This window comes from Ornithorhynchus anatinus, chromosome 3 (genome assembly GCF_004115215.2).
Source record: "Ornithorhynchus anatinus isolate Pmale09 chromosome 3, mOrnAna1.pri.v4, whole genome shotgun sequence".
Classification (NCBI taxonomy): domain Eukaryota; kingdom Metazoa; phylum Chordata; class Mammalia; order Monotremata; family Ornithorhynchidae; genus Ornithorhynchus; species Ornithorhynchus anatinus.
In genome coordinates, this window is record NC_041730.1 from 95,953,747 (window position 1) to 96,242,104 (window position 288,358).

Below are 288,358 nucleotides of genomic sequence, written 5' to 3' on the forward strand. Positions count from 1 at the left end.
TGAGAACAAGAGAGTTAGCCCGGCTTAGTGGAAAGAGCATGGGCTTGGGAGTCAGAGGACGTGGGTTCTAATTCAATCGTATTTATCGAGCGCTTCCTGTGCGCGCAGCACTGTTCTAAGCGCTTGGAAAGCACAATTCAGCAGCAGAGACAATTCATTCATTCAATAGTATTTATTGAGCGCTTACTATGTGCAGAGCACTGTACTAAGCGCTTGGAATGAACAAGTCTGCAACAGATAGAGACAGTCCCTGCCCTTTGACGGGCTTACAGTCTAATCGATCCCTACCCAACGACGGGTCTCACATCCGACTCCGCCACGTGTCTGCGGTGCGACCTTGGGCGGGTCGCTTAACTCCTCAGTGCTTCAGTTCCCTCCTCTGTAAAATGGGGGGGTGAAGACTGTGAGCCCCCCGTGGGACGACCCGACGACCTCGTACCTAGCCCAGCGCTTAGAACGGTGCTCGGCCCCTAGTGAGCCCTTGACAGATGCCATCATCGTTATCATCAGAGTGGCTCAGCGGAAGGAGCCCGGGTTTAGGAGTCAGAGGTCATGGGTTCTAATCCCGGCTCCGCCACCTCTCGGCTGTGTGACTTTGGGCAGGTGACTTGACTTCTCGGGGCCTCAGTGACCTCATCTGGAAAATGGGGATGAAGACTGGGAGCCTCCAGTGGGACAACCCGATTAGCCTGTATCTACCCCAGTAACGGTGCTGGGCGCATAGTAAGCACTTAACGAATACCAACATTATCATTATTATTATTAGCTATAGTTTAGGACGGGGAGGACCCAGAAAGGTAGGCCTCGGCCACTGGCCGGCAATGTGGGAGAGGGGATGGGGCCGCGCAGGGCACGCGGTGGAGGCGCGCTCCCGTCAGCGCCCTGCCTTCGCTCGCCTCGCGCCTCCCTCAATCCCGCCAAATGGGGAGCGCGCCCGCCGCCACCCAGCAACACACCCGTGGGCGAAGACACATTCTCTTTCCACACACACACACACACACACACTCTCTCCGCCCCCCCCTTCGTCTCACACAGTCACACACACAGACACACAGTCACACCCTCGGGCGCAGACTCTCATTCTCTTTCTCTCCACACACACACACACACACACTTCCCCCCACCTTCGTCTCCCACAGTCACACACAGCCACACACAGAGTCACACCCGCGGGCGCGGACACTCCTTCTCTTTCCACACACACACACACTTTCTCTCCCCCCCATCTTTGTCTCACACAGTCACACACACACACACACACAGAGTCACACCCGCGGGTGCGGACACTCATTCTCTTTCTCTACACACACACACACACACACACACACAATCTCCCCCCACCTTCTCCTGACACAGTCTCACCCACACACATTCAGACCCAGAGTCACACACCCGCGCGCAGACACTCACTCTCTTTCTACACACACATCTCCCTCTCCCTTCGTCTCAGTCACACACCCACACACACACCCACACGCACACAAATCATACCCGTGTGCGCAGACATTCATTCTTTCTCCCCCACACCCAAACACCTCCCCCCACCTTCGTCTGATAGTCTCTCTCTCTCTCACTCTCTCTCTCACACACACAGCCATTCATTCTCTTTCAATTTACACACACACACCTCCCCCACCTTCGTCTGTCTCTCTCTCTCACACACACACACACACACACACAAAATCATTCTCTTTCAATCTACACACACCTCCCCACCTTCGTCTCACAATCATACACACAAAGCACACACACTCATTCTCTCTCTTCCTACACACACACCCCCCTCCCCCATCTTCGTCTCACAGTCACAAACACACACACACACGGCCACACGGGCGCACACACACTAATTCTCTCTTTTCCTCCATCCACACACACCTACCACATCTTCGTCTCGCACAGTCACACATACATACACACACACCTCCCCCCATCTTCGTCTCACAGTCTCACACACACACACACATATACAGTCACACAGGTGCACAGGCACTCATTCTCTTCCTACACCCCCCCACCCCATCTTCGTCTCACACAGTCACACATACACACCCCCATCTTTGTCTCACACAGTCACACATGCATACACACAAGCAGCGTGGCTCATTGGAAAGAGCCCGGGCTTGGGAGTCAGAGGTCGTGGGTTCTAATCCCGGATCCGCCGCTTGTCAGCTGTGTGACTGTGGGCGGGTCACTTCACTTCTCTGTGCCTCAGTTGCCTCATCTGGAAAATGGGGATGGAGACTGTGAGCCCCACGTGGGACAACCTGATGACCCTGTATCTCCCCCAGCGCTTAGAACAGTGCTCGGCACATAGTAAGCGCTTAACAAATACCAACATCATTATTACACACACACCTCCCCCATCTTCGTCTCACACACACATACACCCCCCCCCCCCCCATCTTCGTGTCACACAGACGCCCAGACACTCATTCTCTCTCTTCCTCCATACACACACACGCCTCCCCCCATCTTCGTCTCACACAGTCTCTCTCTCACACACACACCCGCTCAGTGGCAAGAGCACGGGCTTTGGAGTCAGAGGTCATGAGTTCGAATCCCAGCTCTGCCACTTGTCAGCTGGGTGACTGTGGGCAAGTCACTTCACTTCTCTGGGCCTCAGTTCCCTCATCTGCAAAATGGGGATGAAGACTGTGAGCCCCACGTGGGACAACCTGACTCCCCTGTGTCTACCGCAGCGCTTAGAACAGTGCTCGGCACATAGTAAGCGCTTAAAAAATACCAACATTATTATTATTATTATCATCTTCGTCTCACACTGTCTCTCTCTCACACCCCCCCACCCCCCCACCCCATCTTCGTCTCACACAGTCACACATACACACACACACACACACACACACACACACACACACCTCCCCCATCTTCGTCTCACACACACATACCCCCCCCCCCCCATCTTCGTGTCACACAGACGCCCAGACACTCATTCTCTCTCTTCCTCCATACACACACGCCTCCCCCCATCTTCGTCTCACACAGTCAGCCACACATACATACACACACACACACACACACACACCTCCCCCATCTTCGTCTCACACACACATACACCCCCCCCCCCCATCTTCGTGTCACACAGACGCCCAGACACTCATTCTCTCTCTTCCTCCATACACACACAAGCCTCCCCCCATCTTCGTCTCACACAGTCAGCCACACATACATACACACACACACACACACACACACACACACACAAGCCTCCCCCCATCTTCGTCTCACACAGTCAGCCACACATACATACACACACACACACACACACAAGCCTCCCCCCATCTTCGTCTCACACAGTCACACATACATACATACACACAGAGTCACACACGGGTGCACAGATAGTCATTCTCTTTCTTCTTACACACATACACACACATACACACACACACACACCCCCACATCTCCTCCCACCTTCGTTTCACACAGTCTCTCTCTCCCACACTCCCACACCCCATCTTCGTCTCCCACAGTCACACACACATACATGCTGCTTCTCAGCGCGGCTCAGTGGAAAGAGCACGGGCTTTGGAGTCAGGGCTCATGAGTTCGAATCCCAGCTCTGCCACTTGTCGGCTGTGTGACTGTGGGCAAGTCACTTCACTTCTCTGTGCCTCAGTTCCCTCATCTGCAAAATGGGGATGAAGACTGTGAGCCCCACGTGGGACAACCTGATTCCCCTGTGTCTACCCCAGCGCTTAGAACAGTGCTCGGCACATAGTAAGCGCTTAACAAATACCAACATTATTATTATTATACACACACATACGCCTCCCCCATCTTCGCCTCACACAGTCACCCATACATACATACGCACACACAGAGTCACACACGGGCGCACAGTCATTCTCTTTATTCCTACCCACACACTCCCCCTACACACTTCCTCCCACCTTCGTCTCACACAGTCTCTCTCTCTCTCACACACACACACACACACACACACACACACACACTGCTTAGAGAAGCAGCGTGGCGCAGTGGAAAGAGCCCGGGCTCTGGAGTCAGGGCTCATGAGTTCGAATCCCAGCTCTGCCACTTGTCGGCTGTGTGACTGTGGGCGAGTCACTTCACTTCTCGGGGCCTCAGTTCCCTCATCTGTCAAATGGGGATGAAGACTGTGAGCCCCACGTGGGACCACCTGATTCCCCTGTGCTTACCCCAGCGCTTAGAACAGTGCTCTGCACATAGTAAGCGCTTAACGAATACCAACATTAATCCCGACTCTGCCGCTTGGCAGCTGTGTGACTGGGGGCAAGTCACTTCACGTCTCTGGGCTTCAGTGACCTCCTCTGTCAAATGGGGATGAAGACTGGGAGCCCCACGTGGGACAACTTGATGACCTTGTCTCCCTCCAGCGCTTAGAACAGTGCTTGGCACATAGTGAGCGCTTAACAAATACCCCCCCCCCCCCGCCCAATACAGACACACAGGAGTCACGCATGCGCGCGCGTGCCCGGGGGCCCTGCTTGTTCTTCGGCGGGTCGCGCCTCGCGCCCCGCCTCGCGCCTCCCGCCTCGCGCCCCGCCTCGCGCCTCCCGCCTCGCGCCCCGCCCCGCGCCCCGCCTCGCGCCTCGCGCCCCGCCCCGCGCCCCGCCCCGGCGGCGGGCTGGGTGAGGCGCCGGCCGCGCGGGCGACAGGCTGAGGCGGGCGAGCGGGTGTTGGGGGACGATGGAGACGCCGCGCCTCGACCGAGCCCTGAGCAGCCCCGCCAGCCCCTGCGAGGATGTCATCAAGAACCTCAGCCTGGAGGCCATTCAGCTCTGCGACCGGGACGGTAAGGGCCGCCGGCGCCCGCCGCCCCCCAGCCCCTCCACGGCCCCTCCACGGCCCCTCCACGGCCCCGGCCGAGGCTGCCCCCACTCCCCCCACAAACCCTGACTACCGGGGGGACGCACCTCCCCTCCTCCCTTCATTCATTCAATCCTATACCCTCATCTCTCCTCCCTTACCTCTCCTCTCCTCCCTTCATTCATTCCCTTTCCCTTATCTCTCCTCCCATACTTACTTCTCCCTTCCCCTCTCCTCTCCTCTCCTCCCTTCATTCATTCAATCCCATACCCTCATCTCTCCTCCCTTCCCCTCTCCTCTCCTCCCTTATCCTTTCCTCTCCTCCCTTCATTCATTCAATCAATCCCATACCCTGTCCTCTCCTCCCTTCCCCTCTCCTCTCCTCCCTTATCCTTTCCTCTTCTCCCTTCATTCATTCAATCCCATTCCCTTATCTCTCCTCCTTTACCCTCATCTCTCCTCCCTTCCCCTCTCCTCTCCTCCCTTCCCCTCTCCTCTCCTCCCTTCCCCTCTCCTCTCCTCCCTTATCCTTTCCTCTCCTCCCTTCATTCATTCAATTCCTTTCCCACATCTCTCCTCCCTTACCCTCATGTCTCCTCCTTTACCCTCTCCTTTCCTCCCTTATCCTCTCCTCTCCTCCTTTACCCTCTCCTTTCCTCCCTTATCCTCTCCTTTGCTCCCTTATCCTCTCCTCTCCTCCTTTACCCTCTCCTCTCCTCCCTTACCCTCATCTCTCCTCCCTTACCCTCTCTTCCCTTCAGTCCTTGTCCTCCCCTCCCTTGTCCTGTTCTCCCCTCTCTAACCCTCCCCTCCCTTCCTCTTCTCTCCCCCCCCTTGCCCTCCCCCTCCCCTCTCTTGTTCTCCCCTACCTTCCTCTCCCTTCTCTTGCCCTCCCCTGTCCTCCCTTACCCTCCCCTTCCCTCCCCTGCCTTCCTCTGCCTAATGCTTCTCCGTCCTTCCCCTGCCCTCCCTCCCCTAACCCTTTACCTCCCCCTCCTTGCGCTGTCTCTCTTTCTTTCCACCATGTAGGCCCCCCACCCCCACCCCCCAACGGATACCTCCAGACCTGCGGTCATTCTTTGTTTCTTCAAGGCTGAAGGGAGGTGGGGGTTACCAAGGCGCTTAGTCCAGTGCTCTGCACATAGTAAGCGCTCAATAAATACTATTGAATGAAGGACAGGTCACCGGCCTCCCCTAAAACGCTGCCTTCTGGCTTCAGGTAGCCCAGAGACCCACCCTCCAGTCTCGATTCGCCAGCCACCCCTGGCAATCCGTTCCTTTAAGTGTTTTTGAAAAATAGTTCCAAAACACCCTGAGGTAAGCATCCTGTAATAACTATGAGCCGTTATTAGTTTTTCCCCCCCCCCAGAATGAGGTGGGGGTGATGCTCGGGGTAGCAAGGAGCCGGAGTCTTTTTCTTCAGAACCATGGACAAAGCAGCAGGTTCGTGCTTCTGGGCGGAAATTCAAAAAGGGTCAGGGCATCCCTGGAACCGGCCTTGAGGGCTTGACTTGAGAAAGCAGCCCCAAGAAGGCGCCTTCCTCCTGCTAATATTCCATCTTTTGTTCCCCGGATAAAGTTGGGAGTTTAGGGACACAAAGTCGGTGGAACTGACCGCCGGACAGAGCCGACGCCGCGGACCCCGTAGGTGGGCCATCTAGGGCTCGGTTACACGGAATCCTTCGCCGGGCAGTGCCTTCCCAGAAATGTCAAACCTCGTTTGCTCGAGGGTCATCTGGTCGGTAATTAGCAAGCCCAAGGACCGTAAAGTTGTCCCGGACGGACAGAGACGAAAGCCGCCTCCGGTCGACGCCGGGCGTCGTGGATGCCGTTGCTGATTGGGCCGCTTCATGTGAACGGGACGGTCGAGTGTGACTTTGAATAACTTCTGATCATAGGTAGATAGAGATTCTCCCAACTTCAGAAGCGAGGCCGATGAGTATTTATTCATTCAATAGTATTTATTGAGCGCTTACTATGTGCAGAGCACCGTACTGAGCGCTTGGAATGGACAAGTCGGCAACAGATAGAGACGGTCCCTGCCCTTTGACGGGCGTATTCACCTGTCACCCAGGTATTAGTCACACTATGGGTGCTAATACCTGGAAATAGTACTAAATGAGTGAGAGAGTACAATACACCCTGAATATTTTGGAACTTGAAAGCCATGTTGTGATATTGTTCTGTTACGCTCAATCGATAATATTTTTGACCCATTAGGCTTGATTGTCTGGATAGTAAGCTTACTATCTGTTGCCGAATTGTCCATTCCAAGCGCTTAGTACAGTACTCTGCACATAGTAAGTGCTCAATAAATACGATTGAATGAATGAGTGAATGGTTGGGCATCTACGATTGATTGGTGGCATAGGGAAATCAGAACCGAATTTTCCTTGGTTTGGTGGATTTAGTAAACCAGCTACGGCAAGCAGAGGATGCATGAATTAATACTATTTTCTTCATTCTCTCGCTTTTTTTTAAAATAGTGAGATAGTACAATGCAACATTAATATTTTGGAACTTCAAAGCCGTGTCGTGATATTGTTCTGTTACGCTCAATCGATACTCTTTTTGACCGATTAGGCTTAATTGTCTGCATAGTAAGCCTCGCTGATTTTGTCTTATCGGTCATTCTTTCACTCTTCACTCCCACTGTAAATCGAATATATGATTCTTTCATATTTTAAGAGGATTGATTTCATTTTTATTTTCTCTGATGGTTTATCAAGTGTTCATTGCCATAGCAACTGAAAGTAGGCAATTCATTATTTCAGTATATTAACCCTCTAATCCCAGCTCCAGAGAAGCTGACTCACTGTACATGTATGAGAGGATAATGAGTAGAATTAAAGCTCTTAATATGTTTGCAAATGAAGTAGCTGTGTTTTCTAAAATCAACACTGAATTTACATTCTTCCCAGCTTCTAAGGCAATAGATATTAGACTCTGAAACACACCCCTTTGTGTGTGATTGGTTGCAGTGCTATTAGAATCCTTTCTAAATGGACAAATTATGTAATGTTTAAATTTGGCTGGCCCTGAGCAATTCCAATGAAGACTCCTTTGTCATTGCAGGGTTCTAATGGATTGAGCACAAAATAATTAAGCAGCGCCTGATTTGCTGAAGTAGGCTTGTCCTAGCAAGCCCGAAGAATCTATTTGAAAATGAATTAGAATCAAAAAATTGCCAATGCGGACTCTTAAAGATAAATAACTTTCTTTTGTGGAGATCAGGCTCCATAGGCAAATGTCATATGCGGTCATTAGGCATATAATAGAGAGGAAGGACTAGGATTAGGATAATAAAAATCAAATGCTTGTTGCATTCATTTCTCGAGAAGCCCAGTCATGCTGGCGCTGACTGGGGCATTTTCAGGCGACAATACTTCTCTCCATTCCAGTTTTTTGCATCTAGATATATATGGCAGTCAAAAAGACATGGCTAAGAGAGAGAGGGTGTGGCCATTTGTAAAACTACCCCAGCTCATAGCACATTTTCATAATTTATATATTCTGGGAAGCCTCTCTACCTTTTTTGCCTTTAGTTTCTCTTTCCCCTTTTGTCTCCGTTGTAAAATGACCAGGGGTGCCAGAATGTCTAGTCTCTCAAAAATGAAAAAGAAAGATTTCTGTTTAGAATTTGCACAAGCAAGTCTGAGAATCTTCCTGTATCCCCCTCAGTTACTGATTTGGATGGACAAGAATGCTCCTAGGCTTGGAAAAAATGGGAAAGGGAAAAATGTTTCTTCTTGGAATCTGCATATATAATCCCAAGGGGGTTGGGGGGCGGGAGGGGGATCTACTGTTACATCATTTTACATCCTTTTCCTGCCACCCTCTTCAATCTTGTCGGGGCTATTTATTGTTCGACCTCTATTTGCATACTACATCAATGGGTCTGTGTTTCTGTCTCTTTTGTGTCTCTCTGGCTTTCCTCTTGCTTTTCCTCACTCTCATTTACATGTGCGTATCATGCTTTTGCATACCATAAAATCCTCTATGACCATTCTTAATTGTGGTTCTTCCCTTCTTTCTCCAATTTTTTTTTTTCCAAAAGCGTGGATTTAGCAGTCTCTGAAAATGTGAAGTAGCCAGGGAGGTCACATAATTGGATTTTTTTTTTTTCGGTAGGGAAGCTATTTTATCTATCACTACCTTGTCACACCCTCTAGATCCAATCCGTTTCAGTTGAAGCGAAATATTTTTCAAGCAGCATGCCCCAGAGTTCCTCATACAAGGCAGTTATTCAATCCCCAGTTTTAGACCATAAAGGGAAAGCCAGGATAGGCTTTGGATAGGAAACCCTCGAGAAAAAGTCCAGTTGTCAGTTTAATAGTATCTGGCACCCTAACAGATGCAGTGAAACATATTTATTCTTCCATCTGCACTGAAGGCAGAGAGATCTGTGGACATACTGTGCCTAAAATATATTATCAGATTATGCACATGGTGTGTTTTATTTGTATTTCTCTTATTGTAGTTCCAGTCATTCCTATCTGGATGTATCGATAACAGGGCAATTCCCATTTAAGTCCCTTCCTCACCTACTCCACCAACATATATTAGCCTGTGGCGAGAGAGAACAAAAAACGTTGAAATTATCTATGCCTGCCTCTGGTAATCCCTCCATTGTGCCTATCACAATCTCCTGGAAAAGGAAAGGCTGCTTTGCCTTGACTGCATCCAAGCCCTTTGTTCTCGTTATATCTTAAGAAGAGAAAGAAAAATGGACTGTTACCTCAGTAATTGGAACTGCTTCCTAGACTTCCTAACTGCAGAAGTGATCATTTTTTGTCTGATGGGGGCATTATAAGTCTGCTCTTACCCCATGGCAAGAACCGCTATGTTCTTTAGCGGGAGAATATGAGTTAAGGGATTAGATGGCATGAGGCTGACATTTCTCCTTATCTTTGTTCCAAAACAGTGGTTTTGTTTTGGAAAAATGGAAAAACAAAAAAGCAGACTTCCTCCAGACCGAGTATCCAAAAGGATGTGGCCCTGTGAATTTTGGGTACTTCCCTATATTTCCCCAGATTGTAAAAGTTTCCAAAGCCCCGGGATGTTATACAGTTTAATGACATCGTGAACAATTTGGATATAGAAAAGACTGAATGATCCTCCACAACAGGAATATAATTTACTCTGCCAATTTCCTCTTAAGAAGAGATAAGGTATAGGAGTTTTTACAAGCTTTGGTTTTATATATTTTATATTAGAAGAAAGAGATGATGAGCCATTAGTAATCCATGGGTTGCTGACCTCTTTGCAAAAACTTATTACAGGGATTTTAGTAACTTCTCTCTATCTGTGTGAGGTTAACCTAGACAAAATCCTGAACTTCATTTCAACTTTCCTTAGCCAAGTGGTGAAAGGAATCGGTACATCTCCTGGACTGGAGAAGAATCCTATCTTCAAGCACAGTTCTGTTTCTCCTATCCCTAGTCTTTATTTTTTTTGGATATCAGTACCGACTTTGTCACACTTGATACTAGACGCTGTTTCCCCTCAGCGATTCTACAATATGTCTTTTGATATGCTCTCTGCTTTATTTTTAGTGGCCTTCTGTCTTGATTCTCACTTACGAAGGAAACGTCATTGTTGGCTTCCCCTGCAGTTGCCTTTTAATTGTCTTCGTTATGCCTTTTAATTGTCACCTCCCAAACTAAGTCTTCCCAAGTCCACTTTTTGGGTTCTGCTGCCTAGATGTAACAAAGGTTTCCATTAATGGGGGTAAAAAAGAGGCTCAAATAAAATTGATTGGGCCAGTTGGGATTCCTAGTTGGGGTACTAATTGACTATACTAACACGGCATTCACTTGCACGCCTGAGGTCCTGTAAAGAGACCCATAAAGAGTTGGGAAAAGAGCTGTCCTGGAGAAGCTGGAGCAGTTTGGTGGCTGGAGAAAGCCCAGCCGAGATGGCTCCCACAGCCACCTCTCTGACTGACCTTACTGGTCCTCCCCAAAGGCTCCTTAAAGCTGACTCTTTTGAGCTGCCCAACCAATGAACGCCACCACAAAGGCTGCCTAAGTCTGCTGCCTACCCAGCCACAACTCCCTCTTCTACCCCCAGTCCTCTCTAGTTGTCCCACCACTCCCAGGAGACTTTCTTCCCTCACTCCTTTATTTGCTAATTTACTTGATACTGAGCTAGGATGAGATGTATTATCTCCTTGATTCAATTTATCTTGATGATGTTGTTTTGTTCTGTTTTGCTTTGCTGTCTTTCTCCCCCATTTAAACCATGAGCCCGTCATTGGGCAGGGATTGTCTCTATCCGTTGCCGAACTGGACATTCCAAGCGCTTACTTAGTACAGTGCTCTGCACATAGTAAGCACTCAATAAATACTATTGAATGAATGAATGAATTCATAGGGTAGGCTCAAGGTTCTCTAATGGAAAACATCACACAAAGGTGGTGATTGACTCCGTTTGGGGCAGCAAGAACAGATGTGTTCTAAGGACAAACCCTGAGGCAGCTCACCTTTCTCAGCAGAATAAAAGGTCAAAACATCACTCCAACCCCATTTCAATAAATGGTGTAGACCTCTCTCATCTATTCTTAGCCCAAGATCTAATTTTAAACCTCTTCCTAAACCTAAGCCTCTCTGTTTTCCAAACTCTAACTCTAGGTTTGCCTTGAGTGCTGGCAGTGCTCCACATTTGATTTATGATCCTGACAGATTTCTATGAGCCGACTCTTGGATGTTCAGCCTTCGGAAGTCTTCTTTTTTGTCTAGTCTTTCTGCACTTCTTGCAGGTCTCGTCTCTCCTTCTGTTTCCCTCTATCTCTGCCCCCAGGAATCTGAGCTCCTCTCCGTTTCATTACAGCAAACGTCTCCGTGTATGTTTCCGCTTGCAAACTCCCTTCCTTACTTATTCTTCTTAATTGCCTTCCTTTTTCCTTTTCCTTTTGTTCTAACATATAAAGATGTCTTTTTGATCTTTGTTGGGGAATTTCTCTTTAATATTGCACATTTTGTGGAAGCGTAACTTTTTATCACAGAAAAACACTATGGGATTGTAACAAAGTTGAAGGATATAAGGCATGTAGAAACACGTAGTTGGCATTAAGCCACAACTCTAAAATTCTAGGTTTGACTGTTCCAAGAATACTTCGTTTCTCCTTACAGTTGGCTTCACAGATGTCCAGTGTCTTTCTCTACTTCACATATCTATCCTTACCTACTACTCCCCGATTTTCCCTCTCACTCCCCCTCCCCAGCTCATTTTCTAACTGTACCCCATTCTTTACTCTCTTACCTCCGACCCCTTGGTCACGCTATTTCCCTGTCTTGAAATCCTTCCCACCACCAAATCTAACAGATTTTCCCATCTTCAAACACTCCTAAAATTCCACCTCTTTCAGAAAGCTTCCCATGATAATTTCCCATCACCCCAAATTGTGTCAACCTTAAGTCACCCCATCCTTATTCATACCTATCCTTAGCTTTTACTGCATGTGTGTCAATATATATGAATATTCATATGTAGAGAGAGACATACCTATATTGTATATTCAAATATTTTGATTTATCCTGATATTTGACCTCGGCACACTAAGTTTCTCTCTTCTGTGGTATTTAAGTGTGTACTATATGCCAGGCTCTATATTAAGCACTGGGGTATTTACAAGCTAATCAATTTGGACGCAGTCCATGTCCCACATGGGGCTCACTGTCTTAATCCTCATTTTACAGATGAGGTAAGTGAGGCACAGAGAAGTCAAGTGATTTGCCCAAGGTCACACAGCAGACAAGTGGCAGAGCTGGAATTAAAACCCAGGTCCTTCTGACTCCCAGGCCCATGCTCCATCCACTGGGCCACACTGGGTCTCTTACCGTTTTAGTCTTTGTCTTACCACTACCATTTATAAATAGTTTTGTGTGTCCGTGTCCCCCATTAGTTGTAAGCTTCCAGTGAGCAGGGAATGCATGTTTTGCTTCCACTGTGCTTTTCCTACCACTGAATACAGCACACTGCACTCAGTTGATACTCAAGTTATACAGTCACTACTAATTGAAAAATCGATTTACACATATACAATACACACCCCCTTCTGTCTCTGATAAATGATTATCTTCACGGCCCATAGAAATTTGAATTTCTACCTCGGCGCTCCCTCTCATAAGCGCTTAGGACAGTGTTTTGTACACAGTGAGAGCTCAGTAAATACGATTGAATGAATGCCTCTCAGCTGATGGTACCAAATGGCTGTGACTGGACTGGGGAAGGTAGGGAAGGGTTGGGAAGGAGAGGTGATGGTGACCGCAGAAGTGTCAGTGGAGGAGAAGGGGTGGGGAGAAGATCCAAGGCACTCTCCCAGTTCATCCTTTACTGATGCTGCTGCCTTCCTTTCCTCCCATCCCATCCTGTTCTGGCCCTGGCCCCTTGACTTCACGGCCTTGGAAGGCTAGGATTAATCAATCATTAATCACTGTACTAAGTGCTTGGGAAAGTTCAATATACCAGGGTTGGTAGACATGTTCCCAGCCCACAGTGAGCTTACAGTCTAGGATCACGTAAAAAAGGGGACTGCGGGGGGGGGGGGGGGAGGGTGCTGTAGTGGGAGAGGAGAGTGGAGGAATAGGAGGCAGAGGGTTGACGGAGTGCCTTAAAGTCAATGATCAAGAGTTTCAATTTGATTAGGAGAGAAATAGATAACTATAGGTGGTTTTTAAGGAGTGGGGGGACTTGTGCAGAATGATGAATCTTCTAATCCATTAATTGCTTTTGAACTACCTACTAGTTGCTGGAATGCAGTTTTCTCATAAGATTGGTTTTGAGAAGCAATGTGCTTTGCTTTGAGAAGCAGTGTGGCTCAGTAGAAAGAGCACGGGCTTGGGAGTCAGAGGTCCTGGGTTCGAATCCCAGATCCGCCGCTTGTCAGCTGTGTGACTGTGGGCAAGTCACTTAACTTCTCTGTGCCTCAGTTACCTCATCTGTAAAATGGGGATTAAGACTGAGCCTCACGAGGGACAAACCTCATTACCTTGTATCTCCCCCAGCGCTTAGAACAGTGCTCGGCACATAGTAAGCGCTTAACAGATACCAACATTATTATTATTATTATTTTGTCAAGAATGCAACTACTGTCATGAAGGGACATGTACTGGAAAAAACCCAAAACCCTTTTTAAAGATTTGCATATGAAAGACTAGTGAAGGGTCCCTGTTCCTAAAGAAAAAGAAAGGCTGGTTATTATGGGCACCGAACGGTTAACTCTCTGCTTTTCATCAGTTAGTACCGTATTTTGATCTTTTGTTGCTTATCTAATAAAAGTGGCTATATTTTTTACATGTAATTACAGCGTTTGTAAAAATGGGTGTAAATAAATCTGTTTTGTGGGGATTATTTTGGTGTGGACTTATTCATTTCCAGTCATTATAAAAAAACTCATCTATTCAGGACCTCTATTTAGACACATTCCGTTAAAGCAGTGGTAATAGTATTTAGTAGTTAAATGCAGAGCACTGTGCTAAGCCCCGGGAAGGAAATAGGTAGATGAGGTAATGACATGATCCATGGCTTCAGAGTTTTCACAATCTCAGAATGAGCAGAGTGGAGCAACTGGTGGACCATGGACCTGGGAGCCAGAAGGACATGGGTTCTAATCCTGATTCCACCACATGTCTGTTGTGTGACCTTGGGTAGGTCACTTAACTTCTCTGTGTTTCAGTTACCTCCTCTGTAAAATGGGATTGAGAGTGTGAGCCCCATATGAGATAGGGACTGTGTCCAACCTGATCAACAGTGCTTGGTACATAGTAAGTGATTAACAGGTACTATAATAATGTTGTTATTTTTTTCATCATTAAAAACCCAAAAGATGCATCAAAGGCAGATACACAAAAAGCATATTCAAGGTCTATTTTTCTCTTTTTGAAAAAGAGGTAAAAACCGGAAGACCGTAGGTAGTGAAGGCAGTTTGCCGAAGGAAAGCCTCTCCTCACACTGTGTCCTTGTACCTTCCCCAGCGCACACATAGTAAGCGTTTAACGGATACCGTAAAGAGCAACAAAAATCTACTCTCGGCTTACCGCTAACCCCTCTGAGTGGAATGACAATCCAGTGGCGCAAAACCCATCATTAGGAAAAATCACATACTAACTCACCTGGTCTGATGCTGGTGCAGGTATTCTAGCCCCTGAACTCCGTGTTCCACTGATTCCAGGCTCTTGTTATCAGATGAATGTTCCCTGATCACATTCTACGGCCTAGTGGCAAGAGCCCGGGCTTGGGAGCCAGAGGTCATGGGTTCTGATCCCAGCTCTGCCCCTTATCAGCTGTGTGACTTTGGGCAAGCCACTTAACTTCTCTGTGCCTCAGTTACCTCATCTGTAAAATGGGGATTAAGTCCTTGAGCCCCACGTGGGACAACCTGATGACCTTATATCTACCCTAGTGCTTAGAAAAGTGCTTGGCACATAGTAAGCGCTTAACAAATGCCCTCTTCATCATTCTAGACAAAATGCAGAATGAAAATAATAATGGTGGTACTTGTTAAGCACTTACTAGTGCGCAAAGCACCGTTCTAAGGGCTGGGGGGATGCAAGGTGATCAGGTTGTCCCACGTGGGGCTCACAGTCTTCATCCCCATTTTACAGATGAGGGAACTGAGGCCCAGAGAAGTGAAGTGACTTGCCCAAAGTCACACAGCTGACAAGCGGCGGAGCTGGGATTAGAACCCATGGCCTCTGACTCCCAAGGCCGGGCTCTTTCCACTGAGCCACACTGCTTCACCCATGGGGTGGCAGGACTGAGTGTTTATAATGGGATTATGCAGTATTTGTCCATCCAGGTAAAGGTATGGCATATTGGACCCCGCCAGGAGCCAACAGATTTGGCTGGGATGGAAAAATCGGAAATTACTAGTTGGGAGATGTTCTTTCTCTTCTTCTTTTGTTCTATCTTTTCTTTCTCACTCTCTCCTTAATGTTTTCCTTTCTCTCTATCCTCTCAGGGCTATTCCCCCCGCCTCCCCCCCCCATTTACTTCTCCTTTTACTGTTTACCTTCTCTTTTTTTCATGCCTTCTCCTCTTTCCCCTTCACGCTGGGGCTCCCAAAGAAATCGCTCAGCTCATCTTTGCAGCCCGGCTGCTGCCCCCTGCTGCGGATGCCCTATGGATGAGTGTTCAGGAGAAGGAAATGAAAGTCCCTGGGAGGTAGGGACCTGGTTCCAGAAAACGTGATCATTTATTCGTACTATCAGAGTTTTACCTTCCTTGGTTTTGGGTTATGTGTTCGAGAGACCTGTGTACATTAGCAAGTTAAGTGTTACGGGCTACGGTTCGGCTTGTATATACAGTTCTTTCTGGGCGTCGTATGTCTCAAAGACTAGGCATACAGCGATATAGACTTTTGTCCTTCGGTGTTGTTTCTGGGTATGACCGGAAAAACCTGGATGTCTTTTGCTCTTTACTGATGGCGTGTTCAGGTCATAAAATAGAGAAACTGCCGGACTTCAAGTAAGGGGACAAATATTGATCCTGGAGCTAAAGAAAACACCAAGCCTTCATCGAAGTTAGTTAGTTTCGAGGTTTCAAGCAGCGTGACGTTACGCCCTGCCGAAGATTTGCTTTAACCTCGAAACTCCATCTTGCAGAAGGTTTGCCAAGGCAAATATTTGCTTAATGTTACTCCAATTAAGAATGATCATTTTCCAATTTGTGGGGGGGGGGTTTGAATAGCATCAGTCTTTTTATGCTTTGACGCTTGCTGTTTGAACGTTTAAAAATTACCTTTTCTGTCGGACTGAGCTTTTGGCAAGCGATACTGAAACACGGTAGTGTGGTCTTGCTATAACCAGTGCTTCAAAGACGTGCTGAGACAGTAATAAGTCCTACTGGTGCAGCAGCATACTGTGCAATAACAATAGACCGGCCTCTCTGACAACAATTAGGAGCCGAGTCGCCCTCTATAAACAAAGTCTTGAGAAAGATAAATGACCAAGAGACAAGTGGAAAACAGAAATAAATACAGCGCATTGTCAACCAGGGCAGGCAGGACAAGTAGAGAAGTTGTACAGACCTGGGAGTCAGAGGAACTGGGTTCGAATTTTGGCTCTGCCACTTGTCTGCTGCGAGACCTTGGGCAAGCTTCTTAATAATAATAATGTTGGTATTTGTTAAGCACTTACTATGTGCCAAGCTCTGTTCGGAGCGCTGCGGTAGATATAAGGTAATCGGGTTGTCCCGCGTAGGGCTCACAGTCTTCATCCCCATTTTACAGACGAGGTAACTGAGGCACCGAGAGGTGAAGTGACTTGCCCAAGGTCAACTTCTCTAGGTGTCAGCTCCCTTATCTGCAGATTGGAAATTCAATAACTGTTCTCCCTCCTACTTAAACTGTGAGTCCCATGTGGGATCTGAATATCTTGCGTCTACCCCAGCGCTTAGTACAATAACAATGTATTTGTTAAGCGCTTACTATGTGCAGAGCACTGTTCTAAGCGCCGGGGTAGATACAGGGTAATCAGGTTGTCCCATGTGGGGCTCACAATCTAATCCCCATTTTACAGATGAGGTAACTGAGGCACAGAGAAGTTAAGTGACTTGCCCACAGTCACACAGCTGACAAGTGGCAGAGGTGGGATTTGAACCCATGACCTCTGACTCCCAAGCCTGTGCTCTTTCCACTGAGCCACGCTGCTTCTCTAATTACTTCTCTACAATGCTTGGCACATAGTAAGTGCTTAACGAATGCAATGATTTGGGGGTTGTTTGTAGAAAATGCACATATATGGGTAGGATCTTTCCTTCAGTAGTATTATTCTCAAATATGAATGGCTGTATATATCTAGCAATATCAGAAGAAAACTGAAATTATATTTCAGCCTATACCAGGAAAACCCAAAATACATTCAAAAGTTTAAAAAAAATTAGTATTTAAAGTAGTCACTAAATCCTATCACCTAGGCAATACAATAATAATAATAATAATAATAGTATTTGTTAAGCGCTTACTATGTGCAAAGCATTGTTCTAAGCACTGGGGGGATACAAGGTGATCAGGTTGTCCCATGTGGGGCGCACACTCTTAATCCCCATTTTAAAGATGAGGTAAATGTTGGCAACAATACTCAAATAGAAAAAGAGATTTAAAAAAAACAAGAAAAAGGGCTAGTTTGGCTTTCAGAAGTCTGCAACACAGAGTGGGGCAACAATTTTGGCCTTCTGGATCACATGCTATTTAAAAAGCAAAACTACAACAGCAAAAAAATTAAAAATTACTTGGCCTCTGCTTTCACACCTACCCATATTTCCATCCTAAAAAATACTTTTTTTGACTCCCACTTCATCAGCTCCCTGCTCCCTTCTTTGATTCCTGTACAAACCTCTCAAATGAGTTATATACACTTGCTGCCTCCAATTCCTCTCCTCCTTTCCCTCCCTGACCTTCTAAAATCCAGTTGCCCCCACCTCCCTTCCACTGAAACTGCTCTCTGCAAGGTCTCCAGTGATTTCCTTCTCACCAAATCTAAGGGACTCTATTTCATTGTGATGGTATTTGTTAAGCACCTACTATGTGCCAGGCACCCTACTAAGCCCTGGGGTAAATACAGGCTAATCAGGTTGGATCCGGTCCAAGCCCACATGGGGCTCACCGTCTAATCCCCACTTTCAGATGAGGTGTCTGATGTACAGAGAAGTGAAATAACTTGCCCAAGTTCACACGGCAGACAAGTGGCGGAGCGAAGATTAGAATCCAGGTCTTCCGACACCCAGGCCGATGCTCTTTCCACTAGGCCACACTGACTCTACTTTATCATAGGTCTTCCTAGACCTGTCAGCTACCTTTGACATTGTGTGGCTCAGTGGAAAGAGCCCGGGCTTTGGAGTCAGAGGTCATGAGTTCAAATCCCAGCTCTGCCTCTTGTCAGCTGTGTGACTGTGGGCAAGTCACTTCACTCCTCTGCGCCTCAGTTACCTCATCTGTAAAATGGGGATGAAGACTGTGAGCCCCACGTGGGACATCCTGATTCCCCTGTGTCTACCCCAGCACTTAGAACAGTGCTCGGCATATAGTAAGCGCTTAACAAATATCAACATTATTATTATTATTGTGGGCCCCTCCTTCTAGAAACACTATCTAACCTTAGTTTTTCTGACTCAGTCCTTTCCTGGCTCTCATACCTCAAGCCTCTCCCTCTTGATCTCTTTTACCAGTTCTTCCTCTGCCTCCCATCCCCTAATTTCCTACCTCACTACCTCTCCTTCTCTGGAATCCCACATTTCTTTCTGTTTACAGGACATCTACCTTAGAGATTTCCTGCTGGTATCACAAGCTTAGCGTTTTTAGTTTTTGACTCGGTTGACATGGAAACATTGCATGGATTCTCCCAAATCAAACTCCTCATGCATTCATTCATTCAATAGTATTTATTGAGCGCTTACTATGTGCAGAGCACTGTACTAAGCGCTTGGAATGGACAAATCGGCAACAGAGACAGTCCCTGCCCTATGACGGGCTTACAGTCTAATCGGGGGATTAGACTCATGTAGTCATCGGTGTCATAGAATTTTAAATTGTGTCTCTACCTAGACTTTTTAAATTGGAAAGGAAATATTTCAATCAACTCATTTTTGTCACATTTTTACATAGGTGTCATTCAGATACCTTTTTTTTCTTAAATTTTCATTTTACTTTTGTCAGTGTAATATTAGTTGATTGCTGTGTTTGGAAACTTTTGGTTGATTACTCTAATCTCCTGAGAGAAATTACTCATGGATGGTGCCAAGATAAAATTTAGAAGATAATGTGAAGATAAATTGCACTTTGATCTTATTTGAAACCAGATAATAAGTAAATTAGTAATCATTAATACCTTCTAAGCATGCTTTACTTCAATAATGTGATGCAAAACTCCCTGAGAATTAATATAGGTTTTCATCGCCTAAAGCTTCTGATAATGATTTTTTTTTTTACAAAACAGTCTGTTGTTTTTGAGAATTGTTTCAAATCAAAATAGATGATTCTAGTTATCTCAAAGAAAAGGTATATCTAGCTATTATTTTTCAATACATCTAGCCATGATTCGTAGAACTAACCCTTTTGGTGAGATTGTTTTTGTCACCTTTAAAATGGAGGAAAATACTTTTTTTTTAAATTTTCTAAATAGCTTATATATTTATTCATGGCAATAGAGTAAATAAGACAGACTGCAAGGTTTCCTGCTGAGTCTGCCATTCAAAATGCCTGTGAACTATTATTGTAAAGAAGATAAGAGGCTGGTTCATAGGTGCCAAAATTCATTACTGCACTCTATTTTCCTTTTCAGTCTTTTATACTAAGGTAGTGAGAAATTCAGTGTGAAAAAGCTATCTAGTGTTTTTTTTAAACTTTCTGATTTAAAACCTGGAAGGTGGTTTTAACTCTGAATTAATAATTTAGTAATAAATGCAGCTAGAGAAATTTGATTTAGTAGAAAACGTACGTATCCTATCTGCGGCAGGTATGCTTACTGATAGCTGGATAGAAACTCCTGGCTCTGCCACTTGTCTGCTCTTTGAGCTTGGGCAAGTCACTTAATTTCTCTGTGCCTCAGTTACCGCATCTGTAAAATAGGGATTAAGAATGTGATGCCCATGTGGGACATGGACTGTATCCTACCCGATTAGCTTGTATCTACCCCAGCACAGGCAGTGCAATGCCTAGCACATAGTAAATGCTGAATACTATTACAATAACCTTAGCAGAATTAATGTATTGCTGCTTAAAACAGTCCCAGCTGCTGGTGTTTTTCAGTCTAAACTGAGCTTGGTGCACCTTGAAACCACCGTTTGCTCGTAGGAACTTACTATAACGTCTTGGTGTGTGCTTCTTGATTGACTTGGATGTGTTGGCAGCTGGGATCAGAAGTCCTAGAGGCTTTTTATCTCTCCCCTCCTCTCCCCTGCAACTCCATCACTAGCCTGCTTGGTCTCTGGGCCTGCCTAAGGGAGATTACTGGATGAGGGACTGGAAAATCCCGAGCTTCTCTTTCAATCAGTCAATCAATCGATTGTATTTATTGAGAGCTTACTGTGTGCGGGGCACTGTACTGAGAGCTTGGGAAAGTACAATACAGCACTAGAGAGTGTTAGTCCCTGCCCACAAAGAGCTCATAGTCTTGGAGGGGGGGAGACAGGCATCAATACAAATAGACATCAATATAAAATTACAGATATATGCAGATATAAGTCCTGTGGGGCGGGGAGAGGGGGGAAGAGCAAAGGAAACGAGTCAGGGCGACACGGCAGGGAGTGAGAGATGAGGAAGAGTGGGGCTCAGTCCGTGAACACCTCTTGGAGGAGATGTAATTGGCGGATTTGAAGAGGAAGGATGTTCCAGGCCAGAGGTAGGTTGTGGGCCAGGGGTAGGTGGCGAAACCGGCAAGATCGAGGCACATTGAGAAGGTTAGCATCAGGGGAGTGAAGTGTGCGGGCTGAGCTGTAGGAGAGAAGGGAGGTGACACAGAAGGGGGCAAGGCGATGAAGTGCTTTAAAGCCTATAGTGAGGAGTTTTCGTTTGATATGGAGATGGATAGGTAACCACTGGAGATTTCTGTAGAAAGATAATCCTTGCAGCACAGTGAAGTACGAACCAGAGTAAGGAGAGACAGGAGGTTGGGAGGTGAGAAAGGAGGCTGATGCAGTCATCTAGGCGGGATAGGATAAGTGATTGTGCTAACACGGTAGCGGTTTTGGATGGAGAGGAAAGGGCAGATTTTAGCAATGTCGTGAAGGTGAGACCGACGGGTTTTAGTGACGGATTGGATATGTGGGTTGAACGAGAGAGCGGAGTCAAAGATGACGCCAAGGTTACAGGCTTGTGAAATGGGAAGGATGGTTGTGTCCTTTACAGTGACGGGAAGGTTCGGGAGAGGACAGGGTGTGGGATGGAAGATAAGGAGCTGTTTTGGACAATGTTAAGTTTGAGGTGATGGGAGGACATCCAAGTAGAGATGTCTTGAAGGCAGGAGGAGATGCAAGTTGGAGAGAGGGTGAGAGATCAGGGAGGAGATGTAGATTTGGATATCGTCCACATAGAGATGGTAGTTGAAGCCGTGGGAACGGATGAGTCTCCGAGGGAATGAGTGTAGATGGAGAATAGAAGGGGATGGAGGACCGAACCTTTTAAGTTGACTTGCTCATTTTGGAGTTAACCGAGGGTATGTGGCTTTGCTAAAGTTTGTTGAACCTCCCATCGTTATTAGTTCAGGCACTAAGCAACGATCTTGCCCATGTAGATTCCTTCCTAAACTGAAACTTTCCACATAAAGATTCCTTTATTCCACTTATTTCCACTATTTTGGAGTGTCAGTGTGAAATGAATTTACAACTGAGTCTTAATATTTGAAAGCAAAGTCAAATCTTACAAGTGATTCCTGCTTAACCCAGCATGAAAAACAAAGTTCCTTAGGCTTGTAAACTGGAAATAATGTTCTCTGGTTTTCTACCTTTCACCCAGGTCTTTAATGTGTTTTGTTATTCAGACTAAGACTGAACTTACTTTTATTGTATATTCTAACCTTAATGTCCTCCCTGTCAGATTTACATTAGCATTTATTTTAAAAAGCGAATCAGCAGATTTGTTTACATGTGGTATGCATATTTAAGCTCTTTCTTTTTGTACGTCGCTAAAATCCGCCCTTTCTTTTCTGTCCATACTGCTAAAATGTTAATGCAATCACTTGTCCTTTCCCTTCTGGATTACTGCATCAGCCTCCTTGCTGACCTCCCTGTCTTTCCCCACTCCAGTCCATTCTTCACTCTGCTGCCCTGATCATTTTTCTACAGAAACCTTCTGGACACATCACCCTGTGCCTCAAAAACCTCCGGTGGTTGCCCGCTCACTTCCTTATCGAACAAAAACTCCTCTTCATCGGCTTTAAAGCAGTCCATCACCTTGCCCCCTCCTACCTCACCTCGCTTCTCTCCTCCAACCCAGCCTGCACACTCCGCTCCTCTGGTGCTAACCTTCTCACTGTGCCTTGATCTTGCCTGTCTCACCTGCGATCCCTTGGCCCATGTTCTGCCTCTGTCCGGGAACACCCTCCCTCCTCTAATCCGACAGACAACCACTTTCCCCGGCTTCAAAGCCTTATTGAAGGCACGTCTCCTCTAACAAGCCTTCCCAGACTAAGCCCCACTTTTCCTCATCTCCTACTCCCTTCTGCCTCACCCTGACTTGCTCCTTTTGCTCCCCACCTCCCCGCCCCCCGCCCCCAAGGCACTTATGTACATATCTTTAGTTTTATTTATCTGTACCGATGTCTGTCTCCCCCCACTGTAGTCTATGGGCTCATTGTGGGCAGGGAATGTCACTGTTTACCGTTGTATTGTACTTTCCCAAGTGCTTATTACAGTGCTCTGTGCCCAGTGAGCACTCAATAAATATGATGGAATGAATGAATATATATTTGGGCAGAGTTTAACAACTAGTAATAAACGGGACACACTTGCTCTTCCCCTCGATTCTATTTATTGCCATTGTTCTTGTCTGTCCGTCTCCCCCCGATTAGACTGTAAGCCCGTCAAAGGGCAGGGACTGTCTCCATCTCTTACCCATTTGTACATTCCAAGCGCTTAGTACAGTGCTCTGCACATATCAATAAATGCTACTGAATGAATGAATGAATGACACACAACTGGACACACGACATGTGTAAACTATTGTCTCTGTCCATATGCAAGTGTTCTTTTTCACACTGGAAAAGACTTCTAGAGGCTCCCCAAACCATAATCCCCTTGCTTTCTTCTGTATGTAGGCCAAGTTCTCTTTGAAAGTCTTTGGGAAAACGTGGTAGACTGAAACTCTAGACTGTAAGCTCGTTGTGGGCAGAGAATGTGTCAGTTTATTGCTATGCTGTACTCTCCCCAGCTCTTAGTACAGTGTTCTGCCCACAGTAAGCACTCAGTAAATACGACTGACTGACTGGAGAATTAGGCTTAATCCACGGAATCAACATTTCTTATCCAAGGTAGGTGTAGAATGTTTTCAGCGAAGTAGATAGGAAAGAGGCTCCCAAGAAACCACCAGAGGTGCAGTGCAGTGAGAATTAGGTGAGAACAAGTTGGGGAAAAGCATCCGGGAAGCAGCGTGACTCAGTGGAAAGAGCACGGGCCTGGGAGTCAGAGGTCATGGGTTCGAATCCCGGCTCTGCCACTTGTCAGCTGTGTGACTGTGGGCAAGCCACTTACCTTCTCTGGGCCTCAGTTACCTCATCTGTAAAATGGGGGTGAAGACTTTGAGCCTCACATGGGACAACCTGATTACCCTGTATCTACCCCAGTGCTTAGAACAGTGCTCCGCACATAGTAAGCGCTTAACAAATACCAACGTTATTATTATTATTTATATAAGGCACATGGGCTGACCTCTGATTTCCTGAATCGATTAGAGATAGATGACTCCACACCCATTTTATCTGTGCAGTTTGTGCTTGATTTTGGCTTTGCCCATGCAGAGTTGGTGAAGAAATTGGTTTCTCTAATGAAAGGAGCTCTTCAAAGAAATATGCTTTGCCCCATCCTGACACGGTCCCTTTAGTAGAGCCAGTCATGTACTTTAATTTTGAGTTTGAGGCTAGTTGACCCTCTGTGGCTTAGGATGGCACTACCATTTCAATAATAATAATAATAATTGTGGTATTTGTCAGCATTTACTAAGTGCCAGGCACTGTACTAAGCACTGGGGTGGATACAAACAAATCATGTTGGACACAGTCCCTGTCCCACATCGGGCTCACAGTCTCAATCCCCATTTTACAATTGAGGTAACTGAGGCCCAGAGAAGTGACGCGACTTGCCCTTGCGAGTCAGCAGACAATTGGCAGAGACAGGATTAGAACCCATGACCTTCTGACTCCCAGGCTCATGCTCTATCCACTATGCCATGCTGCCTCCCCATTCGACTTGGTGCCAGACATAAAGTCTCATCGCGTTCCTATGCTGGAGATGGGGCTCACCCACCTGAAGCTGACCACCAGACTGGAATTCTTGTTTTAGTTCAATTCTAAAGCATTCCTTCGTTCTTCTAAGCAGTGGAGTTAAGTACAAGTTAATTAGGTCTCACACAGTCTCTGTCCCGCTTGGGTATCACAGTCTGAGTAGGAGGGAGAATAGGTATCCCCATTTTATAGTTGAGGAAAATGAGGCACAGAGGAGTTCATTCATTCACTCGTATTTATTGAACACTTACTGTGGGTACAGCACTGTAGTAACTACTTGGAGAGTAATTAACTTGCCCAAAGTCACACAAACAAATGAAGCAGCATGGCTTACTGGAAAGAGCATGGACCTGGGAGTCAGAGGACGTGGGTTCTAATCCTGGCTCCACCTCTTGTCTGGTGTGTGACCTTGGACAAGTCACTTCGCTTCTCTGAGCCACATTTATCTCACCTGGAAAATGCGGATTAAGAATGTGAGTCCCATGTGGGACAGGGACTGTGTGTGACCTGATTAACTTATATCTACCCCAACACTTAGAATAGTGCTTGGCACATAGTAAGTGCTTAAAAAGTACCACCATTATTATTATTAGCCCATTGCTTAGTATAGTCCTTGTCTCATTCATTCATTCAATTGTATTTATTGAGCGCTTACTATGTGCAGAGCACTGTACTAAGCGCTTGGAATGAACAAGTCGGCAACAGATAGAGACGGTCCCTGCCCTTTGACGGGCTTACAGTGTAATCGGGGGAGACGGACAGACAAGAACAATGGCAATAAATAGAGTCAAGGGGAAGAACATCTCGTAAAAACAATGGCAACTAAATAGAATCGAGGCGATGTACATTTCATTAACAAAATGAATAGGGTAATGAAAATATATACAGTTGAGTGGACGAGTACAGTGCTGAGGGGATGGGAAGGGAGAGGGGGAGGAGCAGAGGGAAATGGGGGGAAAAGAGGGTTAAGCTGCAGAGTGGTGAAGGGGGGGCGGTAGAAGGAGTAGAGGGAGAAGGGGAGCTCAGTCTGGGAAGGCCTCTTGGAGGAGGTGAGTTTTAAGTAGGGTTTTGAAGAGGGGAAGAGAATTAGTTTGGCGGCGGTGAGGAGGGAGGGCATTCCAGGACCTTGGGAGGATGTGGCCCAGGGGTCTCATGTAAATGCTTAACAAGGACCATTGTTATTATTATCATTACAAGTTTTTGAAGAGTAGGAAGATGGGTGCTGAACAGCTTTTTAGAAAAATGATTGGGTTAGCATAAAGAAAATTGGACTGGAGCTGAGGGTGTTTGGAGTAGAGATATCAGCAAAGAAACAGGACCGATGCAGCGTTCATTTGAATGGAGAGGAAGGGAGTGATCATGGAAATGTTGGGGAGGATGAACTGACCGGCCTAAAGATGGGTTTGAAAAAGATGGAGGAGACGAGAAAATACCAAGGTTGCAGAATTTAGTAGAGAAAACGGTGGACTTATCAACAGTAGTGGGAAAGTTGGGTGGAAGACAGTATTTTGGAGGGGAGATGAGGAGTTCACTTTTGGGCATGGTGACCTTGAGATAACAGTGGGACACCAGGTAGAGATATCCTGGAGGTAGGAAGAAATGTGAGATTTCAAGAGGAGAGAGGTGAGGGATAGGAAGATAGATTTGGGAGACAATCTAGAAGTACAGTGGTTTGCACACAGTAAGCACTTAATAAATACGATTGATTGAATGAATGAATGAAGAGGAGGTAGTTAAAGGTGTAGGAGTCCATGAGCTCCCCAAGGTAATGAGTTTAAGTAGAGAAGAGTACCCAGGCTAGAACCTTGAGCGACACGCATAGTTGAGTTTGGGAGGCAGAGGAAAACCCAGTGAAACCGGAGAAGGATCAGCCAGAGAGGTAAAAGAGAATCAGCCTAGAACTGTATCACAAAAACCAAAGTTAGATGGTGTTTCCAGGAGAAGAGAATGGCCCAGATTGTTGAAGGCAGCAACCAGGTAGAGGTGGATTAGGACAAAGTAAAAGCCGACTATATTAAAAGAGGAGGTCACTGGTGACCTGGGGGAGAGCAATCTCAGTGGAGTGAAGTTGCGGGGAAATGACTGTCAAAGATCGAGAAGAACGTTGGAGGAAAAAATCAAGGAAGCAATAAGTGGATTCAAACCGTTCGAGGAATTGAGGAAGGAATGGGAGAAGAGAGATGGAACAATTGCTGGATGATTCAGTGTGAAGTCCAGAGAAGGTATTTTTAGGATTGGGGAGATGTTGGTATGCTTGAAGGCAGAGGGGAAGGACCCATCAGATAGCGAGTAGTTGAAGAGAGTGGCAGGGATGAAAGGAGAGTGGGGACAAGTGTTTCGTTTTTAGAAGGTGGGAAGTGATGGAATTCAAGAAACAGATGGAGGGTAGGTTTGAAAAGCAAATGGAACATCTTTCCTTGAGCAGCAGCCAAAGGATGAAAGAGGAGATGTATGGGTGGGAGGTAGTTGGGAAATTGCGGGGAAGATTATTTTACTGCTATTTAACTGCTTACTATGTGCCAAAATTGTACTAACCACTGGAGTAGATAAAAGGTTAACAGGTTGGACACGGTCTGAATCCCACATGGGGCTCTCAATCTTAATCCCCATTTTACAGATGAGGTAACTGAAGCACAAAGAAGTTAAGTGACTTGCTCAAGGTCACACAGCAGACAAGTGGCAGATCAGGGATTAGAATCCAGGGCCTTTGATTACCAGGCCTGTGCTCTTTCCGCCAGTTCACACTGCTTTTCTGCATCTGGGGAATTCACATTTGATGGTTTTGATTTTTTAACCAAGAAGCTGGTAGGATGATTGGAGTGAGAGAAGGGAGAGGTAGGATTCAGGAGGGAGTTTGATCTCTGGAATAGTTTGTGGGAGTGGTGGGCAAGGGAGTTGCTGCTGGAGGGGAAAGTGATGAGCTGAGTGGAAGGAAGAGCAGAGTTATAGCGGGAAAGGACACACTGGTAGTGGCCAAAATCATCCTGGGGCCTGGATTTCCACCAAAAAGACTTTACGGCCTGAACGAAAGAGCTGAAGAAGATTACTATGGAGACTAATTCATTCATTAGTGTGCGGAGCACTGTATTAAGCACTTGGGAGAGTTCGATTTAACAATAAACAGACACACTCCCTGCCCACAGCAAGTTTACAATCTAGAGTAGGGGAGGCAGTAATATAAACAAATTTCAGATATGTATATAAGTGCTGAGGGGCTGGGAGCGAGGAGATGATTGAAGGCTCGGGGTTGGTGATATATGATGGAGGGACAGGGTTGAATGACCCCTTCAAATTTCATATTCAAACATGCAGATAAGGATTTGGCAACAGCATGTCTTCCTTGAAATATTCTTTATGTAAATTATCCTTGCATAATATCCTTGCAAGTGCTGATAAATCATTCAAAGGTTTCTTTTCCCCTTAATACTAAAAATCGAATAGTATTCTGTTTACTCTTAAGGCCCTTTATCGAAGTTTACAAAGAATAGACATGCAATAGGTGTACCGTGCATTCAGGACAGAGATGACGATTAAATGGGTGTTCGTTTTAGAACTTTGAGGAAGAAGAGTAGATTCATGTTAGAAACGAAGCTTTGATGAGCCAGTGCAGAGGTGTAAAGGAGTGTTCCTTGGAGTTTTGAACCAGTATTCCCAGAACTCACAAAGATGGCTCGTTATGTATTCATCAGGATGCTGCCTCCTTAGCCATGTTTTCTAGCACAATCTCCACAGAGGTTGTATACTTAAAACTTAAATGCTAAAAGGATAATATTTCTTCTGGGGCCAACTGTCATGTTCAAACCTAGAATTTGAGCAAGCAACAAGTACCTATTGTGTATACATATATATCAGTCAATCAATGGTATTTATTGGGCGCTTATTTGGGGCAGAGCACTGGACTAGGTGCTTGGAAAAGTGCAATGCAGTAGAGTTGGTAGACACGATCCCTGCCCAAAAGTGTCTTACAGTCTACAATCCTCAGCATTTGACTCCAAGTTTTCAGCTGGGTTACATCGTCTGAGGTTTTGTTTTGCTGTGTCTTTAAAATATTTCTCCTGTGGCCCATTTTCAATTTCCAAATTTCAGATCTTCAGGTACAAAGTTGCTTTGGGTATCCTGCTGCCATTCATTCTCCTCATGTAGCCCACCAAGTTGTAGCTGCCTTGATGAGAACATGAATTCAATGCTAGGAGAACTTTGCTGAGAAGCATAGAGAAGCAGCATGGCCTAGCGGATAGACCATGGGCCTGGAAGTTAGAAGAACCTGGGTTCTAATTCCAGATCTGCCACATGTCTGCTGTGTGACCTTGGGCAAGTCACTTAACTTCTCCATGCCTCTGTTTCCTCATCTGTAAAAAATGGGAATTAGGACTGTGAGCCCAGTGGAGGACAGGGACTGTGTCCACCCCAGGACATAGTACAGTGTTTGGCACATAGTATATGTTTAACAAATGCCATTATTGTTGTTATTGCTATTATTATTAATAATAATAACGATCTTGTCTTGCCATTTGATATCATGTAAGGCCTGTGAAAAATGCTGATGGGACTGCTCAAGGGGCCAGATGTGGCACCCGGGCAGAGTCCAACTGGAATGTAAGCTCATTGTGGGCAGGGAATGTGTCTGTTTATTGTCATTTTGTATCCTGCGAAGCACTTAGTACAGTGCTCTGAACACAGTAAGCGCTCAATAAACATGAGTGACTGAAATACAAGTGACAGACTAACTGTAGAGGAGGTTGGACAGTGTTACAACATGGCGGGATCTGTAGTTTCATCCGGAGCCTGATGCCACGCGGCCGCCAAACTTTGCCTCACAGCCTTCCAGAGGATCGGCCGGCCTTCTTCACTCGGTTTCCTGTCTACGTTTATATCGGGGCATTAGTGGTCGGTATGCTACCTAGGTAAAGGAGTACTGTGGTAAGGCTTAGATCTGAGTTTCCAGTATAGACTTTGGGTTGTGTGTATGGCTGAGACATCGCCAGGGTTTTCTTTAGACTCGTCACCAATCTCTAATGACGACTGGCCGACTTGAAGTGGTTTAAAATCGTTTACGTGTCCTCTAGGATGTGTGCTTCTATGGTACACTCATCTGCCAACTGCAATTGTTGAATGCCTGCCTCTAGGACTGGCATGGTGCCTCAAGTCAGGTAGCATGGAACCCCATTCATTCAGGCAGGAGGAACATTGGAAAGTAGATGTGGTGGTCATTATGATTGCCGTAGGAGATGGAGTTTCAGTTCTTATCCTCTCCCGAGTCCTGACACTGTTGCGCTATTTCTCGTTGGGGTCGCAGGAGAGGTAAGAAATTCAAGAAGAAATGGAGCAGCAGCTACCATAAAATGGGCACAGGAGCCAGAGATGGGGCCTGGACTGCTTTGGAGACCAAAGCCCTGACTGTAAGTTTTGGTGGGGTGACCAAGATGGTGGAAACGGCAACTAGAACTGCTCTGCCCCTGCTCTCTTGCTCCATAATGAGGACATTGGCTCAGACATCTTTGGATTTTGGACTCTGTGACTAAATATGGGTAGGTGGGCATGTGTTTATGTCTTTACCTGCCTTATCTCCCTAACCCTCAGTGAAGCCGGTCTATTCCATTAATGAGCCAATCAATCAGTGGTATTTATTGAGCACTTACTATGTTCAGTGCACTGTGCTAAAACCTTGGGAGAGCACACTAAAGGAAGAAGTAAATCCCTGCCCTCCTGGAGCGTACAATCTAGCAGGGTAGTAAAGTTATTATAATAGTGGTAGGGAAAGAAATCTGAGCGAAGAAGCTTCTCCCACAACTTTCTTCTGCTTAAAGAGTCTTTGTTATTGTAACGGCAGGATGAGATGATTTTAAATGAGTCTGTTTTATATGTAGAGAGGAGCATTTGAGTGGAACATTTTGCCTTCAGTAGCTGCTCCAGCCCTTAACTGCCTCCGATTTCAATGATATTTCTAGAATTTCAGCCAGATCCTTTCTGATTTAAGAAAAGTCCCACCGACGGCCATTGTGCTGGTAGACATCTCGTTGATTGGTGTTTATTATTTTGCTTCATTCAGCACTACGGGATATGGCTTTTAATGAATTTATTTATCGACTACATGATGAATTTCAAGTTTACTCATCAGACTGCACTGATTCTGCTAGGAATTACCTTCTGTTATACAGACAGAGACGAAATTAGAGGAATGAAAGTGTGCTTGGCAAACCAATACAATGTAGTAGTAATTCTTCATACTCAATTGTCCTCAAGCAGTGTGCCTGCCCTGGAACAGAGCCCGATACGATAAGCCTTCAAAAAGAGGTGTTCCTGGGAATTTTTTCCTAAATAGGGGTCAAATAGGTTAGGAGGAGCATGACAAAATTAAAAATGAATGGAAATATGAAAATTTTTATTCTAATTATATTGCACAACCAATTTGTTGTAGTAGAGTGTATCTATGATAACAGGGAAAAGGGAAGCAGAGCCAAACCCCTAGGAAATCCCCAAATTTCCTTTAAATCATTATTTATCCTTCTCCAGAAAACTTCTATTTGACAGTGCTATCAAGAAGCAAAATAAACATAATGGCATTTTACCTCTTCTCCATGGCTTGCCTGCCCTCTGGTAGAGGGGCTGAAAATAATAATATAATAATAATAATGATAATCAGGATGGTATTGGTTAAGCACTTACCATGTGCCAGGCCCCAAACTCACTACTGTGGTGGATAGAAGCAAATCAGGTTAGACACAGTCCCTGTCCCCTGTGGGACTCACAGTCTTAATCCCCATTTTCCAGATGAGGTAACTGAGGTACAGAGAAGGGATGTGACTTGCCCCAAGTTACACAGCAGACGAGTGGTGGAGCCGGGATTAGAACTGTGACCTTCTGACTCCCAGGCCTGTCCTTTACCCACTACACACTGCTGCTTCTCAACTCTGAAATGTCCGAAAGAGTGTCAGCAATAGTGTAGACAATCAGTGGCGGGGATGATAATGAGGGTAGAAAAGGGAGGAATTGGCTGATCCATAAATTAGATGATCTGCCCCGGAGGAATTGGGATTTGGCTCTTTGGGTCAGTTTTCTAAAAAAAAAAATAATTCTGTGCACGTCTCCTCATTCCTCTCCAAATGTAGCCCATCCATCTTTGTATCAGACAGGATTTTCTCATTATTGACTTTAAGGTGTTCAAACAGCTCTCTCTCCACTACCTATCCTCCCTCCTCTCTTATTACAACTCAGCCCGCATACATCACTCCTCTTATGCCCTCCTATTTATTGTGTGTCCATCTTTTCTCTGTCACTGTTCACCCTATACTTTTACCCTCCCTTTTGCCTGGAACTCCTTCCCTACTTCATATCTACATCTTCAAAGCCCTACTAAAATCATATCTGCTCCAGGAAACTTTCCCTGACTACTCTTTCATCTTCCCACCCATTTCTCCCTCCTTTCGGTATCACCCCTGCACCACTTAAGCACTTTGCTTCCCACCCCACCCCCACAGTACTTATGTACATTCCCTTATCATTTTTTACTTCCCCTAACTGTAGTGTCTACCTCCCCACTAAATTGTAAATTCCTTGAGGGCAAGGTTCATGTCTACCAGCTCTTTTGCATTCTCCCAAGTGCTTAGTACAGTGCTTTGCCCGGAGTAAGTGCTCAGTAAAGTACTATCGATTGACTGACTGAGGCATTTACTCACAAAATGATTTTCCACTCTTTCAGAAATACCTCACAGGAGGGAGCATCTTATCAGAACAAGAAAAGTAGTGTCCAGAAAGAATTTTAAGGGACTCCCGAACGTAAAGTCCCAAGGACCTGGATGATAATAAAATCAGGAGAAACGTAAGAAAAGGGTAGATATGGATGTGAAACCTTTGTCCACCTTTCCCTCAGCCCCACAGCTCTTTTAGATATATCTGTAATTGATTAATTTTAATGTCTATATCCCCCTCTAGACTGTAAGCTCACTGTAGGCAGGGAACACATCTACTGAAACTGTTTATATTGTACTCTCCCAGTCGCTTAGTACAGTGCACTGCACACAATAAGCACTCAATAGATACGATCAGTTGATCGGCTGCAAAAGAAACTCTCCCGATTCTTTAGATCAGACAATATTAAAAGGCAGGGGCTGTCAACTGGGAGTCAGAAAAACAGTCAGACAATCAGACTGTCATGATACTTGACTTTCGAGTGTCCATCCTTGACTAGGAACTCTGTATTCAAAATTCGTTTGAGAAGAACTGTATTTTCAAGCTTTTTGGACTTGTTTGGAATTTATAGTCTTAATTCCAAAGGAAGAGAGAGGTGAGAAGTGAATTTGACAGCTTGAAAAATGCTTCAGCTTGCTCTCAAAATGGCTTCGCTGCTCGTGCCAGCTCTATTGTTGATCTCATAGAGGTGACGGAACTTCTTCGTCCTTTTATGCAATTTCTTTTCCACTCTGGTCTACATTCCAGATTCTAACTGCACAGGAGATATGGAGTGAATTCTTCTTTTTCACTTAATCCTGTTTTGATTCAACTTCGAAGGTGACGATCACATCTGTTTGAAAATGGATTAGTTCATTTAACTTGGAATTTAACTCTTGGATATAGCGGAGAAATTAGGTTATAAACAGGAGCATTGAAGCACTACTGCTATGGCACCTCAGCCGATCACAGTAAAACTGGCATTCTGGGTGTATTCTTCAGCTGAGTGTTGTGTGTAAAGGGTGAGTAGAGCAGATAAGCGGTTCAGGAATTTTGATGCTTCAACTATTAAGTAAACTTCGATTAATTTAAAAACTGGTTTATTGGTACTGGTGATATGTGGTACTGAGGTAGTCATATTATATTTCTTTGATGCTAGGACTTGCTCTTCCTGGAATATATGAATTCCTAGCTGTTCTGTATGTGTACTATTTCCCATAATATTATTATGGTTTAATTTCCATTTTTCCCTTTTTTAGCTCAGAAACTGTGGGGTATCAGCAGAATACAAATAGAAAAGAACGGCTTCAGAGGTGATGCTTTCAGAGATATTTCATTTGGAAGCTTTAAAAACACTGCAACTCGTTCAGTCACTGTAGTATGTCTAATAAGTATAGTATTTGATATTAGTCTTCATGAAGATTCCTTGACAAATGAATTATCTATTAAAACATTCTTACATGAACATAAAAACAGAGTCAGCTACGTCATCTCAAATTGAGGAAGAGGAGTGTTTCTGGTTTGTATGGGTAAGATATGGGTTTATTTCGCATCTCTATGACCTAGACAAGATAGTAGACACTACTATAAATGTTCTGAAAATTAGGAGGTGCTGCTACTATGAGGGAGAACCAAAAAATAATTTCAAAGGATACTCTTAAAAGTTAGCTAGAAGGGGAACAAAATTGGGTTTGAAAATGTAAACTAGTTATAAATGAAGAAAATTACTGCTATGAAATAGCTCATAAAACATGCTTTGATGACACAAATGATCTCTCATGTCATCTTTGAATGTGAAAGTCAGCCTTACACAAACGTGTCTACTTTTCATTTTGAGCAGAAATATAAGGAGAATGAGGGCTGGAAGGACCAGACTTCAAAGAACTAATGGGCCAGCAAGTTATCATGTTGGGGCTTTTTAGATCCAATTAGAAACTCTCAGTTCTTTTTAGACATCTGGGAGAGGCATAGCTAGGAGTGTAGTTCAAAAAGCTGTGGGGGTAATCACTTCCATCATTTCAATGAAATTGGCAGTTCTGGACATATATATTTATACCATGTGTGTGTGTATGAAATATGTAATGATTAATTAAGCACTTACTATTTGCCAAACACTGGAATAGGTACAAGATAATCAGATTAAATACAGTCCCAGTCCTTCCCAGGGCTCACAACTTCAGAAAGGAGAATAGCTTTTTGCCCCCATTTTACAGATGAGGAAACTAAAATACTGAGTAGTTAAGTCCTTTGTCCAAGGTCACTCAACTAGCACGTGACACATTTGGAAGTACAACCCAGGTCTCCCGACTTCATCTTGTGCTTTTTCCACTCTGACACTCTGCTGATATATTGTAAGGTCAGAAAGGACTTTAAGGACGCAAATTTAGATAGGCACTCCCCGGAGTCCTAGTAGAGGAGGGAAAAAGAGTTTTGATGTGAGTTTTGAGACTGTTTAGATTGAAATGTCACAGCACATCCCAATAGCTTGTGATCTCTTGCAGAACAAGTGAATTCACCTCTGGAAAATAGTGTTCAGTTTGTAGGCAAGTCAGAACCAGATAAATATCAGAAAATTAGAAGAATTGCTTGGGAAAAGCTCATTACAACTAGTAAGGAGATGGAAGAGACTAACTTTGAGATATTAGCAGAAGCTATTTTTATATATATGTTGCCCTATTGAGAACTCTGTTAACATGATCATCATTGTTCGGGAAAACCTAATGGCCCAATCAAGTAAATCTCAGTGCTCATTTACATTTATAAACATACCATTAATTCCCAAAGGAAAGTGTAATCATTTCCTTTGAGCATTTTGGGGTGTAAATGCCTAACAGGAGAAACGATTATCTTAGCATAATTCAGGCTGAGGGGAAATTGAGCAAAGGTAAAGAAGAGAAAGAAGTCCCGTTCGCCTTGGGATAGTCCAGTCTGAAGATCTTTAGAGGGGTCTAATGCAGGCACCAGCAGTTTTATGTAGATGCCGTGCTCTTGCCCTTGCTAGAAGCAAGCTCTCTGTGGGCAGGGGTTTTGTCTGTTCACTGTTATATTGTCCGCTCCCAAGGGAATAGTACAGTGCTCTGCACACAGTAAGCTCTTAATAAAGATGACTGACAGACTAAGTTCAGAGACTGAAGTGGATAGGGTGAGAACCAGCTGCTGCAGATGCAGCTTGGTTCCCGCCACTTGTTTGGAGCAACAGCTCCCAGATGCTGCACTATTTTTCGAGTCCCAAACCCCAGAAGTGGGGAGAGCGCTACAGAGCAGGCTGGAAGGTTCTAGAAACTCCATCAGAAGCAGCAGCTGAGGCCTCTGGAGAGTTGGGGCGGGACCCAACTCTACTACTTGGGCAAGTTAACCTCTCTGTGCCCCAGTCCCCGTTAGACTGTAAGTTCCCTTTAGGCAGGGAACATGTCTACAACTTTACTGTACACTTTCAGGTGCTCAGTACAATGCTCTGCACACAGTAAGCACTCAATAAATATGATTGATTTATTTTTTGATGGATTTTCTCATCTGTAAAAAGTGGACAACTTCCCTGGTGTCTTTCTTTCTTAGGCTGTGAACTCTGTGTTCAACAGGGATTGTCTTTGATTCTATATACAACCCAATATAGTAAATGCTTAGTAAATGCATCCAATGTTATCATAGTTATTCTGGGGAGGGCCAAGAGACAAAACAACTATTTTTCATCCCAGAGGAGCATCAAGACCTAGTGAAAAGAGCAAGGGCCTGGGAGACAGAGGACTTCGGTTTTAATTCCCACTCTGCCACTTACCTGCTATGTGGGACGAGGACAGTAGCCGATCTGAAGGGTTGTATCTACCCCAGCTCTTAGTACAGTGTGTGGTTCATAGAAGGGACTTAACAAATACCCCAGTTATTATTATTATTATTAGTTTCTACTACTGTAAATGAATCTGAGTTAATGTACAGTGGTTAAGATTCAAGGAATTCAGCTTCAGGACTATGGACTATGGACTATGCAGCAACAATGAAACGAGATTTGAGGAGTGTTGCTAAGAATCATTTCTATCATCATCTCGTTATGATGATTTTGTATAGTAGAGAGTAATAGAATAAAAGGTAAACGGTTAAAAATGAAATGAGAGTCATTCTGGAATGCAATCTGACCACCACGGAAAGGCTATCACGCGGAAACTAAATAAGTGAAAAACATTAATGATCTGAGTTAGAACGACAAGCATATTTTCAGGCTTAAAATGGCTTAAACATAAAGCAGGAACCTCAATATATTATAAGTATTTCAAGTTTTGTTGAAAAAATGATCAACGAATTAGTGAGAAGAGACTAGAAAGTTTTATGATACAATAATGTATTTTCTACTGAAAGGAGATTGGAGGATATAATAATGATTATTAAGAAGATAGGTGAGTTGGAGTTAATTGCCTTTTCTTTACATGTGGGAGCTCTAAAAGACTCAGTGGAGGAAAACATAATGACAGTATCTTGTTTTCAAATTAATTTAGCTCCATGAAAGAAAAGTGCTTAATAAATCCAATAAATAGCCATTTTTCATAGAGGTAATAACATGTGAAACTTGATGACGATGCCGGTAGTGAGATTTTCTCAGTGTGTGTGTGTATGGGAGTGGCTGTGAAAGTGTCTTCGACATCACGACATATTAAAGATTGTCCTTTGTTGCCGAAGGATTCCCTGCCCAGCATTGACCCCCCCCCCCCCCCAGCACTTGGAGTTTGTAGGCAGTTGTCACAGATTGGATCCAATAAAGGCTTATTTGTCCCCAGTTAGGCCTCACTGTTAGGAAGATGCAGACACCAACCCAGTGTTTCCTCCAACAGATGCCTCAGAGCCAAAAGCCCTCCACTCTTGCAGTCTTCTCTCAAAATGGCAGCCAGCCCCCAAACCCCAAAAGATAGTAATTATAATAATTATGGTATTTGTTAAGCTCTTACTATGTGCCAGTCACTGTACTAAGCCCGGGGTGGATACAGGCCAATCATCCTCATTTTCCAGATGAGGTAACTGAGGCACAGAGAAGTGAAATGGCTCGCCCAAGGCCACACAGGAGGTGTGGCAGAGCTGGAATTAGAACCCATAGCCTTCTGACTCCCAGACCTGTACTCTATCCACTATGCCATGCTGCCCACTACTACATGATTTTATCCAGTCTTTGTCACAGACCCCCAGTATTAGCATCCTATATCTTTCTCTGGCCTTTCTCCTGCTGCTCAGTCCTGATGATTCCATGACATTCACATCTTGTTGATTCTTTTAGACTGTAAGCTCCTCGTGGGCAGCCAACACGTGTCTACCAACTCTACTGAACTCTTCTACGCACTTAGTACACTGATCTGCGCACAGTAAATGCTCAAATGCGATTGTTTGATTCCTTGAAGATCACAGATACGCTTCTTTCACATCCTTTATCTTCAGTCTTGGAAATGGATAGTTCTGGACTCTCCTCATGGGTCAGTGTCTTGAGAGGAGGGGCCGTCTGCCTATCTGAAGGTTCAACCAGACGTGAATGATTCATCAGCTCCCTGATGGCTATGAGTGATTCTTTGGTTCTGCTTCTTATTGTTCCCGGGGCCCCTGTCCCTGAGCTGGCCTGGTTTGGGGGCCCAGTTTCAGGATCTTAAATTTCGTGGTTACAATTTATCAAGAATAGCTGGGAATACAGAAGGTGCCCCTCGCTCCCGTGCCAATCAAATTAGGAATGGAGGAGGGGGGAGGGCAGAGATTGGATAAACTGAGGCCAGAAGCCGGAATGGCCTAAGGGCACAGGGGATAAATACCTGCCGACCCTACTTAAAACTCACCTCCTCCAAGAGGCCTTCCCAGACTGAGCTCCCCTTCTCCCTCTACCACCCCCCCTTCACCTCTCCGCAGCTTAACCCTCTTTTCCCCCCATCTCCCTCTGCTCCTCCCCCTCTCCCTTCCCATCCCCTCAGCACTATCCTCGTCCGCTCGACTGTATATATCTTTATCACCCTATTTATTTTGTTTATTTTGTTTAATGAGATGTACATCACCCTGATTCAATTTAGTTGCCATTGTTTTTACGAGATGTTCTTCCCCTTGACTCTATTTATTGCCATTGTTCTTGTCTGCCTGTCTCCCCCATTAGACTGTAAACCCATCAAAGGGCAGGGACTGTCTCTATCTGTTGCCAATTTGTCCATTCCAAGCGCTTAGTACAGTGCTCTGCACATAGTAAGCGCTCAATAAATACTATTGAATGAATGAAGAATCCTTTTCTTCGTAGATAGGGAGCAGACAGTCTTTTATACACACACACACACACACACACACACTCTCTCTCTCTCTCTCTCTCTCTTTCTTTCTCTCTCTCTCTCTCTCGCCCCATCCCTCCCCCTCCCAGGTGACGGGGAGAAGAAATCTTAATAAATTAACTTTTCACCCTCTGATTTGTTGTCATGTTCTCACCCTTTTGCTCTTCCTCCTCCTCATCCCCAGTCGCTATCGCAGCTTACAATTATATGGTTCAAAAAATAATCTTTTACTTTCTCAAAAATCAGAGGGAGATAATTATGCCATGGAAGAAATTAGGCAAATAAATATGTTAAACATAAATATGTGCAAAAAATTAATTCATAAAGACTTGGGATAGTGAAAGGGTTTGTATGACTTAGAGGGTTGGGAATTATTTGGGGAAGGCTGGCTGGAGAAAGTGGGATTTTAGGTGTGCTTTGAATGTGAGCAGAGCTGAGACCTGTTGAATTCAGAGTGCACGGGCGGGAATTCCAAGCGAGGACAATATGTTAGGAGAGTCAAGACCGTTCCTCCCAAACAAGCCTTTTACCTGTGCCCGTAAGAGAGAAAGCTGAGGAATAGTGAGTGAAGGAAGCTCTAGACGGTAAGATCACTGTGGGCAGGGAATGTGTCTGCTTTTTGTTGCATTGTACTCTCCCAAGCGCTTAGTACAGTGCTCTGCACACGGTAAGCACTCGATAAATATGATTGACTGAGAGAAGGTTTGGTGGTGAGCATTAAAGCTGATTGGGAAGCCCTTTTTTGTATGAAGGCATCCAGTGGATGGTTTTAAAGAGAGATATGGAGAAGCAGCGTGGCTCAGTGGAAAGAGCCCCGGCTTGGGAGTCCCAGGGCATGGGTTCGAATGCCGGCTCTGCCACTTGTCAGCTGTGTGACTGTGGGCAAGTCACTTAACTCCTCTGTGCCTGTTACTTCATCTATAAAATGGGGATTGACTGTGAGCCTCACGTGGGACAACCTGATTCCCCTGTATCTACCCCAGCGCTTAGAACGGTGCTCTGCACATAGTAAGCGCTCAACAAGTACCAGCGCTATTATTAAGTGCGCTGAGTGATGCTTACAGAAGAAGAGCCTTACAGCAGCATGTGATATAGATTGTGGGGAGAGGCTGGAGGCAGGGAGATCAACAAGGAGATTGATGCAGTTATCAAAAGCTTGGACTACATTGGTAGCTTTTTGAGGTGGAGAGGAAGTTGTGGATCCAGAAGACAACTAACAAGAACCGGCAGGATTTGGAAGTAAGTTGAATGTGAGAGATGAAAGACAGCGAGGATTAGAGCGTGACATTGAGGTTGTGGGCTTCTGGGATTGGAAGTAAGCTGTTGTTATCAATTGAGATGGAAAAGTTAAGAGAAGTAGGTTTAGGGGGAAACATGAGTAGTTATTATTACTATCATTATTATTACAGCTTGGCGCAGTGGAAAGAGCCTGGGCTTCGGAGTCAGAGGTCATGGGTTCGACTCCCGGCTCTCCCACTTGTCAGCTGTGTGACTGTGGGCGAGTCACTTAACTCAGTTTCCTCGTCTGTAAAATGGGGATTAACTGTGAGCCTCATGTGGGACAACCTGATGACCCTGTATCTACCCCAGCGCTTAGAACAGTGCTCTGCACATAGTAAGCGCTTAACAAATACCAACGTTATTATTATTATTATTAAGCACTTACTATGTGTCAAGCATGGTTCTAAGCCCTGGGTAGATACAAGTTAATCAAGTTGGTCAAATTCCCTGTCCCACATGGGGTTCGACGTCTAAGTAGGAGGAAATAGGATTTAATCCCCATTTTTCAGTTGAGGAAACAGAGGCACAGACAAGTCAAATGACTCACCCGAGGTCACGCAGCACACAGTCGGCAGAGACAAGATTAGAACCCAGGTCCTCCGATTCCCAGGCTCGTGCTCTTTTCACTAGTCCTGCTGACTCTCACTGGGCCGTGCCGTTTTAGTTCCGATTAGATATTTTGAGTTCGAGATCTAGGAGGGACAGCGGAGTGGAAATGTCTTGGAGGCAAGCGGAAAGACGGGACTGTAAGTAGATGAAGGGTCAGGGCTGCCCTCCTTCAGATCTGCCTCCAGTGGCACTGTTATATTTTTGACCAAATAATAATAATAATAATAATAATAATGTTGGTATTTGTTAAGCGCTTACTATGTGCCGAGCACTGTTCTAAGCGCTGGGGTAGACATAGGGGAATCAGGTTGTCCCACGTGGGGCTCACAGTCTTAATCCCCATTTTACAGATGAGGGAACTGAGGCCCAGAGAAGTTAAGTGACTTGCCCACAGTCACACAGCCGACAAGTGGCAGAGCTGGGATTTGAACTCATGAGCCCCGACTCCAAAGCCCATGCTCTTTCCACTGAGCCACGCTGCTTCTCCAAGGAAGCTGCTTGGAGAAGCTGCTGCTTCTCCTGCTATTTCACCAGGAAATAGCACTTCCTGGTGCCATTTCATTATTCCATTTTGGAATAGAAATCTATTTGACATCTCTGCTGCAACTCCCTTCTGCGTCAGCCTGACTTGCTCCCATTATTCATCCCCCTTCCCAGCCCCACAGCACTTACGTACGTTTATGTAATTTTATTTATATTCATGTCTGTCTCCCCCTCTAGACTGTGGGCTTGTTGTGGGCAGGGAATGTGTCTGTTATATTGTATTCTTCCAACCTCCTCCAAGAGGCCTTCCCAGACTGAGCTTCCCCTTTTCCCTCTGCTCCCCCTCCGCCCTCTGCTCCCTCCCCCTTCCCCCCTTCACCTCCCCTCAGCTAAGCCTCCTTTCCCTCTGCTCCTCCCCCGCCTTCCCCTCCCTCAGCACTGTGCTCATTTGTATATATTTTTATTACCCTATTCATTTTGTTAATGATGGTGTTGCTATTTGTTAACTTACTATGCGCCGAGCACGCTTCTGAGCGCTGGGGGAGGTACAGGGTAATCAGTTTGTCCCACGTGAGGCTCACAGTTAACCCCCATTTTACAGACGAGGTCACTGAGGCACAGAGAAGTGAAATGACTTGCCCACAGTCACACAGCTGACAAGCGGCAGAGCCAGGATTTGAACCCGTGACCTCTGACTCCCAAGCCCGGGCTCTTGCCACTGAGCCACGCTGCTTCTCTGATGAGGTGTACATCCCCTTGATTCTATTTACCGTGATTAAGTTGTCTTGTTTTTGTCCGTCTATGTCCCCGGATAAGACTGTGAGCCCGTCAATAGGCAGGGATTGTTTCTATCTGTTGCCGAATTGTACATTCCAAGCGCTTAGTACAGTGCTCTGCACATAGTAAGCGCTCAATAAATACTATTGAATGAAAAGTGCTTAGTACAGTGCTTTGCCCACAGTTTTAGTGGCCAATAAATATGACTAACAATTACTTGATATATTACTATGCCAAGGTGGTATGTCTTCTGCTGCCGTTTCCCAATTGTCCATATCTAGGCCACAAAATTTGAGTTTTTACTTCGTCTTTGAAACATCACTTTTGGCTTCTCGGTGCGGTTACCTTATTTCAGCTCCGAGTGAGAAGCTTTTTGGATATCCCTTTGTCTTTGATTCTTTGTACAGAATGCTCACACATTTAGTGAAGGTGTGATGTGAAATCTGATCACTGTAGTGGCACACAATTGCCCAGCTGCATTGCAAAAGAATTGTACAAATGAGACAAAAACAACACCAGAAGCGGCAAAGAAGAAGAGCAAGTCTTTGTGTGAGTGCCGGCCAGTGAGAACTGGGGAGTCTTTTTGTCCTTTTTGGTCACACGTATACCTCAGGTGAATTTCCTCCCCTTGATAATAGTAATAATAATAATGTTAGTATTTGTGAAGTGCTTACTATGTACAGAGCACTGTTCTAAGCGCTGGGTTAGATACAGGGTAATCAGGTTGTCCCATGTGAGGCTCACAGTTAATCCCCATTTTACAGACGAGGTCACTGAGGCACAGAGAAGTGAAGTGACTTGCCCACGGTCACACAGCTGTCAAGTGGCAGAGCGCCGGGATTCGAACCCATGACCTCTGACTCCCAAGCCCGTGCTCTTTCCACTGAGCCACGCTGCTTCTCTAAGGTGCTTCTCTAAGGACACCCTTAGGTATCTGCAGCGTGGCTCAGTGGAAGGAGCCCGGGCTTGGGAGTCAGAGGTCGTGAGTTCTAATCCCAGTTCCGCCACATGTCAGCTGTGTGACCTTGGGTAAGTGACTTAACTTCCCTGTGCCTCAGTTACCTCAGCTCTAAAATGGGGATGAAGTCTGTAAGCCCCACCTGGGACAACTTAATTCCCTTGTATCCACCTCAGTGCTTAGAACAGTGCTTGGCGCATAGTGCTTAACAAATACCAACATCATCATTATTATTCTTTGAGCACATATGACAACTCAGTCTGTGGATGAGGAAAGTTTAAGCATGAATGACGGTGTGACTAAAAGGACCTTGTTTGACCGATATTCCAACTAAACTGAAAAGTGAGAAATGAAGCCTAAAGAGGCTTTCATGACTGCAGTGTGAATGGTTTTTTTACGCTACTGCTTTACATGGAACAAATTAGTCGATCATATTTATTGAGTGCTTACTGTGAGCAGAGTACTCTACTAAGGAAAACAACGTGGCTCAGTGGAAAGAGCCCGGGCTTGGGAGTCAGAGGTCACGGGTTCGAATCCCGCCTCCGCCCCCTCGTCAGCTGTGTGACTGTGGGCCAATCACTTAACTTCCCTGTGCCTCAGTTACCTCGTCTGTAAAATGGGGATTAACTGTGAGCCTCACGTGGGACAACCTGATTACTCTGTATCTACCCCAGCGCTTAGAACAGTGCTCTGCACATAGTAAGCTCTTAACAAATACCTACATTATTATTATTAAGAGTTGGGGAGAGTACAACAACAGAGTTGAGAGACATGATGATAATGGTAAGGATGGTATTAATTAAGTGCTTACTGTGTGTCAAGCACTGTTCTAAGCACTAGGGTAGATACAAGTTAATCAGGTTGGACACAGTCCCTGTCCCACATGGGCCTGACAGTCTTAATCCCCATTTTACAGAGGAGGTAACTGAGGCACAGAGAAATTAGACTTGCCGAAGGTCGTACAGCAGACCAGCGGTGAAGCCGGGATTAGAACCTTGGTCCTTCTGACTCCCTGGCCCATGCCCTATCCACTAGGCCACGATACTTCCCTGACATGTTTTCTACTCACGAGGAGCTTACGGTCTCGAGGGGGAGACAGACATTGAAATAATGGATATCTACGTAAGTGCTGTGGGGCGGAGAGTGGGATGAGTAAAGGCTACAAATCCAAGTTTGAGAGTGATGTAGATGAAAGAGGGAGTAGGGGACGTGAGTCTTCATTGGGGAAGTTACTTAGTCCAGTTTTTGCCCAAACAGGACCATTCCTGAACCATCCCAGAAAGATAGACACTTCGAAGACATTGAGTAAGGAATATTTTTCCACTTCCTCTGGAAGCTCAGAATTGTTTAAACAGATCTCGCCAATAGAAAGTCCTTAAATTAATTAGTAAATCATTGGTATTTATGCAGCATTTGCTGTGTGCAGAGCACTCTACTAAATGTTTGGGAGATTGATTGGGAGAGTATAATATAGTATCAATCACATATTTATTGGGCGCTTACTTGAGCAGAGAAGTGTACTAAGCACTCGGGGAAGTACGATATAAAAGAGTTGGTAGTGGTCGGCGTTTTCCCTGCCTAACAGGAGCTTATAAACCCTATCTACCCCCCTATAAAACCTGCTGTAGTGGATATTTTTAAAGAATTAAAAGCTAGCTTTTGATGGAAGGTCAAATGATTATAAAGGGTGAAAATTTCTTTCATAATGAAAGAAGGCACAATGGTCTTTTTACTGATAATTGCATCATTTCACTAAAACACCTTAGTTTCTAGGACCATCTAGAATCCAATTATTTTTTAACAAAGTAATTTTGTTTCATGGCAAAGGGTGCCACATAAGCAAATATTATTGGTATAATTTTCTATTATTTTCAGTTTAGTGCTGTTGATAGAAATGTTGCCTTTGAATTGATTGCTTTGGCAAGCCCCTCTTTCCCTCAGGAGCATTTTAAAACACATACAAAGGCATTCATTTGAGCTTTGCCTTTGGTCAAAGCTTCAAAATCACTTCATTCAAAGTCACTTTAACAACGTACTCCCAGACTTTAGAATCTGGTGTTTTAAATGCAACAGGGTAGCTAGAATGACCTTAAAATAAACAAGCACTGCAACAAAGGAAACTGCATTTGTCGGGAAATTTATGCCTAGATTTATTTGCCCATGAGGCACCCATATCCTTTCTTTTATTTTATTGTATTTTGTGGTATTTAGCTGCTTTCCTATGTGCCAGGCACTGTACTAAGCGCTGGGAAAGATACAAGCTAATCAGCTTGGACTTAGTCTATGTCCCATATGGGGTCCCCAGTCTTAATCCACATTTTACAGATGAGGTAACTGAGGCATAGAGAAGTTAAATGAGTTGCCCAAGATCGCAAAGCAGACGAGTGGCAAAGCCGGGATTAGAACTCAGGCTTTTCCTATTCTTAGGCGTATGCTCTCTCCTGTTGCTTCTCATTTATTTACCTTATGATTCAAGGAGACCAGATGATCTTTGAGGGGAAAAATTTAGGAAATTTACCTAATTTTATAACTTATTTTTTCCTTGTTAACATTTTTTACTGCAGGTGGGATCTCTCCCATCCTATCCATCCAAATGACCACCATGCTAATCTTGGCACTTGTTCTACATTGACTTGCTAAATTCCTCCATCAGATTGTAAGTAAATTCCTTGAGGGCAGGGATCTTGTCTTCCAACTCCATTTTATTGCACTCCTCTAAATGCTTACTATAGTGCTCTGCACACAGTAAGCTCCCAGTAAATAGCATTTTTATTGATTGATTGATTTGGCTACCGCATGAGTTGATCTCCCTGACTTCAGTTTCTCCCCTCTCCCGTCCATATGTCACTTTGCCGCCCAGATGGCTTTTCTAAAATCGTATTCTGCACACTTCTTTCTCCTTCTCAAAAACCTCCAGTTGTTACCCATCTTTTCTGCAAAGAGTTTGAACCCCGACCACTGGCTAAACACTTAGTACAGTGCTTAGCACACAGTAAGCACCCAGTCAATGCCAGGGAAGGATTATTGATCGATTTAAGGCACTGCATCGGCTCTCGCTCCGCTCACTTATCCTCTCTCTACATGCTCTTTCTTCCTTTCAAGATAATCTACGAGCTTTCTCTCATTCTCGTTATGCCAACCTCTTGCCCACACCCACTCCACTGACTGAAACTCCATCTCTCTTAAAATCTGCCAGACTGTAGCTCTCCCCATCTTAAAGCCCTGCTGCCGTCACATCGCCAGGAGACCTTCCCCAATTCATTTCTAATATCCTTACCTTATATTTCTGCTTAATGCCACTTTAGATCTCCCATACTACTTAAGCATATCAATCAGAGCACTGTACTAAGCGCTTGGGAGAGTACAATACCACCGAATTGTACACAGATATGTTCCCTGCCCATAATGAGCTTACAGTCTAGAGCTGCGTGTTAAGTATTCACAACCCCACATAGCATTTATGCATGTGTCTTATACCCTCTGTTATTTCTTATCTGTATTCTTACCTGTAATCTATTTTAACTCTCATATCCCCTGCTAGATTGCAAGCTCCTTCAGGACAGGAATCCTGCCTATTAACTCTATTTTACTCTTCCAAGGTGCTCAGTTTGACTGAGTGACATTAGAGGAGAATGAATGATAGTAAAATACTCCATCACTTGATGAATGGGGAAGTGAAAGGGGACCCAGAGACCTGAAAACGTTTTCTTGTAGACACGGTGAAGCAAGTCCTTAAACAGTATGACAGAGTAGATGTCGGGAGACCACAGCAGCAGAGAGAACGGCCCACACACGAGAGGGTCGTTCACCTAGAGCAAAGGTATTGTGAATGTCAAGATGCAGGGAGGCCGAGTTAAAGACAGTGTCGGACCCGACGCAGATAAAACCCACGGGTACGACAAGGATTTTTCCTGCTTTGCAAATGATGTTGTGCTGTTGTTTGTTTTTATGGTATTTAAGTGTTTACTATGAGTCGAGCACGGTTCTAAGGGTAGATGCAGGTCAATTAGGCCAGATACAGTCCCTGTCTCACATGGGGGCGGACAGTCTAAGTAGGAGGGAGAAACTGCCAAATCCCCATTTTGCAGTTGAGGAGATAGGCACAGAGAAGTTAAGTGACTTGCCCAAGTTCATGCAGTAGGCAAGTGGCAGAGCTGGATTAGAACCCAGGTCCTCTGGCCCATGCTTTATACAATAGGCCATGCTGACTTGGGGTTATACCAGTTCTTCAGTAGTTTTTTCAGGCACACTCTCACAAATGGATAGGACTTTTCCATTGGGAGCACCATCTATGAATAGAAAAGACAGCTGTGCACGTATCTTATTGTTGTTCTTTCCCAGGTGCTAGTCCGGTGCCTAGCATTCAGTACGTGCTCAATAAATGACGTTGATTGATACTTTTACAAGGTTTATTCAGTCAGTCAGCTGCAGAGCACTGTGCTAAGGACTTGGGACAGTGCAGTACAATAGAGATGGTAGCCGTGATCCCTACCGTAGCCGTGAGAAGCTGCATGGCTCAGTGGAAAGAGTCCGGGCTTGGGAGTCCGAGGGCATGGGTTCAAATGCCGGCTCTGTCACTTGTCAGCTGTGGGACTGTGGGCGAGTCACTTCACTTCTCTGGGCCTCAATTCCCTCATCTGAAAATGGGGATGAAGACTGTGAGCTTCCTGTGGGACAACCTGATTACCCTGTATCTATCCCTGTGCTTAGAATAGTGCTCTGCACGTAGTAAGCACTGAACAAATACCAACATTAATAGAGAAGCAGCGTGGCTCAGAGGAAAGAGCACGAGCTTGGGAGTCAGAGGTCATGGGTTCGAATCCCAGCTCTGCCACTTGTCAGCTGTGTGACTGTGGGCAAGTCACTTAACTTCTCTGGGCCTCAGTTACCTCATCTGTAAAATGGGGATTAAGACTGTGAGCCTCACGTTGGGACAACCTGATTACCGTGGATCTACCCCAGCGCTTAGAACAGTGCTCCGCACATAGTAAGCGCTTAACAAAGACCAACATTATCGTTATTACCCACAAGGAGGTTGCAGCCTAGAGAGGGAGACAGACATTAAAATAAGCTGCCGAGTACAGGAAAATGCACGTAAGGTCTGTGGGGCTGGGGAGCGTCAAAGTGATTAAGTAGTACAAATTCGAGTGCATAGTCGACGCAGAGGAGAAATGAAGGATTCCTCGTGCCTGTACTCCATAATACAGACATGACTATTTCCTCAAAAATGTGAGTATATTACGAAAGACTGTATCATGGCGTATGTTTTCCCATAGAATCTAGACCGTAAGCTCACTGTGGGCAGGGAAAATGTCAATCAACTCTATTGTCCTCGCCCAAGCATTTAGTACAGTGTGCTCTGCGCACCGTAAGCACTCAATATAGGCAACTGATTGACTCGTATTTTATAAACTGGATCCATTCCAAAATCCCTGGGAAAAAATGTAAAAATCATTTTGTGTCCTGTATATTAAGTTCACTACTCTTGTTCAATATTTGTTAAGATCATTCAAAACCCCAAACTGCCGCATAAACTCATGAGCAGTTGCAGTATGCTTATGAATCTTTGCAGGAGACTGCAAAAACAGAAGCTTGGTCAGCTGACTGAGGTAATGGTTTTTCAATTTTATCAGAAAATTTGTCCATTGTATAACAGCCTTCTTTTTGCCTTCACAGAATATTCTGTAGCAGATAAACTCTTTGCAAGCATTTCCCCATGCAACTAAACTATTTTCTTCATCATGTTCTTTTTAAAAAAAAAAAAAATGGTGTGTGTTAAGGGCTTACTATTTTCCAGAAACTGTTCTTAGCACTGGCGTAGATGTAAGCTAATTAGGTTGGACCCAATCCGTGTCCCACATGGGGCTCACAGTCTTAATCCCCATTTTTACAGATGAGGCACAGAGAAGTGAAGTGACTTGTCCAAGGTCACACATCTTCAAACGTTTTCCTAAATTCTTTAAAATTGATGCAAGACTTCTTAATCTCCAAATGTCAGATGGTGGAGCAGAGACTCTAACCTACTTCACCTGCTGCTCCGGCGTCTCGCGGCGATACACCGAATAGTCGAGGTGTTGAACGGTACGTCGATATCCCCAGGTGGCATGTATCTCAGGGTGGCTGTAACCTAGTAGGGAGACCCGCATGGAGGAAAATGCTTAAAGACTGGAAATTGCGTTTCTGGGGATTGTGGCCGAAAAATGCCAAAATTTGGCAAATAACTGAAGAAGTTAATTCTGCAGTTAAATGCTCTAGGGTGCTGGAGCAGTGACTGACGTTCTTGTTCCTCGTAGGTTGAGTCCCCTTCATACGGAATTGACACTCAAATTTTGTATTTCCTTAAGTTGTTTAAGCAGCATGCCCTAGTGGAGAGAGCACGGACCTGGAAGTCACAGGATGTGGGTTCTAATCCCGGCTCTGCTCCTTGTTTACTGTGGGATCTTGGACAGACATACCTTCTGGGCCTCAGTTTCCTCATCTGTACAATGACTTTTTACAGATGACATAGTGGGCTTTTTACAGACGCAGCATGGCACAGTGGACAGAGCACAGACCTGAGAGTCAGAGGGTCATGGGTTCTAATCCTGACTCTGCCATTTTTCTGCCATGTGCCCTTGGGAAAGTCATTTCTGTGGGCCTCGGTTAGCTCATCTGTAAAATGAGGATGGAGACTGTGAGCCCCATGTGGGAAAGGGACTGTGTCCAACCTGATTTTCTTGTGTTCACCCCAACACTTAATTCAGCACATAGTAAGCACTTAACAAATACCAAAATGATTATTTAAATCCTACTCTATTCCACTTAAACTGTGAACGCCCATGTGGGATAAGGGAATGTGTCCAACCGAGTCATCTTTTATCTACCCCAGCTGTAATACAGTGAGTGCTTGGTAAATAACAAGCTATTAACAAGTACCATGATTATTATTATTATTAGGTAAAAGCAACCCAAGGATGCTTTCACACCAGAAATATGAAATATGCTTGGAAACCGATTGATCTTCCCAACACATCCCCTTATCTGAAGTAAATTATACTTGCACCGCACTGTTTGAATCAAATTATGAGGGTCTGTGGATAATGTTAGGGTTTCAATAAAATATAATCTGAAGAAATCCATCATCTACTACTAATAAGCTAAGTCATTTTGCTTTCCAAGTTCCACTGTGACCTCTGGTGTGCTGTGATTAGGCAACTTAAATTAACCCAACCACTATTGGGCCTTAGCTTTTAGGCTTGATCTGCAATCCAGGCGTAGAAAACATCTGTGGGTTTTTATGTTGTTGTTTCTGATTGGGTTAGTGTAAAGTTGTGTATACTAGTCATAATAACTGCTGCTGTTTGTCAATATAATAATAATAATAATGTTGGTATTTGTTAAGCGCTTACTATGTGCCGAGCACTGTTCTAAGCGCTGGGGTAGACATAGGGGAATCAGGTTGCCCCACATGGGGCTCACAGTCTTAATCCCCATTTTACAGATGAGGTAACTGAGGCCCAGAGAAGTTAAGTGACTTGCCCTATCAATACTGCTTTAGCTTCCAGGCTACCTTAAACTTTGGGAGAAATTCTTTGGGTCAGATTTACACTCCTTTCAGCCCATACGTTGAGAGGTGTAGCATCTTGCCAACTCCATCAATTGGCTGGGTCAGGTCACCCACCTGGATCACTCTTTGAGTGACTGAGAACCAGCTCCAGTAAATGTTGTCCTTCATTTCGTTGGAACATGGGAAGAAGAGGCTTTCTGGAGTTAGCTCTCCCCGAGTGTCCTCAAAATGAAGGAAGATAGGTCCAACACAGGTAGAAAGCTTGCCCTGTGGCTGATTTCCTCTCATCTGCCAGGGAACTGATCCCCTCAAAACAGTTGTGTGCTATTTCAGCAGGTCATCGTGCTCCCACTGAAAGGTGATGGAATTTGCCTGGCCATGTTGGAAGGCTGTTTCTGGCAATCAAATAAAGCTCATTCATTCGTTCATTCATTAGTATTTATTGAGTGCTTACTATTTGCAGAGCACTGTACTAAGCGCTTGGAATGTACAAATCGGTAACGGATAGAGACAGTCCCTGCTCTATGACGGGCTTACATCATCAAAAGCTGTGTCTTGGTCCTTTAAATCAAGAAGTTGCTTGCTGCAGCAGATACTTGTAGTTTTGGTCGGGTGTAAGCCTCCCCGCATAAAACCCAAGGGCTTCATTCATTCATTCAATAGTATTTCTTGAGCGCTTACTATGTGCAGAGCACTGTACTGAGCGCTTGGAATCTAGGTCTTCTTATGAGATTCCAATTTTCTTAGCTGAATGACTTGGATGTTATTTTGAATATAAGACTACTGAATTTGGGCTCATTCGAGACTTTCATTGAACTCTTAGATGAAGAGAAAACTGAGGATTTGGTGCAAAGAAATGACCCTCTTGGTCAAGAAAAAATGACTATGGATACAAGTAATGCCACTGTGTCATCTAGGTCACATTTCTTAAAGATTAGTTTCGTAAGTTCTAACCAGACAGGACCTTCTGACTGTTTTGGTCTGTATTGAGTTTGTTAGTCGAATCAGTCGATGGTATTTTAGTGCTTACTGTTCTGGTAAGCACAACCGTGTGACAAAACCGTGGTCCCTGCTGTGGGCGGAGCGGGGCAGCAGATGTCAATCATGTCGGTATAACAGGATGAAGGACAAATATGTCATGGTTAATAACATCAGTATATTGTGGTGAAGTGACCGAATGAATAATTGAATATGTGTATAGGTTAATGCGGAAGGTGTATGGCAAGAGCACAGATTTGGGAGCCAGAGGATGTGGGTTCTAATCCCACCTCCACCACTTGTCTGCTATATGACCTTGGGCAAGTCACTTAGGTGCCTCAGTTACCTCCTCTGTAAAATGGGAATTAAGACTGTGAGGCCCATGTGAGACAGGGACTGTGTCCAACCTGATTAGCTTATATCTACCCCAGCACTTAGAACAGCGCTTGGTATATAATAATGATAATATTAGTATTTGTTAAGCGTTTACTATGTGCCCAGCACTGTTCCAAACGCTGGGGTAGATACAGCGTAATCAGGTTGTCCCACATGAGGCTCACAGTCTTAATCCCCATTTTACAGATGAGGTAACTTTGGCACCGAGAAGTGAAGTGACTTGCACAAAAATATGGAATTTGTTAATGCTTATTATGGGTCATGCACCCTTCTAAGCGTTGGGGTAGAGAAAAGTTCATCGAGTCAGACCCAGTTCACGTCCCACGTGGGGTACACGGTCTAATTAATCTATCAATCAATCAGTTGCATTTATTGACTGCTTACAGGGTGCAGAGCAGTGTACTAAATGCTTGGGAGAGTTCGGTGCAGTAGAGTTGGTAGAGATGTTCCCTACCCACAGTGAGCTTACAGTCTAGAGGGCTGTAATTATAACTTGCTATAATATTAATATTCATATTTATAGCATTTATATTTATAATTCCAGATTTTCAGGAAATTAACAGGCAAACTTTCGAGATGAATCTAATGGCTTTCTTACTATCTAGCCAATTCTAGTTGGTTGGAAAACATAGTTCCTATGGAAAATAAATCATTACCAACCTTGATCATTACAATCACCAGAGTAGACACACATCAGTTTTTTTTACCTTTATCCTGTAATTAGATTTTTGTTATATAATTTAGAAGAAACATTTTCAAAAGTGAAAAACCAGGTATTCCTTAGTCCCTAAGTCACCTGGGTAATAATCGGGTGCCTATGAAGGTGAATTAATCCTCTGGGTGACAGTTTAGCATTAATATACCACGAATAATAATGCCGTCGTAGAGCCATAAACCTGTCAAGAAACGGTCCCTGGATGACCTGAAGAACTAAGTGCATTTCTCTAGGCATTCGGCTTGTATAAGACATTTGAAATGAAGGGTTTTTTTGCAAGTAATGTGACTATTCTAGGTTCTGGCTAGTCTGAGAAATTCTAGAGTACTTATTTCTGCTTGACACTAAGCTTGGATGAAGCCATGAGGGTAGAAAATTTGGATGACAAAATGCATTATCTCATCCAAAAAGATGTGCGCCGAAGTCATTTTTGCATTCGGAAGAGAGGGTCATAAAAGCTTCTCGTGAATAGATATCATCAGTTTAGTGAAGATAAATTATCTCAGTAAATCCAGCTCGGAAACCTTTCTAACTAAAATTTGAACTAATTCTGTAGTGCCCTTATTAGATTTCCCCTAGACGTTGTCCAGCGTTTTCTATCTTAACCTTTTGATTTACGTTTTCAGGGAATGCAGCCGTTATGAAGAATTTCAAAATCTTAGAAATCCTGGATGTTTGAGTAGTGAGAAGGCAATTTATTATGCTTCATATGGGAATTTGAGACACTCTCTCTGGTGTTTTCTGTTCCTTCTGTCCTCGTCCCCAACATTCATCCTTGAAGACTTCAATATCCTTGTGGTTGTTCACCCTCATTCAGTTGCTTACTTTCATTCTTCAACTCCACAGATCACTTGCTCCACTCCCCCTTACCCACCCACCCACTCGTACACATACTGGATCTCATTATCACTAGCCACTGCAGCATTTCTTATCTACCAACACTGAAATCCCACTCAACAATTGAAACTTCCTAATGTCATGTCATTCACACAACTGCTTCCTGTAAAATTGTTCTCCCCTGTTTCAGAGACCTGGGTTCTCTGGACCCAACCAGTGAATGTTATTTATTGAGTACTTACTAAATGCTTGGGAAAGTGCAATACGGTAGATTAGGTAGATCCAATCCGTGCCTTTCGAGGAGTTTACTATCTGCCATCGTACCCAATTTGGGTTCCCTGCCTAAACTTCTCATTCTTCAGATGGAAAAGCAGACCCAGGACACAACCCTCCCCACTTCAAACTCCCACAGCCCCCTGACTCGTTAAATTCACACCACCACACCACAGCCCTTGATCACCTCCAGAGAATACCTCTTCCACTCCAATTCTCATGCCAAAGAACACTGTTGCCAGAAATCCAGGCACAAGGCTGATTTCAGTCTTTTCACACTCTACTAGTTATAATTCCACTTTTTCTTCCGCTGAGAAACATTACTTCCCTTTCTTTGGCTCCTATGCAGATTGGCCCCATGCTATTCTATTCCAATGCCTTCTTCCTGGAGCCCCCGGTGACCCAAACTCTTCCTCCCAAGCCCCCATCGGCTCACCCCTGATGACCTCGCCAACTACTCTGTTAAAAATCGAAATCATCGAAAACAGAACTCATCTTCCCTCCCAAATGATTTTCTCCCCTGACTTTCCCATCACTGTAGACAGCACCACCATCCTCCCCATTTCACAAACCCACAAGCTTAGCATTCTCCTCAACTCACCTCTCTCATTCAACCCCCATATTCATTATGTCACCAAATCCTGTCAGTTCTACTTTCACAACACTGCTAAAATAATCCTTTTCCTCTCCATCCAAACAGCTACCGTGTCGATCCAAACACTTACCTTCTCTTACCTTTAATACTGCATCAGCCTCCTTGCTGCCCTCCCTGCCTTCTGTCACCCTAGGCCATACTTCACTCTGTTGCTTGGATCGTTTTTCTAAAAAAGATATTCAATCCGTGTTTCCCAATTCCTCAACAACCTCCATCGGTCATCCAGCCGTCTCCGCATCGAAAGAAACTCCTGACCATTGGCTTTAAAGCATTCATTCACCTTGCTCCCTACTATCTTACCTCACTGATCTAACTCCAACCCAGCCCACTCACTTCACTCCTCTGATGTCAATCTACTCATTATATCTCCATCTCATCTATCTTGCCACGGACCCCTTACGGTATATAACATACCACCACTCTCCCTACCTTCAAAACCTTTTAAATATCATATCTCCTCCAAGAGGCCTTCCCCAGCTAAGCCCTCATTTTCCCTATTCCCTCTCCCTTCTGTGTAGCTCTCGAACTTGGCCTTATCCCCTTTAAGCACTTATTCACCCCGCTCTCAGCCCCAAATCACTTACGTACATATCCATGATTTATTTTTATTATAGTCTGTCTCCCCTTCTACATTATAAGCCCCTTGTTATCCGGCAACATGTCTACCAATTCTTTTGTATTATACTGTCCCAAGCATTTAGTACAGTCCTCTACATTGTAAGCATCCCGTAAATACAACTGATTGATCAGCAGTGAGCTCCCCAAAGTCTTTCCCTCACGGCTGTGAACTCGTTGTGGGCAGGGAATGTGTCTGTTGTTACATTGTACTCTCTCAAGTGCTTAGTACAGTGCTTTGCACACAGTAAGTGCTCAATAAATACGATTGATTGAATAAATGAATGAACCTCTCCAGCTTCTCACTGCCACATTCACTCTGTCAGTCTCCTTGCTCATCTTTCAAGAAGAGATCACCCCACCTGCTTTCAAAAACTACCCTCTCCACTTCAGCTTCCAACCCAATCACTTCCACTTGCTTTTCTTCCTTCCCCGATCACCATCTTGAACTGTTCCTTCTCTGATGCATTCTCCTCTACCCTCAAACATGCTCACATCACTCATGTACTAAAAAAAAAAAAAATTCTCTAGATCCCACCGTACTCACCATTTGTTGCCATTCCATTGAGACAGCAGAGTCACCAGGGACCTAGTGTTTGAAAAATCTGAATGGACTCTATCACAATTTTTGTCTGCCTATTGGTTGTCTTTGGTGCTATAGACCACTCCTTTCTCCCAGAAACATCCTAACCTTAGTTTACCGTCTTGGTTATCCTCTTATCTCTGTTGTTGCTCCATCTTAATCGTTTCTTTTGCTGGTTTTTCCTTCGCCTTCCGCCCCCTAACTGTGGTTGCCCCTCAAGTTTCTGTCCTGGATCTCCACTCTTCTCACTTGACATTTCCTCCTACTGGGAGCTTATCCACTCCCATAGCTTTATGTCCTACCTTTGGGAGAATGACTCAAATCTCTGTAGCTAGCCCAGATCTCTCCCCTCCTCTACAATCTCATATTTACTCCTACCTCCGGAACTTCTCTATCTGGATGTCCCACAGTCACCACAAGTTCTATAGCTCTAAAGCCGAATACTCATTTTTTCACCTTAAGCCTATCCTCGACCTAATCGTCATATCAGAGTTGATATTACCAGCATTCTCTCTATTTCGGAAGCCTCCGACCGTAGCAGTAATCTTTGACTCCTCCTTCTCTTTCCACAGTCACGCTCAGTGTATTATTGTTAAATCCTGTTGGGTTTTACCCCATAACGTGCAGATTGTGCTTTCCGCTCCATTCAGATGCCACCATACTGGACCCGATACTTGACATATCCTGTCTGGAAAACTCCACCTGACTTCTTCACGGCTCTCCATCATTCCAATTTCCCTCATCTACTTTCCGTGCTTCACTCTGCTGCCTGGATATTTTTTCTAATATTTCATTCTGTACACTTCTCCCCACTCCTCAAAAAGGTACATTGGTTGCCCATTCCACATGAAGCAGAAATTCCTAACTACTAGCTTGAATTCCCTCCCTCCCTCTTTCCTCTCCATTCTCTTCTCCCGCTACACCTTTGATCCTCTCGAGATAACTCACTGATCTTCGTTCTTGTTTTTCCAGCTTCCTTTTGCTCTTGCGTTACTTTCTGCCCGGAACTTCCTTACCTTAAAAGTCTGCTAGATCACACAGCCCTCCCCATCTTCAAAATGTTCCCAAAATATCCCACTAAACTGTAAATTTGAGGGCCAGGGATCGTGTCTACCAATTCTGTTGTGTTGTACTCTCCCAGGAACTCAGTACAGTAAGTCCTCAGTAACCTCCAGAAGGTTTTCTCCAGATTAATTTCTGATCTCCTCAAAGTAAGTGCTCAATAACCTCCAGAAGGTTTTCTCCAGATTAATTTCTAATCTCCTCAGGGTATATTCTCCAACTACCATTTCAGCAGCTCTACATCACCTTCACACCTTTGCTCTCACAACCTCCACAACCACGAATAACACATATGTTCTTATAATAATTAATAATAATTATGGTATTTTTAAGCGCTTACTTTGTGCAGAGCACTGCTGTAAGCACTGGGGTGGATACAGGGTAATCAGATCGTCCCACCTGGGGCTCACATTTTTTAATCCCCATTTTTACAGGTGAGGTAACTGAGGCACAGAGAAGTTAAGTGACTTGCCCAAGGTCACACAGCAGACAAGCGGAGTCGGGATTAGAACCCACGACCTCTGACTCCCAAGCTTGTGCTCTTTCCACTAAGCCATGCTGCTTCTCTCACATACCCTTATCTCACATTCCCTTACACTTTCATTTAAGCATTAACTCATATACCTGTCTGTTTTTCCTCCTACCTCTGATTTGTAAATTATTTTAATGTTTCCCTCCCCCACTAGATTGTAAACTTCTTGAAGGCAGGTATTACGTTTACTAACTCTATTGTATTCCCCAACTGATTAGTACAGTGGTCTGCACACTGTAGACCCTGTATAAATGCTATTGATTGACCAATAAAGAAGTAGGGAAAGCAAGACCAGAAGTGTTTATTCATTCAATCGTATTTATTGAGCGCTTACTGTGTGCAGAGCACTGTACTAAGCACTTGGAATGTGCTTAGATTAGACTGTAAGCCCATCAAAGGGCAGGAACTGTCTCTATCTGTTGCCTACTTGTCTATTCCAAGCACTTAGTACAGTGCTCTGCACATAGTAAGTGCTCAATAAATACTATTGAATGAATGAATGTATAGTTAGGCAACAGATACCACTAGATCACGTCAAGCTTTATTGAGAAATATTAGGAATAATCATTTTTTCTTCAGCTCTGCGTTCTGTTGTTTTAATTAGCTAAAATGTCATTACTTCCCCTTCATGAGTAGTACTCCAGAAAGAGAAGGAAGGGAGTTGCCTGCCTGGGGGTTTAACAGTATAACCACTAAAGAGTTTCTATATAACCATGTAATGCTTCCAAACGGGAAAAGCCAATTTGAAAAAGTCAAAGATGCTATTCTAGGAGACCAGAGATGAGGGAACTCTGAACGAGATATTTTTATATGAGCGTTTTTTTCCTGATTGACTTCTCTTCAGGCACTTCCGTTAAACTGTTTGGTTTGAAATGCAGAGGATTATTTCAGATTGCCATAAGAGTACGCCGGCAGCTGGCCCAGTGGCAGAGCGGCTCATCTGTTCTGTGAGCTCGTTCCCACGCTTGCTTTTGAAGCCTCCCTCCGTCAGCCTCCCGCCCGCCTCCTCCGTCAGCTCCGATGCCTTCCGCCAGCTTCCCAGACAATCTTGTACATGCTTGGGGGACTCAGTCTGATCCTCTGCCTCCTGGCAAGCTCTCATACCTACTGTTATGGGGGCAGAGGAGGGAGAAGAGGAGATCACAGAAGCAAGTAGAACCACTTCCCGAAGAAACCGTTCCTGAAACAAGCATTTGTCCCCGTATTTTAAAGAGTGGCTCTGGTCACCTCTGAAGGGACCCGCTTGGGAAACATCATTCAATCATTTGATGGTATCTATTGAGTGCTTACTGTGTGCACAGCACTGTACTAAGCACTGAGCACCATATTACCCCAGCAATAAGTCCTCTGCTGCATCAAAAAATGTGATTTTGGTAAGATTTAATTTTTTTGTTTGGTTGTGCGCACCCAAATCCAGGAACATAGCGCCACACATTTTTTATGGTATTTGTTAAAGTTTTAGCTTGTGCCAGGCACCATACAAAGCAATGGGGTAGACGCAAGATAATCACATTGGACGGAAACAATGTCACATATTCATTCATTCATTCAATAGTATTTATTGAGCGCTTACTATGTGCAGAGCACTGTACTAAGCGCTTGGAATGTACAAATCGGCAACAGATATGGAGTTCACGGTCTTAATCCCCATTTTATAGATGAGAGAACTGAGGCACAGAAAGGTTAAATGACTTGCCTAAGGTCGCACAACAGACAGGTGGCAGAGTTGGGATTAGAACCCAGGTCCTTCTGACTTATTGGGCCAACTACAGATGAATGTTTAATGAAAAGAAGGAAAGCATTTCAGCAGATCCCACTACTTTCTGGGCGTAAGAAGATCCCAACTTCACACTTAATCCAGTGAGAAGGCCTGATAAGGAATGTTTACTGGGTGTGATTGACGCTGGGCTTGTGGAGACAAGGCAGCCAGTTTACTGCTCTGCTTCCTTGGGCAGACTTCCAGGTCAATCAGGCTTTCTGATTGACGTGGCATCTCGATTGACCCAATTGCCTGATGCCGCTAAGCGATGTTGCTGGCCCTGCTCTCTCTCCCACACTCTCCTCTCATACTTCTTGTATTTTAGGGGCTGTCCTGAGGCCACCTAAGGCAGCAAAGGGGTAGGGGAGTCAGAGAGAGCTGAATTGCAAATTTTCAGAAGGTTTCTTTCACTTGGATAGATGTAATATTATAAGAATACCTGTTGTGAGCTTGGGAGCAGAGAAAAGAGACCAGAGTGGTGTTCGGACGGCTTAATACATAGAGCACGGGCCTGGGAGTCGGAAGGTTATGGGCTCTAATCCCAGCTCCACGTGTCTGCTCTGTAACCTTGGGCAAGTCACTTCACTTCTCTGGGCCTCCAGTACCTTAACTGTAAAATGGAGATTATGAGTGTGAGCCCTGTGTGGGGCAGGGACTGTGTCCAACCTGACTAACTTGTACCTACCCCAGCGCTTTAGCACAGTGGTTGGCACAGAGCAAGCACTTAACAAGAACCATTATTATTATTATTATTATTATTATTATCTTCTGGAGACTTGGAAGGAAAAGGGTGAGAAACAGAAGGAGTTCAGAAAGTATTCATCCAATTGTATTTATTGAACAGTTGCCGTCTGCAGAGCAGTGTACTAAGCGCTTGGGAGAGTGCAGTCGAACAATAAACAGACACATTCCCTGCCTACAGTGAGCTTTCAGTCTAGAGTCAAGCTAAAGTAAAAGAAGGATAAAGGGGAAAGGGAGATGGAGAGATGAGGGTGATGAAGAGAAGAGGGGAGAAGAGAATGTTTGCTGAGCTATTACTGCAGTTGCTCTCCACTAATAATAATAATAATGTTGGTATTTGTTAAGCGCTTACTATGTGCCGAGCACTGTTCTAAGCGCTGGGGTAGACACAGGGGAATCAGGTTGTCCCACGTGGGGCTCACAGTCTTAATCCCCATTTTACAGATGAGGTGACTGAGGCCCAGAGAAGTTAAGTGACTTGCCCACAGTCACACAGCTGACAAGTGGCAGAGCTGGGATTCGAACTCATGACCTCTGACTCCAAAGCCCGTGCTCTTTCCACTCCACTACTGGGCCACTGGCCACCTTTGTCCACTGGCTGGTCACCATCGAAGCCAGTCTAGTCACTTGTCATGGCCACGGCCACTTCAAGTGATTGGCAGGAGAAAATAGTAGTGGGGGGAAAGGAAAAGAGCACTGGGGATAAAACTGCTTGGCTGTTGCTGCCATCATCAGAGGAAGAGATGGAGGTTAAGCATTCATTCATTCAATAGTATTTATTGAGCGCTTACTATGTGCAGAGCACTGTACTAAGCGCTTGGAATGTACAAATCGGTAACAGATAGAGACAGTTCCTGCCCTTTGACGGGCTTACGGTCTAATACGGGGAGACGGACAGACAAGAACAGTAGCAGTAAGCAGCTTCTCCTCTCCTCCTTTTCCCTGTCACCCTGTTGCTGCCTGCCTTCTCTTAGAACTGTTGGCTCTCTTGCTATCTTGAGTCAAATTAGATCCCCATTGGACCACCTATTACTGCTACTATTTTTTATTATTATTCCTACTACTATTAATAATAATGATTGTGGTATTTTTTTGTTTAATTATTTTGTTAAGATATGATGATGATGGCATTTGGTAAGGGCTTACTATGTGCAAAGCACTGTTCTAAGCTCTGGGGAGATACAAGGTGACCAGGTTGTCCCGTGTGGGGCTCACAGTCTTCATCTCCATTTTACAGATGAGGTAACTGAGGCACAGAGAAGTGAAGTGACTTGCCCAAAGTCACACAGCTGACAAGTAGCGGAGCGGGGATAAGATATGGCAAGCACCGTACTAAGCACTGAGGTAGATACAAGATCATCGGGTCTCATCTGGGGCTCACATAGGAGGAAGAACAGGTACTGAATCCCCATTTTACAGATGAGGGAAAATGAGGCCCAGGGACGTGACTTGCCCAAGGACGCACAGCAGGTAAGGGCTGGAGCCGGGATTAGAACCCGGGTAACTGGGTGGGATCCTGAAAATGGGGACTTCACCCGCCCTAAGCATTAGCAAGACACTGAATGAGAGACTTGTTGCGGGTGACTCTTCTCAAAAAAATATTTGGTCACCAAAAGCATTTTCTCCTGCTGCAGAACTATTATGCGAATATTAATTCCAGCTCTACTTTTATCGTCTGTGTGACCTCGTGTAAGTCCCTTAGCCCCAGTTAGCTTGCAGGTTTCTTCATGCGTAAAATGAATTCGCCGTCGCAAACATTTGGTGGATATTAGAACTCTGCAATGAGCACCTGGCTAATGACCTGGCCAACTTGGATAGATCCACAGTTGGAAAAAAGTTACCAAGGTGTCATTCTGAATACACCGGGTAATTCCAGAAGTGGGCAGAAAAGACCGACGCTGTTGGCCTGACATTCACCGAGGATGAGGACGATGGCAGTGGTTCGGGGTGTTACAGGGGAAAGTTAAGGCTGGAGAAAACTCAAGGAGAGTTCAGATAAATTCGGGGACAATAAGACCAGGATACTTAACTGACCACAGCCCTGGCCGCTAGAAAACAACAGGGGAGAAGTTAGGGATGAGAAGTGCACGCTCAACCACGGAAAGGATGTGAGGAGAGTACGCTTCTCCTCCAAAGTTGCTTTGGTGCTTCGGACATGGACATTAATGATTTCATTTGGAATTTGAGACCGGAAGGATGGAGTATGGCATATTTTTTGTATTCATTTAATAAGGGGAGCTAGTCTCCATTTTATTTTGGGGGATTCTGCCTTCTTCCCTTTGACGCTATAATAATGTTGGTACTTGTTAAGCGCTTACTATGCGCAGAGCACTGTTCTAAGTGCTGGGGTAGATACAGGGTAGTCAGATTGTCCCACGTGAGGCTCACAGTCTTAATCCCCATGTGACAGATGAGGTGACTGAGGCACAGAGAAGTTAAGTGACTTACCCACGGTCACACAGCTGACAAGTGGCAGAGCCGGGATTCGAACCCACGACCTCTGACTCCCAAATCCTGGCTCTTTCCACTGAGCCGCGCTGCTTCCCACTATAACACTGCCTTCTGTCCTTTGACACTATAACACCCTGCTTCAGCCCCCGCTATGGAAACACACCTCGCTGCCTTTGAGGCAAAATGGCGTAGTGGTTAGAGCACGGGCCTGGGAGTCACATGGTCATGGGTTCTCATCCCGGCTCTGCCACCTGTCTGCTGTGTGACCTTGGTCAAGGCGCTTCACTTCTCTGAGCCTCAGTTACCTCATCTGTAAAATGGGGATCAAGACTATGATCCCCAGGTAGGACAGGGACTGAGTCCAACTCGATTTGTGTGTGTCCTATCTCAGCACTTAGTACAACGCCTGGCACAGAGTAAGCGCTCACCAAATGCCATCGTTATTGTTATTATCATTCAAATGGTCTAACCAGGGCTTTCCCACCCTCCCTCTGGCTCACGCTAAGTGTGCCATAATGATTTCCGCGTTGACTCGGTCGACTCCTGGAATTACCGAGAGTCCTCGATGTTTGCATTCGCTCTCCCTAGCAAAATACCCTGGAAAAAGCGAATCAACGCTACTCTTTCAGAGCCTGCCTGTGCGTGACAGCTCACAAATACTTCAGCGGGAAATAAATCAGTGCCCGTGGGAGGGTTCGACTGTGCACGGAAACCGATCCCACCCATTGTTTCAAAATGTTTGTTTCTCCTGCATCGCGGGGCATCTTTCTGAAAACAACCTCCTACCGGACCGTTAATTGTTAGCGTGTATAGCGGGGCATGGGGTGATTGAAAAAGAGTCCGGAGAGATCCCACCTGTGGTGTAATCACCATCCTGATTCCAGTCTCGATTTCCATCTGAGCAAAACACCGGAACTGGAGAAGTCGAGCATGGTTCTTGAGAAGGCGAGGCTAGGTTGGTTGGCTAGCAGTAGACCAGTCAATCAATCGTATTCATTCAATAGCATTTATTGAGCGCTTACTATGTGCAGAGCACTGTACATGTACGAATCGGCAACAGATAGAGACGGTCCCTGCCCGTTGACGGGCTCACAGTCTAATCGGGGGAGACGGGCAGACAGAAACAATAGCAATAAATAGAATCGAGGGGATGTACATCTCATTAACAAAATATGTAGGGTAATAAAAAATATATACAATTGAGCAGAGGAGCACAGTGCTGAGGGGAGGGGAAGGGAGAGGGGCAGGAGCAGAGGGAAATGGGGAGAAAAGGGGGCTTAGCTGAGGGGAGGTGAAGGGGGGTAGAGGGGCAGCAGAGGCAGCAGAGGGAAAAGAGGAAGCTCGGTCCGGGAAGGCCTCTTGGAGGAGGTGAACTCTAATGCGGAACACCATACTGAGTGTTAAGGAGAGTACAGCATAACAGTCGGTACCTGTGTCCCCTGCCCACAACGAGCTTACAGTCTAGACAGACATTAAGCACTTGGAAGAATACAGATTCCAGGTAGCTTTCCTGGGCAGCTGAGAAGGCAAAAATAGAGAGAGTCTTCGTTCAGGTGGACAAGAAACGTGACTTGAGCTTTGAGAAGGGTGAATGGGACCTGGGCATCGTTCCCGTAGAGTCCAACCGCCATGTGCATTTGTTACTTGAACAGGATCACATTCCTCCTCTTTTGAATTGGGCAGAGGAGGCCTCTCCACTGCCAAGTGTCATTACAGAAAGCCGTCGGCCTAGTGAGGGCACAATCGGTAAGTCACACCTTGGATAGTCACTATACTTCTCTGGGCCTCAGCTACCTTCTCTGTAAAATGGGGATTGAGACCGTCAGCCCCACGTGGGACAAGGACTGGGTTCAATCCAATTTGCTTGTATCCACCCCAGTGCTTAGAGCAGTGCCTGGCACATGGTAAGCACTTGAAGATGCCACACTTGTTAGTCTGATTTGGGCTACATGGAAACAAATCAGAGAAATGAGAAAATAAAGTCCATCTGCTCAAGTAGCTGTGACCCCTGCTGCTGACAAGCAAACTCTGGGTTCTACCGACCTCTTGGAAATTGAGCTGGGTGGGTAAAAGATGGCCTCTGATATCGTATCCACACCAGGACCATTTTCCTAGTTTTTGGGTATGATTTTTCTGTTTAATTAATGATTCCATTTGGAGCAAGCTTGGTAAATAGCAAGAAATGAAAATTCAAGGTGTGTGGGCTGGGTAGCTTCCCTTAAGCGTGGCCTACTTTGCTAATCCCCGTGTTTGCCTTTTCTTTCTGCTAGAGAGGGTGTGCTCAGGGGAATTTCCGATGACTAGGTGTGGTGAGATGGGGAGAGGAGGAGAGGCTAGGGGGCAGCGGCCGGGGATCGGGGGGAGATGAGTAGCCGGACCTCACTAGCAACAGCTGTCAAAATTGTGTGGACAGAAAGTACTCTGTCCTCTGTGTGCACAGTAATCTGCACACAGTAAGAGCTCAATAAATGCGATTGAATGAATGAATGTGGCCTCACAGGCCAATGAGGCGGTGTGTGGGAGGAATCTATTTTGCAGATCTACTCCCTCTCCCCCTTTACTAATTCAGTCGAATTTATTAAACACTGTGTGCGGAGCGCTGTGCTAAGCATTTGGATGTTCTTCCCATGTGCTTCTTGGGAAGCAGCGTGGCTCACTGGAAAGAGCCCGGGCTTTGGAGTCACAGGTCATGGGTTCGGACCTCGGCTCTACCACTTGTCAGCTGTGTGACTTTGGGCAAGTCACTTAACTTCTCGGTGCCTCAGTTACCTCATCTGTAAAATGGGGATTAAGACTGTGAGCCCCACGTGGGACAACCTGATTCCCCTGTGTCTACCCCGGTGCTTAGAACAGTGCTCGGCACATAGTAAGCGCTTAACAAATACCAACATTATTATTATTATTCCCCTCGACTCTATTTATCGCCATTGTTCTCGTCTGTCCGCCTCCCCCGATTAGACCGTAAGCCCGTCAAACGGCAGGGACCGTCTCTATCTGTTGCCGACTTGTTCATTCCGAGCGCTTAGTACAGTGCTCTGCACATAGTAAGCGCTCAGTAAATACTATTGAATGAATGAATGAATGAAAGAGTACAATACATCAATAAACCTACCTATTCCCTGCCCACAGCGAGCTCACGGTCTAGAGGGGAACTGCACGGTTGGCTCCCTTATCTCCCCAAACCCAACCCAGCATTCATAAGGGGCACAATGTTGAATTGTGGCAAATTAAAAAAAAATTTTTAAATCTCCCTTTTGTCGTGGTTAAGACCGGGCTTGGACTACAGTTATGATTCAGCATCAGAAAGTGTCTGTTCAGATCGGCTTGTCTTTTCATCCCGCCAAATAGTCTTAGCTTTTTCGGTCTTCGAGATTTGCATCTATAATGAGTCAACAGACTTAAATATGCTAAACAGTCACTCCCAGCGAAGTTCCAGGTTTGCTGCAGTAAGTCAGAAGAGCTGAAGACTGTTTTATGCATTTTCTATTTCCTTTTTGTTTGATTGAAAATTGCTCCCAGAGATATTTTCATCTCAAGAATCAGTCTTGTTCATTAGAGCTATTTCTTTATATTTCCCTTAGTTCCAGTTATAGTCTCTTTCTTTATTTCCCCCACAGCCTTATTTTTTTAATATTCTGTGGTGTTTCTTAAGCGCTTAGTATGTGCCCGGCAGCGCAATAAGCTCTGGGGTAAAGACAAGTTAATCAGATTTAAGCCGGTCCCTGTTCCGCACAGGGCTCACGGTCTTAATCCCATTTTACAGGTGAGATAACTGAGGCACGGAGAAGTGGAGTGACCTGCCCAAGGTCACACAGCAGAAAAAAAAGTGGCAGAGCTAGGATTAAAACTCAGGTCCTTCTGACACCGAGGCCCGTGCTCTATCCATTAGGCCGTGGTGCGTCTTTTCTAAGTTGTCTCTCCACTGTCCTTTTCCTTTCTGCTTTCAGTCGTTCCCATTCCCTGATTCCCATCTGATTCCCTGTCTTCTTGGGGACCATGTCCATTTTGGTGGCCCCCCCTGGATATAACCGACAGTGATGTAACTGCCGTATCGTTGGCCCACAGTCCAGTCAGTATAGCTGCATTAGGAGTGCTGTTGTGGAAACCCTGCTGGGAATTTGCCTGGGAAAAAGGTCTCTGTTAACCACTCTGGGTTATCAATCAATCACTGACATTTATTGAGCACTTACTGTGTACATAGCACTGTGCTAAGCGCTTGCGAAGGTACAACACGGCAATCTGACACATTCCCTGCCCACAACAAGCTTAATGTAAGAGGCAGTTTGGGTCCATTTCCCCAGTTATTATTATTCTTATGGCATTTGTTAAGAGCTTACTGTGTGTGAGACACTGTACTAAGCAGTGGGGCATATGCAAGCAAATCGAGTTGGAAACAGTCCCGATCCCTCATGGGGCTCACAGTCTCAATCCCCACTTTGCAGATGAGGTAACTGAGGCACAGAGAAATGAAACGGCTTGCCCGAGATCACATAGACAAGTGGCAGAGACAGGATTAGAACCCATGACCTTCTGAATCCCGGGCCCGTGCTCAACCCGCTACGCCATGCTGCTTCTCAGTTGTGTAAATGGGGTTGTTGTTAGCTGGGTTAAAATGGATGCGATTCATTCATTCGATAGTATTTATTGAGCGCTTACTATGTGCAGAGCACTGTACTGAGTGCTTGGAATCTGCAGTTATGAGTGATGGCAAATATATAAAGCTGCAGTTTGTCTCAGTAAAATGAATAAGATCTTGCATTTATTTTGTTATTCAAAAAAGTGAAAACCAAAAATGTTGAAAGTACTGTTATACTCTAAAGACTGCAGCCGGAAAGAATACGCGCCTGGGAGTCAGAGGACCTGGATTGTAATCCCGGCTCTGCCACTCGCCCGCTGGGTGACCTTGGAGAAGTCATTTGAATTCTCTGTGCCTCAATTATCTCATCTGTAAACTGGGGATTAAATGCTTCCCCTTCCAAATTAGAATTGCTAATTTGTCTTGTATCTACCCCTGTGTTTAGCACAGTGCCTAGCACGTAGTAAGTGCTTAAAAGTGACCCTAAATTACCTCTAGACTGTAAACCTGTGTGGGCAGGGAACGTGCTACTCACTCTGTTATACTGTACTCTCCCAAGGGCTTAGTACAGTGCTGGCTCGCAGTAAACGCTCACCAGATCCGATTAGGTGATTGATCCTAAAACAGAAAAGACCGACCTTACATTTTGATTCATGCTCTCGGTTTTGCCATTTGGATTGATATCACAAAGCATTATTTTAAATTGCATCTGTCTGTGCCTACAAACAATGGTTTTCTAGGGAAAAGCCATTTTTTTTTTTTATTGGATTCACAAATTTGATTCTGGATCCGTTTACTCTGTGTGAAGTCCGTGCCTGCGTATAGAATGGTACTTTGTTCTAGTCGCTCGTAGGAAGGGGATTATTATTATCTGGACTAATGATGGCTGCTTAATGACTGCCTTCCTTATGTTTTCGGCAGGGAATAAGTCACAAGACAGTGGCATAGCAGAAATGGAGGAGCTTCCCGTCCCTCACAACATCAAAATAAGTAACATCACATGCGATTCTTTCAAGATTTCTTGGGAGATGGATTCAAAATCGAAGGACCGCATTACACATTATTTTATCGACCTGAACAAGAAAGAGAACAAAAATTCCAACAAGTTTAAACACAAGGTAAATATTTCATTGAGAACAGCAGATCCTAGTAAGAGAGTGAGCGACAGCACGGAACAGTTGGGGCCTAAGTAATGTAAATGGATAGAGTTACATAGAGTCCTTAGGTTTTAATCCACGGAAGGGTGCGATTATATTCGCATGTCACATTTGACTTAGGATCAAACCGGAAAAAGCCTTGGAAGGGCATGACGGTTTTAGCATAAAAAAGAAAAAATCGTCCATAGTTAATCCTGATTAAAATGTATCTACCCCAGTGCTTTAGATAGTGCTTTACGTATAGTAAGAGCTTAACAAATATAATAATAATGATAATAAAGGTGACACTTTTTTAAATCTTTAAAACTGAGGAATTCCTATCCCTCTGTTCCCACTAGATCCAGGTCAATCAATAGCGGTTTGCTCTCCTTCTTGGGTTTTTGTTTTTTTCTAAACCTGTTGTCTCAATATTACTTCATAAATTCTTTGAACTTAATCCCCCTAGGTATCTCCTTCTCTGCAACAGAAGCATTATCAAGAAGGAGAATTGAAAACATGTCTTTAAGATTGAATGCGTGCCGTTGTTTCTCTTGTCTAGGGCCTGCGGTGCTATAAGAGTCACTACTGAGGGTGTCCTTTAGGTATTTAATCAGGGGAAAGGTTCCTCCTCTCTCCCTCCGTAAGCTGCCCTGGGTGTTAAACTATAATAATGATCATGATAATTATGGTACTTGTTAAGTGCTTGCTAAGTACCAATCACTATTCTAAGCTCTGGGGTAGATGCAAATTAATCAGGTTGGACAAAGTCCCTGCCCCACATGGGGCTCACACTTTTAATCTCCATTTTATAGATGAGGTAACTGAGGCCCAGAGAAGCGAATTGACTCGCCCAAGGACACACAGCAGACGTGTCGGAGCCGGGATTAGAACCGAGGTCCTTCTGACTCCCGGGCCCAAGCTCTATCCACTAGGCGATGTCTACTCAGTGGGACATTCGGCAGTGTCACCCTCACTGTCCCAAAACCAGGGTGTGCAGCAGCCGGAATATCTCTCGGCTTTTGGAATTTGGGGTACCTCGGATCTCTCACGTTTAAAACTAGCCTCAAGTTACCCGCTTCAGGTTGTAAGTTCCCCTGGGGGAAGTCCTCGCCCCAGCAGACCACTGATCTCCCCATCTCCCAAGCCCTTTGGAAATTGCATCACCTCCAGGAGTCCTTCCCTGATTAATAATCTCCCACCTCTCCGATAACTACTATGAATTGAGTGATTCACCGAACACACTTGCAACCTAGCTTTGAGTTGGCTAGTTCATTAGGGATTCACTCAATCAATCGTGTTTAGTGCTTCCTGCGTGCAAAGCACTGTACTGAGCACATGGGAAAGTACAGTGAGAAGCAGCGTGGCTCAGTGGAAAGAGTCCGGGCTTTGGAGTCAGAGGTCATGAGTTCGAATCCCAGCTCTGCCACTTGTCAGCTGTGTGACTGTGGGCAAGTCACTTCACTTCTCTGGGCCTCAGTTCCCTCATCTGTAAAATGGGGATGAAGACTGTGAGCCCCACGTGGGACAACCTGATTCCCCTGTGTCTACCCTAGCGCTTAGAACAGTGCTCTGCACATAGTAAGTGCTTAACAAATAGCAACATTATTATTATAGTGACAAATAGACACATTCCCTGCCCACAGTGAGCTCACAGTCTGGGGGGAGGGGGGAAGCAGACATTAAGGTCCATAAATAAATTACAGATATATACATATGTGCTGTAGAGATGGGGGGGAGGATGAATGAAGGGAGCAAGTCAGGGCGATGCAGAAGGGAGTGAGAGGAGGACTTAGTCAGGGAAGGCTTCCTGGAGGAGCTATGCCTTCAATAAAGCTTCAATAAAGTGGGCGAGAGCGAGTATCTGTCTGTTATGAGGAGGGAGGGCATTCAGGCCGGAGATAGGATGTGGGCGAGAGATCAGTGGTGAGAGAGACGAGATCGAGGTACGGTGAGGGTTATGCAGGAGTGCCCCTGGCCTGCCAAAGAAACCTGTCTCAATCAGAGAATTTGGTGGGTGTAGGGGGCCTGATGTCCTTTTCCCCCATTAACTGGCTCCTCGGCTCCAGTGGGTTGAATACGGGAAATTATATATAATCTTAGTATGATGGGAGGTGTTGCTGCTGTCCGTGGTTTGAGGGGCAACCCCCTCTTGGTCTGCGTGGTGCCCTTCTTTTGGATTGGCTACTCGAGATTTTTAAGTTAATTTCTACTTCATTTGAGTCTAATTCCCTTACATCCATTTATGCTTTCTTAATGGCGACTTTTAAAACCGTCTTCTTGAACAAGCATCACACGCACCGGCGGTGTGATACTCCTCCAGCCTAGCACCCTACTGAGCTTTGCCTGTCTCTGTTGTTTAGTGTTTTCCTTACATCTCTCCCTGTTTGCCGTCGGTCCCCCCTTCCCCTTCACTGTTATCATTGTTATTATTGTTGTTGCTGTTTTTTATTGTTGTTGTTAGAATGGGAACCCCTCCCACCACAGAGCCAGGGACCATCTCTAATTTTCACCGGTATATTCTTTCTCGGCACTGTTTAGTTACGTCCGCACTGAGCATTCGACCCACGTATTCAATCTGTTATCAAATCCTGTCGGTTAGCCTTCACAACATTGCTAAAATCCCCTCTTTCCTCTCCGTCGAAACTGCTATCGCGTTGATCCAAGCTTCTACCTTATTCTGCCTTGACTACTGCATCAGCCTCCCTGTTAACCTCCCAGCCTTCTGTCCCTGCCCATTCAAGTCCATACTTCACTCTGCTGCCCGGATGATTTTTCTACAAAACCATTCAGTCCATGTTTTCTGCATTTCTCAAGAGCCTCCAGGGGTTGCCCGTCCACCTCTGCGTCCAACAGAAATTCCTTACCATCGACTTTAAAACACTCAATCACCTTGCCCGCCCCTACCTTATCTCTCTAATTTCTTACTACAACCCAGCCTGCACATTTCAGCTCCTCTATTGCCAGCCTACTCACCTCTGTCCCACGTCCTGCCTCTGGCCTGGAACTCCCTCCCTCTTCTTATCCTCCAGACTATCACTCTCTCCACCTTAAAAAGCTCGTCTTCTCCAAGAGGTCTTCCCCGGCTAAGCCCTCATTTCCTCATTTAATAATAATAATAATGTTGTTATTTGTTAAGCGCTTACTATGTGCAGAGCACAGTTCTAAGCGCTGGGGTAGATACAGGGTAATCAGGTTGTCCCACATGAGGCTCAGTCTTCATCCCCATTTTACAGATGAGGGAACTGAGGCACAGAGAAGTGAAGTGACTTGCCTACAGTCAAACAGCTGACAAGCGGCGGAGCAGGGATTCGAACCCATGACCTCTGACTCCCAAGCCCGTGCTCTTTCCACTGAGCCACGCTGCTTCTCATTTGACATATGGAGAAACTGTGGCATAGAAAAGTTAAGTGACTCGTCCAAGGTCAAAAGAAAGTAAGCGGTAGAGTGGGAGTAGAACCTAGGTCCTGTGACTCCCAGCCTGTTGCTCTTTCCTCTAGGCCACGAATTAAAATTGTTAAAGTCCCCAGAGCTTTTTAGGAGAATGTTCAGCCTGAATCTTACTACGACTGTTTACATTTTATTTCCTTGCATTTGTTTCTTTCCTTAGGATGTTCCCACCAAATTAGTGGCCAAAGCTGTCCCCTTACCTATGACAGTTCGTGGACACTGGTTTTTGAGCCCAAGGACAGAATATACAGTAGCAGTGCAAACTGCCTCAAAACAAGTGGATGGAGATTATGTCGTTTCAGAGTGGAGCGAAATCATCGAATTTTGTACAGCAGGTAAGGACACTGAGTAGTGGGTATAGAAAAATAAAAGCATGAATCTCATATTTACTCCCAAGAATTGTGTTCAAGAAATCTTAGCCTTCCCCAAGTACCGTAAATGTTCATAGGCAGTGATCTTTTTTCATTTTCTCAAAGTACTTGCTCAGATGCAATGGCTTAAAGCAACATTCTGTTGATTAAAATGGGCTGAGGTTCCCAGCAGTAGGATATGGGAAATAGCACTATGTTCCTGTTTTACACTATCAGACTCCTGCAGTTCAGCAGAAAATTTCCAGGCCTTTAGCAAACTCCAAGAGGTTCAGCTGGAAACTGAAGATTTGGGGGCTTATTTTTCAGAGCTCTCTGGTTCCACTCTGTTTTCCCATTTCAGCCAGCTGACAGCCACTGGAGGGAAAGGGAGTAGAAAGCAAACAGGGAGGTATTTTTTTTAATGGCATTTGTTAAGTATTTACTTTGTACCGGGCACTATATTAAATGCCGGGGTAGATATGAGCTAATCAGTTTATACAAAACGAATAGTATTCATTGAGTGCTTACTGTTTGCCGAGCAGTCCACGTCCCACGAGGGGCTTGCAGTCTTAATCCACATTTTGCAGATGAGATGACTGAGGCACACAGAAGTTAAGTGACTTGACCAAGGTCCTCCAGCAGCCAAATGACGGAACTGGGATTAGAACCCAGGTCCTCTGATGCCCAGGCTTTATCCTTTAGGCCATGCTGCTTCTATTTGTGGACACTAATGAAGGAAGTTATTTTTGCCTTTACCACCAGGGCTAGAACTCCCGCCTCTGCCCCTTGTCAGCTGTGTGACTGTGGGCAAGTCACTTCACTTCTCTGTGCCTCAGTTACCTCATCTGTAAAATGGGGATGAAGTATGTGAGCCTCACGTGGGACAACCTCATTCCCCTGTATCTACCCCAGCGCTTAGAATAGTGCTCTGCACGTAGTAAGCGCTTAACAAATACCAATATTATTATTATTGTTAGAAGTGAAGGGACGAGACCAGCAATGCTTGCTCTCTCTCTCTCTCTCTGTCTCTCTCTTTCTCAGTATTTTTTTCCCCACAGTCTCCTGAGTGGTTAACTGGATCGATGCACTGTACTAACCCTTGGGTAGATAAAAACTGATCAGGTTGGACACAGCCCATGTCCCTTGCCTCTTAATCCCCATTTTACAGACGAGCTAACCGAAGCACAGAGTAGTTAAATACCTTGCCTAAGACCACACAGCCAACAAGTGGTGGAGCCGGGAGAAGAACTCAAGTCTTCTGACTACCAGGCCTGTGCTTTTTCCATTAGATCATGCTGTTCTTCTTCCCATTATTCTCAGCTTCTTCTTGCTTCAGATTGAAGCCCAGTTCTTCCTACTGGGGTGAAAGTGTAAAGATTTTCATATACCGCTCCCCAAAGGTCCTTCGTCCCTCCCTTTCCTCCTGTTAGGTTGAGGCTTCCCTCATTTTCTTGGTTGGACTGTTGTTTGCTAAAACGTACTGTCGGGGGAGACTCAGCTTTTAGACTCACACAAGGGGGATTGTGGAAGATGCAGCAAAAATGCTTTCATTTCACCAGTCACTGGTTGCCTAGCAACATTTAGCCACCTGAGGCTTAGAACTGACAGCGAGAAATCAGTTTCTTCCCCGTGGCCTCATAATTACTTGCATAATTTTAGACTTCATGCAAGTTTATCATCTCCCTTTAAATTCCTGGCATGTTTACCTTTATGAGCTGCATGACCTGGTGGAAAGAGCTTGGGCCTGGGAGTCAGAGGATCTGGGATTTAATCCCAGCTCTGCCATTTGACTGCTTTGGGACCCTGGGTAAGTCAGAACTTCTCTGCGCCACAGTTTCCTCAACTGTAAAATGGGGATTCAATCTCTGTTCTCCTTGCCACTTAGACTGTAAGACTGTGTCTGACCAGATTATCTTGTCTCTACCCAGTGCTTAACACAGTATCACTTAACAAATACAATTATTATTAGTAGTAGTATTAGAATTTCTAAAACCTCAAGTACAACCTCCTGTATTGATATGTTGTCACTCTGCCACTTGTCAGCTGTGTGACTGTGGGCAAGTCACTTAACTTCTCTGTGCCTCAGTTCCCGCATCTGTAAAATGGGGATTAAGACTGTGAGCCTCATGAGGGACAACCTGATTACCCTGTATCTCTCCCAGCGCTCAGAACAGTGCTCTGCACATAGTAAGCGCTTAACAAATAATATTATTATTCTTATATGTTGGACTTTTCTTCAACGACTCTTCTTGTATTGAACCGGTGATCTCTGTTTAGCCACTACTTTCTTCACAAGACCTGGAAGAGTATGCTTCCAAAGGGGATTGCTCTGGCAAGTCTTTGCCTCTGCTATTTAACAGGCATTACCCTTTGAAAAGAAAGAAATAAGGTTTTCTATTTCTCCTTGGGTGAAATATCTTTTTTTTTTTTTGCTTTTCCAGTTGGAAAACATCTCTCTGGAACTCATATCAGGTTTATTTTTCTTCCATCCTCTACATGACTGGACTAGACTTTGATTAGAAGCAAGAAAATTCCAAATCATTTTTTGATTTTTCCCAACAAGACAGTGTGAAAATATATAGACTGCAACCCATCCTCACTAAGGAATCCTAAGAGTTTTTCTAAGGAAAATCAAGAGACACAAGCAATTGATTCTTTTACTAGCATATTTGTCACTGAGCAAAACTATGTTATTAAATGAGAAAATGGCTTCTACGTCTTCTGATTTTACTTGGAAAAACCCTAGCTCCTTTTTTCAACCTCAGAAAGAATAGATTTAAATTAACCTGGATCTCTACTCCAGCGGATTTTCCTTCCAAGACTAGATATGTGAAATCTGTTTGAAATCTGGGTCTCCATTGGTCTTTCCTTCTGTTTCTCATAGTTCTCATTGAGTTGGAGATTAAGCAAGCTCTGTTAGTAATTTTCAGAGAATGCTTTTCATAAAAAAAAGTTTCCTTTTTATTTTCTCCTGATAAAATCCACAGGGAATTGAATCTGTTCAAAAGAAGCTGCATCACTAGAAGCAGCATTGCCTAGTGGATAGAGGACAGGTCTGGGAGTCAGAAGGGCCTAGGCTCTAATCCTGGTTCTGCCACTTGTCTGCTGTGTGACCTTGGGGAAGACATTTCTCTTCTCTGTACCTCCCTTACCTCATCTGTAAAATGGGGAGTAGGACTGTGAGCCCCATGTGGGACACAGACTATGTCCAAGCCTATTAGCTTGTATCTACCACAGTGTTTAGTACACTGCCTGGCTCATAGTAAGCATTTAACAAATACCATGAAAAAATACTGTGCTGAGTGTCACTGTTTCCAAATTTCTAAATGTGACTACCCTAGTGTCAGTGGAGCTTTATCTGTCTCCAAAACCTCTATATTGGATTCCATTTTTAAGGCTCAGAGAAGATGCTTTCAGTCCATTGTGTCCATCCTCAAACCACATGCAATAGATATTTTCATGAAAATAATGCTCATCCCCAAAGAGCGGGATGCCTTCCTTGGTCCATGGTATGAGGATCTGGTTATTGCAAAAGGAGGGGTAAATAGCCATTTGGTTGGAGAGATGGAGATGATGGTAATGATGGCATTTGTAAAGCGCTTACTACATGCCAAACACCGTTCTAAGCACTGGGGTAGATATAAGATAATCAGGTTGTCCCACAGTGAGCTCACAGTCTTAATCCCCATTTTACAGATGAGGTGGGGTAGTTTTTCAGTAACCTCCATAGATATATATTTAATCCACATCTCTTATTGCATTCACACAGGCACTATAAATTTCCTTATTAACTGAGTAGCTTTAGAAGAGGTCATTTGTTTTGGATGCAGTTTGTTTGGGGCTCCACCATCTCTGGTGGGGAAATGCTAAGGTACATGAAAATAGCAGTCCTTCAGTAAGAGGCTTGGGAAGAGACAAACTTCCTCTCAGACTGATTCTGATTGAGATCCTTCTTCTCTCTCTGTCTGTCTTTCTCTCTCTAAAATAGACTGCTTAAGTCTACACAGTATTCCTCCAAAACATAGAGAAGGACTGGGCTGCATTTTTTGTTTTTTGTTTTCCAGGGGGAACGGTGGTTTGGTCACTATTCAGCAACAAAAGGCAAAGATAGGACTTCAAAATACAATTTAACCTGCATTTGAAGCTCCTGGGGAGGAATAGAGATAGAGTTTGGGTGGTAGAGGGAATATGTGTTCCCCTCTAGGGTATTTGGAGACCTGGGAAGGTGATTAGGCCAGAGAGGAGTGAGTGGATTGGGAGAAAAGGAATTGAGCTATTACTTTGGAATTTTTTTTTTCCATCATTACAGGAGAGTGTAGTCACAAGCAGTTTAAAGCATGACTGGGCAGAGCCTATATAGAAGTCACGGCTGCTTCTACTTTCTGGTTTCTTCCCTTTTCCTACCTCCCTCTCCCTGTTCCCACTGGCTTAAAAATTGGATTTCACCTTCTGACACTAATTATTCTGCTGACTGTTTTCTTTCTCTCTTTCTCCTCCCCTTTTCATCTTCTATCTGGAACAGAGAAAGCTGGCCATTTACATTCCTTACACACTTTCCCCTGCAGCTTCTATTAAATCCAAACTGCCAACACAAAAATGGGACTTTGGCTCCTCCTGTCTCATTAAGAAAGGTCACATCAGAAAAATATTGTACCCAGGGAGATCCCTGAAATATAGCTCAAGGTTGTCATAAATGCCTGGAATAAAAGAAAAATTAGTGATTGTCATGGGGAAATGACTACGATACGTGGAAATAACAATCTTCGGCGGAAGGGTTGGGAAGAGACGAGCTTTCTCTCAATCTCTGATTCTGATTTTTGGCTGAGATCCTTTGTCCTTCCCTCTCTCTGAGAATGCTCTGTTCTGGAGCACATGAATTTGAGTGGGGGGTTTTCTTTTATCTGGGACCATCTTGGTTGTAGACAATGCTGTATTAACAAAGCAGTCAAATTTGGTTAAAAGCATGATTTTGGTTAAAAGCAAAATAATGCTTTTTGTTGTGTTTTTGTTTTTCAAAAATAGTATTGATGATTTCAGTCTTCAAATGGATAACTGAATTTTCTCTAGGTTATAAATTTGAGACTTGATTTGTCTTATTCATACACTTTTTTTTGTTTGCAGATTATTCAAAAGTTCACCTAACACAGTTATTAGAAAAGGCTGAAGTGATTGCAGGGCGAATGCTTAAACTGTCTGTTTTCTATCGGAACCAGCACAAAGAATACTTCGATTATATCAGGTAAGAATGCAAGTTGTATAATTATTTGTCCTATGAAAGCACTTTTTCATTTAAATATCTCTATCCATTATTTAGCATTACAATTAGACCATGTACAAAATAAGTGAATGAATATAGGTACGTATGTGATGCAGAAGGGAGAATGGAGGGCGGGGAGATGAGAGAGTCAGGGAAAGAAAGCTTCCTGGAGAAGATACGATTTTAGAACGGCTTTGAAGATTGTAAGAGTGGTGGTCTGCCGAGCGTAACTTGTTTTTGAACACTGCCGGTATCAAATACTCTTAATATTCACTAACAAATAATTCTTAACCATTTTGGTAAGGGCACATTTAAACAGCTGCTCTGTGGGTAGTCTGGAAGGCTTGAAATTTCAGCCATGATTTTGAATAGATTGGAGAAAGAGTGGAGTCCTTTGGCTGCTTTTTGGGTAGTATATTGCTTTGCACACAGTAAGGGCTCAATAAATACAATTGAATTGAATCAAGAATCGGTTTAATTAATGTTTTGAGAAAAAAAGCAGACTGGAAGGTTTTAAAACCGCAAGACTGTCTTGGGTATTTTTCATGCTTCCTATACTTCATTTTTATTTGCTGAAGCAAATGTTGAGACAGAATTAGATGTGCTTTAAACAAACCTTAAAGAAGGAATAGCCTGTGGGGGTTGACAGTTACAATTTAGGGTACTAGGACTATTTCACTCTTGGTATCATGTTTTCAAGATTCTTAAGGATCTGGGTTGCCATTTTTTAGCTTTGGAACTATTTCATCCAGATAAGATTTTTCTTAAGTCAGGAAAATGGTCCATTATGTAATGCAGTTCTTGATGTGGGGGATTTAAGAAAGGTAGGAAGATCAGTGGAATTAGGAAAAGTCTCGGACTAAATGTTTTGTACTAAATATGCCGGGAAAAAAAAACTGAAGGAACATTGCTGTACAAGGGTGAAAGAATTCCCATAAATACCATTGCAGGTCATTGGCAGACATCATTTATCTCTGTAACGGCACTGACCTTGGCGTTTGTTTAATTGCTCTTCATTAAGTCATGTACCATGCGAATTAAGTGTGAAAAATGTGAATTAAGTGAGAAGCAGCGTGGCTCAGTGGAAAGGACACGGGCTTAGCAGTCGGAGGTCATGGGTTCTAATCCTGGCTCTGCCATTTATCAGCTGTGTGATTTTGGGCAAGTCACTTAACTTCCCTGGGCCTCAGTTACCTCATCTGTAAAATGGGGATTAAGACTAGAGCCCCACATGGGACAACCTGCTTATCTTGTATCTACCCCAGAGCTTAGAATGGTGCTCGGCACATAGTACGTGCTTAAAAAATACTATTATTATTATTATTATTATTATTATTAATAAACCATCCCATTAGGGGTCATTGCTACGTGACTCCTATGAATATCTGCCGGAGGTCAAATTTGCAGAAATAATCTTGCTATGACTGTTATCTTTAATAGAAAACGTACTTCGTCGGTTGGCAGAACAGACATAAATCTTTGGATTTTTAAATTGAATTTTGATCAGGGAATGATATTAACCTATAATTAGCTTAATGGCCACTGGAGGTCAGTAGTGCTCCATGCCGGCCCTTCTAAAGGGCCATGTTAGTTTGCAGTGAATGTGAATATTTAGTTTCAGGTGCCCAATAACAACATCAAGGACGGTACATACTAACGGCTTACTATGTGCCACGTATTCATCTAATTAATCTCTGGTTCCATTTTATCCCTTTTTGTACATGCTACCATGACATGAAAGGTAAAGGAGCACCTGGGTTCCAAGAAGAGTAAAATCTATGATTCTAAACAAGCTCAGTTCCCATTACCATAGATCAACCCGTTAACCTCTGAAATGCCCCTTTGTTGTAACGTTCCCTCCCGTGGGTTGCAAAATGTATGTAAAATGTATCTGGTAGCTAAATATTTAAGTGAATCATCAGGCTACACGTGAGTAAGTGCGCCGGTTAGAATGTTTAGTAAAATTAACAGTAGGATTGTGGTGCGAATTAACCGCGCTGCTTGATGATTTTTCTTTTCAGGTAATTCTTGTTAATTAAGAACCAAAATCCCAATTAGAATCAATTTAAGATGTAGCTATGTACTGCACTGTAGTGGTTGGTTTATGGAGAACTTTCACACTCCTTTTCTTGTCAATGTGCAAGTTAACTTCCCTTTGATTAAGACAGTAAGCTGTGTCAGCCGTAGGTAGACCCTAAACAGATCTTTGAGAAACGAACTATTCCCGTTCTCTTCTGTAAATTGGGTGCCCTTTTTGGCAATATTCCTTAGTCTGGGTTGGAAGGTTAATTTGAATCTCTAGATGATATCTCCTCCAAGAAGAATTCCTTGACTAAGCCCTTCTCTCCTCTTCTCCCACTACCTTCTGTGCTGCTCTTACTTGCTCTTTCATTTACCCTCCCTCCCATCCCCACGGTACATATGTATATTTCTGTAATTTATTTATATTAATGCCTGTCTCCCCCTTTAGACTATGAGCTTGTTGTGGCCAGGAATGTGCCTGTTTGTTGCATTGTACTTGCTCAAGCACTTAGTACAGTGCTTTGATGAAAGTGCTCAATAAATGCGATTGAATTGAAGAGAGGAACTCTTCCTCCCAATCAGTGGCATTTATTGAGCACATATTATTTGCAGAGCACTGTACTAAGTGCTTGGGAGAATAACCATACAACCGAAGTAGCAGACATGTTCCTGTCCCTAAGAGCAACCCTTCAAATAGCATTAAGGTAGGAAACTTAAATTACTACTTGTTTCTGGTTTGGGGGATTAAGAAAATCATATGAAGGGCTCACCGTCTGTCAGCTGTCACCAGAAGTTTTTCTTCTAGTATGAATCCTAGACTGGATTTTATTGCTTAGTACCAACTGGTGGGAGATGCAAATGAGAGCATTAAAATGAATGGCCAAAATGTTAAGCCAAAATGCTCATGCCTTTCCCATTAGAACTCACATTCTAAGTAGGACGGAGAAGGAGTTAATCCCCATTTTAGAGGGGAAGAAAGTGAGAACAGAAAAGTTATGTAACTTGCCCAAGGTCAAACAACTGACAAATGTTAGATCTAGGATTGGAATCCAGGTCCTCTTACTCCCCAGCCTGTGGTCTTTCCACTAGGTCATGGTGCTTCATATTGCCGTGTTAATCAGCCGATCAATCAATGATATCTAGTGTTTCCATGTGGAGAGCACTGTACTAAGCGCTTGGGAGAGTTTAATACAATTGAGATGATAGACATGATCCCTTCCCACAAGGAGCTTAATGTCTAGAGAGGTAGACATGAAAATAAGAACTTTTGTTCCTTTTGTAGGGTTTTCAAATAGTGAAATGATTCTTTTTGAGATTAGTGCTCGAAAATCCACAGTTGCTGACACTATAGATATATCTTAGAAATATGTTCAGTTTTAGTGAGCTGTCACCCCTAAACTGATTCTAGTTCCTTCAAAAGAATGAACCTAGATAATCAGTTCACATTACTGGGAAAGAGATTGAAATAGCCTTGTTACTTACATATAGGTGACAACACTCAGAGGAAATGTAAAATTGATCAGATACTCTCCCAAGCACTTAGTACAGTGCTTTGCACACAGTAAGCCCTCAATAAATATGCCTGAATGAACGAATAGGCTCCTTGACAGGTAAAACGAGGCTGGGGGGTCGGGGCAGCTACTGAAAGGTGTCCCGTTACTTCTAACGTTTCTTGACTGTTTTCAAGGTGAGCAGGGTAGAGACTGCTCCCGTTGGCGAGGAACATATCTCCTGTTGTATTGTACTCTCCCGAGTGCTTAGTACGGTGCTCAGCACACAGTTCACAATCCATCGGTGATATTTATTGAGCACTGACTCTGGGCCCAAACCCTGTACTTATTGCTTGGTAGAGTACAATACGATAGTGTTGGGAGACACACCCCCCGCCTAGGAGGAGTTCGCAGTCTAGAGTGGGAGACAGGCATTAAAATAAATGAATCGCAGTTACGTGCATAAGTGCTGTGGGGCTGAGGATGTAGGGAATCAAATCCATTGGTACTGCCAGAATTCAATCAACTGTTCAACTACCCATTCATTTTTTAATTTGAGACAAATCATGACCACCCCCGGGTCTCTTTCCCCTTGAGTTCCCAAAATGGAATTTTCCAAGGTTCGCAGGAGAGTTGCCTGCGGCCCTTGAAGCTCTGCCGACTAAGGTTCCAGAAGCAGCTAGACATGGGGCTTAGATGCCTGTGCCCTTTCAAACAGCTGGGCGGTTAGTGCTGGGCCACGTGATTTTCACAATTGGCTTGAGGGGGTCAAAGCGCAGTGATGTCGCCGTGATTGCAGACTAAAGAGTGCCGATGACTTCCTTCCAGAGAGCACCACGGGAATGCCATGCAGCCTTCTGTCAAGGATAACAGCGGTAGCCACGGCTCCCCCATCAGCGGGAAGTTGGAAGGCATCTTCTTCAGCTGCAGTACCGAGTTTAACACCGGAAAGCCGCCCCAGGATTCACCGTATGGAAGGTACAGGTTTGAAATTGCAGCCGAAAAACTATTCAACCCCAATACCAACTTATACTTTGGGGACTTCTACTGTATGTACACCGCCTACCATTATGTTATTCTTGTCGTTGCTCCCGCTGGATCGCCGGGAGACGAATTCTGTAAGCAGCGCCTTCCTCAGCTCAATTCTAAGGAGAATAAATTTCTGACCTGCAACGAAGAAGACGGGGTCATGGTTTACCATCATGCCCAGGATGTTATTTTAGAAGTCATTTACACCGATCCCGTGGATCTCTCCCTCGGCACGGTGGCCGAGATCACCGGGCACCAGCTCATGAGCTTGTCGACTGCAAACGCAAAGAAAGATCCCAGCTGCAAAACCTGCAACATCAGCGTTGGACGTTAGACCCTCGGCTCGCTCCCGCCCGCTCGAGTTAGGAGCATCTGATTCCCCTCCCCACCCCAACCACCCTCCCCTGTTGTCCGTTTTCATCGTCTGACGTTTTCCTCTGAAGCATGCACCTGCCGCCGTCACCAAAAGCAGATCGCCTGTTTCCTTTTCAGCGTCACCCTCTTCCTTCCCCTTCCCCCTGCTTCCGATGAGGGTTTCCGTTTGGCACCCTATTCATTCTCTAGATGCTGCAATATGGTTTTTTTTCTTTTTTCATTTTGCCAAACATAACCAACCAAATCTATATAGACGGCTTTAGCAGAACCAAAATAATGGCTTATTAATGGTGTTTAAATATGCATTCGTTTTAATCTACTGAACAAATATCGGGATAACTACCAACAGCATGAAAGGTCGTAATTGCAGCATGAGTTAAATCTTGACGCCTAGAATTGTCAGCACTTCCAACTTGTCGTTTGACTGTGTTATTTATGTTATTTATATTAGTTAACCAGAAACAGCAACTGTGTTTCACCATAATAAATATAATAGAAAAATATTTTATTTGTACTGTTGTATAAAATATTTACAATCATAGAATATATAGATTACACTTTAATAGCAACTGTCTGTGTCACGAAACTAGTTCCCCTTATCAAAGATGTAGTTTGTAAACCTCAACTAGTTGTGAATTTGTTCCTGTTACTATTAGATGACTTTAATTAAACAAGTTTTAAGAAGGTCATTCTGATTCATAAAAGATAGAAAATATTAATTCATTACACAGCAAACCGCAAGCCTCAGAAATCAACTGCCCACTTCCGAAGTGGTGAACATTTTTCCCAAACAATTTGAAGATGTGAATTGCTTCAAAATCATGCGTTAACATTACATACTACATACATACAAAGATGGTAGGTACATAAGAGAACGCTGTTATTGACACATCCTCTTCAGCTACCAAAATAAGTGAAGGGGTGGGATAGAATGCAATGATAGCACTAAAGGCAACCTACATTTAACATAATCCAACGCATCTGCTTTCTAGCTTCTCTTCTTCCAACCCTGGAATATCCTGTGTGAACTACATACACAGAGTGAGTCAACACGGAAAACGGGTCTCCTTCAAATGCTTTCATTTTATACAGAACCAAAAATCATCACGCCTTGTGAGAAAATGTCTTTGACATCACAAGGTATGGTACTTGGGACATTAAGAAAGGGCATGATTCCACTGGAAAAATAGTAATATACTATTAGTTTCATTAAACGAGAAGTTCAGCCATCACATTTGATTATATTCTGCGGACATCTATCTACCCAAAATACTTATTTTCAAATGTCATTGCAATATTCTTATTTAATATAAACATCTGGCAATTAAAGACAAGGAATACTTGATATTTCACAAAGTGCATGCTGTCAAAGTGAGCTTTGGTAATTAGAAACACAAAATTTCAGATCACACCAGGCAAAATAAGGTGCTAAGTTTTTGATACAGAAATAAATTCAGTAATCATTCCTATCAGCTGATCTGAAGGTACTGAAAATCTAGAAGGAATAAGCAGATTTAAAGAGAGAGCTAAGTCCTTCGTTATCTATACTTAAAAATATTTCTACCCTTCACTTGGGGCAGAACTACATCAGAAGCATAAAGTAAGATACTTTCCTACCAGTTTTAAGTCTTTCTAGTTGAGAAACAAATGCCTTCATGCCCATTTTCTTTTTTACTGATGTAAAACCAAGGTTGACTCTGCTTCAACAACTTCTTTCTGCACCATCTGGGCTTTGGAAATGAAGTTGTGTTAGATGACACACCTCAGAGCAATTCAATTTGTTGAGGTCTTACCCATTCATGTTGTAGAGAGTAAGCTTTTTTAAAACAGAATGATAGGTCAATTACCTTAAGTCAATTACCTTGATTTAATCCTATTATAATTGGCTAGGAAATGAACTTTGGAGCCTTTAAAGTTTTAAAAAATAAGTCCCATAATGATTTAATATTACTGATCTTCACGTGTTTCCCATACATTTTAGTTACGGCTATTCACATATTATTAAGCTTTACATCCTTTATTACCTTTGGTAATAAAGTGCTTCATGACTAAAGTGCTTTAAAAAATCTCAGTGTCTCCAAGCAACCGGGTAGGGATACTAAAGAGCAAAACAAGTTTCCTCAAGAGAAGGTCACTGTGAACATTTCTTCAACCTCAGATAGTTTTAGATACATCTTGCTTAGTGATGAGAACCTCCAATAGCCTCAGCTTGGCTTTAATGTGCTTGTACTCATAGTACTCTTCTGCCATTGGAATACGATCTTCCTTTTGGGGGCTCCTGAAAGAAAAAGGAGAGCAATTCCCACCTTCAGTTCATTCAGATTGATTGTAAGCTAGATCTTCTTGTCCCAAGAGCCGTCAACCTCCTCCTCCCTACTTTCCCCCCCCTTTTTTACCTCGAGTTTTCATTCTATACCTTTAAGCACTTCAAAGACTTGCTTCTCAACTCCTTGAGAGCCGGGATCCCACCTTCCAACTCGGTTGGATTATACTCTCCCAAGCGCTTAGTACAGTGCTCTGCACACAAAAAGCACTCCATAAATGCCACTGATCTATTGAATGCTACGGGTACTAAGTAGTTGTAACAAGGGAATTGAGACAGTAGAGGTGACTGGTCTGAATACAATTGGTCACTGCTCCTTGTTCTCCCTCCTGTTCATTCATAAAGCATTTCCCCCAGATCTTTCATGGATCCTAAAGAAAATGCCACAGCAAGGATAAAGTCAGTCAATCAATAGTTGAGGTTTAAGGCCACTAAACATATTTCAATACTCTGAAGTTATATAATGAAAACAATTTAAACTACTGATGTGTTGTATTTAAATATTTGAGAACTGATATCTAGAGCTCTAGCTAAGATTATAGAAGACCAAGCGGTTTTTGCCTGCCTAACCCATCTCTCTGCCCCTTTGTAAATTTCCAGACATTTAGAATGCTCGAGATGAGTATTCTTAATATGTGACCAGTGCCCCTTGTTCTCAAAAAAGAACTTCACTCCTGTTGATTCATATAGCATGTCCCCCCCCCAAACTTCTATAGATCCTATATGAAATGCCTGACTACAGCAAGGATAGTCAATCAATCAATCATAAAGGTTATAACACATTTCCAAACTCTCAAGTTGTATTATGGAAATCATTTAAACTACTGATATATTTAAATATTTGAGCATTAATATACAGAGTTCTAGCTAAGACTGTACAAGGCTAAGCTTTTTTCCACTTTCCTAAACCTCTCTCTCTGGCCCTGTGTTAGTTTCCAGAGGCTTGGAATGTTGTGGCTTTCTTTTTGTACTTGACTTATGTGATCCACCAAAGGTTTCTCTCCCAAAGTTCCCTTAAGGGGTTGAAGAAAGTTATTTGCTTCCAAAAAACAACTGCAGTGACTTTAGAAAACAATTTTAAGGCTGCTGAGACAGTCAAGTGTTTATAACCCATTCCCAGGGAGCACTTTGCTCCTCCTGATGCCAACAATTGAGAGGAGCTAGTGAAAAGGACAGGAAAACATTTTCAGCTTGCACGTGTGAAGATGTAAATGCATATGTTTTCCCTCCATATAGTGCTTGGTTTGCATTTAGATCTGGGTCCTCCTATTAACAGCCGAGAAACATCATGAATGGCCCTGCAAAACTCCCCTTTAGTAGTAACAGAATGACGTAAAAAATTTTAGTTCCTCAGGCACCCCGTCCTCTGTCGCTGCTGCACTATTGTCTATTTCAAAATATTTCAGCACAGCATAGAGAATCGATCAATGGCATTTACTGAGCACTTACTGTGGCCAGAGCCATGTAGTAAGCACCTGGGAGATTGCAATGCTACGGTTAGTAGACTTGTTCCTTGCTCAAAAGGAGCTTACAGTTTAGAAGAGGGAATGAAGACATGAAGTCTGGCTCTACAACAGGCTTATTCTGTGAAGTTGTATCCTCTTTGCTTCTTTAATAATAATAATAATGGCATTGGTTAAGTGCTGGGGTGGATACAAGTAAATCAGTTTGGACATAGTCCCTGTCCTGTGTGGGGCTCACAATCTCAATTCCCCATTTTACAGATGAGGTAACTGAGACCCAGGGAAGTGAAGTGACTTACTCAAGGTCACACAGCAGACAAGTGGCAGAGCCAGGATTAGAACCCATAACCTTCTGACCACTATATCATGCTTCTTTCTTCTCTACCTGGAAGAGTCACATTCTATTCTGGATGATATGGAAACTGCTGGAAGTTCAATCTAGCAACAAGCTACAAGCTGTAGGGTCAGCATCCTTTCCATTTCCTTGTTCAGTCTAATTGAGAAACACTGACAAATCCCCCTGTGATTCCCCCCTAACAAAACCCACGTGGCCAAGGCTTCTCTTCAGGTAACCTAGGAGCCCTCTAGCTTTCTGAAAGGATGCTGGCATTTGGAATCTTTCTGGACAAATTTCAAGTGGTTTAAAATTTGTAACTTCCATTTGCCAGGAGAAAAAATTTTAAGGAAGGAAAAACCTTCCTCTGGAGAAATAACTTCGATAGTATAATCTCAGCTGTGCCACCTCTGGAAAGCGGTCTTCGGGAACATGTCTACCAACTCTCCTGTATCCGACTCTCCCAACTGCTTAGAACAGTGTTCTGCACACAGTAAGTACTGCTGTGTGACCTTGGGTAAGTCACTTTTCTGCGCCTCGGTGACCGCATCTGTACAATGAGGATTAAGACTGTGAGCTCCATGAATTACAGGTACTGTGTCCCACCTGATTAATTTATATCTTCCTCAATGCTTAGCACGGTGCCTGGTATACACAATAAATATCATAAAAAATAATAAATATAATTGATTAATCGACTGATTCCAGTTCAAGGAGTAAGTCCTCTCCACAGGGGGGCACTCCCCGCAGTGAAAGCTAAAAAGTGGCCAAGATGCGGTAGGGACTTGGGGATTCAGGGGGAGCACCGATGGAGTGCCAGGAAGCTGGAAATCCATCAGGCTGTGATGCGGTCGACTTCTAGAACACCAAAAGTAGCACTTATTTTACTGGAATCTCAAGATTAGCATGGAGAATGGGACTAGGGCTAGGTGAGTGCGAGAATTTCTGTAACACAGCGAGTTGGGCAGAGACGTATAAAAAAAACTTAAAGTCAGCAACTTCTTAACCATTTGTTCTGACCCAGTATGGTTATTTAGAATGAACATTTCCCTAAGTTAACATTTACATTTTTCTCTGAGACTGCTGGTTGAGCAGATCTCAGACTAAGGAAGCAAAAAGAGCCATGGGATGAACTCAAATCTTTTACTCGTAGATCACATTGACCTCTGTCGTTTGTCTACAGGCTACAGATCTAACACATCTTGTCAGTTCTCCCCCACGTGATTAAGATTAGGTTTAGCTCAATCCCACTTTGGTTTACCTTCCAGTTTGCTTAAAAAACTGTTCTTCGAATTCTCTTAAAGCTTTACGCAACCTCTTCTTGTCAGCTCTGGTTTCTCTGAGATGGTCCAGCAGCACGGGCCTGAAAGAGGTAAATATGTCGTCAATCTCAGTCCACTGGAATACTGGAGAGATCAGAGAGGGAGCCACTCCCTAGAAGCTGGCATCAGCTTCTTGGCTTGCCTCCTCCTCCTCCCCTGGGCCCTACTCGCTTGAGATTTCCATCCATTCCACTGGTGTGTGCATTTGAAGCCATGACCCCGTTTCTTTCTACCAGCTCAACGTATGGCAACTATGCCAACCCTTGCCCCCCGCTCGGCAGCACACTGCATCAATTCATTCCTTCAACTGTATTTATTAAGCTCTTACTGTGTTCAGTACGCTGTACTAGCACTTGGAAAAGTACAATACAACAATAAAGTGACAATCCTCGCCCACAGTGAGCTCACTGTATAGAGGGCGAGAGACAAACATCGATAGAAATGAATAAAATTATAGATATATACGTAAGTGCTGTGGGGTTGAGAGGGGGGAAGAGCAAAGGGAGCAAGTCAGGGCGATGCAGAAAGGAGTGGGAGATGAGGAAAAGAGGGGTTTAGTTGGGGAAGGCTTCTGGGAGGAGATGGGCCTTCACTTGGGCTTTGAAGGGAGGGCGAATAGTTGTCTGTCAGCTCTGAGGAGGGAGGGTGTTCCAGACGTTGGTCAGGGGTTGGCGGCGAGACAGGTGAGATGGAGGCACGATGAGAAGGTTAGCACTAGAGGAGCAAAGCGTGTGGGCTGGGTTGTAGGAGAGAAGTGAGGTGAGATAGGAAGGGGCAAGGTGATGGACTGCTTAACAGCCAATGATGAGGAGTTTTTGTTTGATATGATGGTGGACAATCAACCCACCACTAGAGATTTTTGAGGAGGGGAGTGACATGTCCTGAACGTTTTTGCAGAAAGATGATCCGGGCAGCGGAGTGCCTTCATCGGCACCATCATCCCTAAAGATATATTTCAAGACTGATTCCCCAGTGCTTAGTACAATGCTCTGTATACAGTAGGGACTGGAGTGGGGAGAGACAGGAATTTGGGAGGTCAGCAAGGAAGCTGATGCAGTAATCTAGGCGGGATAGGATGAGTGATTCGCCAGTGCATTCAGAAGACCTAATTAAGTTGAACTGTGCAATTAGAGAAGAAGCATGGAAAGAGCACAGGCTTGGGAGTCAGAGGACCTGGGTTCTAATCTCTGCTCTTCCGTGTTTATGCTGCCACTTAAGTTCTCTATGTCTTAGTTTCCTCTTCTGCAAAATAGGGATTCAATACCTATTCTCCCTCCAACTTCGATTTTGACCTCCATGTGGACCTGATTAACTACCCAGTGCTTAGTACAGTGCTTGGCACATCATAAACGCTTAACAAAAGCCACAATTAATAAAATCAATCCATCAGTGGTATTTATTGAGCACTTACTAGGTGTAGAACACAATACTAAGCGCTTGGGAGAGTAGAATTCAACAGAATTAGCAGACAAGTTCCCTGTCCGTAATGAGCTTACAGTCTAGAGGGGGAACAGTAGTTGGAAGAAAAAAGACAGGTTACAGTTAACTTTATGCTAGGAATGCCAGGATTCTCTCTTCTGGATAGCCTGAAGAGCTCCACCATCAGCACCACCATCCCTATGGATATACTTCAAGACTGTTTCCCCAGCGCTTAGTACAGTGCTTTGTATACAGTAGGGACACAATAAATGCCACTGAATGATGAAAGGTCAGGAAGCCCTTTGAGAGAGCTCAGTCTCACTTACTTATCACAGGAATACTATACCTGAATATCCCACCAAACCTCTGCCACTTGAGTCTAGCTGAGATGATTATCAACCACTTAAGAGTGGTCAATCCCTAAGAGCAGGAGAAGCTCTTAGGACAAGGACAAGGTGTCCTGCCTCTCCTATCCCTTGGATAGGCTTGGGAGGAGATGGGGAGAATTCCTCTCTACACCACCTACTGAAAGGCTGGGTAGTCAGGTGTCACCCAGTCTTCTCTAGAAACTGGCCAGAGGTGAAGCAGCATGACATAGTGCAGAGCATGGGCCTGGGAATCAGAAAGGCATAGATTCTAAAACAGATTCTGCCTCTTGTCTGCTGTGAGACCTTGGGAGAGTCATTTAACTTCTCTATGCCTCAGTTACCTCATCTGTCAAATGGGGATTAAGACTGAGAGCCCTGTGTGGGACATGGACTCTGTCCAACCTGATTACCTAGTATCTACCTCAGCATTTAGAACAGTGCCTCGCACATAGTAAGCACTTCACAAATACCATAATAATAATTATTATTATTGTTAAGGGTCCTCCAGCAGGTAAAGAGCGGTTGCTCTTCCAATCGCAATAAAGGGAAAGGGATGGAAGGTAGCATTTTTAAATCTACACCTCTGCTAAGGGAATTTTCCACTCAGGTTGAGAGGCAAAAGAGAGAGAAAGAGCAAGCAGTTGGCCTATTCCGAAATCTTGTGTTTGTTTAACCTCTTCCAAAGAACCATTAGTCAGTCTCTTATGAAATTCTGTTGCCTTCTGAAGATAACCCATTGACACTGTTTGAGCTGAGTTTGCAAGGTGACAAGTCAGTCTCGTTTGATGTTTAAAAGGAGTTGCACTTCCGATGAACTGTACCTATCTGGAATAGCTGGAAAAATGCAAGAAGGCAGATGCCAGGAAAGGTGAAGGCTGAGAGGGACTTGTTCACAAAATCAGGAAGGCCATGAATGGGATAATCCAATGATGCTCGAGACCACAAAATAGTATTAGCCCAGCAAGCTGTGTAGGCTGAAAATGCCAGTGGGTCAAAGGGGAGTTGGAGTAGATTCAGAGATAAGGATCCCGTAATGGGTTACTAGAGAAATATTAGGTAGAAGAATCCTAAACTTTAGGAATGAATGTCAAGGACAACCATCACGGTGTTCCTCCAAATCTTCTGCTGTTCCCTTGCTGGATGGCTTACTGGTCTTACCCAGTAATGTGAGAAGCAGCATGGTCTAGTGGATAAGCACGAGCCAGGGAGTCAGAAGGACCTGCTTCTAATCCCGGCTCTGCTCCTTGTCTGCTGTGTGACCTTGGGCGAGTCACTTAACTTCTCTATGCCTCAGTTACTTCATCTGTAAAATGAGGATTAAGACCGTGAGCCCTATGTGGGACATGGACTGCGTCCAACCTTGTATCTACCTCAGCGATTAGAACAGTGCCTGGCACGTACCATAACAAGTACCGTTAAAAAAAATGTTCCCATCTAACTTCCCTGCTGGAATATTTTTCCTGTCAAATGTAATGACTGCTATAATGTCTGGTATCAACAGAGATGCCGAACTCCCATTCCATCTTTATAGCTCTGCTCGGGTTAGAAACGTTAGAAGGTTTGGGTTGACATAGCTCTGGGGCACAGGACTTAGGAAGGAACAGGGTGGGGAAATGGGAAAAAAGGATGAGGGAAGGTTGGAGGACAGGCAGAGCTGAAGAGGGATGACTGGCTAGATTTAAAAGGACACAAGAGCAAAGGTCTGCACCTCACTGTCTTGACTGTTAGGGAATTCTCATTAAGACGATCCAAGTTTATGCCCGCTTTTTGATTCTGGACTTTCTCATCAGAAACTGTTTTTTGGGAAATCCTCTACATTTTCTACCCAGCTCAAAATTTTACCTATGAAACAGCTAGATGAGAAGCAGAATAGTTGACCACTGAACAAAATGGAAAATGAATACAAAGCAATTCAACAAAAGTATAATCAAGTGTCGGAGTGGTGGAGCACTGTCCTTACCTGGTAAATGAAACAGACTCCAACCATTGACCATGGGGGGGGTGGGGGGGGGCGGCGGTCAATGACCCCCAATCCTAACCCCTACCCTTGGACTCTGGACTCAGACTTGCTAAGGAGAAGGAGGGGATGCCCAATCGGGGTAGATAACAACAATGAGGATGAACCAAATTGAAAGGAGAAGTTTTCAGAGCAAACTCAGGACAGGGAGTGCAGCTTTTCACTTATTGATGGAGCAGTCTGAACAATGCCTGGACTATGAGATGTCACTTGTATTTTCTACAAAGTGTATCGCAAGACAAAGTGAGCCTTATGTGACACAAATAATAGTGATAATAACAGTATCACACGCCAAACACTATACTGAGTGCTGAGTTTTGATAGACTAAGTAGGAGGGAGAAAAGATATCGAATCCCCATTTTATGAGTGAGGAAACTGAGGCCCAAAGATGTTAAATGACTTGATGAAGGTCACACAACAGACGAGGTACAGAGCTGGTATTAAAAACCATGTCCTCTGACTTCCAGGCACGTACATTTTCTACTAGACCATGTCGTTTCTAGCCTTCTACCCTGTAAATTGGACCAAAAATGCTGCCCTTTAAAGGCCTCGACCTGAACTAACTTCACCGAAACTACCTCCCTGAAGAGCAGTACTGGAACTAAGTCCTGGAAAGGGAGGCTGGTGGAATAGTTCACACGTGGAGGTGCTGTTCGTTCATTACATTTGGAAAAAACACGACACCAGAGTGCAATCATTTCTCTCTAAGGTGCAAACCTTCTCTATAACTACTGAAAACAGCACTATCACTTCTTTTCTACAGGCTGAGTGAGGCAGGCCTGCATCCCTCAAATTGTTGTCTTACGCTGTCGAGTCATGTTCGACCCATAGCGACAAGATAGATACATCTCTCCCAGAACGCCTTGCCTCCATCTGCAAACGTTCTGGTAGTGGATCCATAGAGTTTTCTCCGTAAAAATACAGAAGTGATTTACTACTGCCTCCTTCCACATAGTAAATGAATCTCCGCCCTCGACTCTCTCCCATGCCACCGCTGCCCGGCACAGGTGAGTTTTGACTTGTGGCAGATTGCCTTCCACTCTCGAGCCAGTGCCCAAGATAGGAATGGAATGGGTAGGCCGCTGCTTGACTCTCCTTCCTGTAGTCGTGACTGGTAGAGTACTGGAAACTCTCCAAGTGCGAACCGGAGTGGGGACTGAAACAACTTAGTCATTTTTAAAGGAACTATGAATGACAAAGGAGGTAAGGTACACCCAGCCTGCCACGAGTGGCAAGTGAGGGAATGGAAAGGGTGGCCACTTGTCCAGTACGTTAGCCAAGAGGGGAAGCCCATCCCATCGGAATACTCTGACTAAGCATGGCCTAGAGGAAAGAGCAAGGACTTGGGAATCAGAGGACCTGGGTATTAATCCTGGCTCCGCCAAGTGTCTGCTGTATGATCTTGGGCAAGTCACTTTGCTTCTCTGTGCTTCCGTTCCCTCCTCTGTAAACTGGGGATAAAGACTGTGAGCCCCATATGAGACATGGACTATATCCTAAACCTGATTAGTTTGTATCTACCCCAGTGTTTAACAAACACCATTTACTTTGGTGATTCCTCCTTTCGGTGGAGTTTCTTTCCATTTCTCACTAGGACACTGAACCACACCGATTAGAAAACATCAGGGAAGAGAAGGGGCATGACCTAGTGGATAGAGTACAGGCCTGGGAATCAGAAGGACCTGGCTTCTACTCCTGGCTCGGCCACTTGTCTGCTTTGTGGCCTTGAGAGAGTTGCTTCACTTCTCTGTGCCTCAGTTACCTCATCTGTAAAATGGGGATTAAAACTGAGAGCCCTTTGTGGGACAGGGACTCTGTCCAAACTGGTTAGTGTGTTTCTACCCCAGCATTTAGTATAGTGTCTGGCACAAAGTAAGCGCTCAACAAATACCATTAAAACAACAACAAAAAAAAAAGAAGGACACTCACATTGTGGCCTCATGCAAATTGGACATGGACAGAGCTGGTTGAAGGACTTCCTTCATCCCATCCGGGGGCAGAACGACCGGAGGCTCTTCCTCATCAGAGGGCTCTGGGTGGTCCCCCACACGGTGGTGAGATGCCGGACTGGATAAGGAAGACTCATTGCCCATCTGGAAAGCGTCTTCATCAGAGTCTTCTTCCTCCTTCTTGCAAGATGTAGGGGTTTAACAGGGATGAAAAGCATGCTCAATACAATTTGAAACAACAGAGATGGATAACGCCACCGGCAATGAATTCGAACCCAAAATTCAGTGCCCGCACTTGGGGGGGTTAGCAGATATGACTGATGAGAACTGAAAGTGAAATAGAATCCGGTTTTAAATGAGGTTTTTCTGGGGGTTTTTTTTTCAACCAAGTAAAAAAAAAAATCTCTTATGACCTTCCAAACCAAATGGAAAACAAAACAAGAAATTAAGTGAAGTTTTGAAATGGGGTAAATCTCTTGCCTTCACCCAGGTCACTTCCAACCAAGGGGTTAAAATGGGAATAGAGAATCTGAGAGGAAAAGTGTTAAAAAACAAACAAAACTTTAATCAAATAACAAAAAGACAAGACACACATTCAAAAATGCCCTGGCATGAAAAGATAGACACGGGGAGATGCTGACGTTCCCAGACACATCCTCAGGAAGGCACATTCCAAAACAGAGGCGAACATATACAGTGATATACACAAGCAGGAGGATAGTGAAAGAGCAGGAATGAAGGAATTAAGTCATATGAAACTGAGAAACACAAACACAAAAGGTTATAACTATAAAAAAAATGAGAAAGAAAAAATGGCTGTAGACAAAATCAGAAAAACTAAAGCTGAGGCACAGAGGTACTTGGAAACCAAGACAAAACCTGTCCTCTATCCACTGTGAAGAAGATGCACCTTCTAGTGAAGTGAAAATATGGTAACAGTACCTTTTGGGGTTGTATTAAGGGTTAAAGGTTCCTAGCCTAGAATTCTTTATTCCTTAAAGGATACTAAGTGTTAATTTTTCCTAATGCTAGAATTTTTAATTAGGGTGAAATGTGTGTTATATTCAGCAAGTTAATGCAACTAATTCTCTATGATACTATTAAAATGATTTTTTGTGCTTTTCTAGTTTAGTGTGTATTCCTCATTGAAAATAATCTGGACAAACCGTTTCAAAGCCCCTATTCTGTTTTCTAATAAATTGGCCCTGGCTCAGAAAAATATGCTCCAAATATTACTGGAAGACAAATGTGCCACTTCTAACTTTCTAATAAACTGAAATTCCGAGAATTAAAAAAAGTAGGTAAATGTCATACTATTAGCAAAAGTCAAGTGAAAAACCATTGTTTGTCCTTGTCCCGAGCACTTAATATAATGTATTTTCAAGAATGATTAGAAAACGGATATGACTCCACTTCACGGCACCATTCTGTAATGGAGAGAATTGAAACATAGTTGATGTTGACAATATCAACTTTGGTATGCATGGTAGACATGCTATTTCTGTAGCTTCAGTTGTGTCTCTAAACAGAATTAGGAAGCACAGGTCTGCAATAGTGTGGGGTTTATTCACCCAAAATGCTTTGACTTACAATTGTAGGAATCAGGGAAGGAGTTGACAGAAGCTGCTTGATAATTCGGTATCGATCATAGAGAGGCTTTATGAGGCTCTTGTCTTGCTTGGTTACCTGAAAGACATTACATCAGTCACTGTTACTCTCACAGACGAAACCCTGAAACCATTACAGTTGGCAAATGAAAAAAGCAAATAGCTTTATTACATCAAAGGAGACCGACAGTTCAATATGCTGGGGTTGTATACGTTCCCCGGCCCCAGACCCCGAGATGTCTCATCTCCCTCATGAGCCCAAATCCATGACCCATGGCTTGACTTGACCCCAGCCTCCCATCGCCAACCGTGGGTCGACTCAGCGATCCTATCTCTGATCCTGACAGCGTTCTGGCGCTCTCACTCCTGACACCAGCCCAGCTCTGCTCAAACTTTTTTAGCTCCAGATCCAGGGAGGTGAAAAAGACCAGAATCAAGAGGGAACTCAGACAGCAGCCTCCTCCAGGGCTGCTGGTTTCTAGGTCCACCCCTGGGGAGCGAGGGGTTGGTTCTGAGAAGAGGACACCCTGGGGATTTCAGGACCTGGAGGTGTACACACACACACACACACTCCGGGGGGGCTCAACACAGCCTGTTTTGCTTTTTGAGTAAAAGGTCTTGCTTTACAGTTCATGAGAGAGACAAGGATGCTGCTCTGCCAATGTTCCTGTTTATTCTCCCCTCAAAGATGACTAATAATAATGATAATAATAATAAAGGTATTTGTTAAGCGCTTACTGTGAGTCAAGCACCGTTCTAAAGCGCTCGGGTAGATGCAAGGTAATCAGTTGGACACGGTCCCTGCTCCATCTGGGGCTCACGACTCTTAATCCTCATTTTATAGATGAGGGAACTGAGGCTCGGAGAAGTGAAGTGACTTGTCCAAGGTCACACAGCAGACGAGTGGCGGAGCTGGGATTAGAACACATGTCTTCTGACACCCAAGCCTGGGCCCTTGCCACTTGGCTATGCTGCCTCTCCAGACTGTGACCTTGTTGTGGGCAGGGGATAGGTCTACCAATTCGGTTGGATTATACTCTCCCAAACACTCAGTACAGTACCCTGCACACAGCAGGCACTCAATAAATACCGTGAATTGATTGACCGACTGCCGGGGAGCTTAGGTGACGGGGCCAAACCTAAGCACCTTAGATCCTGACTGGCTACCAGAGAGCTACCACATCTTCTACAGTGTTTTACGGGTTTTGCACACTCCTGCTGGAAATGGAATTCTGCCCTCCCTTGATCTATATATATTTGGTGATTTCAATTCCTACCCAGAATCAAGGATCGGAAAGGTCGATGACTCTCCTCCCACCTTCAACGGATCCATGCCTATCTTCTCCTAGCCTGATGAGAATGCCTCCTATTTGGAAAGAACTGCAAAGAATGGGATCCCACCACCTGCGTCATTCACCCATTGGAATGGTTCTCTTGATGAGGAAATTCTTCCTTCTACTGGCCCCAGATTTTTCACGCCTCAGTTTCTTTTTGTTTTATCCTCAGGGGGATTGGAGAACACCAGCCTCACTGATTTAAAGACCCTCAGTTAGTCATCTCCTCATCTGTCTCATCTCTGTAACTAAAAACAGACTTTTATTCCTACTGGGATCCTCACATTGCAAAAGAAGCAGCGTGGCCCAGTGGGAAAAGCATAGGCGTGGGAGTCAGAGGAACTGAGTTCTAATCCCGGCCCTGCCAGGTCTGCTGTGTGACCTTGGGCAAGTCAAGTCACTTCACTTCTCTGAGTCTCGGTTACCCAGCCCCAAGTGGGACGTGGACTGTATCCAACCTGGTTATCTTGTATCTAACCCAGAGCTTAGCACAGTGCCTGGCACATAGTAAACGCTTAACAAATACCTTTTAAAGAAAGGACTGTGAGCCCCAAGTGGGACATGGACTGTATCCAACCTGGTTAGCTTGTATCTAACCCAGAGCTTAGCATAGTAAGTGCTTCACAAATACCTTTTAAAAAAAAGACATAAGAAGGGTCACGTGACATCATGATGCCATGGGCTTTGGGGGCTACAGCCCAGGGCCTCGGGCTATGGGATGATCTCACATTAAGGAAAATGGGAATGAAAGGGATGACTGGTGAGTGAGAGATGAGTCGGCACAGGGACTGAGTGCAAGGACCAGGAAAGGACCTCAGCCTCTTCCGGAACCTGGGTGGTGGCCCAGCAGGTTGGCCCATGGTTAAAGAGCTGGACCACTGTGTTGGCAGGCTGGCTTTCCCTGAGACCACCCACTCCGTACCCCGATCCTCGGCGCACCCCTTCTCCGACAGCGGAGCTCCACCTTCCCTCTCCATGGGAAGTGTTTGACCACCTCGCCCCTAGAATCCCCTCCCCCAGCTCCCACTCTGAATCCCCCCCACCCCAATGGCACCTCATCGGCCAGTGATAGAGGTGGGAGTGAAGGACAGCGGATGAAAGGGAAGAGGGGTTGGAAGGAGCAGGCCACCATCGCCTCCTCAGCCTGGAAATAGCCCAGTGGCCGGGCTTGGGGCCCACGTTGAACAGCAGCTGGGGTTTGGTGTCTGAGTAACAGGGCCGAGAGTGAGATACCAGCTGAGGGCCCAACTCATTCTGGCCAGGCCAGATTAGCGGTGGTGATTGAGTGGCGATGTCATGACGGCAGTTACTGTTGCCTCTGAAACCTCTGGGAGGCAGTGGGTGTGAGTGGGGGGCGAGAGGAGGAGAAGCACACACTGGACATAACGTGCCACAGAGCTCACACACACCGCCTACAGAATAATCACTCTGCTCTCCAAAAATACCATTACTCCGAAGAGCCAAACCCACATCCCACAGACCCCAACCCACCACCTCCTGCATCAGCAGTGCCAGGGTCACCCACCCCAGAGTCATCTGCTTGGCCCCAGAGCTGTGACAGCAGGAGCCTGGGGACTGAAAAACACAAAAACGACCCATTCCAAATAATCCCCACCAGAACCTTGCGTCAGCACCCATTGCCCTACTCGTTCAGCATGCTGGGCTGTTCTGACTTACTTTCGCTTCCTCTTCTCCCGACTCAATAATCTTGGTTCCTTTAATCTTGTCTCAGGTGTATCAGCAGGACGGGACCTGCTCTTCACAGGCTTTGCTAGTAATTTCCACTAACCTATTGTCTGTTTTTTCCAAGGTGAATGGAAATTGATTTAAGGTTGGTTTCCCCAGGGGTTTTTTCAGCTATAATAATGTTGGTATTTGTTAAGTGCTTACTATGTGCAGAGCACTGTTCTAAGCACTGGGGGAGATACAGGGTAATCAGGTTGTCCCACGTGAGGCTCGCAGTCTTAATTCCCATTTTACAGATGAGGTAACTGAGGCCCAGAGAAGTTCAGTGACTTGCCCACAGTCACACAGCTGACAAGTGGCAGATCGGGATTCGAACCCATGACCTCTGACTCCGAAGCCCAGGCTCTTTCCACTGAGCCACGCTGCTTCTCAGTAAGCGCTTACTATGTGCCAGGCACTGCACTGAACTCTAGGCCAAACACAAGGTAATCAGGTTGGATACAGTTCCGTGTTCCACGTGGACTCACAGTCTTAATCCCCACTTTACAGATGAGGTAACTGAGTTTCAGAGAAGTGAAATGACTTGCCCAGGATCCTATCACTGATTTTACAGATGAGGAAACTGAAAGACTAAGAAATTAAATGACTTGCCCAAGGTCACAAAGCAGGCAAATGGTGGAGCAGGAGACTTTTGTCTTCTAGGACTCGAATTTCTGATTTAACGTTTGCCGAAAGGCCTAAATTCATCAAGGTCACACAGCGGACGAGTGGTGGAGCAGGGATTAGAACTCAGACCCTTTTCCCTCCCAAGCCTGAGTTCTATCCACTAGGCCATGTTGCTTCTCAAAATCATGGATTTGTTTTTGATTTATATAGGAATATGATTTCAAAATCATAGCTTTGAACTTCAGTGGTGAGATAGGGACATCTCCTCAACTATAATTTTTGGGAAGCTCATTTATCTATGAGCAAAATCCCCTCTGGCGTGCAACTTACATAATGAGGTGCTGTCTTGTAAAAATGTCTTTAAATAAAAAGGCAGGTGCCGCTGTTCATGTTTTGGTAGATAGCTCAAAGGTGCTTAGAAATAGCTTTTTAATATTCTAGCAATGAACCCAATAGCTGAAGAATCTATTAAAAATGCACAATCCCTAACAGATGGCTTGGGTTCACCATTAATGACATTACTCCCGTAAATACCTGGCTTGGCTGTATTTGCACATTAAGATAATGTGGCAGAATGAGAGCTGGGGATTCCTCATAAATTTAGAGAAATGTCAGCGCTCATTCCATCAGCAGAAAGCAGGACAAAAAGACAGAACTTCAATATTCTCCCTCTCTGAAAAGGAGTTAAACCCATATCCTGGCTGCCAGATCATCTATCAGCCTCATCATCCCCATTTGGATTAACGAGGCAGGCGAGCCCGCCCTGCACACATCCTATTTACAGCTGAACGTTCACAAAGCCAAAAGCAAATGGAGCCTCATATCACTAGGAAGCAGTGGTTTAGCGCACAGAGCACGGGTCCGGGAGTCAGAAGGACCTGGATTCTAATTCTACTCCACCACATGTCTGCCGTGTGACCTCGGGCAAGTCACTTCACTTCTCTGGGCCTCAGTTACCTCATCTGTAAAATGGGGATTAAGACTGGGAGCCCCAGATGGGACAGGGACTGTGTCCAACCCAATTAAACTTGTACCTACGGCAGTGCTTAGAACAGTGCTTGGCACGTAGTAAGCGCTTAACAAGTACCAACATTAGGAAAATTGATTCACCATACATGCAAGGCAAAAATCAGTGCCAGGAGGCAGAAAACATTACACGATTCAATTTTCAATTGTGGTATTCCTTAGGTGCTTCCTATGTGCCAGCACTGTACTAAGCATTGGGGTAGACACAACACAATTAGATCACACACAGTCCTTGTCCTACAGTGGATTCACAGTCCAAGGGGAAGGGAGACACTAAACAGGTCACACAACAGGCAAATGGTGGCTCCAGGGACTTTTGGCCTCTAGGACCTGTATTCCTTGTTTAAGGTTTGCTGAAAGACCTAAATTCATCAAGAGACATCGCAAGTCCTCATTTCAATCCTACCAGATCTCTAATATAGAAAGGGTTGAATATACCCGTCGCCTTAACTTCCTCTCCAACAGCTCTCTTGATTCTCCAGTCTGGTTTTCGACCCCTTCACTGTGAAGCAGCCCTTGTTTTTTTAAAATGGTATTTTTAAGTGCATACATTGTATCAGGCACTGTATAGATACAAGATACTCATTTGGACACAGTCCACGTCCCACATAGAGCTCATAGTCTTAATCCCCAATTTGCAGATGAGGTAACTGAGACCCAGAGAAGTGAACTGACTTGCCCAAGGTCAAACGGCAAACAAGTGGTGGAGCTGGGATTAGAACCCAGGTCCTTCTGACTCCCAGACCAGTGCTCTATTCCCCAGGGTTCTACTCCATCCTGATCCTCCTCAGTCTCCTGCTGCTTTCAACTCCACGGTCCACTCCGTCCTCTTGGAATCACTATGTGATTCTGTTTGGCTTCCATAGTTCTAACCTGCTTCTCTTCCTATTTCTCTGATAGCCCCTTCCCAGTTTCATTCACTGGCTCCTCCTCCGCCTCTCGTTCTCTTTCTGTTTGTTCTGGGTATCTATCTCCTATCTCTCTCACTCTACACTCACTTTCTCGGGGAGCTCATTCGCTTAAATGCACTGCTCTCCCACTACAACCCAGCCTGCAAATTTCGCTCCTCTAACCAACCTACCCATATCCTTCTCATCCACTGTTGGCCCCTTCTGCCTCATCCACCGTTGAACCTTTGCTCACACCCAACTTCCTGCCTGGAACTCCTTCCCCTTATAAACCTGACAGTCTAGCACTTTCCCCCAAATCAAAGTTCTTCTGAAATCATCTCCTCCAGGAAGCCTTTCCTTGACTAATTTCTCATCCCTCAAACCTTCCTCTGGCCCTACTGTCTCACCTATGCACTAGGCACTTAGTCCCTCCCTCTAAGCACTGAGGTACTCAGCCCACCCCCACAGCATTCACGTACGCATCCTTATACTCCACTGAGTGTAGTCTAATGGATAGAGCCCGGGCCTGGGAGCCAAAAGGTGCTGGGTTCTAGTCCTGGCTCTGCCACTTGTCTGCTTTGTGATCTTGGGTAAGTCATTTAAATGATCTGTGCCTCAGTTACCTTATCTGTAAAATGGAGGTGAAGACTGTGAGCCCCATGTGGAACATAGACTGTGTTCAGCCTCATTAGCTTGTGTGCTTGGAACAGTGCCTGGCACATAGTAAGTGCTTAACAAATACCATAATCATGAAATATTATTATTGATTCCATTACCTGTAATTTATTTGAATGTCTTTCTTCCCCATTGCAAGCTCCTTGACCTGCAAACCCACATCTCCTCTTGCCTCCAGAATATCTCCGCTTGGATCTCCTCCCAGCAGCTACAACTAAATATGCCCGCAATAGAACTCTTCATCTTTCCCCTTAAACTCACTCCTCCTCCTCCTCACTTTCCTGTCTCAGTCAGTCGGGTCAACCACCCTCCTCATTGCAGAAGCCTGCAACCTTGGTTTCACCCTTGACTCCTCAATATCTTTCAACCGGCAAATACAATCTATTACTAAATCCTGATAATTCTCCCTAAACAACATCCTCCAGATCTGCCCCTTCCTCTCCACCCAGAGCGCTCTCAGCCTGGAATGAGTTCTGACTTTGCCACAAGTGGACTACAGCACCAGCATCCCGGCTTCCATCCTCTCCCCACTCCAATCTGTACTCCAAGCTGCTGTTCGGATCATCTACCCGAAGCATCGCTCGACCCTCGTCTCTCTTCTCCTCCAGACCCTCCGCTTGCTTCCTGTGTCTCTTTGCATCACACAAAAACTCCTCACAATCAGCTTCACGGTTCTCTGTGCTCTGGCCCCAGTTTGCTTCTCTGTTCTCTTCTCCTGCCCCTCCCTAACTCTCTCTCTTCATCTCTCTTCAGTCCACATGATCGATACCAACCAGGAAGTGAGATGCAAGAGGCTCATGCAAGATCACAGTCAAACACTAAAACTGCTCATTAGATGCGCCCAAACACGCTGGATGGCAACAACAGTTCTAAGTGGCAAATTCTTTCGACTGCTCGATGGATAGAAATGTAGATTCCATGGGAAAGCAGCATGGCCAGTAGGGCCCGGGAGTCAGAAAGATCTGGGTTCTAAACCCAGTTCCACCACTGGTCTGCTGTGTGACCTTGGGCAAGTCACTCAACTTCTCTGGGCCTCAGTTCGCTCATCTGTAAAATGGGGATTAAGAGTGTGAGCTCCATGCAGAACATGGTCTGTGTCCAACCTGATTTGCTTATATCTACCCCTTCACTAAGTACAACATCTGGCAAATAGTAAGTACTTAACAAATAGCATAAAAAACCAGAGTAGTTGCATTTTGGAGAGAGGTAAGCTGAAGAAATCCATATTACTAATTTGCTAGGTAATGTAGGCTTAGAGCCTTTCCAAATCTGCTGCCTCAGGTGATGGGCTTAAAGAGAATACCTTGTTGTACTGACTCTTCTGTTATCAGGAGGGAGACACAACATGAGACATCATTTTCTAAGCTGCAGAGGCAAAACGTGCTCAAACGTCACCAATGGGTGAAAGGGAAAGGAAATCACTCTTGAGCACATTCAAGCTGGCAAAGCAAAAATGACTGATTTCTCAGCATTTTTCCAGGCTGTGAACAGACACCAAATGGAGACATCAGAGAGGAAATTATCCACACAAAGTGCCTCTCTGAAAGAAGGAGGAATATTTCAGTTGGGGAGTCTTAGCATTTTCCTCAGCTTGGCACAGGGAACCCTAGTAAATGCATCTATCCTTTCTGGATAAAGAAACAAGGAATGGGATTTCAGGACTTTTACAATTGTCTGTCATTATCATCATCACCTTATATTCACTGAGCACCACGCCTGCTCCCAGAACCTGATTCTAGATACATGTTTGGAAACATCTCTTCATTCTCATTGCCACGCTTTTATTAAAACCGATACTGAGCCTTTCCCACTCCACATTCCATGGTATTTCTGAGTGACCTTTGAATCCCACCCAATACAGAACCACGAACAAGATAGATGCATACAATACATATTAGTATTTCTGCTGCAGTCGGTACTCTCTCTGTCTTCTGTTTGAGCTCAAACGTGGTTCCCAGTTCTGTAGGTCCAACCCTACCATTACATTTCTCTGCCATTATTACAAGCTTTTGCAGATGGGAGGGCCCATTTTACTCATTCATTCATTCGTATTTATTGAGCACTTACTGTGTGCAGAGCACCGTACTAAGTTCTTGAGAGAATGCAACACAACAATAAACAGACAAGCTCCCCGCCCGCAACGAGCTTACATTTGAGAGAAGGGGAGACAGACATTAATATATATAAATTACAAATATGTACCTAAGTGCTGAGGGGCTGGGAGAAGAGGAAAGGGGGATTTAATCAGGGAAGGCCTCTTGGAAGAGATGTGCCTTCAATAAGGCTTTGAACGGGGGGGCGAAAAATAATTGTCTGTAGGATTTGAGGAAGGAGGGCAATCCAGACCAGAGGCAGGACATTTTATGCAGGATTTGTATTCAGAAAGCTGTTCCTCTGTGGTTTTAAGAGTTGAGTCATTAGAGGCAATATTGCATCCTATACCGCTCTCTGCCTCTGTGAGTGATTAGGGCAGCTCCATCCACCCAATACCCTTCTACATCTGGTGGTACTATGCAACACTTTCCCGACAAACCCATTTTCTAAACGGGATCTTGGGTTGGTGGATTGGTAGTGGCCTCCCAAAGCTGTAGTGCTCAAGCATGAGGACATATGTAGGAAAATGCTGCCAGGTGAAAGAGGCTAATGCTCTCTCAGGAGAGTTTTTTTTTTAATGGTATATATTAAGCCCTTACTACGTGCCAGACACTCTAAGCGCTGGGATAGATGCAAGCAAATCAGGCTGGACACAGTCCATGTCCCACATGGGGCTTACAGTCGTAATCCCCATTTTACAGTTAACGGAACTGAGGCACAGAAAAGTGAAGTGACTTATCCAAGGTCACCCAGAAGATAAGCAGCAGAGTCGGGATTAGAACCCAGTTCCTTTTGACTGCCAGTCTTTTGCTCTACCCACTAGGCCAGGAGTTGACCTACTAAGTGCTTCAGTTCCTACCCAGCTGCCCCTCCCGGCCATGGGAAGATTCTGTCAGGAGCAGACACAGTTAGTAGTATATAATACGTTACCTTGATCTCCTCTGGGAGGTTAAGCTGTTGTCTCTTCTCCTTCAGCTGCATCAACATGACATCTGGGGCTTCTTCTCCAGATGAATTTGGCTCAGCCCCTGCAGCTTCAGGCTTTCCATTTTCCTTGTACGTCCCAGATCGTTCATGTTGCAAACTTCTGAGTGGGACCTTAGGCACGTTCCCTTGTTCTTCCGATAGTTTCAGTTTGAGCTCTGTTAGAAACCAAACAGTTGCTGTCGATGCTTTGTATGGATAATACAAAACTACAGAAAAGACAACGCAAATCTCTTTGGCTAGACGTAGATGATGAGGAATGGGAGAGGGGGATATTGGCAGGGGTTAAGAGTCGAGGAGAGAGGTTCTATGGCTTCCTCTACGAGCCGCCACATGAAAGAATGTTGTAAAGGGAAGCACGTTCAGAGCTGATCATAGCTTAACACTGTGCCATAAATAACCAATCTATGAATCATTCAGATCTGATGAATAAAGATGGACTTGGAATTGTTCGTTTATTCTGTTATTTCGATATTAGACATCATGCCTGATCGTGACCGCAGGATTTGGAAAGAGATGAAAACCATTCTCTCAGAAATGCATGTCACAATAATGTACGTGTAGGAAAACATCATCTTGTGCAAAGCACTACCCTGGAATTTGCATTTTGAAACTACAGGATCAGAGTCCTGGAAGGAAACCTGAGGGGAGATCACCTAGCTAGTCCCCTGTCTCTCTCTTCCTTCCACAATCTGGGAAGGAAATCATCTGGTCTTCCTATAACGATTTCCTGGAATAGAGATTCCCCATCCTCCCATAGGAGGCTCTTCTGGTGTTTCTTCTCCCTGAGAGACAGGAAGCTTATCAAAACATCCAGCTAAAATCACCCCATTTTAAGTTAAGCCCATTTCCTCCTATAACATCTAATAAGCATCCCCTCACAAAACCCTTCATCAGTGCAAGAATGGTTCTTAACTCTCCCCACTTGGCCTATTCTTCTCCAGTCCCAAATAACCTTTCCCCAGGATTTGTTTTCCAGTCACTAAGTTAGTGTGGTCAATTATCTATGAATTCCCTCCTATTCTTTTACATCCTTTTGAAAATGCAGTGACTCAAAGAGGACTCCACATGTTACTAAGGCCTGACCCAAACATGAGTATTCCTGAATAGCCTAGTGTCTTAATGATATCTTAATAGGTTGATAATAGGATCATATTAGCATTCTGTTACCTTCTCCCAAGTGCTTACTTACTGAAATATTTAGTACTCAATATCAAATAAGGGTCAACTATGACCTCCAGATCTTTTTCTACTTTTCTTTTGACTAACCATTCTTCCCCATTATAAGTGTACTCTTGGACTTTTTCCCCCCACCAATGGGTTTTACCTTGCACTTGTCCCTGTAGAATTTCATTCTAGTTTGGAGGCCCATTTTACCAATTCACTGGGTCTCACTGAATCTGGTTCCTATCTTCCAAAAGGACCATCTGCGAGCTCAAAGAGCTGCTTTCAAATGAATTCAAGCGAACTCCCTTTATGGACTCTGTCCATCTTATTCCTGCTTTATGATAGCACTTCCTTTCATTCTGGGAGGCCCTTTTCTCATCTCGACACTGAAATCCGAGATCTTGCCGATGACAAAATATTCCATGCGCCTTTTGGGGATGGTCTTATGGCTGAGGTGGTGTTTGTTTTACACCTTTAAGTACCTTTCAATAATCCAGCTATGGTTTGGCGATTATACATAGCTAGATATATGTGGAATGCTAATACATCGCTGCATCTAAATCTTTTGAATCTTAAATTAGTGAACTCATCCATAAAACATATTTTCAAGCCATTAAACATCATCCTTTCTAACACTTGGCTTGACCATCTATGTCAATCCCGCCTCCCAGTCCATGGCACTTATGTACATATCTCTAATTTTATTTATTCATATTCATGGCTGTTTGCCCCTCTAAACTGTAAGCTCATTGTGGACAGGGAATGTGTCTGTTATATTATAGACTCCCAAGTGCTTAGTTGAGTGCTGTGCACAAAGTAAGCACTCAGTGAATACGACTGACTGACTGATTGCAATTTTGCGGTTGGCACAAGGTAGCATTAACATTCATTCATTCTATAGTATTTATTGAGCGCTTACTATGTGCAGAGCACTGTACTAAGCCCTTGGAATGTACAATTCGGCAATAGATAGAGACAATCGCTGCCCCATGACAGGCTCACAGTCTAAATGGGGGAGACAGACAGCAAAGCAAAACAGAAAAAAAACAAGACATCATCAAGATTAATAGAATCAAGGAGATATACACCTCATTAACAAAATAAATAGGGTAATAAATAATATATACAAATGAGCACAGTGCTGAGGGGAAGGGGGAAGAGCAGACAGTAGGGGGGGAGCAGAGGGATGGGGGACTCAGTCTGGGAAGGCCTCCTGGAGGAGGTGAGCTCTCAGTAGGGCTTTGAAGAGGGGAAGAGAGTTAGTTTGGCAGAGGTGAGGAGGGAGGGCATTCCAGGACAGTGGTAGGTCGTGGGCCAGGGTTCGACGGCAGGATAGGCGTGAACGGGGGACCGTGAGGAGGTGAGCGGCAGAAGAGCCGAGTGTACGGGGTGGGCTGTAAAGGAGAGAAGGGAGGTGAGGTAGAAGGGGGCAGGGTGATGGACAGCTTTGAAGCTGAGTGGAGTTTCTGTTCCATGTGAAGGTTGATAGGCAACCATTGTTATTAACACTGTCCTGTTAATAACAATCTCTAGATTGCAAGCTCCTTGTGGGCAGGGAACCTGTCTACCAACACTGATATATTTTAATCTTTCAGGTGCTCAGCACATGGTAAGTGCTCAATAAATTTGAATGATTGATTGATATGACTCTGGTCCTAGAGTAAATGTGTAGTCTTAGACTACTGTGCCTGTAACTCTACTTCCAGGAAGGTCTATGGTAGGCAGCAGGATCGTGAATGAGTCTGCAGGAGGAATCTGAGCCAACATTCCTCCTTAAACACGAATCAGGGCATCAAGGTAAAAGGATAATGGCAGGATGATTGCCTTGGAATGGAATGGAAGTCCAGCGCTATTTACCTCTGAGCTGTTTTCGACCCTTAGCCAAATCGTTCATCCATTTCAGGACTTCCGGATTCGAGGTTTTGTCACCATGCGAAGGCTAAAAGAGGAAAGAGGAGCAGGGTTTGTCGGTAGCACATCAACACCCTCGAACCATGCGATTGCAATAAGGTCACCAGGCAAAATGAGTTCAAGTTATGAGTTATGTTACGCGGTGTGGTCTAGTGGAAAGAGCGTGGGCCTGGGAGTCAGAGGACCTGGATTCTAACCCCAGCTCTGCCACTTGTCTGTGTGACCTTGGTCAAGTCACTTCAGTTCTTCAAGCCTCACTTCCCTTATCTGCAAAATGGAGATTCAGTACCTATTATCTCTCTTATTTAGACTGTGAGTGCCAGGTGGGACATCATTATCTTGTACGGCCCTGGGGCTTAGTACAATGCTTGACACATAATAAGTGCTTAACAAATACCACAATTAAGGGAAGACAGAGCTCTCCAAGTAGCTTGAAGGAGTTGAGATATAGATGTACTGGGGAGGGTTATGGGAGAGAGGTGTTAGGGTAGACTTAAAGATAGATTCCCTGGCAGTGGAAGAGTTTTGGGCATCTCCTTTTCTGGAGCTCTTTCAAAACACCACTTATCTGTTCTTCTGCTTGGGCTGTGGATCTGCCCTAGGGGAAGAAATCATCACCATCCACGGAGTTTCCTGAAAGCCCGCTGTGTCCAAGGCACTGGACCTGGTGTCCCGGGACTATTAAGTACACAAATGTATGAACAGTTCCTGCCCTCAAGAAATGTGCAATCCAATGTCCCTTGCGGTTCCATTTTTAGCCTCGGGATTATCAGCTCCTTTGATTACTACTCGGAAAAATAAGAAAAAAACCCTCTTCCAAAGAAGAGTTTGGAAGCTTTTTCTAAGTTGGACAGAAGCAAAGTTGTGGGCTTTGCGAAATACCACAGATAGCTCCAAGAGACTCAGTGTTAGAACTAAGTCCAAAACCCTTGTGGCTGCTGCCAAATCTAAGGCAGGCACTGCTATCCGTCCGCTGGGAGGAGAAGCTCTAACCAGCAGTCAGTCAGACCCCCCGTGGCTCACTGACCCAGCCAGGGCTAGTGGAAAGACCACGGGCCCGGGACTCAGAATACATGGGTTCTAATGCCAATTGCCTGCCGTGTGACCTTGGGTAAGTCACTTAACTTCTCACCGCCTGGTTTGGTCGTCTCATCTGTAAAATGGGGATCGAATATCTGTCCTCCCTCTTACTTGGGTTGAGAGCCCCATGTGAGACATGGACTGTGTCCCACCTGATTCACTTATATCCACCCTGGTGATTAGAACAGTGCTTAACACTTAGTATGTGCTTAACCTGATTACCATGTATCTACCCCAGTGCTTAGAACAGTGCTTGACACATAGTAAGTGCCTAACAAACACTATTCTTATGCTAAGCAGCATGGCCTAGTGGATTAAGCACAGGACTGAGAAGCAGCGTGGCTCAGTGGAAAGAGCCCGGGTTTGGGAGTCAGAGGTCATGGGTTTAAATCCCGGCTCTGCCACTTGTCAGCCGTGTGACCGTGGGCAAGTCGCTTAACTTCTCTGTGCCTCAGTTACCTCATCTGTAAAATGGGGATTAACTGTGAGCCTCACGTGGGACAACCTGATTACCCTGTATCTACCCGAGCGCTTAGAACAGTGCTCTGCACATAGTAAGCGCTTAACAAATACCAACATTATTATTATTATTGTTAAATCAGAAAGAGCTGGGTTCTAATCTCAGCTCTGCCACTTGTCTGCTGTGTGACCCTTGGCAAGTCACAACTTCTCTGTGCCTCAGTTCCCACATCTGTGAAATAGGGATTAAGGTTGTGAGCTCCATGTGACCCAGTCCATGTCCAGCCCAATTTGCTTGTACCCACCCTAGCTTTACTACAGTGCCTGGCACATAGTAAGCACTTAAATACCACAATCATCGTCATTATTATCAGACAGCAGGAGCCCTGAGAGTTTGCCCAGGAAGGCTGTCATTGTCGATAGGGCTGCTGTTCCCCGAGTTCCTCAGAAACCGACCCGCTTGCCAGGGGCTCGAGAGACTTCAGTCCGCCAGAATCTTGACTGACACATCTCTGAGTTTACAGGTTCAACTGGTAGGAGTTGTGCAAGTGACAAGGTGAAGGCCTTCCACCTGCCTCTCCCTCCCCCATCACGCTCACAAATGTCTAAACCCACAGAGGAGGTCAAATCCATTTCAAGAGCTCTGTTCTCTCCAGGGTAAATGGGGCTCACTAGCAGTAATAGTACACTACAGGAGACCTAGACCATTGTCTAACCTGATTAGCTTGTGCTTAGTGCTTAGAACACTGCCCAGCACGAAGTAAGCACTTAAGAAATAATAATGTTGGTATTTGTTAAGCACTTACTATGTGCAGAGCACTGGGGTAGATGCAGAGTAATCAGGTTGTCCCACGTGAGGCTCACAGTTAATCCCCATTTTACAGATGAGGTAACTGAGGCACAGAGAAGTGAAGTGACTTGCTCACAGTCACACAGCTGACAAGGGGCAGAGCCGGGAGTCGAACCCATGACTTCTGACTCCGAAGCCCAGGCTCTTTCCACTGAGCCACTCTATACCATTACTATTATTATTTTGAAAAAAACCAAATTACTAGGGCCTGACAGCTTGTCAGGAAAGGGAAGCCCAGTTTCCCCAAACAAGCAAAGTCCTAATTACTCCACAGGCGGGTCTGCCTTGGAGGAGGGCAGCGAGCAGGCTTCTCTGCTCCTTGCTTCTGAGTTTTCCTTTGACGCGGGTGTCTGGCTGATGCAGGAGATAGTGTGTTTAAGGACCTGGCAGTCAAAGAAACAGAGGGAAGAGCCAGCAGATAGCTTCTGGAAACACTGTAGCTATTGGAGATGGAATGAAATGCAAAGTACACAGCACCCTGCCTTGTCTGTGGCTCTGTAGCTGTGCCTTGCAGGTGCATCTTTTTTGTTTTCTATGGTATTCGTTAAGCACTTACTATGTGTCAAGCATTGTTCTAAGCGCTGGGGTAGATAGAAGTATATCAGGTTGGACACAGTCCCTGACCCACGTGGGGCCCACAGTTTAAGTTGGAGGGATGAAGAAACAACATGGCTTAGTGGGGAGAGCACAGACCTGGGAGTCAAAAGGACCCGGGCTCTAATCCCACGCCACCACATGTCTGCTGTGTGACCTCGGGTAAATCACTTAACTTCTCCAGGCCTCCGTTACCTCATCTGTAAAATGGAGATTAAGAGTGTGAGCCCCATGTGGGACAGGGAGTGTGTCCAACCTGATTATCTTGTGTCTACCTCCGGGCTTAGAACGCTGCTCAGCAAATAGTAAGCACTTAACAAGAACCATTAGTAGTAGTAGTAGTAGTAGTACTCCAAATTTCCCAGATGAGGTAATTTAGGCACAGAGAAGCCAAGTGACTTGTCCAAATTCATATATCAAGCAATTGGCATAATTGGGATTAGAACCAGGTCCTCTGACTCCTAGGCCCGCATGCTTTTTACCAGGCCATGATGCTTCCCTCTTTCCTGCCCACCGCATGACCTACTTCTCCACAGAGGAAGTGACTCACCAATGGAGGTGGTTTCTCTGTAACCGGAGCTGAGGCAGAAACAGCCTCAGGTGAAATTGTATCTTTCTGGGACCGGAGTGGAACTGGAAAAGCTATAGTGTGTCCTGAGTTCACGATACCTTTGGTTTTCCAGAGTTGCTGCTTACAGAAAGTAACAAGCCGAATAACAACACTCCGGTGAAAACTCCGCCTGGCCCAAGAGATCGAAAAATCCTCTGGGCCCATCAACTAACTAGTAGCTTCTAAAATTGGCACTGGTCCCACTCACATTCCACAACAGAACCCTCTTCCAGGGAATCTTGCCACTGAGCAGCTACTCTCTAGATCACTAAGATGGAAAGTCTCTACTCTGTTAGCTCCTTGTAGGCAGGGAACATGTCTAATGTCTCCCTTATATTGCAATCTTCTAAACGATTAGAACAGTGCTTTCCATATAGTAAGCACTCGATAAATTGATTTGATTGGAAAATCCAGACCTCTGCTGTACAAACCCACCTAGAGTGTCCATGTCACTTGGGCTAATAATAGTAATGAGGATGAGGCAGAAAATTTCAAATGCCTTCTGGACATGCTATCTGATTTCTTGCAGACCCTGCTGGATTTCTTTCAAATCCTGGGAGTGAAGACCTGTATTTAATTATACATTATTTATTACATCAATGTCTGTCTCCCCTTCAAGACTGTAAGTTCATTGTGGGCAAGAAATGTGTTTACCAGCTCTGTGACATTATATTCTACCAAGAGCTTTATTCATTCATTCAATCATATTCATTGAGCGCTTACTGTGTGCAGAGCACTGTACTAAGCGCTTGAAATGTACAACTCGGCAACAGATAGAGACAATCCAGGGGGAGACAGACAGCAAAACGAAACAAGTAATCAGGCATCAATACCATCTAAATAGAATCATAAATATATACACATCATTAATAAAACAGTGTAATAAATATATATGTATATATTTTATATGCATTTATATATAAATAAGAGCTTAGTACAGTGCTCTGCACACAGTAAGCACCCAATAAATTGGTGATGATGATGACTATTCAGTCTCTTCCATTTTTTGGACTAAAATCTTGGTCCTAGATGAGCTTTTAGAAATTTTTCATATTTTTCTAGGACAAATTCACCACTAGAGAAAAATGAAGAACTGCCAGATTCCAGGAGGGCATTTCAAATAGAAGTCTCCTATTTCTGAGGCAAAAAAAATGTTCAAATTGGCAATATTCTCCTGTCCACCAACCTAGGGCAGTCCTATTAGGGTTGAAATTTCAGGAAGAATGTGATAGCAGAAGACAGAAGTAAAAACATCAAAAAGGGCCATGACTGTGCCCAACCTATGGTTAACCCAGGCAAGTCTCGGACCTCCAACCTGGTTGCTGCCATTCTTGATATCTGTACTAATATTTATGGGATGTACCATCTGACATCCCTAATTTTTCCCTTTTGCCTGCCTGCCTAAATTTCCCATTCTAAACTCCTCAACCATGAATTTATCCCAACCCTTCTTGATGCTTTCTGCTGCTATTTTCTGGATCCTGGTGGATACCACCTACCATGTCACATTTAGCCTTTCGTTTTGAACCTACTATCCTCTGTGTTTCTTCATTTCGGCATTGTGGAATTTGATGTGACGATTCCATCTGTGCCCCCACTACATCCGTCACAAGAAAAAGTGTGGCTTAGTGAATAGAGCACGGGCCTGGGAGTCAGAAGGTTATTGGTTCTAATCCTGGCTCTGCTGCTCATCTGCTGTATGACCTTGGGCAAGTAACTTTACTTCTCTGTGCCTCAGTTACCTCATCTGTAAAATGGAGATTAAGAGTGTGAGCCCCATGTGGAACAGGGACTGTGTCCAACCTAACTTTTAATGCAGTGTTTAGAACAGTGCTTGGCACATAATAAGCACTTAATGGGTACCATAATTATTATTATGATTTTGTAGGCCTCTGCCAAATTCCATGGACCAGCTCAGCAAGGCATCACCTAGTCAGAAGCAGACCTAGGGAGGAAAAACAGCAACGGTGGTCTACTCCTTCTGACCACCCTTATGAATAAAAGCCCCTCCTTACACTTTTCTTCAAAAATGAAGGGCAGCAGCTCTTGCCTGCTTTTTATTTCACTCAGCAGGGTCTTACCCGGTATTTCTTCTCTTGTTCAAATTTTTCTTCAAATTTCCGAATTTTCCTCTTGAGACTCTGAATGTGTTTGGTAAGTTGGGTGACCGTCTGGGGTCCCTTGCCTGCCTCACTACACCTCGAAGAGCTTCTTGGCCTACAAAAGTGAGATGAATAAGGATTAGTAAGGGTTTTATTCAAAAATAAGTTATCTCGGCAACAAGAGAGTTAATCTTCAAACTAAGTTCTCCAGAACACAAAACTGGACCAAAGAGTACACTATCTTGAAGTGATACAAACTGGGCCACCTGGAAGTGATAAAGTGTCATAATCGCCTATTATTTTCTTGGCGACTTAAAGATGAAATTTTCTAGATGGGGCTTCCTTCTATGCCTTCATCTTGGGCTTTAATCAAATGGCAAAATCCGTACGCTAGAATTTACATCCATTTCATCAAATACAGTGAGAAGCGTTCATAAACAAAGGGGCCAAGTTAGAGAATGGGTCTCCCCTACCTGGGGAAGAGTCATTTTTAAGGGAATATTTCAGCAGAGAAATGTCTTCTTGACCCCAGATCTGCTTGTCTGAACGAGACAGCTAGCTTGCATTTCCGGTCCTCTCCATCCTCCAACCCCCAGCTACTTTGGCTGATACAAAGCTGGCTGATAGGTGGGAAGGACAGTCCAGAGCTATCCTACCCTTGGGCAACAGCTATCAAAGGGACAGATTCCCAGGCCACCTGGGAGTGAGTCACACATGGACACCATCTTAATGAAAAAGTCTGCATAGCCCCAACCCAATGCTTTTGGGCTCTTCCTTGTTGAATTGTGGGAAAGAAGATCCTAGCAACAAATCTCTCTAATGGGTTGATCACTAACCAGTCAACCATCATTATAGTCATTAAGACCACCGTGAATTCTATCATATTTTTTTTCCCACCAATCCTAGGTTTGCTCCATGCAAGGTCATCAGGTAGGCACAGTTTTAATAAAGCTGTGTTTGCAGCTTTGCCTAAACATCGCTTTTGAACGAGCCAGGTGTTACTAGGACATTTTCCAATCAAAGCAAGCAGGCCAAAATACTGAATCAATAAATAGAACAGAATTCATCCCCAGGAGAAAGCACAATATTTGGAAAGTACCAAGCTTCAAACACGGTTCATTACGAAGAGGTAATTATAGAATGTTTACAGAGTCGCTTTGCCTTACATCATAAACGGCTGAGCGCTTGGCGGAGAAGGGGCAGATTCCGGGTCTAAATTAAATCTCTGGCTTTGGCTAAAGATAGAGCAGCGTGGTGACAAGAGGGGATTATCTCCATCGGTTATGTGATACAGCAGGCGGCTGGTCCCTAAGGTCTGGGGTTCTTCCGAGCCACTGTCCGCTTCATTCCGGCAGTCTTTATGAGCTAGCACAGGCTCTGGGGAGAGATGATAAATCAAGCAGGTTTGCACTATTGTCATGAACTGAAAGTACATAAATATTGAAAGCGAGACGTTGCTTTTCTCTCCTTCCTTAAGGAACTAACAACCTTTGACGGAAAATGCTCGTTAGGGTTTGTCAATGCCCCTGTGAAGCGGAGAGGTGGGGACTAGCATTGCTTCCATTTCACAGGGCAGTGCGTTAACAGCCCAGGAAGTTGCGGTCTCAGAGTCAGCTGTGAAGCCCAGGTACCCTCAGGTCCATTCTTTGGAGAAAAATGAACATTTCTGCAACCAGATGGCAATATCTGTTACAAGACGTGAACTCAGGGAACAAAGGAAATTCTACAAGCGAGCTGGATGGATTGCCCAGAGTAAACGCAGATGGACCAGTGAAAAGGCGACTGATAATAAAAAGAACAATGACGGTTTAATGATGGTTTTTTATACTGCACATTCATGAAGGTAAAAGAAAAGCATTAAGGGTACGAGAAATATCATTGATTTTTTCCTCCAGACATAAAAATCAGCTTTACGACACCCATAAGAAAACATAGTTGCCTCTTCCTAACCTGAAGTATGTCCAAATTCACTGGGAAAAAACCAGGAGAAGGCCAGGGGTGGGGGGGGGGAGACAGGAAAGGGGGAGCTGAAATAGAAGCAGCGTGGCTCAGTGGAAAGAGCACGGGCTTCGGAGTCAGAGGTCATGGGTTTGAATGCCGGCTCTGCCAATTGTCAGCTGTGTGACTGTGGGCAAGTCACTTAACTTCTCTGTGCCTCAGTTACCGCATCTGTAAAATTGGGATTAAGACTGTGAGCCTCACGTGGGACAACCTGATTACCCTATATCTACCCCAGCGCTTAGAACATTGCTCTGCACATAGTAAGCGCTTAACAAATACCAACATTATTATTATTATTATTAGAATGGGGAACATGGAAGCGTTTGGGAGAGATGAGTGGACATAATGTTCGCTTGAACTGTATCCCCTCTTTGTCAGGTAGGAATCTTGCCTGTTGGGGAGTCAGGAGCACAGATACAGTGCATTGAGTCATGGCATGATCTAGAGGAAACAGCACAGGTCTGGGAATCAGAAGACCTGGCTTCTAATCCTGCCTCTGCCACTTGCCTACTCTGTGACCTTGGGCAATTCACATAAGATTTCTGTGCTTCAGATTCCTCATTTGTAAAGTGGGGATTAAATACTTGTTCCCCCTTAAACTGGGGTTCTCATGTGGTCAGGGACTGTATCCAAACAGATTATTTGTATCTACTCCTATGCTTAATATAGTTCTTGGCATATAGTAAGTGCTTTACAAATGTTATTAACAGGAGGATGGGGAAGAACAGGGAGAGCCTAAATGAGGAGTGGGAGATGAAGGAGAGGGAAAATGATTGAAGGAGGTATAGTTTACACAGAGGGGATTGAGGCAGACTCTCTAGAGCTAGTCGACTTTCCTGGGGCACAGATAATAATAATAATTATGGTATTTGTTAAGCCTTTACTATGTACCAAGCACAGTTCTAAGTGCTGGGGTAGATACAAGGTAATCAGGTTGTCCCACGTGGGGCTCACAGACTTGATCCCCATTTTACAGATGAAGTAACTGAGGCACAGAGAAGTGAAATGACTTGCCCAAGGTCACACAGCAGACAAGTGGTGGAATCTGGATTAGAATCCATGACCTCTGACTCCCAAGCCAGGGCTCTTGCCCCTAAGCCATGCTGCTTCTCTAACACTTCCAGAAGACAGAAAAGTATGTATCTGTCCAATAGATTTGAATCATTCCATGAATACCCTATTGCAGTCCAATTTACTCAGTAAACCTCATACAGAGATTTTTGATAACAGCTCCAGAAACCAGGATTATCGAATAATCCCTCTGGAACAAATAATTTCCTTCGAAGTCCACAAAGAAGCAACTTTTCATTTATGGTCTCCAATGTACTATAACAAGACAAGAAAATTGTATTATTTTCTGTATTCATTTCATGGTTCTTGGGAATCTCATGATAAGCAAAGCACCGGGTCTCCAACCACACAGAATGCCTATTCCTTTCAAAACCCCCATAAAGCTGTGATTTTAATGTCCACTCCAAGGGGTCTGAGAAGCCCAAATCATCAATAGCTTTCTGACATTCAATATTAGCCAGACTGATCTCCCTCTAATGAAGAGGAAACAGAGATCCAACCTCACTGCAGGGACACACTGGGAAACTGGGAAACTCTAGATTATAAAATGCCCCTCTAGCCTGTAAGCTCCTTGTAGGCAGGGACCGTGTCTACTAACTGTTAAAACGTATTCACCCAAGTGCGTATTTCAGTGCTCTGCACACAATAAGTGCTCAGTAGAGAGGCAGCATGACCTAGTGGATAGAGCACGGGACCTCCTAGTGGATAGGACCTGGATTCTAATCCAGTTCTGCCACTTGCCTGTCATGTGACTTTGGGCAAGTCACTTAACATCTCTGTGCCTCAGTTACCTTATCTGTGTAATGCGGATTAAGGCTGTGAGCCCCATGTGGGAGGGACCTGTGTCCAAAATGCTGATTAGCTTTACCTATCCCAGTGCTTAACAAAGTGCTTAGCACATATTTAGCGCTTAACAAATGCCATGGAAAAAATACAACATTGAATAATCGATTGACACAAGTTCTGAACTGTGGGACAAAACCAGGACAGCCTGAAAGTCATTTTGGACCTGTTGTTCCCTGACTGAGCCTGGACTCCCAGCATCAGAACTGGACAGTGATAAGGTCAGAACTGTCAGACCAATGGCTTTTTCATCTCCATTAAGACCTTTAAACCCCGATGCAGAACCCATCTCCTTTCTCGTCTATCTCCTTTCTCCCTATCTATCAATAACTCTGTATAATCCTACTTCAGACCTCCCGGGATTGTTGAATCCTTTTGCTAGCTGGAATCAGCAGTCCTAAAAGAGGAAGGAAGGAGACTTGCCCAAAGGTAAGTCAGCAGCGGAGGAGGTCATAAAACCCCAGTCACCCAATTCCAGTCACAGGTGGCTGTGTGATGTGACTCAGAAAATCACCCCAAATTACCAATAGATCCTACACCTGGGGATTTTCTTGGCTTCCCTTGAGCACCCATTAGTAGGAAATGAAGGGAACACCAGCATCAATGACCATCAACTTTGCTGTTGCTCTAATGATGGAAGATATTCCTGTCACTGATGATCTGTCTTTATCCCTGCCGTAGGTGAGGTGAAACTGGGGAATCGAAACGAGGAGGGAGGAAATGTTGTAAAGACACTGGCAAAGTCACAGACTATGCTGCGTCCTAAGCAGCTCTCGTCTATCTTGCCACCGACTTCTCGCTCACGTCCTGCCTCTGGCCTGGAATGCCCTCCCTCTTGATATCCGACAGACAATTACTCTCTCCTCCTTCAGTGCCCTATTGAGGGAAGATCTCCCCCAAGAGATCCCTAACCCCTCCTTTCCTCTTTTCCCTCTCCCTTCTGCCTTGTCATGACTTACTCCCTTTATTCATCCCCCTCCCAGGCCCGCAGCACTTATGTACATACCTGTCATTTTATTTATATTAATGTCTGTCTCCCCCTCTAGATTGTAAGCTTGTTGTGGGCAGGGAATATGTCTGTTATATCGTTATATTGTACTCTCCCAAGAGCTTAGTTGAGTGTTCTGCATATAAGAAAATCAATAAACACCACTGACTGACCGACTGACTAGCAGCTGAAAACTGGTAGTCAATTGCTGAGGATGGGCTGGTATGGCAAAATGCCATCAAGTAAGAAGAAGCTCTTGTCAAGGAGGAACTTGAGACAAGGAGGCAAAAGCCAAAATGTTGCCAGGGACTTCAGACAACCAAGGGTCAGGCCTGCTGTATAAGCAATGTGGTTGGGGGAATGGCTTCTCCTTGACCTTTTTTAGCCACCCCCCACACCTAATTGGGATAATTTCACTGTCTTTGGCATGTTCTTTGAACATGAAGGGAAGCTATGCATTTTTGTTTAGATTAATCAAGGTTGGACTGTGAGAAAAGGGGATGGGGCAGTTTCAATTTTAGCTCGATGGACTATGCCATCCTGCAGCAGCCTAGGAATCTTGGTGAACTTCCTTGGGCAGCCAAATGAGAGACTGCATGGCCTGGTGGATAGAATATGGGCCTGGGAGTCAGAAGGACCCGAATTCTAATAGTGAGTGTGCCATTTGTCTGCTGTGTGACCTTGAGCAAGTCACTTCACTTCTCTGTGCCTCAGTTACCTCATCTGTGAAATGATGAGTTAGACTGTGAGCCTCATGTGGGACAAACTTTGTCCAACCTGATTAGCTTATACCTATCCTAGTGCTTAGGTCAGTGCCTGGCACACAGTAAAAAATACCATAAAATACCATAAAAAGTGTTCCTAACGGTTTCCCAAGTCCTGGTTTGATGATGGTGTCAAATGCTACACAAATAATAGATCATATCTGCTGTGCAGTATTTTGGTCTGACGCCACCACTGCTTAACTTATTCAGTGCTGTCACTCTCGGAAAGCAATGAGGAACTTGGAATCAGGAGTGAGACTATGATTCCAATTAACTGGGAAATTTCCCCAAACCTATCGGCTCTGAGAATCTTCAAGAATCTTTGAAGCAGTCATTCTGAAATTACTGCACACTGATATTCATGCTCTTGAGGCACATATTCAAGAAAGCAATCAGATGATTACCAATCCCTCTGCAGATTCTACACTAGGCTTTGGGCTGACAAACCTGAAGGAAACTGTTGTTAGGGACCAGCTTACAGTGTGGCTCAGTGGAAAGAGCACGGGCTTGGGAGTCAGAGGTCATGTGTTCGAATCCCAGCTCTGCCACTTGTCAGCAGCTGTGTGACTGTGGGCAAAACACTTCACTTCTCTGTGCCTCAGTTCCCTCATCTGTAAAATGGGGATGAAGACTGTGAGCCTGGCGTCGGACAATCTGATTACCTTGTGTCTACCCCAGAGCCTAGAACAGTGCTCTGCACATAGTAAGCGCTTAATAAATACCAACATTATTATTATTATTACCACCTATGCACAACAGAGGTTATTGGCAAAAGAGAACTTAATGCTGTCACTGAATTCTGCTATGTAGGCAACACAGTACCTTTTCATGCCTAAGATGTGGAGTAGAGCGTCTATCATATCCGGCTTAGTCACACCCCACACGTACAGATACGATTCTACAGTCGGGAGTGTCATTTTTTGAAACAAAGGACAAGAAGGAGCAATGTGATTGCTACTATTCTTCCCTTTAGCCTTTAACCCTTCTCTCATTCCACAAGAACAGTAATGATGATGATGATAATAATGGTATTTACAAAGCTCTTTCTATGTACTAAACCCTAGGGTAGATACAAGATCATCAGGTTAGGCAAAGCAACGAATGGGTTACAGGGTACCAAGTTGCCCCAGTCGCTGGATATCAAAGATGTTAAATCCACTTGTCCAAATTATTCACCTCAACCCTCATAAATGGAAAAACCAGGGCAGATACATGCTCATTTTGAATATTTCATATGAAAGCTCCATTCCCTGAAGAACCTTGCATTTTACATCAACCTGTATTGTACTTGCACTTTTCACATCTTGTGCCTGGGTTTCTGCAGTATTTCCCAAGAGCTTATGTCTGTGTACTGTATGCAGTAGACCCCCAGATATCATTGATTTATTCCATCATATTTATTGAGCACTTACTGTGTACAGAACACTGTTATATGGTAAAGGGCACTTAATAAATCTATGTTAAAGTGAAAACCCAAAATCCAATACCAGCTTTCATTACTAGTAAAAACAACTAATAGGCAGTGTGGTCTAGTGGAAAGAGCATGGGATTGAACTTCAAAAGACCTGGGTTTTAGTCCCTGCTCTGTCACTGATCTATTGTATCTGAACTTGGGCAAGCCATTTCACCTCTCTGGGCATCCATTTCTTCATCTGTCAAATGGGTTTTATATAAACTGTGAGCCCCATCTGGGACAGGGACTGTTTCCAATCTGATAATTCTTTAACCCAGCACTTAGAATACAGTAAGTTCATAAAATACATCAATTGTTATACTTATTATTGTTGCTTTAAAAAGCTGGAATCTCCTTCCTGTTGGTATTAGTGACAACTGGCAGTAACGGATTTCAGGTTTCCAATAGTGACAGCCCACAGATTGTAGGATGCTCAGTAGAGTTGAGGAGGAAAATAAGCAAAACACCCTGAGAAAGAGCCACATAGAGGATAGCCAAGCACATAACTATATCGATAGAGATACAGTAACACTCACACAGAGAATTCAGAACACAATCCCTTTCCTCTCCCCCATCACAAAGACATATAGAGATATAAACACAGAAAGGTGGAAAATCCAAATAACATTCACCAACACAGTCACAGATGGAGCATGCGACAGAGAGATGATAAGGGAGGCAGAATCAGGGGTGAGCAAGACAGACAGACAAAAAGACACACACAAAAGAGAGACGGATGCCAAAGAGGAGGATGGGTACAAGTTAAGACTTATTCAGGGAGCAACTATAGTGAGCAGGGAGGAAGGAGAGAAGTTGGGGAGAGTTGGTAAAGTGGGTGGGGAAAAAAAAAAATCAAAGTCTCAGAGATTGCTGCTTATGTTCCATCATTAAAACTTATCTATTATAAATTATTTATTTATATCAATATCTACCTCCTTCTGAAGACTGTAAGCTCATTGTGGGCAGAGAACGTGTCTGCAAACTCTTTTGTATTGTACTCCCCTAAGCACTTAGTACAGTGCTCTACACATGGTAAGCGCTCAATAAATACCATGGATGATAATAAAATCTTCAAGATGGGTTCCAGCTCAGAAACATTCGTACCATCACTTCAAATGCTCACACTCTCCCATACATCTAGCAGCGTCTTACTGAGGTTCTGTTAAAATCCATACGAGTTCAATGCAATAAGCTCTGTGTCGGACTGGACCGTGTGGGCTCTGCTGTTGGCAATTATTCATCGTAAAAATGCTCTCCCCGCCTTTTTATTAATATATGAAACTTTTCATTAATGTTAAGCCAATATCTCAAGAGCAAGAAAATTAAAATTTAGATCCATTCCCCAGTTCCAAAGAGGAGGAGAAAGCCTCTCATAAAGAGAAATCATTTCCCTTAAATTTTGACAGAGCAGTTTTAAGGGAGAGGATAATAAAAAGATACAGTTATTGCTATTACTGATTAGACTTGCAAAGCAATGCCAAGTTCCAGATTCTCTCTTTCCTGGACAGAAGGCAGCCCAGGGAATCGGATCAAGGAAATGGATCAGCGTGGCTCAGTGGAAAGAGCCTGGGCTTCGGAGTCAGAGGTCATGAGTTCGACTCCCAGCTCTGCCACTTGTCAGCTGTGTGACTGTGGGCAAGTCACTTAACTTCTCTGTGCCTCAGTTCCCTAATCTGTAAAATGGGGATTAATAGTGTGTGAGCCCCACGTGGGACAACCTGATTACCCTGTATCTCCCCCAGTGCTTAGAACAGTGCTCAGCACCTAGTAAGCGCTTAACAAATGCCAACATTATTATTATCCCACATCCTATAACCGGGGTTTCATTCATCTATCCCATCTATATTATGAGCACTACATCCTCTGATTCAGCTTTTATTGGTAAATATAGATCCAGACCTCTAGATGGTTCTGAAGATATATCTGTTTGTACTCTTGTTCTTTCCTGAAGGATTACAGGAGGAACATTTTTAGAAATCTTTCTCTAGACATAAAATGAAGTTTGATTCAGTACCACCGAGTATAAATACAAACAGTGGGATAAGGTTTGTGCTATAAAAATGTACCCAACTATCAACCGCCTGAAAAATGTCACAGTCTATTACACTATTTTATTTTAAAAAGCAAACACTAATGGATTCTACTCTCCCATCCAGAGCTTCCTGGGTCACGATCACACATCTTAGGAAGTAGCAGCAGCAGCAGAATAATAATAAAAATAATAATGTTTATTAAGCACTTACTATATGTCAAACTCTGTTCTGAGCCTGGAGTAGATTCAAGATAATCTGGTTGGCACAGTCCCTAACCCACACTCGGGCTCCCAGTTTATAGGAGAAGGAAAACAGGTGTTTAATCCCCATTTTACAGATGAGGAAATTGAGACACCAAGAAATTAAGTGACTTGCCCAAGGTCCCGCAACATGCAAATGTCAGAGCCGGGATTAGAACCCAAGTCCTCTGACTGTAAGGCCATGCTTCATCTCTTTCTTTCACCACAACTTAGCCAGTAAGGGTGGTATTAATGACTCGAGGAGGAAGTAGCTCTGGGCCCCTGGTCCTTAGACAGACTTCCTAACAACCGTTTAGGGGACCCAGTGCCACCATCTCATTGATATCACAGGGAGATTATCCTCCCCGTCTCGGTCAAAGCTACCGCAACTTCTCTCTTCAGAAGACACTTGAGATAGAGTGTACGGGGCCTGATAGCATTCTGTAATGATGTGACAGAAGCATCATGGCCTGGTGGAAAGTGCACAGGGCTGGAACTTGGGAAACCTGGGTTCTAAGCCTGCCTCTGCTATTTGCCTGCTGTATGACCTTGGGCAAGTCACTTCTTTGGCCATTGGTTTCCTGATTGCAAAATGAGGCTTAAATACTGGTTCTCTCTCCCCTTAGATGGTGAGGCACACGAAGGGACAGGAAATGGGTCTTATCTGAGTATCCCGTATGTGCCCCAACAGCACAGTGCTTTGCACATAGTATGTTCTTAACAAATACCACAATTATTACTATTATTGTTGTGAGAAGTCCCTGGTTTGGTAGCTTCTTGAGTCACCTTGGATCACCTCAGCTGTGGCATTCCACCATTTGTCACACGTGTCCCTGAATTTGATATGCACTGCCATGACGAGTACACCATAAACCTCTCTTTAGTCAGGATCATTAGATGTTATTAATGATAATAATAATAATAATAATAATGGTTTTTGTTAAGGGCTTACTACGTGTCAGGCACTGTAATAATAATAATAATAATGTTGGTATCGGTTAAGCGCTTACTATGTGCCAAGCACTGTTCTAAGCACTGGGGTAGATACAGGATCATCAGGTTGTCCCACATGGGGCTCACCGTCTGAATCCCCATTTTACAGATGAGGTAACTGAGGCCCAGAGAAGTTAAGTGACTTGCCCAAAGTCACACAATTGAGAGGTGGCGGAGCCGGGATTAGAACCCACGACCTCTGACTCCCAAGCCCGGGTTCTTTCCACTGAGCCACGTATGAGAAGCAGCGTGGCTCACTGGAAAGAGCATGGGCTTTGGAGTCAGAGGTCATGGGTTCGAACCCTGGCTCTGCCAGTTGCCAGCTGTGTGACTTTGGGGAAGTCACTTAACTTCTCGGTGCCTCAGTTCCCTCATCTGTAAAATGGGGATTAAGACTGTGAGCCCCACGTGGGACAACCTGATTCCCCTGTGTCTACCCCAGCGCTTAGAACAGTGCTCGGCACATAGTAAGCGCTTAACAAATACCAACATTATTATTCTCTAAGCGCCGTACTGTACTAAGCGCTGGGGTGGATACAAGCAAATGGAGTCGTACACTGTCCCTGTCCCATGTGGGGCTGCCAGTCTCCATTCCCATTTTACAGATGAGGTAACTGAGGCCCAGAGAAGTGAAGTGACTTACTCAAGATCACTCAGCAGACAAGCTGTGGAACCTGGATTAGAATCCATGAACTTCTGACTCCCAAGAATAATAATAATAACAATAGTAATAATTATGGAATGTTGTTGTATACTCATAATCCCTGAGTTATTTCATCATACCAGCTCCAGTAGCTTTGACTAACCACACCCTGTGTCTTCATGGCTGTGAGTATTAATACTATTACTGATAGTAATAATAATGACGATTGTCTTATTTGGTAAGTATCTACTATGTGCTAAGCTACACTAAGCACTGGGGTACATACAAGATAATCAGTTCAAACAGAGTAACTCTTCCACATGGGGGTTAGTAGGAAGAAGAACAGGTATTGAATCCTCATTTTACAGATGAGGAAACTGAGGTACGGAGAAGCATCATGATTTGCCCAGGGTCACTTAGCAGGCAAGTGGCTGAGCCAGGATTAGAACCTTGGTCCTCTGACTCCCCAGCCGATCCTCTTTCCACTAGGCCTCATGGAGACGTGTCCTCCAGTGGTTTACCCTGGAGTTTAGAGATGGGGATTCAGGGTACAGCAGGATTGAAGAGTTTCTCTGGGAGCCATCTTGAAAAAGCAGGTTGGGCTAGTGGCTGTAGCAGGGGGCTGGGGGCAGCTCTGGCACTTCTCTGCTGTGTGACCTTAGGCAAGTCACTTAACTTCTCTGTGCTTCAGTTACCACATCTGCAAAATGGCGATTGATACTGTGAGCCCCATGTGGGACATGGACTGTGTCCAACCTGATTAGCGTGTATCTACCCTAGCACTTAGTACAGTGTCTGGTCCATAATACGCATTTAACAAATACCAAAAGAAAACCCCAAAAACTAAAAACTTGGGGGTTTTGCTACTTCAGCTGAAGATAGGAAAATGGATGACAACTTGATGGATGACTGTGGGGTTGACCCACCTCTTGTTATTTTATATATTGATGGAGCACTGGCCACCATTTTAGGTCGGTGAGCAGTCCACTGACACTGGCTGACACTCTTGAATTTGGGCCATTGATCCAGTCCCCCCATCCCACCCTCCTTCTCTTCTTACTGTCCCCGCTTCCCAGCAGTGGCAGAGCACACTAAAGAGAGCAGTGCAAGGGGAGTGGGAAATGAAGAGAGCGGGGGCAACCCCGAGAGATTTGGAAATGGCAAGTGGGGGGTGGCGACTGGCTTGGGAGCTGGTGCCTGTTCTGGCACTAGTTAGTTATGGTACTTATCAAGCGCCGACTATGCGCCAATCACTGCACCAAAAGCCAGAGGAGATCTTGTTAGATAAGAGCCGCCCGGCTGAAACACCTAGACTAAGAAGCATGATTTGCCCTTCTGCAGACCAGGCAATCAAAAGGAACCGAAGAGAAGCTGAAATCTGGCCAGAATCTGTAAGGGACCTCTCCCTGAATACTTTCAAAAACTGACCATTTCCACATCAAAGAGAAACTCCTTACCATCTGCTTTAAGACATTCGATCCGCTCTCAACCTCATCTCTTACCTTGCTCATTCCTACTACAACCCAGCTCACACATTTCACTCCTCTAACACCAACCTACTCTTGGTCTCTCGAACTCACCTTTCTCACCGCCGACCCCTTGTCCACATCCTCCCTCCGGTCTGGTTCTCCCTTTCCCTTCATAGCCAATGGATCACTACTCTCCTCTGTCTTCAGAGCCCTTCTGAAATCACGTCTGTTCCAAGAGGCCTTCTCTGACTAAGCATTCATTTTCCTTATTGGCTCTCCTGTCTGAATCACCTATACATTTGGATCTGTATCTCTTAAGCGCTCTATACTCACCCCACCACGATTATGTACATATCTTATACTTTTCCATTTTCCCTCACTGTAATTTATTTTAATGTCTACCTCCCCATCTAGACTGTAAGCCCTCTGTGGGTAAGGATCATATCTACCGACTATATTGGACACTCCCAAGGGCTTAGTAACATGTTCTATATACAGGAAGTGCTCAATACCACTGATTGATTAACAAATACTATTTTAATCGGAAATACAACTGAAAAGGATGTAACAAAATGAATTCAAACAAAACTTTAAAACCACAAACTAAGACTTATGCCAGGAAAATCCCACAACAGATCAATCCCCCATTTCCCTGGTCTACCTTCCCATCAGTTTAATTAAGGGATGAAAAGCAGCATTGCCTTGTGGAGAGAACATGAGCCAGGAACTCAGAAGGATCTGGGTTCTAATCCGGGCTCTGCCACTTGTCTGCTGGGTGACCTTGGGCAGATTACTTAACCTCTCTGTGCTTCAGTTACCTTATCTGCAAAATGGGGATTAAGACAGTGAGCCCCATGTGGGACAGGGTCTTTGTCCAACCTGATTAATTCGTATCTACCCCCAGCACTTAGTACTGTGCCTAGCACATAGTGAGCCCTTAACAACTACCAAAAAACAAAATAATAATCTGGGCTTACCCATGGATGACCAGTTCTGAAGAGGCCCACTCAATGATCAGTGTCTGGACAGCAAATGGAAAGCAGAAATCCACCCCCATCTTTATCATGGCAAGGCCCGAGCTTGGCTCCACCCAGCACCAACGCCCGCTGTGGTGCCAAGAAGTCATGATTCAGCCCCTTTGCTTCCTGGTAAATGTAGTTTTTCCTTCTCTTCAGTATAATTCTCTTGCCAACCTTCAACTGGGTCTTTTGTATGACTTTTTTGGAGAAACAGAGACTAGCCATAACACAGGTCTAAGATTACCAGATGGCACATAGTACCTGGCCCATGACCTAATAATCATAATCATAATAATAATGGTATTTATTAAGCACTTCCTCTGTGCCAAGCACTGATCTAAGTGCTGGGGTAGATACAAGGCAATCAGGTTGGATATAGTCCCTGTCTCACATGGGGTTCACAGTCTTAAACCCCATTTTGCCGATGAGGTAACTGAGGCACAGAGAAGTGAAGTGACTTGCCCGAGGTCACACAGCAGACACATAGCAGAGCTGGGATTTGAACCCATGACCTTTTGCCTCCCAGGCCTATGCTCTATCCACTCTACCATACTGCTTCTCAAGTAAGAAGACCAGGGTTCATACCCTCATTTTACAGATGAGGAAATTGAGTCACAGAAAGGTCATATGACTTGGCTAAAATCCCTCAGCTGTCTAGGGGCAGAAATGGGATTAGAACCTGGATCTCCCACTTACCAAGCATATGCTCTTTCTACTGAACCACACTGCCCCTTTGTTAAGGTCCTGTTAGTGGATTATTGCTCTATCAATAGCATGTGAGCTAGCTTGGAGATCCCTGATTTGAATTCAGGGAAGCCAATGTAACTGCACAAGGAAATTCCTTGTTTACCCTCACACCCTTTCCCATACTCAAAGTTTGTGTCACCACGGAATGGATTAATTTTCATTCCTTGTGAAATAAATGCTCTTCTTCAACACAGGCATCTGAGGGGGCAAGGTGGCTCTCAAAACTCTCAGAATGTCTAAATGGCATTGTGAAATGGAAATCTTTCAGTTCAGAGTGGGAATCTGGGGAGATTTTTGTTTCCTGTCTTTGAGGAAGTTCGAGGATATTTCTAGACCCACACCCACATCCACAGTGGAACTCCTCGTATAGTCCAGTAGTACACGACTTGGGCTCTCGGAGCCAAACCAACCGACCGATCTCCTCTTATAATTATTTTATGGCTCACGTTCTCTTTTCTCTCCCTCTTCCCATCGGTCTCTCCCACCTCTCCTCTCCCTCCTCCCAACACCACTCTCATATTTTCCTTCTCTCCTCATGCTTCCCTCTTTCTTTCCAACCATCACCTGTTCTGTCACCCCTCCACGGACTCTTCTCTCCACCACACCTGACCTTGGAGTTGAGCTCATTATGTCTCTGCCCCATTTAGCCTGCCAACACAGTTGCCGCAAGGACCCCCTTAGTGATGCAGAAAGCGGAGGGCGAGGTTTCTGTTAGACTTAAGCTTCTTGAGGGCGGGGAAAGTGCTCACACTGAGTGCTCAATTTATGCCACTGACTGATCGCCAGGGTGATTTTTCATCGTAACCAGGTTGACAACCAGAGGACCTTGAGCAGATATCATCTCACAACCAACTCTGAGGCCTCCTTCCCAGAGCATCTTCAATCTGGGCCTAAAGCATATAACCGGGCAGCCAGAGAAGCAGTGTTTGTCACATACATGATATTTACCTGAAGGTTTTTTTAAAAAAAATCATGATTTCAAAAATAGGTTTACTGATTGTCCCCAAGGGTTTTGTGTTATTTCCCTATTTCTCCCTGTAAGCAAATGATTCATCATCATCGATGGTATTTATTGAGTTCTTACTGTGTGCAAAGCACTGTAACGAGTGCTTGGGAGACTACAGTGCAATAGAATCGGTAGACACGTTCCCTGTCCACAAGGAGATTACAGCCTAGAGCTGGGCACAGATACTCTCTCAAGCCCACTTAGTACAGTGCTCTGCATACAATAAGCGCTCAATACGATCGAATGAATGAAAGAATGCTTGATAAATAAATTGCTTAATTAATATAAATGAAAAATTAGTAATATACAATTCATAGATATTCAAGCAAGTTCTCCAGAATGGACGAGTTTACTGACCCCCCCCAATTGGGTCTTCAACCTGTGACCTTATGGCTTTAAAGCTGACTGGCCTCTGATGTCCCCCAATCCTCGGTCCCAGGTATTTGTGGGGATGACCCACTTTTTTCAGGGACAGAAATAATTTGCCTTCTGCTGCTGGGGATTCTGTCACCCTAAAATATAAGGCTTGGGGACTCCCCTCAAAATCACCCTGAGCTTCAGAGACTTCTGAATGCAGAGGTTAGAGTTCGACAAAGAGCAACCAGACTGGATATGATCAAGATGAGGAAGCCTTATTTGTGATTAGGATCAATGTGTTACAGCCTTTCCCTTTACTTCTCTCACGCTTCGACATCAAATGAAAATCAATTATGCCACAAATAACGTGGCCACGTTCAAAACCACAAAAGATAAGAAAAATCAATCTGACATTTGAAACAAGCCAGGTGACACTATTTAATAGAAATGAACAACCCTCTTGCCTCGGAACACTAAGGTAAGGAGGCCAAATATTGGATTCTGAGATTTTTCAGTTGCACTGCCAACCCGGGCGGATAAGACGGTGAATAATGCAGCTTTCAGATAGTGTTGCTCTCCTTGCCTAGCTGGGGGAAGCATCCTCCTCTGCTTTAGTTTTTACAACACATCAGCAATCCTGAACCCAGAGGACTTTACTATTTGACAAAGCTGCAAGATGAGTGTCTTTCTCGTCCTGCGAGCCTACTCCCCCGTCCCTCTCCCCGACTTCTTACCTCCAGAATTGGCTCCATCAGTTGGCCCACTGGGGAGGGAAGAGGGTGCTGGATCCTTTCCTCCCGGCAGCGGAGGTGTTTCTTCCTGGTTTGGGAGAAATGCAGAACACAGATCAGTTTCGAGGGCTTGGAGCTTCAGCAGAGAATTCTGCAAGCAGAAGCAGAACATCGGGCCAGCTAAGTGGATCACCGAAAGGCAACCCTGCGTCGGCCTTTCGACCAAAGTCTCTCCCCAGGCTCCGGCCTCCGTTCCCGAGGAGCAGTTCTGTTTAAGGAGAGCCGAGATACGCATCCTTCCCCATGTCGCCTCGGATTCCGCAGTTCTTTAAATCCTAACGTGTTCGGATTATCCGTGACACCCGGGGAACGTGGATCTCGTCAGCGAGGGACGACACGTCCGGGGAACCAATCCGAACATCTGCCCGTACTCCCGGCCTCGTAGCTTTACGCTGGCCAAGTACGTTCCATTCATTGTGCTGACATCAGGATCTGATGACACTGTGCCCCTCCCTGCCCACCATTCATAAAAAACCCTCGCCCCAGGTCCACAGGGAATACGCAGCCCACGGCTCACAAAGAGTTACAGAGCCAGCCTCCCCCTCACACACAAGGGAGCCTCTCGGCTTTTCATCCGTTCTTTCTGCTTCTTCTTTTAGGTGGACTGCAGCTATCGGGCTCTCATATCTCACCATCCATAGAGGCAGAATGAACAGATTTTTGTCGCTCATGGTAAACCGATCGCTGAGGGGAGGGCCGTTTATCTTGCACAGCCCTTCAGGCTGTCTATGCCCTCTCTTGCTCCAGTTTGCTCTGGCTCTGGAGAATCATTCATCCGCACACTCTGACACCACGAACTCACCATGATGCAAAAGCCCCGGCAATTTTAATTAGCTTCTGACCAGACTGCGTGAGTCATTTCTATTTCCCCAAATGTTCCATTCCCCTCCTTCTGGAGGGGTGGGAGAGAGTGTAGAAGTCCCTTTTCTTAGACTTGTCTCTTTGGGGTGAGGACAGGGGATGGAGGAAGAGAAGATCAAAGGGGGAAAGGCGTGTGATCTCATATTCACATCTTCTGTCTTGATGAAGGAGAGACTCCTTTTAGAGGGATGAAAGAGCAAGAACTTTGAATCAGCTTATATTGGAAGCTGTAGTCATTGAGAGCATGAAGCCCCAGGCTGGCCCAGTGGCAAGAGTACAGGACTGGGAGACAGAAGTCCGGGTTCTAAACCCAGCTCCATAAATTCCCTGCTGTGTGACCTTGGACAAGTCACTTAACTTCTCCATGTCTCCTCTACCTCATCTGTGAAATGGGGATAAAACACCCCCCTTGACACATAGTAAGTGCTTAACAAATATCACAGTTCATATTATTCTTGCTATTACAAGTGAGAAAATATCCTATTCCTATCAGGGCTACTTCTGACAGGTTTGTGCCTGCTGAACCTATCACAACAGGTGCTGCACAAGGCTCTTAATTCCAGCCTGGCAGCCATTTTGGAAACTGAAGTTGTCTGTCTGCACCCTCTGAGATGGTGCTCAATTTGAGTCAGGGCAGTTGCTTGCTTTAATCAACCCCTCTGGAATTTCCAGCACGGGATAGAGCATGGAGTTGAGAGTCAGGAGAACCTGGCTTCTAGTCCCAGTTCTGCCACTTGTCTACTGGGTGACCTTGGACAAGTCACTTCAATTCTCTGACCCTCAGTTACCTCATCTGCAAAATGGGAATGAAGATTGTAAGCCCCATGTGGGACAGGGACTTTGTCCAACCTGATTATCCGGTAACCAGCGGTGCCCGGTACCATTAAAAAGAAAGTCCTTTTCAGCCCTCTGGTAAGACTGAAATTCCAATATCTACTCCCCGAATAAGGAGAGAAGCAACTGGATGGCCACGAGAAGACAAATGGAAGATGCAAATGTATCTGCTCCTCAATTCGGGGAAGGAGAGAGGGGAGATACTTCTTTGAGAGATCCTACTTTGATGGGCATATCAGCTGCTTACCTGGAGAAGAATGGAAAGATTTGCCTCCTTTCTCTCCTTTCAAACCAGCACCATGCTGATCCAAGAAGTTGTCATGTCTGATTTCAACTACTGCATCAGACTCTTCCCTGACCTCCCTGTCTCTAGCCTCTTCCAGTCTATACTTCACTCTGTTGCCTGGATCATTTTTCTAAAAAAAAAAATTCAGTCCTCATATCCTCAGTCCTCAAAATCTTCCAGTGGTTTTCCATCCAACCCACATCAAGCATAACTACGCACCATCAGCTTTAAGGTACTCAAGGTTCTCCTCAATCAATGTGCTTACTATACATAACAGAATTGGTGGTCACGTTCCCCACACACAAAGAGCTCACTGTCTAGAAGGAGAGACAGACATTAAAATAAACTATGAATACGGTACATAAGACCTGTGGGTGGGGGGAATAAAGGGTAATAATAGTAAGAATAATTATAGCATTTGTTATAACATTTGTTATAACAAGTGCTTACTATGTGCCAAACACTGTTCTAAGTGCTGGGGTAGATACAAGCTAATCAGGTTGGGCCCAGTCCCTGTCCCACAGGGGGCCTCACAGCCTTAATCCCCATTTTACAGATGAGGTAACTGAGGTACAGAGAAGTGAAGTGATTTGCCCAAGATCACACAGCAGACAAGTGGAGGAGATGGGATCAGAACCCACAGCTTTCTGACTCCCGGGCCCATACTCTATCCACTAGTCTATGCTGCTTAATCCATATTTAAGTGAAAGGGTGATGCAGAAGGAAGAGAAAGTAGGGGAAATGAAGGCTTAGATACAGAAGGTCTTTTGGAGATGTAATTTTTTAATAAGACTGTGAAGGTGGGGAGAGTCAGGATCAGAGAAGTAACGTGGCTTAGTGGAAAGAGCACGGGCTTGGGAGTCAGAGGTTGTGGGTTCTAATCCCATCTCCTCCACTTGCCTGCTGTGTGAGCTTGGGCAAATCACTTCTCTTTTCTGTGTCTCAGTTACCTCATCTGTAAAATGGGGATGAAGACTGTGAGCCCCACGTGGGACAACCTGATTACCTTGTATCTACCCCAGCGCTTAGAACAAAGCTTGGCACATAGTAAGCGCTTAACAAATACCATTATTATTATTATTATCTATCAGATATGCCAGGGGAGGGACTTCCAGGTCATAGGCAGGAAATGCACAAGGGGTCTGCGGTGAGATAGATAAGATCCCTCTAGACTGTAAGCTTGTTGTGGATAGGGAATGTGTCTACCAACTCTACTGTATCATATTCTCCCAAGAGCTTAGTACAGTGCTCTGCCCACAGTAAGGGATCAGTGTGGTTTAGTGGAAAGAGTCCGGGCTTGGGAGTCATAGGTCATGGGTTCTAATCCCAGATCTGCCCCATGTCAGCTGTGTGACCATGGGCAAGTCACTTCACTTCTCTGGGCCTCGGTTACCTCATCTGTAAAATGGGGAGGAAGACTGTGACCCCTTCTTGGGACAACCTGATTACCTTGTATCTACCCCAGTGCTTAGAACAGTGCTTGGCACTCAGTAAGTGCTTAACAATTATCATCATTATTATTATTAATAAATACCATGGATGATGATGATGACAATGATCAAGGTAGTGAGTAAGTTGGTATTAGAGGAGCATAGTGAACATCTTGATGTTCCATAGTGATGTTGCTGAAGCAGTATGGCTTAGTGGAAAGAGCACCGTTTAGGAGTCAGGGGACATTGGTTCTAATCCTGGCTCCATCACTTGTCTGCTGTGTGACCTTGGCCAAGTCACTTCACTTCTCTGTGCCTCGGTTACCTCACTTGTAAAATTGGACTTATGACTATGAGCCCCACGTGGCTCAACCTGATTATCTTCTATCTACCCCAGCACTTAGAACAGTGCTCGGCATGTAGTAAGCGCTTAACAAATATGATAATTATTATCATCATTAACATCCTCCTATCTATCCTCAATCCTCCCCCAGTACAAACCAGCCCACACATTTCACTCCTCTCACATCTCCCTACTGTACCTCGATCTCACCTCTCTCTCTATCAACCCCTTCCTCACACCCTCCCCTCTTCTTGAAACTCCCTCCCCTTAGAAACCGAAAGCCCACCCCTTTCCCTGTCTTCAAAGCCCTAGTAACAATAATGATTACAGTGCTTGTTAAGCACTCACTATGTGCCAAGCACTGTTATGAGCTCTGAGGTCATAAGATCATCAGGTTGGACACAGTCCCTGTCTCACATGGGGCTCACAATCTTGATCTCCATTTTATAGATGAGGTAACTGAGGCACAGAGAAGTTAAGTGTTTTACCCAAGGTCACGCAACAGACACGTTGGGGAGCCGATGTTAGAACCCAGGTCCTTCTGACTCCCGGTCCTGTGTTCTATTAAGCCATACTGCTTCCCCCGCTAAAATCACATCCCTTCCAGGAAATCTTCCATGACATATATCCCAAATCCTATTTTCTCTCCCTTCTGCATCACCTGTGCATTTAGTCCTATACCCTAAACATTTAGGTTCTCACCCCCAACCCCCTCAGCACTTATACACATAGCCTTATACTTGAGTGCTTCCACTACTTATAATTTAATAGCTATCTCCCCAAATAGACTGCAACTCCCTGAGGGCAGAGACTGTGTCAATTTATGTTATTGTACTCTCTCAAGTGTTCTGGAACACAGTAAGCACTTAAAAAACCAAATTAATTGACTGATTTAAGTGCCAATATAGAGAATCCCAGAAATAGGGGGATGAAACAAGGCACTTGCAAACATTAACTCCATTGATCTCTTTGGGATATACAGCCTAAAAGAGATAGTGTGGTGTAATGGATAGAGCACAGGCCTGGGAGTCAGAAGGTCATGGATTCTAATCCAGATCTGCCTGGGATTTGTCTTCTCTGTGATCTTGGGCAAGTTGCTTCAGTCCTATGGGCCTCAGATACCTCATCTGTGAAATGGGGATTGAGACTGTATAAGCCCCACATGGGACAGTGACTATGCCCAATCCCATTTGCTTATATCTACCACAGCACTTAGTATACTGCGTGGCACAAAGTAAGAGCTTAACAAATACCAGTTATTACTTTTATGAAAAGGAGAAATGTGTTGGTTATTAAGTCTTTATCCTAATATCTTTCTCAACCCCACTAGCAGCAAAGGAAGCCAAATTAGAAAACGTCTTTGCCTCAGAACACAGAGAGATGTAAAATGAAAATCTGAGGCCTTTTGACTTGCCAATGAGCCAAAATAGCTATGCATACGTAGACAGGCAGCCCAATGTAGAATCGATTTGTCCCTGAAAAGTTGTCTCTTAAGCAAAATTCTGCATGTTAAATGCAGACTGCATTCCGCAACTGAAGATGAATTCCTGCCACTTGTCCATCCCTTGAGACTTTCCCCAGCCAGAGAGAAGTGCTGAGAAGGAGATTAGAACTCATGGAAGCAGGAGTTTCAAGCTGTTTAGCCTCTGATCCACCGCAGCTCATGCTAGTCACTGTCTCTCCTGGAGCCCAGGCTCAAATCTAATCCCGTGCCTGAGATTTCAGTATGTGGTGTTCTTGGTATTGAGCCACAGTGGGGGCTAGGCAGGGTGAGTCCAAAGCTAAGAAATGAGTCTTAAGGCTCCCAGGGGAAATTCCTTCCAGTCTCAAACTCAACAGATTCCACAGGTCTTTATTATGGCCCTGCATTATACGGCCATTTCTTTTAGCACCTCGAGAAAGAAGAATATGTTCCTTCCCTGAGAAAAATCTTACTAGTCGTCAGTCTAAAATTGCCCAGGTTCAGTTTACAAAGTGCTTGAAATATGACACACCCATCCAGGATCTATTACAAAACACAATTTTAGGGCAACCTGGCTTGCAATTAGCCTGCTGCAGAGCCAAGTCTTTTTATCAATCAATGGTTTTTATTGAGCGCTTTCATTCCTTCATTCAATCGTATTTATTGAGCTCTTACTTTGGGCAGAATACCATACTAAGCGTTTGGGAGAGTACAATACAGCGTTAAACAGTCACATTTCCTGCCCACATGGGCTTACAGTTTAGACCGGGGGAGGCGGACATCCATACAAATAAATAAAATAACCAATATGTACATAAGTGCTGTGGGGATGGGAGGGGGGGAAAAGCAAAGGAAGCCAGTCAGGGCGACACAGAAGGGAGTGGGAGATGAGGAAAAGTGGGGCTTAGTTTGGGAAGGCCTCTTGGATGAGATATACCTTCAATAAGGCTTCGAAGGGGGAGAGAGTAATTGTCGGTCGGATTTGAGGAGGGAGGACGTTCCAGGCCAGAGGCGGGATGTGGGCTAGGGGTCGGAGGCGAGACAGGCAAGATCGAGGCACAGTGTGAAGGTTAGCACTAGAGGAGTGAAGCATACGGGTTGGGCTGCAGAAGGAGAAAGTGAGGTGAGGTAGGAGGGGGCAAGCTAGAGGAGTGCTTTAAAGCAGATGGTGAGGAGTTTTTTTTTTTGTTGGATGCAGAGGTGGATGGGCAACCACTGGAGTTTTTTGAGGAGAGGTCAGGACATGTCCTGAACATTTTTATAGAAAAATGGCAGCAGAATGAAGTATGGACTGGAGTGGGAAGAGACAGGAGCCTGCGTGGTCAGCAAGGAGGCTGATGCAGTATTCCAGTCAGGATAGGATTAGTGATAAGTATTAACACGACAGCAGTTTGGATGGAGAGGAAATTGTGGATTTTAGCTACGTTGTGAAGATGGGACCGACAGGATTTAGTGAACTGTGAACAGAGTACTGTATTAAGTGCTTGGGAGAGTACCTATAAGGGAGTTGGTAGCTATGAGGAAACAGTGTGGCCTAATGGATAGAATACCACCAGTCAGAAGGACTTGAGTTCTAATCCCATCTCCACCACTTGCATGATCAAACAGTAGACAAGTCACTTCACTTTTCTGGGTCTCAGTTACCTCATCTGTAAAATGGGGATTAAGACTGTGAGCCCCATACATACAGGAACTGTGGCCAACCTGATTACTTTGCAATCTATACAGGCACTTAGAACATTACCTGGCACACAGTAAGCCTTACAAATACCTTAGGGGAAAAAAATGTTATTTGTGTTCAGTTGGTGTGAGTTATTTTTTTCCCTTCCATTTTACTGAAACCAATCAGTTAATTCTGTGCAGGGGTCTAAAGCAAAATCACACTGAAAGGGAGAGGCTGAAGCAGGGATATGGCCTGGCCCAGGGCTGGGGTTGGGTGGATCCTCCTGCCCCTGGGACCTGTGCCATTTTATTGTCATTGTTCTTGTCTGCCCGTCTCCCCCGATTAGACCGTAAGCCCGTCAAACGGCAGGGACCGTCTCTATCTGTTGCCGACTTGTACATTCCAAGCGATTAGTACAGTGCTCTGCACATAGTAAGTGCTCAATAAATACTATTGAATGAATGAATGCCTCTTGGTGGGATAGCTATAAACTCCAGTGGGCGGCTACGCTGAAAATCCAGCATCGTTAGGCATAGGGCAGGTGTAATTTGGGAAAGGAATTGACAACCGAAAGCTGGGATGGCAGGGAAAAGTTGGGACATCCTTCAACATACCAACTCTGTTAAATTGCACTCTCCTAAGAGCTTAGTACAGTGCTCTGCGCACAGTAAGTACTCTATAAATACCACTGATGGATTAGAAGGTCAAGGAGGGCAACCACCACTTGATTCCCCCCAACTTCCTGTTGACAGGGTGGAAGGCAGAATCCTAGTCTGGCTGCCACATTGGCCTGGCCCAAAACTGGCATCACTTATAGTTTTATTTCCAAATCTGAATAGACTAAACCTCTCCCTATAAGTAATACAGAAGCAGGCGGGATTTACTACAGAAATTTCCAGAACCCCTACAACAGTGCTGCACTTTTGTCTGCTGGGGCTTTCTAGCTCAAAGGCTGATCTTCGCAGCCAGCTGCTTTGCCGAGGCGCCTTCAAAATGGCTCCTGGCATCCAAGCAATCTGGCATGGAGGTGAGTGGGCCCAGCAGCCTCCCCCCAGCAACAGCTGTTGATTAGGCAGATCCCCAGCCAAACAGGAGGCATGTCAAATGACACTTCCTCACTACAAAAATTTCCCATTTGCCTTCCTGTGCCACCATGCTGAATTGTGATGCTGCCAAAATGGCACTAAACCTATTGTCAGCTGACTACTGTGGGTGATGTCAGGGTAGGCAACGCAGACAAGGGAACTCATGAAAGTTTCAACTTGATGTTAGCTATATCTCATGTTGAACCACAAGAGAAGCAATGTTGCCTAGTTGATAGGGCAAGGGCCTGGGAGTAAGAAGGAACTGGGTTCTAATCCCAGCCCCATCACTTGAATGCTTTGTGACCTTGGGCAAGTCACTTGCCTTTACCTCAGTTACCTTATCTGTAAAATGGGGATTAAGATTCTGAGCCCTGTGTGAGGCCCAGATGGTGTCTAAACCTGATTAGCTTGTTTCTACCTCAGTGTTTAGCAGAGTGCCTGGCCCATAGTGCTTAAATGCCTCAACGTCCCCTCCCACCCAAGAAAAAAGAAACCCAACCCAGAAAAACAAACAGCTGTAGTAGAAACAATGATGTTTGTCTTCCCCAGGGGAGGTGGAGAGGGTGAAACTCCCCCTCCCCAAACCCAATCCTCAGCCTGGATCCAAAGGTCTTCCCCCTAATCTCATCCAGCTCTGTTCCCCAGCTTGCTCACCCGCTACTCTATCCGCTCTGTTCTCTCAGCTCCCTGTCTCAAAACAATGCTTGCCTCTCCCATGGGAAAATTTGCTTGCTAAGATTGAGCTTCTCTTTCAAGAAGTATTTTACTCCTACAGGACACAAGAACCAATTACATGAAAGGCTTGCCCTGCTGTAGCACTTTAAAAACCTCAAAATAATTTCAATTTCATCTGAGCCATGGTGCGAGGATTCTGACATTTGCTTTTAATCTCAGCTGACTTTGAGAATAGCATTTATGAAGAAATAAAGCGCTTCAAATATTATTGTTTTGATGAGTCTCCTAAAAGACCTTACTTTAAATAATATTTTCTCAATGGTTTATTCATTTTCATTGACGGGGTAGAAATCCCAGAAGGAATGAAAGGTGAAACAAATAATAATAATGATGATGATTATAGTCAGATCTGTTAAGCACTTTCTATGTGCCAAGCACTAAACTAAGTGCTGGGATAGATGCAAAATCATCAGGTTGTCACTCAATCAGTGGTATTTAATGAATGTTTACTGTGTTCAGAACACTGTACTATGTGTTTGAGAAAGCCCAGGTCAACAGAATTGGTAGGCACCATCTCTGCCCACAAAGAATTTAGTCTGTACAAGGAGACAGACATTAAAATAGATTAGGGATAGGTTGGACACAGTCCCTGTCCCACATGGGAAAGGTAAAGTACATTTTTAAATTACATTTTCTCAACTGCAAATTTTTAGTTAACAAATAAAATTATTTGGCAATTACATCACTTGCATACCTGAAAGGTGGTGCTTTACCCATCCAAAGAAAACAGAAAAAGACACAAGAAGAACAGAACATGCTGGGATTCTTTCAGCAAACATTTAAGTGTCCAAAAGTCTTTCTTCACTGTTGCTGCCTATTCTTCTCATCTCTCCAAAATAAGGTTGAAAATCACCTCCTTCATCACAAGTGGGGAAGATGTAGGCCAGAGTGGTCCTCCTTGCAGTGTGGTCACTGACGGCCCTCTCCGGCAGCCATGTGCCATTAGAACTTTTCTGTCGGGGAGCCTGATGTTCCCACCACTTGCTGCAGAGACATTGCTCTCCCTTCCTAGTCAATCACATATCTTGAGCGCTTACTTTGTGCATACCACTGTACTAAGCACTTGGGAGAGCATAATAATAATAATAACATATATTCCCTGTCCAGAATGAGCTTACAGTCTAGGGGGACTAGAACTAAATGTCCCCTGCTATTGCATCCCAACTGCAAAACCTGGCATTAGAGAAGTTTGGGGATGAAAATCATCAAACCTAGCATAAAGGCATCGGTTTTGTATTAATAATGAACAAGGGACCAGCCTGATAAGAATCATTGATTCAATCAGTGGTATTTATGAATGCTTACTTGTGCAGAGGACTGTACTGTTTGGGAAAGTATGACAGAGTTGGTGATAGCAACCCCTACTCAAGAGGTCACCTGATTTCTCATCCATTTACTGCCTCCTGCCTTACCCCGGCAGCACCTGGATACACAACAAAGGGGTGGAGGAAGAGGAGAGGTTAAAGAAATGGGGTTGGAGGAAAGAAGGAAAGACCAGGGAAAGGGAGCGAGGAGGAAGGGGAGGCAAAAGCAAAAAGGGAAGAGATGAGACAGCAGAGGGGAATAATGAGGCAAGCATGGAGGGATAGATGATTGAAACCAGAAGGCAGATGTGGGAAGATAAAGGGACTTTAATCTCTTCTAGGTCAAGGATAATATTTACTAGTATCATGGCCCAGTGGAAAGAGCACGGGCCTGGGAGGGAGAGGATCTGAGTTTTAATCCTGGCTCTGCCACTTGCCTGCTGGGTGACCTTGGGCAAGTCACTTAACTTCTCCGTGTCTCAGTTTCCTCTGTTCTCCCTCTTACTTAGGCTATGAGCCCTTGTGTGACCTCAAAAACGAGTCTTTATCCCAGGGCTTAGAACAATGCTCGACACAAAGTGCTTAACAAAAACCGTAACTATTATTATTATTGTACACCTTCGAGTACTTAATTCAGTGCTCTGCCCACAAGAAGCACTCAATGAACACCATTCATTCATTCATTCAATTGTATTTACTGAGCACTTATTGTGTGCAGAGCACTGTAGTAAGCTCTTGGAAAGTACAGTTTGCTATAATCATGGCTCCAGAGTATCATCTCTGGGAAGAAAGAAGAAAGAGGCGGGGTCAAAGTTCAGAGATGTAGCCATTCCAGCCCCTGTGATATTCTTATTCCCCATCATTTTGAAGGGGATTTTGCCCTGGAATTGCCTCCAGGACTTCTGCAGGAAGTTTCTTATTGTTACTACGGGGGTGGTTGGGGGAAGAGGTTTAAACTGCAGCCAGAGGACTTGAGCCCTGGAATTGTCTGCAACGGTAGCCTTCCCTGATTGGAATACTAATAACTGTGGTATTTGTTAAGCACTTACACTTAACTTCTCTGTGCCTCAGTTACCTCATCTGTAAAATGGGAATGAAGCCTGTGAGTCCCACGTGGGACAACCTGATTACCTTGTATCTACCCCAGTGCTTAGAACAGTGCTTGGCACACATAGTAAGTGCTTAACAAATGCCACCATTATTATTATGTGCCAGATCCTGTACTAAGCACAACAGGGAAATACAAGCTAATCATTGTGGACACAATCCCTGTCCCACATAGTGTTCACAGTCTTAAGCCCCATTTTACAGATGAGGTAACTGAGGCCCCAGAGAAGTGAAGTGACTTGCCCAAGGTCACACAGCATATGTGGCAGAGCTGGGATTGGAACCCATGACCTTCTGACTCCAGGGCCCGTGCTCTATCTACTAGGCCACAGGGCTTCTCAAACTTGGAACTACCCTGGAGGAAAGGAAGGCGTTCAGAATGCTTCGCCTACACCGTTTGCTAGTTGCCCCGGAGATTGGCTGCCACCATTCTGCCCCTTAGCAGGTGTGAACTGCCAAGAGGCACAGGCAGATTTTTGGGGTTTCAGTGAATTAATCACTGTGTGCAGAGCACTGTACTAAGCACTTGGGAGAGTACAACATAAAAGATGGTAGACATGTTCTCTGCCCATGAGGAGCTCATAATCTAGAAGGGAAAACAGACATTTAATAAATTACAGTTATGTACCTAAGTCCTGTGGGACTGTGTGTGGGGTGAATAAAGGGTATTTAGTACAGTGTCTGGCACATAAGCACTTACCAAATGCCTTAATATTATTATTATTAGTACAAATCGAAAAGCAATGGTGATACAGAAGAGAGAGGGAGTAAGGGAAATGAGGGCTTAATCAGGGAAGGTCTCTTGGAGGAGATGTGCTTTTTAAAAAGGTTATGAAAGAGAGGAGAATGATGGCCTGCCAGATATGAAGGGGGAGGGTGTTCCAGACCAGATTCAGGATGTGAGTGAGGGGTGGGCAATGAAATAGAAAAGATTGAGGTACAGTAAATGGGCTGGCATTAGAAAAGTGAAGGGAGCTTGCTGGGTTTGTAGTAGGAAATCAGAGAGGTAAGATTAGAGGGGCAGGGGCATTGAGTGCTTTAAAGCTAATGGTAAGGAGTTTGATGCAGGGGTAGATGGGCAACCAATAGAGGATAATAATAATAATAACAGTGGTATATGTTAAGCATTTACTACGTGGCAAGCACTGTTCTAAGCTCTGGAGTAGATACAAGGTAATCAGGTTGTCCCATGTGGGGCACATAGTCTTAATCCCCATTTTACAGATGAGGTTATTGGGCCAGTCACTTCACTTCTCTGGGCCTCAGAGTCACACAGCTGAGAAGTGGCAGAGCCAGAATTAGAACCCACAACCTGACTCCCAACCCCGTGCTCTTTCCACTAAGTCACGCTGCTTCTGATCTTGAAGAATGAACAAAGACTGAACTTATTTTTTGAAAAACGAATCAGGTAGCAGAGTGAAGTATGAATTGGTGTGGAGAGAGACAGGAGGCAGGGAAGGTCAATGAGGAGGCAGAAGCAGTAGTCAAGACAGCATAGGATAAATGCTTGGATCAACTTGGTAGCTGTTTGGATGGAGAGGAAAGGGTAAATTTTAGTGATGTTGTGAAGATCAAACCGACAGGACCTGATGCAATATTGAATCTGTAGGATCTGCAGCCAGGAAAGGAACAAAGTCAACTACAATTTTTCCCTCCCCAAGCCATTAGCCAAGTGTTACCCAGAAGAGTGAATTCATATGAAGAAAACAGACACCCCTCCTTAGAGAAAACAGATATTAAAAACACACTCACTATGCAGCAATTCCTAAGGCAAAATATCTCACATATTCTAAGCTCTAACTCCTTTTTTTCTTCCTCCTATTTGTAAAGTTATTTTGGTGGCCATTTCCCCAGCGAAATTGTAAGCTCCTCTAAGGCAGGGATCATGAACACTAAACCTATTATACTAGCCTAAGCACTCAATTCTGTGCTCTGCACCCAGGTGCTTAATAAATACTATCTGCTGATAGTGTCTAAACAAATCAGCAACAGAAACTTGGAAATTGAGTTGTTAAAACTAGTTCTGGCCTCTCCCCTCCCTCTCCCCTAAACCTTCACCAAAATTGTCTGGGCTCAGAGTGGCCTGTGGGACATGAAAATGGGTTTGTCTCCGACGACCTTTCACCCACATCTTGCCTTTGGCCAGGAATGCCTTCCCTCTTCATATCTGACAGATGGTCACTCCTCCCCCTTCCCCCCCACTGCCCCGCACCTTCAAAACCTTATTAAAACCACATATCCTTCAAGAGTCCTTTCCTAAGCCTTCATTTTCCTATTCTCTCACTTCCTTATGTGCTACCTTTGCCCTTGGCTTGCACCCTTTTTTCACCCCTCCCTCTGCCTCATGGCACTTAGGTACATATCCATAATTTATTTATATTAATCTCTGTCTCCCCTTCTAGACCGTAAGCTCACTGTGAGCAGGGAACGTATCTGCTAATTCTATTACATTGCACTCTACCAAGCGCTTGGTACAGTAAGTACTCAATAAATGTCATTGATCAATTGATTACTTGACTGACAAGTTTTTTCCCTGGCCCACCCCCAGTAGCAAAAAATCACAATGACCCTTGGGGTGCCCAGCGAGGCCTGGGCAGATCATCTCAGCTCCCATGCTGGCCAAGCAGACCAGGGTGGTGAGGAGTCCTCCCGCCGTCCTGGAACGCCCTCCCTCCTCACCTCTGCCAAACTAATTCTCTTCCCCTCTTAAAGCCCTACTGAGAGCTCACCTCCTCCAAGAGGCCTTCCCAGACTGAGCTCCCCTTCTTCCCTCTGCTGCCTCTCTACCTCCCCGTTCACCTCCCCTCAGCTGAGCCCCCTTTTCCCCCCCTTTCCCTCTGCTCCTCCCCATCTCCCTTCCCCTCCCCTCAGCACTGTGCTCGTCCGCTCATTTGTATATATTTTTATTACCCTATTTATTTTGTTAATGAGATATACATCACCTTGATTCTATTTATTGCTACTGTTTTAATGAGATGTACATCCCCTTGATTCTATTTATTGCTATTGTTTTTGTCTGTCTGTCTCCCCCGATTAGACTGTAAGCCCGTCAGTGGGCAGGGACTATCTGTCGCCGATTTGTACATTCCAAGCGCTTGGTACAGTGCTCTGCACATAGTAAGTGCTCAATAAATACTATTGAATGAATAAGTCTTCCCTCGCTTTAGAACATTACTGCTGAGGTGATAGCCTTCCTTGCCCCTCCCCTGACCATCTCTCTGGATGACAACACTCCCCTGAGGTTAGCAGAGGCAGAGTGGTTGGGACAGAAACCAAGACCAGGCTGGGGATGGGCTGGCTTTGGGGCACAGTAATGCAGAACATTTTCCAGACCAGCCCAAGGCTGCCACCAGTTCTTTCTCCCACCTTGGTATAGGATTTTTTCCTCTATGTACCTCCCCAAGCCCCAGAGTAGCCCTGCTGTACAGCAAGGACTGCAGCCGGGGACGGTGTCCGACCCGATTATCTTATATCTACCCTACCACCTAGTACAGTGTCTGGCACTTACTAAGCGTTTAACAAACATCACAGTTAATATTATTATTATTGCTGTTTTCTTTTTTGCCTTTAAACCCTGATTTTGTGAATTGCGATTTGATCAGTGGTACTGACACACACTACGGGATTCGATTCCTTTTTTTTTTTTTTCTTTCACTCTGGTATTTTCTTGGTGGGGACTGGAAAAGAGGTTAGGATTCAGGAATAAGCAATGTTTATTTGCAGCTGGATTTCCAATTTGGAGCCATTTTCAAGACAAACCCAAGCAATCTTTTCCAGGCTCCTACCCAGAAGGCGGTGATCTGGGGATGGCAGGGAACAGGTTATCTTAGATGGATGGGACAGCAATGTAGCAGCTGCAGAAACTGAATCATTCCAGAGAAGTTGTTCATCACAAGACTTTACTGGAAGCAACAGGTCATAGTGTAAAGACCACAGGCCTGGAAATCAAAGGACCTGGGTTCTAATTCTGGCCCCGCCACTTTTTTGCTGTGTGACACTAGTCAAGTTGCTTAGCTTTTCTGTGCCCCGGTTACCTCATCTGCAAAATGGGAATGAAGTATGTGTTTTTCTTCCTATTTAGACTGTGAGCCTCATGAGGGACAGAGACTGCATCCAACTTGAGTATGTTGTATCCACCCCAGCCCTTAATGTAGGATTTGACACTTAGCCACTACTTAACAAGTACTGCAGTTACTACTATTATTACCACCTTTCTAATCTCAATTTAGGAGTCAGGAGGCAGGATATTCAAAAATAGGGAAAGTTCAAGAATGGTCCCCAACAGACTACAAAAGCAGGGCGGTACTTGAATGGAAACATAGTTTTCTTACAATGGTCTCATGTCAGTGTTCTATCCTAGCTACTTTTTAAATACAGTTGGGTAGCCCAGATTTTGCTGAATGTATTCAAATGAAATATAATTACCACCTGTTTCAAAACAAACTTTTTTTACACTTCTGTGACTCCAAGGTATATCCCATAATGACAACTCCCTTCATCATTTTTACTTAATAGGATTTGTTAAGCATTTATTCTGTGCCAGGCACAGTACCCCTGGGCCACGTCCTCCCGCGGTCCCGGAACGCCCTCCCTCCTCACCTCCGCCAAACTGATTCTCTTCCCCTCTTCAAAACCCTACTTAAAACTCACCTCCTCCAAGAGGCCTTCCCAGATTGAGCTCCCCTTCTCCCTCTACTCCCTCTACCGCCCCCCCTTCACCTCTCCGCAGCTTAACCCTCTTTTCCCCCCATTTCCCTCTGCTCCTCCCCCTCTCCCTTCCCATCCCCTCAGCACTGTACTCGTCTGCTCGACTGTATATATTTTCATTACCCTATTTATTTTGCTAGTGAAATGTATATCGCCTTGATTCTATTTAGTTGCCATTGTTTTTACGAGATGTTCTTCCCCTTGACTTTATTTATTGCCATTGTTCTTGTCTGTCTCTCTCCCCCGATTAGACTGTAAACCTGTCAAAGGGCAGGGACTGTCTCTATCTGTTGCCAACTTGTTCATTCCAAGCGCTTAGTACAGTGCTCTGCACATAGTAAGCACTCAATAAATACTATTGAATGAATGAATGAATGAATGAATACTAAGCATTCGGTAGATACAAGTTAGTCACCTTGGACATAGACCCTGTCCCAGACGGGGCTCACAGTCTTAATCCCTATTTTACAGGGGGGTAACTGAGGCACAGAGAAGTGAAGCAACTTGTCCAAGGTTGCACAACAGAAAAGTGGTGGAGCGGGCGATAGAACCCAGTTCCTTCTGACTCCCAGGCACATGCTCTATCCACTAGGTCATGCTGCTTCTCAATTGCCTTAGAGAATGATGAACACTGTCTCCCTTCTTTCCCTCCAAGCTCTGAGAAGAGTCATCACTTTATCTTCACAATCACCAATTCTCCTGGTTGCTCTGTCCAAACAAACCCATTGTTCCTTCACAGAAAGGGTTTTGTTCCCAGGAAACTAACTGCCTTCTCCTATATCCAGATTACAATTTCATTTGATCTCTGCTTTCTCTTTCCATTCATTTTCCCAGTAAAACTCTGTTATACTGTACTCTCCCAAGCGTTTAGGACTGTGCTCTGCACACAGTAAGCACTCAATAAATGCAATCAGTTGATTGATTTTCCCAAATCTCAGCATTCCTTTTTGTGGTTTGCACCCTTTATTCAGCCCTGCCTCAGCCCCATAGCACTTCCATACATATCTGTAATTTATTTATAATAATGACTGTCTCCTCTCTAGACTGTAAATTCATTGTGGACAGGGAACGTCAACCAACTCTTTTGTACCGTACTCTCCCAAGCACTTAGTTCAGTGTTCTGCACCCAGTAAGTGCTCAATAAAAAGGACTGATTGATTACACCAGTGACCTTAAAGTCAACTGATCTTGCCTGCTTAAGTTTTCCTCTATCACTGTGACTTTTTGAACTGTGGGGGAGGCTTGTGATATGACTGATCAAATCAAGCAGACCACCCAATGCTCCTAAATTATACGAGAGAGAGAGAGAGAGAGAGAGAGAGAGAGACCAAGACTAGACAAGATATTCTGATTGTCCTCAGGAAAGGGCAAGGGGAAAAGAAAGAGTTGAAATGCAATTATGTGCTAACTGATTACTGAAAAGACAATTACTAACACATAAAAAAGCAAAATCTGGGACAAACTAAGATGTCAGCTTCCAGATTGGAGAAAATATAACGTGAAGTTTGGGATCCAGCTGGATTGGAGAGCTCTGTGCTTAATGCTTAAAAATGCCCATCCGAGGCTTGTATTCAAGCCCAAAGCTTGTCACATCCAGCGAGGAGACTGACCAAATTTCAGAATGGCCACTAATGAAAAAAAAAAAACCTAACAAATAAAATAAATGTTGCGGTTATTTGCGGTGCCAGTTGCTGGAGACAACTGAAAAAGCTATAGGGACATAAACCAAAGGCGTAAAACAATGTCACAGTATACCGGGAAGCAGGGTAGCTTAGTGGAAAGAATGCAGGCCTGGGGGTTGGAGGATCTCGCTTCTAATCCCCACTGTGCCACTTGCTCCCTGTGTTTCCTTAGGCCACTCCACTTTTCTGGGCCTCAATTTCTTCACCTGTAAAATGGGGGATTAAATATCAGTTCTCCCTTCCACTTAGACAGTGAGGTCCATGTGAGACAGGGAAGAGTGTTTCATCTGATTAACTTCTATCTGCTCCTGGGCGTAGTACAGTACTAAGTAAGAGTAAGCTCGTAACAAACTGCGTACTTATTATCATGACAGGAATGGGCCAGGCCCCATGTGGCTCTTCACTCGCTGGGTGGCTTGTACACATGTGCCTCATCAGCTATGATTTCACTGTGGCAGCAGGACTCAGCCTCTTGGCCACAACAGCAGTGACTCCCCGCTCACACAAAACCCCAGGCTGGAGAGGGATGTGGGGCCCGGCCCCACCCCCAGTAGCCACCACAGTTAACTGTCTCACTGCCATCACCTCTTCCTCCTGACCCCCAAAATGACTGCTGTCACCCACCCGCCCTTCCCTTTCCCTGAACGGCCCCCTCCCGCTCTCATCATCCCAGCTCCCGGCCACAGGAAGTGTTTGGTTTACGGCTCTCGAGTTCCTGAGGTTCGGCTGCTCCTGCCGTAGTTTTTGACACTAACAGGAAGAGTAGCAACCACCACCTACCCTGAAAAATAGATCTGCAGCCAGATTCGTGCAGTGCTCTTTTTTTTTTTTTTTAGGGCATTTATTATGTGTTATCTACGTACCAGGTGATGTACTAAGTGCTGGGGTAGATCCAAGCAAATCACGCGGGACACATTTCATATCCCATAATCTTATCCCCGTTCTATCGATGAGGGAAATGAGGTATAGAGAAATGAAGAGAGTTGCCCAAGGTCACAGAGCATACAAATGGAGGAGCTGAGATTAGAATCCAGATCCCTCTGACTCCCAGGCCTGTGTTCTATCCACTAGGGCCTGTTGCTTCCCTTCTCTTCACATGGGAAGTGCTCAATAAATATCATTAATTGATGGATTAGGACAGTCTCACTGGAAAATAAAGCTAAACATCCATAGCACAAGCAGCAGCATGCCCTAGTGGATAGAACATGGGCCTGGGAGTCAGAGGGATGCGGGTTCTAATCCCAGTTCTGTCACTTGTCTACTGTGTGACTTTGGGTAAGTCATTTAATTTGTGGCTCAGTTTCTTCATCTGTAAAATAGGGATTAAGACTAGGAATCCCTTGTGGTTCAGGGACTGTGTTAAGTTAGAAGTTTCTTTATTCTTTGCCTGAATCTCTCAATCCATCAACATGTGTGATTCCCCACCATCAAAACCTGTAGTCCGTGTTCAATGTTAGAACCATCAAGGGGCGTCTGCAACACTGGTTTATTTGATAATGCATGAGTCCTTCACAAAATCCAGTCTCAAAATCACTGGTTCTGCACCTGAAACATGGACTTTTTAAGTACAGGACATGAAGATTATTTACATGGGAGCAAATTAAGGAAAAAGAAATTCAAAAAGTGGAAAAAGCACAACTATAGAGGACTGTAGCTGTGCAAATCAGTAGTATTTATTGAGTGCTTACTGGGTGCAGTGCACTGTACTAAGCTCTTCGAAGAGTACAGTGCAACAGTATTGGGAAAGAGGTTCCCCACCCACAAGGTGCTTATATTCTAGAGGGGGACAGAAGCATTAAAATAAATAAGGAAGCATATTTATAAATAATAGGGAGAAGCAGTGTGGCTTAGTGGAAAGAGCATGGGCTTGGGAGTCAGAGGATGTGGGTTCTAGTCCCACTTCCGCCTCGTCTGCTGTGTGACCTTGGGCAAGCCACTTCACTTCTCTGTGCCTCAATTACCTGATTTGTAAAATGGGGATTAAAACTGCGAGCCCCAAATGGGACAACCTCATTATCTTGTATTTACCCCAGTGCTTAGAACAGTGCTTGGCACATAGTAAGCACTTGAATATCATCATTATTACTATTATATGGGGGGGCAAGAAGTTTCAGGCCAGGGGGAGGACTTGGGAAAGGGGTCAGTGGCAAGATAGATGAGATTGCAGTGAGCCAGCTGGCATTAGAGGAGCTAGGTGTGTAGATTGGGCAGTAGTAGGACATCAGTGGGGTAAAGTAGCAGGGGGAAAGATGATTGAATGCTTCAAAGCTGATGGAAAGTGTTTCCGTTTGATGCGGAGGTGGATGGACGACCACTGTAGGTTCTTGAGGAGCGGGAAGAGGTGAACTGAAGGGTCTTTTTTTAGAAAAATGATCCAGCCAGGAGAGTGAAGTAAGGAGTGGAGTTGGTTGAAACAGGAGGCAGGGGAGTCAGAAAGAAGGCTGATGCAGTAGTCTAGGTAGGATAGAATAAGCGCTTGAATCAGTATAATAGCAATTTGGTTGGAAAGGAAAGAGTTGATTTTAGTGATGCTGTGTAGGTAGAACCAACAAGATTTGGTAACCTTGAATATATGGGTTGAATGAGAGACATGAGTTGAGGGTAATGCCAAGCTTATGGGCTTGAGAGATAGGGAGGATAGTGGTATTGTCAACAGTGATGGAAAAGGCAGGGAGAGGACAGGGTTTGGGTGGGAATATAAGGAGCTCTGTTTTGGAAATGTGCTCATGAAGCGCCATCAAGGGCTCCAGCTGCATTCATGAAACACCCCCATATTTGAGTTCTTATATTGCCTCTACTGCCTAGGAAAGCTATCTTGTTGGATAGGTGTAAAATGAGAATTCACCAGGAAGTGTAAGTTGTCTAAATCACGCATTTGCCCTAGCCAAGAAACTGTTTGCTTTCAATATTGTTTGTCAGCATACAGCCCCACTAGAAGTGGCAATATGACATCAGAAATGAAGGCATTAACTTCATGAAATATGCATAAATGTGAGGACAATAGGAAGTTGGGGTGGCGGAGGGAATCGGAATACATCCGCTTACTTCCGATTAAAACAGAGGATTGCAAATGCCGACTTTGTCGACTACAAGCTCTCTCTCAAGAACCCATATGTAGGCATTAGATCACAACTACCATGCCACTAGAGAATACTGAGCTTCTAGATTTGGGTTAGATCCAGGGCACATCTAGCATATTCCTTCACCTAACATCTAATGGGCCGGTTCCGGAGATGGGAAATATTTACCGGAACAAAGGAAGACTACCTTAGAATTTTAACTCGAGAGTAAAGTGCCTCTTGAAAAAAGATAGAAATTTATCCAAACATACTGCTTTGGCTAGGAGAAGAGACAAAACAAAAACACTCCCAATCAAATGTCACTGGCGTTGCATCTAAGGTATTAACAAAAACTTACCTCATCTAAGTCTTGCACAAGCTCAGGAACATCCTTTGGAGAAACAGCAGTTCGCTGGTCAGTTCTACAAAACAAAATGAAAATTGGCATCCTTCAGCAGAGATTATGAACATTTTTTTAAAAATAGTATTTGTTAAGGGTTTACTATGTGCCAGGCACTGTATTAGGCACTGGAGTAGATACAAGATAATCAAGTTGGATACGGTCCATGTCCTACACTGGGTTCACAGCCTTAATCCCCATTTTACATAGGAGGCAACTGAGGCACAGAGGAGTTAAATGGCTTACCCAAGGTTATAAAGGAGACAAGTGGTGGAGCTGGGGGTAGAACACAAGTCCTTTGACTCCCAGGTCGGTGCTCTTTCCACGAGGCCACGCTGCTTCTTAGCTAGACGTCAGGGCCTAGCCTTCCCTAACCCCACTGACTGTCAATCCAAATTTACCCAGAAAAGAGGAATTAGGAGGCTGCAATGTTTCCGTTGGAAATTTTCTCCTGTCCCTCACATACCATCTTACACATGGTTTATACAGAGATCTACTTAAAACAGTCATCCTTCTCCTGAATTCGTAAAAATGAGGATTTCCTTTTCCAGAGTGGCTATCTTATTGGGCAAAATAATATAAATATCTATATAAAAATGTGTTTTTAATTCCATATGCAAGTCATAAAATCAATGTGCAAAATTAAGGGGGTGGTTTAATTTTGTAACAATTGTTTGGCCTCCATTTCGATGATTTGGCATTAAACATGATTAATTCCAATGCTCAAAGTAAACTATTTAAAAATTTAGTACAATATTGTCCAGAAATCCAGTATGATCCTGGATGTAGCAAAACCCACTCATCTGAGAGACCCTGGTAGCCATAGAAACAATTTACATCAAAGGGTAAAAGGAAAGAGCTGATAAGAAAATGAAAACAACGACAGTGGTTTCCTCTCATCTGTAGGATCATCTTTGTGGGAAGGGAGAAAGCCAAAATCCACCCACCCAACCAGAAGAGACAATTTGAGTGGTTCAAAATATCCTTTAAAGTCTAGAGAATCAAAGTGTCTGGGAGTTTTAAGAAGCATGTAGCACTTTCCCCAGGGCTAGGAGACGCTAAAAATAGAATTGCTCTGTCATTGCGAAGTGCCTACCTCAAAAGAGCTCAAAGCCTTTCTCTGAAAACATTCATTTGGCCATTAACAAGCTCAACTCTGAGGCTGTCAGTCAATCTCGAATTTAATGAGAACTTTTGGGGTGCAGAGCACTGAGCCCTTGGGAGAGTACAATGCAACAATAAACAGGCACATTCCCTGCCCACAGTTAGCTTACAGTCTGGAGGGGGAGACTGACAGATATAAATAGATTACAGATGTGTACATAAATGCTGTGGGGCTGGGGGGGAGAGAGGGATGAATAAAGGAAGCAAGTCAAGATTACTCAAAAGGCAGTGGGAGGGTTTAATCAGGGAAGGCCTCTTGGAGGAGGTGTGCCTTCAATAAGGCTTTGAAGCGGTTGCGGGGGGGAGCAATTGTCTGTTGGATATGAGGAGGGAGGGCATTCCAAGCTAGAGGCAGGTAGGAGGTCAGAGGTGAGTTAGATGAGATAGAGGTACAGTGAGGCTAGCATTAGAAGTGTGGGTCGTAATAGGAGAGTAATGCTGGTATTTGTTAAGCGCTTACTAAGTGCAGAGCACTGTTCTAAGCGCTGAGGTAGATACAGGGTAATCAAGTTGTCCCACGTGAGGCTCACAGTTAATCCCCATTTTACAGATGAGGGAATTTAGGCCCAGAGAAGTTAAGTGACCTGCCCACAGTCACACAGCTGACAAGTGGAGGAGCCGGAATTCCAACCCATGACCTCTGACTCCCAAGCTCGAGCTCTTTCCACTGAGCCACGCTGAGAGTAGCTAAGTGAGGAATCAAGACAACTGAGGGATTTAAAGCTGGACTGAAAGTAAAATAAACTGGAATCCATATCTCAATTTTCTTCCTTCTCTTATCTCACTTTCTCCCCCACACTTCTCCCTGAGGCAGAAGTGAAGTTTGTCAAGATTTCCATTTCAAGGGAGAGCTTCTGAGAGGAGAAACTGTGCTTAATTTAGTTAAAAAGTCAACCTGAAAATCAGAGTCTGGCTTCCTCAGGTGGGCCACACCCATGCCATCCACTGTTCTTATCTTTCTTTGTCTACTCCACATGAAGATTGTAAACCTTACGCTGGACAGGGTTTGCCTCATCTATTATGCTTGCATTTGCCCCAGCACTTAGCACAATATTTGGTATATAGTAAGTGTTTAATAAATACCAGAACTATCCCCTGCAAATAAAGACATCAGCATTAACCACCGGCCATATTCCTCAGCCCACTGTTTCCAGGGAATGAAATAATTTAAATCAGCCTTTTTTATGGCACACCAACCTTGCAGTATTTGATGCCTTGGAGAAAAGATTATTTAAAACCTTGTCTAGGAGCTATAACCCTGGTCAGGATGTCAATTCTGGAGTCCTGTACATACTACACTTATGAGAAATTCACTTACTCATTCTCCCTATCCCTTTCTCTCTCTATTTTGGGTTCCTCATCCGTAAAATGTAAGTGCAAATCTGCCCTCCAACTAGCTAACAGACAACTGATGAAGCTTCATTAAATTGTTTGGTCAGAAATAACGATATCAATGCTAATCAGCAGTTCGAAATGTGTTCAAAGCAATTTCTGATATTTAGTCCTGGTGTCGCTACAAGAAAAAGCACAGCTCTGGAAATCAAACAATCACATTTACTGAGCACTTACTATGTTCTGAGCACCATAATAAGCGCTTGAAAGAGTACAATATAACAGAGTTAGGAGATCCGTTCTCTGCCCACAACAAGCTTACAGTCTAGAGGGAAGGAGAAATCTAGGTTCTAGTCCTGACTTTGCAAGGTAACGCCTTCTGGGACTGACTACGTCATTGGTAATGAAGGTTTCTGATCAAAGAACCACTTGGGGGGTTTCTATGAGGTGGACAGGCCCAGCCAGACTCCATTCAATAGTATCTATTGAGCGCTTACTATGTGCAGAGCACTGTACTAAGCACTTGGAATGTACAAATCGGTAACAGATAGAGACAGTCCCTGCCCTTGGGAAAAGAAGCTGGCTAACTTGGGCAGAGAAGGCTGCAGTGGCTACCAAGAAACCTCTTGTTGGGTTATAGGTCCAGCTATAGCCCTATGTAATGGAAACTCTAGCCATAAATGTTTCATCCATGTGTAAAAGCTCTTGCCTTCTCATTGCACTCTGCATGAGTGAGTAGAAGTGGTCATGTGCTAAAGTCCTTTAAATATAAATTGACAAGCCAACGATGGTTCTTATCTCCCATCCTCCCCCTGACCCATGCAGATTATGAAAGGATCTTCCGGCCTACAACTAGTACATAGTTTGACTTCCTAGAAAACAAAATTAATGATAGAATTTCGCCTCAAGAACAAAAGAATGAGCTTCAGTCCTGAAATTTCAGGACTGAGAACCTGGATGAAGGATTAGACTGTAGTAATAATGTTTTAGGATAGGACCACTCTCACTCTCTTTTCCCTGCCAGTTGAGAAGCAGCATGACATAGTGGATAGAACACGGGCCTGGGAATTAGAAGGTCATGTGTTCTAATCCCAGCTCTACCACTCATCTCTGTGGATGATCTTGAGCAAGTCACTTTACTTCTCTCTGCCTTTGTCACCTCTTCTGTAAACTGGGGATTGAGACTGTGAGCCCCATGTGGGACAGGGACAGTGTCCAACTCAATTTGCTTATATCCATTTCAGCGCTTAGTATAGTGCCTGGCACGTAGGAGGTGCTTAACAATAACATAATTATTATTTTTAACAATAACATAATAATAATTATTATTAATAACACTGTTACTGTAATCATTTCCCTCACACAGATTCTCAGTCCTGACCTTGCCCACTAAGAAATACTCCAGATTGGCTGATATTCCATCATCATCATTTCTGACATTGGTTAAGCTGAATGATGTATTCTTAAGGGTAGGGAAAACATTCAAGATTATTGAATCAGACAGAATACCTGGCCCACAGAGGCCTCACAATCTAAGAAGGAAAGGGTAGAAAGGCAACCCTGAGAAAATGCGACAAAACAGAAAAAGCAACAATCAATGGTTCCACAACAGTTTGGCATACTTTGCTTTAGGAAACAAATGAAACATTATCCTTGGAGATGATAGCAATAATAACAACAACATCAATAATAATAATAATTATAATGATGGTATTTGTTAAGCACTTACTATGTCTCAAACACGGTTCTAAGCGCTGATAAAAGATTATCAGGTTGGACGCAGTCCCTGTCCCATATGGGGCTCACAGTCTTAATCCCCATTTTACAGATGAGGTAACTGAGGGACAGAAAAATGAAGTGACTTGCCCGAGATCACATAGCAGACAGGTAACCTAGCTGGGATTAGAGTCCAGGTTCTTCTGACTCCCAGGCCCATGCTCGATCCATACGGGACATGCTACTTCTCAATCTCACTCAGTGGCACTTTATAGAATTGTCCAACCAGGTCTCTACAAACTATAGTTACAGAGTTGTCACACCCTCTGAGCGGGGGGTGGCACTGGGGAAGGGGGAGGTGGAACTTTGAGCTGAAAGTCATGGATGTGATCCAGACTCCTCCTAGGTCACAGGCAGCAGTAGGTTATTCATTCATTCATTCAATTGTATTTATTAAATGCTTACTGTGTGCAGAGCACTCTACTAAATGCTTGAGAGAGTACAATACAAGATCAAAGATTTCTTCACTCCACCTTCCACAGCAGCCCCAGCTGAGAAATGAGGAGGCTGGGGTTTGTGAGATGGGCTAGGTCGAGTCCCTGGAGGAAGAGTTTCACTCTGTAGATAAGATTCATTCATTCAATCGTACTTATTGAGCGCTTACTGTGTGCAGAGCACTGTACTAAGTCCTTGGAAAGTACAATTCGGCAACAGAGACAATCCCTACCGAACAACAGGCTCACGGTCTAGAAGGGGGAGACAGACAACAAAACAAGTAGACAGGCATCAATACCATCAAAATAGATAACTAGAATCACAGATATATATATATATATATACACATCGTTAATAAAATAAATAGAATAATAAATATGTACAAATATACACAAGTACTGTAGAGAGGGGAAGGGGGTAGAGCAGTAGGCAATGGGGAGGGGAGGAGGAGCAGAAAGGAAGGGCTCAATCTGGGAAGGCCTTCTGGAGGAGGTGAGCCCTCAGTAGGGCTTTGAAGAGGGGAAGAGAGTTAGTTTGGCGGATGAGAGCGGGGAGGGCATTTCAGGCCGGAGGTAGGTCGTGGGCCGAGGTCGACGGCAGGACAGGCGCGAACGAGGCACCGTGAGGAGGATAGCGGCAGAGGAGCGGAGTGTGTGGGGTGGGCTGTAGAAGGAGAGAAGGAAGGTTAGGTAGGAGGGGGCAAGGTGACGGAAAGCTTTGAAGCCAATAGTGAGGAGTTTTTGCTTCATGTGAGGGTAGATGGGCAACCACTGGAGATTTCTGAGGAGGGGAGTGACATGCCCAGAGCGTTTCTGCAGAAAGATAGTCCGGGCAATGGAGTGAAATGTAGACTGAAGCGGGGAGAGACAGGAGGATGGGAGATCAGAAAGGAGGCTGATGTAATAATCCAGATGGGCTATTATGAGAGATTGTACCAGCAAGGTAGCAGTTTGGATGGAGAGGAAAGAGAGGATCTTGGCGACGTTGTGAAGGTGAGACGGGCAGGTTTTGGTGATGGATTGGATGTGCGGGGTGAATGAGAGCAGAGTCGAGGATGACCCCAAGGTCGTGGGCTTGTGAGATGGGAGAGATGGTCGTGCCGTCCACGGTGAAAGGAAAGTCCGGAAGAGGACAGGGTTTGAGAGGCTCAGTCTTGGGCTTGTTGAATTAACGCAGATAACAAATAAGGAAGATAGAGCATTCATTCATTCAATCATGCAAAGCACTGTACTAAGCGCTTGGGAAAGTATTATACAACAATAGTGACAATCCTTGCCCACGACGAATCCTTGGAGGTTAGGGGTAGGGGGAGTAAAGAATCAAGAATAGCAACAAAAACAACAGGCAATAATCGTTGAAGAAAGGCATTATTTAGGGTTCTGATCAGAAAAGAAACAACATGGTCTAGAGGAAAAAGCCCAGTCCTGGGAGTCGGAGGACCTGGGTTCTAAAACTAGTTCCGCCGATTACATGCTCTGCAACCTTGGGCAAGTCACTCAACTCCTCTGTGTCTCAGTTTCCTCAACTGTAAAATGGAGATTAAATACCTGTTCTCCCTCCAATTTAGACAGAGTCCCATTTAGGATCGGGAATGTGTCTGACATAATTAACCTGTACCTAAGCCAGTACTTAGGACAGTGTTTGACACATAGTAAGCAGTTAACAGACACAATAAAGAAAAATCTCCACAGGGTTATTTTCATCCTCATCCCGTCTTGAGATTTAGAGTGTACTGCATCTTTAAAACGAACCTCTCCTATAGAGCAGTCCTGGTATTATGCTGGAGTATACTTAACTGATGGTTGCTAGATTGTTATTTCCTGAAATCCACTTTAAAACAAGATGTGTATCTCCAAGAGGCTACTGCTGTGAATGTGGTGTTCTTTTTACTCTCACAATAGCTCTATTTATAGACACAAGCACAAAGGGAAAGAAATCCTGATTACTGTTAGCAACAATCCTGCCCCCTAATGCTTTTATACTTTGAAGTTTTTTCTTCCATCTGGGCAGATAATTTCTCATCAGCTCTCACCAGTTTTCTGGGTTCCAGAGCAAGTTACCCTAATTCTACAGATGAGGAAACTAGTAAAATAATACAGCTGGATCATGGATCATTAAAACCCCGATCAATCGGAGAATCAAGACTCGTGGCATGTGTTGCCTAGTGGATAGAGCACAGGCCTGGGAGTCAGAAAGACCTGGGTTCTAATTTCGGCTCTGTCACTTGGCTATGTGATCTTGAGCAAATCACTTCACTTCTCTGTGCCTCAGTTACATCATCTGTAAAATGGGGATTGAGACTGTGAGACCCTTATGGGACATGGACTGTGTCTAACATGATTAACTTCTATCTACTCCAGCGCTTAGTACAGTGCCTGGCTCATTGTAAGTGCTTAACAACTGCCATTAAAAAAAACCCAAAAAACAGCAGTGCCTGGCACTGAAAACAATGAATGCCACAAAGGGTAGTCTTTGGTGCCTCATGGGTCAGGACTGAGGTTTTTGCTTTGGCATTTTCCACTCTGTCCTAGTTCATGTGACTCTATCTGGGACATCCTCAAAGAAGCAGGATGATTACAGTTTTTTGGGTTTTTTTGCATGCCAATATGCTGCAGCTTTATGCGGTCTTCATGACTCATAGTAGACGCATAGGCAACCTAGTTTGGATTGGGCTTGCATCCCATCCGCATTGAGTCGCTTGGAGCCGAATGTGGGGCTGAGGTGCTGACAGCTGAGAAAAAACGTCCAGAGTGGTTACGGAAACAGCAGTAACAGGTGAACTCTGGGGATGAAACCACCCCTTGTACTGCTTGAAGAATACAAATTAACCAAGCACAGAAGCTGCACATGACTTGATTGTAACCCAGTAGCAAGTAACTGAGTTGCCATGGTTTTATTTAAAGCCCTCAAAAGCCTAATTAAAACTTTCAGAGCACCTCTGTCTTCTCTCTCACAATACCGCATGAAAAAACAACACAAAAAACCTTTTAAGGGTCTTAGTAATGGATTTGTCTCCAACCGGAATAGTGTATGTAGTGTAGTGTAGTGTAGTCATCGAATCTGAGGAAGGTACTGATCACTAAAATGATATAGGAAATAAAGCAGCTTTGATGTGAAGATGGACTGATAATATCAGGGCTCTATATTCTGAAAGATGCAGCCTGAATGGGAAGGCAATTGATGTTAACAAAAGCCTAAAGGGTGTGGATGAGCCAACATGGAATTGTTATAACGACGATAATAACTGTGGTATAGATTAAGTATCTAGGAGCCAAGCCCTATGCTGAATGCTAGGATAGATACAAGATAATCAGCTGGAACAGAGTTCCTGCTCCCCAGGAAGCTCACAGTGTAAGAGGGAGAGAAAGAGAGAATGGATTTTTTTTATTCCCATTTTAGATAAGGACACTGAAGCCCAGAGAAATGATTTGCCCAAAGCCAGACAGCAGGCAAGTTAGCAGAGCCTGGGGCAGAACCTGGCTTTTCTGACTCCCAAACCTGGGTCTTTCCTTTAAGGCCCCCCTACCTCAATCCCAGAGCGATGGAACCATTCACTAGAGGTTGAAGATGGTAGATTCCAAACAAGCCAAAAGAATTTTTTTTCCACACATTGGGTGGTAATATTACTACTGCTAATAATAATAATGTTTTTTTTAAGTGCTTACTAGATTTCAGGCACTGTACTAAGCGCTGGGATAGATACAGGATAATCAGGTCTTTCATGAGACTCACAATCTAAGAAGGAGGGAGAACAGGTACTGAATCCCCATTTTGTACATGAAAGAACCTAAGCACAGAAAAGTGAAGTGACCACCCAAGGTCATCATGCAGTTAGCAGCAGAAGCCAGGTCCTCTGACTCCCAGCCAGACCCAGGCTCTTTCCAACGTACAGAAGTGCCTACCTTCTGTTTTACTGTATTCTCCCAAGGACTTAGTATAGCCCTTACTATGTGCAGAGCACTGTACTAAGCATTTGGGAGAGTATGATACAACTGAATTAGCAGATGGGATTCCTGCCCATGAGTTTAATAATAATAATGTTGGTATCTGTTAAGCGTTTACTATATGCCGAGCACTGTTCTAAGTGCTGGGGTAGCAGCGTGGCTCACTGGAAAGAGCATGGGCTTTGGAGTCAGAGGTCATGGGTTCAAACCCCAGCTCTACTTGCCAGCTGTGTGACTTTGGGCAAGTCACTTAACTTCTCGGTGCCTCAGTTCCCTCATCTGTAAAATGGGGATTAAGACTGTGAGCCCCACGTGGGACAACCTGATTCCCCTGTGTCTACCCCAGTGCTTAGAACAGTGCTCGGCACATAGTAAGCGCTTAACAAATACCAACATTATTATTATACAGGGGAATCAGGTTGTTCCACGTGGGGCTCACAGTCTTCCCCATTTTACAGATGAGGTAACTGAAGCACCGAAAGGTCAAGTGACTTGCCCAGGGTCACACAGCGGACAAGCGGCGGAGGCGGGATTAGAACCCATGACCTCCGACTCCCAAGCCTGGGCTCTTTCCACTGAGCCACGCTGCTTCTCTGTCTAGAGGGGGAGATATACAGTAATATAAATAATTTACAATGAATCACTTAAAGCTATGTGCATAAGTGCTGTGGGGTTTGTTGGGGGGGCTAATGTCAAATGTCCAAAGGTCACAGATCAAAGTGCAGACAGTGCTGAATAAATATATTTGATTGATTTCCACTAGGCCAAGCTGCTTCTCCTGAAGGTGGTAAGAATATGGAGTCTGTTACCACAGGAAGTTGGGCAAGAAGCAATCTCAACAGATGCCTCAGTTCTGTCCGAACACACGTTTTCCCAGTGTGTTTGGAGAGCACACGACAACAGCATTAAGAAGTGTTCTTCCAACCACGTATGTCTGGGTGCTTGCATGTAGCATCGGATGAGGGTACTGTAGTGAGCGCTCTCCTTAATAGGGGGATCTGCAGGAATTAGACCCCTATATTGCAGGAGAAATGGGTGTAGAAGAAGACTTGGTTAAAACCTTGAATAGGCAGTCCATAACAGCTTATTAGAAGGCAGGCGTAGAGATATGAAATGAAAAAGTTAGTGACGCTAGATGCTTTGGAAAGAGTCAAATAAAAAGATGAGTAGCAAGACCATGGGAAAAGATATGTATAATAATAATCATGACAGCATTTGTTAAGCACTCATTGTGTGTCAAGCATAGTTCTAAGCACTGGGGTAGACACCAGCTAATCAGGTTGGACACAGTCCCCGTTCCACATGGGGCTCACAGTCTCAATCCCCATTTTACAGATGAGGGAACTGAGGCAGAGAGAAGTGAAGTGATTTGTCCAAGGTCACACAACAGACAAGAGGCAGAGAGGGGATTAGAATTCAGGTCCTTCTGACTCCCGGGACTGTGCTGTATCCGCTAAGCCACTCTGCTTCTTGATGCAGCCAAAAAAGTTGCCAGGAGGGCAACAATCATACTGTTCCCACAAACGATCTGTTGCCATTGTGTGGATGGGTCCTCCGACTGATCCAGTTGTAGAGCCGCTTTTTCTCTTAAGCATAAGCAGAATGCAGCGCATCAGATTTATAAAACAGAAGTCGGCAACCCTTTCATGTTACAGAGCCAAACCAAATAAAACCTTTGAGTATTTGATGAGGAAAGAGCAAATCATACAATTTAAACACACATTAGCAGCTTTTACGTCACTGTGGATTTGCGACTGTGAAATAATAAAAACGTTAGGTTACTTGTGTCCTTACATTTCTGTTTTCTGTTAGAAAGGGGAGAAAAATAAGAGAGAGGTAGAGAGAAAGAGAGGGGAGAGAAAGACTCCGACGTTCAGCCGAGAGTAGATAAGGTGCCTTCCTCTTCTCCAACATCCATAGGGATTGCAACCAGTCAGTCAGTCAGTCGTCGTTTTTTAGCACTTAGTGCACAGCACTGTATTAAGCACTCGGGAGAGTACGGTACAAGAATAAATGGACATGTTTCCCTGCTCACAATGAGCTAATGCTCTCAGGACAAGGGCTGCATTCACCCCCACCACCAAGCCCAGGTGCTTTCCCTAACCTACAGTCCCTCTCACTCCTATCAGTGTACGTGCCTCTTGGTACATCTCCCGATCTCCATCAGCCAGTAGAAATGGTACCAAGGCAGGCTAGTCACGCTGGGCAGGAAAAGGGGTGAGTTACCACCACAGGCACCAAAGAGTGGGAGGGGAGAGAAGTCCCAGCTCACCCTTCCATCCACGAATGATGATGGGAATCCACAGGTCCCCGCCAGCTGAGGGCAGGGAGAGGAGCGGCCATCTTGCTTCCAATGAGGTTCCTTTCCAACTCAAAAGGGTGGACCCAGTACTTTCCGTCCAAAAAGCCGTGGGGCAAAGCTAATGGGGGGTTGCCCCACAATGCTGAATCTGAGAGGTGATTTTGCCCTTGGAGCGGGTGTGTCTCTGCTCCTGAGCCCCTTTTTGTTCCCAAGAGAACTAGATGTGGCACACATACATTGTACTCTACCAAGTGCTTAGTACAGTGCTCTGCACATAGTAAGCGCTCAATCAATTCCACTGATGGATTGATAAATGACGCAGCTATGGCACAGAGAAGTTAAGTGAGTTGTCCAAGGTCACACAACAGACAAGCGGTGGAGCCGCAATTAGAACAGGTCCTCCTGACTTTCAGACCTGTGTTCTATCCGTTAGGCCATGCTGCTTCTCCACCACCTTTATGTTGTGCGACCTTGGGCAACTCATTTAACTTCTCTGTCTCAGAGTAAAATGGGATTAAGACTGTGAGCCCAGTGTGGGACCTGAACTGTGTCCAACCTGATTAGCTTGCAGGGGAAGGGGTGTGGCGAAGCGGCAGAGCACCGATCTAGAAGCTGGAGGACTCCGGTTCGAGTCCTAGTTGTGCTGCGAGTCTGCCATGTGACCATGGGTAACAACTTCCCTGTACCTCAGTTTCCCCATCTGTAAATGGGGATATTAATACCTGCCTTGTCTCCCTACCTCAGAGGGCTGTCATGAGGGTTGAAATGAACTACTTAATGTGGGACACTTTGGTAATAAAAGCACTGTATCAAATTAAGGTCCAGTGCTTAGGCCAGTACCTGACACATAATAATAATAATAATGTTGGTTTTGTTAAGTGCTTACTATGTGCAGAGTACTGTTCTAAGCTCTGGGGGAGATACAGGGTAATCAGGTCGTCCCACATGAGGCTCACAGTTAATCCCCATTTTACAGATGAGGTAACTGAGGCACAGAGAAGTTAAGTGACTTGCCCACAGTCACACAGCTGACAAGTGGCAGAGCCGGGAGTCGAACTCATGATCTCTGACTCCGAAGCCAAGGCTCTTTCCACTGAGCCGCGCTGCTTCCTATAGTAAGCACTTAAATACCAGCATTTTTTTATCTACCCCAGTGTTTAGTACAGAGTCTGGTACATAGTAAGCACTTAATAGTACTTTAAAAACCCTCATCTAAGCTATCATTCTGCCTTTTATGAAGCTGACATCCTAGTGTTTATCAATCAGTGGTATTCACTGAGCACTTTCTGTGTGCAGAGCACTGTACTAAGTGCTTGGGAGAGTAAATTACAACAGAGTTGGTAGACATATCCCCTGCCCACAAGAAGCTTACAGGCTAGAGAACGAGCTTACAAATCCCCACAGTTTATGAGGGGAAAGGATGGATAAAAGTCTCAGGCATTTTCTTTTGGAATCTGGAGTTTCCAAATCAATCTTAAGGAGGCCATAATGAGTCTGAAACCTAGATTTCGCTGCCGGAATCAACACGTTGCCTCACCCGGTTTTACTGAGAAAGTGTCCCTTTCAAATCCACCCCCTCGCTAAATTGGCACCCAACTACTGACATGCAGGAATAACTGTAGAAATTGGTTTATTCAGCCAGGGTCAGCCTAGACTGGTGGCAAAAGGAAACAAATTGGAACAGCCTGTAATGGGTGAGAGGACTGTTTTGTTCTGATGTGTTTAGACTGCTTCCTGCTTTAACCTCCTATCTCCTTTGGCTCTATCTGTAAATCATTTTTGTTTGATTCCATTAATGTGCAAGCACTTTAAGGGCAGGGAATGTAATAATAGTTGGGGCATTTGTTTAGCACTTACTAGGTGTGTTGCATTAAACTAGGTGCTGAGGTTAACAAAATGCAATCAGATTAGAAACAGTCCCTGAACAAGTTGGGGCTCACAGTGGAAGGGGGAATAGGTGTCACCCCCATTTTTATAGATATCTGCTATTGTTTTAATGAGATGTTCATCCCCTTGATCCTATTTATTGTTATTGTTCTTGTCTGTCTCCCCCGATAAGACTATAGGCCCGTCCAAGGGCAGCGACTGTCTCTATCTGTTACCGATTTGTACATTCCAAGCGCTTAGTACAGTGCTCTGCACATAGTAAGTGCTCAATAAATACTATTGAATGAATGGACTCTAGTGCCTAGCTCTCAGGAGTGCTCAGTAAATACCACTGAGTGATTGATCACTCAGGTGTCTTCACATAGAGGTGGAAGCTTACAGCCAAGGAGTCTCCGTCACCATTTCGCGCCCTGTACTCTGAAATGGTTCAGCCCAAACTCTTCAGATGGGGGCGGGATCTGCCAGCAGAGAATTTCCCTGGGTTATCGACTGACCTAATACTAATAATTGTGGCATTTGCAAAGTGCTTGCTTTGTGCCAGGCACTGTACCTAGCATTGGGGTGGATACAAGCAAATCAGGATGGACACAGTCCCTGTCCAACATAGGGCTCACAGCCTTAATCCCCATTATATAGATGAGGTACTGACACACAGAGAAGTGAAATGACCTGCCCAAGGTCACACAACAGAAAAGGGACACAGACAGATTAGAACCTAGGTTCTCCTGACTCCCAATCCCGTGCTCTACCCACTAGGCCACATTGTTTCTCAGTGACATGAGCTGTTGTTACTAGCCACGTGAGAAACAGGGGATGTTCAGTGGGGGTACCTCTGGGGAAAACCCAGTGGCAGTTCTGCGGTCCCAGGGGGTTGGAGGAGAAGACTGAGGAGATCATCTTAACCCCAAAGCCCTCAGAAGATCAATCTCGACTCTTCCCATTCTTCCCAGGGACAAAACTAATCTGATCTTTTCAGATTCCTTAGGAATGGACCATTCTTGACTGAGGGGAATCAGCTGGGCCTAGTAGAAAGAGAATGGGTTTGGAAGTCAGGGGATCTGGGTTCTAATCTCATTTCATCAGGTGCCTGCTGTATGACTTTGGGCAAATCACTTCTCCATGCCTCCATTTTCTCAGATGTGAAATGGGGATTAAATATTTGTTCTCCTTTGTCCACATGGGACAGGGACTATATCTGATCTGCTTCTCTTGTATGTATCCCAGCCCTTAGTACAGTGCTTGGCACATAGTAAGTGCTTAATGAATTCCACAAATTAACATTATATTATTATTATTTCTGAGCCAGAGCTCAAAGTGATCCAATTCCCCCAGAACAAAATGCTTTCTATTTCCCTTCCCCAAGGGCAGCCAAACAGGATTATGGGAGGGGAAGGAGAGGGGGTTGGAAGGGCTAGCCGCTTGGGTGGAGTAAAATGAGGTTTAGGGAGCAGAAGAGGCAACAAAAATATCTCTCTACAAAATCACTTTTCCCACCAGGTACAGAGCTTCAGAAGTCCTCTATCAGCTGTTGCTTTCAATCGATTGGATGGGGTGGAGTTGTTTTCTGCCTTAGAAGGGTGTGGAGTTAAACACATTGTCTAAGGAACTCCCCTAAACGCTAAATTGCTTTCCTGAACCCTGATTCCCCCTCCACCCTTTGCTGATTTTAGACTATGAACCCTTGTGAGTCAGCCTTGCAATTTCCTTTGTCTCTGGCATCGGCACAGTCAGTGTGGGTCTGACGGTCAGGCTTGCAAGGAATGTTCTCAGAAGGCTGCCAGTGAAGCTAATGGGATCACACAGAAAGGATTCTTCTCTCTCACTTTGCCATTTTGGAGTGTGCATCCAAGAAAGTAGATGCTCTCAATCACAACTCCAGGCGTTCGATTCACGGGGACTCAAGTGTTTGTTTTTGTTCTCTGAATCATCCAAATCGCCATGCGCGGGAGGAGGAAAAAAAACACACATCCTAGTTTTAATTTTAAACGTAAACGTCTAAATTCCCCATAGTCCCAATCGATCAATGGTAATTACTGAACATTTATTGAGTGCAGAGCACTCTACTAAGTGCTTGGGAGAGTACAAGAGAGTTGGTAAACAAGCTCCCTGCCCACAACAAGTTTACAGTCCCAGGTCATGTCATCCCTCTCTTGCAATCTTTGGGTCCCATGCAGATGTGCAGAAGGCTGGTCACTTTTAGATCTTGTGGCTTGGATTAACACCTATACTGAGGGTTGACCTCACTGATGACCATGATTTCATTCCTGATGGAATGAAAAGGTAGGTACGGGTCCTGCAATCTCCTTGAGGGAAAGGATCATCTCTTCCCGCTATACTGTACTCTCCCAAACGCTTAGGACAATGTTCTCTGCACGGAAAGTGCTCAATAAATACAACTGATTGATTGATTCGGGTCTCAAGTAAAACTCTGGGAATAGTCTTAAAAGCCAATTTTCCAAATGAGTGCAATAAAGCATAACTCTGTCCTTCGTCCCATAGCAAGCTGTATAAATGCTCAAGTCACTTCTTTCAGGTTATGAAAAAAACCCTCTCTCATCCAAAGGGCTTGAGCTACGGCTCACAATCATGGCTCATCCCAGACCCTGGTTTTGTGATTCTGAATCGGTGGGAGAGTCCCCCTCATTTCCTCTGCCTGAGGAGTTTCAGAAAGCAGACAAAATGGAAGAAATATACGTGGGGCCCAAACACACCCGGATGCACGTACAGATTAAAATGTACAGATTTCAAAACATTTCAGCCAGTCTCCCTGCTTCTGCCCTACCTCCAATCTTCACCGGAACTTCTAACAAGTATTTAAAACAAACAGAACTGGGGCATTTTTCTCTGCTCTGGAACAAACCTTCATGGGGGGTGGTGGGGGAGTGGCGGGGGGGCGGGGGGGAGGGGTGTATGCATGCAAAAAGAAGCAGCCAAAAAAATCAGACCATGGGGAGAAGTAGAAGCCAACTACATAGTCATCCTGGACTCATCAGAAGGTGGCACTGCCTCTGACAGTATTTTGGAGGCTGATTTTCATTTTCCCCTTCAGAGCGCATTCTATTACTTTTAACACCTAGCATACAGGCTTGAAAGTTAGACTACAATTCCTTTATGTTTGTGGAATGTAGGTGCTTTAAATCTGAGTTTAGGCCCATCACCAGTAAGAATTTAAGATCTACTGTGAGCATTATTGAACTTGATTTAAAAGTACAGTATGACCTGATGATCTAGTTCAAGGTCTACAGGTGAGACTGCCCAAAGACTGACAGAGGTGACATATAATATAAAGCCATCCTTCACATTCAAAGATGCTGCTGCTGAAAAGGAGATTGTGACTCTGAAGGTGACTGTGGCTACAACGACAACCTTCTCCAAAATGCGCACACTTGAAGATGGAGCCATTTCCTTAGCCCTTGCACAAATATTATGAGTGCCACATTTGATCTTCCCAACTAAACCCTCATTTCCTCTTCTCCCACTCCCTTTCACGTTGTCCTTGCACTAGGATTTGCCCCCTTTATTCACCCCACTCTCAGCCCCACAGCACTTATGTACTTATCCCTAATTTATATTAACATATGTTGTAGGCTATATGCCTTGGTGGGCAGGGAACGGGACAATTTTGTTATATTGTACACTCCCAAAAGCATAGTACAGTGCTCTGCACAGAGTAAGCACTCAATAAATGAGAGGGAAGGAGGAGAATGAGGAAGGAAGGGAGGAGAGGGAGAGAAGAGAGAGAGGGAGGGAGGGAAGAAAGAGAGAGGGACGGAGGAAAGAGAGGGAGGGAAGGAAGAAAGAGAGAGGGAGGGAAGAGAGAGAGAAGAGAGAGGGAGGGAGGAAGGAGAGGGAGGGAGGGAGAGAGGAAGGAAAGAGAGGGAGAGACCATCAGGGGGACAGGACTTCGAGCTGTTTTTCAAGAAATCGTGATGAGCTGTGCTGAGTAGCAATAAGTGTGGCATTTGTTAAGCACTTACTATATAATGAGCACTGTACTGAACATCTGAGTAGATAGAAGATAATCAGCTCCTTCATGGAGCTCACAGTCTAAGAAGAAGGGAGAATAGATATTGAATCCCCACTTTGCAGATGAGGGAACTGAGGCACAGAGAAGTTAAGTGATTTGCCCACCAACTCAGTGCAGGCAGATGGCAGAACCAGGATTAGAACCCAGGGCCTCTGACTTCCAGACTGTAGTCTTCCCACAAGTCCACACTGCTAGTAATAGTATTTTTTTAGTGCATATTGAGTAAAACACTGTGTTAAGTGCTAGGAGAGAATTCACAGATGAGATTTAAACACGGTCCCTTTCCCTTCTGTACTAAGCACTGGGGTAGATACAAGATAACGAGGTTCCACATGGGGCTCACAATCTAAGTAGGAGGGAAAAGTATTAAATCCCCATTTTGCAGTTGAGAAAACTGAGGCACAGAGAAGTGAAATGACCTGCCCTAGGTCACACAGCAAGCAAGTGCAGAGCTGGGATTAGAACCTAGGTCCACTAGCTCCCAAGCCAAGCCTTTATCCACTAGACCATGCTCCTGCCCAAACATGAACAGAACACAACTAGACAACCCAACGCTTAGTTACAGTGCCTGGCACATAGTGAGTGCTTAACAAATACCGAATACACAAAATGAAAACAAGATCAGGAGGGTGCTCTGACTTACAGGAGGGGAATTTCAGGCTCCTCGGGGCTCAAAGTACAGTGTGGTTGCAGATCATCCACACTCCCTTCTTGGGTCCCACATAGCCAAAACTGTGCACTGGGAGACTAGACTGTAGTTTCTTGAGGGCAAAGATCATGTCTATCAACTCTTCCAAACTGAACTCTTCCAGAGTGCTCTGCACACAGTAGGTGATCAATATCATTGATTGAGTTAGCAGTCAAAACTTTGACTATGGCACAGATCTCTAGGAGAGTTCCTCAGCAGAAGATAGCGTTTTGTCTTCACTCTCTTCATTAGCCATCGTCGGACGTGGAACAGAGAAACCCAAAAACCAGTTTCAGGTTTGCGTCGGATAGCAAGGCGAGTCCTCGAGGGAGGAAAACGATGGGAGAGGACAAGCCACACGGTGGAAGAGAAAGAGAAAAGCAAGGCAGGAACAAGGAGGAGGAATGTAGGAGGATAAGCTCAATTCATCGGAAAGAAGAGCAAGACTGATGGCTCAGAGCACCATCCTACGCACAGTCATTACTTTTGGTTTTGTCCCCCCCGCTCTCTCATCATTGTTCCATCTTAATTCCAATTCCCTGAGGTAAAAATCTCCTCAAATATTCTTGCCGTCCCAAGCCAGGCAAATAACGTCCTGACCAAGAACTTCGGGTGGCCATTCCATTCTGCTGAGAGAATACCAAAGTGCTAACTTCTTGGGAGTAACCTTGAGCTCACTTTTAGATATAAGCAGGTTCACTAACTTGGAACGGCAAACAAAAGATCCCATCCGCCCGTGAAGAAATGCTGCCAATAAAGCTTCCTCTTTCTACAAAGAACATGCACTTTTTTTTCCCTTTCATCTGGAATCTTCCAAAAAGGCCCTCAAAGGCTATTATTCCTGCCCGTTGTGAGAAACTGTTCCCCCAAGTTATGACCCGTGCAACTAGGAACTGAAAGTACGTGAAGTCTAAAAAACTAGTAAATGCCTAGCCTCAACAGGTAAATAATTAATAGCAAAGTTAGATGAAATAGTTGCTCTGCAGACCAACAAGTTATTTTAAGACACAAAAATATTTCAACCATGTAATGCCCTAATGACTTTTAATAGGTAGGAATATATTGAACTGCTTTGTGAGTTAGTCATTCTCATACCTAAATATATTAGGTTAACTATAAAATTGGGGTGAGAGTATACTCTCACACATATGCATTTCTGGGCTTTTGAATTTAAAAAAGTGTGAAAGGCAGATAGTAGTCTCCATAGCCTTTCAAGTTCAGAAAAGAAAATTCCTTCTTTATGCATGAATGTTTAAGAAACTACCAAAGAGTAACTGTGAATTAGAAACATAGGTAAGAAAATGCAAAACAAGGAGTTGATCAATAAGGAAGAGTTGAGCGGCTGACATTTCCTTCCAAACGTTTTGCCCAGTTCATTATGTATACATCATCATCCCCCCCTGGATTTTTTTTGTTTTTGTTTTTTGTTCTCATTTCTTCCTTTTTTGAAGAGCAACTGTGAGGTGTTTTTAAGACTCTCTAATAACCTCTCTAGTGTTACCTCCAAAATGTTCTTCCCTTTCTCTTAGAGCTTCAGCTGAAAAGCAGATTGGTCCAGTGGCAAGAGCACGGGCTTGGGAGTCAGAGGGCTTGGGTTCTAATCCTGGTTCCTCCACTTGTTTGACATGTGACTTAGGAAAAGTCACTTAGCTTCTCTGTGGCTCAGTTACCTCATCTGTAAAATGGGGATTAAGACCGTGACACCTGTACCTACCTCAGTGCTTAGAACAGTGCTTGGCACATAGTAAACCCTTCACAATTAGACTGTAAGCCCATCAAAGGGCAGGAACTGTCTCTACCTGTTACCGATTTGTACATTCCAAGCGCTTAGTACAGTGCTCTGCACATAGTAAGTGCTCAATAAATACTGTTGAATGAATGAGCAAATACCACTATCCTTAGTAATAACAATAACCTCCGCCCTTTTTTGCAGGGAACATGTCTGCTAATTCTTTTGTACTCTCCCAAGTGTTTAGTTCAATGCTATGCACATAATAAGCCTACAATGAAAACAACTGATTGATGGCTCTAGAATACAATGATGATAACATTTGTTAAACACTTACCTTGCATTTACCAAACTCTGTGGAAAAATGCTAGGGTAGTCAGAGTGGACATAGTATCAAGCTCACCTATTGCTTCCAATCCGCCAAACGTTTCTGGACCAAAATTTGGGACTGCCAGGTACTGCTCTATTGTCGCCCCGTCGTTACCCTTGAAATCTTCCCACCCTCCAAGATTTTACTTTGCACTGGTGCATGTTCTGGGTCACCCATGGATGAAAAGGAAGGAAAAAATACCTACGTTGCCAGGAACTGGATCTTAGATTTATTTGGCTTCTGAACCTTTTATTTCCAGTCCATTCGATTTCACAATTTTTTGGAACAGCTAAAACAAATTCCAAGTCATCTCTAAATTGAACTGCCATGTAATGTGCTTGTACAGAACTAACTCTTTAGCTGTAATGCTGCCTTTCCCGCAGTATAATTTGGGTCCCACACTGCCCCATGATGTTGATGAAACATGGGACTCTGTAATACCTGTCAGTGATGCACAACATATTTAATCACTGCAGCAGCAGGAACAGACCACGACACGAGAGACACGACAGAACAGGGGGAAATAGGGGGGTTGTTTGGCTAATGAGGAAGGGAAGATAACAGAAGCAATGGGACCTACTGGAAAGAACATGGGTCGGAGAGTCAGAGGACCTGAGTTCTAATCCTGGCTTTGTCATTTGCCTGTTGTGTGGCCTTGGGCCAGTGACTTAACTTACCTGGGCCTCACTTTTCCGATCTGAAAAATGGAGATTCAATTCTGATCTCCCTATTTATACTGTGAGCACATAGCGATATTTTCTAGGCAGTTCTAAATAAGAGATTCTGAAAATGGAGAGCTTTTTTAATCGTACCTATTAAGCTCTTACTATGTGCCAGGCACTATACTAAGCACTAGGTTTGATTCAGGATAATCAGGTTGAACACAGTCCCTGTCCCACGTATGGCTCACAGTCTAAGTCAGAGGTAGGAGAGCGTTTAGTACAGTGCTCTCCAAACAGTAAGCGTTCAATAAGTATGATTAAATGGATTTTACAGATCCTCATTTTAAAGATGAGGTAACCGAGTCACAGAGAAGTTAAGCAACTTGCCCAAAGTCACAGAGTAGGCAAATGGCAGAGCTGGGATTAGAATCCAGGTCCTCTGACTCCCAGGCCCGTGCTTTTTCCATTAGGCCATGCTGTTTCTCTTTATGGAAACAGTGATTTTACATAGTGAACCTTTAATTATTCCCTCTCTGGGCCACACCCAGAGAGTTTCCAGTACTCTACCAGTCTTGACTATGGGAGGAAGAGTCAAGCACAGGCCTACCCATTCCTAGCTTGGACAGTGGCTAGCGAGCGGAAGGCAAGCTGCTACAAGTCAGAACTCACCTGTGCTGGACAGCAGCGGCACGGGAGAGAGTCGAGGGTGGAGACTCAAGTTTACTGCACGGAAGGAGGCGATGGTAAACCACTTCCATATTTTTACCAAGAAAACCTACGGATACACTACCAGAACGACTGCAGATGTAGGTGGGGCGTTCTGGTAGAGATCTGTCCACGGCGTCGCTATGGGTCAGACTACTAGACGGCATAAGACAAGGCAAGACCCCTCGATATCGTGAGGTTTTCCTCATCAGTAAGGTAAGGACAGCATTAGTGTTCCTCCATCCACTGTGTGCTCAAATACTCAGACAGAAACTAGTAGATGGAGCCTAATTAGAATAGACTGATCATATTCAGAAATAGAGTGATAAATTTAAACAGTGAGAAATTAATATGCTCTGGATTTTTCATCACAATCCCAGGATAACTCACCTCTTGGTAGCTGATGAGTCACTGAAACCAGTGCCTCGGAACTAACTTTCTAAATGTCACATCTAGAAGTCCAGTGCTCACCCAGTGATCCCAAACCATCAGCTGACCAGCCCAGGGATTGAATTTCTCTGCTGTTATTGAGAGAAGAGACAGCTGCCCCACACATTTCCTGTCACGGCTCCCGTTCCCGGATGGGTCTCTGACCTGAAAGGACCCAAAGCCTAGGACCCCGCTCAGCATTCTCACCCATTCAATTTTTGGCCTTTGCTTCTGAGGAAGAAAGTTTCTAATAATTAGTACCCAGGGTGGATGGGTTCAGATATGGAAACCATCCCTTGGGAAAAAAGCTGAGACTTGAAGGTGCAAACGATGACCCTTATGGGGAATGTCCCAGCAGGTAATAATAATAATGTTGCTATTTGTTAAGCGCTTACTATGTGCCGAGCACTAGTCTAAGCACTGGGGGAGATACAGGGTAATCAGGTTGTCCCACATGAGGCTCACAGTTAATCCCCATTTTACAGATGAGGTAACTGAGGCACAGAGAAGTTAAGTGACTTGCCCACAGTCACACAGCTGACAAGTGGCAGAGCCGGGAGTCGAACCCATGACCTCTGACTCCGTAGCCCAGGCTCTTTCCACTAAGCCACGCTGCTCCACGGCTCAATCAATAAATGACATTTATTGAGTACTTACTTCTAGACTGTGAGCCCATCTTCTGGACGGTGAGCCCATTGTAGGGTAGGGATTGTCTCTGCTGACAAATTGTACTTTCCAAGTGCTTAGTACAGTGCTCTGCATACAGTAAGTACTCAGTAAATACAATTGAATGAATGAATTGCAGAGCACTGTACTAAGCACTTGGGAAAATACAGAGATGTGATCCCTGGCCAGAAGGCACTTATAGTCTATAAGGAGAGACAGATATTAAAATAAAAAAAGGATGGGACAGTAATAGAGTATAAGAATATTTACATAGGTGCTGTGGGACTGGGTTGAGTATCAAAGTGTTTAAAAGGTACACAGCCAAGTAAATAGTTAACACAATTGTAGGACGGATAGGAGAAATAAGGGTTTAGTCAGGAAAGGCCTCTTGGGGAAGAGGTGATTTTGTTCAGGTTTTTGAAAGTGGAGAGAATGGAGGACCTCAAATACGAAGTGGGGGAGAGCTCCGGATCTGAGGGAGAACGTGGGCGTGGGATTGGTGGCGGGATAGATGATAATGTTGGTATTTGTTAAGCGCTTACTATGTGCCGAGCACTGTTCTAAGCGCTGGGGTAGACCCAGGGGAATCAGGTTGTCCCACGTGGGGCTCACAGTCTTAATCCTCATTTTACAGATGAGGTAACTGAGGCACCGAGAAGTTAAGTGACTTGCCCAAAGTCACACAGCTGACAAGTGGCCGAGCCGGGGTTCGAACCCATGACCTCTGACTCCAAAGCCCGTGCTCTTTCCACTGAGCCACGCTGCTTCTAGATGAGAACAAGGTAAAGAGAGTAGGTTGGTGTTATGATTTCCAGGCTCATGCACTAGGCATATAGGAAGAACTCTGCCTTAAGCTAGACTCTAAGTTCCTTGAGGGCTGGGATAATGTCCACTACTGAGCTCTCCCAGCCGGTACTGTTTCTGCACACAATAACGATAATAATAATAATGGCGGTATTTGTTAAGCACTTACTATGTGAAAAGCAATGTACTAAGGGCTGGGATAGACCCAAGATAATCATGTCCCACATGGGGTTCACAGTCTCAGTAGGCAGGACAGTCAGCCTTCGATAAACAGTATCGATTGACTGAGGGAGGGCCTGAGAAGTTTTCCCATTTCTCATTCCCCAGAGGATCAGACTGTGAGAAGGGAAATCTTTTATTCCAAGTGGAATCCAGCTGAGGGGCCCAGAGAGGGTTTATAATTGTACCGCTGAGTGTTTCCTGGCCCCTGGCCTCACTGGAGCTAAGTATTCCAATTAGTAGTTCTCCTCAAGGCAGACTTCGGACATTTGGCCACCTCAAGACAGGTAAAATATCGCCACCACTCCCTGGGTCATGGAGACTGACAACCAGACACATGTTATTTGCTCGCGTTACTTCAGGCACTCTGTGTGAGGTCGTCGTATCGTCGTCATCCGGACCCCCTAACCCAGAATGCTTTTCGGAGGGAATTCCTGACGATTCTCCAGCCCCAGCCCCCCAAACCATCTCTCTCTCTTTCCCATGTTCCGTTTACACACGTGCCACTTCTGAGCCTTGGGACTCCAGAGTTGCAATGTTTTCTCCTCGCTGACTGACTGCTGGCCTTGATCTTTTTTTTAAATCGTGCTTATTAAGCTCTATGTGCCTGACGCTGTTCCACATGCTGGGATAGAAACTAAGTAATCAGGTTGAATACAATCTATGTCCTACATGAGGCTCACAGCTAATCCCCATTTTACAGTTGAGGTAACTGAGGCACAGAGAAGCTAAGTGACTTGCCCAAGGTCGCATACCGGACAAGTGGCAGAGCCAAGATTGCCCTCTAATTCTAATTTTTCTTATCCTCTAATTCATCACCACCAGCCCCGTTCCCAGGGAAGTTATTCTGCCGTTCCTTGGCTTCTCTCCCCAGGTTACCTGCTCCTGAAATTCTGATTCTCCCAGTTTCTTAATGATGGGTCTCTCAAGGAGATTTGGGTGCCAGGCGAGTGGGAGACTAGATCATTTTTTTTGAAGTTTGCCTTTTTGAATCTTCCTGGCTGCTCTCCCGCCCTCTTTTCAGAATCACGTCAAGGTCACCAGGAAAGAAAAGCATAGAGGAGCAGAAATAGATCTATGATGGCATGAAGAGGAGAGCAAGCCACACTAATCTGATATTCTAATATTTGGGGTCCCATTAAGCCCAGGAATGGAAGATGGCAACAGTAAACAAAACAATTGAATGAATGAACAACCTTCATATTTTTACCAAGAAAACTCTCTGGATTCATTTCCAGAAGGATTGTAGATGGAGGTGGGGAGTTCTGGAAGGGATGTGTCCATGGAGTCGTTAGGGGTCAGAAACAATTCAACAGCATAAGGCAAGACAGGGAATGTAGGCAGGGAATGTGTCTACCAACTCTGTTGTATTGTGTTCTCCCAAGCACTTAGTCCAGTGCTCTTCACACAGTAAGCCCTCAAATACCCTTAACTGATCGTAAACCCATTGTGGACAAGCAATGTGTCTGTTTATTGTTATAATGTACTACTCTCCCAAGCATTTAGTACAGTGCTCTGCTCTGCACATAGTAAGTGCTCAATAAATACAATCGAATGAATGAAAGACAAGGTGCCCAGGAAATGGTAGCAACAATTGGAAGTGGAGCAAGAGTGCTTTATGTCACCAGGGGCCCCTTTCCATCACTTCCCCTTTTCCCAGAATGCCATAGAGAAGACACTGGTCAAGGATGTAGAGGAAGAGAAAGAGTCAGAGCTGAGATAGCCAATCTTCCCTCCACCTTAGAAAACAATGACCCAGATTCAGGAACACTACCTGCTAGCTGGGAAGGGTAGGGGGTATTGGGAGCACGAAGGAATATATAGTGGGTCAAAGAGGGAGGAAAGGGCCTTGGTAGCCTTATTGAGTTTCGTAGTGAACGGCCTTGGACATAGGTGTACATTGTCGTGAGACAGCCTAGAGAAATAGGGCTGCCTAGCAGAAAGAGCATGGGTCTGGGAATCAGAAAATCTGAGTTCTAATCTCTGCTTTGCCAAGTGTTTGCCGTGCGATCTTGGGTACATCAAGTGGAAAGAGCACGGGCTTTGGAGTCGGAGGTCATGAGTTGGAATCCCAGCTCTGCCACTTGTCAGCTGTGTGACTGTGGGCAAGTCACTTAACTTCTCTGTGCCTCAGCTACCTCATCTGTAAAATGGGGATTAAGACTGTGAGCCCCACGTGGGACAACCTGATTCCCCTGTGTCTACCCCAGCGCTTAGAACAGTGCTCTGCACATAGTAAGCTCTTAACAAATACCGACATCATTATTATTATTATTGTTAACTTCTTTACGCTTCCGTTTCCCCCTCTTTAAAAGAGGGATCAAATACCTGTCCTCCCTCCACCTCATAGTGGGAGCCCCCTGTGGAATGGAGACTCTGTCTAATCTGATTGCACTGCATTTACCCCAGCCTGTACTTGGCACAAAGTTAGCACTCAACAGATACCCCAGTTATTATTATTATTATCAGTGCTCCCTCGGAAACATTAAAGAGATCCAGAATTTTTCATTTTGCAAATGCTGGCCACACAACCTGCTCTGTGGACCTCTAGAGTGTAAGCTCATTTGGGGCAGGGTTCGTTGTTGTATTGTACTCTCCCAAGTGCTTAGTACAGTGCTTTGCACACAGTAAGTGCTCAATAGCATGGCTGAATGAATGGATCAAAGTGGGCAGGCACTCCTTCAGGCACGGATCGGAGCCTTGGGTACCACCAGTTCACACTCTGCATCCTGGTGGGTCTCCAGGCAGCCAAGGTCGCCCCCTGGTGTCTAAACCTGGCTCTGGGGTGGTCCAGTAGGTACCTTCTGGCCTGGAGCTCCCCTTACTGGCCTAGGGGACTCTGACTCTGGTCAACAGGCCCATCAGAAGTCACTTCTGGGATGAAGGTGGGAATGAGCGGCAAAGGAGTAGCAGAGGCGCCTCAAATCAGGCCTATCTGGATGAGACTTAGTAACCGTGGAACAACTTAAGAAGGCCAAATATTAATCATGTTGGTATTTGTTGAGCTCTTACTATGTGCAAAGCACTGTTCTAAGCGCTGGGGTAGACACAGGGTAATCAGGTTGTCCCACATGAGGCTCAGAGTCTTAATCCCCATTTTACAGATGAGGTAACTGAGGCACAGAGAAGTGAAGGGACTTCCCCTCAGTCACACGGGTGCAGGTGACAGGATCCGAACCCGTGACCTCCGGCTCCCAAGCCCGTGCTCTTTCCACTGAGCCACCCTACTTCAATGACAGCTCACGTCCAAGCCCGACAGTTGGCCAAACTGGTTGACCTTTGCCAAGTATTGTCAATGAGATACTAAAGGTGGGAAGGGATGGGCCAGAAGGGAAAAAGTACAAGGCGGAGTTCAGAGGCAGGGCCTGGCTTTTGTTTTTTGCTTCCCGGGAGGCTTGTTTACAAGCTGAAAACAGAAGACATAGGCTGTGTCCATCTCTCCAGCTCCACTGCTCTCAGCAAGCTGTTTTTCACCCAATAAATACTGCTGTCAGTCAAAGCCAGGAGTCTTGATATTTCAGGTGGGCAGCGGCCTATGTGTTGAGCATTCCCGTGAAGTGAAGTAAGCCACCAGCCCAAGGCAACCTTCCCAGCAAGAGGCCTCACCTTGGCCGGAACCTCACTGTGTCTTGGCCCCAGAACGCACTGCTCTGAGGACAGCCAGGAGCTGCTCTCCCTTGACATTCCAACACACTTGGCACCACATTCTCCGTCTCCTGCAGGAACCAACAAGAAAAGCAAACACACCGTCAGCAGCAATTGGGTTGACAAGAGCATTTCGCTGGAAGATAAAATAGTTTCATCACCTTAAGCACTAATTTGTGAAGAAGAGATTCTGACCAGCGGTTCGGAAAATAAGAAGCTCTCTTTCTATTTTCAGCAAATGTCGAGTTACAAATGACCTAGAATAAGGTTTGGAAACGGAGAAAGTGTCCATCCACCCCTCAGCATGCTACTGTCAGTCTTCATCATTTTGAGAAAGTTGACTCTTCACAAGAAACAATGCCGTCCAACTCACGCCACCCATGAGAACAATACAAGGCCCCACTTCCTGCATTTTCACAGGAAAGGCTAGTTCTCCAAAGTCTAGCATATAAACTCCATTGATCAAACCATGTGTCTCTTTCTCAGTCTTGCCAGGAGCTTACGGGTGCTCACTGGTTTGTGTACAATGGACTGACTGGGCTACAAGTCTGGTAAAGGTCAGCTGCTCTGAGCACCAGTCTGCAAATCGGGGGCGGCTTTGAGTGACAGTAGTTGTGGAGCCTAGCCCCTTTAGACCATGAGTGCCGTGTGAGATGGGGACTGAATCTGATCTGATTGCACTGTACCTTCCCTAGTGCTCAGCACAGTGCTTGGACATAGTAAGCACTTAAAAGATACCCAAATTGTTGTTGCGATTTTGTTTGTAGAGAAATAGCCTGCCACTCTGCTTGTATAAATTATAGCGAGTTCCCCCTCCCTCGTTGGTCGGATTTGAGTCCCAAACCTGCCCTGGATCTGCTTCTGATGGCGGTAGGGCTCATCAGGGAAGATCATGCCTAGATTATCTTCTTCATAATTTATATGAATATATATATATATATATATATCCCCTTGCTTTTCCTCTTTTGTGCTGGACTGGCAGCCAAAGGAGAGGAAAGCAAGCTGATCCCAGAATTTCGTTCTGGACCAGCCTGCAACGGTCCCACAGATTCAGACTTGGCCTGTGCAGAAATGCATTCCATAAGGCCACTCCAACCCAAACCCCTTCCACTCATGTTATATCCCACCAAAGGTGAGAAGCAGCTTGGCTCAATGGAAAGAGCACGGACTTGGGAGTCAGAGGACATGGGTTCTAATCCCGCCTCTGTTGCTTGTCAGCTGTGTACTGTGGACAGGTCATTTGACTACTCTGGGCCTCAGTTCCCTCATCTGTAAAATGGGGATGAAGACTATGAGCCCCATGTGGGAAAACCTGATTACCTTGTATCCCTCCCAGCATTTAGAGCTGTGCTTGGCACATAGTAAGTGCTTAACAAATACCATATTATTATTATTGTTATTGGGGTTGGATGTGTCAAAGTCCCACTTTTATAGCTACTTACCTCAGAATTCTAAGGCATTTTCATCATCACTAACATCTACACTATGTTTTCAGAGTCACTGTAGGCAGAACACTGCACTACGGTCCTTGCAGACTAACAGAAGAAGATGATGATGTGATCCCTGCCCTGGGTCAGTTTACTGGCTACTGATTTACAGTAAACAAACACAAGTGGATAAATGAGAAATGCATATTTTAACCTTTCTCTGTTTGAACATCAAATTTACATTTTATTGGCCCTCTATTCTAGAAAGTGATAATTCCCTTCCTCCTTATTTTGGAATCTACAAACTACAAGTAAGCCTAAACCCTTCCTCCAAACATCAAGCTGACTTTTGCCACTTTATTTGCCTCGCCTTCAGGTCAGTGACATTACATTTCCTCACTGACTCCTGAGCCTGTTGTCCCCTACCAATTATTCCAGACCTTTAACTCCCTCCTGAAGTTCCCAGTGCCCTCACTTCCCTTCCCTCTCATCCCTGACAACCATACCAACTACTTTGTTGATAAAACTGAAAGCAACTCCTCAAAATCCCCCATCTATCTCAATTCCCTCCTACCCTTATAGCTATTCTCTCAGTTTATCCAGCCATCTGTCTTGAGATCTCTCACCTGCCTTCAAATCCTAGCTCCCACAAACGGTGCCTTACTCCATTTCTTCTCACTTTATAAGCAACCCATAGCATTTATTGAGCACCAACTATAGAGTACTGTACTAAGACTTGTCACGCAAGGCTTAGTGGAAACAACACGGGCTTGGGAGTCAGAGGACATCGGTTCTAATCCTGGCTCTGCCACTTGTCTGCTGTGTGACCTTGGGCAAACCACTTAACTTCTCTGTACCTCTGTTATCTCATCTATAAAATGGTGATTAAAACTGTGAGCCCCATGTGAGACATCCCCCTCCACTCCCCATCCCACAGCACTTAGGTATATATGAATATATCTATCATTTTCTCCCCTGGTGCTTAGAACAGTGTTTGACACATAGTAAGAGCTTAACAGATACCACTAGAAAAAAAATAAAAAAGAAGCTTACAATCTAGCTAAAAACACTTGCACCCACCTTTTTCTTTTCTCTAATTGCCCTCTTCAAATGCTGACTCTGCGATGGCTCCTTTCCCACCACCTTCAAATATGCTTGAATCTCCCCCATATTAAAAAAACAAAAAACAACTCTCGACTCCATCACCCTGGTTCCATTCACAACCAAACTCCTCAATTAGATTGTATAAAAATGCTGGGAGGGAAGGCAGGGAGAGACAGGAGGTGAAGTTAGCAGGTCTGCCTCTTCTTGGATTCATCCAGGGTGGCCTGGGAGCAGAAATCTTGGGTTTCTGTTCTTTCCCCAGACTACTAGATCACTAAGAGGGACTACCTGTGATTCAGGATTACCAGCCACCAAAGATAGATTCAGAAAAAACATACTCTGTGGCACCCAGAGAATCAACAGCCAAAGCCTGGATGAAAATTAGGACTGCAGGATATTCTCTCCAAAATTTCAAGGGCCCCTGAAAACTTGCTTATATATCCTCTGCCGGTTATGGTTACAATGTCTCAAAACTCCAGGATCACACTTCCTGCCCTCTACCGGTTACCAGATGAAATATTGCCATATCTAGCTGCTTCCACTTCTGAAAGCCAATAGAAAAATAAAATCCAAATCAACCAATTGTAGTTTTGAAGCTAGGCCTGTTGCTTACAGAGAACTGAATTGAGCTCTTGGAAGAGCACAATAAAAGTAAAAGACAATTCCTGCCACTGAAATGTAACGCTTACATATAAAAATTTGCCATAATATACATTTGAAATAGCAAACACCCTTCTGTACTGATCTCTCAGGTGCTTATCTACACAGGCAAACTTCACCCCTCCCATTACTAACTCTGGAAAGTCAACTCTATCTGACTCAGAAACTTTGGCACTTCACTTTCTCAGTAATACTAATAAAATTTATTATTCTGCATTTTTCAAAGATTCCACTTTTTGTTCCCAAGGCACTCCTTCATCAAAAACAAGATCAAATGAAAGAGGGCTCTTTCATCCCAAAATGGTCATGATGGAAGTCAAGATTCCAGTAGCAAGAATTGTTTCTTAACTGTTCCAACTTTTCTAACGGTGCCATAAACATTACAGCACCCACTCGGACCAACTACTTACATCATTTTCACAATAAGCAAACAAAAAAACAATCCATAAGTAGATATTTTGCTGAGATTTATGAACTACCTTGTCAAACAACTCTGCTGCATTATACTGTCCCAAGCGCTTAGTACAGTGACCTGCACATGGTAAGCACTCAATTAATACTACTGATTGATTACTGGGTTGGACCAATGATCCACCCACACAAGGATCTGCTTCCCACAGCATGGTAATCCGAGAAGCAACTGAAGGTTACTCCTCCTTGACATTCATCTTGCAATAAATGTAGCATTTAACACCCATAGCTTTTCCTACTTTATCCCACACTTTTCCTGTAGTTTCCCTTTATTGAAAACTATACCAATAATCTAAATCTTTCTTGAACCTACTGATATCTGTGGCTTGCACACCTTCCTATGGTAACAAATCCCATACTTGTCTTCATTTTCCTTACAGTAATTTTCAGTACACTTCAATGCATTCCCCTCGGTCGTCTTAAAAACAACGGTAAGGAGTCTGCCCTGTCCAAATCTTTTCTAATGAAAATCTTTTCCCTTCGAAGCTTTCAGTTTTTTCCCTCCAAAGTCCAAAACACTTCAACTGCTTCTCCCTTGAGAATCTTATTCTTCCTTCTCTATATCTCCTCCCACAAGGCCTAGTGGAAACAGTACAGGACTGGGATCTTAAAAGACCCAGCTTCTAGTACCAGCTCTTCCCTTGGTCTGCCATGTGATCTCGGGCAAGTCACAAACTCTGGGCCTCATTTTCCCCAGCTGTAAAATGGGGATAATATAGATTGTGTTCCCCATGTGGGACAGGGATTTTGTCTGATCTGACAACCTTGCATGTCTATGATCTGATAACTTTGTCACTAAATCCTGTAAATTTTATCATCATAACATCTCCAGAATCCATCCTTTACTCTCCATTCACCACTGGTCCACGGACTTGTCATATCCTTTCTTGACTACTACCTCAGACTCCTTGCTGACCTCTCTGCCTCCACCCTCACTTCTTTCCCATCCAACTTCACTTTGCTGCCTGGATCAGTTTTCTGAGAAAAATCACTCTGGCCATGTTGACCCCTTGCCCACATTCTCCCTTAAACCTACAACTCCTGTCCCCTTCATATCCACCATGTTACCACTCCCCTAGCTTGAAAACCCTCCTAAAAAAATCATATATCCTCCAAGAGGCTTTCCCTAAATCCTCATTTCTTCTGTCCTTCTTTTTAATTTGCCCGTCTAGAGTAGGGCAAGGTATAGGGGGTGTGCTTGACTTCATCCAGTGGCCAAATACTCCACAGCCTGCCTGCTGCCTCATTGCTACTGGCCGCATAATTCCTGGCCCAAGGAATCATTGAGCAGCCACTTGGACTGAATCCACCAGGGAGAGATTCAAGATTCAATTTCCCTGTCAACTGCATAGAACAACATATTTGCCACCTACTTTTCAGTGGCCAGACGGTTTCATGTTCTAGAACGAACAGTGTCGCCACAGAGCGCTCAAATCTAATCAAGCCAAATACTTGCCATTTTGTTCAGTCCTTAATGCAATTCCAATAGAGAGATCATTTTCTTACCCAAAATGCTGGGTTTTTAAAAGACGACTTGCACGATCATTTTAAGCCACCTGTTATCCTTGCTTTAGAATATGTTAAAAAGAGACTGCATGTCCATTCATTAACTAAATTAAAATGGCAAAATGACAGATTGTCTTGTTAGCTGTGCTTTTCTTTTTTTTTTCCTTTCTATTTTAGGGCTGGGACTGTTGGGAGTTTTTGCCTTGCAAAACACAGTCTCCCAGCAAATGTAATTTTTCCACCCTGCCGGCTAACAGCTTCAGAAGAGCAGGGGGGAAGGAGCTTCTATGGAAGAGAAAAGGTGCCGACATTCAGGTCGATCACACACAAATGTCCTGGCGAGGTGTGGCCATGATGGACTCCTTCAACATCCCACTCAGTCAATGGGTGGGCGGATTCCATGGGTGGGTTTTCTGGCTCCAGGTGCCATTGTTCCAATATGAATTAGAGCAAATTGAGGCCTTGCCACAAGCATGACCTTTGCTGTTTGAAATTCCATTTGCAGAAGGCAGTGCCTGAAGGCTGGCCTCAGAAAATATTGTAGCTGAGAACATTAAAGGAGGAACAAGAAGAATGGCATTAAAAGTGTCTTTTGTCCTTTCACTGCTTCTCTGGATTATGCTTGCATCCCACTGAGCAGTCATCATCTGAAGAGCTCTTTCAGGGGTTAACAAAAAGAAAACTGACATCATTCCATATGGCAAAATGAAATTGGTCCCTAAGGGCTCAATGAGCCTGATTACCTGGAGTAACTGATGTGGGCCTGGTTGCATCTAATGTGGACAGGGAATTTGTCTGTTATGTTGTAGTGATGTCCTCTCCCAAGCTCTTACTACAGTGCCCTGCAAACATTCTGGCCTTGTCTTATGCCATCATTTCCAGCCCATAGAGACACCCCAGACACATCTCTCCCAGAACGTTCCGCTCTCCATCCGCAATCATTCTGGTAGTGTATCCATAGAGTTTTCTTGGTAAAAATATGGCAGTGGTTTACCATTGCCTCCGTCCACAGAGTAAACTTGAGTCTCCATCCTCGACTCTCTCCCGTGCCGCTGCTACCCAGCACAGGTGAGTTTTGACTTGTAGCAGATTGCCTTCCACTTGCTAGCCACTGCCCAAACTAGGAATGGAATGGGTAAGCCTCTGCTTGACTCTCCTTCCCATAGCAGAGACTGGTAGAGTCTTGAAAACTCTTCAGGTGCGACCCTGAGAGGGGATGCACACAGTAAGTGCTCAATAAATACAATTGCTTGATAATAATAATTTTACAGAGCTACTTACGACCCTGCAGTATGGGGTTGTTCTGCTTTTCCAAAGGGACATCCAGACTAGTTTACAGCAAAATGTTAGGAAGCCAAACCCTCCTCTGAAGGTGCTTAGTTGAAATTCACTCAAGTGTCAAAAATTCAATTTAACTTCACAAGAAATAATTTTTAAAACTAAAAATGACAGCATTAACACCATATAGGAAACACTGCAAACAAGTGGAGCTACTTTAATTTGAGACTTGCCAGCACCTTGAGAAAGGGCCAATTATAATTTTGATCGGTCATGGGTCACCCTCAATTCTTTGATGAGCCAGATGCAGCCACGTTCTTCCCAGAACTCTCCAGAGTAGGCTGCCAATCAAGACCAATGACTGAATGATTAAGTGTCTACTGAGTGTGTAGCCCTGGGGAAGAGTTCACCAGAAGTAAAATATGCATTCCCCGCCCCCAGAGAACTTACACCTTCACTGGGGAGATAGAAGAAGGTAGGAGCAGAAAGAATTTAAAAAATAAAATTATCAGTCTGAATATTGGTTTAGCGTGGCTTTGGGGTTGACAAGATTTGTGGCGTTGGAAAATAATCAGGGCAGACTTCCTGGAGGAAGTGGGATTTTTAAAAAAGGGCTCTGAGGATAGGAATGGTTGTGGTCTGGTGTATTTGGGGAGGTGTGAGAAAGGAAGGTTTAAGCCAGGGAAACAGCATGAACAAGGGATCAGAAGTTGGAAAGTTGAGAGTGGGGTGCAGTTAGAAGATGAATTTAGGATGATGAAGTATACCAGATGAAGAGAGACATAAGGTCAAATGGCAAAAATCTGGTAGAGAGTAAAACTAATGATAAGGAATTTTTTTGCTTAAGGTGGAGAGAGATGGGCAGCCATTGGAGGTTTTCTGAGAACTGGAGAGATACATTCCAAGTGACTTCAGGAAGAGGACTGTACAGTGCTCAGCACACAGTAAGCACTCAGTAAATACCACTGATGACAACTGGGAAAGAAATGGGTAGGATAGCCTGAAAAAGTGAGAGGATGGAGCCTGGAAGACCAGTGAGGAGCTTGATATAGGATTCTGTGATTTGATGGATCACGTTCTGAGACAAAGGTTGGGGAGGAAAGAGTGTTTCCAGGAAATTTTCTTGAGGAAGAAATGATAGAATTTAGTAGTTTAGCAGTGACTAGCTGAGAGTCACTGGAACAGGCAGTTTCTTTTCTGTTGCCTCAGCTTCCTTGATAGTCACTCCTGCTTTGCACATTTTCCAAATTTCAGTTCCCCATAACCAGGAGAACTACTGAGTTCCCAGGCTCCACCTTCCAGCTTTCTTACCCTTCTCTTTCACAAATCGTATCAGGAGAAGTTGGATGGACAAGGATACATGACTATTACCCATAATAAATAACCGGTATTAATAATGTTAATAATAATAATTCTGCAGTATGTTAAGCGCTTACTGTGTGCCAGGCACTGTATTGAGCGTTGGGGTGGATACAAGCAAACTAGGCTTGGACACAGTCTCTTGTCTCACATAGGGCTCACAATCTCAATCCCCATTTTACAGATGCGGTAACTGAGGTGCAGAGAAGTGAAGTGACTTGCCCAAGATTACACAGCAGACAAGTGGCAGAGCAGGGATTAGAACCCATGACCTTCCGACTCTCAGGCTCGTGTTCTATCCACTATGCCATGTGTGTAGTTCAAGTGTTTACTATGTGCCAAGCACTCTACTGTGCACTGGAGGAGACCCAAGTTAATCACATCTGACACTCCTATAGGAGGCTCAAAGTCTATAGGGGAGGGTAAATAAACATTACTTGGGAAGCCGTGTGGCCTAGCAGAAAGAGCATGGACCTAGGAGTCAGAGGACTAATCCTGGCTCCAGCTGCTTTGTGACCTTGGGCAAGTCACTTAACTTTTCTGTCCCTTAGTTTCTACACCTGTATAATGGGCATTAAATATCTGTTCTCTCCTCTTTCAACTGTGTGATTCATGTGGGACAGGGCCTGTTTCTGATCTGACTACCTTTTATATAAAGATGAGGATTCTGTTGAAATTAGCTTGGTGTTCAAAGTATGGATCTGGATTGTTAAAGTTTCTATTGGAAAACATCTTTTATAAATTATGCTTGGCCATTAGATCGGTGTTTACTGTTAGGACTTATTCCTTGGCTGATTTTGGCAGCGAAGACCATTTTCAAGTTAATTTTTATGGTACATGCAAACATGGTTAAAAGGATGAAGTTTCTTGATTAGTTTGACCAACACACACAAAGTAGAACAGATTGAATTTGGGAAGCAATGAGAGAGTGGGGAATCCAATTTTGTTCCCAAAGTTGCAAACTCGTGAAACTGGATGGATTGTATTAGTAAGTTAATGTTGGGAAAGTTAGAAAGAGAAAAGGGTTAAGAAACAAAGCCAAGGAGTTCACATCTCATCTCTTATTTTGACTAACAAAGTTTTGTCTCAAGTTTGTTTTATTTTAACTAAGAAAAAGCACAAGACATATATTCAGGAAAATGACCATGGATAGAAATAAATTGCTCAATAAATGTTATTGATTGGTTGATCTATGTCAAGAGGAAGAGAAAAGCTTTCCAATTATCCCTAATTGCCAAACCAAAGTTAGTTGCTCACAGTTTGTGAATAGGATAATCTTTTCCTGATGTTTTTGTTGGTGGTTCAGCTGAACAATGGAAACTAAAGCAGGAGCTGGGCAATAGAAAAGGGTTTTGGTCATTCACCTTAACATGGCCTATGAAGGAAGCATTTGAACCATTTGTATATTCTCATATTTGTTAAGTATGGATTTCAGCACACATTTGGGTGTGCTGATTAATGGCCTAACACATTCTGTGATATTAATCTATTTGGACTGTGTTCCTTAGGCAGAGAAAGCTGCTTTAAAAAGAACTTTATGGCTTGCTTTGGGGGTTTGAAAGCAAAGCTGTTTGAGTTTTTTTCATGGAAAAAAGCATAATTAGCTGATATTTAATCTGACCCCTGAATTCCCAAAACATTTCTTCCAAGTGAACTCTGGATTTAAGACCATCCCTCCAGCAACTGATACTTGAGAAAAAATTCCCCTACAATACCTCTACATGACCTTCACTTGCCTCCAGGTTAGTCGTCCTGTTGTTACTCATTCTTTGTCTCTTTCCTCCTTCATGTTAAAAATCAACATCTCATCCACTTTTTTTTAATGACTATTAATTAATTTTTGTTAGTCAGAGATGGATAGGAGTTTGGCCTGAGGTAAAAGGAGGAGATATTCAGGGACAGAGACAGAAACATAGTGAACCTTACTTAGGAGAGGACTGTGAATGATCTGATTAAGTTGTATTTACCCCCAACATTTAGAACGGTGCTTGAAACAATATTAATTGATTTTTTTTGAGCACAGTTTCAAAAAGAGAGACAAAGAGGAGTGGAAATAGAACAGAGAGAGAGAGCAGGCAGAGACAGGCAGACGTAAAGAAGTTCCATCTTTGTTAACGCCATATCATGCCCAACGTAGAAGCAGCGTGGCTCAGTGGAAAGAGCGCGGGCTTGGGAGTCAGAGGTCACGGGTTCTAATCTCAGCTCCGCTGCTAGTCAGCTGTGTGACCTTGGGCAAGTCACTTAACTCCTCTGTGCCTCAGTTACCTCATCTGTCAAATGGGGATTAAAAAACTGTGAGCCCCACGTGGGACAACCTGATCACCTTGTATCCCCCTGCGCTTGGAACAGCGCTTTGCACATAGTAAGTGCTTAACAAATACCACAATTTTTTTTTAGAAGCCCACAGTCAGTGTCAATTTCAGCTCCTTGCTGTCCTTTAACTCTCATTTTCAGTCCTGCTAGAAAGGGGAAAAAGGAGGAAAAATCAAGGAGCAACTGGGAGGGGTTAGAGTGGGTTTTTCCTCCACGAGATCTATCCAAACACACTCCTGGTTTAAGCTCTTATCTCCCAGATAGATTCCATTTCTTCACTGGTCTCCCTGCCTTCAACTTTTGTCTACGTTGCTGTCTGCTGCCCAGATCATCCTTCTAAAAATGTCATTCAGTATATGCCTTTCTACCTCTCATTAGCCACTCTATTTTCCACTGAATCAAGCAGAAACCCCTGACCACCACCTTAGAGGCTCTCATTCACCATTCTCCTTCTTATAAATCTGGCTTCTTCATCTGCTCGTCTCCAGCTCATATTCCTCCCTCTTCCAATTCTGAACTCACTCTTGCTTATTTTCAACACTACTGCCTTCCGCCTCTTGCTCATGCCTCTTCCCAAGCCTGAAACTTCCTCCACTTATCCTCCAGACCACAGTTCTCCCCAGCTTCAAAGTCCTCTTGAAGTCTCACTCTACTCTAGGAAGTTTTCCTTTATTTTATTTTTTTTAATTGACACTGGCTGTAGGCTTCTACGATGGCCATGATGATGGCGTTAACAAAGATGGAACTTCTTTAGAAGCAGCATGGCTCAGTGAAAAGAGTCCGGGCTTGGGAGTCAAAGTTCATGGGTTCTAATCCCCGCTCCGCTGCTTGCCAGCTGTGCGACTTTGGGCAAGTCACTTAACTTCTCTGTGCCTCAGTTACCTCATCTGTAAAATGGGGATTAAAACTGTGAGCCCCACGTGGGACAACCTAATCACCTTGTATCCCCCCAGCACTTAGAACAGTGCTTTGCACATAGGAAGCGCTTAACAAATACCACCACCATTCTTTATGTCTGCCTGTCTCTGCCTGTTCTTTCTCTCTCTGTTCTATTTCCACACCTCTCTTAGTCTTTTTGATTCTGTGCCTAATTTTTTATTTGTTAAGTCTTACTTTGGGCCAGGCATTGTAATAAGCAGTGGGGTAGATACAAGATAATCGGGTTGGACACAGTTCCTGTCCCACATAGCATTCACAGTCTTCATCCCCATTTTCCAGATGAAGTAACTGAGGCACAGAAACATTAGGTAACTTGCCCAAGGTCACACAGCATAAGTGGTGGAGATGGAATTAGAACCCAGGTCCTTCTGACTCCCAGGCCCATGATCTTTCCACTACACTATGCTGCTTCTCCAAGCAAATTATAACTTACTTGTAACTCTAGATTCTAGGAATGTAGTAAACATTTATCAAATACCACAATTATTATTGTTAGAAGTGGGTTTCCCCTAGCCAAGGGTTGGGCCTGTTTTTAAACTCTCAAATGCCTCAACTCTTCCAAGGCATAGCTCCAGATCAACTTTCCCCTCTTAGTACCGCTCCAGAACTTTCTTTCTCCCCATGTTCTGCAGCCAGTAAATCCATATGCTTTGAACGCAATGCCTTTATAGTTCCCTCTGAAGTACTGCATTGATCTGTCACTAAGGGTCAAAGAAGGAGATGATATCATCCAGATCTGAACGACAATAGAGTGGCCCAGTTGTCCAAACCCAATGCTGTTTGTCAGTTCTTTCCTCTGTCATCGATTTATGCTAGGTCCATTTGATTTGAATCCTAAAATAGAAATAACAATAAAAATTATGGCATTTGTTTAACCATTTACTATGTGCCAGGCACTGTACTAAGCGCTAGGGTGGAGAGAAGCAAATCAGATTGGACACAGAACCTGTCCCACGTGGGGCTCACAGTCATCCATTCATTCAATCCTATTTATTAAGTGCTAACTGTATGCAGAGCATTGTACTAAACGGTCTCAATTCCCATTTTACAGTCGAGGGAACTGAGGCCTGCAGAGGTGAAGTGACTTGCCCAAGGTCACACAGCAGACAAGTGGCGGAGCTGGGACTGGAACTCATGACCTTCTGACTCCCAAGCCTGTGCTCTATCCACTATATCATTCCGCTTCCCATGCTGTTATTGAAATAACAATTATGATAGTAATAATAATGGTTTTTACTCAGCACTTCCATGTGCCAAGCATTGTATTAGGCAATGGGGTAGATATTCAATAATCAAGTACCACCTGGAGCTCACAGTCTAAGTAGGAGGGAGTAAATGAGGTAACCGAGGCACAGAGAAGTTAAGTAACTTCCCAAGGTGGCACAACAAGTAAGACGCAGAAATGGGATTAGAACTCAGGTCCTCTGACACCCAGGCCCGTGTTCTGTCCAAAAGGCCACACTGCTATATTTACTCCAAGTGATCCAATCGTCAAGACCTACGCCAGTCACGTTCACTCAGCCAGTTCCTATTCCTGCCCTTTTCTGGGTAGGGTTCTGGTCACTTGGACATATGGAATACAGTCATCACTGCCACTAAACTTCAACACATGTAAAGTACTGCTCTTCACACATGTGAAGCAGATGTGGCATTCTAACAGTGTGTTCAGAGTAGTTCACTCAATAATAATAATAATGATAATGTTGGTATTTGTTAAGCGCTTACTATGTGCCGAGCACTGTTCTAAGCGCTGGAGTAGATACAGGCTAATCAGGTTGTCCCACGTGAGGTTCACAGTCTTAATCCCCATTTTACAGATGAGGGAACTGAGGCAAAGAGAAGTTAACTGACTTGCCCACAGTCACACAGCTGACAAGTGGTAAAGGCGGGATTCGAACCCATGACCTTTGACTCCCAAGCCCGGGCTCTTCTCACTGAGTCACACGGCTTCTTTTCTCGGTAGAAAATCTTTGCTTAGCCATGCACTCTACTACAAAGCAATAAACTATTTTCTTTAAATCAATGGTATTTATTAAGCACTTACTGTGTGAGGAGAACTTGGGAAAGTGTAATAGAATTGGTAGATACTTTCCCTGTTGACAAGGAGTTTACAGTCTAGAGGAGGAGCTTGACAGAAAGCACGGGTTGGCAGTGACGGGGAATGGACTGAGCCCTAGCCTGGATTCCTATTTCCAGACCCACCCCTAATTTAGGAGGGCCCTGGATAAATCATCCCATCACCCTACCTGGAACTATGAAACTTGATTCAAATTAGTTAAGATAGTCCAGAAGAAGAAAGAGACAACACCTGCAAAATTCTCAACTCCTTTTAGGAAAGGAACTTTCTTAAAATAAGCACTGTTGTCTGATGGATAGACCACAGGCTTGAGAGTCAGAAGGTATCCTGAGTCCTCCATTTGTCTGCTATGTGACCTTGGACACATCACTTTACTACTCCCGCCTCAGTTCCCTCATCTGTAAAATGGGGATTAAGACTGTGAGCCCCATGTGGGACTAGGACTGGGTCCAACCTGATTTGGTTGTATCTACCCCGGTGCTTAATAGTCTGTTGCCGACTTGTTCATTCCAAGCGCTTAGTACAGTGCTCTGCACATAGTAAGCCCTCAATAAATACTATTGAATGAATAAATACTATTGAATAATAATAATGATGGTATCTGTTAAGCGCTTACTATGTGCAAAGCACTGTTCTAAGTGCCGGGGGGATACAAGGTGATCAGGTTGTCCCACGTGGGGCTCACAGTCTTCATCCCCATTTTACAGATGAGGGAACTGGGGCCCAGAGAAGTGAAATGACTTGCCCAAAGTCACACAGCTGACAAGCTGTGGAGCCGGGATTGGAACCCATGACCTCTGACTCCCAAGCCCGGGGTCTTTCCAGTAGTGCCTGGCATATAGTAAGTGCTTAAATATCATTAAAAAAAAACCCCACTGAACTTGTATGTCTTGAGTACCAAGAGGAGCTCGTCAAAACTGTAACTTCACCCCATCAGAGAATTCAGCAAGTGAAAAAATCAGTCCCTGTTGAAATCTCTCCACTGGACCACAGTGGCCTACGATATTATCCCTCATGAACCACTTTCTGCAATCCCTTGACGCTGTAGTTTGTGCGACTCCAGATTGTGGGAAGACAAGGGAAAGAAAGAAAGAAAGGAGAAGAGTGAGAAGCAGCATGGCCTCGTGGAAAGAGCATGGGCCTGGGAGTCAGAAGTCCTGGGTTCTAATCCCTGTTCTGCTATATATCTACTGTGTGTCCTTTGGCATTTCACAACTTCTCTGAATCTCATTTTACTCAATTATAAAATGGGGATTAAGACTGTGAGCCCCATGTGGAACATGGACTGTGTCAAAACTGATCAGGTTGTATCCACTCCACCTTTTAGTACAGAACCTGGCACACAGTAAGAGCTTAGCAAATCAATCAATGCCGCTTATTGAGCAATTACTATGTGCAGAGCACTACTGTAATTGCTTGGGAGAGTACAATGCAAGATAATTAAGACACATTCCCTGCCCATAATGAGCTTATATCATTAAAAAAAATTTAAATCATTCACCCTAGAGCTCTCTCTCTCTCTCTCTCTGGCCTTGGAAAATCCCGAATCCTCAGGTCTAGGACTGACTTCACTTCCCTGGAATCCTTTGGGTTGAGAATGATGTGGATCCAGCGTGGTTTAGTGAAGAGAGCATGGGCTTGGGAATCCAAGGACATGGGTTCTAGTACCAGCTCTGCTACATGTCTGTTCTGTGACCTCGGGCAAATCACTTAACTTCTCTGTGCCTCAGTTACCACCTCTGTAAAAAGAGGATTAAAAGTGTGAGCCCCACGTGGGACAACCTGATTACCCTGTATCTGCCCCAGTGCTTAGAACAGTGCTTGGCACACAGGAAGCACTTAAATACCATAATTACTATTATTATTATCTAGGTAAGACTGATTGAACAGTTTGAATTGAAACTGGACCACTGAGACCCCATCCTAACCTTGCATTCTGCTCCCTGCCCTTTCAGTAATTTAGGAGTAAACAAGAGAGTATTAGACTTCTCCAGCATTCTGGGGTAGCTGTATTTCAAGCCTCAGAATGCTGTGAGAGTTGATTTAAATGCAGTAAGTTCTCCTCTAACACGGGAGTTGGGATTGAAGTACCTCACATTATGGCGAAATCACGTGGAAGTACTTACGCCTTTCCAACAGCAGGAGCACACACACGACCATTTTTTGCTGACATAGCATCATGTTCTATCTGGAAACATCATCAGAAGAACATTCCCTCATTCTGCCAACACGTTCTAAGCTAAAATATGTAATGAAAACAACATGCTGTGGCAGATCACATTCAGCATAATTCCTAGTGGAAATGAGAGTTTAAGTTTTGCAGTGAACAAGAGCAGTTGTTGGAGAGGTGTTGTGTGCTTGTGTCTGTCGGGGGGGGGGGGGGAGGGGAGGGCGGGGAACAGGAAAGGGAGAATGTATTTGTTAGTATAAGGTGGGCTGACTCGTTTACTTATAACTGTATTTTGGTTTGGCTTTTCTCTTGGTTTTGTTTTTTAATGGTATTTAAGTGCCTACTATGGGCCAGGCACTGTCCTAAACTCTGGAGTAGCTAGAACATCTACGTTGGACAGGGCCCCTGTCCCACATAAGGATCACAGTCTTAATCCCCATTTTACACATGGGGTAACTGAGGCACAAAGAAGTTAACTAATTTGCCCAAGGTCACACAGCAGACAAGAGGCAGAGCCGGGATTAGAACCTAGGTTTTTTGATTCCCAGGCCCAGGATCTTTCCACTAATAATACTAATGTTGGTATTTGTTAAGCGCTTACTATGTGCAGAGCACTGTTCTAAGCGCTGGGGTAGACACAGGGGAATCAGGTGGTCCCACGTGGGGCTCACAGTCTTAATCCCCATTTTACAGATGAGGTAACTGAGGCACAGAGAAGTTAAGTGACTTGCTCACAGTCACACAGCTGACAAGTGGCAGAGCTGGGATTTGAACTCATGACCTCTGACTCCAAAGCCCGTGCTTTTTCCACTAGGCCATACAGCTCATCAACCAGGGCAGCCCCAAATATAGAACATTCTCAGACTTTTCTACAATTGCCTAGGACATAATAAAAAATAAATTCTGGACTCTTCTAGCTAAATTGGTCCACAAAGTCAGTTTAGAACTCAGTCTCCAGGGGCTCCTTTAAACAGAGTCAGGCCACAGATCCTCAGAATGGAATGGTCAGGTATGCCTTAGTATATTTTTCTCGTGGCTCATTCTTCCATGACACTGCAGGAGCAAAGATCCAGTCACCTGCTGAAGGGAACATAGGTTTGGTAGAGAGATGGTCCTGTTACTTAATGAGCACCAAACAAGGATCGTAATGAAAGTTTACCCTGAGTTTAAGAGTGCAACCCATCTGGAAGGATACCCAAACCCTTACTGTAACACTGAGAAATGAATTAACCCTCCTAGGAAGTAGGGAAAAACCAGAATTTGGAAACATAAGAGAGAGTGTTTAGGGTCTCACCCAGTTTTAAATAATCCCCTCATGTTTTGTTCAAATTCTGTTCACAAGAAGCTTTAGATCCTCATCCAGTATTTGTTGAACCAGGCTGGGACCATCAAGCCTGGAAGAAGCTGGACAAGAACACTTTTCAATTATAGTCTGTCCTGAACCTTTCTGTCCTAGCTTAGTGTAGAAAACCCTGTCTAAATAATAATAATAACTATAATAATAACAATAATAATGTTGGTATTTGTTAAGCGCTTACTACGTGCAGAGCACTGTAATAAGTCCTGGGGTAGATACAGGGGAATGAGGTTGACCCCCGTGAGGGTCACGGTCTTCATCCCCATTTCACCGATGAGGGAACTGAGGCACAGAGAAGTGAAGTGACTTTCCCACAATCACACAGCTGACAAGGGGCAGAGTCGGGATACTTTGTGCCAAGCATTGTTCTAAGCCTGGGATAGATACAAGAAAATCAGATTGGACACATCCTCTGTTCCATATAGGGCTCACAGTCTAAGAGGGTGGGGAGAGTGGGTAGTGAATCCCCATTTTATAGCTGAGGAAACTGAGGCACAGAAAACAATGACTTGACCAAGGTCACACAGCGGGCAGCTGGTAAAGCCAGGACTAGAATCCAGGTCCTTCTGACTCCCAGGACTGTACTCTTTCCATTAGACCATATTGCTTTCAAATGTATTTGGTGAGCTGTATAGCAGAGGGCTAGCTCTTTCCTGACTAGCCCAGATCGTCTGCCACTTTTCTCAAGTATCAATAAATACTATTGACTGATACAAGACACTCAGATCAGATCCAATCCTTGTCCCACAAGGGAGGGAGGGAGATCATCATCAGTGGTATTTGTCGAGCACTTACCATGTGCGGAGCATTGAACTAAGCACTTGGGAGAGTACAATTCAACAGAGTTGGCAGACACAGTCCCTGACCACGGTGAGTCTAGAGGGAGATTGGACATTTTATTTCCATTTCACAGAAGAAGGAACTGAGGTGCAGAAAAAATAAAGTGACTCGCCCAAGGTTACACAGCAGGCAAATGGAAGAGTCAGGAACAGAACCCGGGTCTCCTGATTCCCAGTGTTGAGCTGTTTCCGTTGACAACGCAGAACAAAATGCAAAGCTCTTAAGAGTGCTCATTCCAAAGCCAAGTTCCGTACCTGGTTCTCCGCTTGGTTCCTCCCGTTCTCCCCTTTAATGATCGTCTTGGGCTTCCTGGACTTAAAATTGCCCATTCCAGGCTGTATAGCACCATCTAGCACGGTCTGAGTTACTTGCTGCTGGTTTTCTCGAAGGGGCAGTTGACTCTCCTCTAAGAGGGTGATGGTGTCGGGATAATTCTCCTTATTGTTTTCATCTCTAAAATTAGAAGCACACAATTAAGAAAACACACAAAAGACTAAATTCATTCATTCATATTCATTGAGTGCTTATTGTGTGCGGAGCACTGTACTAAGTGCTTGGAAAGTACGATTCAGACTTGGAAAATACAATTCAGTAAATTGAAAGTAAATAAATGTAAAACAACTGGGAAGTAAATAAATGTAAAACACCTGGGAATATGTTCACTGATAGGCTAACGCAAAGGGGATCCTGGCCTTCATTTTTCTCTGAGCATGTAAATGAATAGGCATACTTTATTAAATGCCCCCTGGGTACAGGGCTGGGCATAGATATCCTGTTATCAGACATAATCCCTGCTCAATAGAAGCACAGTCCATTAGAAACCAAGGTGACATTCCAGTGGAAGACAGAGAAGTTATAAAAAATGCAGTAAATGTGGACCAATTCCAAGATGCCCAACTCCCTTTGCTCCTAATAATAATAATTATTATTACAATTAATAGTTACAGTATGCGTTAAGTGCTTACTATATGCCAAGAACTATTCTAAGCACTGGGATAAATACAAATTGATGAGGGTGAACACAGTCCCTGTCCCACTCGGGGCTCATACTTCATCTGCAAAATGGGGATAGGAGTAAGTGAAGCACAGAGAAGTGAAGTGATTTGCCCAAGGTCACACAGCAGACATGTGGCAAAGCCAAATTAGAACTCATACTTCTGACTCCCAGGTCCTTGCTCTATTCACTAAGCCACGCTGACCCTCTTCTCCCTTGGCAAAAATACCTGCTTCCAGCCTGTTCTAACCAATCAGTCAATCCAATTTATTGACCCCTTACTGTTTACAGAGCACTGTACTAAGCACTCAGGAAAGTACAATATAAAAGAGCTGGAAGATACATTCCCTGCCGAAAATGAGCTTCCTGTCTCCAGAAGTAGGTATATATTAATATAAACAACGAATATGTACCTAAATGCTATGGGGTTGAGGGAGTAGTGAATTAAGGATGGAAATCCAAGTGCAAGGGCAATGCAGAAGGGAGTGGGAGATGAAATGAGGGCTTAGTCAGGAAAGGTTGCTTGGAGGAGATGTGCCCTTTGAAGGCGGGGAGAGTGATCATCTGCTGGATGTGAAGAGGGAGAACATTCCAGGACAGAGGCGGGACTTGGGCGAGAGATCGGTGGTGAGAGAGACAAGATTAAGGTACGGTGAGTAGGTTGGCATTAGAGGAGTGAAGTGTGTGGGCTGGGTTGTAGTAGGAGAGGGGTGAGGTAAGGTAGGAGGGGGCGAGGTGATTGAGTGCTTTAACGTGACGATAAGAAGCTCCTGTTTGATGTGAAGGTGGATGGACATCCAGTGGGGGCTCTTGAGGGGTAGGGAAACATAGACTGAATGGCTTTATAGAAAAATAATCCAGGCAGCAAAGTGAAGTATGGTCTGGAGTTGGGAGAGTCATGAAGAAGGCTGATGCAATAATCAAGGCAGGACAGGATAAATGCTTGAATTAACGTGGTAGCAATAAGGATGGAGAGGAAAGCGTGGATTTTAGTGATGTTGTGAAAGTTGAACTGACAGGATTTGGTGACAGATCGCATATATGGGTTGAATGAAAGAGATGAGTCAAGGATAATGTCAAGATTATGGGTTTGAGAGACAGGGAGGATGGTGGTGCTGTCTACAGCGATGGGAAATTCAAGGAGAACATAAGCAGTTCTGTTTTGGATATGTTAAATTTGAGGTGTCCTTGGCACATCCAAGAAGAGATGTCCTGAAGGAGGGAGGAAATACGAGATTGCAGAGGAGAGAGATCAAGGCTGAATAGATAGATTTGGGAATGATCCTCATAGAGATGGTAATTGAAGCCATGGGAGTGAATAAGCTTTCCAAGGAAGTGGGTGTAGATGGAGAATAGAAGGGAACCCAGAACTGAGCCTCAAGGGGTGGAAGGCAAATGAGGAACCCATGAAAGAGAATGATAAGGAGCTGATCGAGAAATAGAATAGGAGAGGAGAGTGTCAGTGAAGCTGAGGTTGGATAATGTTTCCAGGAGAAGGAGGTGATCACTGTGTTGAAGGCAGCTGAGCGGCCAAGGAGGATAAGGATGGAATAGAAGCTGTGAGACTTGATAAGAAGGAGGACACTGAAGATCTTTGAGAGAGAAATTTCTGTAAAGTGAAGGGGTCAGAAACCAGATTAGAGGGGCCAAGGAGAGAATTGGAGGAGAGGAAGTAGACAGTGAGGTAGAAAACTCGCTTAAAGAATTTGGAGAGGAATGGTAGGATGGAATGGGGGGATTATTGGAGGGAGTCGTGGGACCAAGGGAGGGTTTTCGTTTTTTTGTTTTTTTAGGATGGGGAGAAAGGAGCGTATTTGAAAGAAGTAGAGATAAATCCATTGAAGAGTGAACATTTGAAGATAGTGGTCTGGAAGGGAAGAAGGGAGGCACAGGTGCTGCGTGGGAAGCGAGGGGGTGAATTTTGAGAGGAGGCAGGAGATCTCTTCTTGAGATATTGTTGGGAAAGATGGGAGAGTAGAAGAAGGGGCAGGAAGAGGGAAGGACTGGAGAGGAGCAGGAGATATTTTAGGGAGATTTTTAGAGAGATCACGCCTGAGACCACCAAACAGAGATGATTGAGGTAATGTGGGCATCACTATAACTGCAACAACAATGACAATCTCTCCCCTATCCAATCTGAGACTAAAAAACACCTTGCTCCCTACATAGGAGTAAGCTTCAGGTCTCCCCAAAATGAAATGCCAGCCCCGTTTTCCCTTCTCAGCATTCCTCCTGACCTGGTCCCTCATCCTTGTATCTGCCCTTCCGGCTTGACTTAGTCAACCTGATAATTATTTCCTAAAACATCTTTCTGCACACACCTCCCAACTTTTCAAAAACCCTTCACTTGTTACATATTGGTTTCCCCACACCAAACTATAACTTCTAACAATTGGTTGTGAAGAACTCCATCACCTCTCCGCTTTTCCCCTACTATTTCACACAGCTCACATTCTCTATTCCTCCTCAGATCACCTTCTCTTGGTTCCTACACCTCTAAGCTGTAAGTATGTTGAGGGCAGTAAACCTGTCTAGCAGCTCTATTGTAGTATACTCTCCCAAGCACTTAGTACAGTGCTCTGCACACAGTAAGCACTCAATAAGTATCACTGATGGATCCTCATTCTCAAATCTCTCACTTCTGATCTCCAACTCACACCCTACCTCCTGCCTGAAACTTCCTCCCTGTTCAGATCCACTGGACCACAGATCGCCCCATCTTCAAGGCCATCATGAAACCCCAGCTCATCCAAGAGACCTTCCCCAGTTCATTTTCCTTCTCCCCATGTCATACCCCCCCTACTTATAGAAAAGCAGCATAGCTTAGTGGAAAGAGCACAGGCTTGGGAGTCAGAGGACGGGGGTTCTAATCCCACCTCTGCCACTTGTCTGCTGTGTGACCTTGATGAAGTCACTTAACTTCTCTGTGCCTCAGTTTTCTCATCTGGAAAATGGGGATTAAAAGTGTGAATCCCGTGTGGGACAACCTGTTTAGCCTTTACCTACTCCAGCACTTAGAACAGTGCCTGGCACATAGTAAATGCTTAACAAATACCATAATTATCATCATCAGTGGGACAATACTCTTGCACCACTTGAAATGCCTCTGGGCCTATCAGATTACATACTTTGCCTTTTAAGCACTTACTCATCTGCATAGCCACCTTTCCCTTCTCCTTCCTCCCCTCCTAAATTTGTGTCCATCTGCTCCACTAGATTGTAAACTCCTCGAAGCTGGGATCCTGTCTCCTAACTCTGTTGTAGTTTCTCAAGTATTTAGTACAATGCTCTGCTCAATAAATGCTGCTCAATAAACGCTGCTCAGAGAAGCAGCGTGGCTCAGTGGAAAGAGCATGGGCTTTGGAGTCAGGGCTCATGAGTTCGAATCCCAGCTCTGCCACTTGTCGGCTGTGTGACTGTGGGCAAGTCACTTAACTTCTCTGGGCCTCAGTTCCCTCATCTGTAAAATGGGGATTAAGACTGTGAGCCCCACGTGGGACAACCTGATTCCCCTATGTCTACCCCAGCGCTTAGAACAGTGCTCGGCACATAGTAAGCGCTTAACAAATACCAACATCATCATCATCATCAATAAATGGTATTAACAGACTGCAAAAAATCTAATTTTCATTTGGGGACCCATTATAAATGAAGTAAACAACCTGACCACAAAGAAGATCTTATTCATTCATTCAATAGTATTTACTGAGTGCTTACTATGTGCAGAGCACTGTACTAAGCGCTTGGAATGTACAATTAAGCAACCGATAGAGGCAATCCCTGCCCAACGATGGGCTCACAGTCTTTAAACTCATCTAGCTAGCAAAGCCTGTTCCCCCTGGCCATCTGAGTAAGCTTATGGGAAAGACCTGTCCAACCTGATTTCCTGCATCTATCCCAGTGCTTAGTACAGTCCTTGGTACATATTAAGTGCTTAACAAATAGCACAGCTATTCTTATTAGACAGAACGGAACTGTACAATTTTCAAGAACAGAGACCCCTCAAGAATCCACTCAGTTCACCCTAAAGTCATCTTTTTTTACTGATATAAACTATCATGTGAGCCACTGTAACAAGGGAAACCCAAAGTGGGAAGACTTGCTTGCTAAAACTACAAGAGCTTACTTTATGTGCGTTCATCCACTTGAAAACAGCTTATTCCCCAAAGTGCCACCTATCTTTAAGAGTTTAGCAGACATGAGTTTCATCCAAGAGCCAACTTTTCAAAGGCCTCATTCTGACACATCATTCTAGAAGCTTTCTCCAACGAAAAATGTTAAAAAAAAAAATACTCAAGTTCTTTCCAGTTTTGCAATGCTCCTTTTGATCAGGGGAGTGATAGCAATAATAATAATCTGTGGTATTTGTTAAGCACTTGCTATGTAAAAAGCATTGTGCTCAGCACTGGTGTTGATATAAAATCATATTGGACACAGTCCTGGTCCCACAGGGGCCTCGGTGTGTAAAGGAAAGAGAAACATGTGTTAATCTCCACTTTATAGAGGAAAGTGAGTCAGAGAAGTCAAGAGAATTGTCCAAGATCACACAGAAGGCAAGTAGAAGAACCCAGGTCTACTGATTCCCAGTCCTCTGATCTTTCCACTAGGCCATAATGTTGTACATCCCCAAATAGCACACGAGTTTGCTTCTATAAACTGGTTGTTTCAAAAGCACTGAAAATGGATTTTACCAATGCTATTAACCTATTCATCTTCATAGCTTAGATATCAGGAAAACTAGAATGAAGAGGAAGCAAACTTGCTTGCATCCCACATCACAGAAGGAGAAAACTGGTCACAGAGGAACCATGCTCACTTATCAATGAATGACCAACTTATTCTCCAGAAAACGGGGGATGGAATGGGGTATATTAATGAAACCATCAGCCTGTACTGTTTGCCAGGCAGAGAACGCTACTCTTACTTGGCTTTGTTAAGGGGCTAGTTGCAAAGATGGCTGAGATCGCTATTTGAGTCTACCCAGGGCGGAAGCAGTGTATTTGTGACTAATCCTAGACCTTCTGGTGTTCTATAATGTTGTGAAATTTAGTTGGCAGGGTCTGGGTCCATGGCCAGTTATTAATGTCAAGATCCAAGCTCTAAAATCTCACTGTGGACTTACTAAAGCATTAAGGTGAGTTTGAATTTTTTTTTTGTATTAAGGTTAAGAAACCATGTGTTCTGGGCCAAGTCACCTAGTTAAAATGAGAGCCTACTTGAAGATAATAATAATAATTCATTATAATAATTATGGTATTTGATAAGCACTATGTGCCTGGCACTGTACTGGTTTGTTCTCCCACAAGCAAAATGGATTGGACGCAGTGCCTGTCTCCTGTAATAATAATAATGTTGGTATTTATTAAGCGCTTACTATGTGCAGAGCACTGTTCTAAGCGCTGGGGTAGATACAGGGTAATCAGCTTGTCCCTTGTGAGGCTCACAGTTTTAATCCCCATTTTACAGATGAGGAAGCTGAGGCACTGAGAAGTGAAGTGACTTGCCCACAGTCACACAGCTGACAAGTGGCAGAGCCGGGATTTAAACCCATGACCTCTGACTCCCAAGCCCACGCTCTTCACTTAAGCATTCAGCCATGTAGGGCTCCCAGTCTCAATCCCCATTTTACAGATGAGATAACCGAGATTCAGAGAATAATAATAATAATGCTGGTATTTGTTAAGCATTTACTATGTGCCAAGCACTGTTCTAAGCACTGGGGTAGATACAGGGTAATCAGGTTGTCCCACATGAGGTTTACACTCTTAATCCCCATTTTACAGATGAGGTAACTGAGGCACCGAGAAGTTAAGTGACTTACCCAAAGTCACACAACAGACAGGTGGCAGAGCCTGAATTAGAACCCATGACCATGGGCTGAATCCTAAGCCCGGGCTCTTTCCACTGAGCCAGGAGAAGTGAAGTGACTTGCCCAAGGTCACACAGCAGACAAGTGGCAGAGTCAGGATTAGAACCCATGACCTTCCGGTTTGATCTTCATACACAGATCCTGATACTGTGTTGTGCTGTCATTTGGAACTATGACCACCACTCTCACCACTGCCTCGGGTGTTTAAGGGGTAGTTGCCAACCTAACTAGAAGCAGCAGTGCCTAATGGATAGAGCATGGGCCTGGGAGTCAGAAGGACCTCCCAGCTCCACCACTTGTCTGCTGTGTGACCCTGGGCAGGTCACATCCCTTCTCGGGGCCTCGCTTGCCTCATCTATAAAACAGGGATTAAGACTGTGAGCCCCATGTGGGACATGGACTGTGTCCAACCTGATTGTCTTCAGCTTTTAGTAGAATGCCTGGCTCATCGTAAGCGCTTAAAAATGCCATTAAAAAAAGGGGGACGGGGGTTGAGTCAAAGAAGAGGCCTGTTGGGATGTTCTGGTAAGCCACCTCTCCCTCTGGCCTCTCTCTTCACTGATACTAAACCCTCCACCTCCTCTCTGTCCTCTAGAGGAAGAGTGGTGCTGGCATGATACTTTCAAGGCCTCACTGAATGTCCTCTCTCCTTTGGAGAAGCAACGACCATGGGGACCAGGGGTTATAAAAGGGGATTGCTCTGGGCAGTGGGAACAGACACACACACCTCCCTGAGGAGCCGGACACACAACTGTGAAGCTAGCAGGGTTGTGTGAGGTTCATGGGGACAAACCCTCCCCGACCTCCCAGGAAGGCAGTACTGTGAGACTTGTGGGATTCTGTGAGGCTCATGGGGTCAGTTGCCACCCCCCTCAACCCCTGAAGAGCCACGAGGCAGCACTGTGAGAATCACCGAGGTGTTCTATAGCAGATAAACAACTCTCTTCTGAAGTTTCTTTCCTCCGGTTGTAATGACTAGCAGCAATGGGAGAGAAAAATTGTGTGTGAGTGGCAGATGTTATTTGGTGTGAGTGGCAGATGTTTTAATCAATCATATCCTGTCTGCAGGAACCAGAATGTGTGGCTAATTTGCAGGTCATAAATCAACACCTTCAACCGGGGTGGGGAGGATCAGATAGAGGCTTGTAATCTGTAATCCAATTAAAAGTACTTTGGCAATTTGCACCTGGACTGTGAGCCCCACAAGACACAGGGACTACAGGGGAAGCAGCGCGGATAGAGGATGGGCCTGAGAGTCAGAGGGTCATGCCTTCTAATCCTGGCTCCACCACTTGTCTGTTGTGAGAAGCTGCGTGGCTCAGTGGAAAGAGCACGGGCTTTGGAGTCAGAGGTCATGGGTTCGAACCCCGGCTCGGCCACTTGTCAGCTGTGTGACTTTGGGCAAGTCACTTAACTGCTCGGTGCCTCAGTTACCTCATCTGTAAAATGAGGATTAAGACTGTGAGCCCCACGTGGGACAACCTGATTCCCCTGTGTCTACCCAAGCGCTTAGAACAGTGCTCGGCACATAGTAAGCACTCAACAAATACCGACATTATTATTATTATTATTGTGAGACCTTGGGCAAGGCACTTCCCTTCTCTGTGCCTCATTTACCTCCTCGGTAACATGAGGAATAAGAATATGAACCCCAAGACTGTGTCCAGCCTGATTTGCTTGTATCCACCCACGTGCTTAGTACAGTGCCTGACATAGTAATAGAGAAGCAGCTTGGCTTAGTGGGTAGAGCATGGGCTTGGGAGTCAGAAGTCATGGGTTCTAATCCCTGCTCTATCACTTATCAGCTGTGTGACTTTGAGGTATAGAGAAATTAAGTAACTTGCCCAGTTACCTCATCTGTAAAATGGGGATTAAGACTGTGAGCCCCACGTGGGACAACCTAATTACCGTGTATTTACCCCAGCGCTTAGAACAGAGCTTGGCACATAGTAAGCGCTTAATACCATCATGAATTAATAATTGCTTAATGACCACAATTATTATTACTAATCTATCTTGTACCCACCCCAAGATTGAACACAGTGCCTAGCACATAATATCTGCTTAAAAGTACCACAATTTCCTATGCTTTGGAAGATCCACCTCGAAACTGTGACTTCCAGTTTGTCACACCTGTGGTATCCCCAGGATCAGCCATGGCAACCTATTAGAATTGCCTTATTAATGTGTTTTTTTTCCCTTGAAATAAAAGCACCACTTGCTTTCTCTCCTCCTCCATACTCCATAAAGTCTTCTGTTTCTGCTGGCAGCTTTAATATTTGAAGAAAAAATAGAAAACTTATTGCTTAAATATGTTTGTGCCTGATAACTCATTCTGAAAAACAGCAATTAACTTTCCATATAATGCCTTTTCACCCTGTTAGAGGCTTTCACATTAATAGGTCATTTGGGACTTTGTAATGCTAATAAAGCTATTGCCCAATAAGAGTTCATTTAGCTAAGTAAAACCATAGATGAACAATCTAAAGCACAGAATCAGTAAGCCAACCCTACAGCTTAACAGTGGACCTCAACATTCATTCATTCATTCAATAGTATTTATTGAGCGCTTACTATGTGCAGAGCACTGTACTAAGCGCTTGGAATGAACAAGTCGGCAACAGATAGAGACAGTCCCTGCCATTTGACGGGCTTACGGTCTAATTGGGGGAGACGACAGACTAGAACAATGGCAATAAATAGAGTCGAGGGGAAGAACATCTCGTAAAAACAATGGCAACTAAATAGAATCAAGGCGATGTACATTTCATTAACAAAATAAATAGGGTAATGAAAATATATACAGTTGAGCGGACGAGTACAGTGCCGAGGGGATGGGAAGGGAGAGGGGGAGGAGCAGAGGCAAATGGGGGGAAAAGAGGGTTAAGCTGCGGAGAGGTGAAGGGGGGGTGGTAGAGGGAGTAGAGGGAAAAGAGGAGCTCAGTCTGGGAAGGACTCTTGGAGGAGGTGAGTTTTAAGTAGGGTTTTGAAGAGGGGTAGAGAATCACTTTGGCAGAGGTGAGGAGGGAGGGCATTCCAGGACCGCGGGAGGACGTGGCCCGGGGGTCGACGGCGGGATAGGCGAGACCGAGGGACGGCGAGGAGGTGGGCGGCGGAGGAGCGGAGCGTGCGGGGTGGGTGGTAGAAAGAGAGAAGGGAGGAGAGGTAGGAAGGGGCAAGGTGATGGAGAGCCTCAAAGCCTAGAGTGAGGAGTTTTTGTTTGGAGCGGAGGTTGATAGGCAATCACTGGAGTTGTTTAAGAAGGGGAGTGACATGTCCAGATCGTTTCTGCAGGAAGATGAGCCGGGCAGCGGAGTGAAGAATAGACTGGAGTGGGGCGAGAGAGGAGGAAGGGAGATCAGAGAGAAGGCTGACGCAGTAGTCTAGCCGGGATATCACGAGAGCCCGAAGCAGTAAGGTAGCCGTTTGGGTGGAGAGGAAAGGGCGGATCTTGGTGATATTGTAAAGGTGAAACCGGCAGGTCTCGGTAACGGATAGGATGAGTGGGGTGAACGAGAGAGACGAGTCAAGGATGACACCGAGATCGCGGGCCCGAGAGATGGGAAGGATGGTCGTGCCATCCACGGTGATAGGGAAGTCAGGGAGAGGACTGGGTTTGGGAGGGAAGATGAGGAGCTCAGTCTCACTCATGTTGAGTTTTAGGTGGTGGGCCGACATCCAGGTGGAGACATCCTGGAGGCGGGAGGAGATGCGAGCCTGAAGGGAGGGGGAGAGGACAGGGGCAGAGCTGTAGATCTGCGTGTCATCTGCGTAGAGATGGTAGTCAAAGCCGTGAGAGCAAATGAGCTCACCAAGGGAGTGAGTATAAATGGAGAACAGAAGAGGGCCAAGAACTGACCCTTGAGGAACTCCAACAGTTAAAGGATGGGAGGGGGAGGAGGCACCAGCGAAGGAGACCGATAATGACCGGCCAGAGAGGTAAGAGGAGAACCGGGAGAGGACGGAGTCCGTGAAGCCAAGGTGAGATAAGGTATGGAGGAGGAGGGGATGGTCAACAGTGTCAAAGGCAGCAGAGAGGTCAAGGAGGATTAGAATGGAGTAGGAGCCATTGGATTTGGCAAGAAGGAGGTCACGGGTGACCTTAGAGAGAGCAGTCTTGGTAGAGTGGAGGGGACGGAAGCCAGATTGGAGGGGGTCCAGGAGAGAATGGGAGTTAAGGAATTCTAAGCAGCGATTGTAGACGACGTGGTTTTTGAAGTACATGGTTTTCAAAAACATGGTTTTTGAAGTACAAATTGTAAGAAAGTGGACATTCAGAATCAAAATCAAATAGGGATGCAGTCTCTGAGCATGAGGATAGAAGTGAAACTGGGTTGGTCAGCATGTCCTGTGTAGGTACAAGCTCCTTCAAGTTCTCTGTTGCCTCCAACAGAAACCACCTTCTGCATTCCGGTTTCCTAGTAATATGCAGTCACTGAGAATTTGGGTTAAGATTTCTAGATTGACAGATGGTCGTTACCAAGTTACTAGACTGGCGTAGCATATTTAACTTTGGCAGAGGAGGCTAAATGTGGGAAACACCCTTTAATCCAGGGCCTATAATGTTTGTATTTGGAAGACATTTGATTCAGGAGATACAGAATTCTATTAAACATTAAAAAGCAATGTCCCTTCTGGATGACTCTTCTCAATGGGGGCTTTTCCATTAAGTTCCTCTTGTCCACAGTGTTTTCAATCAATCCTACTTACTAAGTGGCTCACTCTATGCACAACTCTGTACCAAGCACTTGGGAATGTACAATAAAGTAAATATGATCCCTGTCCTCGAGGAGCTTACAATTTTGCTGATATCTTGGTGAAGAGAAGATCATCTATGCCAAAAGCCCATTTCCTACACTACCTCCATTCTCTCTTGATTTGCTCCATACCCTCATCTCAAATGTTTCTTCAAGAATATATGTGGTGATCCCAACAGGGCTTAGTTGGAGTCATTCAGCCCTTCCCATGGTGGGAGAAGTTACTGTGGTGTTTTCCTGAAGGACTGTGTCCTTGTTAATATTCAACTATTTCCCTCAGAGGGTAGGGGAACAGGGAGGGGCAGTAAATTATCTCTATCCCTATATTTTCACCCACTATCCCTGGTGCTCACTAACTGATGAATTGATTAGCAGATCTTCTCCTTTTGGTGTCAGTGATTGTCAAAGAAGAATGTTCCTACCACTTTTCAATTACTTAGAATGCAAGAAAATCCAAAGTGGAGCAGTTTAAGCATTCATCTAAGCCCAGTACTCTATGTATTTGGTATCTGGAAAGGCTGCCTGGAAGAGGTAGGATTTCAAAAGGGCCTTGAAGTTGAGGAGAGCAATTGTCTCCTGGTGTGAAGTAAGAGGGAGCTCTAGGCAGAAGGGAAGGCTTGTGAAAATAGGTTTTGCTCCTCAGTTGGTTGTACTGTTTGCAGTTCTGTCCTGAGGCAGCACAAATACTATCAAAACTGGAGAGGGAATCAATCTCAAAAATCATGAATTTAAGTGCAGTCACATTTATGAGGCTGAAACACAAATAAATCTATTTTTGAGGAGAAAAACACACAGGTGACAAGGCATCAGAAGACTGTTCATTTCCCAGATCAGGTGCTTTTTCATGATGTCCTCCTCACCCAAAGGCCAGGTACATTCTGGGGCCAGAGAGACTAGGACAAGTCACAGGGAGTAGGATGGTCTAGAGGAGGATAGTGCGTGAGCTGGAGCAGAATGAGAAAGGAGGAAAGATAAGTAGGGGGAGAAGGAGCTGATTGAGTGCCCTAAAGCCAATGGTCAGAAGTTTCTGCTTGATGCTCATAAATCAGAAAATAAATCAGAGTACCAAAGAAAGACCACTTCATTTCAATGGGAGGCGGAAAACAAGATTCCTCAATTCCCACCGTAATGAACAACAATACGCTCTTGAGGGCTGTGCTTTGCTCTATTCATACTACACTTTATTATTAATTACGCATTCAGATTTTGAACTGGGCCCTGATGCAAACGGATTGGCATTTATGCATTTGAAATTAAATCACTGTCACATTTCTGAAGGCAGCATCATAATTCTAAGCGACCAAGAATCCACTGAGGCCTCTTTCTCTTTCTCTCCCTTCCTTTCTTTCCCTTCTGTTTATGCAAATACATGTACACACATGCACATCCACACAGATATAGAAAGAGAAATCCTACTTTAATGCTTCCTCCTGAGAAAGTGAAAATTTCCATTTCTTCCATTTCTAGGGCTTACATTACAAAGCCTGGCCCCAGAATGCACCTGGCCGTTGGCAATGCCGCATGGGTGAGGAGGACATCATGAAAATGCACTGATCTGGGAAATGAACACTCTCCTGCTGCCCAGTCACCTGTGAGTTCATTTTCTCTTCAAAGATAGATTTCTGATTGTGCTTCAGCCTCATAAAAGTGACTGCGCTTAAATTCATGATTTTTGAGATTGATTCTCTCTCCATTTTTGATACTATTTGTGCCACCTCAGGGTAGAACTGCAAATAGTACCTCCAACTGAGAATTTGGCAACTCCTACCCAGAGTCATTCCTGTGACAACATTAGGGACTGCGCAAGTCAAATGCAGGCCGGATGGATTCCCTCCCAATTCAGCTTCTCCTCACAACTTTTACAAACAACTCACCAGCCATTTGGGTTTTCTATTTCACCATTCTAGAAATTTCAAGAGAATCTAAGTACAACTAATCATACTTCCTCTCCCTTCTGGAGATCTATTGTAAAAACAACCCCAAACACATGAGAAAGTTTGGCTCAGAACATTCCCAGCACTGATACATTTCACCGAGACGGGCATAATGACCATATTTGACAAGGAATATCGGCATTTGAAAAGAAAGAAATTAAAGCATTTTTTGCCCTTGGAAGAAAATGTCAAAAGTAAATGTGTAGTCTTCAAGTCAAAGTCAATTTTTTAAAACTTAAACTGCCTTCTGATTCCTCCCGCTGAGTTACTTCTTTAAAAACCAGGTTTTAAGATCAATCGATACCAGACGAAACTGGGGATGAAAAGTTTACTTTGCTGAATCTTAATAGCCAGGATAGACCACTTTCTCTCTCTCTCTCTCTCACACACACACACACACACACTCTCACGCAGTTCCATAAATTATTTCCAACACCTCTGTGCCTCTCCCCTCCCCGCCGCCCCCCCCCCCCCCCCCCCCCGCGCCCGGCCCTCATTCCATCCCCCAACTCCATTAAATGTATACAGCATGTGCTTCCCGGATATCAACACTCAGGATGGCAAAGAAAACATATTTTCTTCAGATATGTAAAATCAATCTAAAAATCTTAAGCTCCAATAAGAAACACGACAAGTAGCACGGCCACCAACACAGCACTCAGTTATTTTCAGGTCGCAACAACGCTGCTAAACGTTTCAGTATGTAAGGATTTCTGCGCCCCATCATCCAGCCCCTTCACGGCCATAAAGATCCATACGTGAAAAGAGACGATGCCTTCTAATATCACTAGAGGACCGGGACCGAACCGACCGTCTCTTCCCTGGAAAGGCACGCGGAGCCGATTTATGAGCATATCCACTTACTCTGCTACGGCGGTGTTGCTGAAAGAATTATCCTGAAGGCTGAAACAAAAACAAGAAAACATCAGATAAGTCAGGCCGGCCAGCCGTTTCGCTGAATCCTCCTCGGGAGTAAGAACACATACACAGACATGGCATTGCAAGGCAAGCCTCTGTGTTCGCTCTCCATGCACATACTGTACCTTGGGCTGATCTGCACATGCTCATAATGAACACCCCTCAGGGATTAGGCTGCAACATTGACAGACCACAAAGTCCATCAGGCAGTGCTCTGAACACGCCCCGGGCCCCTGGGGCAGAGCAGAAGATCTCCAAAACGGGTCACGTCTTGAAAGTTACCCACCACAGGCTGTCAAATCGCAGCCGGCGACTGTTCCGCGTTCAAACAAAAGCTGGATGCTGTGCTGTGGAGCCCATTTAATTGGGGCTTTTTGAATCTGCCAGCCGCACTCAGGGCTTGAAATAGGAATGACTAACTGTTTATCCCCAGGTAGATTCCCAAGAGATTTTTTACTTCCAGAAGTCTCACACAAATTGTGCGGCGAGCCAAACCCAAAGGATGTTGCGAACAATTAATCTTTCAGCTAGGAGCGGCTCAGCGAGCACAGGGCTGCTGTCGTGGTTGGGTTTCTCTCTCCCTCCCTCTTGACTAAGGAGGTGGCGAGCGACAAACACTGCTTCTGCAGAGCGGCACCTAGCAACGGATCTGGCCTGGAACCGTTAGGTGGGACCGCACAGGATGTGGGGGGGGCAGATGAGGTTTATGTTCAGCCCTGGTGATGGTATGATTTGACCCTGTAAGACAGGGAAGCTTGGAAAACCCTATGTTTACTCACATGAGGGGGGGGCGAGGGGGGTTGGGGGGTGGAGAGGGGAGAAAAACGACACATTTCAGACATAGGTGCCATGGGATAATGGGACTGAGGAGACCCCAGGGAGAACTTGAGAGGGGTTTCGGATGGGTGAGATTTGGCATCCCACTGTAGCTTGCCCTGGTAGGGACCCCTGAATCCATTTTACAATTCCCTTCAGCACAAATGAAAGCCCAGACTGAGTGGATCAAGTGATCCCTCCCAAGGCAGCCAGTGTCCCCACCACCATCTCCCTTAGTACTCAGCCTCCTCCTCTTCCTTGCCCAGTTTCCTTTTTTTTTTTTTTAATACCACGTACTGTACTAAGTGTTTGGGTAGACAGAAGATAAACTATACAAAAACTGGGGATCAGTCTTAATACCCATTTTCCAGATGAGGTAGCTGAGGCAGAAGCAGCGTGGCTTAGTGGAAAGATCACGGACTTGGAAGTCAGAGGTCGTGGGTTCTAATCCCTGCTCCACCACTTGTCAGCTGTGTGACCTTGGGCAAGTCACTTAATTTCTCTGGGCCTCAGTTACCTCATCTGGAAAATGGGGATGAAGATTGTGAGCCCCACGTGGGACAACCTTTCATTCATTCATTCAATAGTATTTATTGAGCGCTTACTATGTGCAGAGCACTGTACTAAGCGCTTGGAATGAACAAGTCGGCAACAGAATGAGACAGTCCCTGCCGTTTGATGGGTTTACGGTCTAATCGGAGGAGACAGACAGACAAGAACAATGGCAATAAACAGAGTCAAGGTGATTCCCTTGTATCTACCTTAGACTTAGAACAGTGATTCGAATCCCGGCTTTGCCACTTGTCAGCTGTGTGACTGTGGGCAATTGACTTCACTTTTCTGTGCCTCAGTTACCTCATCTGTAAAATGGGGATTAAGACTGTGAACCTCACGTGGGACAACCTGATTGCCCTGTATCTACCCCAGCGCTTAGAACAGTGTTCTGCACATAGTAAGCGCTTAACAAATATCCAAAAAAGTGCTTGGTTCATAGTAAGCACTTAACAAATACCAATATTGTTATTATTATTATTAATAAAGAAGTTAAATGACTTGTCCAAGGCCACACAGCACACAAGTGGAGTCAGGATTAGAACCCAGGTCTTCTGACTCCTGGTCTTATGTTCTTTCCAATAAGTCACACTGCTTTGTATAGCTTTTCCCTTCACAGCTTCTTCTGCTTAAGAGAAGACAGGTAGTCCCATCCCCCAACCCTCCCAGCCTATTCAGCAAGGTGGCATTGCTGGGATGAAGCCTTACTGGGAAAAGGAGCTCTTCCCTATTCTCCCTCCACACTTTGGCTCCATTTGAGAGGTGATTGTAAGCACTTTGAGAGCAGCAGGAGCTGGTCCTGATTCTCTGATAATTTCCCAAGTGTGTAGTACAGAGCTCTGCGCAGCATAAGTATTCAATAAATATTAATGGGGGGTTTTAGGGGTTGTGCTTCCCACTTTGGGCCACTTAGGGTAGAGCCATCTCACCTTCTCAAAGACTAAACACTGAATTCCGAAGCAGCAGCTTGGTCTTCAGCTTCCCTATTTCCCAAGAAATTCAGGAGGGACAAGTGCAAAAACTTTCCAACCATGTTTCCCCACTCCTCCAAAAACTCCAGGGGTTGCCCATCCTCCTTCATATCAAACAAAAACTTGTCATCATTGTCTTTAAAGCACTTAATCACCTTGCCCCCTTCTGCCTCACGTCACTACTCTCCTACTACAACCCAGCCCCCACACTTCACTCCTCTAAAGCCAACCATCTTACTGTACCACGATCTCATTTATCTCACCACCAACCTCATGCCCACATCCTGCCTCCTCATATTCAAGAGACAATTACTCTCCCCCACTTCAAAGCCTCACTGCAGGCACATCTCCAAAAAGCCTACCCTGACTAAGCCCTCCTTTCCTCTTCTCCCACTCCCTTCTAAGTCCTGACTTGCTCCCTGTATTTTATCCCCTCTCCCAACCCCACAGCACTTGTATAAATATCCGTAATTTATTTATTTATTCATATTAACGCCTGCTTCCTCCGCTAGACTGTAAGCTCATTCTGGGCAGGGATTTGTCTGCTTATTCTCATATTGTAGTCTCCCAAGCTGTTAGTACAATGCTTTGCACACAGTAAGTGCTCAATACGAATGAATCAATGAAAGTGCTAGGGACTGTAGTTAGAGACAAAGTTCATGACACATTTACAGGATTGGATAACACTATCTAAAACTTACTGATGACCTCAGGGTGAACAGGAGCCAGTAATGGCTTGATTGTCTAAAATTCAGCAAAACACTGGGATTTCTCAACAGTAGAGCAACTGATAAGGGCAGGAAATAATCTCCCCACTAGAATCTGCCCTATGTCCAGTTTTGGTGAGCACACTTTTTCAAAAGATATGGAGAAACAGGAGAGAGCCCAGAGAACGTTAATGATTACAGGGATGGAAGATAAATCCCTTGAATTGGCTCACACTAGTCTATTTGACAATTTCTGGCATAACTAGAAATGTGTCAAGCGATTCTAAAGACTCCCTAATCAATAATATTTATTGAGCACTTGCTCGGTGCTGAAGTTGTACTTTTCAGGTAGAGGACAGATATAATAATAATAATATTTGTTAAACACTTACTATGTGCAGAGCACTGTTCTAAGCGCTGGAGTAGATACAGGGTAATCAGTTTGTCCCACTTGGGGCTCACAGTTAATCCCCATTTTACAGATGAGGTAACTGAGGCACAGAGAAGTTAAGTGACTTGCCCACAGTCACACAGCTGACAAGTGGCAGAGCCGGGAGTCGAACTCATGACCTCTGACCCCGAAGCCCAGGCTCTTTTCCACTGAGCCACGCTGCTTCCCGTATAGGGAAGGATATAGGGTATAGGGTATAGATATAGGGTATAAAGTTGTGTCCGCAAGTCCAACAGTGGATGCAGGAGGGAGCAAAGTGCTTCGGTGATGGGAAAGTGCTGAAATAGCATGAGGGCTGGGAGATGAGAGCTTAATCAGGGAAGACCTCCTGGAGGGGGTGTGATTCCAGAAGTACCAGTTTTGCTGGAAGAAATCTAGACACCAGGCTGACTTTGTACATCTCAAAATCATCCTTAGCTGTTTTTTTTTTTAATTCCGCCCTCTTATCCACATGGCAACAATATTTATCCATCCTTGATGATTCCCATGCTCATTGCCCGCATCAGACTTTTATCTTCTTCCTCAAACCCCTCCTCCCCTTGCCTCCCTCTTCTCTTGCCCCTATTGACCTGGCCACAGATGTCGCAGATGAAACTGCAACCATTAGGTATGGTCTCCCTAAAATCTTTCCTGTTCCTCTAAACTCATTCCTCCTCCAACCCCCGCTTTGACTCTACCACCCTTCCCAGCAGTATCTAAAGAGGAGATCTTTCGCATTCTCTAAAATTCTACCCCTCTACCTGTGTTTCTGGTCCCATCTCTTCTCACCATATCAAAACACTTGCTCCCTCTCTGATCACCATCTTCAACTGCTCACTTCTCAATGGCTCCTTGCCGCCATCGTTCAAGAATGTCCATGTATCCCCGATCATAAAAAAACCCCTCCCTTGACTCCATGACACTCGCCAGTTATCACCCTATCTCCTTCCTACCAGTCCTCTTCAAACTACTTGAGTGAATTGTCTATTTTGGCTGCTTCCACTTCCTCTCATTGCCCTGCAACCTGGCCTTGTGCCCCTTTCGCTCCATTGAACTGGCCCTCTGTAAAGTTGCCAATGACTTCTTTCCTGCCAAATTCATTGGCCACTACTCCATCTTAATTCTCCTTGACTTTTCTTCTGTCTTTGACATATTGGACCACCCCATTCTCCTGTGAACACTGTCTAACCTTAGCTTCACTAGCACTAATCTCTCTGGGTATTCCTCCTATCTCTCTGACAGCTCCTTCTCAGTCTCTTTCAGAGGCTCCTCTTCTACTTCCCACTCAAACTCTGGGAGTCCCTCAAGGTTCAGTTCTGAGTCTCCTTCCATTCTCCATCTACACCCACTTCCTTGGAGGACTCATTCACTTCTATAGCTTCAACAACCATCACTAAGTGGACAATTCCCAAAATTACCTAACACTGACCTCTTTCCTCTGCAGTCTTGCATTTCCTCCTACCTTCAGGATATATCTACTTAGATGTCCCATCAACACCTCAAACTTAACCTGTCCAAAACAGAACTCCTCCTCTTCCTCCTCTAAACCCCTGTCCTCTCCCTGATTTAATTTGACTGTAGAAAGTACCCCCATCCTCTGTGTCTCACAAGCCTGTAACCTTGGTGATATCCTCAACTCATCTCTCTCAAACTAAACATTCAGTCTGTCATGAACGCCTGTCAGTTCTACCCTCACATCTCTAGAATCTGCTTTTTCCTTTCCATCCAAACTGTTACCATGTCGATTCAAGCACTTATTTCTCATCCTGACTATTGCATCAGCCTCCTTGCTGACCTCCTTGACTCTTACCTTGCTCCACTCCAGTCCTTACTTCACTCTGCTACCCTGATCATTTTTATGAAGAACTGTTTACTGTCTCTCCACTCCTTAAATCCTGCAATCGTTGCCACAAACAGAAACTCCTTACCATCGATTTTAATGCTATCACCTCTCCCTAACTAACCTTCCTGACCTCCTACTACAATCCACCCTGCAACCACTGCTCTTTTATCATTCATTCATTTGAGTGCTTACTGTCCACAGAGCACTGTACTAAATGCTCAGGAGAGTACAATATGATAGAGTGGATAGACATGTTTCCCGCCCATAATGAGCTCTAATGCCAGCTTGCTCACTGATCTTGTCTATCCTGCCATCAATCCTTTGCCCAGGTCCTGTCTTGGGTCTGGAACTCCCTCCCCATTCACATCCAACAGTTCACAACTCTCCCTACCTTCAAAACCCTCCTAAAATTGCATTTCCTCCAAAGAGACTTTCTACTGGGCTCCCCCTTGATTCTACTATGCAATTGGCTGTGTATCCTTTAAGCACTTTGTTACTCACCCCAAATCCACAGTACTTACATAAATATTCTTATACCCTACTAATTCCCCAATTCCTAATCTATTTTAATGTATGTCTCCTTCCTGTAGACTGTAAACTCCTTGTGGGTAAGAATCGTGTCTTTCAACTCTGTTGTACTATATGCTTCGGAGCACTTAATACAGTAAATGCTCCATAAATACCAATGATTGATTAATTGCTGGGTACCCGTCATTTCTACAACTGTCACTGCCTGTGATGACCCAGCTCATGAGGCCCACCAGGCCCCAGCAGGTCTGGCTCCCTAGGAATATTACTTGGAATTTCAACCCAGGAAAAGCCAGCTCCACTGGCTGCGCCAGTGACATTGGTGGCAGCCGGAGAATGCTGGTTGGCAGTAGCCCAAGACAATGGCGGCAGCTCCAAGAACTATGTCCTCCCTCTTCCTGTCACCTTTTTCCTCCTTTATTCTTTCCCTCTCTTTTCTGCAGTCCCCTTCCATCTCTCTCCCATTCCCCTTCTCTCTGTCTCCCATTCTCTTAAAAGCACTACTCCCCTGGAGACTACACTCCCATCTTTGATTGGGCCTTAGGAAATCTGACCGTTTTGTCCAGATCTTCTCTATGCAGCTCAAGAGGATGCAGCAATAAGAGGTTCACATCTTCCTGAACCTTCTGCTTCACTTGATTTCAGCAGAGGATCATGGTTGGGGAACAGACACCCTCTGCTCCTAGCCACAATAACTTGGGGGGCACAACGTCAGGCTCCTATTGCAATTCTCAGCATTCCCCCAGTTCACAAACTGCACACACAGAGTTTCCCTCATTTGCAGTCATCTAAGAGCAGGCTCTTCCAAGATCCTGTTCACCAGTCACTGGAAAGAGAGTCTGGTGAACAATCTGCTGCTTCCTCAGAGGATGACATTTGGGTTCTAGGCCTTAGAATTAATGGAACATGAAAATCATACCCAGTGCTCAGTCTCCTTGGCCATCGAAAACTAACCATATAGCCATGGCCATTTGGTGAGAAACCTGCTCAGTCCAAGGACAGGGTTACCAAGGCTACGTGTTCTGCTCTAGTAATAGGTTCAGGACTCTGGAAGACAGCTTAAGGAAACCTCCCCATTTTCCCATTTGGAGTGGCTTCCATCTCCTAAATGCCAAATGCACCATAACCTAAAGTTACTTGAAAAATGCTTGAAAATAGGTTTCTTTCACTTTTTCCATTTTGCAGACATTCCTGCTCACCATGCAGTAAAAATAAAACCAGTATCCCCTATCAATCTCCAGGGGGATGTTAGAAAGATTCAGTTTTATTGGAACTAATTGTTTTCTAGAATTTGGGTTGTGATGTTTTGGACAGTTAGTACTGAAGAACATATGGACAGAATTAAAATAGGAGGAAGTGTAAAATTGTAAAAGAGGATAAATGCAATTTCAGTTCAAAATAGAGTTAACATGGTTAAGTCTGTATGGGCAAACAACTTTAGGTTGAAAAACCTATTACAGAATCTGCATTTGACTTAATGGCCCTAATGAAATATTAACATGAGTCAGAGGGAGTTTTTTTTTACTTGTCAGAAGTCAACATTAAAGAACTTAAAAGCACTACTGCAGATAAGTGCATGCCTGCTTCATCTCTGCAGGAGTCTTCCTGAGAGACAGCAGTAATAATGGTGATATTTGTTAAGCACTTACTTAAGCACGGTAAATAGAAGATTATCAGGCTGGATCTGGTTCCTGTCCCACATGGGGCTTCCAGTCTAAGTAGGAAGGAGAAGAGGCACTGAATCCTCATTTTACAGATGAGGAAGAGAACTAATGAATCCCCATTTTACAGAAAAGGCAAAGTGACTTGGCAAAGTTCTCACCGCAGGCAAGTGGCAGAGCTGAGATTAGAACCCAATTCTTCTAACTCTGAGGCCTGTGCTCTTGGCATTCCAAATATCATGGATGGATTGCTAAGATTATGTACAATTTTGTATGTGAAGGCTGATTTTAAGATTCTGATTCAGTTTTCTGTTTGTCATCCAAACTCACTACTGCAAATTGGTCTTTTAAAGTTATTTTTAGCACATTAAAAAAAGGAAAACTTGGAAAGAAAATCCAAGCAATTGTTTACAGTTCCATAAACAAGGTTTAGCCCTGACATTCTTAATCCAGGACAGTTCAGGGCTTACTTAGTAGTTCTTTGATGTAAGACACATTTACTTGTCTAATGGAGCACTTTCAGAGGAAGGGATCTGAAAACAAACCCAAAATCCTTATGATAAGCTAAAGCAATCCTCTGCTGGTTAAATAATCATTTCCACTAGGACATGGAGAATTAAGGGAGTATCTTCTTGAGGACCCAGACAAAGCATTTCCCAGGAGCAACAACCCACCTTGCAAGCATCTTGTGAACAAGCAAATTTGGAAGGAGGCAGGGAAAGAACAACAACAATAATAATAATAATGTTGATATTTGTTGTGTTTACTATGGGTCAAGCATTGTAAGTGCTGGGGTAGATACAAGATAATCAGATCAAACACTGTCCCTATCCCACACAGGGTTTACAGTTTAAGTAGGAAAGGAATAAGTATTCAATCCCTATTTTTAAAGTTGAGAAAACTGAGGCACAGAGAAGTGAAGTGACTTGGCCAAGATCATAGCAGTCATATGATGGAGGCGGAATTAGAACCCATGACTTTCTGACTCCCAGGCCCATGTTCTGCTTCTCAGTTTCCACATCTATAAAATGGGGGTTTATATACCTATTCTCTTTCTCTCAGACTCTGAGCCTCATGTAGGACAGAGGCTGTGCCTGATCTGAATATGTTGTGTCTACCCCAGTGCTAGGTACATAATGAGTACTTATACTATATTCATCATCCATCTCATCTCCAAAATATGAAGAATGACAGCTTTCCTTTCTGACAGTTCTTTCTGGATCATCCTGCATTTTTAATTTGAGAGGTCTTCTCTTCCCACATTTCATGATTTGTGAACTGATCTAAACTTTCATTTTTCACAAAAAAAAGAAAAAAAGAAATCCAAACCTGTCTGTGCTTGTCCACATTTCCTCTCATATCCACAGTTGTTTCACCCAGATACCTTCTTAATAATAATAATAATAATAATGTTGGTATTTGTTAAGTGCTTACTATGTGCAGAGCACTGTTCTAAGCACTGGGGTAGACACAGGGGAATTGGGCTGTCCCACGTGGGGCTCACAGTCTTTATCCCCATTTTACAGATGAGGTAACTGAGGCCCCGAGAAGTGAAGTGACTTGCCCACAGTCACACAGCTGACAAGTGGCAGAGCCGGGAGTCAAACCCATGACCTCTGACTCCGAAGCCCAGACTCTTTCCAATGAGCCACGCTGCTTCCCAACTCTCAGTCATTAGCAAAGCATAAGTACTCATTTTATCGTGTAAAAAAGCAGTTTTGAGTGAGAACGTTGAAAATAATTACTGTGGTCATTGTGTTTCCAGTCAAATTGAGAGGCCAAAAAAATTTTGGTGTCACCATTTTTGTTCATAAATGAATGATTATTCCTTTTTTAGCAAGTCTTGCTTACTTCAGATGCTTGGCATGTTTATCTCTTCCTAGAACAAAAAATAGTTCCCCCTAAGGAAACTATTTTTTTTTACCAAATGCTAATCATGATAAAATTCAATACTAACTTCTCCCAGTTTATAGAAAATGACCTCTAAAATTCCAAGGCAATTTATCACACATTTAAGTTGCATACACAAGTATAAGGTAGCTAATTCTTTGCACTTTAGACTTCTTGTGGGCAGAGAACATGTACCATCTCTATTATTCTGTACTCCCCCAAGCACTTATTACAGTGCTTTGCATACGGCATGCACTCAATTGTGTTTATTGAGTGTTTACTGTATGTGAAGCACCGTACTAAACGTTTGGGAGAGAGCAATGTAACAGAGGTGATAGATGTGTTCTCTGCCCACAATAAGCTTACAGTCCGGGGGTGGAGGGGGTGAGGGGGAATTGACTGTGATCCCCCAAGGGGCAGAGATCATGTCCAATTCCCAGCAGCGTATTCTTACCCAGTGCTTAGGACAGCGTTCAGCATAGTGCATTCCCTTAATAAATACTATTACTAATTTCCTGGGCCCATGGAATTTGACTGTATTGCTGCATTTCTTCATTTGGTATTGGTCACTCCGTGCAACCCATACCCAGATATCACTCCCCTTAAAGAAGCTAGATTTGATTCTCTAGGGGATCCTGCTAACTCAGTTCAAAAGGCTTTTTAAAAAGCTTCTGAAATGTTAACGTACTGCAGCGAGGTACAAGTGAACTAAATATAAAAACTAGTAAAAAAAATCCTGCTTGCAGTCAACAGGACATAAATAGCTCTCTAGTATTTTCTTGGGTCCACCCACCTAGACTGTAAGCTCCTTTAGGGTAGGAATCTTGTCTACCGACTCTATTGTATTGGACTCTCCCCAAGGACTTAGTATAGTGTTGTGCACATAGTAAGCACTCAAATATCATTGATTGATACATAATTGACCAAAAATGTACAGTGGAGTGAGAGTGGCTCACAGTGGGCAACATTGCCAGGGATTGCTGCTTCAAAAAGGAAAGTACTCCTACACAATCCATATGGAAAAGAAGATGCAGGATGTGCTTTACCTGGCAGGAGTTCTGTTTCTTAATTAGAAGCTGCTTTTAGCTATTCTCCACACGAACTGTATAAATTGGTAGTATTAAATATGTATGGGTACTCATTTGACATAAGTATTAGGCACTTGGGAAGTACAAAATAAAGAAGTGACGAATTCCCTGACCACAAACCTTTTCCTCTACAGCATGACAATATTACAAACTCTCTGTTCTTCATGATCACCATGTCAAAATTTTCCCCCTTGCTCAGGAATCCAGGACTGGAGGGAACAGGATTGGCTGGCCCATCTAGGCTATCGGGAGTTTCTCTGGCCTCCATTCCAAAAACCTTGTGCTGTGGCAGGTATGGGTAATAGAAAAAGACCACCCTCTAAATGACCTATACAGTCAGTACCAGAAGCCTGAACTATGTGGAGTGCAGGAAAACAGAGAAGACAAGAAAAGCAGAAGGCTTGAGGAGCAAGGATGGTCTCTCAGACTTGTGCTATTTTCCAAACTACCTTCTATGGGACTGCTAATGTATTTCAAAAATCAATGATATTAGAAAATATAACAGTAATAATACTAGTGTCTAATAAGTGCTTTGTGTTACACACTGTGATCAGGCTAATCAGGTCAAACATAGTCCCTGTTCTGTAGGGAGGGAAGACAGACACTAATTATATACTGGAGGCAATTAATACAGTATATATGTACAGAAGTGTTGTGAGGTGGAAGTAGTGAGTGCTTAAATGCTTAGGTGGTAGGGAAGAACCGCAGAGGCCTTTGAAGGGATATAAGGAGGGGATATAAGTGATTATTTGGGGAAGACCTCGAAGAGGTGGAATTTCAGAGGGGCTTAGAAACAGGAAGAGTTGTGGTCTGCTGAATATTAATCAATGGTATTCATTTAATGCTTCCTGTACACAGAGCACTATAGGGATCGCCAGGCTGCAGAGAGCAAAAGGTGGGAGACGGAACATGTCCATTGATGACCTTTACCAAAAAAAACCAAAAAACCGCCAAGTAAAACAAAACAAAACAAAAAAACAACCTTCCCTTGACCCCATTGCATCTTCCAGTTATTGCCTCATCTCCCTATCTTTCCTTTCCAAACTCCTTGAACGATTTGTTTACACCCACTATCTCCAGTTCCTCTGCTTCAACTCCTCTACCCCCCTGCAATCTGAGTCCACTGAAATTTCTCTCTCCAAGGTCAAGGTCTCTCTCCAAGGTCTCTCTTCTTGCCAAATCCAAATGGCCTCTACTCTGTCCTAATCCTTCTCGATCTCTCAGCTGCCTTCCATCTGTGGACCATCTCCTTCTCCTGGAAACATTATTCACTGAAACTGTCCTCTCCTGGTTCTCCTCCTATCTCTCTGGCTGCTCCTTCTCAGTCGCTTTCACTGGCTTCAACTCATACCCACACCCCCCAACTATGAAGGCCCATCAAGGCTCAATTCTGAGTCCCCTTCTGTTCTCCATTTACCCACTCCCTTGGGGAACTAATTCACTCCACAACTTCAATTAACATTTCTTTGTGGATGACTGCCATATCCATTTCTCCAGATTCAACCTCTCTCCTCCTCTGCAGTTTCAGATTTCCTCCAGTCTTCAGGGCATCTCTATTTAGGTGCCTCGTGGAAACTTCAAACTTAACTTATCCAAAACAGAATTTATCTTCCCATGAAAATCCTGTACTCCCCAAGACTTTCCCATATCTGTAGGCAACACCATTATCATGGATATCCCAAAGCAGAAACCTGGGCTTTATGACCCGCTCATCTCACTAACTTCTCCCTTCCTTACCATATTCTCCCTTTCCTCTGTACTGCCTATGCAGTAGTATCTGTACCGACTAAGGTTCTGTATCCACTAAGGACTTTGAAACATCAGATCCGGAGCACTTAGGTACATATTGCTCTGTTGCTTTCCATGCTTGTACTTTATTTTAATGGCTGCCTCCCTGACTAGACTATTAGCTTCCCGAAGTCAGGGATCATGTTTATCAACTGTATTTTACTCTCCCAAGAAGTTAGAGTACTCTGCACACAGTAAGTGCTCAATAAATGCCACTGATGGTTTAGATTTTGCAAACAAAGTGGTTGGCAAGGTCATTCGGGTTGTGGTGGAAGGGGGCACTGATGATTTCAGAAAGATATTAGCTAGTGGCGGCACTGGACAGTGGAGTGGATGAAGAAGGAGTGGTAGAGCGAGGATGAATTTAAAGAGGTCAACTTTGACCGTGTGCCTGGATTTCCACCAACAGTGGTTCATTCATCCAATCATATTTATTGAGCTGTTACTGGGCAAAAAGCACTGTACTAAGAGCTTGGTTCTAGCAGTGGCGCAGGAGCAAAGGAAGCGTAATGTGGAGGCGATTCAGGTCTGGAGGCCGGAAGTTCTAAAGATGAGAAGCGCATCATGAGAAGCAGAGTATGTGGGGGAAGGGTCACTCCACAAGGTTTCTAGAGCTGACAGGCCACATCTGTGAAAGCAGGCTTGGAGGTTTGACCCAGGAGCTCTGAAATGGCTATATCAAGGGAATGGGCAGCAAGCCACTAGGCCTGTGGGGCCGGCAAGCAGACAGGTGCTGTGGGAGTGGGCCTAGAAATTTGGCTCGGGTGCGTTCGGCCGCCCCTGAGGCCACAGCACTTAAATACAGCAATCTCTCATTGGCTTCCAGGATTCAGTTAAAGTCAGTAGCCTATTTTTAAGACCCTCCTTGAGTTGACCCTGGGAGCAGCAGTGCTTAGCTCAGCACTCTGCATTCATGGGATGCTCAATGCATGCTTTCGATCGAATCAACAACCTGAAAACAACAATCTACACTCTACTCAGCTGGCATTTACCTACAAACTTGTCTCTATAAATAACTCTGAAGGACCTGAGAGAGAGGGTTTTCATAAGATTCCAATTAGGTTGTTTCATAGACCTTCCTTCCAAACATGAGGAAAGGAATTCGAGCGGTAAACAGGGTTGACTCTGAATTTAGAGCACTGATGTGCTCGCCACATCAAATGACATGTTGCTGGAATGTTATGTTTATAAGACTGCAGGGCTGTCACTGGAGCCAGTGGTATCCACAAAGAAACAGAATTAAGTTGTTGTTTTTTATGCTGCGTGCTTACTCCCGACTTGGAGTTTTAAACAACAGGCTTGTAGGGAGCAGACATTTTTTAGTATGCAAATGAAGTTTTGTGACAATAACTTATGCGAAGCTGACAGTCTATATTGAGTGCTTGCTGTGTGCAGAGCACTGTACGAAGCACTTAAGAGAATACAATACGACACATCCCTTGTCCATAATGAGCTTATAGTCTAGAAGGGAGACAGACATTAATATAAATAACTTACTGATATATACATAAGTGTTGCAGGGATGGAATGGGGGAGTGAATAAAGGGAGCCAGTCAGAACAATGCAGAAGGGAGTGGGAGAAGAGGAAAGAAGAGCTTAGTCAGGGAAAGCCTCTTGGAGGAGTTGGATCTTCAATAAGGCTTTGAAGTGAGGGAGAGCAATTGGAAGTGGCCTTGGAGGTTTGATCCAGGAGCTCTGAAATGGCTATATCAAGGAGATGGGAGGTGAGATTGATGAGATCGAGGTACAGTGAAAAGGTTAGTATTAAGGAGTGAAGTGTGCAGGCTGGGTTGTAGTAGGAGAATAGAGAGGAGAGAAGATAGGAATGTGATGGAATGAGTATGTGGGTTGAATGGGAGAGAAAAGTCAAGGATAACACCAAGGTGGCCTAATGGGTAGAGCATGGGCGGGGAACGAGGATCTGAATTCTAATCAAAGCTCTACCCCTTGCCTACTGTGTGACTTTGGACAATTCATTAACTTCTTGGTGCCTCAGTTTTCTCAACTGTAAAGAGGTGATTCTATACCTCCTTACATATGAGACAGGGAATGTTTCCAAAAACAAACTAAAAACCCAAACTGCCCCTCCCCCCGCCAAAAAAACCAGCTTTCACAGGACCAATTCCTAAGAGGGGACTCATCTTGAGAAGGTACTGGACCTCTTGGGAGGAAATGAGATACCACATCAAGGGCAGAATCACTGCCCTCAAAATATGTGAGCCAGGGTAGGTGATATTATTAATTCAATAGTATAATATTGTAATTATCTTGTAATAATATTACAATATTAATTGTAATTGTATTAAGTGTATTGTAATTACATTAATTGTAATTATATTGTAATAATATAATATTACACAATCTGGACTCAATCCCACCAAGCATCCCACATCCCATTTGGACTCTGACAGGAAGTCAGTCTCTTTTGCATGTCAAGCTATTAGACTCAGAAGCTTTTGCACTGAGGAACTGAAATTGAGGCTACTTAAACTGTACAATTCCAACCTAGGAGCAAAATTAGCCATCCACTATTCAAGGCAATACAAGGAAAGAGCCCGGGCTTGGGAGTCAGAGGTCATGAGTTCGAATCCCAGCTCTGCCACTTGTCAGCTGTGTGACTGTGGGCAAATCACTTTACTTCTCTGTGCCTCAGTTACCTCATCTGTAAAATGGGGATTAACTGTGAGCCTCAAGTGGGACAACCTGATTACCCTGTATCTACCCCAGCACTTAGAACAGTGCTCTGCACATAGTAAGTGCTTAACAAATACCAACATTATTATTATTATTAAGTTCTAAGCTGTCATATTGGAAGCAGTTCCCAATCAAGCCAATCACAAAAGTCAGGGTTCCAGCAGTAGCACAGAGTAGAAAGAATAGCAACGGAAAATACAAAAAGAGATGCTTACAGAATAATATAGAAAGCCACCGAGGTTCAAAACTGCAAAGGCCAAACCTGGTGATCTGAACATTTTGCTAGGAGAATCAATCAGTGGTATTTATTGAGCACTTACTGTCACGAGCCCTCCGTTTGTACCAACCAGGATCTTCCTGGACTAGGGGAGCCTTGGTGACCTGTAGTAGAAGTCAACCACCTCTGATCACCAACGTTACTGTAGAAAGTTTTTTACTTAGTTTTACCAGCATGCAAGGGAGTGACACACTCACTCATTCCAAGGGTCCAATACCAGTCTGCGTTCAAAGGATCCCGTTCTGCCAATTCTTCTTCTTTCTGCTTCCGAGTGCTGCTCTCCTGTTGCTTCAATGCTTGCTTTTCTGTACTGCCTCTGCTTTTCTGCATGCCTCCTTGTGATTCAAACGACCGCCTTTCATCTGCATTAAGTGTCACAGCTGTGGCTCTAAGTAGCGGTCACTGACTAATCCAGGCCTGTTACTGGGTAGAACAGGGAGAGAAAGCCTCACCTCCCTCCATGCTCTGCCCCCACAGGCCCACAATCACCTCAGGTAGAGCCCATCACTGCCTTGGAAAGTCTCTTCTTTGTTGTTCTTCGCGGGACCAGTCACTAATAAGGTAGCTCACTGGGCTCAGTGCAGACTACTGTACTAAGCACTTGGGAAAGTACAATACAATTGAATTAGTGGACAAGTTCCTTGCCCGTAATGAGTTTTCAGGAGAAGTAACTGGGTTTGGTCTAAAGGGTTTGTTCTGAAGTAACACAGATTAAGTCGCCCTAGTTTTCCTCTTACCCCAGGTATAAGCAGGGAGAATTGCTTTGCCACATGGAAATTTTCTTAGCTGTGACATCAGAGTTGATCCCCAAGCCCCCAACACAAATATCCAAAACAGAACTCAATCTTCCCACCTGAACCCTGTTCTCCCTATGACTTTCCTGTCACTGTAGAGAACACCACCATCCTCCCGATCTCACAAGGTTATTGCCTTGACATTTCCCTCAATTCATCTCTCTCATTCAACCCACATATTCAGTGTCACCAAATCCTGTTTGTTCTATTTTCACAACATCTCAACTCCACCTTACCATCTTCAGAATGTTACTATATTGATCCATTTCACCATGGAATTTGACTGTATTGCTGCATTTCTTCATTTGGTATTGGTCACTCCGTGCAACCCATACCCAGATATCACTCCCCTTAAAGAAGCTAGATTTGATTCTCTAGGGGATCCTGCTAACTCAGTTCAAAAGGCTTTTTAAAAAGCTTCTGAAATGTTAACGTACTGCAGCGAGGTACAAGTGAACTAAATATAAAAACTAGTAAAAAAAATCCTGCTTGCAGTCAACAGGACATAAATAGCTCTCTAGTATTTTCTTGGGTCCACCCACCTAGACTGTAAGCTCCTTTAGGGTAGGAATCTTGTCTACCGACTCTATTGTATTGGACTCTCCCCAAGGACTTAGTATAGTGTTGTGCACATAGTAAGCACTCAAATATCATTGATTGATACATAATTGACCAAAAATGTACAGTGGAGTGAGAGTGGCTCACAGTGGGCAACATTGCCAGGGATTGCTGCTTCAAAAAGGAAAGTACTCCTACACAATCCATATGGAAAAGAAGATGCAGGATGTGCTTTACCTGGCAGGAGTTCTGTTTCTTAATTAGAAGCTGCTTTTAGCTATTCTCCACACGAACTGTATAAATTGGTAGTATTAAATATGTATGGGTACTCATTTGACATAAGTATTAGGCACTTGGGAAGTACAAAATAAAGAAGTGACGAATTCCCTGACCACAAACCTTTTCCTCTACAGCATGACAATATTACAAACTCTCTGTTCTTCATGATCACCATGTCAAAATTTTCCCCCTTGCTCAGGAATCCAGGACTGGAGGGAACAGGATTGGCTGGCCCATCTAGGCTATCGGGAGTTTCTCTGGCCTCCATTCCAAAAACCTTGTGCTGTGGCAGGTATGGGTAATAGAAAAAGACCACCCTCTAAATGACCTATACAGTCAGTACCAGAAGCCTGAACTATGTGGAGTGCAGGAAAACAGAGAAGACAAGAAAAGCAGAAGGCTTGAGGAGCAAGGATGGTCTCTCAGACTTGTGCTATTTTCCAAACTACCTTCTATGGGACTGCTAATGTATTTCAAAAATCAATGATATTAGAAAATATAACAGTAATAATACTAGTGTCTAATAAGTGCTTTGTGTTACACACTGTGATCAGGCTAATCAGGTCAAACATAGTCCCTGTTCTGTAGGGAGGGAAGACAGACACTAATTATATACTGGAGGCAATTAATACAGTATATATGTACAGAAGTGTTGTGAGGTGGAAGTAGTGAGTGCTTAAATGCTTAGGTGGTAGGGAAGAACCGCAGAGGCCTTTGAAGGGATATAAGGAGGGGATATAAGTGATTATTTGGGGAAGACCTCGAAGAGGTGGAATTTCAGAGGGGCTTAGAAACAGGAAGAGTTGTGGTCTGCTGAATATTAATCAATGGTATTCATTTAATGCTTCCTGTACACAGAGCACTATAGGGATCGCCAGGCTGCAGAGAGCAAAAGGTGGGAGACGGAACATGTCCATTGATGACCTTTACCAAAAAAAACCAAAAAACCGCCAAGTAAAACAAAACAAAACAAAAAAACAACCTTCCCTTGACCCCATTGCATCTTCCAGTTATTGCCTCATCTCCCTATCTTTCCTTTCCAAACTCCTTGAACGATTTGTTTACACCCACTATCTCCAGTTCCTCTGCTTCAACTCCTCTACCCCCCTGCAATCTGAGTCCACTGAAATTTCTCTCTCCAAGGTCAAGGTCTCTCTCCAAGGTCTCTCTTCTTGCCAAATCCAAATGGCCTCTACTCTGTCCTAATCCTTCTCGATCTCTCAGCTGCCTTCCATCTGTGGACCATCTCCTTCTCCTGGAAACATTATTCACTGAAACTGTCCTCTCCTGGTTCTCCTCCTATCTCTCTGGCTGCTCCTTCTCAGTCGCTTTCACTGGCTTCAACTCATACCCACACCCCCCAACTATGAAGGCCCATCAAGGCTCAATTCTGAGTCCCCTTCTGTTCTCCATTTACCCACTCCCTTGGGGAACTAATTCACTCCACAACTTCAATTAACATTTCTTTGTGGATGACTGCCATATCCATTTCTCCAGATTCAACCTCTCTCCTCCTCTGCAGTTTCAGATTTCCTCCAGTCTTCAGGGCATCTCTATTTAGGTGCCTCGTGGAAACTTCAAACTTAACTTATCCAAAACAGAATTTATCTTCCCATGAAAATCCTGTACTCCCCAAGACTTTCCCATATCTGTAGGCAACACCATTATCATGGATATCCCAAAGCAGAAACCTGGGCTTTATGACCCGCTCATCTCACTAACTTCTCCCTTCCTTACCATATTCTCCCTTTCCTCTGTACTGCCTATGCAGTAGTATCTGTACCGACTAAGGTTCTGTATCCACTAAGGACTTTGAAACATCAGATCCGGAGCACTTAGGTACATATTGCTCTGTTGCTTTCCATGCTTGTACTTTATTTTAATGGCTGCCTCCCTGACTAGACTATTAGCTTCCCGAAGTCAGGGATCATGTTTATCAACTGTATTTTACTCTCCCAAGAAGTTAGAGTACTCTGCACACAGTAAGTGCTCAATAAATGCCACTGATGGTTTAGATTTTGCAAACAAAGTGGTTGGCAAGGTCATTCGGGTTGTGGTGGAAGGGGGCACTGATGATTTCAGAAAGATATTAGCTAGTGGCGGCACTGGACAGTGGAGTGGATGAAGAAGGAGTGGTAGAGCGAGGATGAATTTAAAGAGGTCAACTTTGACCGTGTGCCTGGATTTCCACCAACAGTGGTTCATTCATCCAATCATATTTATTGAGCTGTTACTGGGCAAAAAGCACTGTACTAAGAGCTTGGTTCTAGCAGTGGCGCAGGAGCAAAGGAAGCGTAATGTGGAGGCGATTCAGGTCTGGAGGCCGGAAGTTCTAAAGATGAGAAGCGCATCATGAGAAGCAGAGTATGTGGGGGAAGGGTCACTCCACAAGGTTTCTAGAGCTGACAGGCCACATCTGTGAAAGCAGGCTTGGAGGTTTGACCCAGGAGCTCTGAAATGGCTATATCAAGGGAATGGGCAGCAAGCCACTAGGCCTGTGGGGCCGGCAAGCAGACAGGTGCTGTGGGAGTGGGCCTAGAAATTTGGCTCGGGTGCGTTCGGCCGCCCCTGAGGCCACAGCACTTAAATACAGCAATCTCTCATTGGCTTCCAGGATTCAGTTAAAGTCAGTAGCCTATTTTTAAGACCCTCCTTGAGTTGACCCTGGGAGCAGCAGTGCTTAGCTCAGCACTCTGCATTCATGGGATGCTCAATGCATGCTTTCGATCGAATCAACAACCTGAAAACAACAATCTACACTCTACTCAGCTGGCATTTACCTACAAACTTGTCTCTATAAATAACTCTGAAGGACCTGAGAGAGAGGGTTTTCATAAGATTCCAATTAGGTTGTTTCATAGACCTTCCTTCCAAACATGAGGAAAGGAATTCGAGCGGTAAACAGGGTTGACTCTGAATTTAGAGCACTGATGTGCTCGCCACATCAAATGACATGTTGCTGGAATGTTATGTTTATAAGACTGCAGGGCTGTCACTGGAGCCAGTGGTATCCACAAAGAAACAGAATTAAGTTGTTGTTTTTTATGCTGCGTGCTTACTCCCGACTTGGAGTTTTAAACAACAGGCTTGTAGGGAGCAGACATTTTTTAGTATGCAAATGAAGTTTTGTGACAATAACTTATGCGAAGCTGACAGTCTATATTGAGTGCTTGCTGTGTGCAGAGCACTGTACGAAGCACTTAAGAGAATACAATACGACACATCCCTTGTCCATAATGAGCTTATAGTCTAGAAGGGAGACAGACATTAATATAAATAACTTACTGATATATACATAAGTGTTGCAGGGATGGAATGGGGGAGTGAATAAAGGGAGCCAGTCAGAACAATGCAGAAGGGAGTGGGAGAAGAGGAAAGAAGAGCTTAGTCAGGGAAAGCCTCTTGGAGGAGTTGGATCTTCAATAAGGCTTTGAAGTGAGGGAGAGCAATTGGAAGTGGCCTTGGAGGTTTGATCCAGGAGCTCTGAAATGGCTATATCAAGGAGATGGGAGGTGAGATTGATGAGATCGAGGTACAGTGAAAAGGTTAGTATTAAGGAGTGAAGTGTGCAGGCTGGGTTGTAGTAGGAGAATAGAGAGGAGAGAAGATAGGAATGTGATGGAATGAGTATGTGGGTTGAATGGGAGAGAAAAGTCAAGGATAACACCAAGGTGGCCTAATGGGTAGAGCATGGGCGGGGAACGAGGATCTGAATTCTAATCAAAGCTCTACCCCTTGCCTACTGTGTGACTTTGGACAATTCATTAACTTCTTGGTGCCTCAGTTTTCTCAACTGTAAAGAGGTGATTCTATACCTCCTTACATATGAGACAGGGAATGTTTCCAAAAACAAACTAAAAACCCAAACTGCCCCTCCCCCCGCCAAAAAAACCAGCTTTCACAGGACCAATTCCTAAGAGGGGACTCATCTTGAGAAGGTACTGGACCTCTTGGGAGGAAATGAGATACCACATCAAGGGCAGAATCACTGCCCTCAAAATATGTGAGCCAGGGTAGGTGATATTATTAATTCAATAGTATAATATTGTAATTATCTTGTAATAATATTACAATATTAATTGTAATTGTATTAAGTGTATTGTAATTACATTAATTGTAATTATATTGTAATAATATAATATTACACAATCTGGACTCAATCCCACCAAGCATCCCACATCCCATTTGGACTCTGACAGGAAGTCAGTCTCTTTTGCATGTCAAGCTATTAGACTCAGAAGCTTTTGCACTGAGGAACTGAAATTGAGGCTACTTAAACTGTACAATTCCAACCTAGGAGCAAAATTAGCCATCCACTATTCAAGGCAATACAAGGAAAGAGCCCGGGCTTGGGAGTCAGAGGTCATGAGTTCGAATCCCAGCTCTGCCACTTGTCAGCTGTGTGACTGTGGGCAAATCACTTTACTTCTCTGTGCCTCAGTTACCTCATCTGTAAAATGGGGATTAACTGTGAGCCTCAAGTGGGACAACCTGATTACCCTGTATCTACCCCAGCACTTAGAACAGTGCTCTGCACATAGTAAGTGCTTAACAAATACCAACATTATTATTATTATTAAGTTCTAAGCTGTCATATTGGAAGCAGTTCCCAATCAAGCCAATCACAAAAGTCAGGGTTCCAGCAGTAGCACAGAGTAGAAAGAATAGCAACGGAAAATACAAAAAGAGATGCTTACAGAATAATATAGAAAGCCACCGAGGTTCAAAACTGCAAAGGCCAAACCTGGTGATCTGAACATTTTGCTAGGAGAATCAATCAGTGGTATTTATTGAGCACTTACTGTCACGAGCCCTCCGTTTGTACCAACCAGGATCTTCCTGGACTAGGGGAGCCTTGGTGACCTGTAGTAGAAGTCAACCACCTCTGATCACCAACGTTACTGTAGAAAGTTTTTTACTTAGTTTTACCAGCATGCAAGGGAGTGACACACTCACTCATTCCAAGGGTCCAATACCAGTCTGCGTTCAAAGGATCCCGTTCTGCCAATTCTTCTTCTTTCTGCTTCCGAGTGCTGCTCTCCTGTTGCTTCAATGCTTGCTTTTCTGTACTGCCTCTGCTTTTCTGCATGCCTCCTTGTGATTCAAACGACCGCCTTTCATCTGCATTAAGTGTCACAGCTGTGGCTCTAAGTAGCGGTCACTGACTAATCCAGGCCTGTTACTGGGTAGAACAGGGAGAGAAAGCCTCACCTCCCTCCATGCTCTGCCCCCACAGGCCCACAATCACCTCAGGTAGAGCCCATCACTGCCTTGGAAAGTCTCTTCTTTGTTGTTCTTCGCGGGACCAGTCACTAATAAGGTAGCTCACTGGGCTCAGTGCAGACTACTGTACTAAGCACTTGGGAAAGTACAATACAATTGAATTAGTGGACAAGTTCCTTGCCCGTAATGAGTTTTCAGGAGAAGTAACTGGGTTTGGTCTAAAGGGTTTGTTCTGAAGTAACACAGATTAAGTCGCCCTAGTTTTCCTCTTACCCCAGGTATAAGCAGGGAGAATTGCTTTGCCACATGGAAATTTTCTTAGCTGTGACATCAGAGTTGATCCCCAAGCCCCCAACACAAATATCCAAAACAGAACTCAATCTTCCCACCTGAACCCTGTTCTCCCTATGACTTTCCTGTCACTGTAGAGAACACCACCATCCTCCCGATCTCACAAGGTTATTGCCTTGACATTTCCCTCAATTCATCTCTCTCATTCAACCCACATATTCAGTGTCACCAAATCCTGTTTGTTCTATTTTCACAACATCTCAACTCCACCTTACCATCTTCAGAATGTTACTATATTGATCCATTTCACCTTGACTTCTGCATCAGCCTTCTCACTGATTTCCCTGCCTCTCCCCACTCTAGTCTATACTTCATTCTGCTGCCAAGATCACTTTTCTGAAAATCCATTCAGTCGATATCTATCTACTCAAAAACATCTTATAGTTGCCCATCCACCTTTGCATCAAACAAAAACTCCTACCATCTTTATGACACTCAATTCACTCTCCCCATCCAACACTATCTCACTTATCTCCTACCACAGAACACACACACACACACACTTTACTCACCTAATGCCAACCTACTCTCTGTACCTTCTTTTCATCTATCCCAGTGCTGACCCCTTACCCACATCCTTTCTCTGGGCAAGAACTCCCTCTCTCATCATATCTGACAGACTATCACCTCCAAGACCCTCTTAAAATCTCATCTTCTCCAAGAGGTCTTCCTTAATTAGGCCCCTGACATTTCCCCAACCCACCCTCTCCTCTACATCATCTGTGAACTTGGATCTGTACCCCTTAATCACCAGTCATGCTACCCTCAGCCCCAGAACACTTCTGTATATAACCTAAACACTCCGTCATTTCTCCATCTGTAGTATATTTTAAAGTCTATCTTCCCCTCTAGGCTATAAGTTCCTTGTGACCAGAGAACGTGCCTACCTGTTCTATTATATTGTACTTTCCCAAGAGCTTAGTGCAATGTTCTGCATGCAGAAAGAGCTCATAAATATTAATTTGTTGAAGGATACAAAAACTCCATCTCTGCTTGACTTTTGCTCTCTCCTTTGCTGTCTTGCATTTCCTTCTGACTTCAGGACATCCCGCCAACATCTCAAACTTAACATGTCCAAAACAGAACTCCTCTACCCACTCAAACCCCATCCCTTCCCCTGACTTTCCCATCACCATCCTTCCTGTCTCACAAGCTCAAAACCTTTGTGTTATCTTTGACTCATCTCTCTCATTCAACCCACACATTCAATCTGTCACTAAATCCTATAGGTACAACCTTCAACATCACTAAAATCCGCCCTTTTCTCTCCACCCAGACTGCTACCACGTTATTACAATCACTTATCCTATCCTGCCTGGATTATTAGATCAGCCTCCTTGCTGACCTCCCAGCCTCCAGTCTCTTGCCACTCCAGTCCATATTTTACTCTGCTGCCCTGATCACTTTTTCTACAAAAATGTTCAGTCCATGTTTCCCTACTCATCCAGAACCTCCATTGGTTGCCCATCCACTTCCACATCAAATAGAAACTCCTTTTCATCGGCCTTAAAGCACTCAACCACCTTGCCACTCTCCTACTTCAACCCAGATCACACACCTTGCTCCTCTAATGCCAACCTACTCACTGTTCCTCGATCTCATCTATCTCATCTCCGACTTTTTGCCCACATTCTGTCCCTGGTCTGGAATGCCCTCCTTCAGAGAAGCAGCGTGGCTCAATGGAAAGAGCCCAGGCTTGGGAGTCAGAGGTCATGGGTTCGAATCCTGGCTCTGCCACTTGTCAGCTGTGTGACTGTGGGCAAGTCATTTAACTTCCTGGGCCTCAGTTCTCTCATCTGTAAAATGGGGATGAAGACTGTGAGCCCCACATGGGACAACCTGATCACCTTGTATCCCCCAGCGCTTAGAACAGTGCTCTGCACATAGTAAGCGCTTAACAAATACCAGCATCATTATTATTATTATCTGATAGACAATCACCCTCTCTACCCCTCAGAGCCTTATTGGAGGTACAGCTCCTACAAAAGGCCTTCCTGAATTAAGCCTTCATTTCCTCTTCTCACGCTCCCCTCTGTTACCCTTGCACTTGGATTTGCTCCCTTTATTCATTCAATAGTATTTATTGAGCCCTTATTTTACGTAGAGCACTGTACTAAGCACTTGGAATGTACAATTCGGCATCAGAGACAATCCCTGCCCAATGACGGCTCACAGTCTAAACAGGGGAGACAGACAGCAAAGCAAAACAGAACAAAACAAAACAGTGCAACATCATCAAGATAAATGGAATCATGGAGATATACACCTCATTAACAAAATAAATAGGGTAATTAATATATACAAATAAGCACAGTGCTGAGGGGAGGGGAAGGGGGAAGAGCAGAGGGTGGGGAGGCTTAGGGGAGGAGACGAGGAGCAGAGGGGAAGGGGGGGCTCAGTCTGGGAAGGCCTCCTGGAGGAGGTGAGCTATCCCAGGTGCTTAGTACAGTGTTCTGCACAGAGTAAGTCCTCAATAAATAAGATTCATTGATTCTCCTCAGTACTCAGTGGGACTTTCCACTATTGGCAGAAGAACCAATCTCCTCCCAGAATGTTCCAGTAGCTTATAGGAAGGGTTGGCAAAACCAGTCCATTTGTACCTTGGAGGTTCAGAGTCCCAGATTCTTTATGTACAATCCTCCTGCTAGTCCGAAAGAATTTCAAAGCACCCTGCTCTAACTGTGGTCTTGCTTTCTAAGAGAGTGAAGTGAACGGAGATCCTGGAGAAGAGAGGAGCCTGAAGAAAGCAAATGGTAAAGCACACATCCTTTACCGGAGAGAAGGCTCATTGTGGAACAAGATGAGCTGAATTTCTTTACTGGAAATCTAAGACTACTTAACTCTAGTCCTAGAGAAGATTGTTTCAAACATTGGATTTGATTTTACACTCCTGGGGTTCTTGTATTAGCAGTTGTGAAACTGCATAAATGCTATATCCACCAATTACCACTTTGTTTTCCTAATTCTCACTGACCCTGGGTTCTTATGACATAGTTTTATGCCTTTTTAAAAAGAAATATTTATATATAGCAGGATTCTGAAATATACCACATCCTTTCTCTCCTCATTCTACTGGAAGTGAGCATAGGAAGAGATAGTTCCATGTCCATCTACAAACTCTGAAAGAGAAAACACAAGGCAAGAGAAGCAGCATGGTTTAGTGGATAGAACATGGGCCTGGGAATCAGAAGGACCTGGGTTCTAATCCTGGCTTCAACATATGTCTGATGTGTGACCTTGGGAAAGTCACATAACTTCTCTGGGCCTCAGTTAATCCCCTCTCTAAAATAGGGATTAAGAGTGTGAGCCCCCCATGTAGGACAGGGACTGTGTCCAACCTGATTAACTTGTATCTACCCCAGTGCTTAGAACAGTGCTTGGCGCATAGTAAGCACTTCACATATAACATAATTATTATTATTAATTGTTAAAATTCTTGCCAGTGCAAATTTTAGAAAAGACTTTGAAATTGTTGAGTGATAGAGATAGTTGAATGATAGTTAAAACTTCGAAACTGAGGGTACTCTAAATGGGAAAATTGCCTAGAGCCGAAGGGAAAATTAAAGCTCCTGATCATTCACCAGTACCATCTCTTCACCAGACAGCCACATGACTCTTCTGGGTACCCGCTGCCCATTTCCCTCCCCGGCCCCTTATTGTGGCTCCCAGAATCCTCAGTGTCCTCTCTCCCAGACCAAAACTCTGCCTCCCTGGGATCCCGGACTGGCTTTCTTCCACGTCACCAAGGAAACTGCAGCCCACCCTGCCCTGCTCCAACCCAGTGGGACCAAGAAAAGCAGCTACAATCTGATGCTCACCTCCACAAAACCACAGGAAGGCTGAGGCTGCAGAAGCTGCAGCTGTAACTGTGGACTCTGAGCCTTGAGGAGCCTGAAATGCTGCTCCTCTAAAGTTCTACTAATCTTTGTTTTTGTCTTTATATTGTCTTAGTGTTTTGTTTCATTTCTCCTTATGAATCTACCCCCTGTACCCTCTGCCTTTATTCAGGCTGGAGCAGTCCCTGTCCTATAGGACACCCACAATTTAAGTAGGAAAGAGTAGGGTTTAATCCCCATTTTACAGATGAGGAAACTGAGGCATTGAGAAGTTAAGTGACTTGCCCAATGTCACAGCAAGAAAGTAGCCAAAGCCTTTTGTCTTAGACAATTTACTTTGTATTAGGCCCCTCATATATCTCCATTAAACTCGTACTGATTTTCAGAGCTCTGAATAAGGAAAATCCCTGGAAATTATTCATGTCATGCAAGTTGCCTAGGATCATAAATGCTGAGCACTGTCTAGAAGAGCAGATTATTCAGAGGAAAACTCTTCTGCTTGTTCAATGCACCACTTGTCATGTCTAGGATTACATTAGCTGAGACAAACTTCAAGTACATATCTTGGGTGGAATTCAGTTAAAATGTGGCTATTTTATGAGACAGCTGGAACAAGTCAACTTTTCTTCAGCAAAAAAAAAAGACTTCCTAATTAAGAAAATGTGCTTGAGAAAGATTGGTGATTTTTTTTTTTTTTGTGACATCCAGTTTCTCAATGATTTAAGTGAAAACAAAATATAAAAATGTCCCCTTTTACATGCTATAATATAGACTTTAAAATTAAGATGGGAAGTGTTGGGAAGTAAATGAACAGAAATGGGGTGCCAGACAGTGTACAATATGAGGTTTCTTTATATTTTTGTTAAGGTGTTCAACCAGCTGCATGTGATTCCTCACTAAAGACCTGTTAATCTTTCTGTGATTATTAAAGAGGCATTTGGAAGTCAGCATCAGGCAGAAAAAAACAACAAAATGTGAATTTTATTGAACTGAGATGGATCTAAGAATCCCATTTATTTAGCATGTTCTAGGGTAGCAGAGCTGGGTTTACAGAAAGCCATGTTGCATAGTGGGTAGAGCATAGGCCGGGAAGTCAGAAGCACCTGGATTCTAATCCCAGATCCACCACTCTGCTGTGTGATTTTAGGCAAGTCACTTCACTTCTCTGTGCGTCGGTTACCTCATCTAAAATAGGGATTAAGACTGTGAGCCCCACGTGGGACATGGACTATGTTCAGCCTGATTTACTCATGTCTACCCCAGTGCTTAATACAGTGTCTGGCACATAGTAAGTGCTTAACAAATACCCAAAATAATTATAATGACCCCACTGGTTATCTAACCATCTATTCACTTTCACTTGTTCTCTTGGACATGACACATCTCACATTAAATACTAAAGACAGAGCATGAATCTCTTCCCACATAATAACTATTATATATGTGGACTTACATATCTTCATTACCACATACTATTTGTAATCAAGATACTTTTCCAGTACTTAGAACAGTGCCCAGTGCTTAAAACAGTCCTTTGTACATAGTAAGCACTTAACAAATACCATTATTATTTCTATTTTCAGTATTAATAATAATAATAATAATGTTGGTATTTGTTAAGCGCTTACTATGTGCCGAGCACTGTTCTAAGCGCTGGGGTAGACATAGGGGAATCAGGTTGTCCCACGTGGGGCTCACAGTCTTAATCCCCATTTTACAGATGAGGGAACTGAGGCACCGAGAAGTTAAGTGACTTGCCCAAAGTCACACAGCTGGCAAGTGGCAGAGCCGGGGTTCGAACCCATGACCTCTGACTCCAAAGCCCGTGCTCTTTCCAGTGAGCCACGAGTATTATTGCAGAACCCATTGAGAGGGAAGACATGGATATATTTAGGGTTCTTATTCTTGATGTCATTTTACCCACTCTCCGGAATAGGTGAAATAGAAGCCAGATGCAGTGGAGAACCCCTCTCAGGGTTGCACCTGGAGAGTTCTCAGTATTCTACCAGACTTAACTACAGGAGAGAGCACGAGGCAGAGGTCTATCCATTCCATTCCTAGCTTGGGCAGTGGCTAGCGAGTGGAAGGCAATCTGCTACAAGTCCAAACTCACCTGTGCTGGGCAGCAGCGACATGGGAGAGAATCAAGAGCGAAGACTGAAGTTTACTGCACGGAAGGAGGCAATGGTAAACCACTTCGGTATTTTCACCAAGAAAATACTCTATGGGTACACTACCAGAACGACTGCAGATGAAGGTGGGGCGTTTTGGGAGAAATGTGTCCATGGCACTGCTATGAGTCAAAGATGATTCGACGGCTTAAGACAAGACAAGGAATGAAGAAACAAGGACCCCAAGAGAAAGTTCAAAAGAAAAACTCTATACACAAGAACTAAGCTACCTGATCTAAATCCTGTGGCCTTTGTATGAATAAAAGAACCTGTTATATGTTAGGTATGTTAATATATAAATGCTGTATATACTGTTTTATATGACTAGCAATAAAAGATAGCCGAGAGAGTACCTCTATTGACTTAATGTACTTCAGGTACTGAATATTCTAATAAGATTTCATTCATTCACTCAATCATGTTTATTGATCATTTACTGTGAGCAGAATACTGCACTAAGTGCTTGGGAGAGAAGCAACATGGTGTAGTAGATAGAGCAGGGGCCTGGAAGTCAGGTGGTCATGGGTTCTAATCCCAGTTCTGCCACTTGACTGCTGTGTGACCTTGGGCAAGTCATTTCACTTCTCTGTGCCTCAGATACCTCATCTGTAAAATGGGGATTGAGACCGTGAGCTCCACATGGGGCACGGACTGTGTCCAACCCGATTTGCTTGTACCTACCCCAACACTTAGTACAGTGCCTAGCACATAGTAAGTGCTTAAATGCCGTAATTATTATTACTACAATATAGCAATAAACAGGCAGATTCCCTGTCTTCCCACTGTCCTCTCTTAACCACATTTTTAGGGGTTAAAGGCCTTCTCTGCCTACTCAGATTAAGTTATCTAAAATTCTAATCACAGAATTAAGACATGCTTGCTTGCTTTGCAAGTAGTAAGATCTCAAGTCCCTGTCCATTCTTCTGAATCCAGACAAGACCAAAAAACTGGGGGAAGTAGAAATCAAAGGATCTGAGCATCATAGATGTAGGTCTTATTCTGAAGAACATGAGTTGATTAATGGAACAAAATCAGGGTTTCCTATTTTGTATGAACATATGGGCCAATTGCTGGTTATTCGAATTTTCCTCACGATTTCCAACCTGATGACCAGTCTACTTGGAAATTACATTAGTTTCCTCCTATTTCTAACTCTTCGTATCTTATGCCGTTGAGTGGTTTCCGACCCATAGCCATGCCATGGACACATCTCTTCCAGAACCCCCCTTCTCCATCTGCAATCATTCTGGTAGGGGAATCAGAGTTTCCTTGGAGAAAATATGGAAGTGTTTTACCACTGCCTCCTTCCACACAGTAAACTTTAATCTCCACCCTCGACTCTCTCCCATGCTGCTGCTGCCCAGCCCAGTTGAGTTTTGCATTGTAACAGATTGCCTTCCACTCACTAGCCACTGCTCAAGCTATGAATGGAAATGTTTCTGCTTGACTCTCCCTCCCATACACAAGACTGGTAGAGTACTAGAAATTCTCCAGTTGTGACCTTAAGAGGGGAAATTTTCCTTTTGCAGGAATTAAATTCCATTTTTTCCTGTTCTATCTTCCTTGAAGAAGGGGGAATCACATGGAGGCCATTTTCTTCAGCCTGATGATCCTTGGCATTTGTCTTAATCCTCACCATTTTGATTTTCATATATAATTGGTTATGAACAAAGCTCCCTCACTTATTTCATTCATCATCCAGTGAGAATTCTTGGAAACATGAAAGTAGACAACAATGGCTTCAAAGGGAGAACAAGACCAAGGAAAGTAGTTGGGGAAAGTTCATCTGCACAGGGAAGAGCCCAGATGCCCAGGCCCTACTCACCCGGTTCCCCATCTACAGGTGGCTCCAATGGTATTTATTGAGCACTTACTATATGCAGAGAACTGTAATAAGAATGATGGCATTTAAGCACTTACTCTGTATCAAGCACTGTTCTAAACACTAGTGTAGATAAACTAATCAGTTCAGATATAAATCCCTGTTCCATATGGAGCTCACAGTCTAAGTAAGAGGGAGATAGGCATTGAATCCCTACTTTGCAGATAATAATTTAATAATTTTGGTATTTGTTAAGCACTTACTATGTGCCAAGCACTGTTCTAAGCACTGGGTAGATACAAGGTAATCAGGTTGTCCCACATGGGACTCACGGTCTTAATCCTCATTTTCCAGATGAGGGAACTGAGGCACAGAGAAGTTAAGTGAATTGCCCACGGTCACACAGCTGATAAGTGGTGGAGCCTGGATTAAAACCCATGACCTCTAACTCCCAAGCCTGGGCTCTTTCCACTGAGTCAAGGCATGGGCAAGTTAAGTGATTTGCCCAAGGTCACAGAGCTGGGATTAGAACCCAGGTCCTCTGAATCCCAGACCTGTGCTCGTTCCATCAGGCCACACTGCTTCCCACTAAGCCCTTGGGAGAGTACAATACAAATAAGTAGGTATAGACAATTTATAGACAATTTCTGCCCAACAAGGAGCATATAGACTAGAGAGGGAAAGAGATATTAAAATCCACAAAAGACAGATATGTACATAAGAGTTTGGGGCTGGGAAAGGAGTAATATCAGAGTCCTAAAGGGGAATGGAACCAAGTGCACGGGTGACACAGAGGGAGGGATAAGACGGGAAAGTGAGGGCTTAGTAGGGACAGGCCTTTTGGAAGAGAGGTGCTTTTGTAGGGCTTTGAAGATTAGGGAGAGTGATGGTCTGCCTGGAGCCGCTGGCTTGAACTCCACCACCACAAAGATAACTGGTTTTTAATGTCATCTCTCTAGCTTCCATCTGATATTTAGTGGCCACTAATACATTGTCCATTTATAACATTATGTCTCTAGGAAAAATCCCTAAATATTTATAAGTAATAATCCAATTTCTAACCTACTTTGGGTACCTCAGTCTTGTTTATCCCACCACCAACACCTTGCTCATGTCCTTCCTCAGGCCAAGAACTCCCTACCCCTTAATGTAAACTTCTTGTGGATAATCCAGTTTCCAACCTACTTCCTGTACCTCAGTCTTGTTCCCGCCAGTCAATTAATCAATGGTATTTATTGAGCACTTGTGTGCAGAGCACTATACTAGCACTTAGGACAATACCAAATAACAATTTGGTAGACACACTCCATGCCCACAGTGAGCTTACACTAACCCCTGGTCCATGTCCTCCCAATCCCCAGTTAGCAGGGATTGTAACTACTAACTCTACTGTTTTGTACTTTCCCCAATCCCTTGTACAGTGCTCTACCTTCAGTAAGTGCTCAATAAATACCATTGATTATTTGATTTCCGTGGAACCCTCTGAGGATGAATATTGAGGGAGGGCTATAATTCATATTTTAATGAGATATATTTCCCTCACCCTTTGAGTACTCCTTCAGTTTGAGGATGACTCTGGCAATGACAAAACTGCATCCATGTAAATAATCTTAGCTCCTTGGATTAATCAGTGCTGTTCTCTGTTCCACCTCTCAAGTTTTAAAAGCCCAAAATTGTTTGCAGTATCAAAGATGTGTGAAATCAGCTAGAGGATTATCTTTCCCCTACAGATCTGGGGGTGAAGGACACTCAGGCCTGTTGAGAATTGGAGTATATTTCAGAATTCAAGGAATTTTAGAGGGTTTTTTGTTATGGAATTTGATCTTGTATTTAATGGTTAAGCTTTTCCTGTAAAATTTCAAGTGGTGATGCTTGCTTCTTTCTGTCCCTTCTACAAGAACATCAGCTTCATTTGTAAATTTAATTTTTCCCAGTGACTTCACTTTTTAATGTGCTTCGTTGATTGTCAGGAATTAAAGCATTAGCAGAAACTAATCTGACTTTCAAACATCCCTTAGCTCAAAAGAAATTAAACCTGGGTTTTAGGTACTTCCATTGCCATTAAAGAGATTCTAAAATTAGAGATGGGACAACCACACTCTTTTTGGATGCCAGCCACAGTCACTATCAAATGTCTAATGGGTAAGTTACTTAACTTCTCTGTGCCTCAATTACCTCATCTGTCAAATGGGGAATAAAACCGTGAGCCCCATGTGGGACAGGGACTGTGTCCAACTTGATTAGCTTGTATCTACTCAAGTGCTTAGTACAGTCCCAGCTCATTGTAAGCACTTAAATACCATAAAGAAGTCAGATGGTTTAGTCTCTTTCTGATAGAGCTAACTGGCCATTTTTTTATATACATCCAAACCACCCACTCCTCCCCCCAAAACACCTACGCAGCAATGAGTCAGAGCCCCAGCAGTAATGCTGGTGAGCTTCAAAGCAGCTTTTGTACCTATATTTTTCTTTCCCTCTTTAACACTTTTCAGACAATATAGTCAGTTCTGTTATAATGCGGTACTTTCAATCTTGAAGAATCATGTTATGGGATAATTGTGAATTACTACTCACACTCTTCTAGACTAAGCTCCCTCTAGACTGTAAGCTCATTCTGTGCAGGGAACCTGCCTACCAACTCTGTTGTACTGTACTCTCCCAATGCTTTGCACCCAGTAAGCACTCAAATGATTGACAGATGCCACATACCTAGTGATTTCTTTCTATCACGGAATCTTTTTGCACCAATTCAGATCATGTTTTTCCAGGCCAGACTTACATCATGGGGAAGAAAGTCCCTTAATTTGATGCATGTTCTATCCAAATGACACAAACTGTACATGGTCATACTTTTCCTTCAATGGTACTTGTTCAGTGCTTCATAGTGCCAAGCACTTTTCTAAGCACTGGGGTAGATACCTGTCCCACCTGGGGTTCACAGTCTAAGTAGGAGGTTATATAATTTAATCCCCATTTTACAGATGGGGTGACAGAGAAATTAAGTGATTGCCCAAGATGATATAACAGAAAATTGGTGATGCCAGAAAATTAGAACCCATGTCCTCTGACTCCCAGTGCACTTTTCACTAGGCAACACTGCTTCCCAATGACAGTCTGATTGCAGTAGTTTGGGTCCAAGATAATCCTTCATCTGCCCCTCAAATGAAGGCATTAAGAGAGATTTTCCAAGCCCAGCCCCTAGCCAGCCCCAGGGAACAGTTTATCCATTCTTTAGTTCCCTACAAACTACAAAGTGGAAATATTTTTGGTTGGGCAGCAAGAAAATTGAAGAATAATGACAATAGGGAGAACAGAGACCAAGATGACATTAAAAGCTCTAAATGCTTTCTGAAGCCTAATCTTGACATTCACTATTTCCAAGGCTCTCACGGGAATTTCCATTTAATTTCGAGGGAGACCAGAAAATGTTTCTTCCACTAATAGAACAGTCTTTGCCTCCTTGGTCATCATGCTTTTCCTCAGGCAATTAAAAGCTCTTCATATTTTAGTAAGTCTTGCAAAGAAATGAGTATAAGGATAAAATACTGCTCAATTCACCAGGGCAAGAGAGGCTTTTAGTTTCAGTGACCTGCAACAAACAGAAACCTTTCCTCTTCAATCTATTTTGCAGCGATGGAAATGAGACAATAAGCCTCACCAGGACTACTCTCTTGATCTCCCCAAGATCGAGGTATCCGCTAGGACTTTCCCCCATCCCAGCCCCTGCCTGTTCTTCTAAACCTTCAAACCCACCCTGACACCCCACCTTAGCCCTGGTGCTCTTGCCCAATACTTTGCTGGTAAAATTGAAGCCAACCAAATATCCATGTCCCAACACCTCCCCATCACCCACTCACCCTCTACTGCTGCCTCCTCACCCTTTTGCATCCCAGCTGTTTTTCAAAGTGAAATCCTGCCTCCGCTACCTGTGCTCCTTTTTTTTTTTTAATGGCATTTGTTTAGCACTTACTCTGTGCCAGGCACTGTTCTAAGCACTGGAGTAGATACAAGCTAATCAGAGCGGATGCAGTCCACATCCCACATGAGGCTCACAATCTTAATCCCTGTTTTACAGATGAGGTAAGTGAGGCATAGAGAAGTTAAGTGACTCACCCAAGGTCACATAGCAAATAAGTGGTGGAGCTGGGATTAGAACTCGTCCTTCTGACTCGCAGGTCCGTACTCTATCCATTTGGCCACGATACTTTTCTGCTCCTAACTCCTCTTCTCCTCCCCACCTTCACTGCCACTTTCAATCTCTTGTTGTCTAAAGGCTTCTTCCCCTCTGCCTTCAAACACACTTAAGTCTGCCCAGTCTGATTCCACTACCACCTCCAGCTATCACCCCCATCTCCCTGGTCTCGGTCCCATGCAAACTCCTAGCAGGAACAGCACCTTGTTCTATCCACAACAGGCACTCAAGATGTGTTATTCAGAGTCATTAGATAGTTTCCCTAGCTCTAAACTGAAGGATATTAGCATATTGAAATCCCTGTCTTTTGCATTGTCTCTATGGATGAATTCTGATGTGCCAGAAAAGTGTAGACTACTAACAATAATAATGGTTTTAAGCTAAATACTGGGGTAGATACTATGTGCCAAACACTGAACATAGCGCTGGGGTGGACACAGTCAAATTGAGTTGGAAACAGTCCATGTCCCACATGGGCCTCACAGTCTCAATCCCCATTTTACAGATGAGGTAACTGAGACCCAGAGAAATGAAGTGACTTGCCCAAGGCCACACAGCAGACAAGTGGCAGAGGCGAGATTAGAATCCATGATCTTCTGAGTCCCAGGCCCGAGCTCTAACCACTAGGCTTATTGCTTCTCAGGACCATCAGGTCCCAGTCAGGCAATCATATTTATTGAGCTCTTAGTGTGTGCAGAGCACTGCATTAAGTGCTTGGGAGAGTATAAACAACAATAAACAGACCCATCCCCTGTCCATAATGAGTTTACAGTCTAGAAGGGGAAATTTTAATATCAATAAATTACAGATACATGCATAACTGCTGGGGGGCTGGGAGGGGGGATGAATAAAGGGAGCAAGTCGGGCTGATGCAGAAGGGTGTGGGAGAAGAGGAAAGGATAGCTTAGTCAGGGAAGGTCTCTTGGAGGAGGTGTGCCTTCAAGAAGGGTCGGGGGAGTGGGAGTCCCGGATAGGAAGGAGCAAGGTCTGGGAAGTCCCAGATAGAAGGGAGTGCTTCAAAGTGGATGGAAAGGAGTTTTTGTTTGACATGGAGGTGGATGGGCAACCACTGGAGGTTCCTGAAGAGTGAGGAGATGTGTATGGAACAGTTCTTTTAGTAGAATGAGCCTGTCCAACCCTGAAGAGAGCTTCAAAGGAGCTAAAGCCAACAGGGGGCAATTTCACTTCACTGGCAGAAAAATGAGACCCTAAAACTATTGGGCTGTTTATTTCTAGTTCCCAGTCAAGCACTGAAACATGAGTCCCACTGATGGTGAAAAATACCCTGTTACCCAGAATGGGAAATATGTAATTAGCAGCATATTTTCCATTTGTATTCTTGAATTGGTCTCTTGGGGCTAGGAGAGAGAATGGTGAATAAGAAATGCAGCCTTCCCCCTCAGGGGCCGATTGCTTTGCAATTACTGTTACAACTCAAAGAAAAACACATACTTCCCAGGAGCAGTTTCAGGTTTAAATCAAATGTCTAAACTGCTTCTCTGAAAGCCAAGCATAAACACTCTGTGATTCCAACCGGCCCAGGAAAAACCAGATTGAACATTGGTGAAATAGATATACCATCCCTTAGACGGATCTAGGAATGAATTTGCATTATTACCGTCAAGGAGGCAAAGACCTGGAAGCTTATGGAGCATTGAATTCTCAGCCTGACATCTCGCCTTCCTCTCCTCACCCCCACATCACTCCAAATCTGGTTAACTTCCCAAAAAGGTCAAATAGACAACTAACCTAACCATAAAATATCAACATTATTATAAAATGGCATGGCATAGTGGATAGAGCACCGGCTTGGGAAACAGAAGATCATGGGTTCTAATTCCAGCTCTGTCACTTGTCTGCTGTGTGTAGCCTTGGGTAAGTCACTTCACTTCTTTGTGCCTCAGTTACCTCATCTGTAAAATGGAGATTGAAATTGTGAGCCCCACATGGGACAGGGACTGTGTCCATCCCAATTTGCTGTCATCTACTTCATTGCTTAGTATAGTGCCTGGCACATAGTAAGCATATAACAAATACCACAATTATTATTATGAGAAGCAGTATGGCCTAGTGGGTAGAACATGGCCCTGGGAGTCAGAAGGTCATGAGTTCTAACCCCAGCTCCACCACTTGTTTGCTCTGTGACCTTGGGCAAGTCACTTCACTGGGCCTCAGTTCCCTCATCTGTAAAATGAGGATTAAGACTGTAAGCACTACGTACAACAGGGACTGTGTCCAACCCGATTATCTTGTATCTACCCCAGCTTAGAACTGCATCTGACACATAGTAAGTACTTAAATACCATGATTATTATAATTATTATTATAAAACCATATGTTCAAATCCAGGAAATACTCTGTGACAATCACCACTTACCATTTACCTTACCTTTTACTAACTTATAACCACTACTGATTCCTGAGCATTCACCAACATCTGCAGCGAGAAACAGCAGGGCCTAGTGGAAGGAGCACAGGCCTGGGAGGTAGAACCACCTAGATTCTAATCCCAGCTCTGCCACTTATCTGGTGTGTGACCTTGGGCAAGTCAATTTACTTCTCTGGGCCTCAGTTACCTCATCGGTAAATTGGAGATTAAGACTATGAATGCTATGTGCGACAGGGACTGTGTCCAACCCAGTTATCTTGTATTTACCCCAGAGTTTAGAACAGTGCCTGGCACATAGTAAATGCTTAACAGATACCATAATCATTGTAATTACTATTATTATAAAACCATGTGTTCAAATCCAGGAAACACTCTGTGCCAATCACCATTTGAGCACAGGCCTGGGAGGCAGAAGGGCCTGAGTTCTAATCCCAGCTCTGCCACTTGTCTGCAGTGTGACCTTGGGCAATCACTTCACTTCTTTGGGCCTCGGTTACCTCACCTGTAAAATGGGGATTGAGACAGTGAGCCCTATGTGGGACAGGAACTGCATCCACCCCCATTAGCTTGAATGTACTCCAGTGCTTAGTACAGTGCCTGGCACATAGTAAATGCTTAACAAATATCTCAGTTACCACTATTAACATTATCTGTCCCCTTCACCATACATATATCTTATGTAGTGTTTACATATTTGACTACTTATTTTTTAATCTTTTGCATGCTTGTTCTTATTCTTTTGCTATTGCCAACTTGGCTCTCTGTATCCTCTTCTCTCCCCCCTTTAAATTGCAAGCTGTTCTAGGGCAGGCAGTGGGGTTTTTTTTTTTATTCTTATTGTAAATTCCCATATCCTAGTGCAGGGCTCTTTGCGCAGTTTATGATAATGACGACTCATGTATTACAGCTTCGACAGCAGTGATAAACACACCAGGCCTCATCTAATATCCTGTGGTGTTCGGAGCTGATGCTTTTGAGCTAACTTGGAGGAACAGGCGAGTCAGGGCTCAGCAAGATAAATGATGCAAGAAAAATTTGTCCTTCCTAAGGAGCCCAGGGGATCTATGTAAAAGCTCCTTGGTTCTAGCAAAGTAATGACAGATTATATGATTCAAGGGGATCACAGAGCAGCAAAAGACCAAAAATCAAAACTGAAAGGCAAATAAAACAGTCAGACAATAGCAAGGCTGTAATGTATAAGCTGAGATCTTGGCAACAGAAAAAATATCCTTCCAAAAAACAAAGTAACAACAAGAATGAGAAAAAAATTCCCACTGCACTGGGACACACATAGGAAGCTGCTTAAGTGTTCACTGGCCTCAAAACTTTTTATCTTAAAATTGGCAGCTGACCAACTTTCTCCTATCCTCCTGTTCCCCATCATATTGAAGAAAGGAAACACATGCAGTGTTCTTCCCCTAAACAAAACTTCCACAAAAACTCAAGCAGAAAATGAAGAAAAAAAGTCCAAGGACACTGGGTTAACTTGTGAGGCTGGTTAACAACAAGAGATGGCTAAACAGTGACCAGATCTGGGTTGACATGCTTCCCAAGCAGTTAGTACAGTGCTCTGCACACAATATGCACTTAATAAATATGATTCATCAATTCCTCCAGCTCCCAAGATGACCGAGTGCCTTAGGAGCCAGGCTGGGCCCTCAGTTGTCTCACCAACTGCCCATCTCCAACTCCTGCTTGTGTTTCTAGCTGGAGAAGCAGCATGATGCAGTAGATAGATGACGGGCCTGGGAGTCAGGAGGTCATGGGTTCATTCATTCAATAGTATTTATTGAGCGCTTACTATGTGCAGAGCACTGTACTAAGCACTTGGAATGTACAAATCGGTAACAGATAGAGACAGTCCCTGCCCTTTGACAGGCTTACAGTCTAATCGAGATCCCGGCTTCGCCACTTGTCTGCTGTGTGACTTTGGGCCAGTCACTTGACTTCTCTGGGCCTCAGTTACCTCATCTGTAAAATGGGGATTGAGATTGAACATCCCATGTGTGATGTTACACATGGGACAGGTACTGTGTCCAACTCAATTTGCCTATATTCACCCCAGCACTTAGAATGGTGCCTGTCACATGGTAACTGCTTAACAAATACCATTATACAACGCTTAAAATAGTGCTCGGAACATAGTAAGCACTTAAATACCATAATCATCATCATCCTGGACATCATCCAGTGATGCCCTCAGGGGTGAGATCAGAGGATGGGAGAAGGGCTGAAATTTCCAGTGTGAAATTTCCTGCTCGGGTACCCAACCATGCGAGGAACCTGAGGAAGATGGGAGAAAAGGTGAACTGGCTCTGGAAAGCCCACTTTCCACTCAGGACACAAGCCTCCAAAGCCAGGGCAAGGTCATTCATTCATCCATTCATTCATTCGTATTTATTGAGCGGATCGAGATTCAGCCCAACTGAAAGTGTCTGGATGATCAGTCCATGTAAACTTGTTTTGGGCAGGTACTACGTCTACCAGCTTTGCTATATTTTACTCTCCCAGGAGCTTAGTAGAGTGCTCGGCACCCACAAATCAATAAATGTGATTGGGGCACTTCCATGAACCTCCCCAAAGCATGTTTCCTGTCACATCTGGTTCATTGCCAAACACTTCTGGTTTGGTGCAGATGGAGCTACCGCTGCTCTGAGCTGAGTGAAGCAGAGAGAGAGAACCAGGTCAAGCATCAAATTACTGGCCCATGTAAAGCTCTAATGCCAATCTATAGCTTTCAACTCAGCTAGCCACAGATGGAGATAAATGCCTTGACAATCTCCAGCTAGCAGGTGTCACCGTGACAGAGGAGCAATTCACTGATGCAATGAAAAGGCGAAACCACCATCAGACCTTCAGTAGCCCTGAGGGGCAAAAACTGGCTGCCTGCCCCACCTCCTCCCACGTTCCAAGTGACGTCAACATGTCACACTGTGTGAACATCACACAACACACATAGCACAGTATGTGGTCCCCATCACGTGAATAATGCTATATGTGATATCACACATGTAGCATAACATGATATCTAATGTCACATTCTGCAAAAGAATTTCTCTGCTACTGCAACTCTCTCAAAGTTACTACTGAATCAAGCAGCCTGGGCAACTAGGCACAGAGACTCCTCCTTATATTCTAATGGATCACATCTGTCCTCTGTCCTGCCTGCCACCTTACTACTACAGGCTCTCGTTATATCCCGGATAGACTACTGTGTCAGCCTTCTCTCTGATCTCCCTTCCTCCTCTCTTGCCCCGCTCCAGTCTATTCTTCACTCCGCTGCCCGGCTCATCTTCCTGCAGAAACGTTCTGGGCATGTCACTCCCCTTCTTAAACACCTCCAGTGGTTGCCTATCGACCTCCGCTCAAAACAAAATCTCGTCACTCTAGGCTTCAAGGGTCTCCATCACCTTGCCCCTTCCTACCTCTCCTCCCTTCTCTTTCTACCGTCCACCCCGCACGCTCTGCTCCTTTGCCGCCCACCTCCTCACCGTCCCCCGGTCTCGCCTATCCCGCCGTCGACCCCTGGGCCACGTCCTCCCACGGTCCTGGAATGCCCTCCCTCCTCACCTCTGTCAATCTAATTCTCTTCCCCTCTTCAAATCCCTACTTAAAACTCCCCTCCAAGAGGCCTTCCCACACTGAGCTCCCACCTTTTCCCCTCTGCTCCCTCTACCTCCCCCTTCACCTCTCCGCAGCTAAACCCTCTTCTCCCCCCTTTCCCTCTGCTCCTCCCCCTCTCCCGTCCCACCCCCTCAGCATTGTACTCGTCCACTCAACTGTATATATCTTTATCACCCTATTTATTTTGTTTAATGAGATGTACATCACCCTAATTCTATTTAGTTGCCATTGTTTTTATATGTTCTTCCCCTTAACTACATTTATTGCTATTGTTCTTGTCTGTCCATCTTCCCCGATTAGACTGTGAGCCCGTCAAAGGGCAGGGACTGTCTCTGTTACCGATTTGTACATTCCAAGCGCTTAGTACAGTGCTCTGCACATAGTAAGCTCTCAGTCAATACTATTGAATGAATGAATCTTTGTGGAGTCTGGGTAGCCTTCTTGAGAAAATCCCACATAGACCCCTGAAGGGCTTATCTTGGTTGCCAGACCCTAACAGATCAAGGCAATTGATTTATCCCACCTGAGCCAAGAGATTAATTATCTCACCAAAGTAAGCAGCAATTTAATAATAAAGGGGAAAAGATTTCAACTGAGTGAGGAACAGAAAGCTCAATGGCTGGAAGGTCACTCTTTGTCAAGTGATCCAACTTGTGAATATCTTGACCTAGTTTCCAATTATCCTTCAAGATTATACAGAGCCAACTGCAGGAGCAGCTAATACTGAGGGAGATTATAATTCAAAAAGTCATTTCCCACTCAATTCTTCTGGTGCATGTATGGTTTGGTAAAACCTGTTCTCGACAAGATCTGAGGTAACCAGAGATGGGAGGAAAAGGGGATGGAGAGAAAAGGGTGAGTGAAGAAATTGCCCTGGGTTCTGTCAGGTGTGCAACTCAACTCAAGTCCTATTGGCTGAGGAACCAGTGGCCGTAAACTCATCGGATCAGGAGCTGGCTCCTGGCTCCAGAGAGGGAAGGGGGTGGTGGGGGGAAGGGCTTCCTAGGAGGGAAGGCTGCAGTTTCTAATACCATATTAATAACAATAATATCTCTGATTTCAGATCAGTGGCTGCCATGACTCCCAATTCAAAGCTGCACCCCCACCCCTCCCTGTCATTGAGATGAAATGGTGAGAGCTTCATTTCCTATTCCACCACCTATTCCTCAGCCTGTCAAGTCAGATTCATTCATTCATTCAATAGTATTTATTGAGCACTTACTATGTGCAGAGCACTGTACTAAGTGCTTGGAATGTACAAATTGGCAACAGATAGAGACAGTCCCTGCCCTTTGATGGGCTTACAGTCTGATCGGGGGAGACAGGCAGACAAGAACAATGGCAATAAATAGAGTCAAGGGGAAGAACATCTCATAAAAACAATGGCAACTAAATAGAATCAGGGTGATGTACATCTCATTAAACAAAACAAAATAAATAGGGTGATAAAGATATATACAGTCAAGCGGAAGAGTACAGTGCTGAGGGGGTGGGATGGGAGAGGGGGAGGAGGAAAGGGAAAGGGGGGAGAAGAGGGTTTAGCTGTGGAGAGGTGAAGGGGGGGGGGTAGAGGGAGCAGAGGGAAAAAGGGGGGAGCTCAGTCTGGGAAGGCTTTTTGGAGGAGGTGAGTTTTATGTAGGGATTTGAAGAGGGGAAGAGAATTAGATTGTCTGAGGTGAGGAGGGAGGGCATTCCAGGACCGCGGGAGGACGTGGCCCAGGGGTCGACGGCGGGATAGGCGAGACCGAGGGACGGTGAGGAGGTGGGCGGCGGAGGAGCGGAGCGTGCGGGGTGGGCAGTAGAAAGAGAGAAGGGAGGAGAGGTATGAAGGGGCAAGGTGATGGAGAGCCTTGAAGCCTAGAGTGAGTCAGATGGTTCTGCTTGCAAAGTTTGTCCCCCTTGGTGGGATCCCCAGTCCTCCCACTATGCTCCAGTTATCTCTGATCCTCAGTAAAACACCATGGGTGAGCAATAACCCTTTAAATGGAGTGCTTAGTCCTGGATTTAGCACTTCCCTCATGCCCCACTGTCCTTCTGGCCATACCCAATTCTTCCCATCCCCACCCCTGAGGGATTCTGAGAGTTTGGACAACAAAAGCACTCAGACTCTAGACTTAAACTCCTTGTGGGCAGGGAACATGTCTACCAATTCTGTTATACTCTTCCAAGTATTTAGCATAATGCTCTGCACTCAATAAGTGCTCAATAAATACAATTGCTTGAGTTAATCTCCTTCTGCCACCTTATCAATAGAGTAGGACAGTGCAGAAATTGCAATCACCTGGGCAGAAACAGTAACAGAGAAGGCACGGTTGCCCAAAAACATGTCTTCTAATTCTCTTGTATTATACGTAGTAAATAGCACTAATCGAAAAACAATTTGGATATAGAGTCTGCTGCCTAGACTGCCAGTGCAGAGTCTATTTGAGATAACTTTTTCAAAAAGCTCAATTCACATTTTAAAAGACCTCCATGGAGAGAATATCAATAATCTCTGCTAAAATGATAAGGTTTCACAATTTCTGAATTATACAGAGAAACTTTCACCAATTTTCATTATTTAAAATATCAACTTTTTTAAGCTTAAAGCTTAAAAAAGCAGCATGGTTTAGTGGAATAAGCACAGGCCTGGGAGTCAGAGTCCTGTGTTGTTATCCTGACACCACCGCCTATCCACTGTGTGATCTTGGACAAGTCATTTAACCTCTCTGTGCCTCATGTTACTTCTTCTGTAAAATGGGGATTTAGATGGTGAGCTCCATTTGGGACGTGGACCGTGTAAAAAGTGATTATCTTTTATCTACCCCAGCACGTAGTAAAGTATCTGGCACATAGTACATACTTCCAGAGAAGTAGCATGACTCAGAAGGACCTGGGTTCTAATCCCGGCTCTGCTACTTGTCTGCTCTCCACTGTGTGACCTTGGGCAATCATTTAACTTCTTTGTGACTCAGTTACCAAATCTGTAAAATGGGGATTAAGACTGTGAGCCCCCTGTGGGACAGGGACTGTGTCCAACCTGATTATATTGTGCATGCATGGTGTGTAGTAAGTACTTAAATACCATAAAAACAAACCTATTATTTTTTTAAAAAGCACAGCCACAAAAAAAAAACAATCTGAAAGACGATGGGAAGTAATCTGCCAGTATTTCACTTTCTCTTTGACAGCATGAGCTTTCCCAGCAGGAAAACCCTCTGAGTTTGCCCTGACTGCCCAGACTTGCTGGTCAACAGTGCCTTTACTGGGGGTCCAATTCATTTTGGAAATGCTCAGCTTCAACTTGAGCTGTGGTACCTCTTCAACCTGCCCTATGATGTGGGTAAGGTCATGGTGAAGCATGGGTCAGGGAGGCTGGAGGGCCTTGGGGCTCCCCACTAGATGGGTGTGCCTCGGAGTGAGGCCTAGTGCCTTTCATTGCCCAGTTGCAGTCTAGGAGCTCTGTCCTACTACCTCAACCACTGGGAGAACACTTCTTTGACTACTGCATTAGTCTCCTCACTGACTTCCCTGCCTCTTCCCTCTCTCCACTCCAGCCCTGACTTCAGGCTGCTTCCCAGATCATTCCTACTTTGGTTGCTTTCATGTCCTTGGGATTATCTGAACATGAAGACAATGCCATCCGACTGATGATAATAATAATAATAATAATAATGATGGTATTTTTTAAGCGCTTTGTGCCAAACACTGCTCTAAGCGCTGAGGTAGATGTGGGGCTCACAGTCTTAATCCCCATTTTATAGATAAGGTAACTGAGGCACAGTGAAGTCAAGTGACTTGCCCAAAGTCAAACCTGACAAGTGACAGAGCCGGGATTAGAACCCACAACTTCTTACTCTCAAGGCCGTGCTCTTTCCGTTAAGCCACGCTGCTTTGTGGATGGCCTAGCTTCCGTCATTCCTTCCATGAACTGTGCAGAATGGGACTGACCATATTAAAATTGTGCTTTGGTTTAAAAAAAAAAATAAAATTCTGAATCTAATCTGACAAGAGCCCATATATGTATAGGGAAAAAAAGTTTCCGGGTGGGGGTAGGGGGTGTGTGTGTCTGCTTGATGTATGAAGCTCAATTTGGTGTTTGAAGTAAGTCTGTCTCCTACATCTTCAATAAATGTCAAATTTAACCCAGCCAGAGAAAGATAATTCATTTTAAAGAGATTTGGATATTATATCCATGAACTACATTGTCAATCCAAGTTTTGTATGATGGCATCTTAATTTGGCATCGGTACTTTGATATAAAGCATTTCTGTATTTCCGAATACATTAGGGAACTCATTAAAACAGACTTGTTAGCGAAGGAGTCCAGCCTCATAAAAGAAAGACTTCAAGCACTTAAATACCACAATTACTATTATAATTATGGTTGCCCAGGAATACCAGCATCCTTAGGCAAAGCAGTACCAAAGTTTGAGACCAGGGCTGTGGGGAGGGAAGGAAGGGGAGATGGGACACAGGTGGCTTCCCTTTGGATAATCAGTAGTATTTATTGAGCACTTACTAGGTGCACAGCACTATACAAAGCACTTAGCACTGTATTAATCAAATTTACTGAGTGCTTACTGTGTGCAGAGCACTGTACTAAGTGCTTGGGAGAGTACAATATAACATAGCTGGCAGGCATGTTTCCTGCCCATAACAAGCTTATAGTCTTGAGGGAACTTCTGCTAAGAAGCTAAGGAGCAATTCTTGTGCCAGTCCAGCATTTTGGATGGCAGTGGAATATTCTCTCTCTCTCTCACTCACACACACACACACACACACACACACACACACATATATATCCAGGTTCCTGGTGAGTTTAAACTTCTGTCTCTCTCTCTCTCTCTCCTTCTGTCTTGTATATAAACCCCTATTCATTCATTCATTCAATAGTATTTATTGAGCGCTTACTATGTGCAGAGCACTGTACTAAGCGCTTGGAATGAACAAGTCGGCAACAGATAGAGACGATCCCTGCCGTTTGACGGGCTTACAGTCTAATCGGGGGAGACAGACAAGAACAATGGCAATAAATAGAGTCAAGGGGGAGAACATCTTGTAAAAACAATGGCAACTAAATAGAATCAAGGCGATGTACAATTCATTAACAAAATAAATAGGGTAAAGAAAATATATACAGTTGAGCGGACGAGTTCAGTGCTGAGGGGATGGGAAGGGAGAGGGGGAGGAGCAGAGGGAAATGGGGGGAAAAGAGGGGAAAACCCCTATTTGTGCTCCTTTCCTGCATTCCACTTTGAATGCTCATTGAGCTGACTCCTCTTTCTGTGCAGACTCTTCCTCACCACTTCAAGTTCTCTAACTGATTTTTGGGTTGTTTCTGCAAAGATTACATTCGAAATTATTATTATCAAATGCTGTCCAGTCATTTCCAATTAATGGCGACTCTGGATATATTTTCTCACACATTCAGAATTACTGGACAGTAATTGTCTAGTGATGTTGGTATTTGTTAAGCGCTTACTATGTGCAGAGCACTGTTCCAGGTGCTGGGGTAGATACAGGGTAATCAGGTTGTCCCACGTGAGGTTCACAGTTAATTCCCATTTTACAGATGAGGTAACTGAGGCACAGAGAAGTTAAAGTGACTTACCCACAGTCACACAGCTGACAAGCGGCAGAGCCGGGAGTCGAACTCATGACCTCCAACTCTGAAGCCCAGGCTCTTTCCACTGAGCCACGTAGTGCCTGGACTCAGTTACATTAAAAATAAATGCTACACTCTCAACTTGCTGAGAATGTGTACAAGTTCTTGTTATGTCATTCCAGTCTTAATTACCCAATAACAATTATCTGGAAATCTCTATGTATCCAACTCTCCAATGCTGAGTCCCAGAAGTGATTTTATTTTATTGACTAACTTCACATTACTACGGAAATAATAGCTTCTATAAGTGCACCGCCCCAAGTGGGCGCTAGATAAATGTTACTACGACAACATGATCTTTAAATACCACTGAAAATTATAGCTCAAGTGTGAACATTGTTCAGCATAGCTGTACTAGGGGCTTGAGGAAATACCAAGAAAATTGATTGAGGGATTCAAATTTTGATAGGAGAAACCAGAGCTACTTGGTGAAGACCCTCTGAGCACTCTGAACAACTATTACAGCTGATGGCTGTTGAACAGTAGGTCTCCAATGGTCTACAATAAATGGAGACCCATTTTACCCCCCTCACCTGCACCTCCGACCCATCCTTTAACACCTTATTAAAACACTTGCCCCAGACTTTCTTCCCTCCCTGATTGCCATTTTCTACCACTAACTCTCCAGTGCCTCCCAACTCATTCAAGAATACCCATGGACCTTCTAGCCTAAAAACAACCCTCCCTTGGCTTCACAGTTTCCTCCATTTATTGCCCCATCTCCCTCCTGCCATTTCACTCCAGACTCCTTGAACAAATTTTTTATACCTTTCGTCTCGAATTCCTCTCCTCCAATTCTCTCCTTGACCCTCTGCAATCTGGGTTCTGCCCCTCCATTCCATGGAAACTGCTCTCTCTAAGGTCACCACTGATCTTCTCCATACCATTCCAATGACTTCTACTCCATCTTAATCCTCCTCACCCTCTCAGTTGCCTTCGACACTGTGGATCACCCCCTTCTCTCGGAAACACTAATCTTGTCTTCACTGAATTTGTTCTCTCCTGGTTCTCCTCCTGTCTGGCCGCTTCTTCTCAGCCTCTTTCACTGGCTCCTCCTCTGCCTCCCACCCTCTATGAGGGTCCCTCAAGGTTCAGTCATGGGTTCTCTTCTCCAACTACACCTATTCCATTAGAGGACACATCACCTTTGACATTTCTCTCATTCACCTTTTCAGTCCCTTGCCAAAGGCTTTACTTTCACAACTTCTCTAGAATCCACCCCATCTCCATTTAAACTGTTACCTCACTGATCCAAGCTCTTATATCCAGCCTTGAATAATGCAACATCCTCCTTGATTCCCCCCCTCCCACCCCCTCCTCCTCTCTCTCACCCCTCTCAAGTCCATACTTCAATCTGCTGCCCGGATCATTTTTCAAACAAAAGAAACATTCTACATCTTTCTTCTAAAAACTCTCCAATGATTGTCGATCCATCACCATAATCAAAAACTCCTTATCAACTTTAAGGTACTCGATGAGAGATATTCCCCTTACCTTGCTAATCTCTTACAATGCAACCTGCACAATATTCAGGGTATCTTGATAATTTCTTTCTTGTCAACAACCCCTTGCCAAAATCCTCCCTCTAACCCACAACTCCTTCCTTCCCCATTCATATCCAGCAAACAAATGACCGTTCCTGCAATCTTCAAAGACCTACTCAAATCACATCTCCTCAATAACCCTTCCCTAAGTTCTCATTTCCCCAATTTCCCTCCTTTCTGAATTGCTTATGTACTTTGGCCTGTAATTTTTCACCCCCCCCCCCCCCCGCCACAGGATTTATATATCTATCTTTCTGAATTTTATTTTAATCTCAGTCTCCCCCACTAGCCTCTAAGCTCCTTGTGGATAGAGGTCACATATACCTTATTACACTGCACTCTCCCAAGCACTTAGTACAGTGTTCTGCATACAATAAGTGCTCAATGAAATATGGCCTAGTAGACAAAGCACAGACCTGGGAATCAGAAGTTCCTTGGTACTAATCCCAGCTCTGCCAACTTGTCTGATCTATGACTGTGGGCACTTAACTTCTCTGTACCTCAGTAACCTCATCTGTAAAATGGGGATTATGTGGAACAGGGACTGTTTCCAACTTCATTAATTTATATCTACCCCAGAACTTAGTACAGTATATGGCACATAGTAAGCACTTAATACTGTAAAAAAATAAAATAAAATAAAAACCACTGATTAATTCACCTGCCCACTCCAGGAGCACCAGACAGCTAGCTGCAAAGCAGTAAATGAGGAGACAGAGGTGACTGAGAGCCCAGCCTCATCTGCCCTCATTGGTATTATATGATGGATGGGGGAGGCCTGGAGTTCAGGATCAGGAAACCAAGGGGTGCTTAGGTAATGTTAATTGATCATCATGATCATCTGAAATTAGGACTTGAATGTTTAACTTTAGTGAAGAGTGTCTTTTGCTGCCTCATCCTCAGGATCACTGTGACTTTTCAGCATCCAGGACCTAATTTCACCAACACAGAGTTGGACTGACTCTGCCAGTTCGTTGGGGGCCAAGTATCAGGCCAGTGAACAGAGTTCTAGGGGCAGAACTAATTAATGAAGATGACACTCCCAGAGGTCGCTGACATCTTAGGGGGTAAAGAGCAGTACGGTAAGAGGAGAAAAGTATGCAGAGTCTGGAAGTAGGCCACAACTATGCTTTGGTCCCTGATAATTACAAACATGGGGACTTACAGCCTTCTGGGCAATTGCTTGATTGTTCTCTGGGTAGTCCACCTTTGGGCATCTGCAGTGGCCGGTCTGACTGATACCCATTTAGAGCAACCTGGTTGTGGATGCCTTTAATGGCTCCAGTTGGGCAGTAGACAGAAAAAAAAAAATCAAGGAGCTGCTTCTCTCTAGAACTGCCTTTCCCTCCCCCTCAACCCCAAGCTCATAGGCATTCCAGTCTAGGTTTCTTGGTAATGATTTCAAGACCAGTCTGCCTCTGGATACACATCTTGAAAGCATTCTCCTTGGGTTGAGTTCTCTAGTCTGAATTGTGATATTGATCATACAAAAGCGCTTGAATCTCTTCAGCTTATATCACTCACAGACAAAGCAACCTGTCAGCTCAGAGAGAGCACAAGAACATAAAGGCCACTTCTGGGTCAGAACAATAGTCCTTCCAGCCCAGTGTTGAGTCCTACAGTGGCAAAAGGATGCTTGAAAGATAGTGTTGATGACTGCCCTTCTGAGCATCCATCCTCAGGATTGGGGAATATTGCATTTTCGTAGCCAAGTTAAGGCTCTGCAGTCTGTTTCTTCTAACTCTGCAGTACTACAGCCAAATTATTCTATGCTCTTTCTCTGTCATCCCCTAATTTCTTCTTTAATTAAACAAATGGGTTTCCAGAATAAAATCAAATACTGAGGCATTTTATTATATTAAGGGGAGGCAGTATTCACAATATTGATGCGTTATAGTGGGTCTGCAGTGTAGACAGTGGGAAGAAAAGGAAAATCATTTCCCTTCCAGGACTGTTTTCTCCAGAAACCTTTTTCTTTTAAGGAGTCAGTGAGAAACAAATGTTTACCCCTGTCATCAGCCTTCCTGTTCCACCCCATCAAGACTCCTCCACTGCTGCTGCTATTCAGGATCCATCCCTGGTTTCCCACTTTTTCCCTCAACCAATAGTATTTTAGTGTTGACTTTGCACAGTCCAGTGTACTAAATGCTTGAGAGAGGACAAGACGCTTCATAGACGCTACCCCTGTCATTAAGAAGATTACAGTTTAGCTGGGGAGACAGACATAAAAACAAACTACAAGGAAAGCAATCAAGAATAAGGATATTCATGCACTGTACGAAGAGCTTGGGAGAGTGCAATACAACAACAGACACATTCTTCCCCACAATGAGCTCACAGTCTAGAGGGGGAGACAGACATTAATATACTTAAATAAGTTACAGATATGGATCTGGGGATAGAAGGGAGGATAAATGGACGGAGTACATCAGGACGACTCAGAAAGGGAGTGGGAGAAGAGGAGAGGTGAGCTTAGTCAGGAAGGCTTCTTGGAGGAGATTTGCCTTCAATAATGGTTTGAAGTCGGTGAGAGTAATTATCTGTCTGATATCTACATGAGTGTTGTGGAGATGAGGTGAGAAGCCAAGTGCTTATTGATGGATGGGATTTAGTGGATTAGGTAAGGCAGTAGGGTAGGGGGAAATAGGGTTTGAGGGGATGAGTTTTTTTTAATGGTATTTATTAACCACTATGTGCCAGATACCATACTATGTGCTGAGGTAGATAGAAGATAATAAAAGATAATCAGGTTCGACTCAATCCCTGTTGCACGTAGGGCTCACCATCTTAATCCTCATTTTACAGATGAGGTAAATGAGGCAGAGAGAAATTAAATGACTTGCCCAAGGTCACACAACAGACAAGTGTGGAACTAAGATTAGAACCAAAGTCCTCTGACTCCCAAGCCCATGCTTTTTTTTTTTTTTTTTAAGCCACACTGCTTCTCTAGTCAAGGAGGGGATTCCCAGAGGAGATATGATTTTAGTAGGGCTTTGAAAACGGGGAGATGGAGATCGGTTGATTATGTAGTGGGAGGGAGTCCCAAGGGGGAAGGAGGGCATGATGAGCAAGGATTTTTTTTTCCCTTTATGATATTTGTTAAGTACTAACTATTGGCCAGGCACTATTCTACAAGGTAATCAGCCTGGACACATTCCATGTCCCTTATGAGACTCACAGTCTTAATCCCCATTTTACAGATGAGGTTACTGAGGCCCAGAGAAGTGAAGTGACTTGCCCAAGGTCACAAAGCAGAGAAGGGGCAGGGCAAAGACTAGTACCCAGGCAGATCCTTCTGACTCCCAGACCTGTGCTTTACTCATGAGGCCATGCTGCTTCCCGTGACAGCAGGTGAAGCAAGATTAGGGGACAGTGGATAGGTTGGTATTTAGAGAAACAAAATATGCACACTGGTGTGTAATGGGATAAGAACAGGGTAAAGGGAAGAGCATTGATTGAATGCCTTGAATTCAATGTTGAGGCATTTCTGCTTGATGTAGAGATGAATAGGTAAGCACTAGAGGCTTATGAAGAGTAGGAAGATGTGTGCAGAATGATTTTTAGAAAAATGATCCAGGCAGCAAAGTGAAATATGAAGTGGAGAGGGATGAGATTGGAGACATGGAGGTCAGCAAGGAGACTGATGCAGTAACCAAGTCAGGATAAGGCAAGTGGTTGAACCAGGGTAGTAGCAGTTTGGATGGAGAGGAAGGAATGAATTCTGGAGATGTTGTGGAGATAAACAACACAATTTAGTGACTGGATGAACACTGAGAGAGATGAATTAAAGATGGTGCCAAAATTGAGGGCTTGTGAGATAGAAGGTGGTGGTGGTGTCAACAGTGATGGAAAAGTCGGGGAAAGGAGTTTGGAAGGTAAAATTAGAATTTCAGTTTTGGACATGTTGAGTTTGAAGTTCATTCATTCATTCGATCATTTAGTGAGTGCTTACTGTGTGCAGAGCACTATACTAAGCGCTTGGAATGTACAATTTGGCAACAGTTAACAACAGGTAACCACAGGACATCCAATTGTGGATGTCCTGAAGGCAGGAGATAATATGAAATTGCAAAGAGGTAAGAGGTTGGGGTTGGGGATATAGATTTGGAAGTCATCCATGTGGAGGTTGTAGTTGAATCCATGAGACTGGATAAGGTCCCCAAAGGAGTGGGTGTAGATGGAGAAAAGAAGGGGACCCAGAGCCAAGCATCGAAAGACCTCAACAGTTAGGGAGTGGACAGTAGAGGAGGGGCCAGTAAAAGAGGCTGAGAGGTGTGGTCAGAGAGGTAGGTGGAGAGCTACAAGAGGACTGTGCCAGGATTAACAGTGAGAAGCAGCATGGCATAATGGATTGAGCACAGGCCTGGGAGTCAGAAGATCATGGGTTCCAATCCTAGTTCTGCCACTTGTCTGCTGGGTGACCTTGGGAAAGTCACGATTTCTCTGTGCCTCAGTTACCTCATTTGTAAAATGGAGATTGAGACTGTGATCCCCACGTGAGACAGGGACTGTGTCCAACCCGATTTGCTTGTATCTACCCCCAGCACTTACTATTCACCAGGAAGTGTACTAAGTGCTCAACAAATAACATAATCATTATTAATTTTCCAGGTGAAGGGGTGTGGACCAGGGTGTCAAAGGCAGGAGAATGAGGATTGAGTAGAGTTCTTCAGATTTAGCATGGAAGAGGAAACGGTATCTTTGAAGAGAGCAATTTTAGTGGAATGGAGGGAGCAGACAGCAGACTGCAAAGGGCTCAGGTGGGAGTTGAAGAAGAGGAGTTCAAGAAATTTGGACAGAAATGGTAGGAAGGGAGATGGGGCAAAAGCTAGAAAGGGCACAGTGGTCAAGGGAGTGTTTGTTTAGGAAAAGGGGAGATATGTGAGTGTGTTTGAAAGCAGAAGGGAAGTCACCATTGGAGAGCAAGCAGTTAAAGAAAGCAATGGGGGAGGGAAGAAGGGTAGGTAAAGTGTTTTAATGAGTTGAGAAAGAATGAGGTCGGAGGTGCAGGCGGAGGAAGTAGATTTCCAAAGGAGACAGGAAATCTCCTGGGAGATGGCTGGGTGTTAGTAGAGGTCATGGACTGGAGAGTTAAGGGGGAGAGGTCTGGAGGAGTTCATAACAGTAATAATAATAATAATAATTGTGGTACTTGTTAAGCGCTAAGTTCTGAGGTAGCTACAAGATAGACACATAGAGCTTCCAGTCTCAATTCCTATTGTATAGATGAGGTAACTCAGGCACAGAGAAGTTAAGTGACTTGCCCAAGGTCCCACAGCAGATAGGTGGAGAAGCCGAAATTTGAACTCTGGTCCTTCAGGCTCCCAGGCCCATACTTTATCCACTAGGCCATGCTGCTTCTTGCCTGATGACTTCAACTTTGTCAGTAAAGTAGGTGGCAAAGTTACTGGGACAAGAGACAGGGAAGGTAGAGGTACTGGAGCAAAGTAAGGTAGGAGCTGAAAATCAGAAGCAGTTAGCACAAGCAATAGGCATGGAAGTCAATAAGGGCAGAAGAAGACTGCAAGCTTATCCTCTAGACTAAGTTTTCTATGGGCAGAGAACGTGTCTACCAACTCTGTTACATTACACTCTCTCTTAGAATAGTGCTCTGTACCCAGTAAGTGCTCAGTTAATACAATTGATTGACTGAGGAGAGTTAGAGCAGGTGAGATGTGCCCGATGTCCAAATTTCCTCCAGCAGCACCCCACAGCTTGAGCACAGGAGCAAAGAAAGCGTAATGTGGAGGTGGTGTAGGGCTGGGGATTGGTGGTACTACAGTGATGCAAGCGAGGTGAATTCAGAGGAGAAGGTCACTCTGAGGATGTGGATTTCTGCTTGAGAAAGAGGAGGGAGGAAGATCAAATAAGGTAAGATGTTCCAGGATAAGTGAAAGGTGTCAGGAGATCAGAAATCTTTGTGGTGGCCGGGGGGGGGGGGGGGGGGGGAACCACCTTTACCTGCCACTTTCATTCATTCAATTGTATTTATTAACCGCTTACTGTGTGCAGAGCACTGTACTAAGTGCTTGGGAGAGAACAATATAACAGACACATTCCCTGCCCACAACAAGTTTATTGTCTATTCCCATGCAGGACTTTCTCTAGAGCAGCTTTATTGCTAAGCAGGGGATCTACTGGGGGGAAAGAATCAAACCAGGATCCCAGGAACTTGGGGTTGAGCTAATCTCCTGACATAATGCTGCCATCCATGTCGAAGACTTGTAGTTATTACGATTAAATTAATCTGTCTTGACTCTCCCCTAATCATCTCTGATTTTGCTCTTCCAGTGGGCCCACCTCCAACTTCAAAGATGTCTACCAGAAGAGAAGATTCCACAAGCTCTCCTGGTCCTCTGTTCAAGGACGGAACGAGTCATAATGAAACATTTCATTCTCAAATGTCAAAAGGGTCTGTACGTGCTAAATAACACCAGCCCATTAAGCAATGAGGATTTTCAATAAGGAAACAGGCTGCTTCTCTTAAGCTTCCCGCAAAGGGGTTATAAAAAGAGGGTACCGCTCAGGAAAGGTGACTCATGAGGATGAGTCAGTTGTTTAATGCAGTCTACACATGAGCTCCTCGGCTCCAGTGACTTCTAGTCTCCTGGGAATCCAAATAAGGCACAATCTCACTGCTCAAATTTAGTGGAACCGTTCCAACCCCCCCAACTTCACTTTCAGCTGTGTGGTCCTGGCATATGTGCACAAAGAACCTGCCAAACCAGAGGGTCAAAGAAATGAAGAATGGTCAGATTCACAGCTCCACCCATTTTCCTGGAATACTCTGATTTACCTGACTTTCAATCTTGTCCTACATTCTGCACATACGTGCTCTACAGAATAACAGTTTGAACGAGATTGAATAAACCTGTGCTTTTCAGTGTGACTCTGAAGTAGTTGTAGAATCCTTTCTCCAGCATTAGAGCTCCAACTTGGAAGAAGTTTTTTTTTTAACAGGAAACCTTTAGATTCATTTTAATTACCCTCCAATTTGAACCGAGTGATTCAACTGGGGAAGTTCTTTGTTGTGATCAGGTTTAGAAGATCTCAGAGGAAGAGTTCCATTTCATTTTTTTAATCTCAGAAATAGAAATGGAACACCTGCTTAAATTAAGTTGGTCTCCACTGCAGAATTAAACTCAGCCTTGTTTCTAAATGGTCCTCTGACTCAGAGCCTGCACCATTTGCTTGAAGCTTTTGACGGTGATCCTGGATTAAATAGAATTGGGAGTGGGTTCACACTACGATAAAGACAGCAAAAAATTGGAAACTGGGGGGGGGGGGAAGGGGGAATAACGGGGACTACTTTCCAGAGTCCTATTAAAATAAAGGCACAGAGATGAAAGTAGCTATGGGCATGGGAGAGGACGATAATCCTGGCTCCACCACTTGTCTGCTGTGGTGGCCTTGGGCAAAACTCATAGTGGGCAAGGAATGTGTTTGTTATATTGCACTCTCCCAGGCAATTAGTACAGTACTCTGCACACATTTAAGTGGTCAAATACAATTGAATGAAAGTCACAAAGTTATCTGTCCCTCACTTACCTCATCTTGAAAACAGATTAAGTCTGTGAGCCCCATCTGAGACATGAACTGTATCTAACTTGATTATCCTGTATCTACTCCAGCCCTTAGTACAGTGCCTAACACATAGTAAACATTTAAATACCATAAAAGAGACTTCTGCTGTTTATCTCTCCCTGACCAACCCTAAAGTTCCAAGGGAGAGGTAGCCAGGATTACTGTTCCAGGACAGGATGAGAATAGGATGAGAAGTTTCTCCTCAACCTTGGCAAGAAATATATATTAACAAATCCAACAGCACTTTCCCACTATCCAGCAGTTAAAGTAGAAACCTATCTAGACTGCCTTCCTGGGTATCAAATAGAGACAAGAGTTTAATAATCTCTCTCTTAGACATTTAGTATTTCACTAGGTAGATTGGGGCTTTCACCAACCCCACTACCTCCAAATTTAAAGTTATTAAACTTTAGGCTGTGAACTGTATGTGGGACAAGGGGCTGTGTCTGATCTGCATATATTGGATCTATTGCAGTGCTTAGTACAGAGTAAGCCCTTAAATAATATTGTCATCATAGAAAAGGAGATTGTTCAGGAATTCATTTCTGCAAATTCTATTACCTCCAGATCCTCGACTGAAATCCTAATTTGTAAAACCTTCTGGCTCTTTAAGAAACCCACTCTAGTGTTTTTTTAATTGTAATCTTATCTTCAAAATGTATTATAGGAGTAGACTATGACACCTGAGTCATAGCAATGGGAAAACTACAGATGAGTAATCGTGATCTGTTAGAATATTCTCTGGATCTCCAGTAATTTGTCTTTCCAAAAATTCCTTTTACCATTTGGCATTTTCATAAAAGGTGGTGAAAAAGTCTTCTTAAAACATAATTCAGTTTGTGACTACCGTCACTGAAGCTCCTACAATTGCCCAAGTATTTCTACTTTGTTCAAAGATGAGCTGACAGTGAAGCTATGACAACTGACCAGTTGGGAAGGTTATTGACTTATTTTCAGTACTTTATCTTTTCCAGAAGAAAAGTCAAAGCCTACCAATCACTCACTATCCCCACCAATCAACACAAGTTTAAAATTCATCTTTCTCTCCAAGTGTCCTATGATATAGTAATAATAATCATGGTATTTAAGTACTTACTGTGTGCTAAGCACTGTTATAAGCGCTGGGGGAGGGAGGTAGATACAATAATAATAATAATAATAATAATAATAATAATAATGTTGGTATTTGTTAAGCGCTTACTATGTGCAGAGCACTGTTCTAAGCACTGGGGTAAACACAGGGGAATCAGGTGGTCTCACGTGGGGCTCACAGTCTTAATCCCCATTTTACAGATGAGGGAACTGAGGCACAGAGAAGTTAAGTGACTTGCCCACAGTCACACAGCTGACAAGTGGCAGAGCTGGGATTCAAACTCATGAGCCCTGACTCCAAAGCCCGTGCTCTTTCCACTGCGCCATGCTGCTTCTCTTTGTCCCAAGTGGGGCTCACAGTCTTACTCCCCATTTTACAAATGAGGTAACTGAGGCACAGAGAAGTTAAGTGACTTGCCCAAAAAGTCATACAGCTGACAAGTGGCGGAGCTGGGATTAGAACCCACAACCCCTGACTCCCAAGCCCAGGCTCGTTCCACTGAGCCATGCTGCTTCTCTATTTTTTATCATCACTAATAAAATCATCATGCTCATGAAAACCTCTGGTTGGTATATTTGTATGGTAGAATAAAATTGATATTTATTAAGGACTTACTATGCTAAATGCTGGGGTTGGGCAGAATAATTAGATTGGACACAGGTAGAAATAAAATCTTCAGTCAATGGTGTTTTTTGAGCAGAGCACCATACTTATCATTTGGATGAGTGCAAGCCAATAAAGTTGATAATTCTCAGATAATTTCTCAGTCCACATTGTACTTAACTAACGGTCATCACATTACATCTTTGGTGGACAGGTCATTCATGGAAAACAGATGACAACAGGAACCCCCAACTCTTGGTGAACAGGGAGCTGAAAAGCAAAACTGAAAACACTGGGTCCTCCTGGTTTAGAAGGACTCAATTAAGCAAAAATTGAAGACAACGTAGCATAGCTCTGGATAGTTGGGTGACAGTAGCAGAAATCAATCAATTGTATTTATTGAGAACTTCTTGTGTGCAGAGCTCTGTACTAAGTGCTTGGGAGAGTACAGTATAACAGTTAGTAAATATGTTCCCTGACCACGATGAGTTTATAGTCTAGAGAGGAGGCAGACATTAAAATAATAACTGCTGTGAGACTGAGGTTGGGGTGAATAAAGATACAAATCCAAGTGCAAGGGTGAGGCAGGAGGGAGAGGGAACAGGATAAATGAGAGCTTAGGAAAGGACTCTGATGTGATTTTAATAAGACTTGGAAGGTGGGGAGAATGGTAGTCTATTGTATATGAGAAAGCAATATGGCCTACTGGAAAGAACCCAAGCCTGAGTGTCAGAGGACCCAGGTTCTAATCGCAGCTCTGCTAATCGCTTGCTGTGTGATCCTGGGAAATTCTTGACTTCTCTGTGCTCAATTTCCTCAACTGTAAAATGATGAGCTTCATGTGGGACAGCTTTGTGTGCCAGCCCAATTAACTTGTATCTACCCCAGCACTTAGAACAGTGTTTGACACATAGTAAATGCTTAACAAATAATAACACTAATAATATTAAGTGGGAGGGAATTCCAGGCCAAGATGGAGGATTGTGAGCAAGGGCTCATCAACAAGACAGGCAGGATGGAGGTATAATGAGTAGAAAGTTGGTGATAGAGGAGCTAAGCAAGCATGCTGAGTTGTCACAGGAAATCAGCAGAAGGCAGATCAGTCTGGTATATAGCAATTAGAAATAGGATGACTTTTCAGCTGGAGATATCAAGAAAACTGGAGTCCAGGGTGCAATTCCTAAAATGGATTAAGGCTCATCAAAAGAAAAATCTTTCAACAGGCATGATAAAGGAGGATTTGAGCCATACTGGCCTACGGGCTTAAAAATCTCATCCTCAGTAGCATCATTTTCCAACAGCTCATTCCCTTTCTGTGACTGTATACTATAGACTGATAGCCTATGAAGTATTATATGTGAGGGTGGCTATTGGGGCCACTGTCATCTCTCTGCAGGTCAGCTGGTCCCTAGAAGGACTCTCAACGTGCTCCCACTATTCTCCAATGGGGAGAACAACCCTGGGATACAGGTGCCTTTCCCGTTGACCACATTCCAAGGCCTGAACCTAAAACCTCAGAGCCACAATGTGCAGCAAGCTGGGCACAGGGCAATACCAGTGACCATCTCTGCCCACTGGAACGTCTCTCCCTGAAGCTCCTCCCAGAATCCCTTTCTTCTGGGTTTCCTCACCCTTTAAAGCATCTCCATCCGAGATCACTCTACTTTGCTCACCTCACTGTCTCTCCCCATTCCAGTCCACACTCCTCTGTTGCCCAGATCATTTTCCTTCAAAAACGTTCAGGCCATGTTTCCCCACTCCTCAAGAAACTGCAGTGGTTGCCCATCCACCTTCACATCAAACAAAAACTCCTCACCATTGACTTTAAAGCACTTAATCACCTTGCTCCCCCCCACACCACCACCACTCTCCTACTACAACCCAGCCCACACACTTTGTTCCTCTAATGTTAGCCTTCTCACTGTTCCTCAGTCTTGTCTATCTCACTGCTGACCTCTCACCCACATTCTGCCTCCTGCCTGAAATGCCCTCCTTACTCATACCAGATAATTTTTCTCCCCCACTTCAAAGCTTTATTGAAGGCACATATCTAAGAAGCCATCCCTAAGCCTTCCTCTCCTCTTCTCCCATTCCCTTCTGCATCACTCTGACTCCCTTCATTATCCTCCCTTTCAGCCCCATAGTGCATATGTATATCTCTGCAATTCATTTATGTATATTCATATTTGTCTCCCCCTCTAGACTGAGAGCTCACTGGAGGCAGGGAACTTACCTGTTTTTATATTGTTCTCCCCCAAGCACTTAGTACAGCCCTTTGCACACAGTAAACGCTCAATAAATACAACTGAATGAATGAACAAGTGAACTTCAGACATGCTTCCTCTAGGCTCTTTCACTCCTTGGAGGCCTCTTCTCTGGGAGTTTATGAATATGTGAAAATGGTTTCAGTGTGAATTCATTTACATGTGTGCTAGCGTGTTAAGCATTAATTATACATTTGCTTTGTTCCAGACATGATGCCAAGTGCTAGCTTAAGTTCAGGATATTCAGAACAAGAGTCCCATTCTCTGTCTCACATGGGGGTCTCTCAGTCTATAGGGAAAGAAAACCAAAGAGGGAAGAAAAGGAATGCTAATTCCTTGTCATCACCTTAATCCACTCAAAGAACAGCATGCTTGACATATAAGGGCTAAACAAAAGCTATTATCATTATTATTATTGTTACGGCAAATTGCAATAAGAACATCGGCAATTTCATCCTTAAGGATATCAAGGAGGTGGCACTCCCTTCTCAGCCTTTTGATTTAATCAGCACATTCAAGAGTCTTCCTATCCAAAGATTTTAAAAAGCACACTAGAATAGATTCTTGCACTGGAAATAATACTTCAAACTCTAGGAATGGAACTGGAGAAGAATCGGGAAACTCAATATGCAAAATTTCAGTTGATTTGAAAAAATAAATATATCTTTGGTCTTTATTTAGTAAACAGAGAAAGAGGTCAAATTCCCATCAAACTACTGATTCAAGAGAATAGATACCTATTTACTTGCATAAATTGCTTCCACTCCAAACCCCTCTCCTCCCCCATTCTGAGGAGGGGTACCAGATGCCAGTAATTTTAAGCAACAACAGCAAAGACACCAGGATAGGAAGATTGTTGAAGTGTGTGGAGGTTTGCATTGGGGAAGGGGAGGTTCTTAATTGAATGTATAAGTAGCACTTGGGAGAGAACAAGAAAAATGAGAGGCAGTCTCAAGTGACTCTTTCCTCCTTTTTTTCCTCATGTTCCCCTTATTGCTATATTTAATTGCCTGTGCAGCCCCTCCTGGGTTTTTTCGCATTGCAAAAAAAAATACATAAAAGAAGTGGGGTGATTATGGAAGCTAATATGGCATACAATATTGAAATAGTATTCTCATAGTAAATGACTGAAAATAGGGTAGCACTAGATTAAATTTGTCATGTATCCCATTTAGTGTTTTGCTAAGTCATTTCAAATTTACAGAACATCTAAAATCTGTGGCTGACAATTTACATCCTGAAGAATTCAGAGTTGGTTTCACTGACTCCATCCTATCCTGGTTCTCATCTCTCTGGCCATTCATTTCCAGTCTCCTTCTTGGACTCCTCCTACCCTTCCCATCCCCTACCTAAGGGTTCCTCAAGGGTCAGTTCTTGGTCCCCTTCTGTTCTTCATCTATATTCACTCCCTTGGTGAACTCATTCACTCCTACAGTTTCACCTATCATCTCTACACAGATGATACCCAAATGTATATCTCCTCCCCTGTGCTCTCTCCCTCCCTTCAGGCTCGCATGTCCTATTGCCTTCGGTACAACTCCACTTGGATGTCCTCCTACCACCTAAAACTCAACATGGCCAAGACTGAGCTCCTAATCTTCCCTCCCAAACCCTTTCCTTTCCCTGACTTTCCCATCACTTTGGACAGCACTACCAAGCTTCCTGTCTACAAGCCCGCAAGCTCAGTGTCATCCTTGACTCTGCTCTCTCATTCACCCCACATAACCAGTCCGTCACCAAAACCTGCAGGTCTCACCTTCACAACGTTGCAAACATCCGCCCTTTCCTCTCCATCCAAACCGCTACCTTGTTAATACAATCATTTATCATATCCCGACTAGATTACTGCATCAGCCTCCTTTCTGATCTCCCAATTTCAGTCTATACTTCACTCTGCTGCCCAGATTATCTTTCTACAGAAAGACTCTAGGCATGTCACCTCTCTCCTCAAAAATCTCCAGTGGTTGCCTATGAATCTTTGCACAAAACAAAAACTCCTCATTATTGCCTTCAAAGCTCTCCATCACCTTGCTCAATCCTATCACACCTCCCTTCTCTCCTTTATAGTCTAGCCCGCAAACTCAGCTCCTCTGCTGCTAACCTTCTCACTGTGCCTTGTTCTCTCCTGTCCCAATGTCAAGTCGACCCCTGGCCCACATCCTCTCTCTGGTCTGGAATGCCCTCCCTCCTCAAATCTGCTAAACTAGCACACTTCCCCCCTCCTTTCCAAGCCCTTCTGAAAGCTCCCTTCCTCCAAGAGGCCTTCCCAGACTGAGCCCCCCTTTTCCTCTGCTCCTCCTCCCCATCACTCCTTCTCCCTCCCTCTGCTCTACCCTCCTCCCCAGCCCACGGCATATTTATTTTTTGAATGATGTATATATCTATAATTTTATTTATTTATATTGATGCTATTGATGTCTGTCTACTTGTTTTGTTTTGAGTCTGTATCCCTGCCTTCTAGACTGTGAGCCCACTGTTGGATAGGGATTGTCTCTGTTACCAAACTATACTTTCCAAGCACCAGTACAATGCTTTGCACACAGTAAGTGCTCAATAAATATTACTGAATGAATGAGACTGCTTTTAACTAAAGAGAAAATGTATTGAAACCATGCTAATAAAAGGACTGAAATAGTGTAGTTATCTAGCAAGCAGACTCATTTCCCAAACTACTATTTGTCAATCACTGAGAAGCAGCATGACCTAGTGGTTAGAGCACAGGCCTAAGAGTCAGAAGATCCTGCTTTCTAATCTCAGCTCTGCAACTTGTCTGTCATGTGACCTTGGGCAAACCACTTCACTGTGTTCAGTTACCTCACCTGTAAAATGAGAATTAATGTGGGACATGGACTGTGCCCAAACTGATTAGTTCATATCTACCCCCAGCATTTAGAATAGTGCCTGTCACATAGTAGGAGCATTATAAATATCAAAAAATTGGTATTTTTTGATTTCTTGATTTGATTTGACTTTTTGATTCTATTTACTGCTATTGTTCTTGTCTGTCAGTCTCCCCCGATTAGACTGTAAGCCTGTCAAAGGGCAGGGACTGTCTCTATCTGTTACCGATTTGTACATTCCAAGTGCTTAGTACAGTGCTCTGCACATAAGCGCTCATACCTCTCCTCCCTTCTCTCTTTCTACTGCCCACCCCGCACGGTCCGCTCTTCTGCCGCCCACCTCCTCACCGTCCCTCGATCTCGCCTATCCCGCCGTCGACCCCTGGGCCACGTCCTCCTGCAGTCCTGGAATGCCCTCCCTCCTCACCTCTGCCAAACTAATTCTCTTCCCCTCTTCAAAACCCTACTTAAATCTCACCTCCTCCAAGAGGCCTTCCCAGACTGAGCTCCCCTTCTCCCTCTACTTCCCCCCTTCGCCTCTCCGCAGCTTAACCCTCTTTTCCCCCCATTTCCCTCTGCTCCTCCCCCTCTACCTTCCCATCCCCTCAGCACTGTAATCGTCTGCTCAACTGTATATATTTTCATTACCCTATTCATTTTGTTAATGAAATGTACATCGCCTTGATTCTATTTAGTTGCCATTGTTTTTACGAGATGTTCTTCCCCTTGACTATTTATTGCCATTGTTCTTGTCTGTCCGTCTTCCCCGATTAGACTGTAAGCCCATCAAATGGCAGGGACTGTCTCTATCTGTTGCCGACTTGTTCATTGCAAGCGCTTAGTACAATGCTCTGCACATAGTAAGCGTTCAATAAATACTATTGAATGAATGAATGAATAAATACTACTGAATGAATGATCTTAGAGATGACCACAGACTAGTTCCTGTTTTTTTTCTACCCTCACCAACTCAAATCCCTCTGACCACAACCTGCCTTGTCTCTCACACACACCCTCCTTGAAAATCTGTGCTGTTCCCTCACAGAGACCTCCGATTTCTTGACCGCATCCAATTTTCAAGTTATCATGACCCCTTTAGCCTCCAAACCCAAGCTACCTTCCCTTGATGACCAAATTAGCACTCTCAATACCACTCTCTCCACAACTCAACTGGCTAGCTCCCCTAGCTCTTTGTGGATCTTGTACCACTAACCTACAGACCTGGTTCACCTCCACAGTCTGCTTCCTTCACTCTTGTGCATGAGTCACAGCATACCGCTGGCCAAAAATCTAGATATCAAGTAAATTTTGTCCATGTAAATTTTATCCTTTCATGCTTTAACTCTGTCCTCTCCTCTGCCTGGGAGAATTATTTCTCCATTCTTATTGGCAACCATGCCCTTTGCCCTCACCAGTTGTTCCAGGTGTTTAACTCCCTCCTCGAACCCCCTGTCCTCCCATCTCCCTCATCCCTTGCCCCTAATGACCCGGACACCTACTTTGAGAGAATTGATGCCATCAGGCATGATCTCCCTAAAATCTCCATTGTCCCTCCCCATTCTTGCCTTTTCTTCAACTCTCCCATCTTTCCCAACAGTATCTCTAGAGATCTTCTGCCTTATTTCAAAATCTAAATCTCTCCACCTGTGCATCAGACCCCATTCCTTGGCACTATAACAAAAACTTTCCCCCTCCCTTTTCCCCTCATTAACTGCCATCTTCAACTGTTCACTCTCCAATGGCTTTCCCATTGCTTTCAAACATGCGCATGTCTCCCTTATCCTAAAAAAAAACCAAAAAAACCCCACAAAAAAAAGTTCTCCCTTGATCCCATGCCTCCTTCCATTTATCACCCCATCTCTCACCTACCTCTCCTCTCCAAATTCCTTGAACAAGTTGTCTACACATGCTGTCTCTAGTTCCTCTCCTCCAGTTCTCTCTTTGACACCCCCCACCCCAATCTGGTTTCCATCCCCTTCAATCCACAGAAACACCCTCTCAAAAGGTGACGAATGACCTCCTCCTTGCCACATCTAACAGCCTTGCCAAGTTGAATCATCCAAGCCTACTCCATCCTGATCCTCCTCTTCCCCTTAGCTGCCTTCTACACAGTTGACTATCCCTTTCTCCTGGGAACACTATCCTACCTCAGCTTCACTGTCACTGTTCTTTCCTGGTTCCCCTCCTATCTCTCTGGCTGCTCATTCTCAGTCTCTTTCATAGGCTCCTCTACCTCTCATCTCCTAATTACTGTTGCCCCTCAGTAGAACTGAGCCCCTTCTATTCTCCATCTACACCCATTCTCTTGGACAACTCATTCATTCACATGGCTTCAATTAATAACTCTATATGGAAGATACCCAAATCTACATCTCTAGCCCTGATCTCTTTCCCTCTGCAGTCTCACATTTCTTCCTGCCTTCGGGACATATCTACTTGGATGTCCACATATCACCTCAAAATTAACATGTCCAAAACAAAACTTCATATCTTCTCACCTAATCCCTGTCCACCTCTGACCTTCCTCATCACTGTAGATTGCATCACCATCCTTCCTGTCTCAAAAGCCTGTAAGCTTGGTGTTATCCTCAACTCATCTCTCTCATTCAACCCACATACCCAATCTATCACTAAATCCTGTCCCTTCAACCTTCTCAGCATTGTTAAAATCTGCTCTTTCCTTTCCAAACTGCTACCAGGTTAATCCAATCATTTATCCTATCTCATCTGGATTATGGCATCAGCCTCCTTACTGACCTCCCTTCCTCCTGTCTCTCCTCACTCCAGTCCATACTTCACTCTGTTGCCCAGATCATTTTTCCATAAACAGTTTAGGCCATGTTTCCCCACTCCTCAAGAAACTCCTGTTGTTGCCCATCCACTGCCACAAACAAAAACTCCTCACCATTGACTTTAAAGTATTAAATTACTTTGTTTTTTCCCACCTCACCTTGCTACTCTCCTACTATAACCTAGCCTGGAACACTTTGTTCCTCTATTGCTAACCTTACCGTACTTCAATCTCATCTCACTGCCTACTTCTGGCCCATGTCCTGACACCTCTAATCTGACAATTACTCTCTCCTCCTTCAAAGCCTAATTAAAGGCACATCTTCTCCGAGAGGCCTTCCCTGACTAAGCCCTCCTTTGCTCTTCTCCCACTTCCTTCTGCATCACCCTGACATTCATCCCTGTTCCCAGCCACACAGCACTTATGCATAAATCTGTAATTCATTTATTTATATTAATTTTGTCTCCCCATCTAGACTGTAAACTCACTCTGAGCAGTAATGTGCCTGTTATATTGTACTCTCCCAAGAGCTTAGTTCAGTGCTCTGCATACAGTAAGCAAATATGATTACCTGTTTCATTTTCCTGAATTTTCATGAAACGAAGCTTGTTTAATTTCATCTCTTTTTTTTTGGCGGGGGGTGGGGATTTAATCTGTTCACTGCATCTAGCTCCTTAAAATAAATTCTCAGGCACTAAATCAACATTTCAACTATGCCCCATTTGTTCCCTGAGTCTCTCAGATCTCATTCCAAGAAAATAAGAGCAAATCACAGTGGATGCTAAATGTCCGCTGGTAGTGAAGAGTTTGTTTTTGTGTTTTTCCCCATCTTCCAGAGTGCCATTATCCATCTCTCAAGATCATTTCAGAAATGGCAAACAGAGTAACTACTCCAGCCAAATTTGGTTTACTCTAACAACTCTCAAATGCATGTTACTGAATGTCCCAACCTTCAGTTACCTGGAAGAGATTAATTGATCATTTTGAGTTTCACCTCAGAAGCAAGTCCTATGTATTTAAGCAAGCTGGATCTGAGTCTAATAGATGAGTAAACTGATTCTTAGCTAAGCCTGCTGATCAGATTGGAAGTTTTAATTACATGGATGAGAAGTGACACCATTGGAAAACATTCCAGAAAGGGAATAGAGTCCAGAGGGGTTTTTTGTTTGTATTTTCTTTTTAATAATATTTAAGCACTTACTACATGACAGGCACTGTACTAGGCACTAATCAGGTTGGACACAGTCCATGTCCTCCTCCATGGGGCCCACAATCTTAATCCCCACTTTACCGATAAAGAAACAGAGGCACAGAAAAGTTAACTGACTTGCCCTAGGTCACTCAGCAGATAAGTGGCAGAGCTGTGATTAGAAACTAGGGCCATCTGACCAACAGGCCCATGCTCCATCCAATAGGCCATGCTGCTTCTTAATTCTGAATTTGTTCAGAACCACCCTATATTTTCAGGGAAGATTTCAGTTGCCCCCCGACTCTGTATGCACAGAGAATTGAGCTTTAAAAATTTGATCTACTTTAAAGGTGCAGTGGAATTAAGTTGGTGATATTTTTCCCAAGGCCCTGTCACAGTAGCACAAATAATGGATGGAAATTGGCATGTTATCTAAAAAAAAAAAAAAAAATTCAGACCCTCTCAAAGGATCCGGCTCCAAGGACAAACAGCCAACAGTGAAGATACATCTAGATAAAAAGGAAAGACAGTGCTTGTATTCAAGTAGGCCATGCTCCAACGACAATTAATTCATTTACCAACAATTGGAAGAAGTAAAAAATACTCCAGTGTTTAGGGTAAGAGAATGTTAATTGTCAACAGTCATTTACATATGGTAACAATGAAGCTTTAAAGTGTGCAATAGTGTTTTCAGAGTAGAATACCTTTGTTTCAGGAAACAGATACATATAAGGTTACCAGACTACTTGCCTGAACCTCCACTCCAATTCTCAACTTTTAAAGACTGGTTTTAATAAAATCAACACCCATTTCTCCTTTACTAATACCACAGAGGTGATTGTTCAAAGACAGAGGAAATGTTTTAATGGGCTTTATTATCTTTACTAATAATAGTAATGGTATTAACACTCACTATGTATAAAGCACTGTACTAAGCAAGACAATCAGGTCAGACATAGTACTTGTCCACTTGAGGCTCACAGTTTAAGTAGGAGGGAGAACAGACATTGAATCCCCACTTTACAAATGTGGAAACTGAGGCACAAAGAAGTTGAGTGTTAAGAAGTTGCCCAAGATATCACAGCAGGCAAATGGCAGAGTCAGGATTAGAACCCATGTCCTCTGACTTCCAAGCTTGTGCTCTTTCCCCTATGCCACATGCTTCTCTAAAGTTTTCATTGACTTGGAAATGTCTAAATTTTCATATATGGTTACTCTGGTTAGAAAAGCAAAATAGAGGAAGACATCAGCTTTAGAGATTGCAGTCTAGCATGACGGGCAGATTTTCCAAGTCCGAGGTAGCAGAGGGAAGGGAACCCTGACTAAAAACCTTTAGACTTAAAAACCTCTAAATAATCATAATTATAGAGAAAGGGAAAATGAAAAACAGGTCTTGTTTCTTCTGGCAAGAGGATGGAGTCTCCTATTTGAAAAGTTGGCCCTGACTTTAACATTACATCAAAGAGTGGAGGTTTTATTCCATATTCAGAGAGGCTAGTGCTCTGATAAAGTGGTCTAGAGAAACCGCTTCCTCTACAAAATGTCAGTATGACCCTTAGAAGAGCAACTCACAGTGAAAGGCCCAAACTTTTGCTCAGTCAAGTGGATGTTCAATTTCAAGTTTCTCTCTCTCTCTCTCAATATGTCCAGCGTGTGATTTCCAAATATAGATCAATTATAAGCATCTTACACTATTTTGGTTCCTGGAATACACTAGTTTGACTCAAATTCCCTTAGGAAGCACAACAGAATTAAATGTAATTTAAAAACAATTATTTCTGGTACTGTGATACTTCAAAAGTTGGGAATTAGAGTGAAGGGAACATAGTGCCCGAATGTGTGTGAATTGAGCTGAATGCTAAAATAGCATCTAATCACCAATAACACCTGCTATAAAATAAAATAAGCAATTTATTTTAAGCAATTGTGATCTTTGGGGCAACTATAATTCATCCTGAGGAATCTCTGCCCCAGTTTTCATGTTTACACTTCCCCTCACTCTATCGTTCTTTTTCTGCCACTACTGTCTATTCAATCAGTGGTATTTGTTGAGTATCTACTGTGTGCAGAGCACTCTACTAAGCACATGGAAGAGTACAGTATAACAGAGTTGGTTGACAGGATCCCTTTTCTCAAGAGCTTACAATCTAGCAAGGAAGACAGACACTAAAAACCTAATTGATAGAAGGAAGAGGAAAAAGGGGGATATATTCATATGAGTTAGGGCTGAAATAATGAGATAATCACCCAGTTATATTTATTGAGTGTTTATTGTATGCAGAGCACTGAACTAAGCACATGTGAGAATACAGCTGAGTTTGTAGATGCCATCTCTGCCTACAAGGTGCTTTCAATCTGCATAACAAATTAGCAATAATAATTGTATATGTTCAGTGTTTGTCTGCCAATCACTGAACTAAGCACTGGGAAGATGATAATATGTTACGTGCTTATAAAATGTCAAATACTATTCTAAGAACTGGATCAGATGAGGTGATTCAGCTAGATACAGTCCCTGTCCCTCATTGGGTTCACAGTCTAAGTAGTGTAGAGAACGGGGACTTGATCTTCATTTTAATAATAATAATAATGGCATTAGTTAAGCACTATGTGCCACGCACTATGTGCTGGATTCATTCATTTGATCATACTTATTGAACACCTGTGTATATAGCATTGTACTAAGCACCTGGGAGAATACAACAATAGTCACATTCCCTGCCAACTACAAGCTTACAGTCTAGAGGTGGGAAGCCAGGCATCTTTACCAATAAATACAATAAAATTTCAGATATGTACATTAGTGTTTTGGGGATGGGAAAGGGGAAGAGCAAAGGGAGCAATTCAGGACAATGCAGAAAGGAGTGGGAGATGAGGAAAAGTGGGGTTTGCTCCGGGAAGGCCTCTTGGAGGAGATGAGCCTTCAGTAAAGCTTTGATGGAGGAGGAATTGCATTCCAGACCAAAGGCAGGATGAGGGCTAGAGGTCGGTGGTGAGACAGGCAAGGCTGAGGTCCAGTGAGAAGGGTAACACTAGGAGAGAAGTGTGCAGCCTGGGTTATAGAAGGAGAGAAGCAAGGTGAGGTAGGAGGGGGCAAGGTGGTAGAATGCTTTAAAGCCAATGCTGAGGAATTTTTATCTGATGCGGAGATGAAAGGGCAGCCACTGGAGTGTTTTTGAGGAGCAGGATGCTAGGTTCTGAATGTTTTTGTAGAAAAATGATCTGACAGCAGAGGGAAGTGTGAACTGGAGTTGGGAGACAGGAGGCTTGGTGGTCAGTAAGGAGGCTGATGCAGTAATCCAGGCGGGCTAGGATGAGTGATTTTATTAACAAAGTAGCAGTTTGGATGGAGAGGAAAGGGTGGATTTTATTGATATCATGAAGGTGAAACCGACAGGATTTGGTGAAGGACTGAATATATTGGTTGAGTGACAGAAAAGTCAAGGATACTCCAAGGTTACAGTCTTGTGAGACAGAAAGGATGGTGGTACATTCTACAGTGATGGGAAAGTCAGGAAAAGGTTAGAGTTTGGATAGGTAGATAAGGAGCTCTGTTTTGGACAGGTAAACTGAGGCACACCTAGGTCACAGAGCAGGCAAGTGGCAGAGCCAGATTAAAACCAAGGTCCTCTGACTCCCAGACTAGGTACCTAAGCATTTTGATAGGTGGAGCATGCTTTAGTGGTTAGGCTGTGCAGGAGTGATTAAGTGGCAGGAGGATAGATTCAGGGCTGAATAATGGAGATAAGTGACCCATGCGCAACACCTGTAGGGATAGAGAAAAGGAAAAACTGACCACCAAGAGACACTTTGTATTCTCTCCTTCTCCCTCTTTCTCTCCCCACCCCCGACAAGGCACTTAAGTACTTATCTTATGCCATGCACTATGCTAAGCACTGGGATAGATGACAAAATAGGATGGACACAGTTCCTGCCCCACGAGGCTCATAATCTAAATAGAAGGCAGAACAGGTTTTGAATCCTCATTTTATAGATGAGGGAACTGAGGCACAGAGAAGTTAAGTGATTTGCCCGAGGTTGCGTGGCTGACAAGTGAAGCAGAAACAACATGACCCAGTGAACAGAGCACAGACCTAGGAGTGAGAAGGACCTGGATTCTAACTCTGGCTCCTCCATTTGTCTGCTGTGTAACCTTGGACAAGTCACTTTACTACTGTCTCCATTCTCTCATCTGTAAAATGGGGATTAAGACCATAAACCCTATGTGGGTCAGGGACTTTGTCCAATTTGATTGTCTTGCTCTTAGTACAGTGCCTGGCACATAATTAAGTGGCAGAGCTGGGATTAGAACTCAGTTCCCCTGACTACCATGTCTGTGCTCTTTCCACTAGTCCATGCTGCTTCTTTCACTGCAGCCGATGCTCCAGACACAAAACCCTGGTAATCTTGTAGAGAGAAGTATGTGCCAATATATGGGTGTATAGACTTTGGCTTAGGTGTCCCCAGCTTCAGACACCCCAGACATGAGACACGTGATCTGGCCCTGAACAGAGCTGAAAATCATTTTTATATCAGTGTCTTCCATTTGAATAATCTCCTTATGGGAAGGGAACAGATTTCTTCTCTATGTTGTAGTAGTAATATTTATTGAGCACCCGCACTCTGTACTGAGTCAATGGGAAATATAAAACAAGTAACCTATTCATGCCTGGCCCACCGGGAGCTTTCACTCTAATCTGGAGAAAGCTATAAGAGGTACTTACCGGCAGTCACCAAGAAAAAGTCATATTTATTGAGTGCTTACTTTGTGCAGAGCACTGTACTAAGTGCTTGGGGGAGCACAATAAACAGACATATTCCCTGCCCACAATGACCTTACACCAAGATAAATGATTGAATGTACAATCAAATAAATATGTATACGTAAGTGCTGAGGGTGAACATAAGTAGGAAAAGTATGCTAGATTTAGCTGACAGGTTGATGAGCTACTTTCCCAAGCACTTAAAACAGTGTACTATACCCACTGGGTACTTATATACTAATACTATTAATACTGGAGGAGAACCACCATAAAAGTGCTCATTCCCAGTCTAATGGAAAATTCTCTCATTGACAATAATGAGAGATAGACAGGTCAAGGTTGGGAATATCTGGGAGAGAAGGGAATTCCAGGCCAATATAATAATAATAATGTTGGTATTTGTTAAGTGCTTACTATGTGCAGAGAACTGTTTTAAGTGCTGGGGTAGATACAGGGTAATCAGGTTGTCCCACATGAGGCTCACAGTCCTAATCTCCCTTTTACAGATGAGGTAACCGAGGCACAGAGAAGTTAAGTGACTTGCCCACAGTTACATAGCTGACAAGTGGCAGGGCCGGGATTCAAACCCATGTCCTCTGACTGACTTCCAAGCTCGTGCTCTTTCCATTGAGCCACACTGCTTCTCTATGAGCAAGGGGATGAGGTGGGCAAGATGAGAGTGGATTATAGCTGGAAAGAGCAAAGAGTGTGCACAGGAGAATATCAGGTGATGAGAATGGATACAATGTCTTAAGTGAGGAGAAGACAAAATTAGCCCACCATTTACACAAAGTCTCAAAAAATAGACCCAGGTAGTTGTTATATGGGGAGAGCAGAAGCAGTGTTTTAAAGACAAGGAAAACAGATTTAAACAGCACAGAGGAGATGTGGATTGTTGGCGAGAGAACTGCAGAGACCAGCTTCCCTGTGAGAAACAGGAGAGGGGCTACTCTCCTTAAGGAGAGATTTTGAGAAGCTGAGGTTACCAAGAGGCAGATTCAAGAACAGCATCAAGAAAATGAATGTCAACAGCACAGATGTAATGAAGAATGTCATTTGTTGATTACATCCCTGTGTGTGTCTGAATGGGCTATCACCATCAATAGAATCAACTTCTGACATGAAGGACAATAATAGATATGCAATTGCCTGTTCGTAATATTCACTCCAATCTCTTTGGCATGTTGGGCTGCAGAATTCCTGTTGGCTCTGAAGCATCACAGTCCTGAATTTGTTAAATTTGGTCCATTCCACCCTCTGTCCCAACCCAGATAAAAGCAGGTACAAATTTGGGGTCACCAGGGACATCTCTTGCATAAGGTACGCTTGTTGAGGGCCTGGAATATGTCTATCAACTGTTATATTGTACTCTTCCAAGCACTTAGTACAGTCCTCTGCACATAGTTAAGTGCTCTATAAATACAATTTATTTTTTCATATTAATGTTGTTTTTTTCCTCCAGACTATAAGCTAGTTATGTGCAGGAACCATCTCTGCTAATTCTGTAGCATTGTAGTCTCCCAAGCACTTGATACAGTGCCCTGCACATAGTAAGTACTCAAATACAATTGACTGAAATACAGTTGATGGATAAAGGAGGTTCCTACTGGAACATTTCTCCTGCTGGACTGGCACCTATGAAATAGGGCTGAAACTACCCAATCTAGGATGGATGGACCAGGGAGTCAGAGCACATGGGTTTTAATTCCAGCTCTGCCAATTTCTTGCTGCATGATCTTGGACAAGTCAACTTTTCTGGACCTCAGTTTCCTCATCTGTAAAATGGAAATTCAATACCTGTTTCCCTCCTATTTAGACTGAGCCCCATGTCCAAACTGCTTAACTTCACTCTACCTAGTACTTAGAACAGGGCTCGGCACAGAGGAAGCGCTCAAGGGGCAGAATGGCCTAGTAGAAAGATCATGGACTTGGGAGTCAGTCAACCCGGATCCTAATCCTAGCTCCTCCATGCACCTATGTCCTATGTGACCTGCTGCAATTGTGTCTCAAACATGTAATCTATCAAGGGTATTTATTGACCATTTATATTCAGAGCACTGTATTCATTGCTACAGAGTTGGTAGACACATTCCTTCACATGTGCATTTATTTTCTTTCACCCACTCACCAATTTGGACATAAATTTTCTCATCTCCAGTCACTGTACAATCTCTAACCTCTTCAACTCAGAAATCCCTCTATTCAAACACAACCCGTCGGCCTTCTCTCCCACACACCCCCTCCCCACAAATCTGTCCCATTCCTCCCCAGACACCTCTGATCTTTTGACCCCATCCACTTTCCTCAAGTCATCATGCCCCTTTTAATGTCCATATTCAAACTACCTTCCTGATGACTGAATTGACACAATCAACAACACTCTCATTCATTAGTACTTATTGAGTGCTTATTATGTGTAGAGCACTGTACTAAGCACTTGGAGAGAGGGTTCACTCTCTCTACTGAACTCAATTCACCCCCCATCCCTTCACCAATCTCATAGCACTAACCCTCAGTCCTGAATCACCTCCCCAGTCCACTTCCTTTACTCCGGTACATGAACCGCAGACCACTATTGGTGGAAATTCATTCATTCATTCAATAGTATTTATTGAGTGCTTACTATGTGCAGAGCACTGTACTAAGAGCTTGGAATGTACAAATCGGTGACAGATACAGTCCCTGCCCTTTGACAGGCTTACAGTCTAATCGGGGGAGACACACAGAGAAGAACAATGGCAATAAATAGAATCGAGGGGAAGAACATCTCATTAAAGTAATAGCAAATAAATAGAATCAGGGTGATGTACATCTCATTAACAAAATAAAGAGGGTAATGAAGATATATACAGTTGAGTGGACAAGTACAGTGCTGAGGGAATGGGACGGGAGAGAGGGAGGAGCAGAGGGAAAGGGGGGAGAAGAGGGTTTAGCTGTGGAGAGGTGAAGGGGGGGGAGGGAGCAGAGGGAAAAGAGGAGCTCAGTCTGGGAAGGCCTCTTGGAGGAGGTGAGCTTTAAGTAGGGTTTTGAAGAGGGGAAGAGAATTAGTTTGGCAGAGGTGAGGAGGGAGAGCATTCCAGGACCATGGGAGGACGTGGCCCAGGGGTCGACGGCGGGATAGGCGAGAACGGGGGACAGTGAGGAGGTGGGTGACAGAGGAGTGGAGCGTGCGGGGTGGACAGTAGAAAGAGAGAAGGGAGGAGAGGTAGGAAGGGGCAAGGTGATGGAGAGCCTCGAAACCTAGAGTGAGGAGTTTTTGTTTGGAGCGGAGGTTGATAGGCAACCACTGGAGGTTTTTAAGAAGGGGAATGACATGCCCAGAGCGTTTCTGCGGGAAGATGAGCCGGGCAGCAGAGTGAAGAATAGACTGGAGCGGGGAGAGAGAGGAGGAAGGGAGATCAGAGAGCAGGCTGACACAGTAATCTAGCCGGGATATTACAAGAGCCTGTAGCAGTAAATATCAGGCTGACCTCGTCCATATCAAGTCTATCCTTGCCTGCTTTAGTTCTACCCGGCAACATTATTTCTCCATCCTCAGACTCCCATGCCCTCAACAGTGGGGTTTCAGACATTTAATTCCATCCTCAAACCCCTGATCCTCTCCCCTTAAACCCCTGATCCTCTCCCCTTCCCCATCTCTTGCTCCCTAATGACCTGGCCAGGTATTTGATTGACACCATCAGGCACAATCTCCACTACTCCCTTCCAGTCCCTCCCTCCTCTGCCTCTTCTTCAGATTTTCCCATCTTTCCCAAACATCTCTCAAGAGGACACCTCCATTCTCCTTTCAAAACCCACCTCTTCCACCTGCACCACTGACCCCATCCCGTCATACCTTATCAAAGCTTCTGCTCCCTTCTTTTCTCCCCCATCGCCATCTTCAACTGTTTACTCTCCAGTGACTTCTACCCTACTGTTTTCAAACATGCTCATGTCTGCCCTATCCTCGAAACCCTCCCTAAACACCATGGCTTCCTCCTATTATCACCTCATCTCCCCCCCCCCCCATTCCTCAAGCAAGTTTTCTACACCTGCTGGATTCATCTCCATCAGCCTCCTTGCTAACCTCCCTGCCTCCTGTCTCTCTTCACTCAGCTGCCTGGATCATTTTTCTACAAAAACCATTCAGTCCATGTTCCCCCATTCCTCCAATACCTCCAGGGGTTGTCCATTCACCTCCTCATCAAATGGAAACTCCTTATCCTCAGCTTTAAAACTTTCAGTCAATTTGCCCCCTCCTACCTTAGTTTGTTGCTTTCCTTCTTCAACCCAGCCCACGTACCTGGCCCCTCTAATGCCAACCTAATGTGTCTCAATCTCATCTATCTTGCCACTGATCCCTCACCCACATCCGGAGAATGCTCTCACTCTTCATATCTGACAGACGGTCACTCCTCCCACCACCTTCAAACTTTAATAAAGCACATCCCCTTCCCTTAGCCCACATTTCCTCTTCTCCTACTCCCTTATGTCACCCTTGAACGTGGATTTGCACCCTTTATTCACTCCTCCCTCAGCCCCATAGTATTTACATATATATCCATTATTTACTTATATTAATACCTGCCACCTTCTCTAGACTGTAAGCTCATTATGGACAGGGAACATGTCAGTCAACTCATAAAGTACTCTCCCAAAAGCTTAGTATACAGTGATTGCTCACTGAATATGATTTACATATTTTGCTGGCACATAGCATAGTGGGATGAAGTCATGTGCTGTATTTTGCCTGATTCTGACCATACATAGCATGTTTCTCTGGGGATCCCTGACTTCCCCACTTGTTCTAGAGCTGTTCTCGTTACCTCACAGGTTCCTCCGAACACAGCTGCCATTCCAAAGTACTGCAGAGGGAGACTGCAAGCTGAAATTTAAAATATACCATAAAGGTTTACTAGGCCAAACTACACTGAACAGAGGGCAGACTAGCTGAGAATCCAATGACTGGCCAATCTAATCCCAAATATATATGTATTCATGCTGCTGAAAACATCACCCAACCCCTAAACACCCATGACTTGGTTGTTGGAATTACTGTTGATGCAGTAGGAAAAGCTATGCTGTTATGGAGAGATAAGCAAGTTTTTCCTTTTCTACTTCAGCCAATGCAAAAATCGCCACCATGCTATATTTGAGTAGAAAATTCTAGGGCTGTTAGAAAAGCAAGTGGCTGATTTTCTAAGTAGAAAAGACTAAATCACTAAGCACCATTTTATGCTTCCTGGATCCGGAGTCAGAGGTGATCATAAAAATCCAACAAGGCATTCAAACTTGCAACAATTCATAAATAACTCCCCAAATGCCAAAACCTTAGCTACCCAATTTCCCTTGCATTAATGTTTTCAAAGAGTGCAAGACATTCAAATGGCTTTCAAAAAAAAAAAAAAAGACCCTTTGAACTCCAGCTCCATTTTTATCTCTTCCCTTTCGGGAATAAGTAAACACTGACATTCTGAGACCTTCATAGATTGGCCTAGAACCATGCTTTCCACTGGCTGACCTTACTAAGAATCAGCCTCCCTTACAGTTTCTTTTTTTTTCCTGTTAATTACAGTTTCTGGACTCAATCACAAAACCTGGTTAGGAGAGGCATTTACGGCAAAAGCAAGGTGTGTGAACAAGGGAGACAGAGTGACATAGAAAAGAGCTTCACCCTATCAGAAACAAAGACATTCCATTTACAAGGGCAGGCCATTTATCAGGGATACTGCCTTCTCTAAGGAAATCTCTTTATGGACAGTATCAAGAGGCAACCCATAAAGACCAAATACCTGAACAGTACCATCAGGTGCAATTAAGATACTGAACCAACTTGAGGCAAATCTGAAAATGGTGCTTTGTCCACATGCTGGAAGGGCCACTTATTAGAGTTGGGTCAAAGTAAAGAAGAGTAAAAATTTTAAAAGAGTCAATCCTTGAATGATAGTTATTGGGCAACTATGGAGTGCTCAGTAAACGTTAGAAGCAAGACATTCCCCACCATTGAGAAATTTACAGTCTAATGTGGGAGCTTGGATGGTGGTGGGGAAGATAGGCAAAAAAATATTACCAGCAGTGAAAGCAGAAGACAGATCAAGGTTATAGGAGGAAGTAGAAATATATCAGAATGAAATAACTAAATAGTCATATACACAAATGTATAATCAAACATTGGTATTTGTGGAGGGCTTACTGTGCGCAAGAGCACTGTACTAGGCACTTGGGAGAGTACAGAGTTGGTGGCTTAGTAGAAAGAGCCCGGGCTTTGGAGTCAGAGGTCATGGGTTCTAATCCCACCTCTGCCACTTGTCAGCTGTGACACTGAGCAAGTCACTTCACTTCTCTGTGCCTCAGTTACCTCATCTGTAAAATGGGGATTAAGACTGTGCACCCCAAGTGGGACAACCTGATTACTTTGTATCTACCCCCAGCACTTAGAACAGTGCATAGCACATAGTAAGTGCTTAACAAATATTATTATTATTATTCACATTCCCTGCCCACAACGACCTTATAGTATAGAGGGGGAGACTGTCATTAATGTAAATTTATAGTATAATTCAATGCCTGTTGGAGTCATCAAGAAGTAAAATGGCTTCTTCATAATGCCAGAGTATAGTGGTAAAGAGGCAACCCAGACTTGCAATTCTTCTTGACCTTTTTTTTTCATTCTATTTGCTCAGTGCTACATGCCAGACACTGTATTAAGTGCTGGGGTAGATACAAACTAGTTGGGTTGGACACAATCCCTGTCCCATATGAAGTTAAGTCTTTATCTCCATGTTACAGATGATGTAACTGAGGCACAGCAAAGTAACTTGTCCAAGGTCACACAGCAGACAAATGGCAGAGCTGTGATTAGAATCCAGGTCCTTCTGACTCCCTGGCCCATGTTCTTTCCCTTAGGCCATGCTACTTCTGATCCTTTTGCCCAGTCATATGTTGCTTAATCATTCTTTGTTTTGATTTAAAGATTGCAATGCTTGAAGTTTTACCATTGGAGCACTGCAAGATTAAATCTGCAACCAAATGACTGAGTGTAACATTTGATTGCATTTGGTACCCTAGGTCTGTCTCTCACTTTAGACTAAAAGCTAAAGGAGGGCAGGGAATGTGTCTACCAACTCTGCTGTGCTCTCTTAAGTGCTTAATACAGTGCTCTGCACACAGTAAGTGCTCAGTAAATGCCACTGATACTGATGACACTTTGACTACAAGTTCTCTGACAGATTGGGACTCTGTGCAATCTGATTATCTTGTAGCTGACCTGGGCTCAGTAAAGTGCCTGGCACATAGTGAGGGCTTAAGAATGCGAAGGCTCTGGAGTCCAGCACTAAAAGAAAATTACAGATGGGGGAAGCAACAGAGCTTAAATGTAGTAAGGGCTATATGAGGGGTGCGAGGGGTTAGTACCCAAGTGCTTAGGTAACAAGAAAGTGCTGAAGTGGCTGCAGAGGGGGAAATCAGGTAGGAGGTTGAGGGATTAATCAAGGAAGGCCTCCTGGAGGAGATGTGATTTCAGTAGAGCTTAGAGGAGCCAGACTTGCCAGATATGAAAGAGTATTGAGTTCCTGTGATGAGACAAATGAGAATGAGGCTCAGTGAGCAGGTTGGCTTGAAAGGAGTGAAAAACGTGAGAGGTGGCGGGGGGAGGAGAGTGGGAGAGCAATAAGGATAAGTAGTGGGGAAAGAGCTGATTGACCGCCTTGAAGCCAATGGTAAGGAGTTTCTGCTTTAATCCCAAAGGACTAGGCAGCCATTGGAGGTTTTCAGTATACCATTTTGCATTTAAGTAATGAATAAAAACAATATGTAATTAAATGGGAACAACTGGTGTGTGAACTTCTGTTCATTCTCCAACTTTTGTGTTTTGAAACAGAGCATCATCTCTCACCAATTCATTTCCCAGCAAACAGGCATAGCTTACTTTGGAACTCTGAGCAGGCTAAGCCCCGCAAAATGTTTTGTGAGAACTCTCATAAAATAGTGACTGAGCATGCTGGTAGGTGGACTACAGAGCCTTTGCATAATAATAATAATAATAAATTTTATGCCCTTACCACATACCAGACACTGTACTAAGCCTAGGATAACTACAAGTTAATCAGATTGATATGGTCCCTATTCCACAAGGGGCTCATAGTCAAATCATATTATTCTATATAATAATCATATTATAAATTATTTTTATAAATATCTGTCACCCACTCTATACCGTAAGCTAATTGTGATCCGGGAATGTTTCTCCCAACTCTGTTGTATTATACTCTCCCAAGTGCAGTACAGTGCTCTGCACATAGTAAGTGTTCAATAAATACCATTTATGCTGATGAATCCCCATTTTACAGATCAGGAAACTGAGGGATAGAGAAGCTAAGTCACTTGCCTAAGGTCACACAACAGGTAAGTGGCAGAACAGACTGTCTTCTAGACTGTGAGCCCGTTGCTGGGTAGGGATTGTCTCTATTTGCTGATGAATTGTAGTTTCCATGTGCTTAGTACAGTGCTCTGCACACAGTAAGCGCTCAATAAGATTGAATGAATGAATCTATACCAGACAAGGGCCAGACCAGCTGAAAACCAGACTGCCAGGTAATAAGCCAGATATTGTACTCTCCCAAGTGCTTAATACAGTGCTCTACACACATTAAGCACTCAATAAATGGGATTGAATGAATAATGGTCATCCTAGCTCCAAGAGTGTGGAGTCCAAACATGGCCTATATAATGGGCCCATTTTCCTAGGAATTTCAAAACTAAACTGATGTACTGCCCTCTGGCTGCCAGTTACGAAGATCTGGCTGAATGAACCATCTCCGGGCCGCTGCCGCTTACATCCGAGTTTCCGTGCCTGTCCCCTCTTACCCTATGACACCATTCCAACTCTGTACT

The 288,358-nt window shown here is 44.3% G+C and overlaps 2 protein-coding genes and 2 non-coding genes across 9 annotated transcripts; 2 read left to right on the top strand and 2 right to left on the bottom strand.

Moving 5' to 3' along the window:
• Positions 1 to 4,621: 4,621 nt before the first annotated feature.
• On the top strand, positions 4,622 to 82,125 carry PHYHIPL (phytanoyl-CoA 2-hydroxylase interacting protein like). 5 transcript variants are annotated; one of them, XM_029059501.2, is made up of 5 exons: positions 4,622 to 4,798; positions 67,438 to 67,634; positions 71,260 to 71,434; positions 76,571 to 76,688; positions 81,047 to 82,125. In XM_029059501.2, the coding sequence occupies exons 1-5, from the start codon at positions 4,693 to 4,695 to the stop codon at positions 81,579 to 81,581; spliced, it is 1,131 nt and encodes a 376-aa protein (XP_028915334.1). In that variant the 5' UTR covers positions 4,622 to 4,692; the 3' UTR covers positions 81,582 to 82,125. The 5 variants fall into 5 exon arrangements, with proteins under 5 accessions (XP_028915334.1, XP_039767470.1, XP_028915335.1 ...); XM_039911536.1 differs by lacking the exon at positions 4,622 to 4,798 and adding an exon at positions 30,256 to 30,274; XM_029059502.1 differs by lacking the exon at positions 4,622 to 4,798 and adding an exon at positions 45,362 to 45,453.
• FAM13C (family with sequence similarity 13 member C) lies at positions 82,111 to 208,804 on the bottom strand. Of its 2 annotated transcripts, none has more exons than XM_029059499.2 (13): positions 208,632 to 208,804; positions 194,468 to 194,666; positions 176,674 to 176,783; positions 149,887 to 149,950; positions 128,914 to 128,998; positions 113,720 to 113,930; positions 112,533 to 112,668; positions 106,805 to 106,886; positions 103,727 to 103,938; positions 94,409 to 94,504; positions 92,799 to 92,995; positions 87,004 to 87,105; positions 82,111 to 83,900 (listed from the first exon to the last, which is right to left on the bottom strand). In XM_029059499.2, the coding sequence occupies exons 1-13, from the start codon at positions 208,691 to 208,693 to the stop codon at positions 83,777 to 83,779; spliced, it is 1,680 nt and encodes a 559-aa protein (XP_028915332.1). In that variant the 5' UTR covers positions 208,694 to 208,804; the 3' UTR covers positions 82,111 to 83,776. The 2 variants fall into 2 exon arrangements, with proteins under 2 accessions (XP_028915332.1, XP_028915331.1); XM_029059498.2 differs by having other exon boundaries at positions 92,799 to 92,998.
• Positions 182,959 to 183,096, bottom strand: LOC114810943. Its single transcript, XR_003758632.1, has one exon. It is a non-coding gene; the product is annotated as a small nucleolar RNA SNORA7 (small nucleolar RNA).
• Positions 208,805 to 236,936: 28,132 nt separating the features above from the next.
• Positions 236,937 to 237,074, top strand: LOC114810837. The gene has a single exon (XR_003758528.1). It is a non-coding gene; the product is annotated as a small nucleolar RNA SNORA7 (small nucleolar RNA).
• Positions 237,075 to 288,358: the final 51,284 nt, after the last annotated feature.

Coding starts and splice junctions, on each gene's coding strand:
- PHYHIPL (XM_029059501.2), top strand. CDS start 4,693: ATGGAGACGCCGCGCCTCGACCGAGCCCTGAGCAGCCCCGCCAGCCCC. Junction 4,799..67,437: donor TCAGCTCTGCGACCGGGACG/GTAAGGGCCGCC, acceptor TGTTTTCGGCAG/GGAATAAGTCACAAGACAGT. Junction 67,635..71,259: donor CCAACAAGTTTAAACACAAG/GTAAATATTTCA, acceptor TTCTTTCCTTAG/GATGTTCCCACCAAATTAGT.
- FAM13C (XM_029059498.2), bottom strand. CDS start 208,693: ATGTTTTCTTGTTTTTGTTTCAGCCTTCAGGATAATTCTTTCAGCAAC. Junction 176,784..194,467: donor GGAACCAAGCGGAGAACCAG/GTACGGAACTTG, acceptor TGGTTCCTGCAG/GAGACGGAGAATGTGGTGCC. Junction 112,669..113,719: donor AGCGCTCAGCCGTTTATGAT/GTAAGGCAAAGC, acceptor TCACTTTTGTAG/GCCAAGAAGCTCTTCGAGGT.